Source organism: Argiope bruennichi, chromosome 9 (assembly GCF_947563725.1).
Source record: "Argiope bruennichi chromosome 9, qqArgBrue1.1, whole genome shotgun sequence".
Lineage (NCBI taxonomy): Eukaryota > Metazoa > Arthropoda > Arachnida > Araneae > Araneidae > Argiope > Argiope bruennichi.
In genome coordinates this window covers 55,074,660-55,363,017 of record NC_079159.1, presented here as the reverse complement: position 1 = coordinate 55,363,017, position 288,358 = coordinate 55,074,660, and the positions used below count along the sequence as shown (strand labels likewise).

General features: G+C 29.1%; 1 protein-coding gene across 1 annotated transcript; it reads left to right on the top strand.

The window, feature by feature from the left end:
- The first annotated feature begins 91,026 nt into the window (after nucleotides 1-91,026).
- LOC129984205 (5-hydroxytryptamine receptor 1D-like) lies at nucleotides 91,027-245,254 on the top strand. The gene is made up of 6 exons (XM_056094028.1): nucleotides 91,027-91,219; nucleotides 116,815-116,934; nucleotides 223,275-223,658; nucleotides 237,013-237,218; nucleotides 239,850-240,100; nucleotides 243,325-245,254. The coding sequence occupies exons 3-6, from the start codon at nucleotides 223,300-223,302 to the stop codon at nucleotides 243,952-243,954; spliced, it is 1,446 nt and encodes a 481-aa protein (XP_055950003.1). The 5' UTR covers nucleotides 91,027-91,219; nucleotides 116,815-116,934; nucleotides 223,275-223,299; the 3' UTR covers nucleotides 243,955-245,254.
- Nucleotides 245,255-288,358: the final 43,104 nt, after the last annotated feature.

Here is a 288,358-nt window from a genome sequence, read left to right as displayed (position 1 = left end):
AGAATTACTCTCTCCGTTCTACCCAGCCTAACACAGCTCTCCTCCAATGAAGCGTCATGATTTCTAGATCGTACTTTGGGAAAGCTGATGAAATCCGATGAGCCGATACCCAACCTCTACTTGGAACACCCACTGCATAAGGTTAGTTCCAGATCCGCATTATTAACTCATTGCACCGTGTGTTATGGATTGTACTATATGTTATGCTTTCCCAGTTATTTGGTAGATATGGCTTCATAAATATTTTCAAAGCGTGTTTTAGAAGAGGAGAAAACACTTTTCCACTTTATGCTGCCCTATTTAAATTTAATATAACGGTGGAAGGTTAATATTCAGCAGGTTTTCACCCATATTTGCGCTAATCATGCTTTGAAAACGGGGCTATTAAGAGGCAACGTGAGCATGAAAACTTTCTGAGAAAATTTCTGAGACCTGGTTAAAGGTTGCAGTCGGTGATATAAATTTCGGTTCAATGTTTTTCAAATCCCTGTGCTTCAAAGTCATGAAATGCTATAAAATGGTCTCATCTTCGAATTTTACATTATATATTAGATTTCGAATATTCGATAAAAATTTAGTGAAATTATTTGTAACACTTATTTAATAATTAATGATCATAATTGACTATTTCTACCCACCTTTAAGCAGACGGAAAAACTCCAAATTACCGAACATCGCAGCAGCATATTATTACTAAAATAATTAAGTGTGTATGAATGTAAATAAATCTTTGGGATATATAAATTATTTTTTAAAATTTAATATAAGTAATAATAATAGCAATTTATTTAAAGACTAACCATGAATAAACATGAAGCAAAAGAAGATCTTTAATGAATAATATAGAGTTCCAACGAAAAGAATATCTTTAACGAATAGTATAGAGTTCCAATCAAAAGAATATCTTTAGCGAATAGTATAGAGCTCCAACGAAAAAAATATCTTTAACGAATAGTAAAGAGCTCCAACGAAAAGAATATCTTTAATGAATAGTATAGAGCTCCAGAGATTTATTTTTGATATACACGTCAACTATACGAATGAATCTTGGACTGAAGAGTTGTCTGCTAAAGAATAGAAACTTCTCCTCGGATGATAAAAAGGTGGGAAATAAGCTCAATGATATATAAACAATATAATTTCTTAGGTTCCAACTAGTATATGTTTAGAGATTTAAAATAAGAAGATTCAGATAAGATTTGTTTTCTCATAAGGCTCTATTGAAAGGCTTAAATCTGTAAATAAATTAACAAAGTTGTTTTACGTTTAATTGTCGATTAACTTAATTTTTTATAAATTATATATATATATATATATATATATATGTGTGTGTGTGTGTGTGTGTGTGTGTGTGTGTGTGTGTTACGTACGAAGCCCGAAATCGCGAATTGGACGGTCAATTCGCGTTACGTTGCTGTACACTTAACGGCCAACGACCGATCTTTTCTTGATTTCGGGCTTTGGTCGGTCAATTCGCGAAGTGTCTTGGGACGATCGGCCAAAGTAGGGGGAAAAAATCAAGAGCAGATTGTTTTACACCCTGTTAAAAATAAGGTATTTAAAAATGAGTATCCCTGTGTACTGTTTTTTTTTTAAGTACAATTGTTTCACAAACAAATTTAAATATAAGTGACACCTCTGAGTTAAAAATAAGCTTGTGATATATAAAAATATGATCTCGTGTTATTCTGTTCTCGTATTAAAGTCATAATAGGAAGTATTCAGTGAACGTATATGCTGTAACAACGTGATAGCGAAAAAGATTGGATTTGCACCCTTCAAAATGATAATTATATCTTGAGCAAATACGTCGCATATCAATACAAAGCAAATTGAAACTCAATTTGTCAACTACCTTTAAGGGTGAGCCTTAGTCTTTTTCTGTCCCATAGATCTAATGTTAAATATCCCAGATCACATTGTCTCCCGAAATATTGCTTCAAAAAATATGAAATTTTTTGCAAAGTCAAATAACAAATATAAGGACCAATTAAAACAAATATGAAAGAAGAATAGTTTCCTTGTTAATATTACTTTAAAACATTTCTTTGTTGGCGCCATCTGTCGAATTTCATCTACACCATGCACATATTTATATTTTATACATAAATGTCATTATATTTATTTAATTTACTCTTAATATTGATTTTTCCCTTGTAAAGAAACCGTATTTTATGAAGCGATATTTCGGAAGAGAATGTAACCTGGGAAATTTAGCATTAACTCTATGGAGTAAAAAAAAAAAAAAAGACTGAAGATCGATCACTCTTAAAACCTTTCTTGGAATGCACTGCTCGTGTGCGAGTTAGCCTAGTTGGCAGTGCATTGGGATGCAAATTGAAAGGTCTGGTTCAAATCCCTCTGGGTCCAATCATGTCAGTCTAGATTTCTTTTTGAAAATTTATGTTTGCATAATTTCTGCAGATTTGGAAAAACAATACTCATATTCGAATCCATGTATGTATTCAATAAGTGAGTACATGTATTTCTCAAATTTAAGTCTTGTACTCGGAGCTATTATAACAACATGAAGTACTTAAGAACGAGTGCATTTTACTTATTTTTAAGTATTATGTTTAATGTGCCGCCTACCGATCAATCTATCATTATCGCATTGGGCTTTGGCCAAGGATTCCCAGCCACTTTGCGAAATGGCCAGGCGAAGTAGAATATGTAATATTAATTACAAGTTACGCGAATTGGCCAGCTAATTCGCAAACTGGTGGCCGAACTTCGGGCCATATATATATATATATATATATATATATATATATATATATATATATATATATATATATATATATATATATATATATATATATATATATATATATATATATATATATATACAAAAGTATTAGAATCAAGTTAATAGGAAAAACAAAAACCAAATAAAAATTAAACCAAAAAAATTATTAAAAAATATTAAAAAAGAATCCGGCCTGAAGACTTTTTCAAGGGTCACCCTCAGGCAGGGATTCAAATAAAGGGATTTTTTCTGTGAGGACATACAGACATTAAGTCTAATAATGATTCCTCGTGACCCGAAAATCCCCCGAAATTATGCTCAAGAGATATACCATTTTAACAGAAAGGAAATACAAAATAACAAATTAGAAAAAAAAACCACAAAGTAAAAATACAATAAAAACAATAACAATAAAAACAAAAACAGCATTAAAATTAAAATTAAAATTAAAAACGAAAAGGCCAGAACATACCATCCAACAGTGAACGAAACTTTAAACAATCGATTGTGATTTCCTGTTTTTGAAAGTTAACGGTAAATTATGTAAACAGAGGTAGGCATACCTCTGTTAACGGTAAATTATGTAAACAGAGGTAGGCATACCTCTGTTTACATAATTTACCGTTAACTTTCAAAAACAGGAAATCACAATCGATTGTTTAAAGTTTCGTTCACTGTTGGATGGTATGTTCTGGCCTTTTCGTTTTTAATTTTAATTTTAATTTTAATGCTGTTTTTGTTTTTATTGTTATTGTTTTTATTGTATTTTTACTTTGTGGTTTTTTTTTCTAATTTGTTATTTTGTATTTCCTTTCTGTTAAAATGGTATATCTCTTGAGCATAATTTCGGGGGATTTTCGGGTCACGAGGAATCATTATTAGACTTAATGTCTGTATGTCCTCACAGAAAAAATCCCTTTATTTGAATCCCTGCCTGAGGGTGACCCTTGAAAAAGTCTTCAGGCCGGATTCTTTTTTAATATTTTTTAATAATTTTTTTGGTTTAATTTTTATTTGGTTTTTGTTTTTCCTATTAACTTGATTCTAATACTTTTGTATCAATTCATCTGTGTTTTAGAAGTAGCTGCAATTGCGCTCTCTAAATACTATGAAGTTCCTTTTTGGTTTTAGTTTAAATAGGTAATAAATTTTAGTTGCGATTTCGAAACTGTTTTGTTTCGTTTTCATTTTAGTTTCGTTTTCAAAATTTTTCTTACTTTAGATTGGTTATATATATATATATATATATATATATATATATATATATATATATATATATATATATATATATATATATATATATATATATATATATATATATATATATATATATATATATATATATATATATATATATATATATATATATATATATATATATATATATATATATATATATGATTTCTTGAATATGACTTTTATTTCTAAAGTAAATCAATTTTATTAATTTTAAACACAAATCCTTCAGTCCAAATGAATCCGTTTTATATAAATAAACAAAATGGATGACCAATGAAAAATATGCAAATATTAATTATTTCTTTACAAAATTTTAAGAAATTTGTTAATTTTTAAAAGAAATTTTAATTTTTTAGCAATGAATAGCTTAACGGTTTGGAAAACACAATTTAATTAATTTCCTTTAATTTCATTTTAAATAGTTTTCTTTAATTAACAATTAAATTAAGACTGGAAATGGAAATTTAAGTATTAAACTATATTTTCTTTTTCTTTTCGCCACATAATATCCTGTAACTTGGAATCTCTAAAATTCCCTGATTATTAAACTAAACTGTCACCATACTCTAACGCTTTAGTTAAGTCTCTATTTTCCTTATAATTTTATCTCTCACTCTTCAAGCATCCATAATTCCTCTTTCATGAACGGCTCTTAACACTCGGATCGGACACTGGATATGTATTTAAATTTAGACAGTACTGAGTTGATATCTGACCTTCCCCATGAAATATCTTTTGCACAAGATTATTTCTGGATCCACACCATCAACTTATCATGCCATGGTTTCTAGTTTTAAACACGCTTTACCAATCATTTTGATAATATTACATTATAAATATTTAGAAAGTGAGTTAAGGGAATATAGAAAGTCCCCCTTGAACTTTATGTTGTCGTCTTTAAAGTTAACGAGTAGGTGGAACATTAATATTTGACTTGTCTTCGTCCAGGGTGGCGTTAACGATGCATCCAAAAGTGGCTATAAAGGTGTGGGCAAAGGCTGTAAATTTTCTGCAGGAATTGGTAGTTGTGACTGCATGTTTGGTAACAGTATCACGGATGTATTTGAAATGATAATGCTCAGAAATTTCATAACCAATACTTTTGAATTTTGCATGTCTTTGAGTACTGAAAAGACTGTAAAACTTCCTGGAATCTCTGTTTAACACAGTTAGAAATATAATATTAATTTCAGAAGCCAACATGGAAGAATATTTCCACATATTAGATAACAAAATTTTGTGAAATATTTGGGCATGAAAATCTTCATTTTTCCTTATTTATGTCATTCATCATGTCCTATTACATAAGTTTAATTAAGTTTTGATGTAATGTGCCAAAGGCATTTGTCAATAAAACATTATGATTGAAAAAAAAGTACACAATATTTCTAATTATTTCTCTTACATTGCAGACAAGTTTCAGTAAACTAAACACTTGTTGAGCCATTAATGCCAAATCATTTAAGAAAAGAAATGAATAACTGAAAATAATGAGTTTAAATAACTTATAACAGTATATTATTCAAAATGTCAGTGCTTAGTTAAATAATTTCAAATATTATTAAATAAATTATATATCAAATTAGGATCAAAATAAAGCTTTATTTTATGTTAATGAGTCTGTTGGATCTGATCACTCGTTTTTGGATATTTTCTGTAGTGAAGTTCCATAAAGGATCTATATGCTTAAAATCCATAATGATGAATTTTTTACAGTTAAAAAAATGCACAAAATGCATTTTACAAAAAAAAAGAAGAAAATAAATAACGTGCGGTGAAAAGCTTATAAGCCAGTTAACAGCAACGAAACACGAGCAATTGCTTTGGTATTGTGGTTTAGTTACTCGGCTGCAAACCACAAGGTCCCAGTTCTATCCTTGCTCATCACAAATTCGCCACAAACGAAATATTTAATTAAGAAACATACAAATGAGTTTTATATGCTTCAATAGATAAAATAATTAGAAATATATCATGTTTTAAGTAAAAAAAAGCATGATTTGGTTGATAAATATAATAGCTATGCATATTTAACTTAATTATGCATAGCTGTTAAGAATTAAATATGTTAAGCTATAGAATTCAGATTCAAGGAATATACAGAGAAATCATCTACATGCAATCATTTTGTATAATCAAAATGCTATGAACAATAAAAAATCTATTGCTTTAATTCTTTATCAATTCACTTTCATGATTGGAAATCATATCTTCATCTTAGTTTACTTCACGGTGGAGTTGATTTAAATTGTTTAGAAACATGTTTCTAAACAATTTAAATCGAATTAACTATGGAAATTCAAACACCGAATCTCAACCAGATTAGCAGTGAACGCATGAATCTATTCTATCTAATGGCCCTTTCTCCTCATCAAGCATCATTAAACCATCTTTCACTACCAATTCCCAATCCTCGGATCGAATACTGCGTAGGCTAACGAAATCCAATTCGTAATTGAGTTTCTGCCTACATTCTACATGAAACACCCATTGCTTAAGATTAAATCGAGACCCCGTTATTAACTCATTGCTGCATGGTATACGGAATATAACAAGATTCCTAGACATTCAGAGAATAAGGCTTAACAAATATTTACCACAAGCATTAAAAGCGAGCCGAAAGCAATCTTGTACTTTATGCCGTATACTTTAGATTTAACGCGCCGCAGGAATGTTAATATTTGACTTGTCATCACTGGAGATTGCTTTAACTATGTTTCCAGAACGAGCTGTTAAGAAGCAAACCAAGACTGGAACTTGTTGCAATAATTTGTAATTGAGATTGAAAGTTTCGCATCATTGAACATCCAATTATATTCGGCTATAGCATATGTTGTCAAAAGGGAAGATGTGAAATTTCATTGGCTCGCATAACAGAATTTGATGATTTAATACAAACCTCTGAATGCACCATGATACAATATTTCTTTGTAATGATTGCTGAAAAGTTATTTAATTTTGACTTGATAACTTTAATTGAAATGTTAATGCATTGAAATATTTTGACTTTGAGAGGTCAGGTTATTTTGGGTTTTTTCCACAAAAGCCAAATCTGACCATGTTTCTCCACTTTGACTTCGAAAAATCTAAATTCTAAGAGAGTTTCTGTGTTTAATCGGCATGCAACGCGCAATCAGAGATTGCATTTCTAATAATATTTTCCTTATGTTGAAATATCATGTTACATTTAATAAATATCAAATATTCTAATTCGCTATGCAATTTTCTAGCACATTTCTTTTTATATTTGATTCTTAATGAAATACAAACATTTTATATATTCCAAAACATCTAAAGAAAAAATATTTATTCATTGTATGTAAACTATTAGAAAAAAGTACATGAAGCTTCTTACAAATGGAAACTGAAGTTAAGTGTACTAGAAAAAATCTTTAATGTCTCAGAAAGAGTATTTCTTGTTCTTTCCTTTATTTTTCAGACAATATTTGCACACTTGATTGAAATTTAAGTACATATTCTTTCCACTTATATGAAAAAAGTAATTACATCTGATTGCACATCAATAAGTGAGACTGCACAAAAATAAGTGTTTAGTTTTCGATACCAAGTAATTAATTCCAAACACAAAAGAAGTCTTCCAATCTTCGGAGAATTGCCAAATAATTTCAGCCGTACTATTTCTCAAAATAGTTTTAAAGATTTTATTGATATTATAAATATGAAATTTTAAAATAAAATCATTCCTATAGACTTCGATAGTTATAAAATATTTTTATGTTGCTTTAAAAATGCTTTCCTATAAAAATAATTAAATACGACCCTTCAAATGCCTCACTTTTCTGCTTGGAAACACTAATGATTATGTATATTCGTTTGCTTTTTATACAATTCTAGCTAAAACGTTTTTGAACAGTTTAAATCAATTACATTAAGAAATATATTATCCAAAACTAATTTGGTTTAATAAAATCTCATTAATGCTATTCTGTGCATTGTAACGCCCCCGTGATTGTCTTCGCTCATTATATGCCATTTTACTATCTTGAGTAGCCAAGCATGGACATGAAACCCGGGTTGATGATGAAAATCCAATTACTAGCTGTCATTAATTACTTTCTACAAGGCAAATTCCTTGCATAGTATTAGTTTCGAATGTATATCATTCGATTCATACCCTATGCGCAAACAAACTAAGAAATACCTTTCCCAATCATTTTGCATAATATGACTTTTTGAATATTTGTTTATAAAATTAAAGTCAAATTGTACCATAAATTACCATAAATGAAAATGATCTATTACTTCATGCTGCCTTTCATAAATTAAACGTATGCCAAAATTGTTTGACTTCTTTAACTTCGCCAGAAGATTGAGCTAATTATGCTTCTTAAAGAGGCGATTAAGCTTAAGGACGATAATGTATGCATTCTGAAGTAATATTTCATTGACTGTCCTTCCATAGAATAGACAGCAGATAGTTGATGAAATTTATCACTAAATTAATCGCTAATCTCTTCTTGAAAGGAAAATTCCTCTCACCCAAATGAAATCAAATTAAATAGTTTTTTACTTGTAGTATCACACACACGCATAAAAAATCCTATCATTATCAGAAATATGTCTTCATAGATATCTACAAAATGTGTTAAGGAAGAATTAAATACGCCTCATGTTGCCTGTATTAAATATGACTTAACTTCATGGTGCCTCTATTAAATACAACTTAGCGTCACACTTCTTCTATTAAATATAACTTAAACTCCGGAACATTGGCTGAATATGATCTGATGTAGCATGAACAATATAACGTAAAAGGCTAATAAATAATTAATTTTCCAGAAAGGATTCCTATAAGATCAAAATCAGTGCGTTTTAACAACCAAAACGTGACTCCAGGTATGATGTGAGCTAATATTTCCTTTTTTGTCCATCTTACGCTCATACATGAAAATTTGCCGTTCTTTTGCAGTTAGTCAGTGAACTCTAAAACGATATTTTTGATGTTTTCAAAAGTCATCCCCGTAGCAGAAGAAATGGCACATACCGATATACAAGCATCTACATGTATCAAATTTCATTTCATTTCTTTTTCTTCTCTTTCCTTCAGTGATTTTTGCTTTTTAAGTACTTTTCATCCTGTTTTCGAATGGTTTTTACTCAGCTCTACTTCTCTGTTCTAGTTAGGGATTTCCATGCGATAATTATGCTCTCTGTAAGAAATCAGAAATTAAACTGCAAGTAAAAATAGTAAACTAAAAGTAAAATTATTTCGCCAACTTATGAAAGACGTTCATTGAACGAAAAAATAACATACCACAACAAGTGTTCATTGACTTTCCTTAAAGGACTTTCGATCTCAGTTAAGAGATTGAATTTTTATTTATTTTGTGTACCATTCTATGCCGATGTTCTGGCATAGAGAGTCTTCCTCGTGATCTGGACGTCCCGGTTTGGGCATGGTTGTTCTTACCCCTGTGTTCTGTATCTGTAAGTTGAGTGAAACAGCCCCCCCCCTGTAAAAAGGGGTTGTGCAAGCGAGTGTGATGCATGAAGTAGCTAAGTCGTACTGTGCCCTAGTTGGCGCTACTGAAAAAACAGGAGACCTTCACTCGGCTTAAACCGCTGATAGATCTGTCAGCGGGCTTTAAAAGTACCATAAGTAACAACAACAACATACCATCCTATGGAATTATTTAATAAATAATTGGTTTTTAAATATGGAAGATATATGCAATTTCATTGTGTAAAAAATGCTGTTTTAATTCGAAATAAAAATTCTATTTGATGTATAGAAACAGCTTTTTGAAAAAGAAAAAAAAAAGATTTCAGGAAAAGGGTCGAATTATAATAATTTTGATGCACGGAATTTCGATATATTGGACATTTTACTTCAACATATGGGAGTATTTTGAAAATGATAATAATACATTAACTCGTTTTTTCTGTGCATCCTCACATTTTCCCACTACCTGGTCATCTTCAGCAATTACTCATGATTTTTCAACAAAAAAGAAACATTTACACTTGGATAATGCTGACCTATCATGATTGTTTAAAAACCATTTTCATCAATATATACAGGAAAAATATTATTGCAATCCTGAGTGATAAAAAGCAATTATTTGCACCAAATTCGACTGTGAAGAGACAATGACATGCATTTCTGTGTTAATTGCGAAAAGCATGAAGGTGGAGAATGTTTTGATGACAGAAGTCAACGCATTTATCTTTACAATTTGTGTATCACATGAACAACCATCCATTAGAGAGCTTTCGCAAATAAACATGGAGCTGAAAATTTATCTTTGTATACCCATTGTTTATTGTATTAAGTTGCATGGAAAAGAATGGTAATATTAATATAAGATTTAGTTTTCATAAGTAAAAATTCTTATCGCATATGTGGGAAAATCTTTTATAAGCATACATTTCAGGTATAAAATAATTCAAACCTTTTTATGCATGCATTGTAAATTTCAATACCCATTTAATTTTACGTTTTGTCAACAGATGATTAAAAGCTTGTCACTTCTCTTTTTCTGAAACTTCCATGATTTTTCTATATACTTGCTTAATGTCTGTAAACAGCATCATTTTGAAATCGCTTTGACATTCTCTTCTTAATATGCTTGTTTATTTTCCTGTGTACTTTTATGTTTTCAATTAACTTTTATAATATTTAAGTTAAACAATGTACATAAGAAATTAATGTTTTTTATTAAACAATTAATGTAGTTAAAATCTGAATCTATATGATTTTTACCATCTGAGAGTGCAAAGAAGCAAAAGTTTATATGCAAATTCCATATATACACAATATTTTATAAACTGTTGTCCGAAATGATAAGAAAATTAAAACAAAATGTTAATATCTTAATAATTGTCTTTTTAAGTGATTTTTTATCCTCATGGGATGTTAACAAATAATTAAGAAATATTTGTACGTTTTAATAAGATATCGTCATTTAGTTTTTCAATCATATTAAAATAGCAAGTATTGACTTTTTTACAATAGACTCTACCAGGATTTAAATCAATAGCAATATTTGCATTATTGAAGTTGTGAGTTGTATGAAAGAGTTAATGATATAGTCACTATTATAAAGTTCACACTCTGTAAAATGAGTGTATACACTATATAAAAATAAATACTACATATAACAAGTATTATAAGTGCACACTATATAAAATGCGCTCTATTATAAAGAAATCATTTGATTGGATTATCTATTTTGATCTGAATATCAGATAAAACGCATTAATTCACATTATTTTTTAATGATATTAGTTCAAATAATTCTTACGATTCGCAGATAAACACGTTTTACAAATTTATAATTATCCAAATATAAGGCATTTTTTTACGATATTAAATAATACTTTATCAGAAAATGAACACTACGGAAAATAGAATTCTTTACATCCCATCCAATAGCCTCTTAAAGCTCGAATAATGAATCATTTTAATATCGTCCTGATCGTTAAGGTCTACATAAATTACAGCAACAACGTAGAACACCCTCATCGCTCTAAAATCCGGGGGCCCAAACAAGCTGCGGCTGTTAATCTGCATCCACTAAACCTTGTCGTTAAGAGCTCTTGACAAAGAGTTCGCCCTATCACCTTCACAAAATATCTATCTATTCTGCTTATAGAGTCTTCAAAATGCGGCACATTTTAAACGAGCTTATGGTTATGACGATGAAGAGATATGGCGACAATTATCTATTCTTCAGAATCTCGCACTGCAATTACCGGAGTAATGCAATAATTATTCCAGGAAATCACGATAATTTGGAGGCTCTGGCAAAATGTCTGAGCATTCTGTAATTACGTAAATAACCTTTGCCTGTATATTATAGGGTAGAGTTGCAATCCTGAATGTGCTTCCTACGCAGTTCAGTGCACTTTTAATCGACTCAAAGCTTTAAAATATATTTGCGAGTATTTTAGAAATTTAATTCGCATTCCATATAAATTTTTATGATCGTTGCTATTAAATGAATAAAGTGGTTCCATTAAGCACTCAAAATTAATAACGATATACTATTTTAATGAACTGTGTGTTATCTGGAAAGTTTTGGTATTTTGAGATGCTATATTTTTTATTCGTTATCGTTAAGATCTTTATTAGGTAAACTTTTTATATCTGTATTAAACGTTTTTCTTGTTAAACTTTTATTTACAATCTATATATTATTTAATAGTATCTATCAAATATCTTGATGTAATGAACTTTATTTCTCTGATTTAGATTCATCAATATGTGTATTGAAATTTATGCAATGCCAATTTTCCAATTACGAAGGTGGTAAAAATTACCTCAAGGCATCCAATTACTAAAAATTATTTACGATGATTATTACACAATTACACCGATATCGAACCATATATATTCCCTCAGAATAGTTTATGACGATAAGGGGGGAAGAATTGGAGAATTGCATATGCTTTGGTGTAGTTTGGATTCACCATAAACAAGGAATATATGTAATAAACTCTATAATGCCAATTGTTGTAATTGCGAACATAATAAAATTACCTGGATGCACCTAAGTAATAAAAAACCATTTGCATCAATCATTGTAGATTTATACTGATACCATACCATATGCCTTTTTTTACATAAGAATTTATGAAGATTGGATGGGGTCGAAGAAAATAAAAGGTACATTTTGATTTCTATTCCCATATGCATGTAAATATTAATTAGATATATAAATATCAGATATACTCTAACAATAACTCTTTTAATGCATACAATGTCAACAAGAAATTCAAATAAAATATTTTACAGAGTGTATATAAAATTTGAAATTAAGTATATTTAATATAGACCTTCTGCTGCAGCTCTAAAAATGTTCTTGTAGTGCATGTGCATTATTTCATGTACAAATATACGCACTACAAAAGTTATGTAGTAAATTTGAGTTACCGATAGTTTTGAAAACTGCAGCAATGATTAAAATATTAAAATTTGGCGAAAATGCATGATTACTTTAGAATTTATTTTATGGATCTCTTACTCTAAGTTTCGTTGTAATAAGTAATAACTAAGTACTAAGATGAGGTTAATTTTAAAAGTAACTTTCGCGCCGCTTGAGAATAAATTTTAACTTTGAAGTTTACTTTACCGTAACTGAACTTTAAGCAAACATCAGATATCATACAGCCAGTAACATTTATATCTATATCTATTTATCAATCTATTTGCAACAACTTTCAATGATTGCAAGCGTTATACTATATTTGCCGTATAAAGGTTATGAAGTCAGATTCAATGTATAATAAGGATGCTATCCGCAATCACAAAATGTTAATGGTAATTTCTGAAAGAATATGGACTTTCCTGCCATAATATTGTTATGGATAATTCAGAGTTCCAAATTTGAAAATGAACTGACCCGGTGCAGTTAGTGTGTGATGTAACAGTCCAACAGACTCAATAACAAAGCATTATTTAATTCTATATGAAAATACGAATACACAGGCAACAAAATACAGCCGAAGCATTCACAGGATCAACATTTATAGTAAGACGGAAATCTGTAGTAATAAGCAGAAAACAACCGTAGTAATAACAAAAAAGAAAAATGATTAAGAGAACACTGCACGACTACTCACGCATCTCATAGAGAAGTCCGCCCGACTATTTACGTCTCTCGAACGTCTGCTATTCTCCAGCATCAACTCAATGATATTGAACTCGACTACTGATTCACTACCAACGGAATTTTGTATTTAATATGCTATTCAGCCCACAACTCGTCGACTAATCAAATACTGATTGACTACAATTTTGTCTTGAAATTTTTTTATGGTTTTTGTGATGGGGAAAGAAATTTGATGAAAGATAACTATAATTCTTGTTCTAATGGGCTTATCACCACCTTGACTATAGATTCTGGAATTTATATTTTGCAGCCATATCGCCAAATTCATTCGTGAATGCTCACATTCATTTGATCCGGCATTTGTTTTGTATCCATCAGAGCTATCTGTAAAATAATATTCCTCCAGATCCACTGCCATCGGATGCAACATCACAAACTCAAAACAATATTCACAACTAGAATTTGCTTCAACGAATTTCAGGGACCCATAATTCCCCGCTCTGCAGCTGAAAAATTTGTCATAGTTAACTCCAGATTTCGTCTGACAAGTGACTGAGAGAAAGGAGACAACACAGATGAGAAAATGTCGATATTTTTCCCATTATAATTTTTCTCCTGGTCTTTTATCTGTGTCCAGAGAGGGGGGGGTCTCCTTTCCTCATCATTGGCTGCTGGAGGCATGAAAAATGAAGAATCATAAATGAATATCACAGCTTCCTATCCTTATTACACATTATCAATCAGCCAAATTCCTTGTCTTATCGATGCGAAAGTTTGAAGCTGATAACTGATTTTCTTTTATTGAAAAAAAAAGAATTCTTTCTTTCTCTTCAGCCCTTAATTTGCACTCGCCAAATGATTATTAATAACAATTACTCAATTTCGCGGAATGCAGTTTGGGAAAATTAATACTCTAAGTTACTTGATTAATTGAGATTACGTCATTTCTTAATGAGTACAATTTTGATAGGAAAGAACATTCGTGGGTGTATTGTTTGAAGATAATAAATAATACATATGTTATATGGTATTACTAGCAACAATAACACAGTTATATATGACGAAGATTTTGATTTACATCGTTATTGGCTTAGCGCAATTCTAACTTTACTTGTTAAAGCTGTAACAATTAATATTTCAGAATGCCTCATAAATTATCATAAGTTGCTCATTTTCTAAATATTTAGATTTATAAAAATCTTGTAAACATTGGATAAAGTACACTAAAGATAAGTGAATACACGCTAAAATAGATTTTTGTTTTGTTTTATACATAAACTGAAGCAATTACATTAACGGCGACACAAAAGCTAAAACAATGATTTATAATGCAAATCATTTAATAATATTTTTTTTTTCAAAAATATTTCTTGTCTAGTTTCAATTTACAATGCCACATTCATGAAAATATTAATGTGTGCATTTCTTTTTACCATTACAACTTTTACTATTACAATATATATAAAAAATAGCCCATCCAGAAAAAAATTCTTTTAAATTTTAAAATTATTTTATTATTTTTAGTCCAAAGCAAAATTCTGCAATGGTTAGTATAATTATAGTTCGACAGTTAATGGAATGGAAATTCAATTCTACAAAACATATAACCTTACATTTTATATTCGATATTATTTTTCTTTTCAAATCAAAGGAAAGAAAAAATTCAACATTGTTATTTAAGACTCTAAATAACAAAATAATCAAAATAATAAACCGTTTTGGATTTCTCCAGAAATTTCTCCAACCTTTTCCCAAATATTGCTTTTAAATATAACTCGTTACCTTTCTATGGCGGAATGTTGTAATCGGTTTTCTATTCTTTACTTGATGTTCTACAGTTTTCAATTTTTACACGATACTATATTTTAATTCATTCAGAATATGGTTATCAGTTAATCAAATAATTTAATTCTTAATTCGATATGAAGGCGCCATCTATGGGTAATTTTGTGAAACATTGTATGATAACTTTAATAATGAAATATTATTAACAATTAAAAAAGAAGATAATGAGGACTGATTATGTGCTTTCTTGTAAATAATATGTGCTTCATGATTTTTTCTATTTATTAAATAACTCTGTTTTAGAAATTGGCAGGCATGCGTTAGGTTATCATAATTTAAAAATATTCAAATACATATTCTAAAATTTCTCAGTGAGAATAATTTCCGTTGTTATGAGTTCTGAAATAAGAAACATAATTTCGTTCGAGAACCGAACAAGTCTGCAGACTGATTTATTCTTTCTGAACCGATGAATAATGTAGGATAGAAATTTCCATTTCCATATTTACAAGAAATTCTCTTTTGAATTCTGTATTCATGGTGAGACAATCAATCACTGTCACGTCATAAAATGGAATTGGATACTAACGTCTTCGGTTAGTGAAAAACCCATGATGAATTTTGGAGCTATCGAGTTCCAGATTCCCCGATCTAGAAATAAAGTTATTGACGGCTTTCTAGTTTTGAATATTTATTGAAATTCGAAATAGTGATTTTTGAAACTGGTGTGCGGCAATGGAAAAAAGGCAAAAAAATTTAAATCTGCTATCGCAAATTTCCAATTTTATCATGTGAGAATATTATTTTTTTATGTCACGTGATATCAATCCGACAGAAAAACATTATGTTCCCATATGACTCATATTTCACAATCACCAACATTTAGAAAATAGATGGTTTTTGACCATCTCAAAATGAACCGAGTTCTAATTTTTTTTTTCCAAGGCCAGAATTTTTTTCTGTGAAAAACCGGTTTTAAAAAATTACGTGACTATCAAATTACGCATGCGTCGACATTTAGGAAACGATGTTTATTTATTTATTATTATTATTTTTTTTTTACTTCTCAAAATTGTTCAAGCACTAAAACTTCGAAGCCTGACATTTTTTTGAGAGAATTAAACTGGTTTATAATGATCAAGTGTCTATTGTTTTGCGCAATCGTCAACCTTTAGAAAAGCGATTTTATTTTTTATCTCAAAATCGTTCGAGCTCCAAAACTTTATATATATATATATATATATATATATATATATATATATATATATATATATATATATATATATATATATATATATATATATATATATATATTTATTTATATATATATATATATATATTCGGGATCTAATTCCACTTTCGGTTTGATTAATCCCTTTGTAAAAATAATGCGCCATCCGTACTACGTATCGAGTGAAAGTGATACTTCCGTTGCCCTTCTCAACGTCAACACGTAATGAATTGGCGCGTGGCCGGAAATCCCGTCTTATATAATACATGTGATCATTTCTTCGTCCCCTTTGGCCTTCTTTACTTCTTCTTTTGTTCCGCGCTGCGTCTGCTTGTAAGTAATTATGCTTTCACGAAATGGATATTAATTTAAAAATATAACATCGTCTCATCTATGTCTTCGAACCTGCCTTCTGCTACAAGCAAAAATATCTTACATATACGTATATATATATATATTGAATTTTTAACTTTTCGTTCTTCGGGCGGTTATTTTTTACGGCCCAAATAGGAGAATCGAGTACATGGCGGCCTTTTGTAATAAAAATTTGTGACTCAAAAGCGATAAATCGCCAATTTTCTGCCCGTACATTTTGAGGCTTCAAAATCCCCAAACTAAAACAACATCATGTTCTCGCATGATAAAATAAATGAAACATTAATAATTATTATTGTTATAGGGATATATAAATCTGAAATTTAATATTTACAACCCTTATTACAATTTTAGTTATAATTTGAAAGCAATTTTTACTAATATGTTTGTTAATTAGTATTAATATCGCTAAATAATGAGGAAAAAGACAACAAGGAATTCAAACCAAAAACTATTATACTTTCTTCTAAACAAAATCTAACGATATTGTATTTCTTTGCTTCTTAAATTATTTTAATGCCAGAAAAATAATGAATACAAATTGAGAATTCCTTTGGCGTGTATATGACGCGAGCAATCGAACAATTCATGCAAGAATAATTCCATAAATTTAGCGTTCGAAATGCTCATTTGAAGGGAAAAGGTGGTTTTCTTTCTGAATTCTCTCTCAAACGGAAATGGAAAATAGAAATGTTGCAGAAATACAATTTCCATTTCTGCAACTGGAAAGGAATAATAAAACGAAGTCACGTATTTCCTGTTTCCATTATTTTTAATCTCTGCACAGAAATAACTAGCTAGTCTCGTTTTGGTTTCATTTTAGGCAAATTGTTGGAGGGGGAAACTATTTTGGAAATGATTTATTCATGTTTTGATGTCCTAGGTCATTTGTGGTATCTCTTTAAGGCCAAAATTTAAGTTTTAAAGGCGGTTTCTTTTCACTTCAATAGGGTGGTTGCACGAAAATGAAACGCCTTCGGAATTTAATGCTTTGGAAAAGAAAAGCATGGATAGTGAAGACAAAAATTTGAATGTCAGTTATTTCTTTTATATTTCTTATTTTATATATATATTTAAATATTATATTTCTTCTTTTGAATCACGAATTCAATGATTTTTAAATCATAGTATAAAATGAAGTCTCCTGAAAGCGTCTGTATATTTGAACTCGAAAAACTCGAGAAATATTTAACTGATATTGGAAATATTTGTACCATTTTGTAAGGCATTTACTGGGGGAGACTTTAGTATATTGAATTCATATCAAAATTAAAAAAAGATTTTTATAATTGCGATTTTATTTATTTTCCTACTACGATTCGCGCATGCGTAAAATACTTATCCACATATTGCGCATGCGCAAATAGCAAAAGCTGTGGTATGCATATGCGATACATTTCTTTGTTTATGATTTTAAACAGCGATTCAAAACTCATAATGCAAAAAAAAGCACCTGATAATGCAAAAAAAAAGAAATCTAGTCTTGGCCGGAGCACATTAAAGGCAAAAATTCTTCGTTTCTTAGACGATATTAAAAATGTAGAGGAAAAAAACGTTCGGTTAGCGAATATCAGAGAAAGAATGTCCACACTTAGGGAAGGATAGTCTTCTTTTCAGCGAAGTAACCATCTCTCCTTAAATCGAACTGAAAATAAATTACAGAGACAGAATGAATCTCATGAGGAGCGAAGTGATCGCCTATCTGCTCACAGAGAAAGACATTTAAATTTGAGACAGAGAAGTGAAAGAACAAACGTTCCTGATATTTAGTCCAAAAAGGAGAACTCCGCCCTGAAATACTATCCATGTGTGGATTGCAGAAATGATGCTTCGGTTTCAATAGGAATAATGTCTATAGTCTGACCATATTGTTCAGCTTTAAAATGGAAAGATGAATCAAATGGCATGTGTTGTTTACAAGGGAAAATTAAATTAGAAGAAATCCTCCCCCCTTCATTATCATTACGCCATGAACCATTTTATTCACTTCTTATTAATGAACATCATCTTTATTCAATATCCCAGACTAAGTTTATTATTCAATGGACACAGTTGTGGATGTGAAGAAGTTGTTCATTATCGAATTGAATTTTTAAATTCTCTTAGTTCTCCATACAAATTAAGTTTAAGAATTGGTACTCCTATTGACTAATATTTGATATACACTCATTTGGCGAATTCTGAGGTTGGAAATTTTTCGGTGGCGTTTTGTTTGGGGTTACATTGCCACAATTTTTTTTTTTTTTTTTTGTTCATCGGAACTTTATGATTGGAAACGCTATTGCTGCCGTTCAAGCAACATTCGGCCATCTAGCTAGAATTTTGAGAAAAACTTTTTTTTTGGTGAAAATGATTGTATATCTGAGTTGTTCCTTTGTCCATGAGAAAAATATTCTTCGCTTAAGTCGATTCCAGCAGTATGAAACGTTTGTCCTTAGACTTTATTTATTGTCATGGCGAAACAAAGCCTAACTGGGAACTGAACACGTTTAAAGGAAAACGGTAAATCTATTGGAATGAAAAAAATTCTTTGATGTTAAAACTGATTCTCCTGTACCAGAGCCAGTTAAAAGTACTGGCTCAACGAAAAACTTTGATATACTATCATTTTCGCCAAAAAAAAAAATAGTTTATAGGCAAATTTTATCGAAGTGGTTGAATGTGGCGCGAACAGCAGCAATGGCAGCAATAACAGTAGTAAAAAAAAATGTTCGCCATGTAAACTCAAACAAAGAGCCACCGAAAAATTGCCAATCTCGAAAGGCGCAAAATGACTGTATATCAAAGTTTTGCCTGGACAACTTCATGTGATACTTTCAAGAGTTACATCCAAACAAAATATTTTTGTCTTCTTCACCTTCTTCTGCTTGCGTACAGCCAACCACCCCGCCACCACTGAACGTAGCAGTATCGACAGGATTTTGTCTTAGCACCGGGAGGAAAAAACAGCCAATATAGTTTACAAAGAAATATTATGAAGCAAGTTGAATTTTATTTTCATATCAGATTATACAGAGTTGATAAACAAGTGTGGAACATTGTGTACAATGACTTATTTGTATATTTTAAATTTAAAAGCGGCTTTTCTACTCTATATTTTTAATGAATTATTTTGTATATGAACATAACTTATTTTTACCTTTTTAATAGTCCAAGTATTTCTGAATGTGTGCTATAAAAAATTGTTTTGTAAATATTTGTGATGATTTCTAAATATATATTTTTATGTTTGTTTGATGTTGCTTAACATGCCCATGTCATATCGGGTGGAGGCTAGACTTATGTCCGGTTTACACTCTGCCAGTTGGCAGCGCATGCGCAGAAAAGGACTGCTTTATGTTTGCCATAATTTCATAAGATAGATTCAGGCATTCTGTGCTTGGCTATAAATTGCAGTTTTCGCAATTTTTAGCCCCCTGAATTTTTCTTTTTCACTGCGCATCGTATTAAAATGAGGGATAATTACACAAAGAAACATGGTAAAATAAAAAAAAAGGTCAACATAACTCAATTCGGGGAACTATAGAAAAAAAGATGCAAATAAAATGAAAACACACACACACAATAATTAATCTTTAATATTAATGGCGTGTGTTTGGGCAAATTTTATATCCTGTTTTATCTGAGTATTTTTTTCTAATCAAATGGTCCTACGATTTACTATTTCCCGTTGTTTCGCATTTACATTATTAATCTTTAGTCACTGGAGAAGTAGGAAAAAAAAGTAATAATGCATTTTATATAAAATATATTCCATTATGGAATTGAAATATATTTAACTTGTATTTAATATATGCAGACAATATTAAGAATATTTAACAAAACAATTTTCAAATATTTATCTAAGCAATTGGTCCTCGCGATTTACCATCTTCTGCCACTGACACCACGTTTACACTATTATTCCTTTGGTCGCTGGAGGCAAAGTAATAATGCATATCATGTAAAATATATTCCATTACGGTAGTTGACATATATTTAGCATGTATTTATTATATGCAAACAATTTTAATGTTACTTAGCAGACCAATTTTCAAATTTTAAAAATTATATTTCCCTAAATAAAAGAACGTTTCAGATCAAATCGCATAACAAGTTATTTTTGAAGCTATAAGTTATAATTTATTGTCATAATTTTTCTGGAATCATAAAATATTTTTTGGAGTTACAGTATCTTTGTTTAAATTTGAACTCACGGAAAGTTTCTGAAAGATGAAACAACTTCGTATTGCCTTCTTAGTGTCTAAAATCTTTTTATGATTAATTATCAATATTTGCAGTTCCGTATACTTTATTTAAAATGAATTTTAATTTCTGGAACTCGATAAAAATTATTGATACAGTTGGTGTTTCTTTTAAATAGTGATCTTGCTTCCTGTTAATGATATCATGCGGGTTTCGACTTCATTTTTGGTATAGTATATATTTGGTCAGATGTCATAAAGTGATAAAATGTCAGTAGATTTATGTTAGTTTTCAAAAGTTTTATTTTTCATGCGGTACAGCTATTTACCCAGCTGTTCGATCAAATCCAAAATAAACTTTAATTTTAATTAAACGTTTACTTTCTGTATAATTATATGCTGATGTATTAAAACTGTTCAGAAATTTTCTGAAATTCCCTAAAATTAACCGGTAATTATATCTGTCGATGAACTTTCTACGATTTTTCAACCTTTAATTATCAGTGGCAAGAGTTTCCCTTAGAAGGACCGCTTGTAAGTATTTTTTTATCGCTCATTTTATATATCAGTTGTTAAAGCAGCAAATTCTGATGTTTTCCTATTTACAACCTCAACTTACCATAAAAAAATCCATATGAACTTTATTTGGGAATGCCACTGTCTTTTCCCCTGTAAATTGTTAAGGAAAGAAAGTAACAAATGATTTAAACTTTTCGAGAATTGAAAATTGAATTGATTTGAACATATTCCATTGATCATTTAGTCTTGAAATGATTAAAAAAAAGTAATCAATGGATGTTTGCATATATTTTCCAACATTTGAAACGATTCCCTCGAAAGAAAAAATGATGAATAAAAAGTGGCGATTCAAGGGCAATTAGATGTTATGATTAATTGAGCAAATATCTGAAATATAATTCCGTAATATTAGTTTTTCAAATATTCATTTTAAGATATAAATAGTTACGATGTCTTTGCTACTAAATTCTTCCTAAAGCGGAAACATTTACCGATATTCACAATTTCCGTTTTCCACGAATGGAAAGAAATAATAAAAGAAAATTGAGTATTTACTGTTTCCATTATTTTTAATCTCTTCATAAAAATAAGTAGCTAGTCTCTTTTTTGTCCTTGTACGATTTAAAGTAAATTGCTAGAGGTCAAAGATATTTAAAAATTGATTTATTCATGACTTGATGACCCGGGCCTTTTCTGGTACCTCAGCAAACCTTGCAGTAATAGTTTTTATATATTTTAAAAAATAAACCATGTATATTGCATGAAAATGAAAGGATTCAGAATATTTTGTTATAAATGAAAACGTCATATCATGCAAATATATTTAAAATGGCTTTCATTTCTCTAAATTAAAAAAAAAATATTTAAATTCTATAAAAATGAATCATTTATTATTCATACGAGACAAAGGAAGGTAAGTGCCTTAATAAAAAAATTAACACAGTTATATATGAAAAGAAATGCTCAAACAAAACCAAGTTGTATGTAATAAATGAATGTGAAATGCACTAACTTTCTTCTGAAAAATCTAAACTGTGTATATAAATCGAGAATTAAAACCCAGTGTTATTTTTATGCACTATTTTCATGAAATATATTTTAATTCAAAAAATAATTTCGAAATCTGTATGCAGTTTTGTAACATACAAAATGGCGCATAAAAATATATCGTATTGTTTATGCCATATGTGGAAAAGAAAGTATTGATTCTTAAATATTAAAATTAAAAAAAAAAATTAATTTAGTTAGAACTTTTTCAAAACATTCTTATTTTAAAAAAAATATTAATGTTACCCAGATTTTATCGGCTATGCTTGTTATTAAAGAATTATTAAATATTGCAGTTTAGGACTGCAGTTCGGTTCTAAGCAAAATTGTTTTTGAACACTTGCTTTACAATTTCATAAATGATAAACGCTTCCTGTGATCTAGAGTTTTGATTTGTCACATAATTTTGTAATCCATCTGGGTGAACGTGTATAATTAACCAAGTACACACCACAGGTATCCGATCAATGACATCCATGAGAGGAGGGAGGGGGGTTCTGCAGTATTATCCACGCAAATCGGTACAAACCGTAGTTTTGTTGAACGGATATTTGGGGTCTTTCAATAGTTATAGAGTTAATAAATATTAGTTAATGGTTCCTTTTTAGATAGAAAACAGTAGAAGATGAATAAATATACACGGATGAATAAATGATTTAATTTATTATTTTTGATTGAAAATAAATTGCTAAATTAATTAGTTAGCCACATGGCTCTTTAAAAAAATACCATATCGACGAGCTCTTTTATAATAATCATACACCAATAATATATAAAATGACAATCTTTGACAATTTTGCATTCAGTGCCACAAAGAAATGTCACAAAATAATTCGATTGGTTATAGTTTTTATTATTAATGCAAAGTTAATTGTGGTTTAGTACATGACTCTGTTTTTAATGGTTATTTACACAATAAACTTAACAGGTGTGAAGAAACTATTAAAATAACAAAAGTTTAACATTTTTAAAGGCCACTTTGTTTATTAAAATATTTTTAGGATTAGGATTAGCTTAAGGAAAGTAATTCATTTAGCTTATTAGATAAATTTAATTTGATTTATTAATAATTAAATAACAAATAAAGACATACCATTTTGGGTGAGCGAAATTGAAACATCTAAGATTTCATAGTATCGAACAATTTGTAAGAAATGCACAACTTTCTATTAACCTACACGACTTCATTCAATGATTGATGAATTTCGTGGTAAACACACGAGAGGTGATCCAAAAAAAGTTTACAAAGCAAAGGAAAAATGTGTTATTAACAATATACTCAGGATACAAATGGCAAATAAGAGACATATGTAGCGGTCACTTCTCTACATAATCATCAAACCTGTTGAGGCATTTATCACTCCACTGGACCCATTTGTTTAACCCATCTTTGTAATAACCAGGTCCCTGGCCATTGAGCCAGTTCTCGTCACCTTTTTGAACATCACCGTCTGATATCAACTTCGTTTTGGATAAGTGTTCCTTCAATGCCAGGAAAAGGAAATAGTCACTGGGTGTCAAATCGGGGCTGTATGGGGGTGATTCCAGACTTCCCACCTAAACGTTTCCAGCAATCTGTCTGCCCGCTTCAAAAGAACCACCTGTTGTCTACTCATTGCTTCATCCCCGTACACTTCAACGATTTGTCTGTGAATGTCCGATGGGGACACATTCTTCGTCTATAGAAATCGCATCATGGCTCACACATCTGTGCGAGACCGCTTCTCTAGACGTCTTGCCATTACTGTCGCTCTTTCAGGTCTCAGTACTAACAATATCTGCTCGAACGACCGGTCTAAGACGACTACCGACATGTACCACCACTTTGAGCAACAATATTCCTATACAAAATTTCTACTTTCCAAATACTGATGTTTGTAAACTTTTTTTTGGTTCACCCCTCGTACATCCCATGGCTGATATTAATCGCAGTCATTAATGTCAACAAATTAATTTATTGCCAAAGGAAATTAATTATTAAATAAAGATGGCAATTGAAACAATATATGGGAACAAACGAATGCCTTTTCTTATTTTATTGAATTTCTCCATCGCACATGCATATTTAAAGCATAGTTAGAAGATAATTATAAACATCTGTTTGTAATTGTTTGAATAACAGTAGTAAAATACATCATTTGAGTTAATTGCATCATGCCCTACCACCATTAATGGAAATATGCAAACATGATACTAATTAAAATGCTCAAACTCGAAAATCTGTTTTTAATAACCAGTGCAAGCAGACTTAGACACTCAGATGTGATATTTCTCTGTATTATAGTCTACATTCTAGACTGAAAGACTCAACGTTGTAAATGTATTTACTATTTGCTAAATGAAACTTGTCCTGCAAAATCATATTACTGTATCAGTGGAAATAGAATTGCATTCGATTTCAAACAACATGTGCAGTTGATTACTCTGTAAGCTGTTCCACGCAATTTTAACAAACTTTCATTTTCTCTAATGAACATGAAAGGACGGAGAATAATAAAATCAAGCTCGGTCCTTAATGATGATTTAATGTTTGAAAGACGGTTATTTTCCAATTTGGTGAATCATTCGAAACTTTTCTGTATGGAAGAATTATGGGAAAAGTTAAACTGGTTTCCCAAGTCTCATATTTCCAATGATATTAAGCGGTTAAAAGTAAGATTGAATTATCTTTTATAAAACTATGCCATTGTTACAGAATGTTTTTTAATCAAAATTTGTCAGTATTGCTGCATATTTGCAGGAATTTTTCTTCTTTACTTTGTATGAAAATTAATTACCAAAAAATGAGTAAAGTTTGAGTTTTCTGATATATTATATATAAAAAAACACTGATCGTTCTGATAAAATTCTTAAAAATATAAGATGTGCCATCAAAACTGATCGCCAAAATGAATCTATGATCTTTAGATTAATCAACATTAATTTTTCGGATGACCAATTGATGATCAAAATAAAAATAGTTACAAGACCATTTAGTTTCAATATTTTGATTCTTTTTTAAAAAACGTTTAAATGACATTTCATTCTGAAACTTTTTTTCTGAAAGACTGATTTTTATTTATAAAGTTGCAATGAGACTTAAATAACTGACTTCAAAATTTGCAAGACTGTTTAGAATAATTTAAATTTCTGTGATACAATTTTAGGGTTAATGACGATCTTCAGGATTGAATTGTATTGATAACATACCAAGAGGATAAATTTTTATCCCTGAAATTTTCATTAGATATAAAATCTCTCGAAAATAAATTATATGCAATAGGAAAATAGTCCTGAAACCAAAAGCATAAGACATGCATTGAAAAATCTTTAAATTATATTGATCCTTCTTTTAATATTCTCTCAAAACGAAGAATATGAATAGAATAATAAGAAATAATAAGAAAATGATAAGAAAAAAACTCCTATAGCACTAAGTCAACTCCTATAGCACTAAGAAGGCATTTCTTTTTCATTTTTTATGAGAACTCATGACCCATATATATATATATATATATATATATATATATATATATATATATATATATATATATATATATATATATATATATATATATATATATATATATATATTTACCAAAGGTTTCTTTTCTTCATCGTCTTCTTATTTTTGAGAAAAAGCTAAAAAAACTGTCCTTTACTGTCCATTTCCTTTTAAGTTAAATTTCGCAAATAATTATTACTGTATCGTTTATACCAATTAGGGATTGCAATACCGGTATACCAAGATACCGAATACCGGTATTTTGAGCCATTTGTACAATTTTGTAATACCGTTATTCGCAAGTTTAAATATCGGTTTTTCGGTATTTACTAGAAATTTTTAAAATGGTGTCCACTCTATGTTCAGGGATCGCGAACGTAGCAAAATAGTATACATTTTTGTTTTTATATCTCCTTAACAGGTGAAATTAATTAGCTAATTAATGGCTTAATTAATTACTTAAATCTAAATTAACGAAACATGAATTATCCCTGAAAGAAAATATTGTATCCATAATGACTGATGGAGCAACAATTATGAAAAAAGTTCGAAAGTTGATTGGTGCAAATCAGCAGTTGTGCTATGCACATGGAATTCAATTAGGAGTAATAGATGTATTATACCAAAAAAATAAAGAACAGAAGAATCCAAATACTGGGGATATAGAAACTTCGGATTCCAACTTTGAAGAGAGTAAAAGTGAGAGTGATATTGACAATGAAGATAATGACAATTTAATTGTTGAAGAACATATTTCTAATGACGATGAAATATTAATCTATCAAGAATCGCTTCCTATAATTTATAAAGTTCGAAAAAATTGTAAGATATTTAAACGTTTCCCTATAAAAAAGGATATATTACTAAAATATATACTAACTGAAAATAAAACAGAATATATGTTAATATTAGATTCTAAAACACGTTGGAACAGTTTTCTCCTAATGATGGAACGATTTTTGAAACTGAGAAATCCAATCCAAAAAGCACTAATCGACTTAAACCTGTAAATTATTTTTTCATATAGTGATTTCGACTTAATATCCAGAACTATATCAGCTCTACTTCCAACAATGGAATTCCTAATGCAACAATAAATTTCAAGTTGCCGTCACTGAAAGAACAGCACACATCACTATCTAAAGAATTATATATTACATTGAAAAATCGTACAGAAGAAAGGCATACCGAAATAGAAAATGTCTTATGATATTTACATAATTATAATGATTTTATAAATGAAAATGAAAAATAAGAAAAGAATATAACTAGTTCAAATCTGATTAAGTTTAGAGTAAATTTTCTTAAAATTTTTTACCCACAAACCTATCCACATTCAGAAGAATTTGGTTCAGTTATCGAAGATTAGGATGTCACTACTGTCGATAGTGAAAAGGAATTGTCTCTTGAAAAAAAATTAGAATTAGCGATAAATAAAAAAATTTCAACGAACCAAAATACAATACAGAAATAAGTTATATCCAAAACCATCCGACGAAAAATCGATTTATTTGAAGATGAGGGATTTAGAGGTAAATGCTTGAAAAAAATATATCACGCATTGCTAACAGTACCACCAGCTAGCTTAGATGCCGAAAGAGCGTTTTCGACAGCAGGTAATTTTTACACAAAATTACTTTTCAGGCTTAATGACAGTACAATTGATACATTATGTTTTTTTAAGATCACATTTCAAACTTTTGTAATAGTACCACAGACTGAATAGTGATATTTACACTTTTTTTGTGATTTAAATAAATAAGCTGTTCCTTTACTTTTTTCTGATTATATACTGTTAAAATTTATGTTACAAATTATTTTTTGTGATATTTACACTCTCTAACAAAACTGGCAAATAAAACAAAGAAACACCAGTGTTTTCTTGGTTTTTCTAAAATTTCTAATACCGGTATTGAAATTTTGGTCCGGTGTTGCAATCCCTAATACCAATCCTTATTTCACATAAAAATTCATGATTTATGGATGCGTCATCAATGATGACCTGTCCCCCCCCCGCTCTTCAACATCGCTCCATTTTCAACAAATTATAAATTAAAGTTTTATATAATATCTCCTCAACAATTGATTCGAAATCGAATTCCCCCTTTTGAAAGCAAATTCAGTTACTCAGAATGCTTTATATTTATTGTGCTACTCGGATTTAAAATATTATTTTCTTTTTTCGAAAGCATGCTTATCAAAATAAATTGTCATGATTAAATTAATTTTATTAATATGATACATGATTGGCTGGTGGCCAATTATTCTCATATTTTAATTACTAAGAATTATTATTTACTATTAAAATTTAATCAGTATAAACAAAATCTGCGAATAAAGTTTTTATCTGTATGTCCAAAATAAGTAAAATATTATTTCCACATAATTTTTTTTTTCATTTCCATCTTTTCCTTGTAAACTTAATGTTCTATCAATCCTTAATACTGATTTTTAAAGAGAATTCAAAGTGATTTCCTACTTCTAATTCATCGTGTCTATATCAAGAGAAAAAAAAATTGGAAATTCCGTTATTAATTTACATTAAAATTTTAATAAGTTCACCGATGATCTGCCGTATAAACCATATCTAATCAAAATCAACAATAATCGGTATGCATTAAAATCAAATGATTAATAAATGGAGATTTCATTGGATTTCACAGACACGTGACTAACGGAGTTGCTGATCTCAATTTGATTACTAAGTGCACGTTGGTCAGCGATCGCAAAGTTTACATGATTTTGCGGATGATTATTGCAAGTTTTACACTTTTTGGATTATCGTTGTTGTATGAAATTAAAAAAAAAATGTCTAGAAGTAACGCGATGAAGCCCTAAACTGAACTGGCGCAATGCATTTATCTTGTAGCATTTAAATATACATTGGCTGTATTTTCAGATCAAAATCACCAACTACTATCAATACAATTATTTCATTTAAAAAATGCACTAATTTTTTAGGAAAGACTGTTCTCCTGAAAACTGATGCAATTATAAATTCTGAAGTACCAGAATATAAACGAGTATTTGAAATTTGTCCCTTATGATATCAGTTGGTTTACTGTAAGTGATAGTTTTATTTAAATTCAATTAAACATCTTATGTAAAACTTGATATGTATGATTCCCTGAAAAAAATAATTTCAAAAATCAAATTTTGTCAAACAAGAAAATCATGTTATTTCAATATCCTTACACCTATTTCTTTTATTGTTCAAATGAAAGATGCTAAGGTATCATAGTGCTACCAAAAAATTGAATATTTGGACAATGTATTTCTAACTCCCCATTGTATTTTATGCTAGCACAATTTCTTTTTTTAAATCCTCTTTAAAATGGCCTTTTAAAACATAATAAGCAAAGTCTCTCTTTCTTAGCCTTCAATAATGAAAGAAAATCAGGCGATTAAATATTTGATTGCAAAGAAATCTATGGATGAAAATTATGCAAAAAATATTAACAACATTTAGAAAAAAAATTCGCACTACGAGTCAATCGATATCATTTAGAACAATTTACCAAATTTTAAAATGATATATAATGTATTTATCTTTTCATTTATATTATCGAGAATTATAATCGGAAAATACTAAATGTAGATTAAATTCTAATCAAAATCTGAAGAAAGAATTGTTGAAACACACTTTCCCATTCTCCAAATTATATCTGTACCAATTAACTAGGACTAATTACGTAGATCAAACGTTTTGTTCTGTAGAGTCGTAGTGCTCTCATACAGCCAGACACGTACACATTGTACTTTATTATTAGTGCAAATGAAACGAAATGTAAAGCCTTTGACAATGTAGTCAGCGGAAAATAATGTATGACTAACTAAATATTAGTGAAACAAACGTGATTTAATTAATGCAAAGACAGCTTAACCTTTTACTCACCCCCACTTGTTCTTGCAGAGGAAACGTTTATTGAATTTTAATGAAAGGGGCACTTAATATTCTGTTCTTCCTCTGCAAACACATAGTTTCTTAGATTGTTGGGAATTGATTGCATAATTATAAGGAATTTCACTAGTAAAGGTTTAATCCACGATTATTTTGTCAGTATTCTTTTTCGGATTGCAAAAGGAATTTCAGTTTGACTTCTATGAAGTCATAATACTTTTGAAATGTTGGTGAAAGCACTGCAAATATTTGAATTTAAAATCTTGATGAAATGATTTAAACTATCAGAGAAGTTTCTCATCTTTGGTTAGATTCATTACCAATTTGCGTTTTATCTTCGAAGATTATTTCTTAGAAGTTTTATATCCTTTATCTAAAGGCATGACAATAAATAGAAAATGAGGCAAGTGAGGTTTTATGAAAATAGTGGACACACTTAATTGAGATACAGGTTCAGATTTCTTTGAGATACTCAATGGAATGAGAATCCTTGACTTGAGGGCAAAATGTTGTCTAAAGAACTATGAATTTACAATAAAAAAAAGCAAATGAGAAAGTAGAAAGCTACATGTGGGAAAAAAATATCCTCTAATGTAAACAAAAACAATGATACTTACATATGACAGAATAATTTCAAGAGTAGTTAGTTAAAATAGCAACCACACATTTCGAAATATGCATGAAACATGAAATAGCAAATTGCACAAGATCCAACAATGAGGTGTCGGAAAAATTAAAGCTTGTACGCAGATATGCAAATTAATTGATATGTGAATTCTTTAAAATTTCTCCATAGGAAAATCAATGGGAGTATTCTCATGAAAACCTTCTCGCATAATCTTCAATAAAGATCTTAGGTCACATCCTTCGCACAAAATTGGACATCATGGATAAAACCGAGAATTACTTGTGGCGTATTGCTGAGCAATAGACGCAAAATGCGCATTTTTTGGGTATATCTAGTACTTTTACTGATTTTTATGGTGGGAATATGGATTTTGAACCCCTATTTTTCCTGCTAACGGAAACTAAAATTTGACACAAAACTACAGATATAATCACGCAACAACATACTAACGTTTATTGATTATGCCATTGCATTTAAGAGGTATTGTATTTACATGCATGAAAAAGTATAGACTTACAAATGTTCAAAAGTTTGTAAGTTTAAATAGTTCTATATTTAATGCGTATCTATACTTTAGATACTAAACCTGCTTGCCAATTTTATCTACCTGGTTCTTTGAGTTTGTAGTCACCGATTTCACTTCAGTTCGAACAATTGGATAGAAAGACTTCATGTGAATAACTTTCATTCAAAATTTAAGAGAAATCTAGAGATTTGATTATAATTCTATATACTAAATTCCAACAGTCTAGGTTAAATAGTTTGTGAATTATTGTGTTCACAGACAGACATAACACCACATCATACCTCTGCAACTATGACCTTTCAAATATTTAAACGGTGTTGCGCACATAAAGTGGCAGAGACATCGGAAGACACTCCTCAACTATCGGTTGCTGCTATCATTCCTTTGTTTGCTCGACATCTGACATTTATTGAGGAGTAATTTAGTAAGGGTTTTTTTTGTTGTTTGTTTAGGTAAGCAAAAGTCGAGGTTAACGATCTGGCTAAGACTCCAATGAGATATGGCAATGACTTTGGAAGGAAGTTGTCGATGAGAAACTAAATCCTATGCTAATTTACAGAAGGAGAAATGTAATCAAGTAATGGTGACAAAATTCACAAAATAATAACAAAATCACATCAATAAAATAGGAATGCCAAAGAGGCGGATATATATGAAAAAAGATAAATACAAAAATGTAAATAGATCTTTATATACACTGAGGTGAAAAAATCCTGAGATAGCAATATACAAATATATAGATAGCAGTAGTATCTCGTATATGCCCGTAAAGAATATGCCTGTGGCATATTATTATCTTTCTTCATAGATATAATCATCGTATTACACTCGTAGTATAAGAGAAACATATCTATTTAAAAAAAAAAAATTGAAGAAAAGCAACTGCACTGAAGGTAAACACTAAGTAGAATTCCTCCTCACCCGACTTTCAAATATAGTCAAGAAAGCAATTCTCAGTAATGAATTCAGCGATTTTGAGTATAATATCAAATAAAAAAATGTTTGACATGAAATCATTAAACATACATTTCCTATCATATATCATTGAAGAGACACAAAACATTTGACATCATGCCAACATCTTTATAACATATCTCTGAATAAAGTAATTGAACGCTTTTATTCATTGCGCAACGGTGAATCGAAGACTATAAAAATCTTGCAGTGGAAAAGGTTTTTCTAAAGAAACTATTTCCCTATTGAAATAGTTATATATTGAATAGTTCCCTATTGAAATAGTTGTTGTTATTGGAAAGGCTAATCTTTATTATTGGATAATAATCTTGACCCTGGAAAGAGTGAAAAAGTTATGATAACTCAAACAGTTTACAATCGGAATACGCAATCCAAGACTATTATTGCATTGTCAAAAAAGTCTTTTGGTCGCCTACAAAATTAATGAAATCATACTTGCCAAAATCAAATAATGTTAGAGAACAAACAAATATATCAATTATCACAACTCTTTATGTATGTCCTGTAAGTCCCGTTCATTATCATTTTTGGTTCCTTAATTCCATTCTAATTTTTCTGCCTAGAAGCTAACGATCCCCATATATTCAAAAACGAAACAAATTTCCTTTAACTTTAGTTTTCTACAGTGTGGTAAGAAAAAAAAATCACCAAAACGAAGAACTTTCTTTTCCGTAAACATCTCAGACTAAATAGATTACTTACTTTTCCTCGAGGGAACGTTACATAATCTAATAATGAAAGTTTGAAATTCTGAAGACCAAGTTTTTCTAGTCAAGGGTTGAGCAGCTGGAATTTTGATATCGAATTACCAACGCAAGATTTACTGCTTATTTTAAACAATTTAGGGAATAAAGGGTACATTTTAAAGAAAGTTAGATTCGTGTTTCTGCCTTAAGGAGTTGTTTCTTTAACATTTTCTAATGCAGGTATCTTATTTTAGAAACTTAAATATATATTTTCTTTTGGTAAACTAATGATTTGAAATACATTCACTTGAGTTATAACTCCTTATTTATTTGAACCAAATCGGCTAATCTTTTTGAATGTATAAAACTTCAATAACTTATTTTTATTGAAGTATCTAGATTTACTGTTCTTACTAAAATTCAGAATTTAATTTTAAGTTTTTATGTATACTAATCATGATATTAAGATAATAATTGTTAATTTTTAACAGCATAGATTATGCTATACACTGCGGACTTCAGGATATACAAATGTATTTCATATTTTCTTACAGAGTTCGGGTGTACAATATAGAAGTCGCGTACATTGTTTACCTTGTAATCTGATACGGGTGACCCGCAAATGGAATGAAATGAATAATGAATGGAATGAATACGTGAAGACCCACATATTGCTGACCTTAGAATATACAATCTAAATTCTAATTTTCTTCCTGAGTGTAGGTATAGAATATAAAATATATAAAGGTTTACAATATAGGAAGTGCCATATATTGCAGAGTAGCTGACATTGTGGGCCTTAGGATATACAGCAGAACTTCAGATTTTCTTTATTAGTGCAGGTATAGGAAGTCTTTAAAATAATTCATTTAAAGACTTATTATTATTCTCATATTCGAACAAGGCAATATACATCTTATTACGAATATCTACATATATGACAAAAATTTCATGTATTTTCAAAAAAAAAAAAAAAATGTTTACTAGATGTTTGATGCTCACAAAATATTTGCTTTTAGAGTATTCCATTATAATTACATTCCATACCCAATTTTATTTCTACAGTTTGCCATTTAGTTTTTTTAAAATTTTGTTGAAAAAATGAAGTTCGGTTTCCAAAAACATCTACTAATCCAATATTTATTTCATTAGAAAAGTACGGAAACATGCAAAATTAAGCTAAACGAATTCGTAATGCTTATTAAACCTAATAATTGACTGTACTTGTCGTAAACATGTTTTGGACACAGACTTTACATCAAAATTTCTGCAACATGTTTTTTTCACTCATTTTTTTTCTTTTTTTGAAATTTAAAGCAGACTATAAAGATTATTTTTATTAACCCGGCCACATTTGGTAAATTCAGTAAATTAACAAAGGTTAAAAATTTCAATTAATTTTTTGTGTTTAATTTGGTTTTAATGACATCCTAAGTACAATATTTTTAAATTCAAAATTTGAAAGAAAAAAATAATAATTTGTACTATCTAGAAACCTCACGCCATTCTGTTCATTTCGCTATTATGCCTCAATAATTAATTTTTAATTTCATCTGAAATTTGAAATCTAATTTGAATTGGGAAAGCGAATGAATTTCAACTAATGGATTATTTTTCTTATTGAATCCGAGTATATAAAGAATAAAATGATTCCCTATAGAATCAGACAGCGTTAAAGTTTTGTGTGTGCTACAGATTATGCTTTAAAATCAGCGTTATTTTTAAAGGTTTATTAAAAAAAACATCTCACCGAATCCTAAAACAATTTTATGTCTTCCAGTAAAAAACAAATTTTCAAGTTGAAAGAATGATATTATAAACACATCTATATTCACTTATATGGCAAGAAACAAGTGTATTATTTGAAATGAAGCAAGCCTTAAAATTAAAAAAAAAATGCTGAATTTAAAAAGTAAATCTTAACTTAAACAGAATAAAAATTCAAAAGTGTTATTAAAACTGTGTTTCAAAAAGTTATTTATTCAATGGGAAAAACAAGTTGAATCTTGTTACTGTAAACATAAACACAGGACGAAACATTCAAGAAGAAATATCTTAAAAGCAATGTAAGTGAGTTAAGCTTTATTACAAAAGGGAAAAATAAGTTTAAAAATAATTAAGATCAGATAAAACGATTATTAAATAAATATATTTATTCATCTGGAAGGATAATTTTCTTAATTATGTAATTCAGTATTATATAAATATTGTTTGTGTGTAATAATATTTTTCTAAAATACCATAGAAGAAGGCTGCAATCTTATTTAATATTTAAATATATAAGCTTTCCGAAAAAAATTACTATTTGAGTTCAAATACATGATATAATTTCAAATTTTAACAATCCAAACTAAATTTGTATCAAAGTTTGTAGCAGTAGGTGAATTGTCCTGTAGAATTCCAACATATACATTCACACAAGTACATATTCTTCTTTGTTATATTATATATTTTTTTTTAAATTTACATGAAAAATAATATAAATTTGTGGCTGATCTGCAAATACATTTTTTCAGGAAGAGGACTGCATACGGCATCATATTTGCAGTTTTAAAATTTTAACATGGTTTCATGAATTTGCTTTCTGCTCTGTCTGCTGTCTTTGTAAAATTCCAATAATAATATTCCAATCGATTTTAAACTAACTCCCCAATGAGATAGATACGTGATTATTTTAACATAGTTCAATATATGAAAGCTGTATGGCAAAGCAACACCAACTTTTTTCCTTCTCTGTCTGTTTGATACAAATTTTGCAATCGATTAAAAGCTTTCATTGCCAGCAAACAGCGCAATGCTAAGTTAACCCGTTCTAGGGGCGTAGGAAGTATGCTTCCCACCAAATTTATCAATCTTTGCATGAAAATATATAGGTTGGCATAAGTTCTGACAATTTTTTTTAGTAAGTCAGAAACTTAGATGCTTCAGTTCTTTATCTCGCACAAAATGATGCGTTACTTAATTGATTTGTTACTTAATTATTAATTTACCAAATTAATTAATTAATCAAATTAAATTTATCCTTTAAGCTCAATGGATCACTTTTCTTATTCTTATTTCAAGCCTAAAAGTATTTTAACATAATATGACTAGAAACAAATGGCCATTTAAAGGGTTAACTCTCCTGGAAATAAGATAAAAATCGAATTAATAATTTAATTCACACATTCAGACATAAAATGCAGAAAAAGTATTTTAATTCGCAATCTCAAATTTTAAGAACAATATGTATGGGGTTAAAAATCTATATGGGGTTAGGAGAAATTATTTTATGCGTTTTACTCCATTTTCAAATTCAAAAATATTTTTAAAAAATTATTTAAACATTTAATTGTAAAACATGGCAACTACACATAAATTCGTTAAAAGAAGTTAGATACCTTAGTTACCTTGAAGTAAAATGATTGAAAAAAATTAATGCGATCATCCACTTTATAAAATCCCACATTGAGAAATTATTCGTGCCAGTGACTATAAACCATTTTTATAAAACAAGGATCAGCACATAAAAATCATAACAAGTCTAAAACAAGGGAAAATCTAATGCGTGATTAGCTGAATCTCATGAGTGCTTATGTTGTTACTTATGCACTTGTCATATACAAGCCCGCTGAAGAAGTCAGCGATTTAAACCGAGTTTGTGCAGTAGCTTCTGAGGGTAAAAGTCTGACTTCTAGATCATAAGAAGATAATACTCACACAATCGCTTGAGCAACTCCTTTTTACGTGTAAGGGGAGGGGGCTCTTCCACATACCTTGGGGTAGACACGCTACCCATGGCCAGGACGCTGGTAGAGTGCTTATACAGGTGGCTAGCTAAAAGAATGTCCGTATAAGTCGAGGTCTACTTCGAAACTGGTATCTATCCATTCTACATAAGAGTTACCAGGCATTATAACCTAAACTGATGTTTCCCATATTTAAATTTTAATTCATAATTTTGGTGAAAATTAAGGGGAAAAACCATGCTATTTGTGAAGTAAATTAAATAAGTGTGTAAAGAAAAAGGTTGCTTCATAATTTTCATTTCTTTAAATTAACAACATTTTTCGAGAAGATGAAATAAGTGGAAAACTGATTATAAAATTATAGCTAAATACAAAACGAATGAGTCGAGTTAATAAAGAGTGCAAGCAATATATTCAGTTAATAGATTTTTTTTCTGGAACATGATGTTTACATACTTTGTTTATCAAAATCCTCACTAAATCTATTTTTAATGTATGAAACTTTAGTTTTCTAAATGTCTGAATGATGTTGTAAAATTATACAATGATGACATCCAACAGTAACTGAAATTAACTTGCCAGCAGATGCCGCTTGCTAAAACATTTAATTAGAAAACCGGCAAACCAATTCATTTTGGTCAAAATTTCCAATCAAGGATTCTAAGCCAAATTAAATGAGCCACTTTAAGCCACGGTTTCTTTACAACCGAGTAAATTCTAAAACCTTTAATTATAATTTTTTGCTTGATAAACGAGAAATTCTGAATTAGTGCTTTAAACTTCAAAGAAAATATAATCATTAACTGCATTTTAATTACACGGGAGATTTCCAGTTAAGCACGCGCTCAAAGCGTTTTCAGTAATCCTCAGTATTAAATTAATGCACAAAGTCGAAAATTGGAGAATGTATCGTAATGGTAAATTAATTAAATGGGATGTTGTTTAAAGGATCTCTGATCACTTTATAATGTCATTTTTGATTTCCCCAAAGTAGTCTGTCGAAAAATTTGTTAAAAAGACGACTTTGCAATGTTTGAGAAACATTTTGAATACATTCTACTCCGAAGATCATGAAATGCATTTAACAGTGTTATATATTTGGAAAAAATATTCAAAATGTGGTGGTTAATAGCAGAAATTTATTTGAAAAGGTGATTTTCATGAGCAAAATTACTTTGTCTGTTTTCTCGGAATATATAAAAAAATAAAATAGTAGACATAAAATATGAAGTTCTGAAAATCAGACGGAATTTCATATATAATTTTGTTTTTTACAAACAATCTTTAAGGAGTCAGCAATATAATTTGAATTTTTTCTTTGCTATTTTATTTCTTTCGGTATGAAGTATCGTCACTATTTGTATTTAAAATTAAAATTGCATTTGAATAAATACTTCTAGGAATATAATATACGAAAAAATAAATTCTAGGATTTTAAGACATAATAAAATATTGGAAACAATATCAAAAATTTATGTATTTTTAAAAAGTAAATTGCAAGAGCAAGAATACTTTACTGGTTATTTCAAGCTATATAAAAACAATAAAATGTACAGAGAGAAATAACAGTTTGTGTATACTACGCAGACATATAGTAATGCACTCTATTAGTCCGATTTTGTTTCCATCTTCTTCCTAGAGTTTCAAATGTCCTGAAAGTTGGCGGTGGTAAGAAAGGGAAAAGGAATAGCATTTGGATGGGAATTAGTTTCACGAAGCCGTATTCCTTGAATAAAACATCCTTCATTGGTTCGCTTCAATTCTCAGCCCTATGTCTGAATGATCCCTTATTCAGAATTAGAAGTAGTGGAATAAGAAAAACTTTTGCGTCTCAATGGGAACTAAACAAACTTTCAGCCGTATAAAAGAAACTGTTAACGAACTGTTCATTTTTGCTCTAGTTAACTATCTGTTCATTATTGCTATTAACTATTGCTCTTGTTAATTATCTGTTCCTTATTGCTCTTGCTAACAATCTGTTTATTATTGCTACTTAAACACAGCTATCCGATAGCTGTTTCTGTAGGTACTAATAGAAGAAGACTTTCAAATTCCCTATTATTATGGTTCAACCCAGAAATTTTTTATGAAAAAATGTCTTGTATTTGTATTTAATATTCGGAATGAATAAGAGATTAGTCAATAATAGTGTGACCCAGCTTGCTGGGATGTTCTTCCTAATTCGTTTAATAAAGATTTCCACTGTATTGATTGCAAACATAATTTAACAATTACATGAAAATATGAAATGCATGACATTCTTTTGAGAAAAGTGAAATAGAGAAGATAATAGTAGGCTTTGTTTTAAAATAATTTAATCATAAGTAAATAAAATAATTTAATAATAAATAAATAAAATAATTTAATAATAAATAAATAAAATAATGATAATAATAGCAAATAAATAAAATAATAATAATAAATAAATATATAAAATAATCTCTCTCTCTCTCTAAACCTAAAACCTAAAAGGAATCGTGTATTAATACTGGACAAAAATGTTACAAAAAATTTTAACAAAAAAATAGGAAATTTTGTTACTTTATAATTGATAAATTAAATTAATATTTAAATCAATATATGGATTAATGGTACCAACATGTTTACCGGAATATGGAATGAAAATTAAACCAATCTCGCAAACAAACATTCCATCTTAACATATAATTTTTAATTTCTTTTTTCCAAAATAAGCATCTTTCTCATCGAAGTGATTTTTTTTCCCAGTTCGTCTAAATCCTCTGCAAACAATTAACTTTCCCGTCATTCCGCTCGGCACATTCTTTGTGTCGTTGGGAAGGAAATCACGTGCAAGAGGATGTGCCCGGCAAAGGACGGATTTGTTTCCGGCTGTTAATCTGCTATCGTTCCACGGAATGTCCAGAAAGGGAGAGAATTAGCCGCTCTTGGAGGGACGTGCCCGATTAACTTCCCTTCCTTCCCCATCCACCTACTAGATTAGAAAGGTGCTGTTTGCTAGTGACTGGGATGGTATGTCCTAACGTTTTGGTGAAGCAGTGGAAAATTTGCAGATAATTTTTAGCAAGTTAGTTTGCCGAAGAGATGAAACCAATTTGGCTCAATGTCATTGGCTTAAGTAAATTTGATGCGGAAGCTGATAATATTGCAAAAGCACTCAGCTGTTAATGAATAAAAAAAATAAATAATAAAATTTTCTTTGTACTGATACATAATAATGTGATTGATTGGGCCTTTTAAGAATTTACTCAGTTATATTTAATTTTACTCTTAAACAATTGCATTGAAAAAATAACATGACATATTGTCCTGCAACCCTCAAAAATAAATGAAATTAACGATTCCTTCAAGATAAATGAAATATAATTGTTATAGCATAATAATTGAATTATAATTCTGATCTTATTTATTACGATTAACTTGTCCCATAGTTATTAACAATTTCCATGTACATAAAATATTAATTTAACGGATTCGCATAAAGTAAAACTATGAAATAAAAATGTTATTTTTTACTGTATCGTATAGAAAGAGTACAAAGAGAAAATATAATCAATCAAGTTCAATAATCGAACAGATTTTTGACTATTTTCCTTGTTTCGGAGCTCCTTGAGTCTGAAAAGCAAATTTTTGAAATTGTCATTTCGACTTTCCATCTTCTGCGAGCACACTAACTTAAAATCGCTTGACAGATGAAATTTAAAATAAGATTTTTATTCTAAATTTGTAGATGTTGTATCAAATTTGGAACGAAATCCATCTAAAGAAATTTATCGATCGGAGTATAAATGAAGACGATAATTATTAAATGTCATGTAAATAAGATTTTGTGCGCAAGTTTTAGTATTTAAAATGTCGATTAGAATTTTGAATAGAATCCGTTCGGTTATACCTTAAGCACACAAATACGATAATTCAAAAATACAATAACTAATAAAACCAAAATTGGTATGTGATTTTATGATTACGATTATAATTTTATATCAAATTTTGATTTCACTCTGACTGACATGGTGTCCAAAATGCAAATTCTGTTTTCTAGTACTTGTGCATTACCACACGTCAGAGATTTTTCAAAAGAAAAATCTCACCATAGATTCAGTAAAATTGCTAGAATCATGGCAAAGATCAATATTTAATAATTGTTTTTTGTCAATTCTAAGCATAATTGTTTGACTTCGGGCTTTCGCAGCTGTAGCAAAGATTCACTATTTTATATAAGATGAGGGTAATATAAGATGTTAACCCTTTTTTTTAGTTCGCTGAAGGAGTTTATTTAAATTCTCATCAGCCTTTACATCAGATAATATGTTTCCAATTTGCGAATTTCATCTAAAATAGGTTAAAATTCATCTTAATTTGAATTAAAGGCCACATACGAAATTTCAAATTGCTGCCTTTTGCCGTTCTTAAATTTCGTACAATTAGGTAGACACATATAATTACTGACAGACTTCTCATTCAGAAAAGTCTTCAACTAAGTGATTCGCTAAAACGTTGAAGCCGAAAATTTTGATAATTAAAATACTTTGTCCTTAATCCATTCCTCATAAGACGATGTAAAATTCTACTCTATTTCCGATAAAGGTACAACAAATCTATTTTCTGTACATTGATTTTCAAACAATTTCTGCATCTCTAATGATAATACGAAAATTCATCAAGACTGTCCTCCCCTCAAATTCCTCGTATGTTAAGAGAGTATAGCACATTCTTTTTGTCTCTACTTACAAAAATTTGTATCCCTTGAATGTAAAGCGGGGAGGATTCCTGAAAAGGTAAGCGGCAAACCCTCGAAGTTCACATCAAAGTTTGTAAGCAGAACTACTCAGTTTCCAACTTCCAACTTATTAATTGATAGTTGAACCACCATTGGTATTATAATGAAGACAATCGAATATACGTTTTTGGGTATCTTCTTTTCGACCAGATGAACCTATATTTTAATACAAATCTATAATTTTAATTGCATTACGTCAAAAGAATTTCATTTATTGAAATTGTTCCTTTTTTATGGTATTCATTTCATGTTTATGCGAATAAACTGACAGACAGATGATCTTTCCTTTGATGGATGCATATCAATACGGACCGAATTTCATACATATCTATACTGTTTCTCATAAATCTTTGTACCACATTTCATTTATCTAACTCTAATTCTAACCCTTTATGAGATATCTTGTTTTTATGATCTTGCAATCATACATACAGACTTCCTTTAGATAAATGATTGATTGGCACAATATAGATAGCAATTAATTATTTTGCCTATAAACAAAAATCAACGACTCTTAGACAAATTTTATTCAAAAAAACTCTTCGGCAAATTTTGTACAAAATTCGATAGAGATATACAAAATTACTGTTAAGACCACTTATCAAATTCCGTGTCTCGAATTTACAGACAGGCAGAATTAGAAAGATTTTTCTTTAAATAATGTATTTGTTTTCCATTTTATAAAACTTTCAAATGTATCAATTCATCAAAATTCTAGAGGTCGAAGTTTTTAACGAGTGCAGTACTTTTGTCTTTGCGTTCTTCGTTTGAGAAAAAGTAAAACTAATTTCGAAACACCGAAGCTCAACCAATAACTCGATACCACGTTACCAAACACGATAACTGAGTTTTCCCTAATGTTCTCCGACCTTCGCCTGTAACGGGTCACGTGAACGATTGAAACGAAACCCCAGCTACAACAGGAAACAAAATTGAGAGCAAGCAACTGATAAATCCATACCTCCTCCGTGTCACGGAAGTTCTAACTTGGGCAGTGCTTCAGCATCATTAAGACGCATAATTAGAAGATATGCAAATAGTCAACAGCGTCCAGTTAAAGCCTAGCCGGTGCATTTTTATAGTCGCCTTACCGATTGTGAGGTTAATGAATCATGAAATATTCATACAAAATGCCCTTTATACTATTCTTGGCAATCGAGTATTTAGTGGAAAAGGAAAAGTTTTCGGAAACTTTGGAAAAAAAGTAAAGAAAATCGGATACATTGGTGTTCTGATAGGTAAAGTTTTTTTTTTTGATTTATTCTCTTGGAAACTATGAGTTATATTCCTTTATTGATTTTGCAAGGGGTAATAATTATGCCTATCTTCGAATTGGAAATGCAGATGTTTAATAAAAAAATAAAAATGACAAAAAAATTGTGAAAGAATTTAGCAATGTAAAGTTTGAAAAAGATGCAAAGGAAAATTTTAAATTGTTTAAAATTTAGATTTATTGCAATTGATAAGGCATTTAAATGCTCATCAATTTTTGCATCTTCATTGTTATTGTTATAATTACAGGAAAATCCGTTTTCATATCGAGACTGGATTTTAAGAAATTAATATTATCTTGCAAACGCATTTACATCCTAGAAATAAAGCAATGCAAATTGTAGAACAAATAATTGCGTGTACTTTATTTTAAACATTTTATAGAGAACTAAAAATCAATAACTGAAAGTTAATATTTGTCATATATAATTTTATAACATGTGCAAATTGAAGTACAGAATTGTGTTTCTTCTTGCTGATGACTGAAGAATATTGGATTGGTATGGCTTTTCACTGACTATTAGAATATTGACTATTGTTTACTGACTTAACACTGACTATTGTTTTCAGAATACATTGAGTTAATTGTTTTAGTTATGAAAGGTACGCTAGTGCATTGTGATTTCTCATGAAGTTAATTTTTTTTTAAATTTAAGAATAAGAAGTTTTCTCCATTTTTCTCTGTGTATTCTTAACAAATATAATTAAGATTAATTTCGAATTGAAATCGCTAGAGCTAAGTTATACTGACATGGCGTATGCCGGGTATAATGAGCATTTGGTATTTGTTGTTCGTACAGTTTCGAACATTTCTTTCGTTTTAAGTAACTGCTTATTCTTTGATGTAAATTTATTTTCGTATTATAAACTTATAACTTAAAAGTTTTCTTCTATAACTTCAAAAAAATTATTTTATTGTTTAGTAGCTGACAGTTTCTTTATTGATTTAAAATAAATTTCTTTTTATATAATAGTTCTCATATTTGTTTATATAATACGCCTGTCACTTGCGGTGAGAAAATGTTAATCTAAACCAATGAGCATTTTAGGATTGCTGTTAATACCACTGGGTATAATTTTCTTTCGTTTGAAATATATTTTCAGTTAATGTATATTTATTTACTTTGATTCCATTATTATTTTTACTACAAAGATCTAACTTAATTATTTATTATATTTTAAACTAATAAATTTGCTTTATCTATCTCAAATATTTCTTTATTTGTTTTAGAATCGTTCGTCTTTATTACTTTATATAAGTAAATCGAATTTAAAATTTATTGACTCCTTTAATTTATAATGTATGTATTATTTTTTATATTTTTGTTGGATTACATTCTATATTTATTTTGTGAATACACGTTATGGAAATACTTTGGAAATACATTTATGCCCTAAAAGAAAATAATAAGCATTATGATCTGGTCCAGGTTAAAAAAAATTTCTTTTTGCATTTTTCAGATCCTATGTTTCAAATTATTGCTGATTCTTAAATAAAAATTTGAAAATATTCTCCTAGAATAACTGGTTTTTCTCTTTTTCATTCAAAATCCCGAAGTTAAATAAAAGTATTTTTTTCTCATGAAATAACGTAAAAATGCAATTATTTATTTAAGTATTATGAATACTTATAGTTGTTATGCGACAGTTTTTACAGTGGTATGTTTATTACTTGATACATCAAATGGATTCATTTATTCTCGATTAAGATTTTTTTTTTTTAAATGTTGTTATTTTATTTGTCTGTTATTTGTTCTGTTAATTGATTTATTTTTTGTTATTTGTTTTTACTTGCATATTTTAATCCATACTCATTCAATTTTCAACTAAACATTGCAGTCTATGATTTATTTTGAAACAATTTTTATAATTTGAATTTCAGTTTAAGAAAAATAATTTAACTATCTTAATTTAAGTTGTTTTCATCCATAAATGCAGTTAACTCATTATTTTATCGTTTGCTATATTCCTTTTCTTTATTTAAATTATTACTTGGATGTAGAAAATTTTTATATAATTATTACCTTTTGGCACCTATTATAGTTATTTACAAAATCAATAATATTGTATCAAATAATATTTTAATTATGAATTAGAAGATTAATTGTTACATTTCTGGAAAAAATTTCTTGCTTTCAAAAATGCATTTTATTAATATTTAGGAGATTCGTGATCCTATCACAATTCAAAACATATTGTGTACGTACACACTAGAAGATTTTTTTTAAAAATGTTAACTTTAAAAAATCCAGTTTTTTCATAGTAGGTCATTAATGTATGTTTAAACTCATTTCAGTGAGAAAAAAACCATATTATACTAATTATTAATAAATTAAATAATATTTAATGAGCTAATTAGCCTATTTTTTGAAACATGATATCTTAAATTCTAATTTGTGCAGTCACAAAATTCTAGTTGGAAATTATGTCTAATATTAGTCTTCATGTTGTCTGCCTAAATCAAGTTATAAAAATATATAGTTTTTTTAAACAATTTTTTCATCAACGATAAATAGAAAAAGCGAAATTTTTTCTGTAATTTTAACGTTTAAATAGCTATTAAAAATTTATTTCTACAAATATAACTTTGATTGAAGCACAAAACATCCGCTATTTCATACAGATTATTTTGATATATAAATAACTGTATTTGGTTCATTTCTTGTTGAGTTATGATTGTTTGAATGAAGCAACATAGTGGAAAAATATCATTCTTCATAAAATGAGTTTTAAAAGCACCGTAACTAGAATATTTAATGAAAGCACCTCAAGAAAAATAATTATAACTCGAGAAATATTTCGATATTGACAGAATTTTGGTATCGTCTGAAAGCTAAAGGATCAGAGAACATTATTAAGCAATAAAAAAAATATTCGATATTTTGAACGATTTTCGAAGTTTCAAGTGTGTACATATACCTTAAAAGAAGATTTAAGAATCAGGGAATAAAACTAAAAAAGGTCTTTCATAGTGGTAATAAGAACATTAAATGGTAAGAATTACCGGTTACAACGAAACAGATGAATCATTTTTGTCTAATGTATCAAAACCTCCTCTATCAAATCTAACCAATAAAAAAATCGATCAAAAGTTGATGAGTGCAGTAAAACATGAAAAAGGGAAATTTCTATAAACTAGTTGCCTTTGACGACCAGTTGGCTAGACCAGATTATTGACTCTGGAGGCTATTAAATATTAATGTAGAATGGATATTTTTAAAAATCGTCTTTTTATTATTTGATAATACAGAAAAACATGAATTTTATTTTAACCAGTTGAAAGAAATTGTAACACGTGTAGATCAAAAAATGTGCATGCTACAAAATTAAAGTAAAAATGATCCTACATCTAAAAATGTTACTTCAAAAACTAAGGTTCAAAAAAAGCAATTTTAAAACTCTATTTTAACATTGGCAAAAGAGCGCTATTGACTATTTCGGACAGTGAATTTAAGCTACAAAAGATAAAAAATTCTTAACAAACTGTGCATTACATATAAAATAACTTATTAAAAGTAAAAATACATTGCAAAGAAACGGAAGTTATATTTCAAAAAAAGGTAGTATTTTGAGTTTTAAGATGATAAAAAAATTCCTTTTTTTGAAATAATAGTTTTGGAAGATATGGTCATCATTTCCATTAGTAAATCGGATCGATTATCCGTCTCGCAATGGCTAAGCCTATTTTCACGCCCAATTAAACTTTGATTCTTATTTCTGGATTTTTTTTGCATCTTCTTTCTTCTTAGAATATAATTTTTAGTCAGCTTTATTAAGAAATATCTTTAATAATTTTTTCTACTTTATTAATTGATTGAATTAAGCGCAGCTGTACAAAACGTTTAATAAAGTAGTTTGAAATATGGTGATTAGAGCAGATTTGACTATTTCATTCGACTATGAATAATAAAAGCCACATATGTTAGCTTTTCAGTAATAAAATCACGTACTTTAGATTTTCACGTTTCTATGCCACGCATATTACCGTTTAATATACAAGGACAATTGAGTTTGAAATGATTTAAAGTTATGATCTTATTTTGAAGTGATGTCTATTATAATCCGAAAAAAAATCCAAATTTTTGCAAATATTAAAATTAAAATAGTTAGTGTCAAAATACAAAAATTAGTTAATTTAAATCCTTGCTCCAATGACCTATTATAATCACTACTGCCGGTGTCCTGGCATAGGGGTACCGCGTCTTCCCCGTGATCTGGGCGTCCCGGGTTCGAATCCCGGTTTGGGCATGGTTGTTCTTCTGTTGTTCTATCTGTGAGATGTGTGAATGTGCCCTCCTGTAAAAAGGGGTTGTGCAAGCGAATGAATGATGCGTGAGTGGCAAAGTCGTACTCTTGGCCCTAGTTGGCGCTGCTATAAAAAATAAGAGACGTCCCCCTCAGGCTTAAATCGCTGTCTTCGTAACAGCGGGCTTGTCAGTGGCAAGTGCCATAAGAAACAAACAAACAAACAATAATCACTACTTGTAAAATCCGTATTAAGCTGTATCTGCAGTAATTAAGTCAATTCCAAATAATTTCATTTAAACTATTAAATAATGCAAACCATTTCAGTAGGAAAAGACATTTGATAATGTTTCCTTGTTTAATTGTTTGTATAAAATTAATTACAGGTCTATAACACTTTATCATCAATGGCATATGCTGATAAGGGTAAATACCAGGATTAATTATTGATAAATATAATTCTATTATTATCTATTGTTTTATAAATTAGCAATCCAAAAATATTTATCACATCGAAAACTTACTCAAAAAATTGGGTTTGAAGTTAAAATGAAATCTAATTATTACAGGCGAATGGATATTATATATTTACCTTATACCCAAAAAGTTTATAAAAAAGAAAATAGAGATAAATATTCGAATATCCATTGATATTGCAAGTACATCAATAAAATAACAGGATAATGGAAACTTAGAATCAGCATCGAGTTAAAATACAAATTTAGTGTTAAATTATAATTAAAGAATAGTTGTTAATTGAACAACAATTTTTTTTCAGTACATTTTGTTCTATTTATTATCCTATTTATCAGAGATGGACTAAATTTTCTTAAAGCCAAAATGTCAACGACCAATGAAAATGAGTAAATTTTTTATTCGCTTAGAAAGTTATCGTCCTAAAATCGTGTCTATTTACATAAATATCAAAGGTTAGAATACAATTCAAAGTGAAATTCATTTTATAAATGACTGTGAATTTTTGAAATCATTACTAGGAGATCATTGTTGTGGAGTTTCCATTATTTTTCCTCGAATAATAGTTTTTTATTGCGGTTTCGATTATTATTCTTTGGTGGAAATGAATCCGTTAAACTTAGATAGTAAATCGTTAATCTAAGGAAAACATTTGCCATTCCAAATGATTATATTTTTGTCAAGAAGTCATTAAATATTAAAGTATATAATCTATAATATGTAAAGCTCAATGTGTGTGCATGTGTGTGTGTTGGCTCTCTACAGAAAAGACCATTTGACCTACAGCTTCCAAATTTGGTGCGTGTCTACCTTAGAGGTCGGAAATGTGCACCTAGGGTCCCTTTTTTTTTAATTTTCCCCATTTTCCCCACCGCCAAATGAGTAAGGGTTCAGTTTTTTTCCCCCACTCTAATGAGGCTAGGCTTAAGATTTTTCGGCCGATTATTTCAAACGATTCAGTTTATTTTCTTAATGTTTGATGCATTTAAAATTAAACATTGCTAAATAATCGATCTTTCAGTTTCATTCTGAAGTACTTTTGAATTAAAATAAAGCAGAATGAAGGGAATTAAAAAATTATAATTTTTGTTAGCGTTACCCCAACTGGCGTAGAAAAATTCACGCATTTGCGTTACCGTAACTGGCGTTGGAAATTCACGTATGCGCATTGTGTTCTGATTGTTGTGACTGATTGCGAACTTGATTTAAATTATTTTTTTGGTTAGTTGCATGCTTTTGTAATTAAATTGTATTTATGTTAGTTATATATTTTTTTGGATTTGCTTTTAGTCTTAAGTACATCGTTTTTTAAGTAGTTTTTCTAACATGTTTTCAACCGATTATTGTAAAGGATTCTTTTTATTTTCTTAGTGTTTGTTGAAAAATTCTTGAAATTGACAGAAAATTTGGTTGACAAATTCTTGAAATATTACATAAATTAAGAAAGATATTCTTTAGTGCTCATAAAGTTTAAGCGCTCAGTGACTGTTTTCAGTAATCATATTACAAAATAATATTTTGTTTCAGTAAAAAATATTATTATATTAATTGCAGATTAATCCTTTCCACTTTAAGTTAAATTATAAATTCTACTGGAGCTAACAGAAAATTAGAGGGATACATATTACGTTATGACTGCAGGCTTTTATAATATTATAAGTGAATTATATGACTATCAAAATTTGAAGTTTTAAAATATTTTGATGAAGAAGCTATTAAAGTAGGAATTGCATAAAATATTTTATTATTGAAATTTTAATGAACATTAAGATTGGCGAACCGGCTGGTCGCCAAAGGCGGCTAGTATTTAATGAAACAAGCAAACGATTTATTTCCCAAGTGATTATTTGTATCATTTTCGTTAATATTTTTTTTAATTTTATACGACAATAAAATTTGTTAAATCAAAGTGTTTAGAATAATTCACATCAGTATTTGTCCTTATTTTTGAATATTTAAGATAAATAAATTTTTATTAGAAGGAGCATATTTTTAGGAGATGAAAAGTCATTTTCAGTCAAACTGTATAAATTTCACGAAATAATTTCATTGTAAATAGTCAATCTGCATTTATCATTATGTTAAATTTTGGGTAAAATCTGCAACATTTTAAAATCCGTTAAGAACTATTTGAAATTCTAATAAAGAATGCTGAAAATTAAACAAGAAAAATTTATATTCCACAACATCTGGCAGACAATTTATGGCTAAAGTTTCTATAGAAAAAAATATATTTATTTTTACATTCTTAAATAAATGCATTTTTTTCCACTCACTGAAGTTATTATATCCTGTCTGTAATCTGTCCTACTTTCTTTCGATATTTGTTAGACTATTTTTCCAATGGCACCGTAAGAACAGCATTGATCTAACTAGGTCGTTTTGAGAACAAAAATAAAGAAAAATGTTTCGCCTTTGATCCATTTTTTAAAAAATAAGGTTAAATATTTCTAAAATTCTTTCAAATATGGTATAGAAGTTTAATTTTTAAACTGTAAATGACAAGGAAAATGGATCACCTCACGCACATGCTTTTGCCGCTTTCATAATGGAAAAAAAATCAAAACTTGTGCTTCCATAATTTCTTATGTCAACGCATAGATCATTAGTGGAATAATTTGTTTTATAATATTCGACAGTATTTGTCTGTATAAGGAACAGTAAGATGAATGCTTATTTTACCATAAAAGAGATACTCGTCTTTTCGAAAATACATGAAAAATAACTGTTGATCGATGGTTATTATATTGCGTTTTACTTCGTATAATAAATGTTAGAAAATTCTAAAACATATTTGCCAAAGTATCGATATGCATTTATCGATATTTCAGCAGAACAAGTATAATCTAAAAGAAAGGTTTAAGCATTACCTTTTGATATTTAATAGCGCATTGATTGTTTTAATACATCTCACGTTCAAACTCTTTTTAAAGATATTTTTATTAAAAAAATTAATCTTAATAAAAGAAAGGAATGATTAATTAATTTTATTTCATATGCAACCATAAAAGTTTATCAAAAATCATCTAATATACATGACAAATGACATCATATATTTTATTAATTATGATTTTCAAAAGCGACATAAAAACCAAAGATATGACTGATTATTTATCAAATAAGTTTTAAATTAGTATTTTTTAGAAACTTTAATGATATAATCTTCAGAATTATTGAAGAGATCTGTTTAACAGAGACACAAAAACACATATTGATTTATGTTAATTTATATATACTGCCAGTTATATTTGAAGAATACAAAATATGTAACATTGCATTCTTTATTCTTTTCCTGTTTTATAATATATCATTATCTCACATTATTCTGATTATTACTTTGCAGACATAACATCTACATTTAATTACGATAGACAAAACGGCCGAATGCAAAAATTGCTTATACGAGAGTTATAGGTAAAAAATTAAGGGAATTTTGGAATTTCTCGTTCCAGAGTTTGATACACACTGCTAGGGTTGAATGTAGTCGGCAACACTTCCAGGCAACGTGTCACTTTTATTCTCACTCTAGTCGCTGGATCGTGTGGAAGACCGTTAAATATGACAACTCCATTGTTGGTCTGCAGCAAGGAGAAAATAAGGGCAATGATTCGCTTTTTGATTGCGGAAAGTGTTGAAACTGCGGAAATTATTCACCGAATACCAATGCAATATGGTGAAGCTGTTTATCGAGAAGCAAAATCTACGAATGGATCGAACACTTGAAACAGGGAAGAACTACTTTATGTGACAACGAAAGATCTGGCATGCCACCCACGTCACCCACCAAGGACAATTTGAAACTCGAAATACTGTGATGTGTTGCAAACTAAATTGGAACCGTAATCAGATCCAAGTGTCGTATTATCTTCCAGCAAGATAATACTTAACCACATTCTGCTCAACGAATGTCTGAATCATTAAAAGAGTTGGGATTCGAACTGCTAAAACACCCGCCATATAGTTCAGATCTGGACCCAAGCATTTTTCATATTTGGGCCATTGAAGAAAGCGCTAAGGGGAAAAAAATTGCAACCGATGAAGAAGTCATTGATGTGACGCAAAACTGGTGACAGATACAATAGAAAAACTTTTTTCCGGGGAAACCAAAAAGCTTGTGAAACGTTGGGAAAAGTGTGTTGATGTCCAAGGTAATTATGCAGAAAGATAACGTATATTTCAATTTTCTACCATTAGAATAAAAACACCTTTTCTCAAATGCCCCTTTAGCCTTTGACTCTCCCTCTTATATTGTTACGCATCTGTAATATTATTACTTCTATGTGCAGGTAATTTTTTCTTAAGAAATTTTACAAATAATTTTAATGAATAATTAACTCGAAAAATTAAGCTTCTATTCAATGAATAATTGGTGATAAAAAAATGAAAGTTCAAGAAAATACAATTAGAAGAAAATTCAATCTCAATTAGATACTGAATTCCAACGATCCTTCTAGAATATTTGATGCTCTATCATAAAAACTTAAATAAGCAAGAGAAGCTAGAATTAGTGAGTGAAATAAGGGAATTTTGATTGTGATTTTGATAGAAACTGTTTATTGTGATGCTTTTTTAATTAGTGACAGTATCCTGCAAGTGGGTTGTTTATTTATGCAAGTTTACATTTTTTATGAATACTTCAGCTATGCTTTATTTTCTATTCATCGTGGTTTCTCGAGGAATAAAGGCTGTTTATTCGTTATCGAAATTATTGGACGTTTTGCACCCACCTGAAAAATTTCGTAATATTACTTGTTGCTTTTAACTTCCAAAACATCAAATAATTTCCCAATAGACCTTTTCAAAGGTCATTCGGAAATAAATTAGCCGCAATTCTAGTTGGTAAATCATTATTTTCAATTTTTGCCTCTCAAATTTTCTAAATAAATAAGATTGAAAGAAAACTTTTATTGGACAATTGCAGTAATTTTTTTGTAATAATTATGTGAAAACTGTATTGAGTATGTAAATTATAAGTATTAAGCAATAAACAGCTTTAAGTATTAGCTTTATTTTAATTGCATTATTTATTTATTTTTTATTTGTATTGTTAATATAAAAACATACTATTCTATTATATTGAAAATTTCAAGTGTCTATATAGCCATGGTCAACTCTATGTACGAATGTGAAAAATTGATTAAAATTAATCTTTTTTCTGCATTGTTTGGATGAAAATTCAGCAATCTATTAGAATATTAACTAAGAAATGAGCAATTTTTGAGAGCTTCTATAACCTGCGTTGAATTCTTTTTGACCTATTCATCACGTCAATCTAATTCAGTTTTTTTCATCTTAGGGAATTTTTCAAGGATCTCTTTTGTTATGATGATAATTAATATTGATATTTGAATTTCTTATAATTTATATCACATTTGCTTCCTGTAATGATAAAATAAATAATCAAACTTTTTAAAATGCCAAATAATTGCCACTTATTTCTTAGCAAGTTTACGTCTTCAAATTGATCGACTGAAGGCCTAAACTAGTTTCTATACGGAGTCACTTTCAAAACATTTTTCAGAAAAGAAAATGGTGAAACGGAAAAGATATTTTTAAAAGAATTCTTGTAAACTTTCACATAAAATATCAGGACTATTGATTCATAACAGTCATAAAGGAACGCAAGTATCGGAACTTATATCCGAAACAAAAGTGCAGTTTCGTTAAATTCGAAAACAATCATTTCAGATCCATTTACCGAAGAATTTTCCGTTGAACGGCACAGATCAAAACTCGAAAACATCAGGAAAGTTAGATCATTTGTTTGAAAGGTAAAAGTGGAGCAATCTGATAAATATTGAAAAGAAAAAAGATAAAAAAAGGATAAAGACAGATGAGATGTGACAAATGGTGATAACCATTTTATATATTTTCTTTCCAAGCATTAAATATACATTATCCTAAACAATGGAAGATTTTACAGATTGAATCATTGATGCATTCTTTATTTCAATTCGTAAATCCGTTGATTTTAACCTTTAATGAAAAAAAATTGTAACAAAAACCCTTTTGGAAAAGTTTCTCAACATTTTCTAAATGTTTTAAAACAAACATTAGAGGATCGACATTAGCTGTATAATAATGGATATCATTTGATTCGAAACTTTTCAAAAATTTTCTAAAAGCTTTTATTTAAATGTTATTTAAAATTTATATTGATTAATGTATAGTGTAATCTGCATTGTAACTGCAGTAATAACAAAACGTAAAGAGTACAGATCCGAGAAGTAGGTATTTCAAGCAGTTATGAGCAGGATTTCCATATTGTTCATCTAAATGTCCTCTGTATTTATGAAAAAGATAACAACAATTAAGGTTTACTCTCTTGCAGAAGGATTCAATAACATTCTATGTTTAAATTCTACTTCAAATACAATAAAATTTAGAAAAATGTTCACTCATTTGTCAAAACAAATCAGTTCATTCTGAATAATTTATTTTTGTCAAGATGATTTTAATGTAAGATATAATCCTATTTACAGAAAATTGAATCATATCGTTTTTCTATGTGTAACATGATAAAAAAAATATCTTTTTGAAAAGTGTTTAGCTAAAATATTAATTTTGTATATTATCAAAGTCTATTGTTTTTAATTTTCTATTATATTAAGTTACTTTTTTTCTACAAGGTTTGAATTGTTACATTGCAAGCATTTTTCAATTTTCACTAAATTTTTTAATCTTTAATCGAAGAAACAAATATCAGAAATATTTTTCAATAATATCGAAAAAAAGCATGTCTGATGTTTCCAAAGGATATCTAAACAGACAATCGTCAAAAGAGATTATAGTTATTAGATTATTGTAGCAAATTGTTAAATGGATATCCATAGAGTTCAATGAATTAACGAAGCCACCCTAGGACAATCACGTTTATGTCGATTTCCATTTCTTGATTTACCCAGAGTTACTTCAGAAGATGAAAAACAAAGTTATTCCTGGGGATAATTGGCATGCTTAAATAAATGCATGCGTCTCACAAATGCTGATTCGAAATTCAATCCATGTAAAATGGCCATTGCAGAAAAGACGAGCAATAGAGATAAGTGGATGAAAGGATACATACAATTGAGGAAATTCTGGAATTAATCATCTTTTTTTTGTGATAAATGGACAAAGTATAAATGCCAAAAACCTTTTCTTGTAACATTTATTTCGATATTATAATTTATGAAATAGAGGAGGAAATTGTATTTTTTTTATTTTATCTAGAATTCGCTGATTTGGAGGAATCCTTTGATTTATCTAAAATACCATAATTATTTCTAATTAAATCTTTCTTATAATTACATTTAAACAATATAGTATGTTCAGAATTGTTTTTTCGTTGGAATCTTTATGCATAAACTAGAGTTTTAATTCTAGACTAGATGAAATTTGAAATTTCTTTTTAAAATTAGGATATTTAACCCTTAACTGGGGAGTGTGGTCTGTCAGACCGTTAAAAATGAACTCTCGGGCACTCCTATTTTACTTTTAGCTCAATCGAATGGATTGACCCTGTAGCTTCATGTGCCGTGACTTTCACTGCACGTGCACTTTTTCAGCGGGTTTCAGCGGATGCTTTTTTAAATATTTCAACTATTTTTTTAGCGCGACGTCTGTGAGGCCGCACCTAATGTTTAGTGTTCCAGTTTTATACAAGGCTTAGAAGATGGCTATAAAACTTGGTGCGCAGAACATCATCCAACCTACTGATTCTCTTTATAAAGCAGAGCTCCAGAGAGTTTTAAATGAAGTAGAAAATGATTTTTGTGATGAGGATAGTTGCACAGAAAGTTTCTTCGTTGAAAGTTCTCATTCGGCTGATTTCTGATGTGTATGTACAAATATATTTAATTTTTCTAGTGATAATGTATTTTGAAAAATTTCTAAAATATATTAACATACCAAGAGAAATATCTACAGAATTTATAGGCTGATTTTTATAATTGTACTTAACCTGTATGTTTAAAATGCCTTCCTAAACCGATGATGTCAATTAAAAAAATGATCAAATTTACCCCTTGTCAATTTTTTTTTCATATAATTGTTGAATAGTTCCTAATGTTGTTTTCTGTATACCTTTGTATACTGGAAAAATAAATATGATTTAAGAAAATAATAAATAATATATTTTTTCAAGAATATTATTTGTTGTCCCATGTAATTTGAAAAGAAAATGTATGTTCCAACGCGATTACTTTTTACAATGATTTTGAAAAATTTTTTAAAAATATTTATATATTAAGAAAAATATCTGCAAAATATATTGACAGATTTTCATTCAAATACTTTTATTAGAAAACTTATTTTGAGTGTAAAGAAAATGCGGTCTTCTAGACCGCAACTCCCCAGTTAAGTTCTAAATTTTCACCTCCCCAGTTAAAGGTTAAAGAAGTTTGAGAAAAATAACGTTTCCATCTGTGTTAGTCATTTGAATATAAAACCTGTATAAGTCTTTTAACAATCGCGAGTCAAATATTATTGTATCATTAACAATCAAAACATTATGCCTATACACTAAGATATAATAGAGAAGAAAATAAAATTAACTTAAGGATACTCAGTAACCTCTGAGATATGGGAATCACTTGTGCGATAGTTCATCTAGGTTTCCTATAAAAGTAAATAACTTTATTAATTCCTTTACTGTAACTTTCTGTATTGATATTACTTGATTTCGAAAAAAATTCACTGGAAGTGTACTCTTTACAATTATCTCTTTTATATACATATGAAAATACAAACTGAATGAGTTGTTAATGGTAGGTTTAAACTAACATTTGGTATAAATCTAGATTTCTAATACAAGTAAATATGAGACATTTTTAATTATATAGCTGAATGCGTTATAAGATTTGTGTCTTCGTATACTTAAAAACAGGCATACTTGTCTTCTACAGATTTCAGCAGTAATGCTACATATATCTATAGTTTGAATGTTCAGGCCACACACAAAAATGTTTGCAAAGGTTTACAATTTTCTCGCATATGTTCACATTATTGTACATTTTGATTTGATCTTCATTGTTTACTGAAAAAATTAAAGCACGCAGTTTGGATTTTTTTCTGGTTAAAAGAATGGCTTAAAAACTTTCGCTGGGATTCATTATTTTCTTCCAATATATCAATTTCATTGATCTACGAGTTTTGTTTTTGAGGTATTTTCACATATGAACATGATTCGGTAGCAAAATAAACGGAAATCTTAGTCTAAAATTTGATATAAATCTAGATTTCTAACACACACACACACACACAAAAAAAAAAATGTCGTTTTTCAGCTATATAGCTGAATGTATATCTCGATCATCGTCTTCATATACATAAGAATAGACTTACTTCTGTTTTACAGATTCCATTAGAAATATTATACACATTTACAATTTCAATGCACATGCGAAAATTTATTTATTTGACTTTTAGAATTTCGAATTAATGACTTTTGTTGAGAAACCGGCAGAAGACAATTTTTGGAAAAATGATTTCTTTAAAAACAGAACGATTTAAAATGAGAAGATTCATTAACATCTAATAGCAGTCTAATTTTTCGAAGATTATAATGGCTTATCTTTATTTATAAATCTTCCCTCTGAATTAATAGCAACACTTGAAAATACTTAGTTTATTTTATTTATGCTGAAAAATATTTTCTTAAATGAAAACTGTTTTGAAATTAATTCTCCTTAGCAATGATCAAAAAGTTAAATACTTTGTTCATATAGTTGATGGAGACTGAAATTTTACGATGAAAATTGTCACCGCCTTATTCTGTTTTTTAAACATATTTAAGTTGCACCCCACAATGTTTAACTATATTCTGTACCATTTCTTAATCTCTTTCAATAAAGATAAAAAAAAGGATTTTTTTCGGTTTTAAAAAACTGTTTCAGACAGCTTGTGATTTTCTGAGAAACAACAAAATAGTGAACGATTTTAATACAACATATTTTCTTATTTTAATTAAATTGAATACGCAGATTATAGCAAAATTTTATGTATTGTAACACTGTGATTCAAAAAAGTGGCTTGAGGAAAAAGTGGCCACATGTGCAAATTCGATGACATCAAAAATTTCTTCAACTGGTAAATAATATTTGATGGGCTCATTTGAAGAAATCAACTTTTTTATTTCACTGATTTCAAGAATGTCAGATTTTGCTTCTTCAACCTCGGATAAAAGAGTTTTGTATTCATCACGTGTAATCACATTCAAATTATTGTTTTTTCTGTAACAATTGTAATTTTCCAAGAAATCTATTTTTCTACTTTTTAGCGCAAAAAACATTAACAATTTCTTCATTCATAGTAAATAAATCAACTAGCACAAGCACGTTCCAACAAGAATAAAATTGGACAACTTCCCTTTGTTTTGAAAGTTTCACGAACAAGAAATCTAGATTCGTACGGTTTTAACTCGACAAAACCGTAAATAACTAGAGAAAATCCGTATAATATATATATATATATATATATATATATATATATATATATATATATATATATATATATATATATATATATATATATATATATATATATATATATATATATATATGATCCCTACAGAAAAAAAATATGTTCAAATTCAATAAATTTACGAATCTAAATGATTAAAATCTTTTGGTTTTCGCGATCTGTATTTGATGAATAATTTGAATTGTTTTATTCTTTTGCATGAATTGATTAAAGTTCAGTATTTTAGTATTTTATTGCTAAGACTGTTCATTATGGAGTTGGCTTTAGTGAAAAGAAAATTTTTTTGTTTTACATTTATTTGATCATTTTGAATAAAATTTCTGAATTATTTTTCACGAGTTTACAGTCTCTGACATTTATGTTATTTTTGTTAAGGTATTAGAGAAAATGCAAATATTTGTATAACGTTTTTCATTGTAAGTTGTTTTTTTCCATTAATTCAATTCAAATATAAAGAGTATGGAATGTAATACCAATCAGGAATTCCCCTAGCACTAATCCAATACCTACGCATTTTGAGAACACACAATGTGTATTAAATAAATAAACAAGAGAAAAATCTGTTACTTATATTTAGTTTTTTTTTGTTTGTTTGTTTGCATTTCAATTTTCATTCAATGAACGACAACACCATTCAAGTATTCTTCACTGGTACGATTACTGAAAGAATATTTTTTATCAGATTTCATTTCAAAGAACAACAACAAAAAACAAAAACAAAAAAAAAAACTAGAAAGGCACAAATAATTTGCTACGATAGAAAAATAAATTTCCTTTTTAGAAATTTTAAAGCTGTATCTCTGTCTCTCATATAGAAATTAATGCCATCTACTTCTTAAAGCATTCGATTATTTATTCATAAAAATGCCATTCGGAGATTCAATTCATGTGAATTTAAAAAAAAACATCAGTAAATTGAAACTAATATTTTGTTTATTTAACTAAAAAAAATGTTTCAAGGCAAATAATAAATCACGTACCATACAACACTTGATGTTTAAATTTTTTCTATTAGCCCTGTTTAAATAGTAAATCTTATAATTTAAAACCTTCTATTTGTGTAATCTATTTTGAAATTATTTTTGGTTTTCTTAAATCCTGAAAAATCTTTCACGAAGTTATTTTAAATGCAATTTGTTCTTAAAGTAAACATTAGGGGGTAATCAAAAATCGGATCGCTACTGGGAAATATTGCAGTTATTTTATGATTCAGGTGACAAAGATGCCGAAGATGTGCAACATATATAAAAATTCCTTTTGAATGATTCTGGACTTCAATTTCATGAAAATATATGCATTCTTTCATTCAGAGTTTATTGTTGATTTTTCCAGAAATACATTTTTTTCTGCAAAAATTTTTCAGCTGATTACAACTTTATATATTCCAATCTATTTCTGAACTAGTCGTGTTTCTTAATGAAAAATGGAGATATAGCATATTTTATAATTTATTTATTTCATTCCTAAATTTGAAAAGATATTCAAAGAATAGAGAAAAATATTTATTTGGAATTCCTTTCATACAGTTAAATTAAATTTGAAAGTTCATATTATGCATTAAATTCCGTGTATTCAAAGATTTATATTAATATAAGAAATGTACTGAATGCAGTCCATTTACAAAAGAATTTAAATTTATTTATTGATTTACTATTTTGATTTCAAATATAGAATACTACTGAAATATTCTTAAAATTTTAGTGAATAAGCCTATATAAAGGATTGAAATACAAATTAAAAAACATACCGTTCTTTTTCAAACTCTTTATGAAGATAACAGATAATGCATTGAAAATCTCATTCATTTGACTTTTTGTTCAAAAATTATTTTACCCTTTTAACTAAAGTAAAAAGATTTTTTTTCCAAATTTTATTTAACATAAAAACCACATACTGACCAAGAATCAACTATTTTTTTAAGAGGATGCAGTAAATCATTAATAAATCTCTGATGATGTATACCATTAATTAAATGCATTGTGTATTATCGTAGTATGTTAAGAAATAGTCTATGTTGTATATTTAAGAACATCGCGTGGAAGCAAAATACAATTTCCTTCATTCAGATGAAGGAAAAAAAACTAAAACTTTATGTTTCAATCATATATTGCTAACTATAAAGCGATTCAAATCTATCAAAGTTCTCGAATTAGATTGAAACTAGATATTATCACCTTTTATACATGCAAATATTATTATTTTTTTTATACCTATCCCAATTGCTCAAAAATGACTTTAATTTTTCTAACAAAGAAAAATTGCAAACTTTTTTCTAATTATATAATAGAATAAAATAAATCAAAGGTAAATGAAAGAAGTTAATACACTGGTGGACAAAATTAAGAGATGGAAGACATTTTCCCAAATATCTCAAAAAATACTGAATATAAATCAATGAAATTTGGTATGAATATAGCTTATACCATGATAATAAAGTATGCAAAACAAAAATGAAAGTGCCATTCATTGGAAAGACCTATTGTTAATAAATCCAATGTAGTCTGAACTTAAGGATAAAATATGACAATAAAAGTGAGGCTTGTACAGTGTGTGTTGCCTCTAGTATGGTGTATGGTCACCCCTGACAGACAGACAGCATGCACAACGAGTATGCATGCTGTTAATAAGGGAGTTAAGGAGGGGTTGTGGAAGACCCTCCCATTCTTCCACCAGAGCAATTTTTAACTCTAGAATGGTTCTGGGGGAAGGTTGGCGCATCGCAATAGCTCTCCCAAGAGCATCCCAAGCATGTTCAATAGGATTCAGGTCAGGGGATTTGGCTGGCAAATCCATTCGTTGAATGTCCTCGCTTTCCAGATACTCATCAACCATGAGAGCCCTATGTGGTCGCGCATTGTCGTCCATAAAAATGAACTCAGGGCCAACAGCGCCCCTGAAAAGACGCACATAGGGCTCTAGAGCCTCCTGCCTGTACCTCTGGGCATTCACGGAACCATTGTCAAACACATGGAGCTGTGTGCGGGTATCTTGCATGATCCCTGCCCAAACCATGAGTCCTCCACCAGCATAATGGTCCCTTTCGATAGTGTTGCTGGGATGGTATCGGGTTCCAGGTTCCCTCCATATCAATAACTGTGCAGAATCAGGTTGTAGACTGAATCTGGACTCATCGGTGAAGAGAACAGTAGCCCATTGAAGCTGTGTCCAATTCTGATGTTGTCTGCACCATTCTGCACGCGCTCTTTTGTGGGAATGAGTGAGTGGGATGCAAATAGCTGACTTCCTGGCATACAGCCCTCTTTTGTGGAGTCTTCTGGAAACTGTCTTACTCGAAATTGATGTTCCTGTAGTAGCCGCGAGGTCCCTAGACAATTGAGTGGCTGTAGCGTCCTCTGGCGCTTAGCTGAAACGAACAAATACCGGTCGTCATTGGCCGTTGTAGCCCTCGGGCGACCTTGTCCTGGTCGTCTGCATACTGTCCCACTAGTTTTAAATTGACTCCACAAATTGGAAATGACGCTTGGTGTTATATCCAATTCCCTAGCAACCTGAGCTTGGGACTGGCCTGCCTCAAGTATACCCACAATTCACCCCCTCATACCGTCGTCTAAACGATGATGTTCACTCATTTCACCTAAAAACCAGCAAGAAACAACACGATTATTCAAAAAATGCACAAAAATCTGCAACTGTGTTGAAGAGTGGAATGAGATGAACAGCTCGATGCGGACTTTTATACCTCCTGCTGGCTTAGCAACGCCCACAAGAATACGTAAACTTATCTCAGGGCCAATAGCGCTACAGTGACCATATATGGCAATCAACTGTCCAGGTTTTGTGCGGTATTTTTAGAGAAATGTGCGAAAATGCTTTCCATCTCTTAATTTTGTCCACCAGTGTAGATAAATGAATAGCATGCTTCAAGATGTTAGTAAAAAAATAGTTGAATCAAACAAAATAAAAAACATTGATCCATTACATGAAAAAAAAATTATGTAAATATTGCATTTTATTCGACTTGTGATTGGTAGATAGCGAGTCATCTGACTGATTGACGAGATTTGAAGTTTTGCTTTGCCATTATTCTTCGAAATACTGAATGAATATTTTTATTATACCGTAATAAATATTTATATTGCGCTTGACAGTGATATAAGGAAAAGTAAAGTTTTAATTAACATCAAATTAATAGCAAATGAGTTTAATATTTATTAATTTTACTTTTATATAAATCCTTTGTGGCAACACTGATACTTATTTTTCCATTTTTTAAAACCTGTTTTAAGTAACAGAAATGTATCGACTCGGTTAGCAATCGTCTGAAGACCTATGCAATATACGTGTTAACTCTGTGTTGATTTTTTTAAAGAATAATGGGACATCCATTGATATCAGATGAAGAAAAAAATGCAAAGAAAGATTTGATGGTTTTAAGAAATATTTTATTTAATTTGCTTAATTTTTTAATTCTTCTTTCCTGCCTTAAAAAAATAAAATTATGAAGTGGTTTCTTTTTTTTTTTAATTAGGAATTGGACTTTTTTATTCATGACGTTTTAAAAGCCGTTTGTTTCCATTTACTTTTGTTGTCTGAAGTGAGAAATCAATCCCTCAGGAAAACCCCACTGATTCCAAGATAACATCGAGTTTCAAGAAGACCCATAGTGGTAGAATGAAAAAAAAAAAATGAAATTAACATAATTCAGGCCATTTTTCACAGATAAATTTTGCAAGAAACATTCAATATATTTTAATAGTTAGACTGCAGGGTCCACAGTGCCACATTTGGAACGCAGTTGTTTCTTAGGCAGTAGAAGTTTATTAATAAAGAAATTTTAAGATTTTGATCAATTAAAATAAATCAAGATTTTTCGTTGCTAATGCCGAATTTTTTTATAAATTTTGAATCAATTAAAAATTCAGTTATCTGTTTTATCAATTCTATGTATTTATTTTAATAAATTTCCAAAATTAGTTTAAAATACTATTATTTATTTTGCATAGCTTCATAGAAATAAATATCAAATTTTTAACAATGAATGTGAACATATTGTTACGAATCTGTAATGCTGCTTCCCAGCATAGTTGGTTCTATCCTCGGAAAGAATGTTTTACAGTCATCTGTATTGGACGCAGTCTGGGTGTCGCGTCGGAGGTCTCGGAGCTTGGCGACAAACTTGGCGACCATTTGGCGACTTGGCGACTTTGGCGCCAAAATAGATTATACCCGAAACATTGAGAATTTTCCCGATCCGTCCAGTAGATACTCCTCGAACGTTCCTGATTGGTTGAGAGACTTCTAGCCCCGCCTCCTGAGACCTATAAAAGGAGGCAGCCGCAGCTGCCAGAGTAGTCGTAGTCGGAAGCGACAGAGAAGAGTAGTCGGGACTGACGCTAAAGAACTGGCCTTCCAGAGATTAGCGAAGCAGTGACGGAGTTAAGTTAGTGCTGAATTAAGCTGAGCGCTACTGTCTGCAGTAGAGTCTGTTGTCTGCACGTCTCGGCTGAAGATAATTGTGTGCTGAATATATTTGTCGTCTTTGTGCTGTCCTGCGTGTATTCGTGTAAATAAAAGTCGTTGTTTTTTTTTTCCTATTGCCGCCTGCTGATTAGCGTTCTCCACTATCCAAACTATCCATAACTTCCACTATCAAAACAAACCCCAGGAAATTTTGTAACAATATTTATACCATTAGTACAACGAAATTAAAATAAACAGTTGATTTTTGAATTTACTACTATTGTTTTAGTAATAATTTTTAAGCCAAAATGTTTCTAAATTGATATTAGATTAGATTCATTGGAATTCCGCGAATTAAGAATTGCTATGTTCAAATTATATCTGTTAAAGAAACACTCCGGTAAAGATAAAACAGTCGATTAAAGCTAAATTATTATCATTCCGTGGAGTTTAAGATTAGCTGTTGAATTTTTTTTCCTTTCTTATCGATTAAAATGCAGTACATAGCATGAATAATTCCCATCTATTTTAGTTTTTTGTTTTTTATCACTAATACAATTATTCTGCAAAAGTCAAAATAATATTTCTTGTGAATTTTTATACAGATTTCAATACTTTTAAAATTTAAAATTTTATCTTTGATGCCTGAGATAATGAATTTTTCATTCTCAAATTTCGAAAAAAAAATTAAAAAATGAGATCAATAATTAAAAAATGTCATTCCTTTACGTGTAGAAAACTCGCCAATCCAAATTCCAATCAATATAAGCACACATTGTTCATATATTACAAATATCTAAGGCAATTTCGACTCCGAATTGTGTAATAAGTATACCATGTTTTAATAGATTTTCTAAAAAAACTATAACATATAATATCTGAGAGTTTTATTGGACATATAAGGTACGTATTCAGATTCAAATGCAACTTTTAACTGGAATATACAAATATAATTTAACATCACACATTTTTTTATTAATTTCTGAACAATTTTTCTTCTATTAAACTTATACATAAAATAAATTTACAGAGGATTTAACATTTTTAAAACAAGTAATTTTACTTTAAAATAATATTTTAATTACTTAAAAATGGCATTTAACCTATATTTTGATTTTCTATTGTATTCAACCAAACTCCCTTTACAGGACTCGGGATTAGATATAACATATAGTGAATATAGAATAAGTCCTTTTATCCCTTGCTGTTCTTATCTCTTATTTATAAACAATCCTTGAAAGTTTGGAGGTATTAAGTACAGTCTTTCAGGAATTCCGAGAATTCTTTAACAAAAGACAGACAATGCGATCAAAAAGACCCACGCATATGTTTGCAGAATAAATGCTAACAATTGTTGGTAAAAGCATTTGTCAGTAAAAACTAAATGTAACAATTGCTACAATTATTTTTAATGTGATTTCATGACAAAGCCATAAATGATAGAAAATGTTATTCTATAGTTTTCTAGGTCACTATGCAATGAAGTTATTAAGTCTCACTTAAATGTTATTTCCCAGACTGAGTCTATAAAGGCAAAGTCAGCACAACAGGTCTTAAGATCGTGTCAAAGAAATTATTTTTGCGTGGGAAGTGATGGACGATTGCCAACGGGAAGAGTAAGAACCAAGTAAAATAATGTCCCCCGTTGTATTTCTTTGTTATCGGACTTTACACAGATTTCTCAGAATTGTCTGGGAATTTTCCAAGAGCTTCGAACCTCAACTACTCAAGAGGTTTGGTCATAATTCGAATTAAGGTTATTCTGAGTAAATTCGTCTGCCTTATTTCTCTTCATTGTCGTCGAATAAACAGAATCCTTTCCACGGTAATATACAATTTTTTTCTCTCCATTTGATTCCTCTATTTTTCAAATCGTCAGGATATATTCAGCCTTTATTCTTAAAAATCAGTTTTCAATGTTATCATAAATATTCAAAGCACAAGAATTAACTAAATTTATCTTCAAACAAACAAAAAAAAAAAATTTAATGTTGCTGATAATTATTGTTTAATCGCTCAGTCCTGGATTTTTAAAGGATTTCTTTTTATTTTAACATTTCAATTGTTTATTTTATTGTAATCTATTACAAAATTTAAATTAATTGAATAATGTATTTAAGTTGTCTCTGAATGCTTTAAATTATCACAATTAATACTTATACTTTTTTAGTACCCTGAAGACTTCTAAAAACTAAAACTATTAAAATTGAGAAAAATACCAAGAAATCTGAGAGATATTTTTATAAGATTATAAGAAAAAGTAATATTTAAAGAAATAAATATATTTTAGGTATTTTACTATAAAAATTAAAGATTTTTAAAAAAAATGTGAAAGGAATGATAGCAGCGTCAAAAAGGCACTTCCAGAAAAGGGTTAAAAATTATTTTTCAACATTTTGATTTGATAAATTCTGATAATTTTCAAGGCATACATCGTGTCGGTGTTGGGCATTCTCTAGATAAGTTTCTAATAAAACTTGGATATTTTTAATGCAGACATAGTTAATTTACAAATTTTAACATATTTATGTATTTAGAATGTCACATAGGGCCGTGGTGGCCTCGTGGTAAGGTCTCGGCTTCGGAACCGGAGGGTTTCAGGTTCGTGCCCCGATTTCACCAAAGAACTGTCGTGTAAGGGGGTCTGTTGCACGTTAAATTCGTCATGACCAGACGTCCTCCCGCTGGTGTGGCATACTGTGGAGAAGGGGTGCCAGCTCTGGGGCCGTCATCGTCATCTGATAGAGCTTCAAAATTGCTAGGTCCGTCCCAAAACAGTCCTAGTGTTGCTTTAAACGTGACGTTAATGTAACTAAATTAAACAAAAAATGTCATATCATCTCTGCAATTCTCGCTATCTGCTAAATGCTTATGTTAAGCGAAATAGTTCCCTTAAGTAAATGAATGGAACTAATATTTCAAAGAATTGCTTTGAGATACCTATATAGGTATTGATCGTATAAATTATGTGATATAAATATCATTACGCATAAAATGCCAAATTGATATACAGAAGTTAAGCCAATTTTAGATAAACGGATCAAGCATTATCATCTTATACTATGTTTCGATCTAGATGTTACAAACATTTAAATTATGTATATGTATGGTAGGTAATAAGGGATAGTAAGGAACCAATCACCCAGCCCTAATATTTATTTGATTTAATTAGTTTTGTTACAAAATAAAGTTTCTAACCAGCTGATAAGTTCAAAGGTCACCCACTGTCCTTCACCCTTCATTTTTTTAGAGAAATGGAAAAACACTACTTTAGCGTGTTTTGGAAAAGAATGAATTAGTTTGTCAGCCTAAACCACAGACTGTTATCAAAAATTTTAATTTCATATACATGATCACTACCTTAGATATGTTATCGATAGTCGTCTGACCTTCTTCACCTTCCAACTCAACGGACTCAACCACAGTTCCCGCCAATGATGCTGTTGCGGCGGTCCGGTCATTCAGTTTTATGGTTTAAATCCGTGTGCCTTCGTGGCGGGTCGGAGAGTTAGATGGTTGACTTCTTCACCTTCCACTTTCGACATATATTGTAAATGATAAAATCGAAAAACATTACTTCAAATTCTTTATGTGGAAAACCGTCAACAAAGTTCCCCGGTTACAACTATTGGACTGATTTCGAAGTTTTTTTATTTCATATAAAAGACCATGACTGGTAGTTACGTAATCGATGTTCTCCAATCCCCATCATACATTTTTGAAAGAAATCTCTAAAAAGTTATATTTTTTATATAATATCCATGTTGGAAACTGAAAAAAAATTCTGCATTACATTGAAAATTTTTAATTTTATACGAAAACTCATGATCCTAGATGCATCATCAAGTGTAATCTGCTATGCATCTTACTCCTTCTTTGTTAGAAAAAAAATGCATATAATAGAAAATAACACGATGACACGTAGTCATGTAGAATATTTACGTTATGTTGATTATCATCATCGAATATTTAAAAAAAATCATGTGTTTTGTTAAATGCTATAGAAACTCTTCGTACTGAAAATTTCTTGCTTGATATTAGTTAGAAACGGTTGCCATTTGCTTAGACATTTTCTGAATCAAACTGTATCTATAATAAATAGAGATAAATTAAAAGCTACTACTTATGTACTATTCAAGAGTATATCTTAAAATCAACAATGAAATTTATTATTTAATACCATTTCAATTATTTAATGACATTTTCAATGCAGAAATCCATAAATTTGAAATAAAACAGTGATAGAATAAATCACTCAAATGAAATCTCTGAAAATTAAACAATTATTTTACTATGTCATAGTGCTTATATCTGTACAAATACTTGTATAACTCTCCTACTACAAAACAATGATATGCTATTTAAATCTATGTATTTGGAAATATAGTTTATAAACAAAATTATAAAAATGCCAACAATATTGCATTTGTCTTCAAAAAAACTCAGAAAAAATGGTAAGATATAAACGTATTTTACAGTGAATTTAGAAAAAACAAGATGAAATATTATTTTTGTAAAACGTAGAATAATCATTATTATTTAAGTGTCTTTTACATAAATTTCCATTATTTTAAAGTAAAGAAACAATTTTTCATTTAGTAGCTTTTTATACCTAATAATATAAAAGTGATGCCTCCTTTCATGATAATGGAATCATTTTGTAAATTATTGTTAGTTATATTCTTCAGTTTAAATAATTATTTAAGGCTTTATGTACAATTCATTGACATAGAGATTTGTACAATTTTGCGCAAATTTTTTACTATATCGACAATATATGGAATTTTACAGGATTTTTTAAATTTATTTTCAATTCCATTTTAAATTTCAAGTAATGTTAAATAACTTATTTTTATTCCTGAAAAGTGTGCAATCATAGAAAGATATTTCATTTTAAGTATCTATATATAATCATTCATTGAATAAGTTTTGATTATTTTAAAATACATGCCGATAAAGGTATTTTCCTTATTCCAGGTTATTCATGTACTAAGGAGAATCTGAACCAACAGATGGCGCCTTGACACAGAGAATTGTTACGGTTCACGAAAATGCTGTCAATTTTGGATTTATTTAATATTCGATATTAAAGAAAAGGTATGTCGTTTGAAAATTTCGAATTTATTTAACTTTCAAAGTCTAATTAAGCATATGTATGTATACATGTGTGTCTGTGTGTGTGTGTGTGTATTAGAGAAAGCATAATAATTTAAAAATCAAAATACTGATTATCAAATCAAAATATAAATAAATGTTTATTTAAATTTATTTATTTTCCTATCTGTAATAATATGATAACTTTTTTATACTTCTTTAATTGCCAAAAATTCTCAGAATCTGGGGAATACTCTAAGAAGTTTCCCCATTTGAGTTTCTGAGGAACACTCTAAGAAGAAATTAAAATTTTGCTATGCTTTTTAGAGACCAACAATTAAATAATTCTTTTTTTTCCCAAAATTATAAACGGCATTGAAGGCATTATTGATGGAATTAGAATTTTTTTAATACTTCTGTGATAAAAAAAGAAGATGCCAGCCCGTTATTGAACTTATGATTCTAAAACAGTAATGAGAATTATCAGTAAAAATTAGTTGGATCACTTGAGAACAAACCTCATTAACGTCCCGTAAGAATTCTTTTTTTAATAAATATCGTTATTTTCCTCTCTATGATAAGCATTTCAAAAGGAATGGATGGCAAAACTTTTCAAACTAAAGAATAAGAGTGTCCAGTTATATAGAAAAAAGTTATTTTTGCAATACTGAATAAGATAGCAAAACCAAAGCAAAATTACTGCCAGTGGTTCTTGCCACTGAATTTAAGCGAATAAACTAAAATGGTTGTGTAAATTAAGTACAATTCACAAATTTTAAATTATATACATTTTCTCCTTCATGTAATACATATACATTTTAATTAATACATTTGTATAATTTGCTTACGATCGATTTCTGCATATGGCAGAACATTCGAGATCTGCTACGTAGTTAGAATAAATGATGGCCAAATTAGATTAATATTTTATAATTTGAAATATAATTAATTAAATTTGCTTTATGATTGGAAACGCTATTGCTGCCGTTCAAGCAACATTCGGCCATCTAGCTAGAATTTTGAGAAAAACTTTTTTTTTGGTGAAAATGATTGTATATCTGAGTTGTTCCTTTGTCCATGAGAAAAATATTCTTCGCTTAAGTCGATTCCAGCAGTATGAAACGTTTGTCCTTAGACTTTATTTATTGTCATGGCGAAACAAAGCCTAACTGGGAACTGAACACGTTTAAAGGAAAACGGTAAATCTATTGGAATGAAAAAAATTCTTTGATGTTAAAACTGATTCTCCTGTACCAGAGCCAGTTAAAAGTACTGGCTCAACGAAAAACTTTGATATACTATCATTTTCGCCAAAAAAAAAAAAATAGTTTATAGGCAAATTTTATCGAAGTGGTTGAATGTGGCGCGAACAGCAGCAATGGCAGCAATAACAGTAGTAAAAAAAAATGTTCGCCATGTAAACTCAAACAAAGAGCCACCGAAAAATTGCCAATCTCGAAAGGCGCAAAATGACTGTATATCAAAGTTTTGCCTGGACAACTTCATGTGATACTTTCAAGAGTTACATCCAAACAAAATATTTTTGTCTTCTTCACCTTCTTCTGCTTGCGTACAGCCAACCACCCCGCCACCACTGAACGTAGCAGTATCGACAGGATTTTGTCTTAGCACCGGGAGGAAAAAACAGCCAATATAGTTTACAAAGAAATATTATGAAGCAAGTTGAATTTTATTTTCATATCAGATTATACAGAGTTGATAAACAAGTGTGGAACATTGTGTACAATGACTTATTTGTATATTTTAAATTTAAAAGCGGCTTTTCTACTCTATATTTTTAATGAATTATTTTGTATATGAACATAACTTATTTTTACCTTTTTAATAGTCCAAGTATTTCTGAATGTGTGCTATAAAAAATTGTTTTGTAAATATTTGTGATGATTTCTAAATATATATTTTTATGTTTGTTTGATGTTGCTTAACATGCCCATGTCATATCGGGTGGAGGCTAGACTTATGTCCGGTTTACACTCTGCCAGTTGGCAGCGCATGCGCAGAAAAGGACTGCTTTATGTTTGCCATAATTTCATAAGATAGATTCAGGCATTCTGTGCTTGGCTATAAATTGCAGTTTTCGCAATTTTTAGCCCCCTGAATTTTTCTTTTTCACTGCGCATCGTATTAAAATGAGGGATAATTACACAAAGAAACATGGTAAAATAAAAAAAAAGGTCAACATAACTCAATTCGGGGAACTATAGAAAAAAAGATGCAAATAAAATGAAAACACACACACACAATAATTAATCTTTAATATTAATGGCGTGTGTTTGGGCAAATTTTATATCCTGTTTTATCTGAGTATTTTTTTCTAATCAAATGGTCCTACGATTTACTATTTCCCGTTGTTTCGCATTTACATTATTAATCTTTAGTCACTGGAGAAGTAGGAAAAAAAAGTAATAATGCATTTTATATAAAATATATTCCATTATGGAATTGAAATATATTTAACTTGTATTTAATATATGCAGACAATATTAAGAATATTTAACAAAACAATTTTCAAATATTTATCTAAGCAATTGGTCCTCGCGATTTACCATCTTCTGCCACTGACACCACGTTTACACTATTATTCCTTTGGTCGCTGGAGGCAAAGTAATAATGCATATCATGTAAAATATATTCCATTACGGTAGTTGACATATATTTAGCATGTATTTATTATATGCAAACAATTTTAATGTTACTTAGCAGACCAATTTTCAAATTTTAAAAATTATATTTCCCTAAATAAAAGAACGTTTCAGATCAAATCGCATAACAAGTTATTTTTGAAGCTATAAGTTATAATTTATTGTCATAATTTTTCTGGAATCATAAAATATTTTTTGGAGTTACAGTATCTTTGTTTAAATTTGAACTCACGGAAAGTTTCTGAAAGATGAAACAACTTCGTATTGCCTTCTTAGTGTCTAAAATCTTTTTATGATTAATTATCAATATTTGCAGTTCCGTATACTTTATTTAAAATGAATTTTAATTTCTGGAACTCGATAAAAATTATTGATACAGTTGGTGTTTCTTTTAAATAGTGATCTTGCTTCCTGTTAATGATATCATGCGGGTTTCGACTTCATTTTTGGTATAGTATATATTTGGTCAGATGTCATAAAGTGATAAAATGTCAGTAGATTTATGTTAGTTTTCAAAAGTTTTATTTTTCATGCGGTACAGCTATTTACCCAGCTGTTCGATCAAATCCAAAATAAACTTTAATTTTAATTAAACGTTTACTTTCTGTATAATTATATGCTGATGTATTAAAACTGTTCAGAAATTTTCTGAAATTCCCTAAAATTAACCGGTAATTATATCTGTCGATGAACTTTCTACGATTTTTCAACCTTTAATTATCAGTGGCAAGAGTTTCCCTTAGAAGGACCGCTTGTAAGTATTTTTTTATCGCTCATTTTATATATCAGTTGTTAAAGCAGCAAATTCTGATGTTTTCCTATTTACAACCTCAACTTACCATAAAAAAATCCATATGAACTTTATTTGGGAATGCCACTGTCTTTTCCCCTGTAAATTGTTAAGGAAAGAAAGTAACAAATGATTTAAACTTTTCGAGAATTGAAAATTGAATTGATTTGAACATATTCCATTGATCATTTAGTCTTGAAATGATTAAAAAAAAGTAATCAATGGATGTTTGCATATATTTTCCAACATTTGAAACGATTCCCTCGAAAGAAAAAATGATGAATAAAAAGTGGCGATTCAAGGGCAATTAGATGTTATGATTAATTGAGCAAATATCTGAAATATAATTCCGTAATAATAGTTTTTCAAATATTCATTTTAAGATATAAATAGTTACGATGTCTTTGCTACTAAATTCTTCCTAAAGCGGAAACATTTACCGATATTCACAATTTCCGTTTTCCACGAATGGAAAGAAATAATAAAAGAAAATTGAGTATTTCCTGTTTCCATTATTTTTAATCTCTTCATAAAAATAAGTAGCTAGTCTCTTTTTTGTCCTTGTACGATTTAAAGTAAATTGCTAGAGGTCAAAGATATTTAAAAATTGATTTATTCATGACTTGATGCCCCGGGCCTTTTCTGGTACCTCAGCAAACCTTGCAGTAATAGTTTTTATATATTTTAAAAAATAAACCATGTATATTGCATGAAAATGAAAGGATTCAGAATATTTTGTTATAAATGAAAACGTCATATCATGCAAATATATTTAAAATGGCTTTCATTTCTCTAAATTAAAAAAAAATATTTAAATTCTATAAAAATGAATCATTTATTATTCATACGAGACAAAGGAAGGTAAGTGCCTTAATAAAAAAATTAACACAGTTATATATGAAAAGAAATGCTCAAACAAAACCAAGTTGTATGTAATAAATGAATGTGAAATGCACTAACTTTCTTCTGAAAAATCTAAACTGTGTATATAAATCGAGAATTAAAACCCAGTGTTATTTTTATGCACCATTTTCATGAAATATATTTTAATTCAAAAAATAATTTCGAAATCTGTATGCGGTTTTGTAACATACAAAATGGCGCATAAAAATATATCGTATTGTTTATGCCATATGTGGAAAAGAAAGTATTGATTCTTAAATATTAAAATTAAAAAAAAAATTAATTTAGTTAGACCTTTTTCAAAACATTCTTATTTTAAAAAAAATATTAATGTTACCCAGATTTTATCGGCTATGCTTGTTATTAAAGAATTATTAAATATTGCAGTTTAGGACTGCAGTTCGGTTCTAAGCAAAATTGTTTTTGAACACTTGCTTTACAATTTCATAAATGATAAACGCTTCCTGTGATCTAGAGTTTTGATTTGTCACATAATTTTGTAATCCATCTGGGTGAACGTGTATAATTAACCAAGTACACACCACAGGTATCCGATCAATGACATCAATGAGAGGAGGGAGGGGGGTTCTGCAGTATTATCCACGCAAATCGGTACAAACCGTAGTTTTGTTGAACGGATATTTGGGGTCTTTCAATAGTTATAGAGTTAATAAATATTAGTTAATGGTTTCTTTTTAGATAGAAAACAGTAGAAGATGAATAAATATGCACGGATGAATAAATGATTTAATTTATTATTTTTGATTGAAAATAAATTGCTAAATTAATTAGTTAGCCACATGGCTCTTTAAAAAAATACCATATCGACGAGCTCTTTTATAATAATCATACACCAATAATATATAAAATGACAATCTTTGACAATTTTGCATTCAGTGCCACAAAGAAATGTCACAAAATAATTCGATTGGTTATAGTTTTTATTATTAATGCAAAGTTAATTGTGGTTTAGAACATGACTCTGTTTTTAATGTTTATTTACACAATAAACTTAACAGGTGTGAAGAAACTATTAAAATAACAAAAGTTTAACATTTTTAAAGGCCACTTTGTTTATTAAAATATTTTTAGGATTAGGATTAGCTTAAGGAAAGTAATTCATTTAGCTTATTAGATAAATTTAATTTGATTTATTAATAATTAAATAACAAATAAAGACATACCATTTTGGGTGAGCGAAATTGAAACATCTAAGATTTCATAGTATCGAACAATTTGTAAGAACTGCACAACTTTCTATTAACCTACACGACTTCATTCAATGATTGATGAATTTCGTGGTAAACACACGAGAGGTGATCCAAAAAAAAGTTTACAAATCAAAGGAAAAATGTGTTATTAACAATATACTCAGGATACAAATGGCAATTAAGAGACATATGTAGCGGTCACTTTTCTACATAATCATCAAACCTGTTGAAGCATTTATCACTCCACTGGACCCATTTGTTTAACCCATCTTTGTAATAATCAGGTCCCTGGCCATTGAGCCAGTTCTCGGCACCTTTTTGAACATCACCGTCTGATATCAACTTCGTTTTGGATAAGTGTTCCTTCAATGCCAGGAAAAGGAAATAGTCACTGGGAGTCAAATCGGGGCTGTATGGGGGTGATTCCAGACTTCCCACCTAAACGTTTCCAGCAATCTGTCTGCCCGCTTCAAAGGAACCACCTGTTGTCTACTCATTGCTTCGTCCCCGTACACTTCAACGATTTGTCTGTGAATGTCCGATGGGGACACATTCTTCGTCTATAGAAATCGCATCATGGCTCACACCTCTGTGCGAGACCGCTTCTCTAGACGTCTTGCCATTACTGTCGCTCTTTCAGGTCTCAGTACTAACAATATCTGCTCGAACGACCGGTCTAAGACGACTACCGACATGTACCACCACTTTGAGCAACAATATTCCTATACAAAATTTCTACTTTCCAAATACTGATGTTTGTAAACTTTTTTTTGGATCACCCCTCGTACATCCCATGGCTGATATTAATCGCAGTCATTAATGTCAACAAATTTATTTATTGCCAAAGGAAATTAATTATTAAATAAAGTTGGCAATTGAAACAATATGTGGGAACAAACGAATGCCTTTTCTTATTTTATTGAATTTCTCCATCGCACATGCATATTTAAAGCATAGTTAGAAGATAATTATAAACATCTGTTTGTAATTGTTTGAATAACAGTAGTAAAATGCATCATTTGCGTTAATTGCATCATACCCTACCACCATTAATGGAAACATGCAAACATGATACTAATTAAAATGCCCAAACTCGAAAATCTGTTTTTAATAACCAGTGCAAGCAGACTTAGACACTCAGATGTGATATTTCTCCGTATTATAGTCTGCATTCTAGACTGAAAGACTCAAAGTTGTAAATGTATTTACTATTTGCTAAATGAGACTTGTCCTGCAAAATCATATTACTGTATCAGTGGAAACCGAATTGCGTTCGATTTCAAACAACATGTGCAGTTGATTGCCCTGTAAGCTGTTCCACACAATTTTAACAACTTTCATTTTCTCTAATGAACATGAAAGGACGGAGAATAATAAAATCAAGCTCGATCTTTAATGATGGTTTAATGTTTGAAAGACGGTTATTTTCCAATTTGGTGAATCATTCGAAACTTTTCTGTATGGAATAATAATGGGAAAAGTTAAACTGGTTTCCCAAGTCGTATATTTCCAATGATATTAAGCGGTTAAAAGTAAGATTGAGTTATATTTTACAAAACTATGCAATTTTTACAGAATGTTTTCAATCAAAATTAGTCAGTATTGCTGCCTATTTGCAGAAATGTTTCTTCTTTATTTTGTCTAAAAATTAATTACCAAAAAAAGAGTAATTTAGAATAAAATATTTGAGTTTTCAGATATAATATATAAAAAAAAAACTATTAACAGAAACTGAAATTCTTAAAATTATAAGATGTACCATCAATACTGATCGCCAAAATGAATCTATGATCTTTAGATTAATTAACTATCAGTTTTCGGATGACCAATAGATGATCAAAATAAAAATAGTTGCAAGACCATTTAGCTTCAATATTTTGAATCTTTAAAAAAAAAGTTTCAATGAGATTTCATTCTGAAACTTTTTTTTCTGAAAGACTGCTTTTTATTTTTAAAAAGTTGTAGTGAGACTTAAATAACCGACTTCAAAATTTGTAAGCCTGTTTAGAATAATTTAAGCCGTCCTGGCATAGGGGTAGATCCCCGTGATCTGGACGTCCTGGGTTCGAATCCCAGTTCGGGCATGAGTGTTCTTCATCTGTTCTATCTGTGAGGTGCGTGAATGTGCCCCCTGTAAAAAGGGGTTGTGCAAGCGAATGTGATGCGTGAGTAGCTACGACGTACTCTTGGCCCTAGTTGGCGCTACTAAAACAAGAGACGCTCCCTTGGCTTAAAATCGCTGACTTCGTCACCCAGCTTGTCCATGGCAAGTGCCATTATAAACAACAACAGAATAATTGAAATTTCTGTGATACATTTTTAGGGTTAATGACGATCCTCAGGATTGAATTGTTTTGATAACATACCAAGATGATAAATTTTTATCGCTGAAATTTTCATTAGATATAAAATCTCTAGAAAATAAATTATGTGCAATAGGAAAATAGTCCTGACACCAAAAGCATATGGCATGCATTGAAAAATCTTTAAATTATATTGATTCTTCTTTTAATATTCTCTCAAAACGTCTGATTTATAAAAAGATTATAAATAAAATAATAAGAAATAATAAAATAATAAGAAGAAAAATTAAATTAAAATAATTAAAATACTAAAAAAATATAAAGTCAATTCTCCAACTCCTACAGTGCTAAGATGTCATTTCTTTTTCAATTTCTATGAGAACTCATAACCCATATATTTTTTTTTTTACCAAGGGTTTCTTTTCTTCATCACCATCTCATTTTTGAGAAAAAGCTAAAAAAGCTGTCCTTTACTGTCCATTTCCTTTTAAATTAAATTTCGCAAATAATTATTACTGTATCGTTTATACCAATCCTTATTTCACATAACATTTCATGATTTATGGATGCGTCATCAATGATGACCTGTAACCTCCCTCCTCAACATCGCTCCTTTTTCAACAAATTTATAAATTAAAGTCTTCCTCAACAATTGATTCGAAATCGAATTCCTCTTTTTGAAAGCAAATTCAGTTACACAGAATGCTTTATATTTATTGTGCTACTCGGATTTAAAACATTATTTTCTTTTTTCGAAAGCATGCTTATCAAAATAAATTGTCATGATTAAATTAATATTATTAATATGATACATGATTGGCTGTGGCCAATTATTCTCATATTTTAATTATTAAGAATTATTATTTACTATTAAAATTTAATCAGTATGAACAAAATCTGCGAATAAAGTTTTTATTTATATGACCAAAATAAGTAAAATATTATTTCCACATAATTTTTTTTTCATTTCCATCTTTTCCTTGTAAACTTAATGTTTCTATCAATCCTTAATACTGATTTTTAAAGAGAATTCAAAGTGATTTCCTACTTTTAATTCATCGTGTCTATATCAAGAGAAAAAAAATGAAAATTCCGTTAATAATTTACATTAAAATTTTAATAAGTTCACCGATGATCTGCTGTATAAACCATAGGTATACATTTTCTAATCAAAATCAACAATAAAATTAGTATGCATTAAAATCAAATGATTAATAAATGGCGATTTCATTGGATTTTACAGTCACATGACAAATATAGCTTCTGATCTCAATTTGATTACTAACTGCACGTTGGTCAGCGATCGCAAAGTCTACATGATTTTGCGGATGATTATTGCAAGTTTTTCACTTTTTGGATTATCGTTGGTGTAGGAAATAAAAATGGCTACAAGTAATGCGAAAAAGCCCTTAACTAAACTGGCGCAATACATTCATCATGTAGCATTTAAATATATATTGGCTGTATTTTCAGACCAAAATCACCAACTACCATCAATACAATTATTTCATTTTAGAAATGCACTAATTTTTTTTGAAAGACTGTTCTCCTGAAAACTGATGCAATTATAGATTCTGAAGTACCAGAATATAAACGAGTATTTGAAATCTGGCCCTTATGATACCAGTTGATTCACTAGAAGTGATAGTTTTATTAAAATTAAATTTTATGTAAAACTTGATATGTATGATGCCCCTGAAAAATTTATTTCAAAAATCAAATTTTGTCAAACAAGAAAATCATGTTATTTTAATATCCTTACACCTATTGCTTTTATTGTTCAACTGAAAGATGCTACGTTATCATAGAGCTATCAAAAAATTAAATATTTGGACAATATATTTCTAACTCCCCATCGTATTTTATGCTAATTTTATTTTCTAAATTCTCTAGTAAAATGGTTTTTTAAAACATAATAAGCAAAGTCTCTCTTTCTTAGTTTTCAATAATGAAAGAAAACCATACAATTAAATATTTGGTGGCGTATTGAATTTAATTGCAAAGAAATCTATTGAGGAAAATCATATAAAAAATATTAACAATATTTAGAAAAAAATATGCACTACAACGCAATCGATATCATTTAGAACAATTTCACAAATTTTAAAATGTTATAAAAAGTATTTATCTTTTCATTTATTTTATCGAGAATTATAATCGGAAAATACTAATTGTAGATTAAATTCTAATCAAAATCTGAAGAAGGAATTGTTGAAACACACTTTCCCATTCTCCAAATTATATCTGTACCAATTAACTAGGACCAATTACCTAAATCAAACGTTTTATTCTGTCGAGGAACAGCTCTCATACAGCCAGACACGTACACATTTTACTTTATTATTAGTGCAGATGAAACAAAATGTAAGGCCTTTGACAATGCAGTCAGCGGAAAATAATGTATGACTAACTAAATATTAGTGAAACAAACGTGATTTAATTAATGCAAAGACAGCTTAACCTTTTACTCACCCCCACTTGTTCTTGCAGAGGAAACGTTTATTGAATTTTAATGAAAGGGGCACTTTATATTCTGTTCTTACTCTGTAAACACATAGTTTCTTAGAGTACTGGGAATTGATTGCATAATTATAATGAATTTCACTAGTAAAGGTTTGATCCAAGATTATTCTGTCAGTATTCTTTTTTTCGGATTGCAAAAGGAATTTCAGTTTGACTTCTATGAAGTCGTAATACTTTTGAAATGTTGGTTAAAGCACTTCAAATATTTGTATTTAAAATCTTGAAGAAATGATTTAAACCAGCAGAGAAGTTTCTCATCTTTGCTTAGGTTCATTACCAATTTTCTTTTTATGTTGGAAGATCATTTCTTAGAAGTTTTATATCCTTTATCTAAATGCGTGGCAATAAATAGAAAATGTGGCAGGTGAGGTTTTATGAAAATAGTGGACACACTTAATTGAAATGCAGGTTCAGATTTCTCTGAGATACTCAATGGAATGAGAATCCTTGGCTTGAGTGTATAAAAGTTGTTTAAAGAACTATGTATTTACAATAAAAAAGGCAAATAAGAAAGTAGAAGCTACATGTGGGAAGAAATATCTTCTAATGTAAACAAAAACAATGATACTTACATATAAGTATCATAATTCAAGAGTAGTTAGTGAAAATGGAACTACAGAATAATTTCAAGAGTAGTTAGTCAAATTGGCAACCACACATTTCGAAACATACATGGAACATGGAATGGCAAATTGCGCAAGATCCAACAATGAGGTGTTGGAAGAATTAAATCCTGTATGCAGATATGCAAATTGATCACTTTCTGAAGAAACAGGAGTTTGATATGTGAATTCTTTAAAATTTATCCAGAGGAAAATCAATGGGAGTATTCTCATGGAAACCTTCTCGCATAATCTTCAATAAAGATCTTATGTCCCATCCTTCGCATAAAATTGGATATCATGGATAAAAACCGATAATTATTTGTGGCGTATTGGTGAGCAATAGATGCAAAATATGCATTTTTGACACAAAACTACAGATATAATCATGCAACAACTTACTAAAGTTTATTGATTATGCCATTGCATTTATGAGGGACTGTATTTACATGCATGGAAAAGTATAGACTTACAAATGTTCAAATGTTCTAAATAGTTCCACATTTAATGCGTATCTATACTTTAGATACTAAACCTGCGTACCAATTTTATCTACCTGGCTCTTTGAGTTCGTAGTCATCGATTTCATTTCAGTTCCAACAATTGGATAGAAAGACTTCATGTGAATAACTTTCATTCAAAATTTAAGAGAAATCTAGAGATTTGATTATAATTCTATATACTAAATTCCAACAGTCTAGGTTAAATAGTTTGTGAATTATTGTGTTCACAGACAGACATAACACCACATCATACCTCTGCAACTATGACCTTTCAAATATTTAAACGGTGCTGCGCACATAAAGTGGCAGAGACATCGGAAGACACTCCTCAACTATCGGTTGCTGCTATCATTCCTTTGTTTGCTCGACATCTGACATTTATTGAGGAGTAATTTAGTAAGGTTTTTTTTTGTTGTTTGTTTAGGTAAGCAAAAGTCGAGGTTAACGATCTGGCTAAGACTCCAATGAGATATGGCAATGACTTTGGAAGGAAGTTGTCGATGAGAAACTAAATCCTATGCTAATTTACAGAAGGAGAAATGTAATCAAGTAATGGTGACAAAATTCACAAAATAATAACAAAATCACATCAATAAAATAGGAATGCCAAAGAGGCGGATATATATGAAAAAAGATAAATACAAAAATGTAAATAGATCTTTATATACACTGAGGTGAAAAAATCCTGAGATAGCAATATACAAATATATAGATAGCAGTAGTATCTCGTATATGCCCGTAAAGAATATGCCTGTGGCATATTATTATCTTTCTTCATAGATATAATCATCGTATTACACTCGTAGTATAAGAGAAACATATCTATTTAAAAAAAAATTTGAAGAAAAGCAACTGCACTGAAGGTAAACACTAAGTAGAATTCCTCCTCACCCGACTTTCAAATATAGTCAAGAAAGCAATTCTCAGTAATGAATTCAGCGATTTTGAGTATAATATCAAATAAAAAAATGTTTGACATGAAATCATTAAACATACATTTCCTATCATATATCATTGAAGAGACACAAAACATTTGACATCATGCCAACATCTTTATAACATATCTCTGAATAAAGTAATTAAACGCTTTTATTCATTGCGCAACGGTGAATCGAAGACTATAAAAATCTTGCAGTGGAAAAGGTTTTTCTAAAGAAACTATTTCCCTATTGAAATAGTTATATATTGAATAGTTCCCTATTGAAATAATTGTTGTTATTGGAAAGGCTAATCTTTATTATTGGATAATAATCTTGACCCTGGAAAGAGTGAAAAAGTTATGATAACTCAAACAGTTTACAATCGGAATACGCAATCCAAGACTATTATTGCATTGTCAAAAAAGTCTTTTGGTCGCCTACAAAATTAATGAAATCATACTTGCCAAAATCAAATAATGTTAGAGAACAAACAAATATATCAATTATCACAACTCTTTATGTATGTCCTGTAAGTCCCGTTCATTATCATTTTTGGTTCCTTAATTCCATTCTAATTTTTCTGCCTAGAAGCTAACGATCCCCATATATTCAAAAACGAAACAAATTTCCTTTAACTTTAGTTTTCTACAGTGTGGTAAGAAAAAAAAATCACCAAAACGAAGAACTTTCTTTTCCGTAAACATCTCAGACTAAATAGATTACTTACTTTTCCTCGAGGGAACGTTACATAATCTAATAATGAAAGTTTGAAATTCTGAAGACCAAGTTTTTCTAGTCAAGGGTTGAGCAGCTGGAATTTTGATATCGAATTACCAACGCAAGATTTACTGCTTATTTTAAACAATTTAGGGAATAAAGGGTACATTTTAAAGAAAGTTAGATTCGTGTTTCTGCCTTAAGGAGTTGTTTCTTTAACATTTTCTAATGCAGGTATCTTATTTTAGAAACTTAAATATATATTTTCTTTTGGTAAACTAATGATTTGAAATACTTCACTTGAGTTATAACTCCTTATTTATTTGAACCAAATCGGCTAATCTTTTTGAATGTATAAAACTTCAATAACTTATTTTTATTGAAGTATCTAAATTTACTGTTCTTACTAAAATTCAGAATTTAATTTTAAGTTTTTATGTATACTAATCATGATATTAAGATAATAATTGTTAATTTTTAACTTAGCATAGATTATGCTATACACTGCGGACTTCAGGATATACAAATGTATTTCATATTTTCTTACAGAGTTCGGGTGTACAATATAGAAGTCGCGTACATTGTTTACCTTGTATTCATCTGATACGGGTGACCCGCAAATGGAATGAAATGAATAATGAATGGAATGAAAACGTGAAGACCCACATATTGCTGACCTTAGAATATACAATCTAAATTCTAATTTTCTTCCTGAGTGTAGGTATACAATATAAAATATATAAAGGTTTACAATATAGGAAGTGCCATATATTGCAGAGTAGCTGACATTGTGGGCCTTAGGATATACAGCAGAACTTCAGATTTTCTTTATTAGTGCAGGTATAGGAAGTCTTTAAAATAATTCATTTAAAGACTAATTATTATTCTCATATTCGAACAAGGCAATATACATCTTATTACGAATATCTACATATATGACAAAAATTTCATGTATTTTCAAAAAAAAAAAAAAAAAATGTTTACTAGATGTTTGATGCTCACAAAATATTTGCTTTTAGAGTATTCCATTATAATTACATTCCATACCCAATTTTATTTCTACAGTTTGCCATTTAGTTTTTTTAAAATTTTGTTGAAAAAATGAAGTTCGGTTTCCAAAAACATCTACTAATCCAATATTTATTTCATTAGAAAAGTACGGAAACATGCAAAATTAAGCTAAACGAATTCGTAATGCTTATTAAACCTAATAATTGACTGTACTTGTCGTAAACATGTTTTGGACACAGACTTTACATCAAAATTTCTGCAACATGTTTTTTTCACTCATTTTTTTTCTTTTTTTGAAATTTAAAGCAGACTATAAAGATTATTTTTATTAACCCGGCCACATTTGGTAAATTCAGTAAATTAACAAAGGTTAAAAATTTCAATTAATTTTTTGTGTTTAATTTGGTTTTAATGACATCCTAAGTACAATATTTTTAAATTCAAAATTTGAAAGAAAAAAATAATAATTTGTACTATCTAGAAACCTCACGCCATTCTGTTCATTTCGCTATTATGCCTCAATAATTAATTTTTAATTTCATCTGAAATTTGAAATCTAATTTGAATTGGGAAAGCGAATGAATTTCAACTAATGGATTATTTTTCTTATTGAATCCGAGTATATAAAGAATAAAATGATTCCCTATAGAATCAGACAGCGTTAAAGTTTTGTGTGTGCTACAGATTATGCTTTAAAATCAGCGTTATTTTTAAAGGTTTATTAAAAAAAACATCTCACCGAATCCTAAAACAATTTTATGTCTTCCAGTAAAAAACAAATTTTCAAGTTGAAAGAATGATATTATAAACACATCTATATTCACTTATATGGCAAGAAACAAGTGTATTATTTGAAATGAAGCAAGCCTTAAAATTAAAAAAAAATGCTGATTTTAAAAAGTAAATCTTAACTTAAACAGAATAAAAATTCAAAAGTGTTATTAAAACTGTGTTTCAAAAAGTTATTTATTCAATGGGAAAAACAAGTTGAATCTTGTTACTGTAAACATAAACACAGGACGAAACATTCAAGAAGAAATATCTTAAAAGCAATGTAAGTGAGTTAAGCTTTATTACAAAAGGGAAAAATAAGTTTAAAAATAATTAAGATCAGATAAAACGATTATTAAATAAATATATTTATTCATCTGGAAGGATAATTTTCTTAATTATGTAATTCAGTATTATATAAATATTGTTTGTGTGTAATAATATTTTTCTAAAATACCATAGAAGAAGGCTGCAATCTTATTTAATATTTAAATATATAAGCTTTCCGAAAAAAATTACTATTTGAGTTCAAATACATGATATAATTTCAAATTTTAACAATCCAAACTAAATTTGTATCAAAGTTTGTAGCAGTAGGTGAATTGTCCTGTAGAATTCCAACATATACATTCACACAAGTACATATTCTTCTTTGTTATATTATATATATTTTTTTTTAAATTTACATGAAAAATAATATAAATTTGTGGCTGATCTGCAAATACATTTTTTCAGGAAGAGGACTGCATACGGCATCATATTTGCAGTTTTAAAATTTTAACATGGTTTCATGAATTTGCTTTCTGCTCTGTTTGCTGTCTTTGTAAAATTCCAATAATAATATTCCAATCGATTTTAAACTAACTCCCCAATGAGATAGATACGTGATTATTTTAACATAGTTCAATATATGAAAGCTGTATGGCAAAGCAACACCAACTTTTTTCCTTCTCTGTCTGTTTGATACAAATTTTGCAATCGATTAAAAGCTTTCATTGCCAGCAAACAGCGCAATGCTAAGTTAACCCGTTCTAGGGGCGTAAGAAGTATGCTTCCCACCAAATTTATCAATCTTTGCATGAAAATATATAGGTTGGCATAAGTTCTGACAATTTTTTTTAGTAAGTCAGAAACTTAGATGCTTCAGTTCTTTATCTCGCACAAAATGATGCGTTACTTAATTGATTTGTTACTTAATTATTAATTTACCAAATTAATTAATTAATCAAATTAAATTTATCTTATAAGCTCAATGGATCACTTTTCTTATTCTTATTTCAAGCCTAAAAGTATTTTAACATAATATGACTAGAAACAAATGGCCATTTAAAGGGTTAACTCTCCTGGAAATAAGATAAAAATCGAATTAATAATTTAATTCACACATTCAGACATAAAATGCAGAAAAAGTATTTTAATTCGCAATCTCAAATTTTAAGAACAATATGTATGGGGTTAAAAATCTATATGGGGTTAGGAGAAATTATTTTATGCGTTTTACTCCATTTTCAAATTCAAAAATATTTTTAAAAAATTATTTAAACATTTAATTGTAAAACATGGCAACTACACATAAATCCGTTAAAAGAAGTTAGATACCTTAGTTACCTTGAAGTAAAATGATTGAAAAAAATTAATGCGATCATCCACTTTATAAAATCCCACATTGAGAAATTATTCGTGCCAGTGACTATAAACCATTTTTATAAAACAAGGATCAGCACATAAAAATCATAACAAGTCTAAAACAAGGGAAAATCTAATGCGTGATTAGCTGAATCTCATGAGTGCTTATGTTGTTACTTATGCACTTGTCATATACAAGCCCGCTGAAGAAGTCAGCGATTTAAACCGAGTTTGTGCAGTAGCTTCTGAGGGTAAAAGTCTGACTTCTAGATCATAAGAAGATAATACTCACACAATCGCTTGAGCAACTCCTTTTTACGGGTAAGGGGAGGGGGCTCTTCCACATACCTTGGGGTAGACGCGCTACCCATGGCCAGGACGCTGGTAGAGTGCTTATACAGGTGGCTAGCTAAAAGAATGTCCGTATAAGTCGAGGTCTACTTCGAAACTGGTATCTATCCATTCTACATAAGAGTTACCAGGCATTATAACCTAAACTGATGTTTCCCATATTTAAATTTTAATTCATAATTTTGGTGAAAATTAAGGGGAAAAACCATGCTATTTGTGAAGTAAATTAAATAAGTGTGTAAAGAAAAAGGTTGCTTCATAATTTTCATTTCTTTAAATTAACAACATTTTTCGAGAAGATGAAATAAGTGGAAAACTGATTATAAAATTATAGCTAAATACAAAACGAATGAGTCGAGTTAATAAAGAGTGCAAGCAATATATTCAGTTAATAGATTTTTTTTCTGGAACATGATGTTTACATACTTTGTTTATCAAAATCCTCACTAAATCTATTTTTAATGTATGAAACTTTAGTTTTCTAAATGTCTGAATGATGTTGTAAAATTATACAATGATGACATCCAACAGTAACTGAAATTAACTTGCCAGCAGATGCCGCTTGCTAAAACATTTAATTAGAAAACCGGCAAACCAATTCATTTTGGTCAAAATTTCCAATCAAGGATTCTAAGCCAAATTAAATGAGCCACTTTAAGCCACGGTTTCTTTACAACCGAGTAAATTCTAAAACCTTTAATTATAATTTTTTGCTTGATAAACGAGAAATTCTGAATTAATGCTTTAAACTTCAAAGAAAATATAATCATTAACTGCATTTTAATTACACGGGAGATTTCCAGTTAAGCACGCGCTCAAAGCGTTTTCAGTAATCCTCAGTATTAAATTAATGCACAAAGTCGAAAATTGGAGAATGTATCGTAATGGTAAATTAATTAAATGGGATGTTGTTTAAAGGATCTCTGATCACTTTATAATGTCATTTTTGATTTCCCCAAAGTAGTCTGTCGAAAAATTTGTTAAAAAGACGACTTTGCAATGTTTGAGAAACATTTTGAATACATTCTACTCCGAAGATCATGAAATGCATTTAACAGTGTTATATATTTGGAAAAAATATTCAAAATGTGGTGGTTAATAGCAGAAATTTATTTGAAAAGGTGATTTTCATGAGCAAAATTACTTTGTCTGTTTTCTCGGAATATATAAAAAAATAAAATAGTAGACATAAAATATGAAGTTCTGAAAATCAGACGGAATTTCATATATAATTTTGTTTTTTACAAACAATCTTTAAGGAGTCAGCAATATAATTTGAATTTTTTCTTTGCTATTTTATTTCTTTCGGTATGAAGTATCGTCACTATTTGTATTTAAAATTAAAATTGCATTTGAATAAATACTTCTAGGAATATAATATACGAAAAAATAAATTCTAGGATTTTAAGACATAATAAAATATTGGAAACAATATCAAAAATTTAAGTATTTTTAAAAAGTAAATTGCAAGAGCAAGAATACTTTACTGGTTATTTCAAGCTATATAAAAACAATAAAATGTACAGAGAGAAATAACAGTTTGTGTATACTACGCAGACATATAGTAATGCACTCTATTAGTCCGATTTTGTTTCCATCTTCTTCCTAGAGTTTCAAATGTCCTCGAAGTTGGCGGTAGAAAGAAAGAGAAAAGGAATAGCATTTGGATGGGAATTAGTTTCACGAAGCCGTATTCCTTGAATAAAACATCCTTCATTGGTTCGCTTCAATTCTCAGCCCTATGTCTGAATGATCCCTTATTCAGAATTAGAAGTAGTGGAATAAGAAAAACTTTTGCGTCTCAATGGGAACTAAACAAACTTTCAGCCGTATAAAAGAAACTGTTAACGAACTGTTCATTTTTGCTCTAGTTAACTATCTGTTCATTATTGCTATTAACTATTGCTCTTGTTAATTATCTGTTCCTTATTGCTCTTGTTAACAATCTGTTTATTATTGCTACTTAAACACAGCTATCCGATAGCTGTTTCTGTAGGTACTAATAGAAGAAGACTTTCAAATTCCCTATTATTATGGTTCAACCCAGAAATTTTTTATGAAAAAATGTCTTGTATTTGTATTTAATATTCGGAATGAATAAGAGATTAGTCAATAATAGTGTGACCCAGCTTGCTGGGATGTTCTTCCTAATTCGTTTAATAAAGATTTCCACTGTATTGATTGCAAACATAATTTAACAATTACATGAAAATATGAAATGCATGACATTCTTTTGAGAAAAGTGAAATAGAGAAGATAATAGTAGGCTTTGTTTTAAAATAATTTAATCATAAGTAAATAAAATAATTTAATAATAAATAAATAAAATAATTTAATAATAAATAAATAAAATAATGATAATAATAGCAAATAAATAAAATAATAATAATAAATAAATATATAAAATAATCTCTCTCTCTCTCTAAACCTAAAACCTAAAAGGAATCGTGTATTAATACTGGACAAAAATGTTACAAAAAATTTTAACAAAAAAATAGGAAATTTTGTTACTTTATAATTGATAAATTAAATTAATATTTAAATCAATATATGGATTAATGGTACCAACATGTTTACCGGAATATGGAATGAAAATTAAACCAATCTCGCAAACAAACATTCCATCTAAACATATAATTTTTAATTTCTTTTTTCCAAAATAAGCATCTTTCTCATCGAAGTGATTTTTTTTCCCAGTTCGTCTAAATCCTCTGCAAACAATTAACTTTCCCGTCATTCCGCTCGGCACATTCTTTGTGTCGTTGGGAAGGAAATCACGTGCAAGAGGATGTGCCCGGCAAAGGACGGATTTGTTTCCGGCTGTTAATCTGCTATCGTTCCACGGAATGTCCAGAAAGGGAGAGAATTAGCCGCTCTTGGAGGGACGTGCCCGATTAACTTCCCTTCCTTCCCCATCCACCTACTAGATTAGAAAGGTGCTGTTTGCTAGTGACTGGGATGGTATGTCCTAACGTTTTGGTGAAGCAGTGGAAAATTTGCAGATAATTTTTAGCAAGTTAGTTTGCCGAAGAGATGAAACCAATTTGGCTCAATGTCATTGGCTTAAGTAAATTTGATGCGGAAGCTGATAATATTGCAAAAGCACTCAGCTGTTAATGAATAAAAAAAATAAATAATAAAATTTTCTTTGTACTGATACATAATAATGTGATTGATTGGGCCTTTTAAGAATTTACTCAGTTATATTTAATTTTACTCTTAAACCATTGCATTGAAAAAATAACATGACATATTGTCCTGCAACCCTCAAAAATAAATGAAATTAACGATTCCTTCAAGATAAATGAAATATAATTGTTATAGCATAATAATTGAATTATAATTCTGATCTTATTTATTACGATTAACTTGTCCCATAGTTATTAACAATTTCCATGTACATAAAATATTAATTTAACGGATTCGCATAAAGTAAAACTATGAAATAAAAATGTTATTTTTTACTGTATCGTATAGAAAGAGTACAAAGAGAAAATATAATCAATCAAGTTCAATAATCGAACAGATTTTTGACTATTTTCCTTGTTTCGGAGCTCCTTGAGTCTGAAAAGCAAATTTTTGAAATTGTCATTTCGACTTTCCATCTTCTGCGAGCACACTAACTTAAAATCGCTTGACAGATGAAATTTAAAATAAGATTTTTATTCTAAATTTGTAGATGTTGTATCAAATTTGGAACGAAATCCATCTAAAGAAATTTATCGATCGGAGTATAAATGAAGACGATAATTATTAAATGTCATGTAAATAAGATTTTGTGCGCAAGTTTTAGTATTTAAAATGCCGATTAGAATTTTGAATAGAATCCGTTCGGTTATACCTTAAGCACACAAATACGATAATTCAAAAATACAATAACTAATAAAACCAAAATTGGTATGTGATTTTATGATTACGATTATAATTTTATATCAAATTTTGATTTCACTCTGACTGACATGGTGTCCAAAATGCAAATTCTGTTTTCTAGTACTTGTGCATTACCACACGTCAGAGATTTTTCAAAAGAAAAATCTCACCATAGATTCAGTAAAATTGCTAGAATCATGGCAAAGATCAATATTTAATAATTGTTTTTTGTCAATTCTAAGCATAATTGTTTGACTTCGGGCTTTCGCAGCTGTAGCAAAGATTCACTATTTTATATAAGATGAGGGTAATATAAGATGTTAACCCTTTTTTTTAGTTCGCTGAAGGAGTTTATTTAAATTCTCATCAGCCTTTACATCAGATAATATGTTTCCAATTTGCGAATTTCATCTAAAATAGGTTAAAATTCATCTTAATTTGAATTAAAGGCCACATACGAAATTTCAAATTGCTGCCTTTTGCCGTTCTTAAATTTCGTACAATTAGGTAGACACATATAATTACTGACAGACTTCTCATTCAGAAAAGTCTTCAACTAAGTGATTCGCTAAAACGTTGAAGCCGAAAATTTTGATAATTAAAATACTTTGTCCTTAATCCATTCCTCATAAGACGATGTAAAATTCTACTCTATTTCCGATAAAGGTACAACAAATCTATTTTCTGTACATTGATTTTCAAACAATTTCTGCATCTCTAATGATAATACGAAAATTCATCAAGACTGTCCTCCCCTCAAATTCCTCGTATGTTAAGAGAGTATAGCACATTCTTTTTGTCTCTACTTACAAAAATTTGTATCCCTTGAATGTAAAGCGGGGAGGATTCCTGAAAAGGTAAGCGGCAAACCCTCGAAGTTCACATCAAAGTTTGTAAGCAGAACTACTCAGTTTCCAACTTCCAACTTATTAATTGATAGTTGAACCACCATTGGTATTATAATGAAGACAATCGAATATACGTTTTTGGGTATCTTCTTTTCGACCAGATGAACCTATATTTTAATACAAATCTATAATTTTAATTGCATTACGTCAAAAGAATTTCATTTATTGAAATTGTTCCTTTTTTATGGTATTCATTTCATGTTTATGCGAATAAACTGACAGACAGATGATCTTTCCTTTGATGGATGCATATCAATACGGACCGAATTTCATACATATCTATACTGTTTCTCATAAATCTTTGTACCACATTTCATTTATCTAACTCTAATTCTAACCCTTTATGAGATATCTTGTTTTTATGATCTTGCAATCATACATACAGACTTCCTTTAGATAAATGATTGATTGGCACAATATAGATAGCAATTAATTATTTTGCCTATAAACAAAAATCAACGACTCTTAGACAAATTTTATTCAAAAAAACTCTTCGGCAAATTTTGTACAAAATTCGATAGAGATATACAAAATTACTGTTAAGACCACTTATCAAATTCCGTGTCTCGAATTTACAGACAGGCAGAATTAGAAAGATTTTTCTTTAAATAATGTATTTGTTTTCCATTTTATAAAACTTTCAAATGTATCAATTCATCAAAATTCTAGAGGTCGAAGTTTTTAACGAGTGCAGTACTTTTGTCTTTGCGTTCTTCGTTTGAGAAAAAGTAAAACTAATTTCGAAGCACCGAAGCTCAACCAATAACTCGATACCACGTTACCAAACACGATAACTGAGTTTTCCCTAATGTTCTCCGACCTTCGCCTGTAACGGGTCACGTGAACGATTGAAACGAAACCCCAGCTACAACAGGAAACAAAATTGAGAGCAAGCAACTGATAAATCCATACCTCCTCCGTGTCACGGAAGTTCTAACTTGGGCAGTGCTTCAGCATCATTAAGACGCATAATTAGAAGATATGCAAATAGTCAACAGCGTCCAGTTAAAGCCTAGCCGGTGCATTTTTATAGTCGCCTTACCGATTGTGAGGTTAATGAATCATGAAATATTCATACAAAATGCCCTTTATACTATTCTTGGCAATCGAGTATTTAGTGGAAAAGGAAAAGTTTTCGGAAACTTTGGAAAAAAAGTAAAGAAAATCGGATACATTGGTGTTCTGATAGGTAAAGTTTTTTTTTTTTTATTTATTCTCTTGGAAACTATGAGTTATATTCCTTTATTGATTTTGCAAGGGGTAATAATTATGCCTATCTTCGAATTGGAAATGCAGATGTTAATAAAAAAATAAAAATGACAAAAAAATTGTGAAAGAATTTAGCAATGTAAAGTTTGAAAAAGATGCAAAGGAAAATTTTAAATTGTTTAAAATTTAGATTTATTGCAATTGATAAGGCATTTAAATGCTCATCAATTTTTGCATCTTCATTGTTATTGTTATAATTACAGGAAAATCCGTTTTCATATCGAGACTGGATTTTAAGAAATTAATATTATCTTGCAAACGCATTTACATCCTAGAAATAAAGCAATGCAAATTGTAGAACAAATAATTGCGTGTACTTTATTTTAAACATTTTATAGAGAACTAAAAATCAATAACTGAAAGTTAATATTTGTCATATATAATTTTATAACATGTGCAAATTGAAGTACAGAATTGTGTTTCTTCTTGCTGATGACTGAAGAATATTGGATGGGTATGGCTTTTCACTGACTATTAGAATATTGACTATTGTTTACTGACTTAACACTGACTATTGTTTTCAGAATACATTGAGTTAATTGTTTTAGTTATGAAAGGTACGCTAGTGCATTGTGATTTCTCATGAAGTTAATTTTTTTTTAAATTTAAGAATAAGAAGTTTTCTCCATTTTTCTCTGTGTATTCTTAACAAATATAATTAAGATTAATTTCGAATTGAAATCGCTAGAGCTAAGTTATACTGACATGGCGTATGCCGGGTATAATGAGCATTTGGTATTTGTTGTTCGTACAGTTTCGAACATTTCTTTCGTTTTAAGTAACTGCTTATTCTTTGATGTAAATTTATTTTCGTATTATAAACTTATAACTTAAAAGTTTTCTTCTATAACTTCAAAAAAATTATTTTATTGTTTAGTAGCTGACAGTTTCTTTATTGATTTAAAATAAATTTCTTTTTATATAATAGTTCTCATATTTGTTTATATAATACGCCTGTCACTTGCGGTGAGAAAATGTTAATCTAAACCAATGAGCATTTTAGGATTGCTGTTAATACCACTGGGTATAATTTTCTTTCGTTTGAAATATATTTTCAGTTAATGTATATTTATTTACTTTGATTCCATTATTATTTTTACTACAAAGATCTAACTTAATTATTTATTATATTTTAAACTAATAAATTTGCTTTATCTATCTCAAATATTTCTTTATTTGTTTTAGAATCGTTCGTCTTTATTACTTTATATAAGTAAATCGAATTTAAAATTTATTGACTCCTTTAATTTATAATGTATGTATTATTTTTTATATTTTTGTTGGATTACATTCTATATTTATTTTGTGAATACACGTTATGGAAATACTTTGGAAATACATTTATGCCCTAAAAGAAAATAATAAGCATTATGATCTGGTCCAGGTTAAAAAAAATTTCTTTTTGCATTTTTCAGATCCTATGTTTCAAATTATTGCTGATTCTTAAATAAAAATTTGAAAATATTCTCCTAGAATAACTGGTTTTTCTCTTTTTCATTCAAAATCCCGAAGTTAAATAAAAGTATTTTTTTCTCATGAAATAACGTAAAAATGCAATTATTTATTTAAGTATTATGAATACTTATAGTTGTTATGCGACAGTTTTTACAGTGGTATGTTTATTACTTGATACATCAAATGGATTCATTTATTCTCGATTAAGATTTTTTTTTTAAATGTTGTTATTTTATTTGTCTGTTATTTGTTCTGTTAATTGATTTATTTTTTGTTATTTGTTTTTACTTGCATATTTTAATCCATACTCATTCAATTTTCAACTAAACATTGCAGTCTATGATTTATTTTGAAACAATTTTTATAATTTGAATTTCAGTTTAAGAAAAATAATTTAACTATCTTAATTTAAGTTGTTTTCATCCATAAATGCAGTTAACTCATTATTTTATCGTTTGCTATATTCCTTTTCTTTATTTAAATTATTACTTGGATGTAGAAAATTTTTATATAATTATTACCTTTTGGCACCTATTATAGTTACTTACAAAATCAATAATATTGTATCAAATAATATTTTAATTATGAATTAGAAGATTAATTGTTACATTTCTGGAAAAAATTTCTTGCTTTCAAAAATGCATTTTATTAATATTTAGGAGATTCGTGATCCTATCACAATTCAAAACATATTGTGTACGTACACACTAGAAGATTTTTTTTAAAAATGTTAACTTTAAAAAATCCAGTTTTTTCATAGTAGGTCATTAATGTATGTTTAAACTCATTTCAGTGAGAAAAAAACCATATTATACTAATTATTAATAAATTAAATAATATTTAATGAGCTAATTAGCCTATTTTTTGAAACATGATATCTTAAATTTTAATTTGTGCAGTCACAAAATTCTAGTTGGAAATTATGTCTAATATTAGTCTTCATGTTGTCTGCCTAAATCAAGTTATAAAAATATATAGTTTTTTTAAACAATTTTTTCATCAACGATAAATAGAAAAAGCGAAATTTTTTCTGTAATTTTAACGTTTAAATAGCTATTAAAAATTTATTTCTACAAATATAACTTTGATTGAAGCACAAAACATCCGCTATTTCATACAGATTATTTTGATATATAAATAACTGTATTTGGTTCATTTCTTGTTGAGTTATGATTGTTTGAATGAAGCAACATAGTGGAAAAATATCATTCTTCATAAAATGAGTTTTAAAAGCACCGTAACTAGAATATTTAATGAAAGCACCTCAAGAAAAATAATTATAACTCGAGAAATATTTCGATATTGACAGAATTTTGGTATCGTCTGAAAGCTAAAGGATCAGAGAACATTATTAAGCAATAAAAAAAATATTCGATATTTTGAACGATTTTCGAAGTTTCAAGTGTGTACATATACCTTAAAAGAAGATTTAAGAATCAGGGAATAAAACTAAAAAAGGTCTTTCATAGTGGTAATAAGAACATTAAATGGTAAGAATTACCGGTTACAACGAAACAGATGAATCATTTTTGTCTAATGTATCAAAACCTCCTCTATCAAATCTAACCAATAAAAAAATCGATCAAAAGTTGATGAGTGCAGTAAAACATGAAAAAGGGAAATTTCTATAAACTAGTTGCCTTTGACGACCAGTTGGCTAGACCAGATTATTGACTCTGGAGGCTATTAAATATTAATGTAGAATGGATATTTTTAAAAATCGTCTTTTTATTATTTGATAATACAGAAAAACATGAATTTTATTTTAACCAGTTGAAAGAAATTGTAACACGTGTAGATCAAAAAATGTGCATGCTACAAAATTAAAGTAAAAATGATCCTACATCTAAAAATGTTACTTCAAAAACTAAGGTTCAAAAAAAGCAATTTTAAAACTCTATTTTAACATTGGCAAAAGAGCGCTATTGACTATTTCGGACAGTGAATTTAAGCTACAAAAGATAAAAAATTCTTAACAAACTGTGCATTACATATAAAATAACTTATTAAAAGTAAAAATACATTGCAAAGAAACGGAAGTTATATTTCAAAAAAAGGTAGTATTTTGAGTTTTAAGATGATAAAAAAATTCCTTTTTTTGAAATAATAGTTTTGGAAGATATGGTCATCATTTCCATTAGTAAATCGGATCGATTATCCGTCTCGCAATGGCTAAGCCTATTTTCACGCCCAATTAAACTTTGATTCTTATTTCTGGATTTTTTTTGCATCTTCTTTCTTCTTAGAATATAATTTTTAGTCAGCTTTATTAAGAAATATCTTTAATAATTTTTTCTACTTTATTAATTGATTGAATTAAGCGCAGCTGTACAAAACGTTTAATAAAGTAGTTTGAAATATGGTGATTAGAGCAGATTTGACTATTTCATTCGACTATGAATAATAAAAGCCACATATGTTAGCTTTTCAGTAATAAAATCACGTACTTTAGATTTTCACGTTTCTATGCCACGCATATTACCGTTTAATATACAAGGACAATTGAGTTTGAAATGATTTAAAGTTATGATCTTATTTTGAAGTGATGTCTATTATAATCCGAAAAAAAATCCAAATTTTTGCAAATATTAAAATTAAAATAGTTAGTGTCAAAATACAAAAATTAGTTAATTTAAATCCTTGCTCCAATGACCTATTATAATCACTACTGCCGGTGTCCTGGCATAGGGGTACCGCGTCTTCCCCGTGATCTGGGCGTCCCGGGTTCGAATCCCGGTTTGGGCATGGTTGTTCTTCTGTTGTTCTATCTGTGAGATGTGTGAATGTGCCCTCCTGTAAAAAGGGGTTGTGCAAGCGAATGAATGATGCGTGAGTGGCAAAGTCGTACTCTTGGCCCTAGTTGGCGCTGCTATAAAAAATAAGAGACGTCCCCCTCAGGCTTAAATCGCTGTCTTCGTAACAGCGGGCTTGTCAGTGGCAAGTGCCATAAGAAACAAACAAACAAACAATAATCACTACTTGTAAAATCCGTATTAAGCTGTATCTGCAGTAATTAAGTCAATTCCAAATAATTTCATTTAAACTATTAAATAATGCAAACCATTTCAGTAGGAAAAGACATTTGATAATGTTTCCTTGTTTAATTGTTTGTATAAAATTAATTACAGGTCTATAACACTTTATCATCAATGGCATATGCTGATAAGGGTAAATACCAGGATTAATTATTGATAAATATAATTCTATTATTATCTATTGTTTTATAAATTAGCAATCCAAAAATATTTATCACATCGAAAACTTACTCAAAAAATTGGGTTTGAAGTTAAAATGAAATCTAATTATTACAGGCGAATGGATATTATATATTTACCTTATACCCAAAAAGTTTATAAAAAAGAAAATAGAGATAAATATTCGAATATCCATTGATATTGCAAGTACATCAATAAAATAACAGGATAATGGAAACTTAGAATCAGCATCGAGTTAAAATACAAATTTAGTGTTAAATTATAATTAAAGAATAGTTGTTAATTGAACAACAATTTTTTTTCAGTACATTTTGTTCTATTTATTATCCTATTTATCAGAGATGGACTAAATTTTCTTAAAGCCAAAATGTCAACGACCAATGAAAATGAGTAAATTTTTTATTCGCTTAGAAAGTTATCGTCCTAAAATCGTGTCTATTTACATAAATATCAAAGGTTAGAATACAATTCAAAGTGAAATTCATTTTATAAATGACTGTGAATTTTTGAAATCATTACTAGGAGATCATTGTTGTGGAGTTTCCATTATTTTTCCTCGAATAATAGTTTTTTATTGCGGTTTCGATTATTATTCTTTGGTGGAAATGAATCCGTTAAACTTAGATAGTAAATCGTTAATCTAAGGAAAACATTTGCCATTCCAAATGATTATATTTTTGTCAAGAAGTCATTAAATATTAAAGTATATAATCTATAATATGTAAAGCTCAATGTGTGTGCATGTGTGTGTGTTGGCTCTCTACAGAAAAGACCATTTGACCTACAGCTTCCAAATTTGGTGCGTGTCTACCTTAGAGGTCGGAAATGTGCACCTAGGGTCCCTTTTTTTTTAATTTTCCCCATTTTCCCCACCGCCAAATGAGTAAGGGTTCAGTTTTTTTCCCCCACTCTAATGAGGCTAGGCTTAAGATTTTTCGGCCGATTATTTCAAACGATTCAGTTTATTTTCTTAATGTTTGATGCATTTAAAATTAAACATTGCTAAATAATCGATCTTTCAGTTTCATTCTGAAGTACTTTTGAATTAAAATAAAGCAGAATGAAGGGAATTAAAAAATTATAATTTTTGTTAGCGTTACCCCAACTGGCGTAGAAAAATTCACGCATTTGCGTTACCGTAACTGGCGTTGGAAATTCACGTATGCGCATTGTGTTCTGATTGTTGTGACTGATTGCGAACTTGATTTAAATTATTTTTTTGGTTAGTTGCATGCTTTTGTAATTAAATTGTATTTATGTTAGTTATATATTTTTTTGGATTTGCTTTTAGTCTTAAGTACATCGTTTTTTAAGTAGTTTTTCTAACATGTTTTCAACCGATTATTGTAAAGGATTCTTTTTATTTTCTTAGTGTTTGTTGAAAAATTCTTGAAATTGACAGAAAATTTGGTTGACAAATTCTTGAAATATTACATAAATTAAGAAAGATATTCTTTAGTGCTCATAAAGTTTAAGCGCTCAGTGACTGTTTTCAGTAATCATATTACAAAATAATATTTTGTTTCAGTAAAAAATATTATTATATTAATTGCAGATTAATCCTTTCCACTTTAAGTTAAATTATAAATTCTACTGGAGCTAACAGAAAATTAGAGGGATACATATTACGTTATGACTGCAGGCTTTTATAATATTATAAGTGAATTATATGACTATCAAAATTTGAAGTTTTAAAATATTTTGATGAAGAAGCTATTAAAGTAGGAATTGCATAAAATATTTTATTATTGAAATTTTAATGAACATTAAGATTGGCGAACCGGCTGGTCGCCAAAGGCGGCTAGTATTTAATGAAACAAGCAAACGATTTATTTCCCAAGTGATTATTTGTATCATTTTCGTTAATATTTTTTTTAATTTTATACGACAATAAAATTTGTTAAATCAAAGTGTTTAGAATAATTCACATCAGTATTTGTCCTTATTTTTGAATATTTAAGATAAATAAATTTTTATTAGAAGGAGCATATTTTTAGGAGATGAAAAGTCATTTTCAGTCAAACTGTATAAATTTCACGAAATAATTTCATTGTAAATAGTCAATCTGCATTTATCATTATGTTAAATTTTGGGTAAAATCTGCAACATTTTAAAATCCGTTAAGAACTATTTGAAATTCTAATAAAGAATGCTGAAAATTAAACAAGAAAAATTTATATTCCACAACATCTGGCAGACAATTTATGGCTAAAGTTTCTATAGAAAAAAATATATTTATTTTTACATTCTTAAATAAATGCATTTTTTTCCACTCACTGAAGTTATTATATCCTGTCTGTAATCTGTCCTACTTTCTTTCGATATTTGTTAGACTATTTTTCCAATGGCACCGTAAGAACAGCATTGATCTAACTAGGTCGTTTTGAGAACAAAAATAAAGAAAAATGTTTCGCCTTTGATCCATTTTTTAAAAAATAAGGTTAAATATTTCTAAAATTCTTTCAAATATGGTATAGAAGTTTAATTTTTAAACTGTAAATGACAAGGAAAATGGATCACCTCACGCACATGCTTTTGCCGCTTTCATAATGGAAAAAAAATCAAAACTTGTGCTTCCATAATTTCTTATGTCAACGCATAGATCATTAGTGGAATAATTTGTTTTATAATATTCGACAGTATTTGTCTGTATAAGGAACAGTAAGATGAATGCTTATTTTACCATAAAAGAGATACTCGTCTTTTCGAAAATACATGAAAAATAACTGTTGATCGATGGTTATTATATTGCGTTTTACTTCGTATAATAAATGTTAGAAAATTCTAAAACATATTTGCCAAAGTATCGATATGCATTTATCGATATTTCAGCAGAACAAGTATAATCTAAAAGAAAGGTTTAAGCATTACCTTTTGATATTTAATAGCGCATTGATTGTTTTAATACATCTCACGTTCAAACTCTTTTTAAAGATATTTTTATTAAAAAAATTAATCTTAATAAAAGAAAGGAATGATTAATTAATTTTATTTCATATGCAACCATAAAAGTTTATCAAAAATCATCTAATATACATGACAAATGACATCATATATTTTATTAATTATGATTTTCAAAAGCGACATAAAAACCAAAGATATGACTGATTATTTATCAAATAAGTTTTAAATTAGTATTTTTTAGAAACTTTAATGATATAATCTTCAGAATTATTGAAGAGATCTGTTTAACAGAGACACAAAAACACATATTGATTTATGTTAATTTATATATACTGCCAGTTATATTTGAAGAATACAAAATATGTAACATTGCATTCTTTATTCTTTTCCTGTTTTATAATATATCATTATCTCACATTATTCTGATTATTACTTTGCAGACATAACATCTACATTTAATTACGATAGACAAAACGGCCGAATGCAAAAATTGCTTATACGAGAGTTATAGGTAAAAAATTAAGGGAATTTTGGAATTTCTCGTTCCAGAGTTTGATACACACTGCTAGGGTTGAATGTAGTCGGCAACACTTCCAGGCAACGTGTCACTTTTATTCTCACTCTAGTCGCTGGATCGTGTGGAAGACCGTTAAATATGACAACTCCATTGTTGGTCTGCAGCAAGGAGAAAATAAGGGCAATGATTCGCTTTTTGATTGCGGAAAGTGTTGAAACTGCGGAAATTATTCACCGAATACCAATGCAATATGGTGAAGCTGTTTATCGAGAAGCAAAATCTACGAATGGATCGAACACTTGAAACAGGGAAGAACTACTTTATGTGACAACGAAAGATCTGGCATGCCACCCACGTCACCCACCAAGGACAATTTGAAACTCGAAATACTGTGATGTGTTGCAAACTAAATTGGAACCGTAATCAGATCCAAGTGTCGTATTATCTTCCAGCAAGATAATACTTAACCACATTCTGCTCAACGAATGTCTGAATCATTAAAAGAGTTGGGATTCGAACTGCTAAAACACCCGCCATATAGTTCAGATCTGGACCCAAGCATTTTTCATATTTGGGCCATTGAAGAAAGCGCTAAGGGGAAAAAAATTGCAACCGATGAAGAAGTCATTGATGTGACGCAAAACTGGTGACAGATACAATAGAAAAACTTTTTTCCGGGGAAACCAAAAAGCTTGTGAAACGTTGGGAAAAGTGTGTTGATGTCCAAGGTAATTATGCAGAAAGATAACGTATATTTCAATTTTCTACCATTAGAATAAAAACACCTTTTCTCAAATGCCCCTTTAGCCTTTGACTCTCCCTCTTATATTGTTACGCATCTGTAATATTATTACTTCTATGTGCAGGTAATTTTTTCTTAAGAAATTTTACAAATAATTTTAATGAATAATTAACTCGAAAAATTAAGCTTCTATTCAATGAATAATTGGTGATAAAAAAATGAAAGTTCAAGAAAATACAATTAGAAGAAAATTCAATCTCAATTAGATACTGAATTCCAACGATCCTTCTAGAATATTTGATGCTCTATCATAAAAACTTAAATAAGCAAGAGAAGCTAGAATTAGTGAGTGAAATAAGGGAATTTTGATTGTGATTTTGATAGAAACTGTTTATTGTGATGCTTTTTTAATTAGTGACAGTATCCTGCAAGTGGGTTGTTTATTTATGCAAGTTTACATTTTTTATGAATACTTCAGCTATGCTTTATTTTCTATTCATCGTGGTTTCTCGAGGAATAAAGGCTGTTTATTCGTTATCGAAATTATTGGACGTTTTGCACCCACCTGAAAAATTTCGTAATATTACTTGTTGCTTTTAACTTCCAAAACATCAAATAATTTCCCAATAGACCTTTTCAAAGGTCATTCGGAAATAAATTAGCCGCAATTCTAGTTGGTAAATCATTATTTTCAATTTTTGCCTCTCAAATTTTCTAAATAAATAAGATTGAAAGAAAACTTTTATTGGACAATTGCAGTAATTTTTTTGTAATAATTATGTGAAAACTGTATTGAGTATGTAAATTATAAGTATTAAGCAATAAACAGCTTTAAGTATTAGCTTTATTTTAATTGCATTATTTATTTATTTTTTATTTGTATTGTTAATATAAAAACATACTATTCTATTATATTGAAAATTTCAAGTGTCTATATAGCCATGGTCAACTCTATGTACGAATGTGAAAAATTGATTAAAATTAATCTTTTTTCTGCATTGTTTGGATGAAAATTCAGCAATCTATTAGAATATTAACTAAGAAATGAGCAATTTTTGAGAGCTTCTATAACCTGCGTTGAATTCTTTTTGACCTATTCATCACGTCAATCTAATTCAGTTTTTTTCATCTTAGGGAATTTTTCAAGGATCTCTTTTGTTATGATGATAATTAATATTGATATTTGAATTTCTTATAATTTATATCACATTTGCTTCCTGTAATGATAAAATAAATAATCAAACTTTTTAAAATGCCAAATAATTGCCACTTATTTCTTAGCAAGTTTACGTCTTCAAATTGATCGACTGAAGGCCTAAACTAGTTTCTATACGGAGTCACTTTCAAAACATTTTTCAGAAAAGAAAATGGTGAAACGGAAAAGATATTTTTAAAAGAATTCTTGTAAACTTTCACATAAAATATCAGGACTATTGATTCATAACAGTCATAAAGGAACGCAAGTATCGGAACTTATATCCGAAACAAAAGTGCAGTTTCGTTAAATTCGAAAACAATCATTTCAGATCCATTTACCGAAGAATTTTCCGTTGAACGGCACAGATCAAAACTCGAAAACATCAGGAAAGTTAGATCATTTGTTTGAAAGGTAAAAGTGGAGCAATCTGATAAATATTGAAAAGAAAAAAGATAAAAAAAGGATAAAGACAGATGAGATGTGACAAATGGTGATAACCATTTTATATATTTTCTTTCCAAGCATTAAATATACATTATCCTAAACAATGGAAGATTTTACAGATTGAATCATTGATGCATTCTTTATTTCAATTCGTAAATCCGTTGATTTTAACCTTTAATGAAAAAAAATTGTAACAAAAACCCTTTTGGAAAAGTTTCTCAACATTTTCTAAATGTTTTAAAACAAACATTAGAGGATCGACATTAGCTGTATAATAATGGATATCATTTGATTCGAAACTTTTCAAAAATTTTCTAAAAGCTTTTATTTAAATGTTATTTAAAATTTATATTGATTAATGTATAGTGTAATCTGCATTGTAACTGCAGTAATAACAAAACGTAAAGAGTACAGATCCGAGAAGTAGGTATTTCAAGCAGTTATGAGCAGGATTTCCATATTGTTCATCTAAATGTCCTCTGTATTTATGAAAAAGATAACAACAATTAAGGTTTACTCTCTTGCAGAAGGATTCAATAACATTCTATGTTTAAATTCTACTTCAAATACAATAAAATTTAGAAAAATGTTCACTCATTTGTCAAAACAAATCAGTTCATTCTGAATAATTTATTTTTGTCAAGATGATTTTAATGTAAGATATAATCCTATTTACAGAAAATTGAATCATATCGTTTTTCTATGTGTAACATGATAAAAAAAATATCTTTTTGAAAAGTGTTTAGCTAAAATATTAATTTTGTATATTATCAAAGTCTATTGTTTTTAATTTTCTATTATATTAAGTTACTTTTTTTCTACAAGGTTTGAATTGTTACATTGCAAGCATTTTTCAATTTTCACTAAATTTTTTAATCTTTAATCGAAGAAACAAATATCAGAAATATTTTTCAATAATATCGAAAAAAAGCATGTCTGATGTTTCCAAAGGATATCTAAACAGACAATCGTCAAAAGAGATTATAGTTATTAGATTATTGTAGCAAATTGTTAAATGGATATCCATAGAGTTCAATGAATTAACGAAGCCACCCTAGGACAATCACGTTTATGTCGATTTCCATTTCTTGATTTACCCAGAGTTACTTCAGAAGATGAAAAACAAAGTTATTCCTGGGGATAATTGGCATGCTTAAATAAATGCATGCGTCTCACAAATGCTGATTCGAAATTCAATCCATGTAAAATGGCCATTGCAGAAAAGACGAGCAATAGAGATAAGTGGATGAAAGGATACATACAATTGAGGAAATTCTGGAATTAATCATCTTTTTTTTGTGATAAATGGACAAAGTATAAATGCCAAAAACCTTTTCTTGTAACATTTATTTCGATATTATAATTTATGAAATAGAGGAGGAAATTGTATTTTTTTTATTTTATCTAGAATTCGCTGATTTGGAGGAATCCTTTGATTTATCTAAAATACCATAATTATTTCTAATTAAATCTTTCTTATAATTACATTTAAACAATATAGTATGTTCAGAATTGTTTTTTCGTTGGAATCTTTATGCATAAACTAGAGTTTTAATTCTAGACTAGATGAAATTTGAAATTTCTTTTTAAAATTAGGATATTTAACCCTTAACTGGGGAGTGTGGTCTGTCAGACCGTTAAAAATGAACTCTCGGGCACTCCTATTTTACTTTTAGCTCAATCGAATGGATTGACCCTGTAGCTTCATGTGCCGTGACTTTCACTGCACGTGCACTTTTTCAGCGGGTTTCAGCGGATGCTTTTTTAAATATTTCAACTATTTTTTTAGCGCGACGTCTGTGAGGCCGCACCTAATGTTTAGTGTTCCAGTTTTATACAAGGCTTAGAAGATGGCTATAAAACTTGGTGCGCAGAACATCATCCAACCTACTGATTCTCTTTATAAAGCAGAGCTCCAGAGAGTTTTAAATGAAGTAGAAAATGATTTTTGTGATGAGGATAGTTGCACAGAAAGTTTCTTCGTTGAAAGTTCTCATTCGGCTGATTTCTGATGTGTATGTACAAATATATTTAATTTTTCTAGTGATAATGTATTTTGAAAAATTTCTAAAATATATTAACATACCAAGAGAAATATCTACAGAATTTATAGGCTGATTTTTATAATTGTACTTAACCTGTATGTTTAAAATGCCTTCCTAAACCGATGATGTCAATTAAAAAAATGATCAAATTTACCCCTTGTCAATTTTTTTTTCATATAATTGTTGAATAGTTCCTAATGTTGTTTTCTGTATACCTTTGTATACTGGAAAAATAAATATGATTTAAGAAAATAATAAATAATATATTTTTTCAAGAATATTATTTGTTGTCCCATGTAATTTGAAAAGAAAATGTATGTTCCAACGCGATTACTTTTTACAATGATTTTGAAAAATTTTTTAAAAATATTTATATATTAAGAAAAATATCTGCAAAATATATTGACAGATTTTCATTCAAATACTTTTATTAGAAAACTTATTTTGAGTGTAAAGAAAATGCGGTCTTCTAGACCGCAACTCCCCAGTTAAGTTCTAAATTTTCACCTCCCCAGTTAAAGGTTAAAGAAGTTTGAGAAAAATAACGTTTCCATCTGTGTTAGTCATTTGAATATAAAACCTGTATAAGTCTTTTAACAATCGCGAGTCAAATATTATTGTATCATTAACAATCAAAACATTATGCCTATACACTAAGATATAATAGAGAAGAAAATAAAATTAACTTAAGGATACTCAGTAACCTCTGAGATATGGGAATCACTTGTGCGATAGTTCATCTAGGTTTCCTATAAAAGTAAATAACTTTATTAATTCCTTTACTGTAACTTTCTGTATTGATATTACTTGATTTCGAAAAAAATTCACTGGAAGTGTACTCTTTACAATTATCTCTTTTATATACATATGAAAATACAAACTGAATGAGTTGTTAATGGTAGGTTTAAACTAACATTTGGTATAAATCTAGATTTCTAATACAAGTAAATATGAGACATTTTTAATTATATAGCTGAATGCGTTATAAGATTTGTGTCTTCGTATACTTAAAAACAGGCATACTTGTCTTCTACAGATTTCAGCAGTAATGCTACATATATCTATAGTTTGAATGTTCAGGCCACACACAAAAATGTTTGCAAAGGTTTACAATTTTCTCGCATATGTTCACATTATTGTACATTTTGATTTGATCTTCATTGTTTACTGAAAAAATTAAAGCACGCAGTTTGGATTTTTTTCTGGTTAAAAGAATGGCTTAAAAACTTTCGCTGGGATTCATTATTTTCTTCCAATATATCAATTTCATTGATCTACGAGTTTTGTTTTTGAGGTATTTTCACATATGAACATGATTCGGTAGCAAAATAAACGGAAATCTTAGTCTAAAATTTGATATAAATCTAGATTTCTAACACACACACACACACACAAAAAAAAAAATGTCGTTTTTCAGCTATATAGCTGAATGTATATCTCGATCATCGTCTTCATATACATAAGAATAGACTTACTTCTGTTTTACAGATTCCATTAGAAATATTATACACATTTACAATTTCAATGCACATGCGAAAATTTATTTATTTGACTTTTAGAATTTCGAATTAATGACTTTTGTTGAGAAACCGGCAGAAGACAATTTTTGGAAAAATGATTTCTTTAAAAACAGAACGATTTAAAATGAGAAGATTCATTAACATCTAATAGCAGTCTAATTTTTCGAAGATTATAATGGCTTATCTTTATTTATAAATCTTCCCTCTGAATTAATAGCAACACTTGAAAATACTTAGTTTATTTTATTTATGCTGAAAAATATTTTCTTAAATGAAAACTGTTTTGAAATTAATTCTCCTTAGCAATGATCAAAAAGTTAAATACTTTGTTCATATAGTTGATGGAGACTGAAATTTTACGATGAAAATTGTCACCGCCTTATTCTGTTTTTTAAACATATTTAAGTTGCACCCCACAATGTTTAACTATATTCTGTACCATTTCTTAATCTCTTTCAATAAAGATAAAAAAAAGGATTTTTTTCGGTTTTAAAAAACTGTTTCAGACAGCTTGTGATTTTCTGAGAAACAACAAAATAGTGAACGATTTTAATACAACATATTTTCTTATTTTAATTAAATTGAATACGCAGATTATAGCAAAATTTTATGTATTGTAACACTGTGATTCAAAAAAGTGGCTTGAGGAAAAAGTGGCCACATGTGCAAATTCGATGACATCAAAAATTTCTTCAACTGGTAAATAATATTTGATGGGCTCATTTGAAGAAATCAACTTTTTTATTTCACTGATTTCAAGAATGTCAGATTTTGCTTCTTCAACCTCGGATAAAAGAGTTTTGTATTCATCACGTGTAATCACATTCAAATTATTGTTTTTTCTGTAACAATTGTAATTTTCCAAGAAATCTATTTTTCTACTTTTTAGCGCAAAAAACATTAACAATTTCTTCATTCATAGTAAATAAATCAACTAGCACAAGCACGTTCCAACAAGAATAAAATTGGACAACTTCCCTTTGTTTTGAAAGTTTCACGAACAAGAAATCTAGATTCGTACGGTTTTAACTCGACAAAACCGTAAATAACTAGAGAAAATCCGTATAATATATATATATATATATATATATATATATATATATATATATATATATATATATATATATATATATATATATATATATATATATATAATGATCCCTACAGAAAAAAAATATGTTCAAATTCAATAAATTTACGAATCTAAATGATTAAAATCTTTTGGTTTTCGCGATCTGTATTTGATGAATAATTTGAATTGTTTTATTCTTTTGCATGAATTGATTAAAGTTCAGTATTTTAGTATTTTATTGCTAAGACTGTTCATTATGGAGTTGGCTTTAGTGAAAAGAAAATTTTTTTGTTTTACATTTATTTGATCATTTTGAATAAAATTTCTGAATTATTTTTCACGAGTTTACAGTCTCTGACATTTATGTTATTTTTGTTAAGGTATTAGAGAAAATGCAAATATTTGTATAACGTTTTTCATTGTAAGTTGTTTTTTTCCATTAATTCAATTCAAATATAAAGAGTATGGAATGTAATACCAATCAGGAATTCCCCTAGCACTAATCCAATACCTACGCATTTTGAGAACACACAATGTGTATTAAATAAATAAACAAGAGAAAAATCTGTTACTTATATTTAGTTTTTTTTTGTTTGTTTGTTTGCATTTCAATTTTCATTCAATGAACGACAACACCATTCAAGTATTCTTCACTGGTACGATTACTGAAAGAATATTTTTTATCAGATTTCATTTCAAAGAACAACAACAAAAAACAAAAACAAAAAAAAAAACTAGAAAGGCACAAATAATTTGCTACGATAGAAAAATAAATTTCCTTTTTAGAAATTTTAAAGCTGTATCTCTGTCTCTCATATAGAAATTAATGCCATCTACTTCTTAAAGCATTCGATTATTTATTCATAAAAATGCCATTCGGAGATTCAATTCATGTGAATTTAAAAAAAAACATCAGTAAATTGAAACTAATATTTTGTTTATTTAACTAAAAAAAATGTTTCAAGGCAAATAATAAATCACGTACCATACAACACTTGATGTTTAAATTTTTTCTATTAGCCCTGTTTAAATAGTAAATCTTATAATTTAAAACCTTCTATTTGTGTAATCTATTTTGAAATTATTTTTGGTTTTCTTAAATCCTGAAAAATCTTTCACGAAGTTATTTTAAATGCAATTTGTTCTTAAAGTAAACATTAGGGGGTAATCAAAAATCGGATCGCTACTGGGAAATATTGCAGTTATTTTATGATTCAGGTGACAAAGATGCCGAAGATGTGCAACATATATAAAAATTCCTTTTGAATGATTCTGGACTTCAATTTCATGAAAATATATGCATTCTTTCATTCAGAGTTTATTGTTGATTTTTCCAGAAATACATTTTTTTCTGCAAAAATTTTTCAGCTGATTACAACTTTATATATTCCAATCTATTTCTGAACTAGTCGTGTTTCTTAATGAAAAATGGAGATATAGCATATTTTATAATTTATTTATTTCATTCCTAAATTTGAAAAGATATTCAAAGAATAGAGAAAAATATTTATTTGGAATTCCTTTCATACAGTTAAATTAAATTTGAAAGTTCATATTATGCATTAAATTCCGTGTATTCAAAGATTTATATTAATATAAGAAATGTACTGAATGCAGTCCATTTACAAAAGAATTTAAATTTATTTATTGATTTACTATTTTGATTTCAAATATAGAATACTACTGAAATATTCTTAAAATTTTAGTGAATAAGCCTATATAAAGGATTGAAATACAAATTAAAAAACATACCGTTCTTTTTCAAACTCTTTATGAAGATAACAGATAATGCATTGAAAATCTCATTCATTTGACTTTTTGTTCAAAAATTATTTTACCCTTTTAACTAAAGTAAAAAGATTTTTTTTCCAAATTTTATTTAACATAAAAACCACATACTGACCAAGAATCAACTATTTTTTTAAGAGGATGCAGTAAATCATTAATAAATCTCTGATGATGTATACCATTAATTAAATGCATTGTGTATTATCGTAGTATGTTAAGAAATAGTCTATGTTGTATATTTAAGAACATCGCGTGGAAGCAAAATACAATTTCCTTCATTCAGATGAAGGAAAAAAAACTAAAACTTTATGTTTCAATCATATATTGCTAACTATAAAGCGATTCAAATCTATCAAAGTTCTCGAATTAGATTGAAACTAGATATTATCACCTTTTATACATGCAAATATTATTATTTTTTTTATACCTATCCCAATTGCTCAAAAATGACTTTAATTTTTCTAACAAAGAAAAATTGCAAACTTTTTTCTAATTATATAATAGAATAAAATAAATCAAAGGTAAATGAAAGAAGTTAATACACTGGTGGACAAAATTAAGAGATGGAAGACATTTTCCCAAATATCTCAAAAAATACTGAATATAAATCAATGAAATTTGGTATGAATATAGCTTATACCATGATAATAAAGTATGCAAAACAAAAATGAAAGTGCCATTCATTGGAAAGACCTATTGTTAATAAATCCAATGTAGTCTGAACTTAAGGATAAAATATGACAATAAAAGTGAGGCTTGTACAGTGTGTGTTGCCTCTAGTATGGTGTATGGTCACCCCTGACAGACAGACAGCATGCACAACGAGTATGCATGCTGTTAATAAGGGAGTTAAGGAGGGGTTGTGGAAGACCCTCCCATTCTTCCACCAGAGCAATTTTTAACTCTAGAATGGTTCTGGGGGAAGGTTGGCGCATCGCAATAGCTCTCCCAAGAGCATCCCAAGCATGTTCAATAGGATTCAGGTCAGGGGATTTGGCTGGCAAATCCATTCGTTGAATGTCCTCGCTTTCCAGATACTCATCAACCATGAGAGCCCTATGTGGTCGCGCATTGTCGTCCATAAAAATGAACTCAGGGCCAACAGCGCCCCTGAAAAGACGCACATAGGGCTCTAGAGCCTCCTGCCTGTACCTCTGGGCATTCACGGAACCATTGTCAAACACATGGAGCTGTGTGCGGGTATCTTGCATGATCCCTGCCCAAACCATGAGTCCTCCACCAGCATAATGGTCCCTTTCGATAGTGTTGCTGGGATGGTATCGGGTTCCAGGTTCCCTCCATATCAATAACTGTGCAGAATCAGGTTGTAGACTGAATCTGGACTCATCGGTGAAGAGAACAGTAGCCCATTGAAGCTGTGTCCAATTCTGATGTTGTCTGCACCATTCTGCACGCGCTCTTTTGTGGGAATGAGTGAGTGGGATGCAAATAGCTGACTTCCTGGCATACAGCCCTCTTTTGTGGAGTCTTCTGGAAACTGTCTTACTCGAAATTGATGTTCCTGTAGTAGCCGCGAGGTCCCTAGACAATTGAGTGGCTGTAGCGTCCTCTGGCGCTTAGCTGAAACGAACAAATACCGGTCGTCATTGGCCGTTGTAGCCCTCGGGCGACCTTGTCCTGGTCGTCTGCATACTGTCCCACTAGTTTTAAATTGACTCCACAAATTGGAAATGACGCTTGGTGTTATATCCAATTCCCTAGCAACCTGAGCTTGGGACTGGCCTGCCTCAAGTATACCCACAATTCACCCCCTCATACCGTCGTCTAAACGATGATGTTCACTCATTTCACCTAAAAACCAGCAAGAAACAACACGATTATTCAAAAAATGCACAAAAATCTGCAACTGTGTTGAAGAGTGGAATGAGATGAACAGCTCGATGCGGACTTTTATACCTCCTGCTGGCTTAGCAACGCCCACAAGAATACGTAAACTTATCTCAGGGCCAATAGCGCTACAGTGACCATATATGGCAATCAACTGTCCAGGTTTTGTGCGGTATTTTTAGAGAAATGTGCGAAAATGCTTTCCATCTCTTAATTTTGTCCACCAGTGTAGATAAATGAATAGCATGCTTCAAGATGTTAGTAAAAAAATAGTTGAATCAAACAAAATAAAAAACATTGATCCATTACATGAAAAAAAAATTATGTAAATATTGCATTTTATTCGACTTGTGATTGGTAGATAGCGAGTCATCTGACTGATTGACGAGATTTGAAGTTTTGCTTTGCCATTATTCTTCGAAATACTGAATGAATATTTTTATTATACCGTAATAAATATTTATATTGCGCTTGACAGTGATATAAGGAAAAGTAAAGTTTTAATTAACATCAAATTAATAGCAAATGAGTTTAATATTTATTAATTTTACTTTTATATAAATCCTTTGTGGCAACACTGATACTTATTTTTCCATTTTTTAAAACCTGTTTTAAGTAACAGAAATGTATCGACTCGGTTAGCAATCGTCTGAAGACCTATGCAATATACGTGTTAACTCTGTGTTGATTTTTTTAAAGAATAATGGGACATCCATTGATATCAGATGAAGAAAAAAATGCAAAGAAAGATTTGATGGTTTTAAGAAATATTTTATTTAATTTGCTTAATTTTTTAATTCTTCTTTCCTGCCTTAAAAAAATAAAATTATGAAGTGGTTTCTTTTTTTTTTTAATTAGGAATTGGACTTTTTTATTCATGACGTTTTAAAAGCCGTTTGTTTCCATTTACTTTTGTTGTCTGAAGTGAGAAATCAATCCCTCAGGAAAACCCCACTGATTCCAAGATAACATCGAGTTTCAAGAAGACCCATAGTGGTAGAATGAAAAAAAAAAAATGAAATTAACATAATTCAGGCCATTTTTCACAGATAAATTTTGCAAGAAACATTCAATATATTTTAATAGTTAGACTGCAGGGTCCACAGTGCCACATTTGGAACGCAGTTGTTTCTTAGGCAGTAGAAGTTTATTAATAAAGAAATTTTAAGATTTTGATCAATTAAAATAAATCAAGATTTTTCGTTGCTAATGCCGAATTTTTTTATAAATTTTGAATCAATTAAAAATTCAGTTATCTGTTTTATCAATTCTATGTATTTATTTTAATAAATTTCCAAAATTAGTTTAAAATACTATTATTTATTTTGCATAGCTTCATAGAAATAAATATCAAATTTTTAACAATGAATGTGAACATATTGTTACGAATCTGTAATGCTGCTTCCCAGCATAGTTGGTTCTATCCTCGGAAAGAATGTTTTACAGTCATCTGTATTGGACGCAGTCTGGGTGTCGCGTCGGAGGTCTCGGAGCTTGGCGACAAACTTGGCGACCATTTGGCGACTTGGCGACTTTGGCGCCAAAATAGATTATACCCGAAACATTGAGAATTTTCCCGATCCGTCCAGTAGATACTCCTCGAACGTTCCTGATTGGTTGAGAGACTTCTAGCCCCGCCTCCTGAGACCTATAAAAGGAGGCAGCCGCAGCTGCCAGAGTAGTCGTAGTCGGAAGCGACAGAGAAGAGTAGTCGGGACTGACGCTAAAGAACTGGCCTTCCAGAGATTAGCGAAGCAGTGACGGAGTTAAGTTAGTGCTGAATTAAGCTGAGCGCTACTGTCTGCAGTAGAGTCTGTTGTCTGCACGTCTCGGCTGAAGATAATTGTGTGCTGAATATATTTGTCGTCTTTGTGCTGTCCTGCGTGTATTCGTGTAAATAAAAGTCGTTGTTTTTTTTTTCCTATTGCCGCCTGCTGATTAGCGTTCTCCACTATCCAAACTATCCATAACTTCCACTATCAAAACAAACCCCAGGAAATTTTGTAACAATATTTATACCATTAGTACAACGAAATTAAAATAAACAGTTGATTTTTGAATTTACTACTATTGTTTTAGTAATAATTTTTAAGCCAAAATGTTTCTAAATTGATATTAGATTAGATTCATTGGAATTCCGCGAATTAAGAATTGCTATGTTCAAATTATATCTGTTAAAGAAACACTCCGGTAAAGATAAAACAGTCGATTAAAGCTAAATTATTATCATTCCGTGGAGTTTAAGATTAGCTGTTGAATTTTTTTTCCTTTCTTATCGATTAAAATGCAGTACATAGCATGAATAATTCCCATCTATTTTAGTTTTTTGTTTTTTATCACTAATACAATTATTCTGCAAAAGTCAAAATAATATTTCTTGTGAATTTTTATACAGATTTCAATACTTTTAAAATTTAAAATTTTATCTTTGATGCCTGAGATAATGAATTTTTCATTCTCAAATTTCGAAAAAAAAATTAAAAAATGAGATCAATAATTAAAAAATGTCATTCCTTTACGTGTAGAAAACTCGCCAATCCAAATTCCAATCAATATAAGCACACATTGTTCATATATTACAAATATCTAAGGCAATTTCGACTCCGAATTGTGTAATAAGTATACCATGTTTTAATAGATTTTCTAAAAAAACTATAACATATAATATCTGAGAGTTTTATTGGACATATAAGGTACGTATTCAGATTCAAATGCAACTTTTAACTGGAATATACAAATATAATTTAACATCACACATTTTTTTATTAATTTCTGAACAATTTTTCTTCTATTAAACTTATACATAAAATAAATTTACAGAGGATTTAACATTTTTAAAACAAGTAATTTTACTTTAAAATAATATTTTAATTACTTAAAAATGGCATTTAACCTATATTTTGATTTTCTATTGTATTCAACCAAACTCCCTTTACAGGACTCGGGATTAGATATAACATATAGTGAATATAGAATAAGTCCTTTTATCCCTTGCTGTTCTTATCTCTTATTTATAAACAATCCTTGAAAGTTTGGAGGTATTAAGTACAGTCTTTCAGGAATTCCGAGAATTCTTTAACAAAAGACAGACAATGCGATCAAAAAGACCCACGCATATGTTTGCAGAATAAATGCTAACAATTGTTGGTAAAAGCATTTGTCAGTAAAAACTAAATGTAACAATTGCTACAATTATTTTTAATGTGATTTCATGACAAAGCCATAAATGATAGAAAATGTTATTCTATAGTTTTCTAGGTCACTATGCAATGAAGTTATTAAGTCTCACTTAAATGTTATTTCCCAGACTGAGTCTATAAAGGCAAAGTCAGCACAACAGGTCTTAAGATCGTGTCAAAGAAATTATTTTTGCGTGGGAAGTGATGGACGATTGCCAACGGGAAGAGTAAGAACCAAGTAAAATAATGTCCCCCGTTGTATTTCTTTGTTATCGGACTTTACACAGATTTCTCAGAATTGTCTGGGAATTTTCCAAGAGCTTCGAACCTCAACTACTCAAGAGGTTTGGTCATAATTCGAATTAAGGTTATTCTGAGTAAATTCGTCTGCCTTATTTCTCTTCATTGTCGTCGAATAAACAGAATCCTTTCCACGGTAATATACAATTTTTTTCTCTCCATTTGATTCCTCTATTTTTCAAATCGTCAGGATATATTCAGCCTTTATTCTTAAAAATCAGTTTTCAATGTTATCATAAATATTCAAAGCACAAGAATTAACTAAATTTATCTTCAAACAAACAAAAAAAAAAAATTTAATGTTGCTGATAATTATTGTTTAATCGCTCAGTCCTGGATTTTTAAAGGATTTCTTTTTATTTTAACATTTCAATTGTTTATTTTATTGTAATCTATTACAAAATTTAAATTAATTGAATAATGTATTTAAGTTGTCTCTGAATGCTTTAAATTATCACAATTAATACTTATACTTTTTTAGTACCCTGAAGACTTCTAAAAACTAAAACTATTAAAATTGAGAAAAATACCAAGAAATCTGAGAGATATTTTTATAAGATTATAAGAAAAAGTAATATTTAAAGAAATAAATATATTTTAGGTATTTTACTATAAAAATTAAAGATTTTTAAAAAAAATGTGAAAGGAATGATAGCAGCGTCAAAAAGGCACTTCCAGAAAAGGGTTAAAAATTATTTTTCAACATTTTGATTTGATAAATTCTGATAATTTTCAAGGCATACATCGTGTCGGTGTTGGGCATTCTCTAGATAAGTTTCTAATAAAACTTGGATATTTTTAATGCAGACATAGTTAATTTACAAATTTTAACATATTTATGTATTTAGAATGTCACATAGGGCCGTGGTGGCCTCGTGGTAAGGTCTCGGCTTCGGAACCGGAGGGTTTCAGGTTCGTGCCCCGATTTCACCAAAGAACTGTCGTGTAAGGGGGTCTGTTGCACGTTAAATTCGTCATGACCAGACGTCCTCCCGCTGGTGTGGCATACTGTGGAGAAGGGGTGCCAGCTCTGGGGCCGTCATCGTCATCTGATAGAGCTTCAAAATTGCTAGGTCCGTCCCAAAACAGTCCTAGTGTTGCTTTAAACGTGACGTTAATGTAACTAAATTAAACAAAAAATGTCATATCATCTCTGCAATTCTCGCTATCTGCTAAATGCTTATGTTAAGCGAAATAGTTCCCTTAAGTAAATGAATGGAACTAATATTTCAAAGAATTGCTTTGAGATACCTATATAGGTATTGATCGTATAAATTATGTGATATAAATATCATTACGCATAAAATGCCAAATTGATATACAGAAGTTAAGCCAATTTTAGATAAACGGATCAAGCATTATCATCTTATACTATGTTTCGATCTAGATGTTACAAACATTTAAATTATGTATATGTATGGTAGGTAATAAGGGATAGTAAGGAACCAATCACCCAGCCCTAATATTTATTTGATTTAATTAGTTTTGTTACAAAATAAAGTTTCTAACCAGCTGATAAGTTCAAAGGTCACCCACTGTCCTTCACCCTTCATTTTTTTAGAGAAATGGAAAAACACTACTTTAGCGTGTTTTGGAAAAGAATGAATTAGTTTGTCAGCCTAAACCACAGACTGTTATCAAAAATTTTAATTTCATATACATGATCACTACCTTAGATATGTTATCGATAGTCGTCTGACCTTCTTCACCTTCCAACTCAACGGACTCAACCACAGTTCCCGCCAATGATGCTGTTGCGGCGGTCCGGTCATTCAGTTTTATGGTTTAAATCCGTGTGCCTTCGTGGCGGGTCGGAGAGTTAGATGGTTGACTTCTTCACCTTCCACTTTCGACATATATTGTAAATGATAAAATCGAAAAACATTACTTCAAATTCTTTATGTGGAAAACCGTCAACAAAGTTCCCCGGTTACAACTATTGGACTGATTTCGAAGTTTTTTTATTTCATATAAAAGACCATGACTGGTAGTTACGTAATCGATGTTCTCCAATCCCCATCATACATTTTTGAAAGAAATCTCTAAAAAGTTATATTTTTTATATAATATCCATGTTGGAAACTGAAAAAAAATTCTGCATTACATTGAAAATTTTTAATTTTATACGAAAACTCATGATCCTAGATGCATCATCAAGTGTAATCTGCTATGCATCTTACTCCTTCTTTGTTAGAAAAAAAATGCATATAATAGAAAATAACACGATGACACGTAGTCATGTAGAATATTTACGTTATGTTGATTATCATCATCGAATATTTAAAAAAAATCATGTGTTTTGTTAAATGCTATAGAAACTCTTCGTACTGAAAATTTCTTGCTTGATATTAGTTAGAAACGGTTGCCATTTGCTTAGACATTTTCTGAATCAAACTGTATCTATAATAAATAGAGATAAATTAAAAGCTACTACTTATGTACTATTCAAGAGTATATCTTAAAATCAACAATGAAATTTATTATTTAATACCATTTCAATTATTTAATGACATTTTCAATGCAGAAATCCATAAATTTGAAATAAAACAGTGATAGAATAAATCACTCAAATGAAATCTCTGAAAATTAAACAATTATTTTACTATGTCATAGTGCTTATATCTGTACAAATACTTGTATAACTCTCCTACTACAAAACAATGATATGCTATTTAAATCTATGTATTTGGAAATATAGTTTATAAACAAAATTATAAAAATGCCAACAATATTGCATTTGTCTTCAAAAAAACTCAGAAAAAATGGTAAGATATAAACGTATTTTACAGTGAATTTAGAAAAAACAAGATGAAATATTATTTTTGTAAAACGTAGAATAATCATTATTATTTAAGTGTCTTTTACATAAATTTCCATTATTTTAAAGTAAAGAAACAATTTTTCATTTAGTAGCTTTTTATACCTAATAATATAAAAGTGATGCCTCCTTTCATGATAATGGAATCATTTTGTAAATTATTGTTAGTTATATTCTTCAGTTTAAATAATTATTTAAGGCTTTATGTACAATTCATTGACATAGAGATTTGTACAATTTTGCGCAAATTTTTTACTATATCGACAATATATGGAATTTTACAGGATTTTTTAAATTTATTTTCAATTCCATTTTAAATTTCAAGTAATGTTAAATAACTTATTTTTATTCCTGAAAAGTGTGCAATCATAGAAAGATATTTCATTTTAAGTATCTATATATAATCATTCATTGAATAAGTTTTGATTATTTTAAAATACATGCCGATAAAGGTATTTTCCTTATTCCAGGTTATTCATGTACTAAGGAGAATCTGAACCAACAGATGGCGCCTTGACACAGAGAATTGTTACGGTTCACGAAAATGCTGTCAATTTTGGATTTATTTAATATTCGATATTAAAGAAAAGGTATGTCGTTTGAAAATTTCGAATTTATTTAACTTTCAAAGTCTAATTAAGCATATGTATGTATACATGTGTGTCTGTGTGTGTGTGTGTGTATTAGAGAAAGCATAATAATTTAAAAATCAAAATACTGATTATCAAATCAAAATATAAATAAATGTTTATTTAAATTTATTTATTTTCCTATCTGTAATAATATGATAACTTTTTTATACTTCTTTAATTGCCAAAAATTCTCAGAATCTGGGGAATACTCTAAGAAGTTTCCCCATTTGAGTTTCTGAGGAACACTCTAAGAAGAAATTAAAATTTTGCTATGCTTTTTAGAGACCAACAATTAAATAATTCTTTTTTTTCCCAAAATTATAAACGGCATTGAAGGCATTATTGATGGAATTAGAATTTTTTTAATACTTCTGTGATAAAAAAAGAAGATGCCAGCCCGTTATTGAACTTATGATTCTAAAACAGTAATGAGAATTATCAGTAAAAATTAGTTGGATCACTTGAGAACAAACCTCATTAACGTCCCGTAAGAATTCTTTTTTTAATAAATATCGTTATTTTCCTCTCTATGATAAGCATTTCAAAAGGAATGGATAGCAAAACTTTTCAAACTAAAGAATAAGAGTGTCCAGTTATATAGAAAAAAGTTATTTTTGCAATACTGAATAAGATAGCAAAACCAAAGCAAAATTACTGCCAGTGGTTCTTGCCACTGAATTTAAGCGAATAAACTAAAATGGTTGTGTAAATTAAGTACAATTCACAAATTTTAAATTATATACATTTTCTCCTTCATGTAATACATATACATTTTAATTAATACATTTGTATAATTTGCTTACGATCGATTTCTGCATATGGCAGAACATTCGAGATCTGCTACGTAGTTAGAATAAATGATGGCCAAATTAGATTAATATTTTATAATTTGAAATATAATTAATTAAATTTATTTATATTATTTGTTGGACATTTAATTTTTTTACTTGGCCAAACAATAAATTTTCATGGCAGTATATTGGTTAAAATTGTGTTAATTAAATAAAACAATGCGCAATTTCGTACTAGTCTAAAGCAATTTTTAAAAACGTTTAGCATCCTTCGCTGTAAAAGACGTAAGATTACGAAGCTTAAATTCCCACTAAAAATCTTCTTCCTTCGCTTTAAAAAGAGCAAAAAGCGAATCGAGAATGCGGAATACTATTGAAAAAAGAAAATTGCAAAATATAAAAAGAAAGGAAAGTATTTACAGTTATCGCTCTAACTGGATGCAGATACAATTTCATCTAACATGAGTAAATACTTTTATCATATGTCTACTATAATGGAATGCGATTTGATTTCATTTAACTCTTGTTAGGAAACTGTCAGTTTGTGGCGGGATAGAACTTGGGACCTTGTGGTTCGCAGCCCAGTAACACGACCACAATACAAAATTAATTGCTCGAGTAGCGTAGCTGTTAACTGGCTTATAAGCTTTGACCATGTTCATTTCTTCAATTATGTCTCAGATAATCATTGCAGTTGCGTTTATGTCTAGCAGATGTTCTATTCCTGTCATATTGACAGTGCAAACACTTTAATTATGCAACACAGTCATGTCACGAGAATTCGAAATTCCAAACAGATAGTCAAAGTTCTGTCTCATTGTTTTTTATTGAACGATTATCACATCAAATAATTTTTTTATCAATTAAATAAGAAAGTTTTCACAAGAGAAACCTTAAAAGGATTTGTTCAAAATAAAACTCAAAATCCTTTTCAGTCAGTTTAATAATACGACAAAACTTTCCCGCAAATTGAAATGTCCATTCGATTTCTGAAGTAAAAAAAATTATTAATGAATCAGCAAAGAAAGAAATAATGTAACGTTTGCTTGAGGCAACACAGCTCTGAGAATAATAATTACCTATAATAAGCCTTGAAGCTTATCGAGACAACCGCGAATCTCACGTCCCATTAATTCCCGAATGATCGAATTCCATTAATACTTAGAATTCCAATGAAAAAGTCATGTCCTGCTACCGGCGAAAGGAAAAGAAACACAAGCTAAGCCACTTGGCTCTCTCATTAGCATTGCAAATGGTGGAATGCTGGGAGTGCTGGCTTTGTCATTGGCACTCGGTACTCGAACAAGACCTTATTTCTTTGGTGAGACCGGAAATGTACTTTTCCCATCTAAATATTTTCCTTTCTTCCACCTCGATGTGTGTTTTATTCCCACCAGTTTTTATCCATTACTGTTATTTGCACAAATAGCTAAAAAAAATGAATATTTCATTCAATTTCATTTAAAACTATTTTACATGTACTCTTAAATTAAATTTTTGACACGGGACAATTGATGTTGGAATTTCTAATTGTGAAATCTTGCATTTTTTTTAACTTTCTCGTATACGTAGTATAGAGAAAGTATAGTATTCGACGAGCATTCGAAAGTATAGGACTCGAGATTTTGACGAATCTCCACTTTTCAGACCTCCCTCAATTTGAAAAATACATTTTTTTGAAAATTTCTGTCTGTCTCTCTGTGACAAAGATAACTTAAAACCATTTTGAACTAGTCGGATGAATTTCGTCTGCGGTCTTTCTATCGAATTTGTAGATTTCTATTGAATTTTAAGTAAAATTTGCTCATAGAAAGTCTATCTGTCCTGCTGTAAGAACATAAGTTAACGCGGTAAATAAAAAGCGAGATTAAATAGGCAGATAAAATTTGGCACACTCATTTACTATCTGTCAAAATTTGAGTCAAATCCAATGAGGGGAGGATTACATATTGATTTGTACTTCAGAAACATATAAAAGCGGTAACTCAAAAATGCAATGAGTTAAATATATTAAATTTGGTATAAATTTTGCGGTACAAGTGTAGCTTTCTAAAAAAATTTTGTTTTCAATCGATTAGGAAAATGCATTTAAAATATAGAGTCAATTTTCGATGTTATTAACTACAGTGTTTGATCGCCAAATAACTCGCCAAGGGTGACACGATAGATTCAGTAAAAATGTTAAATTCACATCAAAAGCTAATATTTCCTATTATTGAATTCCAATGCCATGCAAGGCGTACTCTGATATGATACCTTTATTAGAGAGTATGTAAGAAAGTTTTGGAGGGACCATTGCTGCTGGTTTTTATGTCGAAACAATGAAACCCGAATTCTGAAGAATTAAATAATATAAAAATAATTATTAATGGATTATACAAATATATTTATTGCTATAATTTTTTCAGTGACTTAAATTTTGGAGAAATTTTTAGACATATATTTACAATGAAATAAAGGACTCGCGATTATTCAGCATAATCTGATTATTTGTGCATCAATAGATAATTTTAAAATGTAAAGGACATGTTGGTAAATAGTATTGATATAATGTTTACACTGCTTAAATATTTAAATATCATAATTTTTTCAGAAATCCGTTTATTTTTTCTAACAATACATAAATAATTCTTTAAATCATTTAAACAACATTTTTCCAGTTGAAAATATAGATCTACCTCTATATGAAATAGAGTTTTGGTCTCGATCATAATGGGTACTTTTATTAGAAACTTTATAGTTCAAATATCATTCATGAATTTAAACCATGAGTCTTCTTCCTGAAATTTCCTCCCATATTCTTTAATAAATCTACTTGTTTATTAATAATTGTGTACCGTTGGCTAACAATAGTTTTGAAAGAATCTATTTAGCGATTAATCATTGGAATGCGGCTAATACACAAGTATGAAAATTCGGAAAAAATGGTGTATGTTATTCGGACGATTAAAATCCAAAATTTGACATATATCTGCATTTGAAATCACAAACTCTTATACCTCATTCCTTAAATCATGCATTTATGAGTTACCACATTTAAAAGTTTGTGAAAATACAGACCAACAGTCAATCAACCCCTTGACTAATTTAGTTCAAAATTAGATGCTTATCTAAATTTATGAAATTAAATCTGTGGACTAAATTTTATACATTTAGCTGTCCTTACATTAGGACTGTCAGACTCTGCTGCAATGGATTTCTTTTAGAATTTGATAGAAATGTATGGATTTGGAATAGAGAATAAATATACTACAAATTTTATTCGTCTAGTTCAAAGCGTTTTGATTTATTGTTTTCATAAAATTATAATATTTCAAAAACATGGAAAGTGGAAAAGTGGAAATTTTTCAAAACCTTCAGTTCGAATTATTTGATGATTACAGTGATTCCTTTTTGTATATTTCATGTTCAAAACGTTATTATGAGACAATTGAAAAAGTTCCTTTTTTAATTTTTTTCAACTGCAAGTTGAAATACTAACTGAGAAACAAAACGAAAACGTTTGCATAATTAGAATTTGAAAAATTTTGAGTTTTGGACATAAAACATTCTCTAAGAGAATAATGTTTACCATCAATGTCAATGGGTCTTCTTCATAGGACATGAAGTCTAAGTCCCTATGGGACCTAAATTGAAGGATTTCAGTAATGAACATTATTAAATCACATCATTATCATTATCATGAAATCATATCATTATCCCATGAAATCACATCATAATGCTGTGATATGAATGAAATCACATCATTATCCCATGATGTGATTTCATGGGATAATGATGTGATTTCATTGATATCACATCATTATCCCATGATGCACGATTTTCTGTATTCATACTTAGTCTAAATGACTTGGAGAGCGACTAAATAGCAACTATTTACCATCCAAGCGATATGATATAACAACGTATTATTTCCTGTTTGCTTTACGTTAAATAAATTATTCTATATATATAAGATACATAGTTTTGCATTTATAAATATAAAAATAACATTACATAATCTATGTTTCAAAAATTATTTTTGTTGGATTTCTGATTTCCATAAAAGCAGAAAATCTATAAAATATTGGATAGTGGATTAGACCCTTTTTCGTAAAAAAATGATTTAGATCTTTTTATGGTACTTGACGTATAATTAAAAAAGTAAAATTACAAAAAGATATTCTATCTACTAGTATATGTTGTTCTAGCATTGATCAAAAATTGAAAAATAAAAACATTTTCTATTGTTTTCCTTGCTATGACTCACATGAAAATGAATTCAGTTGTTTAAATAGGATATATTTTTTGTTATATAATTTTGATATTTAAAAATTGATATTACTTTCAAATTGTTCAAAAATTAAAAATACTTAAATTTTGGTAGACATGGCAACTAAGATCCAGTCTCAGACTTACCAATACAGATATTTTAATTTTGTATGGTGTGAAAGAACTGTCTAATTATTAAAAATGTATCCATTTTATTATTCCCTGCTATGCTAACTATAACTCTAACAAATAATAATTCAATTTTAATCATGCGGTTTGAGACATTTTACCACATCCAATTAACTTTTAAAAAATTATTTTATATATATATAATTAATTTTCAAGATAGTTAAAAATTTAGAGGTCCGTATAAGAATTTTATTAAAAAGTTCGTTATTATCTGCCTTGAATTTCAATTTGTTCACTCTATTAAAATACTTTTAATACTTTATTTCTTTGTAAACTTATCCTGAATTGCCCATCATCATATTGATTTTTAAGACATAAAACTCAATTTTTCTTTTGGATTTTTATTACTTTCTCTTTTAAGTAGCACTTTTATATTGTGCAAACATTCTTTAAAATATTTTAAAGAAATCATTGGCCCATTAAAGATACAGTGCCCATAAAATAACCCATTAACGTTATTTTCTTTCATTTCTGGTTTAATTTATGCTTCGCTTAACCGAATTTCTTTGGAAAAAAGGATTATTGATGTTCTAATAAATAATTTTCCAAAGCTGTTCTATATCAGATATTCGTAAAATACTATAAAAAGATCAATGAATTAAGTATCTGTACTTTTATTCGGTAACTTGGAAAAAATTCTGCTTAAATGTTCCTTAAATATTTACCTGTTCCTAACAGAACTGTTATTAACCTTAATTGCTGATTCTAGTCATAAATAATGTTGCAGTGAAACATCACTAACTGTGACTGTGTTCGCAAAAGAAATGAGATGTGGATTTGAATCAATATATTTGAAGGCTGGATTGTTGCCAGTATATTTTTTCCTTTAAATGTATTATTTCCTTTCTGGAACTTTCAGAGATTTCTCTTTACTGCCTTTAATCGAGAGTTTTTTCGGCTGATGTGCTCGTGATGTCAGGTTAGAATAAATATAAATATTTATACTGACGATGCAGGTCATAAAAGTCAAACTTTAAGAGAATGTAAAAAAACGTAACATGAATGCTGAAGGTAATCTAAATTATTCCTTAAGGGAGTTTGAAAGCATTTACCACTTCTTTTTTATTTTAATGTTCTTTATTTTGAAATAGTATTTGGAAGTAAGTATCTAGGGAAAGGAAGTGAAGAGAGCAACGAACAGAAAAATGTGTGCGTCTTATTTTTAATAAAATAATCTCTAATGTGAGGCATTTAAACATTTTTTTTTCCTTAAGTAATGTTGAATTAAGTGTCATTAAAGTTCTATTGAATTTAGCTATAAAATAATTCTTTGAAATTGTGGATAAAAGTACTATGGATGCCTTCATCAACATTTGAAATATAAAATTGGATGCTTTTTCCATAATGGAATTGGAATCATTTCCTTTCTTTTCAGGATATTTGTTTAAAAATTACATCATTAACTCTCTATAAAGAACTTAACTTTTTAATTACGAATTTCCCGTTGAAATTAATATGTCCGTCTAGACAAATAATTTTTCATTATTTAAAAATATTCATTAACATTTTTATTTCGAAGTAAGTTTATCCATCAAGAGCAAAAATTTTTTCACTACTTAAAAATATCCATTAAAATAAATTTTTAAAATTCCTATAAAAAAAGATTGTGAAGAATATGTTTAATTTATGAATTCATTTTATTTTCATTTCGAAAATGAAATAAAATAATTAATTCAGAAAGAATTTTTTCTTAAATTATGGGTAAAATTTTTCATTGAAAAACTTACAAAACCTCGTTTCGAATAAAGAAGCTTGTACGCTATTCATTTGAATTAGAATATAAAATGAAAAAAAAAAATGCTGATAATCATGATTTATTTTCCAAAGAGAAATCTTCTCTCAGATGATTACATTCATTTATCGATCATTAATTTCGAAAAAAAAAACATGAAAGATATTTTAAAAAAATGTATTTTACTATCAAACAATGATTACATAAAGAAAACCTTTCTAGAAGAATAGTCAGTCCCTTCCAGTTACATCGAGGTATATTTTCCATGTTTTGGTATATACAGAAGCAGGCCATTTCACGAAAGCGTTTTGATTGAAATTTCTCAATGGAGATAATCAATTTTAGCTCTCATAATCCTGTAGATAGTTTTACTTTTATTAGCTATCTTGCTTTTTATTATGTATAATTGTAAGTTTTATTTGTTATTAAAAGGACTTAAATAGGCAACAATATGAATAGCCGTGAGAATTCACAGATTTTTGTCTTCAGATGACTTGAAATAGGCAAGACATACTTCATTAAATAATATGAAAATTCTTTGATATCACACCCATTAGTAACTTGATACAGTATATATATATATATATATATATATATATATATATATATCATCATGGCTAAACTTTAAAAAAATGATTCCCAGCAGAGAAATAGATTTATGAACTTAGATTTGGGAAATGGTATTATGTAATAGAATGATTAAATTCATAGTCAGCTGTTTAATAGCTATAATGGTTACAACCACAAAAGTTCAGGTTTTACAAGCGAAAATTTGATACTAATTTTCTAGATTCGTGATTAGAAGACATCAATACAGCATTCAACGTCCCTTAATGAAAGCTAATAATGTATTTATAGCTTTCATCAATGTATTATAGCTATCAATAAGCTAATCTATCAGTAAGCTAATAATTATCAATATATAAATGTTTAACTATTTAATGAAAATCAACAGGCCAGGAAAAAAGTATAGGGCTTAAAATATATTAGGGTGTCTCATAAGTTTCTTTCCTATTTCTAATGTGAAATGAATACACAATATTCACTTTTAAGATATTATTTAGTTTGTTATATAAGTCCCCTTTTGCTCTATTACCTTCTTTCATCTCTGAAGAAGCCTCATTATGCATTCTTTCCAAAACTGCTGTGCTTTGGACAAGAAATAATCCTGAAGGTAAGCTTTTTATTTCCCTGATATATTTAAAGCGCTATAGCGAAGATAATTTTTTTAAAGACAGAAGGAAGTAATAATCAGATGGAGCGAGATCTGGAGAGTATGTAAGGTGCGGTAAAAATCCCAATCAAACTGTAAAAGCTCCTCTCTTATGACTAATGCAATATGTGGTCCCGCGTTGTCATGATGAAAAACAACGCCTCGCCGGTTCATTAATTCTGGCCGTTTCTTTTTTGCTATGGCAGCTTTCAGTTGATCCACTAGATGACAGCCTTTCGTAGAATTTATTGTTACACTTTGAGGAAAGAGCTCGTAGAAAATTGCGCCTTTTCAATCCCACCAAAGGCCAAAAAAACTTTTTTGGGGTGTAGTCCCGGTTTTGCGACAGTTGAAGGCCTATTGTCCTTACACCGATGACATAGACAGCTAATAGATAAACCTACATGCTTTCAAAGGCAAAGTCAGAGAAGGACATTCATAGCGTGATGATAAAGAAGTTTTTGGGACACCTTAATACATCAAACAACGGAGATAGTTTGGAAATACTGAAATATCAAAAGACATATTAAAAAATTGAAAGTTAAGAACTTGAAACATTTATCAATGAGAACAAAGTCTAATGCACGTCGATAAGCATAGTCTAATATCACAGATAATTCAAATGTTATAGATTTAGAAACACTACGACATATCAAACGTGATTCTATGTTTTTAACCTTATTAACAATATTTATTCGATTTGAGTTCAGAAAAATGAAAATGATTGAAATACTCTTAATAAATGAATGTATTTCAAAGAAGCAAACTAAAATATTATATGTATTGTGCTCACTGTCATTGCAGCAAGTACACAATTTTTAAATTATTAATGATAAGCATATACATTTTCTGTTAGAATAATGTTTTAAATAATGTAAGAAATTACATTTTATAAACGTCGATGCGCTCTAAAGATCACCTAAAATATTAGGAAGAGAAATTTTCTTTATGGTAGTTGATTCTTGCTTCTCTGATAGTCATAATAAAATGTGGGTGTTTAGTTACCCCCACTCTAATGAGACTCTTCCAATTCGTACTTCCTGCGGAAGAGGTTGCACCGCTGCTCCTGATGGCCAATAGAACTAAATCATGGCTTCTGTCTCTATACTGTCAATAAAAAAAACATCCAGATGAATTTTATTAGAAAAAATGAGAATGAATAAGTAACAATTTTGAATCTTCATTAAGGATTTCTATATATATATATACGTGTGTGTGTGTATGTGTGTGTGTGTATGTGTGTGTGTGTGTATGTGTGTGTGTGTATGTGTGTGTGTGTAATGATATTTTAATTCTACTCTCACTTTAATTAATTTCCAAGATTTTATCTTAATTTAGCCCATAGTAACTTCATTCTAAAAATATTCTTTTATTTCGTGATCCAATTCCACTTTCGGTTTAATTAATTCCTCTGTAAAACTAATGCGCCCACAGTACTACGTATCAGATGAAAGTGATACTTCCGTTTCCCTGGTCAAAGGTCAACATATGTATTCCATCGGCACGTGGCCGAAAATCCTATGTTATATAAGACTAGTGATCATTTATTTCGCGCTTTTTCTTACTTCTGCTTTTGTGCCGCGCTGTGGCGGACGTGCCTTGTCCTCGTGTCTGCTTGTAAATTTTTACATTATTTCAAAATTCATAGTATTGCCTTTTCAAAAAGGCAAATTTTATTAACGTACAATTTTTTTCTAATCTTAATAAGAACTTTAAATTTTAATTTCATTTACAATCTATAACAAAGTTTTTATTGTTATAACTTAATTGAAAACTATCCCATTTCTTCCTGAAAATATTCTAATATATACTTTATACTTTCTCAAATGTTAAGAACTAACGTAAATAATTTCTTCATTTTATCCCTGATTGCCATTAGTATAAAATATTTTATAAACTAGAATGCAAGTCAAATTCCAAAAATAAAATTATATATTTTCAAAAACAGAAATATAATAAGGATTTTATTTCAAACAAAATATCTGCAATTTTCCATGATAAAATTATTAATATTAAAATACTTTCGAAAGATTATCGATATCTTTCTGCCAATTAAGAATTTTAATCATTCTAAGAGGCGACAGCATGTTTTAGAAGAGCAATCATTAAAATTGATTGCAAATTCTATTTTAAGGCACTCTCAAGTGGCATATTGCTTTACCAACCTTTATCGTAACTTTTTACTCTGACATGTGATTATCATTTGACTGCAAGCTTTCGTTTCAAAACTGGAACGCCGGATTACGTGATAGCATTTTCCATTCTGTTCATTAATTGAGCCAGAGACTCATTTTCTGCCTGGAAACCTTTCGTTGCTAAGCATGCCAAATTCAGCTGGATCGTTGTATTCATTCTAGCTTTCTAGCTTTCATTCCAGCTTTCTTGTTTTCTGAAAGTTACTTCTTTCATCATTTGCATAGAATTGTGATGAAATATTCAAATGACAAAGCAGTCATTCATTATTTTGAGGGAAATAATATCGCTCTTTTCAGATTTTCAGTACTTATTTTTATCGAAAATTATTATATCCAGCTGATATCTTACGTTTTAGCTTTCTTCTTATTAATGTAACAAAGAAATGTTATAGGTGTACACATGGATGAATGTAAAAGAAAAAATAAAATTTAAGTTTATAAAGTGAAGATTTTATAAGTGTGTTTAGATAGGTTCTTTTTTTTTGTGTGTGTGATGATGATTTCGTGTTCTCATTACAACGGAAAGAGGGGTTCAGTAACTTCTGAGGGTCAAGATCTCTGAGCGCCCGAGGGCAGAGGTCTGATTTCTAGCTCATATGAAGATGACACACACACACACTCGCTTACCCAACCCCGTTTTACGGGGGGGGGGGGCGCTTTCGCACACCTCACAGATTGAACACAAGATGAAGAACAACTATGCTCGAACCAGGGATGCCCGTATTGCGGGGGAAACCCACTAACCGTAGGCCAAGACACCGGTACTTTTTTTTTTAACTTTTAACGTAATGCCGTTAAAATATTAAAAATAAAAAAAAAATGCCACCTGGTCTTAAAATACGAGAAATGTAAAAATTTAGCAAAACACTATTCGTTTAAGGAAACCTATCTGGAAAATATTATGTCTTCAGAAAATCTAAGTTTAATTATAAGAACAATATAAGTAATATAACAAGAAAATATAAGTAAATATAACCGGAATAAGTAAATATAATAAGAAAAATATAAGCTTTAAAAATTAAAGCATTAAAGCTAGCTGCATGACAGTTTACTTTTAAAAAACCATTTCGCTATTATCTAAAAACAAATGTCCAAAAGATTTTTTTTGAAAAAAAAAAAAGAAAGTACAATAGAGATTTGAAATTAAGTCAACGAATTTTAAATTATTTTTGTAAATAATGGCTTAAATTAATTTAATAATTACTTTAACTGATCGTATTTATTCAATCCTGCCTTCTAAATATTACAAAAAAAAAAAAAAAAAAAAAAAAAGACAAATATGCAATCGTTGCTTCTATGCCATCCTAAATTCATGGGTTATTTTTTGAATACTAAAAAAGTTGTTATTTCTTCCAATTATGATTTAATAGATTAAAATATCGTAAGGTCAGGCAGAATAATTGGAAACAAATTGTGAAGGATTATTGAAAACGATTTCCTGTTTCCACAAAACGAGACAGAAATGGAAAATTAAATCTTACTCCCGAGCGTGAAAACCAACACATCCAATACGGATGATTTTGAATGTATTGTATTGATTGTATAATATTGAATAACAATGTTTAATCTAAAAACTTAACTTCCAAATAGCGGATGTGGGGAATGGATAAAGAAATATATGAAAGTTTATGTTTCATTTTTTTTTTTGAATTTGTTAACAATTAAATAAAATAAAATTTAGAAAATTATTCTGAAAAAAAATTATACTGAAAAAAATATTGTTCGTTTTTCTCTACAGTACGCACTCTCTATCTTTTATATAAAAGTTGGATTCAGTCTTACAAAACTAATTACTTTGCCTTTCAAAAATTTACCGAAAAGCTATTTTTCCTTTTCTCCTTCCAGGAAGCATACAGATTCTAAGAAATATGCTCAATGTTCTGTTTTATTCATATATCAGCATATATGCCAGTTACAAATATAGCACATCATTGCAAAGATTTCTATGTGTAGTCTACGTGACTAAACTTAAATATTATCTTAATAAGACTTACTTGTGATATCAGTAGTATCTCTATCTTTTAAGACAGCACAACAGTTTTTAAAACACGTATTTTACATTTCTTAACAAAAAACACTATTATATTTATGGTATCTGATATCATAATGCTTGAATTTTTTGAAGTTGAAACATCATGGTATAAGATGCAAGATGTAAAGTATAAGATATGGTATAATTCTCTCGAAAAAGCTTTGATTTTATGTTATGCAAAGTATTTAATATTTGTTTTCCTCATTTTTATCCATATTCTGGAATTTGTGCATTATTTATATATTTACTGTCAATTCTATGGAATGGATATGAAACAAGAAAAGCAGAAATTCCTTTTAATAATAAATGAAAATATATGTGTATTTCTGTGAGTGTTTGGACTCGCTAGGCTGTTTGTTTCAAATAACCAAAATTAATACTTTGGAGTTTTAAAAATGTCTACCTCGGAGTGTTTTTCTAAATTTTAAATTAGAATTTCCATTTATTAAAAAATAATTAAAATTTGGACGTTTTATTAACTGCATTCTTAAAATTAATAATACACTAAGCTGAATTTTGCACCATTCTGAAAGTTAAAATGAAAATTGTAGAATTATTTACAATTTTAATATACCGGGTAACCTGAAAATGACTGATGGATTTTGAAAATTAAGGGGTAAAGAATGGGATAGAAATGTATCGTTTGCCGCATTACGCTAGTGAAATCAGGAAAATTTATCCCACCAAATTTCAAATTAAATTCCCCTAACTACCGATAGATGGAGCTTCGATTTGCAATAAATGTAATTAAAATGTAGTACTTGGAATAAGGAAATTTTCACCTCAGACTGCGCCTCGTTGTTGCTGCAAATAGGGGTTACATTGAGATGCAGGAAAATAAATGCATTTGTGGATGAATTCTGTTTATCACTATTTAAAGGAATATATTGAAATCTCGGAATTAAGAAAAAATCTGAAAATTGAAAATTATGACTAAAGTACAGTACTGATGGTACCAGGTAATATTAAAATTCTGAAGGATATGATGTCAAAAATTGTCAGTTTTTTACCAACTATTTGAGAGTTTGAAAGTATTCAGTTTTCTGTTGTTGTGTAACGAGAATTTGAGGAGATATTTTGAATTTCGGGGAGATATTCTCTTAGTGATGGCCTGTTCATTGTTTTATAGGAAGATTAGAAACAAGGACAGTAATTGACCACTTTGTGGTCAATTACCTCGAAGAGAATGTCAGTTAATTAATCAATCAATTCAAGGATGGACAATGCTAAAGATATCAGTCGGCCGCAACAAATTCTGTCGATATTGCTACGTTGAGTGATGGCGGGGTGGCCGGCTATACGCAAGAAGAAGGGGTTACATTGAGAAAAAAAACTCTTGCTTAATTTTAATAGTGCAATTATAATGTGTCCAGTAATAAGACTGCTAAACAGTCTAGCTAGTAATATTAAATACGAATGGATGCATTAAGAAGTGATTTGTATATTATAATAATGAAAATTCTTTATTAAAAACATTACAGTATTTAAAGATTTTAATCAGAACATCCCTGGAAATATCAGCTTGTTTCTGATGATAATATTTTTTTAATTCATTGATTTAAATTTGTGATTAAGAACTTTTTCTTAAATTCGCTTTTACTGAAACTATTTTATTGCAGTAAATTTCCATGTAAGTAATGTACAGTACAGTAAATTAATTACATGTATAGTACAGTAAAATTACAGAAAATTTCCATGTTAAATATAAAAATCACGGAAGAAATATGTTTCATAGATTCACTATGATTTTTGTTGTTTGAAATCTAAATTGTAATAAACTTCTTTCAAAAATCGATTGATTGATTGTACTATTAACATGAAAGAAACATTTATTTCATGATCATGTATTTTTCCAAGTCTGTAGAGATTGCGTAGGCCTAGTGATAAGGCCAACTTTAACTCCATGAGGTTCTACTTAAAAACCCAAATATTCATTATTTGTTAGAACATTCGACTTGATAAATCCCCCAAAACTAGAATACAAATCAAATATTCACCATTTCTATACATCTCATGCAAGTTAAATCTGACCTCAAATATTTTTTAGACCGATGCAAGGCTTTGCTAGAGAAATGAAAACTGAGGCGTCGTCCTTATCATCTATCCATGGTTGAGTTTTATACTATTCGATCCAAATTGACTCTGATGTCATTACAAACATTGACAGAATTAAACTAAACTCACCCGATTCTAAAGAATTAGTACACGCAGGGGCTCTGCCTCAGTGCTTGAATGAAAGTGTTCGTGTATCTTGTTACCAAGCAAATTCGATTTTTAAAGAACTGTGAAGTCATGCAAATCCGACATCAGTTAATTAGAAGAATTGTTTTTGATTACATCTCCATCATTCATCGTTGAAAAATGGGCACTTTAATCTAAATACGATCATTTCCTTCAAAGTGATAAGACAGATTAAAGCAATTTTAGATACATTTCTAAACATGCCTCCTTCTGAAATCCTTATAGTTTGAAAATTATCAGGAAAAGTTTGTCATTTGCAATTAAAAGACGATCACTCAAATCCTTCCACAGATTTCAATGACAGTGCTAACAATGAATGATTAGAGCCTAATGAATTTTGAATTGTCATTCAATTTGTCTTTGACAATAATTGATTGTTATGTTCTAATTTCCAAATTATTAATTGCTTTGCTAGAATGAGATAATTTTCAACTCTTTCCAATAGTTGTTTTATTTACAAAATCCAAAATGATTTCAGATGCATTAAGAATAATGATTATTATTTTTGTCGCTGAAAGGAAACTGAGATGAGAGGGCGATGTTTTTTCCTAATTCAAAGAATAATTATTCAGAAATAAATCAAGCATATTACACGACATATTACACAACATTTTAAACTTATGAAGATTATATACTTCCTAAAATTAAAGTTCCTTTTTTGTCTTTAATTCATTAAAATGTTCTGTAAAATTCTTTAATAAGTTGCTTTTATTGAATTCGTCGTTAAAATATCAATGGAAAATAGAAATTTCTATGCTCAACATTTTGGTTGTAAAATTTAATTAATAGAATATTTTATAATAATCTTTCAATTAAAATATTTTAAGCTGTTTAATTTTAGTATTTTGTTCGTAAATCATAAAATAATTGAATAATTATTTAAATCATGCAGCATATTTATAAGTGAAATAACATTTGGAAATGAATATCGTGACAAAAATATATATACAATAAATATTCGCATTGCAATTAGTTGGATCTAATCGTAATTTATTCATGAATATCCAAATATGGAATTATTAAAAAATGCAATGCACAAGAATTTTTAGCAAGCTTATAGAACTTGGATAATTTATTCGTAATTATTTTTCCACCTTAAAGAGTGGAACGTTTAACTATCTGTAATTTTTTGACAATTTCACTTAGTTTTAATAAATTGGTTGAATTTAATTCCAGCAATGCATTATTTACAAGAAAAAAGAGCTGACATATTTTCTTTCACTGGAATTTGTATAAATCGAACTAAGCTGAGTGTAACGCCACGTTCACTAGAGGCCAACTGCTGGGCTCAATAAAAAGTCAAGCCTACCTCAGAAAGATGCCGGTTGAAGCAACTATTTACCATTGCCTCTTTAGAATCGTGTGAACTTTCTGAGGTAGGCGTGACCTTCTATTGCGCACAATAGTTAGCCTCATGAGAACGCTGCTTTATTCTTTGATATATTATATTGCTGCAATTCATATACTGAATCTAAAAGTTCATGTTATTTCTAAAATTTCATTCTTTATATGAGACAGTTATTTTTCTAATTTTTATGAAGGAAGATGCTTACTTATTTAAAAGACTCATTTATATTCAAAATTCAAACTACATGTGATAGCTTTCACAATTCAGTTCAATGTAGTAAATGAGAGCATAAAAGTGTGGTTATTTTGGATTTTCATTATCTTTTGTTCAATTCGTGTGGTTCATCATGGCCAAATTTGCCTCTTGAATTATTGAATCCAATCAATGTATCAAGCAGTTTTTGACTTCTACAAAGAAAATAAGTTTTTAATATTCGGTAAAAAGAATTTCAAGGTAAATGGAAGTAAAAAAAAGAATGTGATAGGCTATGCTATCTAAAATTTATCTAAAAAACCAATTAAAATTTAAAAAAAGATTATCGTCTTTTTTGAAAAGCTAACTTTTAATTTTATGTTGGTTAAAAAAGGTATGAAGGAAAGGCAATCGTACAAAATTTAGTGACGAAGATGCCAAGCATTTGCTTTATTTCTTCTGATTATAATTCAGTTTAAAATTTTAAAAGATTAACTCGTTAAACATTTCCTCCTTTATTTGTATTTTTGCATTCATTTGGAAACTCAAGGTCGAATGGTCTGTTCTGTGAAAGAGCAACTTTATTCGTTTCTATCATTATTTTTTTTTCCTTTTTATTATTAGCAAAGACTTTTATTCATGCATTCGATTACAGAGTGAGCTAGCAGGATTAACGCGTCATTTATCTTTATTAAATTACAACTCATGCCATAATTTTTATATATCTAGTACATGTATAATTTCAACTGTGACAACAACGAAAACTACTCTACAATTGTATTACCAACGGGCCGTTGAAACGTTTTCATGTATGTAGCATGTATATAATATCAATGATCGACTAGAATAAAAGTCAGTTAAATTGTTATTGCTGATCAATAAGTTTTTCTTGATGCATTTTAGGTCAGGGTTATTAATATTAATTAATATCTTATAATTTGATTAGCAATTAAAATGTTATTGATAAGAAATGAAAAGTGTAATTCTACCAAATTATTTTTAATTAAATTCCTCGATGTAAATTAGATAATCTTGCTGAAAAATTATCTCAAACTTCAGAGCATGAGCAATGTTTATCAATAAAAGAAAAAAAGACAAGGAAGTTATGAACTGGACAAAGTTATCTGAAATGTAAGGAGACACATTTCATCTTCTCCCTAGTGTCTTCAAGAAAGGTAATTCTCCATGTAGTACATTCGTATGCCCTGGGGTAATTTCGAGCCCGAGTCGTTCTTTCTAGAGATGGGTGTGAGTTTTAGTAATTACCAACGTCGTTCTGAGTTACCGGTTAAATAGCACTTTCGCTACAGGAGGGAGATGGAATTGCTCGGGGAAAAAAGAAAAAAAAAAATTAATTCTGGAGTGGGTGCGGTGATGTCTAAAAACCTAGCTTTAACACAGAATTCGCCATAAAAATTTATTAAAGGTGAATTTCATGAGTACTATTGGCAAGAAACAGCCCTTCCCTACATTAGTTACTTTTAAAAAAATATTTTGACAGCTTGTTGCATAAAAATTTTTTCATCAAAAATACATTTTCGATCGCAACAGCTGCGATTGCCATTTCACTAACATGTTTTTATTTATTTCAGTTAGATCTTTTGTGTTTATTCTTTGGTAAAAAAAACAATTTTCTATTGTTTCTTTTGTGGATAGAAATATTTTTACTCTGTTAGATTAATAGTTGATTCTTGTTATTAAATTAAAGTTTATTTGAAATAAATTTATCTTGATCTTTAAGTAATGGATTTTTCCCCCCATATAATAAAGCATTTTTTGGTGCGCTGAATTAGCCAGGACTTTAAGAAAAAGCGTTTTTTATTGTAAAACGTCATTTTCATTATATCATAAAGAGAAAAATATTATTATGAGGCAAGAAATGTATTTCAATTAATACCTATATTTAATACGATAAGAATAATAATAGTAATATTATACCAAACAACGTTATTTTCTTTTTTTTTCACAATTTAGATCAAATTTGAAGCAAATTACTGATTTAAATACGAGGAAGCTTCAATATAAAATATAAAACAACTATATGAAAAATCCCATTTAATATATTCGTACAGATATTTCATTTGTAATTTGAAATTTCTTCAATTTTAATTTTCATTTTCAGTTCAAGGATAATTACTGCTATATTATTCGATATTTATTATTTGCGCTTATAAAATGATACGAATCTCATTTGAAAAGAAATGATTCCTTTGTAATAAATAAGAATACTTCTTTTTAATTGTGATTTATTTATTCATATTAAAATGTTATGTCATGAATCTTTTTAGAATAAAAGTTGTGAAACTTGCATTTAAATCGATGCGATTTTTTCCATGTGGGGGAATCTATGGCGTCACATATTTTATAAAGATTCGGAGGATCTAAGATATCCAGCTTAAAAAAAGAAGCAAGGATATTTTTTTTTGTTTGTATTTATCAGTATTTAATGAATATATCATCTCTTTAGTTGTAAATCTTAAACTTTCATAAAATTATATTTATTTATTCAATATCTCGGAGAATTAGCTCATTTTGGAACAATAATTGGACCTCTAGTTTGAGTGCTCTCCATCTCGAAGAATACACTGCATTACAAAATTGGAGTGAAAAAAGATTTCTGCACGACTTTGTTGAACAGTTTTGTTAATGGATGTTAAATTATGGAGATAATTCTTTAAAATAAATATATAATTTGTATACATTAACAGCAATATTAATTTAGTGATGCCATCTGATTTTGATAAACTACATCTTTTCACAGAAAAAGACAGTTTTATTTTAATTTATGCTTGCACAATAAACATGAGTATACCGATTGGGTACCTTTTTTTTTATAATGCAGCAAAATTAATTGGCAATTTAAATTGATGAAATCGCCCCAATTGTTAAAATCGGGAGCTTCAGCCAAATTTCATTACTTTGTATATCCAGTATAGAGAAAGCATAGTAATCGTCAAAAAATTCAAACTCATGGTTTCGACGAATCTTACATTTTAAACCTCTCTGAGTTCGAGAAACACATTCTTCGAAACTTTCCGTCTGTCTATGACAAAGATAACTCAAACATGTTTAGAGTAAGATGGTTGAAACTCGGTATTCGGTCTTTAAATTATATTTGTAAATTTCTATCAAATTTTGAGGAAACTACGTTCGGAGAAGGTACTATGTCTGTCGACTATTCGAATATAAATTAAGACGATTATTATAAAACGAAAACGGCTAAATAGATAAAATTCAGTCCATATTTTTAACATCTGTGTGTAGACACCTGTCGAATTTTGAGCTAAATACAACTACGAGTTGACTGTCTGTCGGTCTGAACTTCCAGAAAAATGTAAACGCGATCATTCAAAAACGCAATGACTTAAATATATCGAATTTGGTATGGAATTTAGTGACTACGAGTGCAGTTTTGTGCCAAATTTTAATTTCAATCGGTTGAGAAAAACTCGTCTAAAACACAATTTCTATTTTTGTATACTATTAACGCACACCTAAATCGCCAAATGACTCGCCAAGGATGGCACGATAAATAAATTCTAAATTCCTACCAAAAGTTAATGTCTCCTAGCAATTGTATCCCAATGCCATGTATGGCATTTTCTGGCATGGCAAGTGTATATGTGTACAAATGTATACGTATAAGTACAAGAGTATGCGAGAAAAGTTTGGGGAGACCATCCCTGATGAGTATTTGATATCCTTCGAAATTAGGTGAGTAGAGGATCAGGTGGTTATTGGTGGCATATCTATTGGTGATAAGTTTCATATGAAATGAAAATTGGTGAAATCAATAGAATAGCTATGGCTGGGGAACATTCTCCAGGTTTTTATTCCTTGGAAATCTTTGCAGTGAAATGGACTATTTAATATTTCTCTAAAAAAATGGAGGATTTAAAGTGATCAAGTGACTGATGATGTAACTAGGGGTTATGAATATGTCTATGAAACAGAACTTGCAGAAATCAATAAAGCAGTTGTGACTGACGGAACCTTTCAAAATTTTCTCATCTCAGTAAATATGTTGTTAAAAAAAGATTTTTTTAAAAACTTTATTTCTCGAAAATTTTGTCCGAGTGATAAGCAACGACTGAAGAGGTTAAAGATACATCAGGGTGATATGTCTTTCATTTAAAATGCAGTTTGGAAATAATGTAATAGTGCTTTTTCGTTTTGATAATTAATACAAAATAGCCGCATTTGGCGACAAGGTAGTTCGCCGAATTAATGCTCGCATGAATTTTTGCATGATTTTTATTTTATGTAATTTGGTTTCTTATTAGCTTCTTCAACAAAATAGTTTGCTGAAGAAACGTAAGCTTAGTCATATCCCTTCAATCTCCAACTTAAGTTTTGAGCTGCAAATTTTGATAGAATGATTTATATCGTCATATAAATCATGCTATTATAGTAGCTTTCCTATATATTTATACAACTCTCTAATTTTTGTCACCTGCGGTAAATTTGAAGTTTCAGTTGAAGCGAAAGAGATTAAACTGCAGCTAAAACAAAAACATTTTTCTGAAATCAAACATTTCTTTTTTAAAAACATAAATACTGAAAGAAAATTCTTCAGCACTGTAGCCTTATGAGTTTTTCAAAATAAATTTTTTAATTTATGCAAGATCACAAAAAAAAATCAACGAAATCTCTCTAATTTATCATAAAAATCATTTTTTTATCTTGTTTTAGTCAATATATGTACTTCTGAAAAAAATATGAAATTAGCATTTTATACTGTGCTTTTAGTGAAATATTCTTGACACTCCAAATTCTAAATTATATCTGCTGCTATCAAATCTAATCCAACTCTGATATTTTGAATAGCATTATTTAGGGCAATCAATAATTTGCTAATTTTATCCTTATACCTCTTACTATTTGATGTTTCTTTTAAAGGGTCAATGGAGGGGTTTAAATCCTTGTTTTTATAAAATATTATTATTCAAATTTTCATAATTCACTCAGTTATAGTCGGAAAAAAGAGGACTTTTCTAAATGTTAATGTTTCCAGAATATTTTATTAAACATGTGTAAAACGACCGAGGATCCGCATAAAAATATAAAATTTTTAATTCATCAGAATATTTATTGACTCAAACCACATAAAATAATATTATATACTTCACTTAGATCATTTTTCCTATTAAATGTGTATGTCTATTTTGAATGGTTTAGAATTTCACTGTTGGAACCCAATTAGAGTGGATATCATGTATATATTAACCTATGTTTAACTAAAATAAACAGAATGATTGATTTAATAACATAGATATTTTGCAAGATCACAGAAAACTTTTTCTTGTACTTATTTTTCCTGGAAACATCATGTTGCATTTTTATTTTATTTCTTAGAGATACGTACTAAAAATTACACTTCACCAGTTTTGACTTACAACTTTTACGTCAGCGTTATTACAACATATTGATAAAAATTAATTTGTTTTCCTTCAATATATCTTGCAGAATAAATTTCATTTTCTGTGAAATAACGTTAAGGAAAATATTATTAATATGTATATGTATAATGATATTTTATAATTTAATTAATTAACTAATTTTTAGCTTAATTTAGCCCATATAAACTTCATTCTAAAATATTCAAAAAGTGCTGAATCGGATAAAAGCCTACACGTTCCCACACTCCGAATGAAGGGATAAAATATTGCTGATATAACGAAATTCCATTAAAAGAGCCCTGCGTTTCCCTTACTTGTGATTGACATGTGTTAGAAATCCCTATTAAAATCTCACAGTTTATATTCATAGGGATAAAATTTTCCTGAGCTTTTCCTCATTTCGTGCTGTGTCGTTTTATTTTAAGAGGATGTAAAAATTATTTTTTGTTCTATAGTATTTTTGGAAATTATCACGTAAAAACACTAAACTTTCGCTTAATTTTAATTAAATAAAATTGAATAAAAAGAAGATATATAAATTATCTAGCGATAATGATGTAGTTCCTTCAAGTCAGTGTTCATCCATATATTCTTCTTGATCCTATGCACTAGGATAATTCCTCTCAGGCACTATCAAAGACGGTGCATCATTTTGATATTTTATTTATTTATTTATTTTAATTTGATTATTAAAAATACCTACAGAACGGTAAGATACAGACTAATTATTTCTCATAAAATGTAACTTAAATCAAAATTACTTTTCTGAATGCAAAGTGTTAATATTCGGACGAAAAATTTGAACTATTGGGCATGCAAAGTGTGATTTATGTAGAAAACTAGATGTGAGCAAAGGAGTTACTTCAGTTTGCTCCTAAGATCCTTCTTTCCGATTCAATGCATGCTGAAATTTTAGAAAAAGAATAAAGAAATCAAGAACAAGTCTTTCTTTCCACAAGCTTTTCATAAAGCAAAATTAATTTTTGAAAGATAATATTAAATAATTTTCAAATATAATTTATGATAAAATTAGACGGACTCGAGAACTGTCTGTTCTCAATTTTTCACCAATAATTATCAAAATTATTTCGGCAGAAAAATAATTGATATAGTTACTTTTCTAATAATGCCAACTTACCGTAGTTAAAAGAAGCAGTATTCTTTAAATTTGATATTTTCTCAAAATTGATTTTAAATAAAAAATTTAACAGTGATTTCTATAGATGCAATCAAGTTTTGTGATACATTAGTGTTTCATCAAATCCTTCATATATGTGTTTTTGACATTTTTAAGTTATGATAATGTATTGATTTCATCATTGATAAACAAATATTTAAAATGACTTGAAAATATTTTATCCGAAAAATATTTTATTATAAATTCCGGAAGTCTAATACAAGAGCGAAACTAAAATTACTTCCAAATAAAATCCAATCATGCAAAAGTCCAACATACACGCACGAAATGACCATGCAATTTGATAAAAAAATGTAAAGATAAATTAATTATCTTCAAGCCAGCAGTGCAAACGTACCCTTTCTTACAAAATCAATAAAAATGTTTCTAATTATACTCGGCTTTTTGTGTTAAAAATAAAATCTTTTCACGCTGTAAATTAACGAGGAAACATAAAGCTGCACCTTTTTGTAACCATTCATTCAATTACATTAATTGTTGAATTGATTAAGCTGTTTAAAACCCTATATTTAACTTTTCGTAATTACAATGGCTTCATTACACTGCGTCATTTGTTAGTTAAAATTGAAAAGTATAATAACAATATGATGCTAATTTATTTAACATTAATAATTGCACAAATAACTTTCTAAATGATGGGAGCAAGAGTGTGTAAATTAAAGTGAAAGTAAATACAAAAAATATTAAAAAAAAACATATAATAAGGTAAAATGGAAAATACATTGCTGTCACTTGATTATAATGGGAACTTGGTAAATAATTGTGGTTTCGCGAGTAATGAAAAATGAATTTTCTTTCATGTGAATAAATTATCTTTTTATCTCTTTAACTGGGAAAATGTGTTTAGCTGTTTTTATCATATTCTAGATGTTGATTATCAAAGAGAGAAATTGCATGCATTAAATATGCAATTGGTAGATTTACTTCGGTATTTTAAAAGTCTAATGATATTAAAATTCTTTTATCTCTATATGATATGCATATAATTATAAATATTCTAATAATTTCCAAAATTTACTGGGTTTCTTCTAGATCTTTAAATAATCTGTAAATAATAAGAAAAATATCGTTCATTCATTATGCGAATAATTATAATATTAAGTATGATAATGGTGTTTTAAATTTGCTATTAAATTATAAATTACATTATGGAATTAATTTGCTATTAACATTTATTTGAACTTATTTAAATTATTTCGAACTGTTTTTTACAAAACTTATTTTATTCATGTTGGTAAGCGTAATTGGTTTGCTGTAATATTTATCTTATAACTTTAAAAGATATATATATATATATATATATATATATATATATATATATATATATATATATATATATATATATATATATATATGAAATGGTTCTAACGATTTGGATAAAACTTCACATTTAGATAAAGTTTTGCTTTTAAATTTATCTATATAGGTGTTTTTCCTAAAAAAATGTGACTTTTGACACAAAAAAAAATAAATATTGACATGTGTCTGTACATGATCTACATAAACGTGTTAAAGATGGAATATTGGTTAGAGATTCGGGCTGCCATACTTTTTCCTAATGCACAATACCTCGTTTGAAATGTAATTAGATTTCCCTTATAACTTTAAGCTACCCATAGGAAAAAATTTAATTTATGATTTTACGAAAAAAAAAACGGCCGATAGAATCTCCGTTAAACTAAATAACAAAATAAGAAATACATTTTACTGAAAATAAATTCATCTAATTACCCTTTTTGAATGTGAAAAAAAGGATGTTAGTAAAATTAACAAATTACTGTTTTAGCAGTTAATAAAAATGGAAAACGACTCAAATTTCTGTGTTTTTGTAACAATACGACTATAATTAAAAACAAAAAAAAATATAAATAGAGCTTATTTAACCCTTTATTGCTTGGTAGGTTAAAAACTATCACCAACTGTACCTTTTGCTAAGTTTTTTTTAATCCTTTCTAGGGCTATGGGAAGTATGCTTCCCACCAAATTTATCAATCTTTGTATGAATTTATGTAGGTTGGCATAAGTTCTGACAAAATATTTTAGAAAGACAGAAACTTAGATGCTTCAGTTCTTTATCTTACACAAAATGATGTGTCTTGATTGGTTACTTAATTATTAATTAACCAAATTAATAAATTAATAAAATTAAATTTATCTAATAAGATAAATGAATCCCTTTACTTTTTATAATTTCAAGCCTAAAAATATTTTAACATAATATGACTAGAAAAAAATGGCCCTTTAAAGGGTTTATGTATGGCGGATATACTTTAACTCATTTCGAAAAGTTGAAGTTATTCATAGTCGTGCAGTTATTATTTAATATTACTGCATGAATTAGTTAATATTTTGCATATATAAATTAATATGTTGTTTAAAGTTTTTCATTCAGTTAGTAATTCTATGCATCAGCGGTAAATGCGTAAATAAGCGAAAAAGATTATACAAATCAAAACACATCAATAAGTTGCGTGTGCTGCTGTAATTAAAGGTGACGCTTTGTGTGATGCAATGAATTTTTGTCGTTCATATCGGTATGTGTTGTTTTATATGGTGAATAAATTGTTTTATAATAAAAAAACATGTTATTTGATTATTTATTCTACTTTTGTAGCTATAAAGTGGTGGGATTATATCTCTCATCCTGTAAAATAGGATTTACTGAAGTTTTAATTTTTCCTATTTTGAATAATGTATTATGTTAAAAAAATCGATATGAATATTTTTTCATTTTTTTAAATGAAAAATCTGTGCTGTTAGGAATATTATTTTATTTAAACTCATGTGCCTCAAAGAGTTAAAAAAGATCCAGCTGATGTATAGTATAATTATGTATACATTTAAATAACAACATCTGGACACCATTTTTAATAGTATTAATAAAACTGAAACCAACAATACAAACATTATTATTTAACGTTGCACACTATTAAATAATATGTAGAAAAAAATGTTACAATTTACAAATGTTTAATAATTTTTAATGATTTTAATAAACATAGTTACTTTTAACTATTGATTCTTTTAGCTCTTGCAAATATATATCCCGAGTAATTTGTATGATTAGCAGTAATATTAGCAAATACTGCCAAATCGATTTGTCGCTACAGATTACTTACCAGATTAAGTTTCCACTTCAAAGAGCAGAAGCGATTTTCGATTGAGAATTATTCAGTGTAAGTAAATTGAATGAGATTAAGAACAATCTAGCTCTCACAATTATAATTTAAAATCCATTTATAGACAGTACAAAATAAAACGGACTCAATTTAGATTTATACAAAAAGGAAATCATAGTGTAAAGATAATCATTACCCTTGAAATCTATTACCTGTTCTTGTCAATAGATAAGGTGAATGCCGGAATCTTCATCATCATGTGACTTATAAAAATCAAAGCATGGTAGAGGATCATTTCTAGATGATGGCCCTTAACGAATTCATATGGCAACTATTAGTATATAACATATCATAATATATTCTAGTCAGTATGCTATTTCATTAATAGTACATTTCCTCGTTCCTAAAAGTATATAGAGAAGAAATTCTGGTTGAAATGTGGCATTGATCTTGACGACATACAATTCTTGCTACAATTAAATAATGACAAAGGACTGCTTTGAGATAATTATCATTATGGCATACTTCTTAAACACTTACAGGAAAATATCTGTAAATCCATGTCTACTTCTTATATATTGGGATTTTTTCTGTTATTTTAAAGGCAAAAAAGGAATGTTTTTGAAACAATGATCTTCAGCATTTTGAATGTTTTCAATACAGTAAAATTAAATTATCAAATTCTAAATGAATTTAAAAAAATTCAAGTGTAGAGAATTTTTTAATTGCGTAATTAATAAAGTCAAATTTCAACCATGCGTTAAAAAAAACTAAAAAAAGAGAATTTGTTTGAATAATAGGTAAAATTACAAAGCTTTCTTTAATCTTCTAAGCGTTACTTTACCAAAACCACATAGAGTGGATATATACATATAGACATATATATATATATCAGCTGGTTTGCTCGAAAACAATGCCAGATAAAACAATAATATGAGAGTGCAAAAGCGCATTAACTGAGAAGAATTTTTTGTACGAAGAAAGATTCTGAAATTGCTTTTATTTAAAATTAAGTCTTTTCTTATGACTTATTTCCATAGGATTAGGTAAAAAAGAAATTGAATTATCTTGTCACCTCCACCAAAGATGAAATATTTCGCAATAGATATCTATAATAAATACTAACATTCTAGGAAAAAGGATTTTAGTAAGAAATATTGTGATCATAAAAAAATTTACCTCGAGAGATTGAATAATATCCACAGTTCAGACCCATCTTTTGAATCGAGAAAAATACCTTTGGAATTATATTGATATTACAAATGGAATAAGCCAAATAAATGATATTTGACGCATTCAGTGCCAGTGGAACTTCTATGTTTTATCAAATGTTCAAAGGATTATTCTTTTTTCAAAGGTTTGATTGCTGTTACGTGTTTTTCATTGCGATAATTCAAAAATATAAGGAGCAACAGAAATAAATTTCGGTGTGGAGCTCCAACATAAATATTGTATATTAGAGTCAGAGTTTGTATTCAATCAGTTAAGAATTCCAAATTTACTTTCTATTCTTTTAACACTTAATCACAAAAAATGTCATGTTCAATAATCATAAAACAAAGCACACTTAAGTAGTTTGCTTAAGTTGACTTTCAATCCAAACACTGAAACTGAATGCATATCTTGGCGGTCTTTTCCATTTTAGTTATTTTACTTCAATATCTGCAAGGATGATTCCAAATATATATTCTCTTAACAAATCAAAAAATCAATTACTCTTACCAATTCATTTTAATATTTATAGTTTTCAAAAAGCAATTTCAGTGGCTTACTCAGTCAATGGCAATAGTTTAATTTGGCATGAATCATTCTTAAATGTATAGAAAATAATTTATACTAAATTGTAGTCTACCGAAACAATTAAGTTTTCTGCTTCTAGAAGACAATTTTTCTCTTTTTTGTACAACATGTAAATTTGGTACTCGATTGAAGCAAACAATTATAGCGAGTGAGGATGAATGTGTTTTGAGTTTTGATATTGCATTTATTTTTATCTTTGAGGGCAGACGTCACTAAAGAGAAATAATGCTGTAACTGGTCTCTACTTGAAATATTGAATTTTATATTTTATTGGAGTGATGCGATGTAATAATCCTAATAACGTGAAATGCAAGCACGTCAAACATAATTTTCACTTTTTCTGTGTTGCAAAAAACAGACAGCTTTCTATAATATTTGGATGAGTTGAGTTGAGTAACTATATCATTCTTTTCATCCTCATTCAGCTGTTTTATATAATGAGACTGACCCCTGAATATAGGATATTAGGATCTTTCAAATGAGTTATAAAATAATTGATTATCACATGACTCTGAGTTGACTTTTATAAAATAATTTTATTATCACATGACTATGAGTTGACTTTTATAAAATAATTTAATATCACATAACTATTAGTTGACTTTTATAAAATAATTGATTATCATACAACTATGAGTTGACTTTCATAAAATAATTTTATTATCACTTGACTATGAGTTAACTTTTATAAAATAATTGATTCTCACATGATTAAGTTAACTTTTATAAAATTGTTTTATTATCACTTAATTATGAGTTTTCTTTTATAAAATAATTGATTATCACTTGATTATGAGTTGAATTTTATAAAATAATTGATTATTACATGACTATGAGTTGCCATTTATAAAATAATTTTATTATCACTTGACCATGTGACTGAAGCGAATTACAACAGATTTGGCTAATAGAAAAAATGCAAGGTTTAGAAGAGGAGAATTCGAAACAAATAATGGTGTGCAAACTTCTGGCGGCTTACATCAAAACAATAAAAGCAGAAATTAAGAGTAGAAATAATGGCATTAAACCGATAATAAATGAAACAAAATTGTTTGTGGAATGTTTTTTTTTCCTTTTGTTGGCAACTGAGATGAACGCCATAATTTTTAGCAATTACGGAGCAAATAAAATAACGCTGTTCTTGTGGCCACAGCCATCATGGTTAAAGAAATGTATGCGTGTTTTTCTTATTTATTTGTGTTTGTGATCAAAGGATAATGACTTTGAACTATAAAGAAAGAAATCCATATTTACATCTTATCACTAAACATTATTTTGCCAAAATGAAAATTAAAGCTGCACCATGAATAAAAGTTTGTCATTAGAACATCAAATCAATAACATTAATGGAATATTAAATTTCATTGAATACTTTGCAATTAATTTATTGTATTAATATAAGAAATAAAATATAAATATCACTTAATATAAGAAAAAAATATAATCCATACAAATATTATTTTATTCTCTCTTTAAAGCTATCATTAATTACTTTTGCAAACCATCATAATTTATTTTCCTTTTCAAGTTTTATTCACTCTTCCTTTTCCTTTCCTTTTCAAGTATAATTTATTGTTCTTTTGCCCTTCCTTTTCATGCTTCATTAAGAGATCTCAGAGTACTACAAAAACCTATGGCTCAGATTCCTACTCTATTCCATTAAATCTGAGTTATAAATTTGTCTGGAGCAACATTTTTTAAATTTATTGACAACGGGCTTCCTATAGCAGATAGCCTTTGCGATTCCAACCTTACATTTATATGCAAAAATAGCCTGTTTTTCTACTCTTCATCTGCTGTTTATATTTATAAATGACGTGGTTTGGTTTGAACTCCATTCTTAAAAAGTAATTAGTTTTGAATTCTGAATCGTATATCAAATATTTTTTCTATTTTTAAATTTATAACCGTCCAAACCCAATACAGTCACAACTTAAATGTGACTAAATCATAAGAAAAAAAAGGATAAGTCCTATATAAAAGTTTTAAATTCGAAATAATAATTTCTTTTTTTAGTTTCTATATCTAATATTCTTTTATATTCATGCAAATTTAAAATATATCTGGAACGGACACGAAGGTTAGTTCTGTTCATACATTCAATGTTTATATAAACATTTTTCGAATCGATTCATAAAAATAGAGACATAATTTTGACTTAAACTCTTCTCCTTCATACAAATATAATTATAATGGACCGAAGTTACGAAAGTTTCGAAAAAAAAATCTTCCTTTATATAGTACATCTCTAATGCTCAATGCTTAAATAAACATTTAACGACACTATTCATTAAAAATAAGCGGAATTAAAACAAACTTCTAATGCTCTGTGTCTCAATTATTCAAATACAACGTATCAAAAGTTCGAGCTTAAAATTAGCAGGGCATATATCAAAAACCAATAAAAATGTACCTCTTAAATAATTTTTGTCTGACTTAATAAAGTCATTATAAATTTGAAAAATAGCTATAGGAAAAAAAATCAAAGGCTAATAATGCAAAAAAGTAGAAAGTACTAAACGTAGGAAATAGATATGAATCATGCGTAATTGTGTATTTATTTTGATGTTGTCGTATTGTTGGCGATCGAAAAATGAGATAGATATGTAACTAGGGCATTGTTTCACAATATTGTGTAAGAATTTACACGCTAGCTGGTGGTAAGGTCTCGGCTTGTGAGCCGTAGGTTTTCAGGTTCGTGACCCGCTTCCACCGAAGAACCGTCGTGTAAGGGGGTCTGTTGCACGTTAAATCTGTCTGACCATACGTCCTCCCGCTGGTGTGGTGCGGTGTGGAGAGGGGCGTGCCAGCTCAGGTTCCTCGTCATCTGACCTTGGTTCAAAATTACGAGGTCCGTCCCAAAATAGCCCTAGTGTTGTTTTACAACGGGACGTTAATATAACTAAACTAAACTACAAGCTATAATAATGAAACAAATTTTAAAGACATTCGAACCTTTACTTCAGAACATCATGCAGTGATAATATTTAAGGCTAGATCGGTCTGTCTTATTATAAAATGCATTCTTAACTATGTTGCAGTGACAACCTACAATCAAAAATGAATTTAATATTATCTCCAGACTTGTGAGCATAATAATTTGAATAATCAAAACAATGAAAAATATTGTAGAATATGCTTATTTCCATTTTTAAATCATAAGAATATATAAAAAATATGTAACTTTATAGAATCAACATTATTGAAATATTTTTCTTTTAATAATTAGGTGATATAAAAATGGTGTTTTGCTATGATATGCTTCGAAATTATTAATAAAAATGAGATAAGATTGCTATTAATTTAATTAAGATAAAATTAACTAAAATTTTGAAAATCCTTTACTTAATGAGCACCTGCGGCTCAGTCATTTTCTATATGGCAAATTTGTAAAAATTGAAGTCTGAAATTCTACCTAAAAGTGTTTTGAATGATTTTTTTTTTTATTATACATATAGTTTGAAGTACGCCACATGATGAAGTTTATTGGTAGCAGGCCAAACTTGAACTCTCATGTTTATTAGTTCTGTAATATTATTTTTATATATGTCGTTGCGGATGTTTTATATAAGTCTGTTAAATAATTCAAAATTCAGTAAAAAATCTTTTATAGCATACCTTCTGTCCAATAGGTTTTAATTTCAAACGAAATTTTATGAACATGTCGCAATAATTTTTGAACTTTGAATATAAGTTACAAGAATTCTAAAAGTAGTAAAATTAAATTAATGTATTTTTAATTTTTGAAAATGAATCATGACATATATACGAGAAATATTTCAAAAATATTTACGATTAGAAAAAGAATCTGCTTATCTTTCAGAGAAATACACATTTTTTTTTTTTTTTTGAAATATTGAAGCTCAAAAGAACATCACGTACATGTATATGTGACGGAAACCTCATTCTTTAACGCTTTACTGCTTTAAAAAAATCTCCGAAAGCAATTTCCATTTTTCTGAAAAAGAATAGCGAATAAAAAAATCCTGTATATTCTCAGGATTCCACCTCCTCAAGTCTCTATCTGTTATATAGGCAGAATCGACAGCAAATTATGCCGTCAGATTTTCGTCTCATAAAATACGAATTTCGAATAGCATTATCATCTGATTACATGATATTATAGAAACTCTTTACAAAGAGAACCGGAAGAAAATTGCTAATCAGTGGCATTTTCCAACGCTTCACCATTTCCCCTGGAGAAAATTGCTTCCTTGTACCGGAACAGGAAATGAATCCGTTACATTTAGGTACCACAAGATCTTATCAAATTGACTCGGAACGTGCAATTTGTTTCCAATATTTTGCCTAATCACAATATTATTGTGAGCCCTGGCCTTTTCAGAAGATGAAACTTCTTTATTAAAATTATTAATGAAGTTGTGTAATAGTCGAATATCTGAAAGGCTAAATTCTTTTACGGATTGCTTCTTAGTTTCGTAAGGTATTAGAGGAATCTTTGGAATAAATTTGATGTCAAATTAAATTATTGGAACAGAACAAATCCTATTATGGATAGAAATGTTCTTCAAAACATAGAAATAAATATTAAAAATGATTTTGAATTTAAACGCTATATATATATATGTGTGTGTGTGTGTGTGTGTGTGTGTGTGTGTGTGTGTGTGTGTGTGTGTGTGTGTGTGTGTGTGTGTGTGTATATGTATATATGCATATATAAAAATTCGTAAACTGTTTCAGTATTAAAAATTTTTATCATGTGGGACTGATAACGAGTAAATAATTTATAATATTTAATCTTTGTTTTGAAGAACAGTGAAAAAGTGAGGTGAAATTTTGAAATGATTTGAAAAAATAAATGATAGTATGACTCGAATATGTACTCTATCATTTTACTCAAAAATAATTAAATTCTAATAATAAAATTTTCAAAAATAATAAAATTTTCTTTGTAATATAATATTTATTATAAAATAAGGAAAGAGATTTATTTCTTTGTTCTATTACTTTATAAGGAAAGAGATTTATTACTTTGTTCTATTACTTTATAAGGAAAGAGATTTATTTCTTTGTTCTGTTACTTTATAAGGAAAGAGATTTATTACTTTGTTCTATTACTTTATAAGGAAAGAGATTTATTTCTTTATTCTATTACTTTATAAGGAAATATATTTATTTCTTTGTTTTATTACTTTAAAATACAAAGGGATGTCAAAGTATTGGAACTATGGAATCAATGCAAATATGAGATAACGCATTATTGCAGATTACTGCTGTATCCTCCAAAATGAAAAATACCCTACAGATCAAAAGACATCTTTTATGAACTACTTTTCCGTGAATGAACTGATGCACTTGTTTAATTTTTATTTTATTAAGCTTAATTCAACATCATGTACTTTTGTATCATACCATTAATATTAATCTGCATTAGTTACTTGAGTTTATTTTACCCTTTATTTTTCAATATTATTTGAAATTTGATTTCCTAACTTACATTTGACAAAGATTTCATATATTTCCTGTGATATCGCACACACACAAATGTATGTGTTTGGTTCGGATTGCGGATATAAAACGTTAGAGAAATTTGTTTTCCGATATAAGAATGTTTAAACAATATCGTTCAATATTGAAATAAAGCCTCAAAACATATTGTTCTCACTATCATATGAAACGATGAAGCCGTGAGTTATCTCCAAGATACGCTACTAAGACTGAAGTTGTGAAACATTGTATGGTTCTATTAGATTTGTATTAATAAGAATCCAATGCATGTTGTTTCACTTTTTCATCTATAAGTACTGTAGGTGTTGCCAAGTGTATTAACCAACGAATCGCAGTTTTAAGTATTATATGCTATATCTGCTTTTAATCAACTCACGGATTTCAAGCAAAATGCTATTATGAAGCCGTTTTTCCATCAATTGAAAACGGTTTATACTTTTCAGATGTTGAAAAGTTCTGTCTTATATATCCCTACCATTTCACAGCTCATTCTAAAGCTGAACTAATTTTTTCCAATCTCAGTTTTATTGAGTGTGAAAATGGCAATTCATTTAATCTGATAAATGTGAAAACTGCATTCCTAAAAAGTTGATGAATTTTATCCCAAAGATCTATTGTGCATTTTGTCATTGAATAATATCGATTGCCTTTCATGCTTTTGAGAAAAATAAACTCAATCCCAGATTTGAAGAAATGGCACTCTTCATCAATGTTTTGATTAAATAATCAACGATAAAGAAACATTTATCCTACAGCCCAGCTTGACATTATCGGTGCTTAATTCAGTTTAAAATTGCAACAGCATTTGGAACTAGTCAAGCATTTTAGACCAGAGACTAAATGACGGAGCTCAAACACGTTATTGGGTTCTTTATAGATGCATTTCACGTATTACTGGCTCGATACTTTTAATTTCTCAAATTAAAATTGGCTTAAGAATTCCTCAGTTATAACTTTTTATCTCTTGCAGACCAGATTGAACTCATCACAGTTCACTTCAGTTTAAAATTTCAACCACTTATGAAGCTATCAAAGGCTTCCCATGTACCAAAAGTTTAATTCTGGTTTCATGGTGGCCAAATAGATGCAATCATTTGCCAGACTTTAAGGTGTCTATTTTGTTGAGTCGAAGATTGGACTTCAATTGTTATATATGGTTTCATCTCCCATATTTTTGAAAAATAACATCATTCAAACTCATAAGCAGTTTTAATCTGAAGAATTATTTATGATTTACTTAAAGTTGCTTGATATGATCGTCACTTAGCAACGATTGAATGCCTTTAACAATGGTGTAGTTTTGGTAAAAAATTCGGTTAGCGATATTTTTTTGTACTTATGTTATTATTTTTAATGAAAAAGAATCCTTCCGTAAGCTTAAATTAAAGGGTTTGATTGGTATGACAATACGCATAATATATCAACTACATGTTTTATCTAAACAGTTATAGAAGTAGTCTAATAACATCAAATTTCTACGACAAATGTTACAATAATATTTAAAGCGTAGAATAAGGAAAAATTTTTAGACTTTGTCGGCATCATAATTATACGCATTAAATAAAACAATATGCATTATGTAAATTGTCATTCGATACCTAATCTCTAAACCTTAAGAGATGGACTTCTTGCTAAATAAATACTATTAATAAAGTAAAGTAAAATATTTTATATTGTTTGAGCTATTAAATATGCTGATAAAAAAATGCCAATAAATGTGCTGATGAAATACCACGAATTACGTTTTCCTGCAATCCCACTTCAACCAATCACATTTATTAAAATATTTGGTAAAAATTATTTTACATACATGGCGTTATAAACTTATAAAGCATTGATTATCACAATTTCGGACAATAGATATGTGGCATGTTCACCTGTTGGTAAACCATCCGCTTTATTTGTTGTTGCGCCTGATAACAAAACAAAAAATGTTTTATATCAGAAGGTGCCTGATCAAGTGAATAAACCCGAATGTATATATAGATTAATCAAAGAAAATGTCTTTCTTACAAGCCATTGTAATACTTATTTTTGTATTTGTATTGGATTTTTTCCTTATATTATTATAATAAGTCAAATATGATTAAAATCGGAACAGCCTTTCTTTAGTTATAAATGGTGTAACTAAACTGCTCATTGATTGTTAGGCGGAACGAAGTTCGCCGGGTCAGCTAGTTCGACATATATTTTGTATGCCCTGAAAAGGTATTTATCCCTATTACTAATTTTTAAAAAAATCTTAGTGTTTCTATGCAATTCGTTATTGGTGTTCTCCAGTTCAGACCATTCAGCACATGCTTGTTTTAAAGAGGGTAGCATACACGTCGGTGAGATTAATCTGAAATGTTGAAGATAACTTTAATTAATTAAAAATAAGGATAAATGTTTAATCAAATACTCAAACAATCAATAAAAAGACAACATGTGAATAACTGTCTCAACCAGAACATGGAGGTAGAAGCTTGGACAAAGATAAAATCGATTACCTTTCCTTTCAATTCAATTAATATCTTAATATTATTAAAAATCGAATATTTAGCATTGGAATAAAGAATCAGTCAGAAATTATAGCACTGAAATGTATAAAGCGATACCGTTTGTAAGAGTAAATAAGTCGAATCAGTCATTACTATTTTAAATCGCAAAACCAATCATTATTTCCTACTGAATAAATATATCACATTCTAAAAATTAAATTCCGATAGTGACTTCTTTTGGTTTTTGAGAATCAAAATAATGAATATTTTGTTTTCTTAATAGAGTAACTTTAAGGATTTTCCCTCGGAATATGGCGCAAGTACCCATTGTCCAAATATTGCTAGATATAAATCATTGTTTGGGTGACAAATCATCATTTATTTGTGTCCCTTTCCAAACCAAATAATAATTCGGCAGCTAATTATTTACGAGGGCTTATATCCAAAGGACGGAGGGGAAGCTTAGGAAATGCTCATATTCAAACACATATTTGTCTGTTGTTACCGGGACTGGACGAACAAAGCAACACTAGGGCCTAAAGAGGGCATTGGATCCGCACTAATTAAACACATTGGAAAAGTATATCCAGGCATTTGAATAATTGAAGGACTAAGAGAAAATGGAATTGTTTGAGGACAAAATGGCACTTGTCCTTTAACATCAATTTAAGCTGATTGGAGACGAGTGGAGATTAAGGAAGTAGACAGTTATTTTCCTCTGTAGACAGTATTATCTTTAAGGAAATTTCAGTTTCAGCTGCATTTTATAACTACTGATATATTTTCCTTTGGTAAACTTTCGTTGAGGAAAATTGACGACAATGCACTTGTGAATATTTTATAGGTGATTTAGTCTGATCCCTGCGACTGCGTAACTAATAATTAACATTAATTAAAAGTTAGTTTTTCCAAAGAGCCTCTTCATCTTCCTTTATCAAACGAGGAAGGGCATTCCTTATTAGTATTAAACATAGGATTTTTATTATTAAAAATAACATGGGTTTGGTATTTTTCTGCGATAATTTAGGAGAAAATTTCTTATTACAAAAATGACATTTTACATCATTTTAACATTCAAAAAATTATTTTTTGACGCTATTTTAATTGATGCAAAATTCTTTAAACAAGTTTTAATTAACATTAATTTTAATTATATTTTTAATTTTTAAAAGAAAATGCTTCCATTATTATGAAAAAAAGGAAAATTTGTTCGGTTTTATTACTAATTTTTCTTTTTTGGCGATCAAGCTAATTTATCCCCATTATCATTTGTATTAAGCTCATTTATGTATCTACAAGATTCAGCTCATTTTCAATATTAAAATATTTCTTTTTTAGGCATTATTTTAAGAAAATTTTTGAATACTGTGTTAATTTTAGTTGGTGTTTAACTTTAGAACTAAATAATTATGAATTTTTAAAAAAATAGTTTATTTTTAAATACTTATATTATGATTTTTTTTTAATTTGATATTCTACTTTTATATTTATGCACGCTGATATATTTTGAATGAATCAGAGAAATATTCATTGATTTTCCCTCTCATAAATCGTGAAATACAGGGGGTGGTCAAATGATAAGGTACGAAACAATACTGTAGGTATAAATGAAGACTTTTTTTCAAAGTATACATCATAGGCCTGAGCACAACGATCCCATTGATTAACGAGTCGAAGGATTCCTTGTTCCCAGAATTCTTGTGGCCCTGACGAGACCCAGTCCTTCACAGCGCTCTTGAGTTCGCCGTCCGAGATGAAGCACTTTACTTTCTGATGTTTTTTCAAGGCTGCAAACACATGAAAATCGCAGGACGACATGTCCGGGTTGCAGGGTGGATGGTGGAGCTGCTCCCACTGGAACATGGCCCGTCCACGCGTGTGACCCTGGAAACGTGTGGACGCGTATTATCATGGTGCAGAACCGCACGCTCCGTGAGTCTTTTGTTCTTGATGGACCTGTGTGGTCTTTAGAGTGTATCACAGTACACATCGGAGTTTATGGTTCTTTTGTGCTCGAGGAATTCAGCAAGAAGGAATTCAACAAGTCAATTAAACGGTGCTCTTTATAAGATTATCTGCTTTCTTCTACGTATGCGGGCTCTCGCGCATGCTCCGATCTACATCGGAAACTCCAATCGCATCCCTAGATGTCTCACTATGTTCTACCATAGCGGCATAGACAAATATGTTAACGGTTACGTTGTTACGACGTTTAGTACCTTTTCATTTGTATATTCTGTAGATCATACGAAACTTCAAAGTTGAATTATTCTTGTTATTGTTCTAAAATTTTTTTACGAACGTGCTGAGATTTAAAAGCATTATCCTGGAATTCTTGAAATTTATTAATTTCTCTTTGAAAACTAAACTTAAGCTTTTATATGAAATAGTAGAAAATTAGAGTATATATCTCAATGAATATAATTATATGAAGCTTATAAAATTTTGACAGCTACAAAAATTTAAAAAAACATTTGTCAAAGGAGCCAATAAAACTTAGTTACCTACGAATGATACAATTTAAATGTCCTGTAACCTGTAATTGTGGTAAACCAGTTACTCGCCAAAGGCACTAATATTAAACCAGTTAAATGTGGATTTTCAAGAATATATATTATATATTTCAACATACCTATGTAATGGCATTTTATTGGACAGTTTCACATTAATAAGAATTTAAATATTAATATATTAAAGTCTCATTTAAATAATGTTTTTTTACCTAAAAAATTAAATTTTTGCAAATTTTCCTGAAATGCTATTCATTATGTATGCTAACATATGTTTAAATGGGACAAATTTCTTAATAATATAATTTAATATTGAGCAACAAACTGTGATACTTGAAAGTAATCATCATTTTCAGAAACTTAACATAAAACTTTCAGTAATATTTAGCAAATAATTCTTGAATGTTGAAAATTATTTCACAAAAATGAATATTTATGCAAACGATATTTAATAAAAAAAATTTCTAATTCTAAGGAAGTACTGACATATTCGCAAACAGCCTTGAAGATTGCAAGCATTTCCTTTCTCAACGGATGTTTTTGTATTTAATCAGGTTTATGAATTTCTTTTTTTTTTCTTGTTTCATAATATTCAAAAAAAGCAACATTTTTATTACTCGAAATTTTTTCTGCGTATCTTGGTGATGCATTTTTTACTTAATTAATTTGTATATATTTTTTTGGATTTAAACACTTAAGAAAAGTAATTTTGTCAATTACGTAATTTAAGAAATAATTTAAATACTATTATCAATTTTCTAGAGGACACTTTTCGCCTATATTTCACTTTGGACAAGATTTTTCTTTAAGATTATGTTCAAATAAAGATGACTTTTGATATTTTATTATTTACATGACATGTTAATCATGTTAATGTTTCTAAAGACGGAATCATATAAATAAATTTACATTCACTTTCAAATGTGAAAAAATATTGAAAATATGTGTGTTCAACGTATAATATATGAAAACATATTAAAGTATTAAATATTTTCAAAATTTAATCATTCATTTAGTTACTGAATAGAAAAAAGGATTCTACATATGTATCATCACCTAGCAGGTAATTTGAGAAAAACATTAACACCAAGATTCTATTATATTTATAACAAACAGTTATAAGTTGGGGAGTGTAAAATAAAAAATGCTTATTAAAAACTTTAATACAAAAATATATTTTAAAAGTAGTTTTTATTACATTTATTTAGTTCAAATTTTTATTTCTTCCCCCCCCCCAAAAAAATCTTTAAAATAATGTCAATTTGAAAATAGAAATCACAATTCCTAAGTTATTTCCTTAAGCAGCGATTTTATACATAGATTCGAAGAATTCTCTTTTGTGCTTTCCTTTTTTTTAAAAAAAAACAAGCAATAAATTAATGTTGTATGATTTCCGATGTCCACTGTTGAAAGATTTTTTTTTTGTCTTTTAATACGAAATCTAAAACGGAATAAAGTGGTATGACGTATATTCTAAAGGCATGAAAATAGACTAACTAATTATTGGATTAAAGTAAAAGAATTATATAAGATTAAAGATAAAAATGGAATAAGACCTTAAAAAATTGGAAAGCTTTTAATAAAATATTATAAGAAGTATTTTCATAGTAAATATTCAATATCCCAAGTACAATTGTTCGGCATAAGAAACAAAAAATGTACATCAACAAATTTGGAACCAGATTAGAATATTTAAAATAAACATCAGAAATATTCTTCCAAATGGCAAAAGAAAGATGCTTTGGAGCAATTGATTTCTAATTAATGATGATTATCAATTACACAATAGCAAGAATACTATTAAATTAATTGTAAAATATTCAAAGGATGGATCCATTGTCATCAGCTTTCGTCAATAAAAGTCTACAAAGTCAGAAAAAAGTATCAGCAGTTTTAGAATGCAGCAACTAGAATATTCCTATTAGAGACGAAAACAACTGTCTCTCTCCTTAAGCTTCACTCTTTTCCAATCGGCTTAAAATGACGTTAAGGGACAAGTGCCGTTTTGTCCTCAGATAATTCCAATTCCCCTTAGTCCTTCAATTATTCAAACGCCTGGATATACTTTTCCAATGCTCTAATTAGTGCGGATCTGATGCCCTCTTTGTGTCCTATTGTTGCTTTGTTCGTCCACCCCGGTCGCAGCAAACAAGTATGTGTTTGAATATGAGCATCTCCTAAGCTTCTCCTCCGTCCTTTGGATCAAAGCCCTCGTGAATAATTAGCTGCCAAAGTATTATTTGGTTTGGAAAGGTGGGGTCAAATAAATGAGGATTTGCCGCCCAAACATTGATTTATGTCAGGCAGCATTTGGATAAGGGCGCTTGTTCCGTGTTTCGAGGAGGGATGCTTAAAGGTAGAGTATTAAGAAAACAAAAGTTGTTATTTTGGTTCTTAAAAGTCAGCAGAAGAAGCGTTATTTGAGTTTGATTGTTACTAATTGGCGCTTTTATTCAATAAATAACATTGATTTTTCTTGTAATTTAAATTAGTAATATGTTAATTTAATTATTTACACTTGTATTTGATTTGTTGCATATGAGTTATAAATAATGTTTGGCTGAATCTTTTATTTAAGTATCAATTATTTGATTTTTAATGATATAAATTGAGAGGTATTATTTATCAACTATCCTTGTCGAAATTGCTACTTCCAAATTTTTATCGAAGTGTATTTTCAAACTTTATTTTTTGATTGATTGCGTGCTTATTAGTTATTGTTGCGCTTCATTAGTATTAATCTGATCATTCCTATGGAAAAAATAAATACTTTTTACAACATCTCTAATGAAATTTCTTACGAAGGTGCATTTCGATCAGAGGTGAAAGCTTAAATACAAAATGTAGATTTTATGGTAGATTTGACACTCTAGACTAGAAAGATGTCTTTTATTATTTTATTTTTTTAAAAATTAACAATATTGTTACGAATATGTGATGCGGCTTCCCAGCATACTTGGTTCCATAGGAGGTCCCAGAGCTTGGCAACAAACTTGGCGACCATTTGGCGACTTGGCGATTAATTTGGCGACTTGGCGATTAATTTGGCGACTTTGGCCCCAAAATAGATTATACCCAAAACATCGAGAATTTTCCCGATCCGTCCAGTAGGAACCGAGTTACGCCTCGAACGTTCCTGATTGGTTGAGAGGCTTCTAGCCCCGCCTCCTGAGACCTATAAAAAGAGCAGCCTGCAGCGTCGTGAACCAGTAGTAGAGTAGTCGGAAACGACATAGAAGAGTAAGCGGGATCGACAGTGGCAGAGTAGTCGGAATCGACGGTAAAGAACTGGCCTTCCAGAGATAAGCGGAGCAGCGACGAAGTGAAGCTAGTGATGAACTAAGCTGTGCGCTACTGTCTACAGTAGAGTTTTGTTATATGCTGCTGTGTATGATGCTGCTGTGTAAGACGATTATCTTCTCGGCTGAAGATAATCGTCTTCTGTGCTGTATATAGTTGTCATCTTTGTGCTGTCCTGTGTGTCTTCGTGTAAATAAACGTCGTTGTTTTATTTTCTACTACCGCCTGGTGATTGAGCGTTCTTTACACCATATAGCTTCCACTATCCAAACGAACGGAAATTTCTCAACAATATGCATTCTTAACCCATTTTTATGCCAATGAATTATAAAAAAAATATATTAATGGCAAACAATACGCTTTCCATAATCAGCAAAATATATCATATTCCGTTTGATTAAAAGTTCAAAGAATTCCAACTATTATTATTATTATTATTATTTTTTTCTGCAGAAGGATATGGATGGTTGAATGAATGAAGTATATATTTTTTCTCTGGAAAAAAGATCCATGCGGGGATTAAATATCATTGATATATTAGTAAGCAAGTTAAGGAAGTACTGAATTCATAAAATTATACATGTATACTGCTTATAAAAATATACTTCAATTTTATCACTAATCTTGCATTACTCAATTTATGAACAGGAAATTCGCAAACTCAATTTAATGAAAATTGGAAGATATACGATTGCATGATTTAGCAAATGTACATTTTCCTTTACTTTAGATTATGTGCTTTCCTTTACTTTAGATCATAATGCTTGGCAATATTTAACAAGTGGACTCTATCGCAATTGTCATTAAGTGCGATTATGGCAGAGAATCCATAGACAAATGCGGTAAAAATACTTAGTAATAAAAAGTTAAAATCTGATTATGTACGAAAATGGTCTACTTACAGCTACCTGGATTTTTACTTTAGGCAGTTTGATTAAGAATAGAATATATGTTTTCTGATTATTATTTGATTTTTAATTTAGTTTATCTAATGTTTCACCTTTCTTTTGGAAAAGAAGATTAATTCATTCATTTTGGACTAATTTTTTTTTTCATAAGAGTAAGCCAATAAATATTTTCATTAAATAAAAAAGGGCAATCTCAGCATCTTTAAATGAATAAAATTTGAAAGCGCTGGAAAAAAAATATAATGGTTTTTCTTTTTTCAAATTACATTCTATGTCTAGTCAATTATTTTTTGTGTCTACTAACAATAAAAAATAACTTCGGTTACCTGGCACTTTACGAGGCATACCGTTAGGGTTGGACAATAAAACTTTTTTAAACATACATTGGAGAAAGAAAACGTTCGCTTCGAAATTGTATTTTTTTAAAAAATAATAATAATAATTTAATTAACTAAAAAAATTAATTGAAATTTTGTAAATTTTCTTTGATAATTCAAAATTAATTTTTTATTATAATTCAAAATTAATTTTTTTTATTATAATTCAAAATTAATTTTTTATTATAATTCAAAATTAATGTTTTATTATAATTCAAAATTAATTTTTTATTATAATTCAAAATTTAAAGAATTATTTTTCTATGGCTCAAACTTTGTTACTATAAAATTTTAATTTAACTTGAAATAATATTTTAGGTTACAATTTACAGTAACATTTAAATGATTTTAATTGTTCCTACAAATATTTTAACCTGGGCTTTAGGGATTGTTAATAGCCAAGAAATGTTTGATAATTAAATTATGTTGATAGTCCTAAAATACAAGGATTATAAACCATCTTTTTTTAGTATTGAATCTATTTATTTTGAAAACATAATTTAAAATGTTTTTTAAAAAAAAATCTTATTAGTTCCGAGGCAATTACAAATAAATTTTGAATTAAAATGTTAGTAATAGTATATACTATAAAGTTCTTAGTTATGTAGAATTTTTCACTTGTTCTGCTGTAATATATTTGATTTTAAAACAATATCATTGTTAAAATTTGAAGAATTTTTTAGTTGTAGTGCACTAATCCTTTACTGAATCAGTCAACAAAAATTCTCTGTTATAATAAATATTTTATTGAACAGTTTCGGTATCAATCACGGAAAAGCTTAGAAGTTGAATGATTTCCCTTCTATATTATATAAGCATTTTTTATTTAGTAAGTATTGCGTTGGTTTAATTTTATTCATTTCGCGTTAAGTTGTACCTGAAATAAAGAAAACGGCAGATGCATGCATGGTGAACATAACAGTTAAAAGACTTTTTAATTAGTACAAGTTGCATATCTATCAAATTTGACATGAGTCCATCAAAATTATGAATAAAGAAATTATAAAAAAATAGCAAACAATAATCCCAGAGAATTAATTAGTCGTCAAATGTGGCCATATCATTTATATGACTTCTGTTGGCTTTTTTAGGGTCCTTGAGTAAGGTAACACTTTTATATTAAGATTGATTTGTATGAACATGTCAGAAGATAATAGTTTTATTTTGGAATTGTTATGCCTTTTATTCTGGAAGGAAACAGTTTTATTTTTAAACCATTATATAGGTAATGCTGTCAAGCAATTGCTTTTTACATGTTTCTATAATTGTGGAATGTGTCATGGTTGCTTCTTCAAGTATTATAAGAAAATGAAAATCGAACGTATGAAATGTATAGTTTGTCAAAGTGGTATGAAGCATTATAGCGAGACGCAAAATGAATGCATTATAATGTATTACTATGTTATGATTTTATTGTTAATATTTAACCATGAAGATTGGAATAAATATTTTGGTTTTCGAACGAAATGCCTTGATGAATCATTCTAAAAACAATTTCAAACTAAAGGATGAATTAATCCATTGGAGTTATTGCATAAATATTTTTTGTATAATCTTAAAACATAGTAAAAAGTGAATAAATTAAAAATTAAAAGTTAATTTACGCAAATAATAATAATAAGAGGCAACTAAAGAAAAAAAAAAGGCACTGATTTTTTTATACATATAAATATAAAACGAGAGGATTCTGTATGTCAATGCGTTTTTCTGGATTACAAATACTTTTATTTGCATATTTCATGTAGTAAAAATTAGATGTAATAATATAACAGAAAAAAATAATAATATGAAATTACTCAAAACATATTGCAAGAATCTTTGAAGAATGGAATTATATAATGACCATTATTGATCTTAAATATATCGCTTCACCCAATCTCAACTCACAGCTTAATTGCCCCATCACTGATTCACAATCTTGTAGTGGATCAACTACATTTTCTAAAATAAGAAAGTTATTTTAATCCAACTGTCTTCATAGATTGCATAGATTCAAACGCCTCTTTTCCCCTTACAAAAAAGGTCTGATCTCCACTACATTCCATGACAATCGAAAAAGAAAATAGTCATCGTAATATCGACAGGAAAGCCATTTGTTCCGCAGTCTATAGCTTCAGGGAAGATTCCGATAACTTCCGAGAGATAAATCTTACCTTTTATCATTTTCTTCAAGGAAAGAGTAACCTAGGTTTCTAATTGCGTGTTCCCAAAACCAATGAGACGTCCTGTAGGTCAAGGTTGATTGATCTTTGTTACTGATTGTTATTAGCAGAGCTGCTGTATTACTTGTTGATTCAGGATGAACTGGTCTACATTGGGTGACTTGGTTAAAAAAAAAACTGCTTTGCAAATATTAATAATGTTTTACTGTTCTGGAACATTTATGGAGTAAACGTTTCGGATTTAATTCGAAATTCTTTTTTCTAGAAGCAGAAAATATTTCATATCCATTTCTCCATATAAATTTTCAAAATTAATTAGTAGAGATTTAGTATGGTTTTAAGTTTACAATGAATAATAAAATGAGAAAATATCTTTTACTGATTTCTGGAAAGAAAAAAAAAATTATATACAATACTTATACATTTATATATAGCGTTCAAAAATGTCATGTGCAGGAATATATCAGAAAGAAAATAACTTCACCTGCTGCTTTTGGTAGGGACATCTTTAGAGAAAAATCATTTCAACATTGTTTTTTAATTATTGGATTCATCAAACAAGGGCAAGATTGCTACATCCAAGGAAGAGATAATTCAACATGGTTGTAATGAAGAGTCCTTAACGTGCTTCAGGATTAATGATGTATGAGACTTTCTTGCTATACAAGATTAGAATTCTTGCTGTATAAGATTGGGACTACTATGAAAAGTAGGCTTATAAAATATCTCTGACAACTGAAAAAATTTACTGAAAAAATCTTCAAACTACTGATCTTACTGAAAAAACCTTCAAACTACTGATCTTACTGAAAAAACCTTCAAACTACTGATCTTACTGAAAAAACCTTCAAACTACTGATCTTACTGAAAAAATCTTCAAACTACTGATCTTACTGAAAAAACCTTCAAACTACTGATCTTACTGAAAAAATCTTCAAACTACTGATCTTACTGAAAAAACCTTCAAACTACTGATCTTACTGAAAAAATCTTCAAACTACTGATCTTACTGAAAAAACCTTCAAACTACTGATCTTACTGAAAAAACCTTCAAACTACTGATCTTACTGAAAAAACCTTCAAACTACTGATCTTACTGAAAAAACCTTCAAACTACTGATCTTACTGAAAAAATCTTCAAACTACTGATCTTACTGAAAAAACCTTCAAACTACTGATCTTACTGAAAAAATCTTCAAACTACTGATCTTACTGAAAAAACCTTCAAACTACTGATCTTACTGAAAAAACCTTCAAACTACTGATCTTACTGAAAAAATCTTCAAACTACTGATCTTACTGAAAAAACCTTCAAACTACTGATCTTACTGAAAAAATCTTCAAACTACTGATCTTACTGAAAAAACCTTCAAACTACTGATCTTACTGAAAAAACCTTCAAACTACTGATCTTACTGAAAAAACCTTCAAACTACTGATCTTACTGAAAAAATCTTCAAACGAGGTTTAGGTGCGCAGTATGGCAAGAGAAAATCAGTTTGATTATCGACTTAAAATAAGCTTACTGACATCTAATTGCTCTTTAAGAGTGGATCTCTACATGTAATAATTTTGACAATTGTAAAGAAAATAAGTATTTAATACATTTTGTTATTAATATTTAAGGCTCGGTTTCAAGAGAAGTTTCGATCATATGGGCCATTTTCAAGGAAAGTTTCAGATATGGATTCAGGTAAATATTTGACTCTTGAAAATTTGCACCGATAACAATTTGCACTTTAATGAGGCTTTTATGGCTAGAATAATTTTAGAAATCTCATCTCAGCAAATGAGTATTCTACGTGTTTTGTGTTATTCTACGTGTTTTGTGTTATTCTACGTGTTTGTACATATCTGCAGGTGTCCCTTCTTGATAAATATGGGATATCCCAAAAAAATGGAAGTGCCTTTAATTTCCTTAAAGACATTTCCTTAGATTTATTATTTTTAAGCATATACTTTTTATTGCAAAGTTTTGTTAAAAATATGAAAAACTGCGTGAAAACACTTTTACTTCTGTGAAGAGCCAAAGAAAAAAAGTTTAAGTATTGAAATTTTGTATGTTTCTGATAGGGAGAAAGTGTCAATTAGTATTTTTTTTTTTTTTTTTTTTTTTTTTTTTACATTCACCAATGCACACTTAGTGTTTCATGTTTCTCATGTCTCATGTTCTAAATTTAGATATATTAGTCATACATTTAGAAGAAATTTATTACAAAAATGAAAATTTATTTAATTTCCAACAAACTAATAAACTAATGTTTATCTAGTAGTACATCATCCAAACCTCATGAGTTGAGGAAAAATTGTTAATCACGCATAATACAGTTCCCTTTGATTGATCAACATGTGCAATGTTGAATTCACAAAGAAATCCCTGAGGAGTACTGTAATACCGAACAAGAAAATGAAATTCTTTGTTCGCAATTGCGCATTGACTTTACTCGCAAATCCACAAAAGAAGAAGAAATAACGCCGTTTTATGGATTCTCGAAATCTGGGAAGTATGTTTGCAAATTCTTCAAGGAAAGTCTGTTTACAGAATGGTTTGATATATAATAAATTACATGAATCTTACAATCTTGGGGAGAAGTGGACTAGAACGAGGTTATACAAATAATACAGAAATTGACATTTTGTCTTATTTTTCCTGTTGCTGTCATGCTGAAGGACTTAAATTCAGAACTAAGCATTCCAAAAACACAGAGTAAAAATATTTGAACTGGTTAATTGGCCTCCGTGCAAAGCAGTCATGGAGCCCATGGACTGTTACAACAGTTACATCGATAATTACATGATCGATGTCAGAAATTTTGTAAGTAGACCCTACTTCACGTAAATTCAAGTCTGTCATTTCTGGGTTTGGTTTGCTATTTGGACGGATGAATAACTCTTTAATCGAGGAAGAAGCATTAATCTTCATAATTATTACTTTTGGAAAAGCAAAAACAACATTTTTCGTACAATAAATCTGCATTGGCAATTTTTTAAATGTATGGCATGACATTTTTAGAAACATATTCATTAGTCTCATGTTGTGCAACAATATACTGAATAATTACCAATATATTCATTCAGTTATGACATTATCTCTGAACTAAGAGATCAATTCCTTAGGTTCCCGCATTCAGATGTTCTTATACGCAAAAGGCCTGTTTGTACGTCACAAGTTATAAGCTGGAACAACTGTACTCGAACAATGTTAAAAGAATGCAATTTCTTCCAATTTTATTCTTTTCTAACATTGTCATTTTAATAATCTTTTGCTACTACCTATATGGATTTTGAGCAAACGTTTGCTTTGAAAAAGTTTCGAAATTTAGGAAGCATATTTAAAAAAAAAAGTCAGAAGTAGAAAAAGTTTATAAAGAAAATGAATATTTTAAAGAAGTAATATATAAGCCAAACATTCAATCTCCTTTCAATTTATTATTGTATAAAATACTATTGAGATAGTAAGAAGAAATTAAGAGCAAAGCAAATTAAAATTTAAAACAATTTAAAAATTTTGTAACAAAAATTTAGTGCAAAGGATAGAAAAGATATAATTTAAATTCCATGTTTGTGCATGCAGATTATAAAATAAAATTTTGCAAGGTATCGCTTAACTAAAATACCATATAAAAATTAACCTAAATAAAAATGAACACTAGTTATACTTATTAATGCTAATATTAATACTAATACTAATTGATACTATACTAATAATTGATATATACTTTTTGTATTATAATAATTATTATTAATTCTATACTAATAATAATTATTATATCATTAATACTAATATTATTTATTATACCAGTTAATACTAATAAAACCTAAAATTAATACCTAAAAATACTAAATGAAAATTAATTAATTAATATTAAAACTCATTGAGCATTCACCTCAAAAATACTTTTATAACGATGAGAAATGTAAAGAATTATAATCTGAAAGTGATTTAAATTAAATTAAGAAAATTAGTTCAATATCCCAAAGACATTTAATGAATATAAAATAAATATTAGATCATTAAAGATCACGAACGTTCAGCTGCTTTAACTGTCCACATATCAATAAATTCATTCATTATTAATTAATACCAATACCTTTTTGTAAATATACATATTTCTCTTTCCCCCCCCCAATTAAATTTGTAACTGAACATGGCTCGAAATCGACTCTATCTTAACAAAAAAGATAATTTCCTCATCTCTTAACAATAGAAGAAAATGGTTTTCCTAATATTGACAGGAAATTCATTTGTGCCACAGTTATTCTCGTAAAGAAAGACTCCGTAACTTGTGATAGATAAATATGACTTTATACCATTTTATTATACAGAGCGAATCATTAAAGTTTCTAATTGTAGTTTCCTAAAGCAATATCCTATAGGTTATTGGCGTCTTGTAAGTTAAGATGATTTAGTTAATGAACTAGATTATCAGAAAAATTATACTCAGTATAATGGCATTGAAAAAATGCAAAATATCCATTGGAATGAAAAAAATTATAATTTGAAAGTTTTAGAATAGTTTTATTGTTATTATGAAGCAATGATAAAAAAATTATGGCTCAATACATAATCATTTTCCTGTATTTCAAATATAAATTGACGTATTTTTCTAAACAGCATTTTATTTAGATGAGTGAAAAACTAAATGATGAATATTAAAAATTTTCCTGTTTAGAATAGCCAAAATATTTGTTTTATTTTAAATTTTATCCAATATCCATTTACTGTTATTTCTTGTTGTATGATTGGTAGATATGAGTATTTCAACAATTCGCGTTAAATTTATTACATGAAGGTATAGCTATTGTGTGATGAGAAGTTTCAAATCAATCGAAATTAAAACAATAATTTTCTAATTTTTGAATGTTTACAAAGTGCATTTTTGATGCAAAGCATGTATTTTAACAAAAAATAATATTTTTGGTTTTGCGTGTTTAGTTCTTAAAATGGTACTGGATATGGATTCTGTAGGAAAACATTTCTGCAATCTATGGTGTTAGGACATTTAAGATTTTTTTCAATAATGAGAGAATCAATGAGAACAATATTTGTCAGCTCAACATTGAATAAATAGTCTTGTTTACAGAAATAAATGTGTTTTGATTTGCTGAAAGTTTCACATTTCTCTTGTGAATGAAAACTGTTCTCTGTATACAAGCATATAAAGATTAGACTCATTTTGTTTGCATTTTTAATTCCTCAAAGTAAAGGAAAAGATGGGAAACAATTATGGCATTGATGGTCATGTTGTTATGGTTAATAATATATTGATTCTGGGTAATTGCTATTTCTATATTGATTCTGGGTAATTGCAAGATTCATTTATGGTAATTTAATTGAATTACATATGATAATTATGAACATCGTTTATTCCACATAATTATTTAAAGAATACTGTGAATTAATGATATTTTTATATTAAAGATTATCTGTTTTCATTGGAAAAATAATTAGATCGAATTCTGTTAATTATACAAAAAAGTGTAGAAATTAAATAGATAAACTATTTTTCAGATATATTAAAGAAATCTGTTTTTGACACAATTTTGGTGGCCTGGTTCATGGGAAATTTAGACAAATTAGTGAACTCTTCAATCGCTGTTAAACTAAAAAAAATATATTTCCAATTAAGAAAAAGAAATAAAATCAATCACTTTGACCTTTGAGTGTTATTTAAATGCTGCAATTCATAGTCCTTATCTTAATGAATAGAAAACAATCTTATTTTATAATCATCAATTAATACAATACTAAGAAAATCTTATTAAAGTTTATATCTTAAAATATAAGAATTGTATATTTTATATGATGAAAATAAATCTGGTGTAGTACATTTCTTAAAAACTTACCAATCATAACATTTCGTTTTTAAATTTAACAGCAGATAAATAGAACGACACAAAAATTTGTTTGTAATTGTATTCTCGTAATTTAAATCTCTTTAATGCACTGGAAATCTTAGAACTATATAACCAAGAATGATGTGATGTGTACGTCTAAGTGAAACTATGAGCTAGAAAAGTGAAAATACTTATTTTATTAAAGATAACTAAGGGTTTGCAACCATTTTTGGAAATACAAAAGTGATAATTCATTTATAATTATCATTGACATTATATTCATTTGACATTATATTTTCTTGCATAGATGGGATATATTAAAATACCAAGACAGGTATATTCTCAGAGAGTATATTCTTAAAAAGAGACGTTATTCCAGATAAATTAAAAGAACTGAAATATATCCCAGCTGAAATTTAAAGTGAATCCTTACATACAGTTTGAGAAGAATCCAAAATTCTCCCCTTGTTTTTCTGGTATACTTAAATATTCAGTACCTGATCTCCTGTTCTCCTTCTATCGTCTTCTGCATCACCTGAACGTATATCAGGGTCGAGGTAATGTTTGAAGGGAAGAGGACAACCCTCGAAGGTTACGGAAATCAGTATGCACTCCCCGACTTCCAAGAAGTATTAAGCCTTTCATATTTAAGAATACAGTGAGTAAATCTGATTACGCATTTTAAATTTTCTCACCGCCTATTACGTGCAAAAGGTGAAGAAATTCAATACTTTCAACAACACAAAAATTGCATATCAAATTGTGTTCATCAAAATCGGGTCATATTTGAGTTTTAGAGTGCACATACAAGTGAAAATCAAGACCAATAAATAATGATAAAGCTATGATATAAAGCCTGATGATAAAGCTATATGAGAATCATATTGTTTTTGGTGTTTATGAGTTATCGATTTCACATACATACAAGCTGATAGTTAGTAAGACAGACACCCTTCAACCAATTTTTTGATAGTAAATATATAAATTTAATTTAGTGTTAAAACTATAAAAATAATTAAATTTACATAATGTGTTTGTAAAATTTTTAAGTTTTATTTTGTAAATAACTTCTAAAAAATTAAAATAATGAATCGGAATTTAGTCAGTTTGTAGCACAATGGAAATTCAAAATTCATATTTTTCATTTCACTACCCTCATTTTAAAAAGTTCAAAATAACAATAGCGGATCTAAAATACAAGAATGCATATTAATTGCCTCTTTCCACCAAAACTCGCCTTAGTTCCCAGTGCCCCCTACCACACATTTAGTCCATTAAAGAACAACAATTATGTCCATTTTTCCAGAAAATCGTTTTCAATGCAAATTATAAACTCATAATCAATTTCCCAACCATTCTCTAATGCATCCGTTGTTAGCTGCTTCCGCTTTAAGCAGCAGTGTTTAGTTAACTAGAAAGAAACAGCTTTTAACCGAAGCCTTTATTATCCTCGGGAAGAATGCGAGGACACAAAGAGAGCGGTTATTAATCAACAGTGATAGCCTTCAACGAGAAACCGAATGATGCCTTAATTGGTCTTGCAGTTACAGTGAGGATTAGGGGTAGAATGGATTCGTTAAGCTTAATTATTTATCGGGTAGAATTGATTTTTCACCATCCGTTTCTTCGCAATCTTAGGGACAAGAAATATCTTAGTAGAAAAAATTTAACATTTTAAAATTTATACTTGAAAAGTTCGCAAATAGTTAAAGTTAATTCAGTAATTTCTTCTCAAATATGCTTATTTCGCTTGTCCTAAAATTGATTATTATTTGAAGACAAGTTTTCAATACCAATTTTAATGGTCAAATAAATTTGTGTATTGATTTCTTATATTATCCATTGTGTGCTTGTTTGTATGCTTATTAAATTCTTCGTCGTCGATCAAAACTCTCTATGGTAATCTTAATTTTCACATTTTTAAACGTGAAAATTTATTTCAGCTGCCTTGCTTTGATTGGAATGGTGGTTTATAACTTTGAAGAGCATTTTGATTAAGGCCATATTATATGGGAAAAGAAAATCAATTTAACAAATTCTGAACGAAAAAGAACTTGTTCTACCATGTATTTTCATAGAAACTACACAAAGTATTGTTTTACATGTTATTGGAATAGTGTAATAAATATAACTTTACAAAATTCCACTTCCTTCTATAAAATATCGAACAGATTTTCTTTCTCCTGTTTTGCATCTGTTCGAAGTTCAATTAAATAATTTGCAATACACTTTCTACATTACTGTTATAGACATTTTGTTAATTTCATTTCAAACACACTAGAAAAACACTAGAAAATACATTGAGAATACACTAATAAATACTGAATGTACTGAATGCATTAAGAATATATTGAGTTGAGTTGAAGAGCTTTCCTTTCAGATATTTTTTTAGGGGACCAAACATATGAAAATCGAAGGGCGACATGTCTGGGCTGAACTGTGGATGATATAGATGCTGCCACTTGAACTTGGCCAGTTCCGCGTGTGTGACCCTGGAGATGTGTGAACGCTCATTGTCATGGAGCAGAACCACACCCTCCCTGATTAGCCACGGTCTTTTGTTATTGATAGACCTGCGTAGTCTTCGGAGTGTCTCAGAGTACACATCGGAGTTAATAGTTCTTCTGTGCTCGAGAAATTCAATAAGTAGAGCAACTGGAATTCGCTCTTTATAAGAGCTTCTGTTGAGAGAGAGAGAAGAATTTTTCTCAATAAAAAAATCAGGCAATTAGACTAAAATCAAATTTTTTTAATGAAAAAATAAAAGATCTACATCTTGCAAAGTATACAGCCACAGTATATACATAGGCGATGCCCATTATTTTTATTTAAAAAGAATAAACATCCAATGACAGTTCATCCGGAAATACAAATCACTTCCGGTTACAAAATGATTATACAATAATGTTGCTCCTCTGGAACTGACCTCTGCCTGATTTGAATATGCAACATTTTCTGCTCTCTCCTGCTCATGCGGACACCCGCGCGTGGTCCAATCTACTCCAAAGACTCCAATAGCATCCCTTACGTTCTCCCGTTGCGTTCTCCCATAGCTTTATATGCAAATATGTTAACGGTTCCGTTGTTACGAAGTTTCGTATTTTTTTTTTTTTTTTCATTTTAACACCCCTTGTAAAATGACTCACATAGTGCTTCTATGCTGATATGGAAAGCACTACTAAGCCTTTTCAGTAAAATTTTCAGTCCTGATAAAAAAAAGTATAAGAAATTGAAAAGAAAAAGAATTCACCAATTTCTTTAATAAATTAAAGATAAATCTTATCTTTATAGCACTAGTTATACCAGAGTATATTTATAAGTTCAATTCAAAAACGCTGCCAATAGTTAATAATTTAAATAACATTCCTTCAAGTTATTAGAAACTTTAATTTCCCTTTTTTAAGACTTTCATGAGTAAAATACAATAAAATGATCCTCTAAGACAAGTAACAGTAATTATTTTGTTATCAAATTTGAAAACGACTTAAGAAAATTTTGCATATCAAAATTAATTTAACTAAACATTTGATGATTATAATTAATCGTTAATAACATTAAGTGTGCTATGTGAGCCTTCTAATAATCACTAGTCATTATACACTAAAAATTACTATCTTTTTATTCTGAATTAATTAATTAATGAATAGAAAAAATCTACATCCCCAAAAAATCATTAATAAGATTTAAATAAAATTCTTTAAGGAGAAATTAAAAAAATTAAACATTAAATTAAAAATATAACAGGATTTTGAAATGTATTTTATGATAGTATGATATTCAAGAAACAAATAAGGTAAAAAATATTCTAATTTAAGTTTGAAATTTAATATCGTTTTGAATTAGAAAAATGTCATATAATTAATATTTTTGACATTTCGCCATATTTTTAACTGACAGCTTAATTACCAACATTTCCATTTGAAACGCTGTCTTTATCAGAATCTAATTAAAATCATTTTAGAATACTTTTATCCGCTTTTTAAATCACAACTACTGTAATTAACGTTTTTTTAAAATGAATTTTATGAAGCATTTTTTATTTTTAAATCATGATATAGAACAGAAAAACCAAGTTCAAGAAGAATAAACAAAAGCTATTTCACAAAGAATCATGACTTTTCTTTCTTCAATATAATATTTCGATAAACATCTGTTTCTGACTTCTTTTTCCACTTGAACGACAGGACAAAAGTAAAACACAACTTACTCTGAAGGCATTAATTTCGTGTAAAAGCAGAGAAGGCCATTTTCCAATTCTGCTGAGTATTTGAGAAATAACAATTGATAAATCAATCAAAAAGTACAATAACTTTTGATTAATTGACATATCACTACATATTGTTTCTTTGATATTATTGTTATATAAGGTTATGCAGTTTTTTTTTTAATTTGCGGAGAGTTTTTTTTTATTGCTTTAAAAGTAATTCCTTTCAATACAAATATATTGTGACTATTATTTGACCCACCCCCACCCCTCAAACTGCATTATAATGGTTTATAGCACTGAGATAATTATTTCAGATATTTTCACTCATAAATTTCATAATTTATTCTGATTGTAGGGCAAAATTACCAATTTCTTAAAAAGAAGTATTCATTAATGACGGTAAAATAGTGTTTAATGAGTTGTTTCAAATATTTTTGGTAATTTTTTTTTTTGTAATTTTGTATGACTAAATTTAAAGAATGTACATACCTATGAAAAAATAATGGTTGAGGTTATATTAGCCTATTCCTACTTTTCTTTGAGCTTCTATTGGAAATCTGATTAAGCTCAATAAAATTTATACACCACATATCACTTTTGTAAGAAAACATACTGGTTCAACTTAAACTTGTTTTCCCAGACCAATAGAATTTGCTTTAATTTGACAAAACGATTTGTCGAACAGAATTTTGCTTTCAATTCACCCATTAGAATAGAATATAATTTATAATTTTAAGTTACCACATTTTTTTTTCTTTTTGCTTTCAGAATAGAAAGTTAATATCATTAACATTTTATTACATGCCATTGTAAATTAATAGTTCATGCCTTTTCGTAAATGCCTGTCAACCCTAAAATGAAAAATGTGTATACTAAAATCTATGCAATTTACGTTTAAGAATTTAATCGAAATTTAATTCATATTGAAAATAAATCACTTTTTAAAACAAAAAGAATATGTGAATCAAAAGTATGAAAGTTACTTTCTAAAATAATATATCAGTATTTTATTCACACCTATTATGATGAGAATAGTTTTAAAGGCCGCTTTGTTTTGACAATGAAAGAATTTCTGAAAAATGAGCAAAGTAAAATTTGAAAGCTAAATTTATTCAATGTAATCCACTTTTCTCTAAATGATAAATGATTTAAAATACTTCAGGCAATCTGCATGAAAACAACTTATAAATACTAAAAAGATTCATTTTTTTATTTTTACTTTTTTGGCAAGATTACAGGAAATTATGACCTGGCATAAAGTTTCTTTCCAATTCAATGGATTTACAATCTAAAGATAGAACTCATTATTTATCGCACGTTGTTTAAATCGTTTTTGTTTCCGTAAAATGTTTTCTGTCTGCTGAAAAATATATTTATTTCTACTAATTATTTATCTTTTGAAATAATGAAAAAAAAGTATGTTATTTTTAGGATTTTCTCAGGGACTTTAGCTATTACATTGTGTTCTTCCTTATTTTTTAGCTTGAGATATCTAATTGTTCCTGCAAAAAATAATTCTTTCTTCGACGGACTTCATATTTATTTTTTTAAAGATACATTTTATAAGAGTAATTTGGTAACTGGTATTAAAATTTATTAAATATATTTTTAGGGAACTGATAACCCTTTAAAAATATCTGTCTGAAATTCTAGTTCATATTGCTGTTTTATAGATCGGCAAGAAATTAGCAGTAAATTAAAATGCTTTAACTTTGGACCTACGACAACGTATATTATACGAAAGGCAATCTTAATGAAGATTTTAATATTAAAATGTTAGAAAACGTCACAGTGAATCTTTATGCACATTTCGAAGTGGAAGTTTTCTCGAAAAGATGGTAGAAACAATTAAAGACAAAATAAAATAAAATAAAATATCACTAAACAATGCAATATATTCTGAAACCATATCAAAGAATAATAAAACTGCTGTATAAATATCACTAAATCTAGAAATCCAACAAGGAAATAAGGCGCATAATACAGCATATCTGCCTCAATTCACTATGCAAAATAAAAACAGTGAGATCAATAAGATAATCGCCACAATATCAAAAAAAAAACTGTATAAAAACATAGCATCTATATCCATATTTGCAGTTCCCAAAGTCATTTATCAAAACTTTGGTAAATTATGATAGATGACGTGCAGTTACTGCAAACTAGCTACAATGCAGGATGATCCATTCATAAACTGTTTGTAACGTCAGCACCTATTAGATGAAATAGCAATCGGAGGACGTAATCTTATTTTCTACTCATGGATCATTTGTCCTGTGTTTACATAGATTCTATTTGGCTAAGACATGCTCCGCAGTTTAAACAAATAGTTTACAGTATTCAGTATACAACCTTCTGTATATTTACATCTTCACAGAGGAGGCGGAAGTCGAGTTCCAGTTAATTTAGTTCAAATGAGAGCAGTTTGCCCTAAGATTTCGTTATTATACGATTAAGAACCCATGCGGTAAGTTTGTCCCGTCGTATGGGTTCAGAATTTTGCATTGATTTATATAAAAAAAGCGATTGATAAAAAATTCAATACAATCTTGAAACTTAATTTACGGACAAAATAAAGAGTGAAAATCATTTCTAAAACAATTTGTTAGTTTTCCTAAAATCAAATTACAAAAATCTCTTTTGCAGTAATTAAAACGGAGTATATCCACCCAATTTCTTAATTTCGTCTTTCGTCAATCTTTACCGACTGTGTGTAAGTAACATGAAAAGTCGTAAGAAATATGTTTCTTGAAAAATTTGATCAAAAACTTTTAAAGCATCTATGCAAATTGCATTTTATTGCTTGCTCTTCCTACATAATCTCCCTTATGTATTATTTTTTGTAATTTTCCTCTCTGTGCAAAAATAGATACACACTGTCCACAAGTATAATATTTGTGTTTTTTAATATTTAACCTATACGGTTATGGTTACATTCATTAGATGAACCCATACTTGTAATGTGTTGACGAGGACAATAGTTTCTTTGCTAAATATATTGTGGTGGATTGAAGTGAGAATATATTATGGCGGATAGAACCTGGGTCCTTATGGTTCGTAGGCCAGTGGCATGACCACAATACAAAAGCAACTGCCCGTGTAGCGTAGATGTTTACTGGCTTATAAGCTTTCACCACAGACTCTCCCTCCAGTGAGTCGGAGGTGAGACGAACGATATGACTGTTGAGTGGTGATGTATTATTTATTAGCTGTTGATTCTAATGTGCCTGTACCCATTTAAGTAGCGCCAAGCGTTATGGCAAGCGCGTGTGGGTGAGTGGTTGCTGATGCTGTTGCTGCGTCAAGTGAGTCTGACCACTTTGGGTTGCTATGGATAGATGGCGCCACAACAGCTGTACGTAGGTTGAAGGATCATCGTCCGAGGTCACCAATGTGGTTGCTTGTGATGAGCGAGGATAGAAACTGGGACCTTTTGGTTCGCAGTCCAGTAACATGACCATCATACAAAAGCAATTGCTTGGGTAGCTTAGCTGTTAACTGGTTCATAAGCTATTCACCACAATATATCCTTCTGCAATACTTTTTATATATTATAAACTTTTTTTAAAGTTTTCGTAAGCTTTTATAATCATTTAGATTCCTTAGATAAGCTTGCTTTTTTCACTTTATTTCAGTGATCTCAAAGATTCCCTCAATGGATATAGAAATTTACTCGGTTCCGTATGCCTATCTCTGATATATCACCCATTGTCATATTCTATGATTCATTGATTGCATTTACAAAATATCCTCCAGATTTGAGGATATATTGGCACTCCAGAATTCAGCTATTCATATGACAAGAATAAAGAAACTCGCTTAGATACGTGTTCACACGAAAGAAACAAAATGTTAACACATATATTTGGACTATTTTCTTAAAATCATGACGAATAAAAGTTGTTAAAGAGGTCCACGCCTGTCTTATACACGCACTCGCACACACACCCATATTTCTAATTTTTTACCTGCCATGACATGTATTTAAATGTTAAATTAACATTGCATAATTTGAATTCAAATCACGTAATGTTTTATTTGTCGGATTAAAATACCACTTCATTTTCTATGGTATTTTCTCTTGTATTTGGGTCAAAGTAATTGTTATCTATAAAATTTCATCTATAACTAACTATGTAGGAAAAGCAACTTGAAACGCAATTATCCGATATTATATAGTTTGATCCTTAATGGCTGAAAAAATATATAAGCATAGAGTTCGTTTCTTTAAAACTTATTCACTTAATATATATAATTAATAATTCCCTGAATCTCTGAAAATTCTAAACCATGTATAAATTTGCCTAAATTCCACAAAATGTATTATTTTGCTCCGAGTATTGGAATTAAAACGCCTTGATCAGAAATTATACAGTTTGATCCTTAATAGCTGAAAAAATGTATGAGCCTAAAACTGCTTTCTAAAGTTATTAATTCAATACATATAATTACAGATTCCCTGCTCTTCGAAAATTCCAAACCATATTTAACATAAATTCCTAAAAACGTTTTATTTTATTTCGAATATCGGACAAGATAAATTTCCCTAAATGGGGAAAAAAGGTTCTATTTTATTGGCCTGAAAGAATATTTGCAGAAAATCCTAACCGTACCAAATAAAGAAAAAAAACTTACACTCAATCATTCCAACCATGAAAAAAGAATGAGAACGAGCTATAAAAATAGAAAAGCTTGCAGTATTTATTTTATCTTTAACCTCGCGCTCAGTATTTCTTGCAAACAGCACAGAATAATAATAATAAAAAAAACCGAAAGCTACCCAACTTTTAAACTTTTCGCGATTGTGTGTGTGCTGTGGTTGCTCACGAGTCGAGGATAGCACTGTTTTATATTCGCTGCTGTAAGCCGCTTTTTTTATTTTTTGCGCCGTCATCAGCTTCTGCAGCTGGAATGAGAAGAACGATAGGAATAAATCTAAGCTGGACTAAAAGGTGTTACTCTTTCCAAAATATGACGAAACATCTCCCATTAAAATCACCCGGCGGTTTAAATTCGAAAAGGGCTTTTGTCTTGGGGTTATCTACAATCTTTCTTGTGCACATTCTTTTTTATATAATGTAGGAAATAAATGCGTGAAATGTTTGTTACATTAGGCTCTAAAGCAAAGACGGAAAAGTCTTCGAAGGAAAATGCACTTTATACTTTCTGAATAATTTTATGCCAACTTAACAAAGGAGACAAGAATATTTTCAACATTTAAGAACAACAGTTTAGTTATAACCATAATTTCGGATTAAATGAAAGCATACCAAGCTAACTGGAAACCAAATAGATTTTGATCTCAGAAACAAAAATATGTGTATTTATATATGTATAAAAATAAGTCAAAAATAATATGTATTTTTATCTGAAATTATACTATATATTTAAAGACTCAATAATTCGTTTAATCTTTCATGTTTTGACAACTCTTGCAATCATATTCTTCACAGTAAGCAGTAATCTATTGATTTAAGAAGGGTTTTGGTCATCAATTTGTACTGTCAGACACATATCTCTGAAATTTATACTAGCATGCTTCTTCTCCTTTTTTTTTTTTTTTTTTTGTAAAATATAAATGGTTCAACCGGGATGCTAATCTAAATTGATTTTCAAATTTATCTAATTAATAACATTCCAAAGTCCAACCTTATAAATAAAAATCATTCAAATTCCAAATTTCATTTAATTCTTTTTTACTTTAACATCAAAATGTTTCCTAAATAACATATGGAGGTATTCTGTCATCTACGCTTCCAGATATTAATGTTATAGTGTAACGTTGTGCAACAGGAATTGATAACCTTTATCAACAACAGAACTATGTTTTTTTATCTCAAAATTTTTTGGATCTTGAATTAAGGCGTATTTTCTGCTTCGGAATGTCATTAAAAATGGTATCTTTTCTATGTTTTTATTCCATTCATTGGATGCAGATTTCGAAAGAGAATTGTGCTTTGATCTGCAAATCACTTACCAAATTTCTTGAGTCTAAGATTTGAGTTTTGAGTTGAGTTGAGTCTAAGATTGAGTACTTGCACAAATACAACTTGATAAATTATCAATATATTAAAAGAATTTGAGCCAAAATTTGATGCATATTTATAATTTAAAACCAATGGCTATTACTCATCAGCGATCTGCTTTGTTTCTTACTTTTCGTGTTCACATGCACAGGAGTTAAGTGATAAGCAGCGTTCCTATGAGGCCAACTATTGAGCGCAATGGAAGGCTACGCCTACCTCAAGAAGATCACGTGACCGCAATGGACAATGGCAAATAGTTGTTTCGATGAGGCAATCATTTGCCATTGTTCCATTTGAGTCACGTGATCTCTCTGATGTAGGCGTGGATTTCCATTGCTCTCAACAGTTGGCCCCGTGTGAACGCTGCTATGGACTTGATTGAGTGAATTAAATTTAACCAGAATAGTAAAAGAATACAATGTTAGTGTAAAGACTTAGTAAGTGATTTTACGAATTTTGCACATTCAGTTTATATGTTATAGTAATGTGAATAAGATATACAGACGGATAGGTTAACAATTTTTCTTTTTCTTTTTCTTTTTGTATCGTAAATCATGAGGTCAAAAGTTTTAGGGTTACATATTTTTTTTGCACTTTTTATATATCAAAAAGTGAAAATGGTAGAAACTTTTATTAAATCTTTTTGCTATAAATATCATCATACAATATTCCACCTGGAAAGAAAAAAGGAAAAGAAATTGAATACTGTAAATACAGAAAAATTCTGTTTATCCAGTAATAATGTTCTCACTATTCATGTTCGTGAGTATCTTTTTGTTAGTCATTTTGTAGTAATCGGTGGTTGCCGAAATTATCTGAATTAGTAAATAAATAAGTTATTCCTTTCAGTCAGAGAATAAATATATTGATATTCTTCTTCCCAATCATTGAATTAATATTAATTTATTTCATAATAAATAACTTTTTTTCTGAGAATTTTCCAATTATCAGTTTAAAGGTGTTTCAAAACAGTAGATTACAAGCAATTTAATAGTGTTTAACTATAATTTGTTGGTCAAGTACACCGTGTTTCTTTATTTTGAATCATATTTATTAATACCGTTGACATGAATCAGTAATTTTCGTTCCGACTCATATACTTCATTCACATAAGTTCTTAACAGGCTTTACTAATGATAGTCTGGATTCAAATATTCTGCAACACATTCGGCTTGATACTATATTGCTTTTGATATTGATTAATAAAAGTGGTACTAAACTTGATAGTCAAATATTTTATTTATAGGAAGTTTGTTAGACAAAAACAAAGCAATTTCTAAATAATTATTTTTTTTAAATATTTATGAGAACTTTCCTATCAGGTAATGAAGATAAATTCTAAGGAGACGAAATGTAAAGGAAACATTGCTAATAGCATAGGCATACAGATTGAATGTAAAAATATGCTATACCTCGGAAGTATTTGTACTTTTCAATTGTAAAAAAGTTATGTTCATTACAAAAACTTAAAAAAAGAGTTTAATTCAAAAATGAAATAATCTATAATTTCAGAATGGTTAAGGCATAAAATACCACAGACAACATTTAAATTAATTTAAAAAAAGCTGATTAAAATATACATGATAATGTATTGCCACATCTCTTAAGGGTTATGCCGATTTCTTTCTACTTCAACTATATAGAATTCTCTGAAAAATTCATCCACTTTCTTATAACTTGAAAATAAAATAAAAAAACAATGAATGGATTAAAATTAATATTAGGACAAAAAAAGTTTAAAATGTATATATTTTTAGAATATTTGCAGATTTTTCTTGAAATAGGAGCAAAATTAGGATGTAATGAAGTTTTTTCTTTTGTTCTGAAACAGTTCATGTTTTTGTAAAAAATTCAATTGTTAATTTTCCTGGCTTATTTTCGATTTTTCGTTATTCTAGAGCTTACATGCTTACATTTACGTAGATGTTCCAACATAAATCGCATTATGAACAAATGGATATTTTTTACAATGCTATTGAAAAAAAGGAAAACATTTATTTTTATAATTTGGTTTTAATATCATATTTTTTTATCATTCAAATTATACTTAATATTTTACTGAATCGATTAAAAGAAGTCTACGAATTCATAAAAGAGATTCATGAATTGATAATTAAATAATAAAACGAACCTAAAAATTTTTTTCATATAATTCGAAATAGGCTTTCAACAGCAAACAAATATATTTTAAGAGATGAAAACTAAAAAGTAAATTACAAGAGTATTAGAAAAGTAAACTTTGGAATTCTCCATTATGATAATATTATTTGAACATAAAGTCATCTTTGCTTTATAACTTTCAAATCGCCTTCAGTTAGAACTAATTCCATTAGAGTTAATCCTCTTGAGTATTTTTTGAATGAACAAATTATTGATTTTTCTGAATTTTGAATTAGATTTGGTCATTAAGAAGTGATGTATTAACATATTAAAATTATTCTAAAACATTGACGCCTGCAGCTAATGCTGCAAATCTAGATTATACGCTCTTCTGAGAATATTTAATTACGGATAATGCATATACACAGTGATCTGATTTTATGCAAAATACAATTAGATTCTTTACTATATATATATGTACAAGGACAATCCTTATTCTTTAACACATTGAAAGCTTTCCCATCTTTTTTTTATAGTTTTAATAAATCAGCAGCTGTTTATTTAGAATAATTTAATAATGAATGAAAATATTATAATGGATTAATTTTTTTGTTACGGGTTGTTAAAATTCTCTTAGAGCATTAACTCGTAAATATATTCAAAAAACGGAGTTGATGAATATATACATTGGTGGGCACAACTGTATTTCAGATCCAGAAAGAATCAGAGAGATTTTAAAATAAAATGGCTAGCGAACTTTGACATTTATTTAAATTATTTCTGCAGAAGATTATTAATAGAAGTAGAAAATTTTTATTGAGTAATTATTGAGCGATTCTATGATATATTTTATTAATTAAAAAAACATATTCTGTAGTATGCATATGATTTCATTGTTGAGCGATATTTTCTAGACTAATCTTTAAAAAAAATATTTAGTCCTAATACTGTTTTTTGCATTGATTGAAATCTAATAAAATTAAAGTTCAAATTTTACGGAAGTTGAGAGAAAAGTAAAGAGGTACATAATAAAATGGAGAAAATGACTTAAGGTGTCTATAATAGTATGAGTTATTTGACTATAAAATTGAATTAAAGTTTAAAAAATATTTTACTGAAAAATCTCTTAAGCGACAAAGTTATATAAAATATTTAATTGATAAGTTTTGCAAACATTAATCCGAATAATCGGAGGCCGTAATTGACTAGTATATATTAGGATATGACTCTAATTATTAATTAACAGATTTTAGTATGCGTCATTTCTTTTTATAAATAAATCATGCATTTACATGAAGGCTTATATATTTTTAAACTTTAGATCATCTAAACATTAAACATTTAATCATTATCCTGTAATCGTTTCTTTTATACGAAATAATAAGAAAATTCTCTAATGTGAATTATATTTAATTCAATTTCATAACTCTGCGACGGAATGAATGCATACTCATCAAATTAGCTTTGATGAATATTTATTTATTAGAATTTCAAAATTCTGGTAATTGAATGCAATTTACAATCAAAAATGATTAGGTTTCTTGAGCATACACAACATCTGCCTAAATAACATTTTGAAGCAATCAAACTCGTAAACAAGCTTGTAGACGAAAGATAAGAAATTTGACTTCAAAACTTTAATTGCTATAGTCAGTGAAAACTTAATTAATAGTCCTTACAAGAAGAAAATAAAAGTTTGAAAGTTCCAGAATTTCATCTAATTGAATCCAATCAGTATGAAGACAAAGGGAATTTATTAAATTAGTTAACTAGGTAAGTGGCATTGTTAGTGATTCCTTATTACTATGAAAAACGGAGAATACCACTGTGGAATTTAATTGGCTCCGTAGTTAGATTTGAGATTTTGTGGTTTGGTGAAGTTTATAATTATGGTTAGAGAAATTTCATTAGAGAGAATTATCTGTAGAAAACTTCAGTTGTATGGTATGAAATTAAATCATTACTAGTTCTTTCAGAAGAAGTTGCCTTATGAATCTGCTAACATTTGATCCATGCGTAATTTAATCCAGAATTTCCGTACTACAGTCTTATGAAATGAAAAAAAAAAATGGCTGAGATCAGAAAGTTGATGGCAAAGAAAAAGGAGATAACACCTGATATTGCTTAATAGAAACTATTTATTGCATTCCTTGAAGACAGAAAAACCAAAACCAAGACCATAAACACAAATAAGATGTGAAACTGTAACATGAAATGAAATAATTTCTAGTTCTTTCGCAAGAAGTTAACTTACGAGTCTGTCGATATTGGATCCCTACGTAATTTGATCCATAATTCCCATAACCATTGTCTTACAATGTGAAAATAATTACTAGGGTCAGAACGTTGATAGCAAACTGAAAGAGATAAAATAAGATAACGGATTACTTCACTCAACTCATGCATTGGCTACTCACATTTTATATGTTGAATGCATCACAAGTATCACGCATCCAAAAATAAATAAAAATTTAAATCTGCTATTGCAAATTTCATGCTATCATGTGAGAACAATTTTGTTTGAAATACGAATTTTGAGAGCAAAACTGAATGTTTAAATCATCGCTCCTTCTGTGAAAGGCATGATTTGAAATATCAAAATCATTTTGAAGAAAAGGGAATTGTACTTCTCACCATGACCATTCTGCAAAGATATTTTTAATGAAACTGTTAAATGGATTCGGTTCAGAAACTTTGAAATTTGAAATATTTTATCATATTTATGGTCCCAATCAGAAGACACTTTTGCAATTTCTGATTTCCAACAAATTATACTTTTTATTTTTCTGCCTGCGCATTTTGAGCTTTAAAAACCTCAAACCCAAACAGCATAATGCTCTCACATGATAATAAAAAATAAGATAATAAACCATCTATTGCATTCCTTGAAGGCAGCAAAACCAAAATCAAGATCACCAACAACATAAGATATGACAACGAATTTCATTAGTTATTAAATTATCGTTCGTCCGACAGAGGAAAACAGCCGGTCCAATTTCGTTTCATAGGCAACCAGTTTATTTGCATATTCAAAATCATACACATATATCTGCAGTCTGATGAATCTCCATCATTTTACAATTCATGCAATGCTCCTGTGGATACAGGTCATGTTTTAATTTAATATTTCAAATCTTTTAACACTACAGACTTTAATTTGTCTTTCCACTTTGGAGAAATACAATATTCATATATTGAAAGACATCAATATTTTAAATAAGGTTTGGAATTTCTGTTTTATTTATTTATTTATTTTTTTGTAAATGTCTTAACATATATTTAACAGATTTCGATCTTCAACTTTATATTTGAACTTGATTTCGACAAAGTATATCGTTGGAAAATAAGAAAATTCATCCAAAAACATGCTTCTGTTTAGAAATGAATATCGCAGGTATCCACAAAATCATCTTTGTATCAAAATGTCTTCAATGAAATCTGGTCTCATTTTCATATTGCTCAAATGCTTAGTTCCGTATAATATTTTCCTTCCATAATTTATCTGTTGTTTCTTACGGCACTTGCCATTGACAAAGCCAACAAAGTCAGCGATTTTAAGCTCGGAGAGCGTTTCTTGTTTCAGTAGCACCATCTAGGTCCAAGAGTACTCGTGCGTCACAATCGTTTTCACAGCCCCTTTTTGCAGGGAGCGCATTCCCGCACTCCATACAGAACACAGATGAAGAACAGCTGCGTTTGAACTGGGACGCCCAGATCACAGGGAAGACGCGCTACCCCTACGCCAGGACGGCGGCATGATTTCTATACGTTAATTGAATAATAATAATTACTCAACTTATAAATTCTGTTTTAGAGGGAACTTCAAAATAGTAGTGAAACATACCTGAATGCAGACTTTTAATACAATTTGATTAATTATGTCTCAATTAATTATATCAATATGGAAAGACCTTGAACACCCATTCTGTGAAACTACGGGGGATGTTCGAGATGACTGATACTGCTACAAAATCTCCCTCTCCCGTTTCGTATGGTGTGATTGATTGAATATCCTCGGCGTGTGCTTTGGTCATTAGATACGCTCACTCAAATGGGTTTGAGAAACAGTAATGTTTTTCGAGAACTTTCAATAGATGTTTGAGCAATCCCAGATAAACTTCTTTGTGTATCAACCCCTTGATAACACGGGCTGCCATTGCGATTTACACGGAGATTACATTGTGATTTACACGGGTTCTTGCGCTTCAAAGAGAAACTTGACTATTCATTTATTTTGAGATACTTTAACTTGTGAGACTTAGGAATAAAAGATTTAATGTACAGGCTGTAAATATGAGATAATCATAAACATGAAGGACTCGTATTAAGAAGTGTTTATTTTCAAATCAAGTTCGCTCAATCTTAATTCGAATCATCGTTTGTCTTTCGAAATATGACAGTTTATTTGTTACTTAAAATTTCTCCAAATTACTGCTAGAATTAATTTACTTTTATTTCAGTTAGCGTTTGGAAGAAAAAGGCAGTATGAAAAAAAAATCATTTTGCATAGCATGTCTTATTTATTTGAATTTCTAAAATGATTTTTGAATAATTGTTTTTAAAAACAGATTAATTTTTTTAAGTTGCAGCAACTATTTAAGCAACTGATAATGTTCATTATTAAATTTAAGTTTTTTATTTGTATCATTCCTTTTAAATGATATAAGTAAAAGACGTTGAACAAGAAATTACAAATGCGGTATGAATAATTTATGAATTCTTTTCGTCATCATTGAATATGTTAAATCTATTCTTAACTCATATTAAACAGCTAATATATGTTGAAATTCTGTTATAGATTTTCACATAAAAACAATTATTCATTGTTACTTAAAACTCACATAATTTATCGTATAATATTTCTCTTAAACTTTCAACTTCCTCTTTTATTCGAAACCATTGTTTCAGAAGTTTAAAATTTCGGGTTAAGGACCGTTGATCTCACTGGAGAGAGTTCATGCTTCGATGCAATGATAAGCCGATGAAACTCTGGGACAATATGTGCCATGCCAACTAGAAATATCATTAATTGCGTAATCCTGCATCTGTCAGCACATTCTGTCAGGAGTCGATGAACTCGGATATTCGGTTGGATATAATAAATAGATGAGAAATAGTCATGTGGAAACATCGCTAGCTTTGTTCAAATTTTGGCTATTTGTCAAATGTCGAATGTTAATAAATGATTGACATGTGCACTACAAGGAAAGAGTTTTGTTCATAGTTAGAGTTCTGAATAATAAAGCAAAACTTTTTAACAAATGCTTGCTTCTATATGCTAAATAACAAGACGTTTGTATTGCGAAGAAGATATTAAAAGATTCATTTTGTTCGAGCTCTGGCTTCATTCGCAAAAACTGGTGGATAATTTAAAAAAAAATTACCAGAGAAATTTGTGTTAGCTTTTTCATCTTGCGAATCTCAATAGTTCTGATAGTAACGTCAGTATTACGGCTCACATTATTGACTGTATTATATTATATATATAAAGTGGATCTTATTGTATACTAGCCGCCTTTGGCGACCAGCCGATTCGCCAATCTTAATGCTCGTTAAAATTTTAATAATTAAATATTTTATACAATTCCTACTTTAATAGCTCCTTCATCAAAATATTTTAAAACTTCAAATTTTGATAGTCATGTAATTCACTCATAATATTATAAAGGCCTTCAGTCATAACGTAATATGTATCTCTCTAATTTTCTGTTACCTCCCGTAGAATTTATGCTTTAAATTAAAGTGGAAACAATTAATCTACAGTAAATATAATGATATTTTTTACTGAAACAAAGCATTTTTCTAATAATATTTTTACTGAAAGCAGAGTCACAGAGCGTTTAAACTTTATGAGCACTAAAAAATATCCTTCTTAATTTATGTAATATCTCAAAAATTTGTCAACAAAATTTTCTCAGATCCATCATGCGCAGATCGATTAATTACACAATGTTTAATTTTAAATGCATCAAACACTAAAAAAATAAACATAATCGCTTAAAATAATCGGTCGAAAGCAGGTTAAATTAATACTTAAAAAACGATGTACTTAAAACTATAAGCATATACAAAAACTAACATAAATACAGTTTAATTACAAAAGCATACAACTAACCTAAAAATAATTTTAATCAACAATCAGAACAGAATGCGCATGCGTGAATTTTCAACGCAAGTTACGGTAACGCAAATGCGTGAATTTTTCTACGCCAGTTGGGGTAACGCTATGCAGATTAGAAATTTTCAATTTCCTTTATTCTGTTTTATTTTAAATTAACAGTACTTCATAATGAATCTGAAAGATCGATTAATTAACAATGTGTAATTTTAATTGCATAAAACATTAAGAAAATAAACAGAATCGTTTGAAATAATTGGCAGAGAAATCTTAAACCTAGCCTCATTACTGTTGGAAAAAAAAAACTGAAGCATTACTCATTTGGCTTGTGGGGAAAATGAAGATTTTTTTGGCGGGAAAGCTAGTTTTTAATTAATAATTAAAATTCTAATTAAAAATTCAGAAAAAGGGATCCCAGGTGCACATTCCCGACCTCCAAGGTATACATGTACCAAATTTGGTAGCTGTAGGTCAAACGGTCTGGTCTGTAGAGCGCCAACACACACACATTACGCTTTATATAAGTATAGATAATAATCATAGAAGTGTCCATATTATATGTATTAAAATTAATTTTACTTTACTATCAATTCAAAATTATTTCAGAGATTGAAAAGCTTACAAACAAACATTATATTTTAACGTAAATGTTCATAAATAAGTACGATAAATCCAGATATATAGAGATCAAAATTCTTTTATTTCATTGATAGAAAGAAAAATTCTATAGCAAAATCATCGATATTGTGTTGAATGAAACTTGATTTTGTTCCTTCGTGGCCTTGTAACTTGCGGACTTAAAATTGTGACGATGAAATGAAATACGTTTATTATGATGCCAATTATCTTAACTGAACATAAACTATTTTCAGAATTATAAATTTCTAGTATAACATGCTAATCTAAAGTGACTGTGCATGCTCCAGAAATAAGGCCGGGATAGCCTGGTTGGTAGAGCGTTGGATTCATGTCCCTTTGGTTCCGAGTTCGAACCCTGCTGGCCGAAGATTTCCCGCGTGTATAAATCTGCCGGGGTCACAAAGTCCTCCATGTCGAGAGTAATACCACTGGGGTTACTGAATCAGGGGTGATCGTTCTTTCGATGATCGATGAAGTCCGCCCCGTAAAAAGGGTTGTGACGTGTGTGTAGCTAAGTCGTTCTCTTGGCCCTAGATGGCGCTACTATAAAAGCAAGAGACGCGCCCCCACTGGCTTAAAATCGCTGTTTTCGTAACAGCTGGCTTGTCCAAGTCAAGTACCATACGAAACAACAACAAACAACAGATTTCCAGACAAAGAATTTAGTCATCCAATAATACTAAAAAAACACCGGTTTTAACCGAATTATTCTCTCATACTCTCTAAGAAAAGTGATGAAATTTGGCATTAATACAAAAATCAAGTATGATTATTTTATTTTCAGAGTATAATAAAATGCAGAATAAAAAAACTGACTATATCTCTTTAGACACTTTTTTTGTCAATCGAAATTAAACTGTGACACAGAGATGTAATTGTAATCACAAAATAGCATACTAAATTTCATTTATAAAGCAAAGAAATTTGAGTTATCGCTTTTGTGAATTCGAAAGTAAAAATTGACAGACGGTTAACCCTTCGATAGATTTGATTGAAAATTTTATTCAAATCTACAATTTATATTTAAAAATCATGCACCTAAGATAGTGCGTTTTTTCATTATTTCGTTTACATGCATTTGACATGGACCTATCTCTTAGAAGCTAAGCTGAATTTCAAATTGAATCTATTTAGCTCTTTTGTGGTATGTAGATAGATATCTATCCCCTTTTACTCGGACAACCATACGTGCAAACACCCTCAGAATTAATTGCGTTTATAATTCGATATAAGTCTACATATTTTATAGAAAGATCACATACGTAATGTTATCCCACTCATTTCAAGTATTTTTGAGTTATCGTCAAACAAACAGAAAAACAGGCTTAACAGTTTTTTAGAGCCTAGAACGTGTGTAATATTAAAATTCATCAAATTCTAAACGTAAAATTTTTCGATTAATCTAATAATTTATATTTGTGCACAGCAAAAAAAGCAATATTTAAAAAGTAAGAAAATTCCTTGCATTGCAAATACTACATTAAAAAAATTCCAATAAAAAAAATTCTTCTCCTACTATATTCCAACGTTAGCAAATTTTAATGAAACTTGCAAAAATTATAATCAGATCTGTTTGTTGTTTGTTTGTTTGTTTCTTATGGCACTTGCCACTGACAAGCCCACTGTTACGAAGACAGCGATTTAAGCCTGAGGGGAACGTCTCTTATTTTTTATAGCAGCGCCAACTAGGGCCAAGAGTACGACTTTGCCACTCACGCATCACTCATTTGCTTGCACAACCCCTTTTTACAGGAGGGCACATTCACACAACTCACAGACAATCAGATCTGAAAGTGTCTCAAACGCTTGATGATATTTCGTGAATAAAGTGAACAAATTATTAACGATTGTAAGTTCTTCGTTCTAGTCAAGAAATGCCTATCAAACTTTCGCTTTATGAAGATGTAAGAATAATTGAAAATACTCTTTGATAAATACGATCATTTCTTTTTCTTCTGGTTTGAAAAATTTTGAGAGACATACGAAAGCATATATCGCTGCAAAGGAAATGAATTAAATTCTCATATACATAATATTTTATAATTTTTCTTTTTCTGTTATTACCTATGTTTGCATTTTAATAAAAAGAAGAAAAATGAATAAAATTTTTATCTTTCACAAATTTGTAAAATTTTAGAATCAATTATTGCACCAAAACATATATTTTAACATTAAATATAGATGTTAAAATATATGTTACAAAAGCCTTACAAAAACAAATTGCAAAAATCTAACTGGCACAAATAAAATAACTTTCGTATTTCACATAATATTTTGTGTTGTAAAATATTAAAAATAATCTTTGCAGATTTCGAAGTGACACATCTAAAAAATATTGCGTAATCTAAGGATGTTTCTTTATCCAGCATAATTATTTGTGTTGTTACATCAAATGGTAAGTATTCCAGTGGTTTCGTTCTGTTTTATATATCAGGTAAAAAAAAAAAAAAAAAAAAAAAAAAGGTATCTAATTTCTATCTAGCTTTTCTAAATGCTTCAGCTAAATGCTAATGCTAAACACTTTTGCTCCAGACCATTGTAATTGCATTTGATTCAGTTAGATCTTGTATGTCTAAGGTCCCTATGCTTGGCGCTAACTTAGATATAAATGGATCTAAAGTTTTAGTTTCTCTTTTCTAATTTAAAAATTGTTTCAAATGAAAATCGTTTGAGATTCTTTCATAAAATTAATCAGCAAAATTATTTTTAAGTTACCTATTGCGTGAATAAATAGTTAACGATATGTGTTGAATAAGAAAGTAAAATTTACATATCTCATTTACATGAAATAACAGTAGAGGAATATATAATATTGCACTAAACCCCCTGGGAGGCGCCTCGAAAAGAGGATGAGATACTTCCGGTATGGTGGTTGTGTATCTCCTCCCTGGAGGGTACAAAAAAGGTAGGGGATCAGGCTCCTCCTATCAATGACGGGACATACTTCCTTCGGGAAGGGTTCTACCGTGGCCGGTGATGGCCCTTAGGAATCAACCACAATTCCCGCCAGTGTTGCTGTTGCGGCGATCGAGTCATTCCGTTTTCTTTATCATCCGTACGCCTTCGGGTGGGTCGGAGAGTCAGCGATATGACTATACTATTACACAAAACTTTCCTTTATTTTAGTATATTTATAATATTTCTTTAAAGAAAAATAGTTTAAAAGATTGTTTTTGAGATATATAAAAATCAGGTACTACGTGGAACCAGAAAATTTTCATATTTATTTCAATGATTTTCTTTCGAATCCATTTAATGTGTACTTAAATATTCCGGTAATTATTTAAAAAAATAATAATAAATAAAAAAAAAACATCCCGATACATGAGACCGTAGCTTTCATAGCATTAAAAAAATGGAATAAAATTTTGGTTCAAGATATTTTAAAGTATGCGCTCAAGAATAACAGAAACACAGTTATGGTTGCAGAGACAAAATTTCTAAGTTTTAAAATGGCAACACCAACCGTTTCCATGGAAAAGGGCTCTCTATAGCAAAAAAATAATAAACAGCATTGGGATGGTACTTGTAACATGAAACTCATTAGTGCTAGACAATCTAAGAAGAAAAGAGAAAACAATTGCGATGTGCCTACTAGAGACACGAATTCCAACAGATTCCTTTCGTAATAGTATATGTTTCGGTTCTAGGCACCATCTGAATAGGTTGAAATAGGTAAAGTAGAAAATTTGTGAAACACAATAAAATATTTTGCTTTCTGCTGTTATTTGTTGTTTCTTCTTTTCTTCTTAGTATCTCTACTGCTGGTGATTCTGCATGCTACAAGTACCGTTCCAATGAAATTTATTAATTTTTGTTATAAAGAATGCAATCCGATAAAAAAAAATAATTGTTGCCATTTGAATATTTTGTAACTGTAACCGTGACTGTTAGAGTTTAACTGTTACTTGTTTTTTGTATGATTCTTGAGCGCATACCTTAAAATGTCTTGAAACAAAATTTTAATCCGTTCTTGTGAACGATATGATAGTTAAGGACTGATATATCCAAATAGATTTTTTTGTATAATCACTCAGTATATATACCATTTTAAATATCTATCAATTATTGTTGAGAAACAACTGTTTTTTATGAATCATATTCCATATAATTTCCTTGAAAATCAAATTATTGGGAAACATTCATATGACAGGTTTCTGAACTTTAGTACAGCTTCAAACAGAAATATTTCAACTGGACGATTTTTTCAAAAACGAAATCTATATTACTCAAGGCTATCTTAATCTTACTACAGTACTTTTCATTAAAGCACCTAAATTACTACCAACCAAATCTCCCTTCTACGATCTGTCTCAAACATTTTGCTAAATAATGGAAAAACGCATTATCCTTTTCGCCACCGACGCCAACAAAAGATAAAGAAAGCCAAATCATTCCATCAAAGTTTTCAGCTGCATTAATCCATCCATTTCTTCCCCACCTGGTCCAAATCCTTAATTGGTTTCCAAGTCTTCCTCGTAAGATCTCACTGGGAACAAATATGGAATTTTTCCGATACTTGTTAGTTTGTTGGCAGATTTGTTTTGCTAAGGAGGTTGGCCCACTTTGTGGGATAACGATAGTAAGGTTAATATGAATAAGTCCTTTTACTAAAAGATTGTTAACCTAATTTATAAGGATATAAGCCTTATTCGAAAATTCTGAAGCCGTTGAGAATTTTGTCGACTTCATCTAGTGGATGATTTGGCTGAGATTTTTAAATATCATGGTTGAGATTCTGAATATCTTCTTCATGCATGTCTGGAGATTTAAAGAAATGTTATTTCCTTTCCAGAGAAAAATGAATCTTTAGTATTTGGTTTGAGAACATGATTATTTCTTGATAAAATTTTACTGTATAGTTTAAATTGAGTTTTTAAGATTTCTGTCTTAAAATGTCTCTAATCTAAACTCGCAAAGTTACTCATAATTTTTAATAATATTTTATTATAATAACAGCTTGATAATGCAATATATCAGCCTACAATTTGTAATCAATACAATAGCGAAAACGAATGTGTGTGTGGAGATAAATTATACTAATTTGGATAAATTGTAATTGGATAATTTTGATAATATGAAGATATATTAATTCTTTTCACACTTTGGATAATTTGCAATCCAATTGCCTCATCATCGGCTTGCTTGCACATTCTTAAAAGAAATTTAGATTTCTTTACCAACTGCAAACTTTATATATATATATATATATATATTAGAAATTCTAATTTTCTCACAAGTTAACAGGATCAAAAGGGTTTGCAATAATAAAAATTCTTATATTGAAGCATCAAATATCCTCCTTAAAAATTTAATTAAAAATGATTTTCCTAGAAATTACTGTAATGTCAATTTTTTAATTAAACAAGGTATGGTTTGGGATTAATCCTTTGGCTTAAATAAAAATAGAACTTTACTTGCATATTGGATCGCTCAATAGATGGCGCTGGGTGCCTACCTTTGTTTACATAATTTACCGTTAACTTTTTTAAAAACAGGAAATCACAATCGATTGTTTAAAGTTTCCTTGACTGTTGGATGGTATGTTCTGGCCTTTTCGTTTTTAATTTTAATTTTAATTTTAATGCTGTTTTTGTTTTTATTGTTAGTTTTGTTATTGTATTTTTACTTTGTTGTGGTTTTTTTTTCTAATTTGTTATTTTGTATTTCCTTTCTGTTAAAATGGTATATCTCTTGAGCATAATTTCAGGGGATTTTTGGGTCACGAGGAATCATTATTAGACAATGTCTGTATGTCCTCACAGAAAAAATCCCTTTATTTGAATCCCTGCCTGAGGGTGACCCTTGAAAAAGTCTTCAGGCCGGATTCTTTTTTTAATATTTTTTTAATAATTTTTTTGGTTTAATTTTTATTTGATTTTTGTTTTTCCTATTAACTTGATTCTAATACTTTTGTATCAATTCATCTGTGTTTTAGAAGTAGCTGCAATTGCGCTCTCTAAATACTATGAAGTTCCTTTTTGGTTTTAGTTTAAATAGGTAATAAATTTTAGTTGCGATTTCGAAACTGTTTTGCTTCGTTTTCATTTTAGTTTCGTTTTCAAACTTTTTCTTACTTTAGATTGGTTATATATATATATATATATATATATATATATATATATATATATATATATATATATATATATATATATATATATATATACCATTATCTTGACTTATTTGTAAACGTTGCGATCATTGGAATTTTTTTAATGGAACTAGCAACAAATAATTGTTTACTAACAAGTAATAATAACAAATAAATAATTATTGAAATAACTATTTTTAAATACTTACTTTTCAATTTTTGTCTAATAAAATAGATGGCATTTTATTGATTACAGAAATGTAGGATTTGCATAATTTTGGAAAGTCGAACGTTTAAAAATGATTTTGCAATAATGAATGTAACATGAGCTCCTAAGATAGAAAGATAAATTCTTTTCTCTTTTTCTTGAAACATGTTTTCTTCAAATATTGGTACGCATAAAATACATTCTATTCATTACAATCTTATAAAATATAATACGACAATATTTAGAAACATTATGCATCGATAAAACTTATTTTTATTTTATCAGCGCTATAGTATCAGTTTTTAAAATTTATTTATCTTGCAAGATATCACATAAGACATTTTTTCATGTTTGTGAAATTTTGTTTGTTAACATATTTAAATTAAAATAAATTCATTGTAATTATTAACTAAACGCATGATCTTATATTATGCTTATTTTGGAGTGATTTTACTCAAAATTCATTTTTTCGAAGTGTGCCAATCTGCGATTATAAACTTCAAAATTATCTTTAAATTATTATCGCATCACAACATATATTCGATTCGTCATTAAAAACAAATACTTTATGAAACAAACATTTTTCTATTGTTTTATAGTTAAAATAAAACACTCGTTCTATATGTCCTAAATTTCCGATAAAATATGAAATTTGCGAAAAAATCCTCTTTACTTATTAAAATTTTTTGAATTTTCGTTATCGAAAGCATTAGAGTTCACTTAAAAAAAAAGAATATTTTTTTTTTCAATAGAAAAATCATATTTCCGTATGTGACACTTTATTCATATGAAAAATAGAAACATTTTCTGATTAATGTAGTTCTTGAATAAAATAAAACATAGAAAAATATTTTCATTTTAATTGTATGTATCATATGATAAAGAAATTTATCATGTTATAAAAACAATAATATTTTTAACTCAGAATTTTTAATATTGAAAATAAAAACAGTTTACTATGATGATATTTCAGCAGAAACTTAACTTTTTCTTAATTGTGTCTGACGATAATTTCCTGACTAAGAAAAGAAATATACTTTTATATTTCAGCAAAATTGTTAATTGTTTTCACAAAATTAGTATTAATGATGTCAAAAAGATTTTAATACATCTGCAGATTTTTTATATTCTTGAATTTTTACCAGTATTAATTTTCATCGTTCATTAATTCAATGTTTAAACATTGATATCCGAGAAAAACAGTTATAAGAAAATTTGTTGTACTCTCAAAAAATAATTGTTAAAAAATCCAAATAATTGCATTGAATAAAATATCCCAACGAGGATAAATTTATTTCAGAATGATCATTTTTACGTTCCTAATTAATTTTAATAGGAGTCTAAACTTATTTTAATAAGTAATATTTTCTTGTGACCTACTAACAAGGGTTCCCATTAAAAACAAGTGCAGCTAAGAAGAGAAGAGAGCTCCTTATAATGTATTGTATTCTTTTGTATTTGAAAGTAAACGAAGGATATTGTTAAAGAAAATTAGTTAAATTGAAACTAAGCAGTAGGCTACCTGAAATATTGATTGTAAATACTTGTTAGGAAACATATAATAATTATTTTTTAAGAATTCCAAAGTGACTGAAATGTAAAAAAAAAGTTAGGAAAATTTCCCCATTTAATAAGCGTAAAATGCTATTCTAACAATTTTTTTTTTAGTTTTAATATTTGTGGCAAGTGTTTTTTTTTTATTTTTAGAAAGAAATTGGAAATTCTTTTACATGGAATTTTGAAGCAATAAGAATTGTACTTTGCAAAGTTATTATTAGATTTGAACATTAATTAAATGAAAAGAACTGTAACTAGTATGAAATGAAAATAGCAATGCGACAATTTAAACATGTTTAATGAAATAAAATAGAATCCCAAAATGAAATTAATTGATTAGCATACATCATAATATAAAAATCTAAAGAGGACATCTTTTCAAATTCTGCTGTTATATGAATATCCATGATCCTTTGTAATGAAACTAAATGGACAAATATGGATAAGAAAAGATAAAGATAAATGAATTATTAAATAAAAGAAATAAAAATTAAATATATTTAAAACTTAATTTTCTAATTGTGTTGAAAAATTGAAAATATTTCATTTTTATCAAGGGAAAAAAACAAAAATGCAAAAGCCTTAAGCATTCACAGAAACACTGTAAGTAAATTGGAACTTTTAATAATATTTATAATATTGTTACAGAAATCCTGCGGTAAACGGTAATTGAATTTAATAAAACAAAGTGAAAGATGGCGAATTTTACTCCACAAGAAAACAGGATAAGCGGATAACGAATACACATCAAAAGTCTTCACAATGCTTGTGAAAATTCAACAACATACGAACGGATATAAATCGTTGGTTAAAGAATACTAGCTTTACCAATTCGTAATACGATCAGCACTCCAAAAGAGGTTTATAACTGGACTAGTTGGCATTCGCTTTTTCGCCAGTCTTAATTGATATATCATGAAAATCCTGCATTTTCTAGCATCATCAATTTTTATCGCCATGTCCTATGTTTGTCGCCAAGGTCAAAACTCATTTATCTGGCTTCCATTAAGGAGGACTGTGAAGTTTTCTTTCGAGTGATATGATTCGCATTACAGAAAAGCAATATTACAAATTTGTAACAATATATTTCAATAAAAGGCCGGAGTTTTCTTTCTTACAATGACACAAATGTCTATGTAGTATATGCATTTTATAATTTAATATGCAAGGCCTTTACCCAACACATTAAAAAATATTTCCAATGTTCTAGTGCTCTCATGCAAGTATATGTTGATACATTTAATTAATTTTATAACTTTCTACTTTGAATTGTATCATATTTTTATATTCCTAATTAATAGATTTTATTGATTCTAAATATTATTTCTAAATGCATTGCTAGATGGCGCCACAAATTTTGAATAAATCTTTTATTATTATTATTTTAATTATTCAGTTTTGAAATAACAAAAAATTCTACAGATATAAAGAATACATAATTTTTACCTCTATTCGATGAAGATGTGAGTAAAACAATCGAAAACGAAATTTACTCTTTACTGATAACAAATAAGATCGGGCTAAATAAAAGATTTTAAAAGAAAATATGAAGAAATGGGAAAGTTTGAATAATTTGTAATTATTGTCAGGAGTTACATGCAAGAATTCGAGTGTATTAAAGAACAATACATATGACCAAGAAAAAATGCAAAGTCCAGTTAGATGCATGAAGTTTTCCTTTTATTCCTATAGTTCTAATATGCAATATTTAGTGTTAAATTTCTAAAATATAATTACTTTTGCATAACGGTGTTTAAACAATTCCCAGATTTTCTTTCAAAGCGATCTCATCTCAAATATTTGCAAAGTTTTTAGATCGCAAATTAATCTCATGGTAAAGAGTTTTAGATTGGAAATGGATATCATCGCAAACACTTCCTATCTCAGATTGCAAACAATCTCAAAGCAAGGACGTTCTTTGTTTAGATATCAAAGATTTCCGTTTTTAGATCGCAAGTCGATATCATCGGAGAAACTTCCTTTTTTAGAAATTATTCGGGAAAAAGAAAAAAGTGCTAGTAGGATTAGTTACTGATTTTATACAACCAATCACAATTTCTTATTTAAATTTACACATCTCATTAAATTCCTTTTATATTCAACAATGTAATAATATAAAATGTAAAATATTTAAAAAGAAAAATGAGAAAAAAAATAGGGAGAATTTACTTCTCGATTTTGATTATGATGATCTGGCATATGATGATAGAAAATGGATGACTGACTATAATGGATTGATCAAAAATAGATCAAAACTTCGTTTACTTCCAGTGCTTGTAATTTTATTAACATTTTAAACATCATATAAGTATCAAATTATCTCACACTTTTAAGCTGATGCTAAATCATTCAAAGATGATATAATTCCATCCAAACCTTGTACACAATTAAATACCATATACATGGATTCTTAATTGGATCTGTAATGTAGCATATTCCTGAAATGGAAAATGTCATGTAATTCGATATTAAAAAAAGTTATGTTAGTTAAAGATAAAAAAGTTAGGTTAGTAAAAAATAGTTAAAGAGTCCGATGGATTTATATCCCATGAGACTGTGGCCAACTGGTTTTAGAATAAAGTGAAAAAATATACCCAAGTAATGGGAGGGATCACATGAACTGAAGAATGGATTATCTTTTCGCTATAAAGATTTCAATAATTGCTCCACCCGTTAGAAAAAAAAAAAAAAAAAAAAAAAAAAAACCATGATTTAATTTTAACGAAGATATTTTAATCTGAGAATACACACATTAGTTTTGGTATGAAAATCTAATTATATCGCAATAACAGACTTTTCAATGAAGCTTTATTAAAATAATTAAAATATAATCTGTAGAAACGTAAATGCAATGAAACCAATAGCATTCAACACTATTAATAAATAAATCGATTCGAGACAGAGAAAAGGTGTCTTTCACTAAGACCTAAACAAAAACTGGAAAAATCTGCCCTTCTTTCTAGCTTAGCGGAAGGTAAAAATGAATTGTTATCTGAAAAATGAACTTTTTCCGCAGTGGCGCAACGAAGAAATACTTGCGTTAGTCCCAACGGGACGGGGCTTACGAGGGAGATTTTCTGAGCAAATGTTTCAGACCTCAATTCCAAGGATAAAATGAACGAGCAAGCAAACAGGAACAGGTTGCGCAACTAAAAATAAATCAACAATGACTTTTGTACGTAAAAGTATTTTCTTTTAAGCGAATGACACATTTATTTCGGACTTGCAACTGGAGCAAAGAAGGAAATAAAACTGGTTACATCGCTTTCTTTGTTATATGGTTTGGCTTAAGATACTTGAGCAGGGAATCAAATTTCTTTTCTTCATTTTCTAACTCATTGACTCTAAAAAAGTAGAAGATATAAAAAAAATTGAAGTATGCGAACTAAAACAAACAAACATAAAAAAAAGGTTACTGAATTTATTTTATTAAATGCTCAAGCGTTTAAAACAATTGATAAAAGACTATATATCAAATAGTGGGTCAATTTTGATAAATGCTCAAGTAATATTTACCATTAACTGTGAAGAAAACGTGCATTTTATTAAATACTCATTTCTAAGAAAATAATTTCTATGAAACTATATCTTTAAACCTATTTTTCATTATTGTGATTATTTAGGAAAAAAGGATTCTCAACACTTATTCCAGTTCCAATTGTATTCCTGGCAGGAAAAGACTGCTTACCTGTTTTTGAAAGAATTAACCTATTATAAAAAAAGAAATAAATAATAAAATATAATTAATTATAATGTTAAGGAAATTCTAATTAATTTTGATATATTATTTGAGAATTATTCATTAAGAAATAATTTAAATAGATTTTCTTAATGGTTTTTGAATTTCCAAAATCTCACTTTCTAAATTGCCAACATTATCCTAAGCATTTCAAAATTCAGATAATAAAATAAGTATCATAGAAAACACAGAAACCAGTCAGAATTAAGTATAAATAAATAACCAGAGACTAATCTCTGTGGGTTCAGAGGATGCACGTGAGTGCTAAAATGGATGACCATAAATGGATGAAAACATTTCATTGATGTTACGTTGCATCTGGCCAGTAAATACACATGTCCAATTTCACAACAGATTAAATTTTTTAAATTCCCATTTAAATACATTTCACAGCGAAGGGACATGGGATTTTTATCTTTGAGTTAGTATATCACTTTTCTATGGATTTAAAAATTTTGGAATATTCATGTTGGAATATTCATGAAATTTGAATAATCAACATAAACAGGTTGCGCAACTAAAAATAAATCGACCATGGTTTTTGTATATATAGAAGTCTAACTATGACGTTATAAAATATCACATTATCCGGTCAAACATTTTGATTATCATAGTTAACTTAAGATTTCTGTCCAACTGCATGTTCAATGTCCTAGAGAGAAATTTAAATTATCAGGCTTAAAAATCAGTTATAGCACTTGACATCAGTTTTAAGTTTGGATCATCTTAGCCATTTTAGGAATTTTAAACTGTTGGATGTTTGTTGCATTCAGACAGTAGTTTAAATGAGAAGAGCTTAAATCCAACTGTCGCGATGTTAAGCAGCAACCTGCAGCTCGACGTTGGAGCATCCAACGTCGTAGGATGCAGTATTTATTTGTGTGTGTGTGTGTGTGTGTGTGTGTGTGTGTGTGTGTGTGTGTGTGTGTGTATGTGTGTGTGTGTGTGTGTGTGTGTGTGTGTGTGTGTGTGTGTGTGTGTGTGTGTGTGTGTGTGTGTGTGTGTGTGTGTGTGTGTGTGTGCATACGCGCGAGCATGGGTTCTAGGCCCCGAAATAGCTACATTCCTTTTAGACATTTTGACTGAAAAAAGTTTAAAAAATGTTTATTGGCAAACATATTTTATCGAAAATCATGAAAATTCTTATTAAATATTTTGGTATATTAATATACCAAATATTAAATATTTTGAAAATATTTATCGAAAAGAAATATTTTCGCATATTTTGGTTATATTAATTTTTTTTGTCAATTTTCGAATAGATTTAACTCATTGTTTCATGTCTTTGTTGTATTTCCAAAGCAGTTATGAAAAATGTTTCTTTTTCCCTTAAATTTCGGTTTCTTTAAATTCATATATTCTAGTCCTTTCAAATAAATACAGTGCAATTCTAATTAGTTATACGTTTCATATTTTTGGGATAGATCCTGAAAAGCGAAACTTCAGTGGTACACGTTGATATTTGAAGTAATTACCACAATATCTTTTTGCGGTTTTACCTCAGTTGTTTGAATACGGAAATGTGAATTTTCTCTGTGGTTTGAATGCGGAAACTAAGGAACCTGTTCCAGAATTCAAACCACTGGTGTATTTCGTCATTTTTTTATTTGAAGTTTCAAAATCTCTATCGTAAAATTTTTAAGTCCCTTGATACTTCTCTACTTTTCGAAATAAATTTCAAAGACGCTTCTTTACTGAGCATTATCTAAGAGAGAAAACCACGATAAAGTTTCCCAGCCCTAATAACTATACTTATTTTGCCAATTTTTATGTCATTTAAAAGCCTATGACGATTTAAAGTCCCGTCAATGGTCGTGTGTCACATTCTGTCTTCCATTTTCTTGAGATATTGTAAAATAAAACCTTAATAAAAGCTCTAACCTTGAGAAAATTTAAGATATTTTGTCAGTTTAATTCATTATTTAATTACGCCACTTGGCAATAGTAATTAAGCAAGAAAAATGATTTACATTTATTATGCAAATATAATTTAATATAATATATTCGTTTGGTGTGATAATTTAGTAAACAAATTTGTTTGATTTGATTAAATTAATGCTTCTGAATATGGTGTCTATCAAGTTAGTGGCCTAAGGCATAAAATAATATAATAATTTTGAGCAATCTACAAAGCCTTTGTTAGCAAGTTCAGTTAACTATCTTTACATCACATCCAATTTCTCGTTTGAATTTCGAATAAAGAAATCTTCATTTTCCAAATTAATATAATTTTTAATAACTTTACCATAACTAGTAAGTTCTAATTTTTCTACCAGCCATCAAGAAAATAGAGATATTTGCATTTGAGTAAACAAAAGCGAGACATTTGATCCATAAAATCCAGACTACTCGTAGACAGCTATCTCATCTAATATCAAAGGAGCCATTTCCGACACATCAGCGGTCCCTCTCATTAAAAGTTCCACCAGTGCGGTTCACTTAAAGTTGTCCAAATGAGATATAATTAAGCAAGTGCAATTTTTGAAGTGGCAATTTTCATTAAATAACTTGTTATGGTGAATAAAGTAGATTTTTATAAGGAGACAAGAAATAATAAATTATAATAGTAAGAAATTTGTAAAAAAGTAGGCACTTACTAATAGATTATGATGTAGAAAATACATTCTTTATCTATTGGGAAATTTTGAAGACAAAACAAAAATCATAAAATTGTTAAGCGTTTATTAATACTGTAGTACCAGAATTTTCAACATTTCCATATTACATATTTTTTTTTATTTTATATATTTTTAATAAATATTTTTTTTTAAATTTTAATGTGTGTTTAAGAACCTATTTTATTTGTTACTCATATTTCATTTGCTACTCCTTCCTAAATTTTCTTAGCATGGAATGTGCGACATCTCATGTTCTTTCAATTAATTATAATAAATTACTTTATTTTAAATTTAATTAATTAATAGTTAATTTATATTTATTATTATTTAATTTCAAATTTCATAATTTAAAAAATATTTTCTATATTTCAATCCATTAATGAAATGTATCTGCTAGAAAGTAGCTTTCTCTTTATACTCGTTATTAAACATTTTAATTTCTACTTTTTTAGTTTCATTTATTCAATAATTCATTAGCATAATTAAGTGAAAATATTGCAATTAGTAATTTTTTTTCCAAATGCATGGTCAGATGGAGCATTTTATATCGTATCAAAAGCAACTATAATTCGAGTTTTGGATTGGTAATATTAGCCCTTTAAAGGGCTATTTTTTTCTAGTCATATTATGTTAAAATATTTTTAGGATTACAATTAGAATAAGGAAAGGGATTCATTTAATTTATTTGATAAATTTAATTTGATTAATTAATTAGTATGGTTAATTAATAATTAAGTACAAATCAAGACACATCATTTTGTGTGAGATAAAGAATTGAAGTATCTTAGTTTCTGTTTTACTAAAAAAATTTGTCTGAACGTATGCCAAACTACATAATTTCATACAAAGATTGATAAATTTCGTGGGAAGCATACTTCCCACGGCCCTAGAAAGGTTTAAATAAAAATGTAGCAATATTATATTAAGCAATGTAGCAATATTATATTAAATGTAGCAATGAAATATTAAGATAAATATTTCCTGGATAAAATGGATTTTTATTTCGTTAATGTCTCCAATTCTACAAGATTGCAGAGCTCTACAATACAAGAAAATGAATGAAGAATTGTTTGTAAAATTCCATGTTTAGAAACAGAATGAAAGTTAAATGAAAACATGAAAAAATAATACAATAATTGCATAAATTTATTTTGTATTGTTTGTTTTTTTCGTTTACTGTGATAGGCAATCAATAGAGATTTTAGTGTTAAAATCAATAATTAAGAAATGCATTATAAATATGCATAAAAGGCATTTGAACTCAGCACAGCAAAGTAATGTCAATCATGTAGTAATAACTATGTAGTTTCAATATATCTAAAAATTATTAATTGTAGTTGTTTTTCATTATTAAATCAAATGGGAAATTTACTCTCCTTTTGATTTCAAATATCGAGTTTGCACAAAATAAAAAAATGTTAAAATAACTAACTGATTTATTTTTAAAGCAAAATAAATCAGACTTTATTTTAGGCTAATAGCAACGGTTTAGGAAAATGGCAAAAACAGAATTTTTGTTATTTGTAAATATAATTTTTTTTAAATTCATTTTAATAGATAATGTTTTTATGTGTTGGTATAAAGCTACTTACTCTATTCTGATATGAAAAGTGAACTCATCTCCGGTGAATAATACATTTTAAGAAACATGACTTATTACCTCTGATTTTTCAAAATAATACAAAAATATTGATTAATAATATTTTGAATGCAATTATATTAATAATTGCATTCAGTTTTTTTTTCTCTTATGAAATATTTTTATTTGCTATCTAACTCACAGAGTCGTTACAACGGAAATCTTAACCTTAACCGGCTACTCTGACTCATCCGAAGGCACACTAATAAATCTGATTGACAGGACCGCCGCGACAAACACACTGGCAGAAACTAAGTTTAAGGGCCATCACCTTCCACGGTATAACCCTTCCAGTGGGAAGTACCATCATCAATAGGAAGTAGCCCATCCCTACCATTTCTGTACCCACCCGGTGGCGAGAACCACCAGCCTTACCGAAAACTTCTCATCCTCATTTTCGGGGTGCACCCCCCCCCCGATGAGAATGCAGTGTAGAATATTTTTAAATGACAATAAATAAAAGACCTGTGAATGAAAAGTTAAAGGTTCTTTGAAAACATTTGAATGATACATCTTATGCTGTTTTTATTTTCAGAATCAAGAATTATGAGCCTCTTTTTGAGGGGGGTGGGGGTATTTGTAAATGAATGCACATAGCTTTTAGAGCTCAAATGAGTTCTATTCACAATTTTTATTCAAGCTTTAACCTTTATTCTTACAATATTATGAATAATTTTAGAAAACTGTATAGTACAAACATTGTTTTAATCTCTTAGTGAGTCGGAAAGGCATTCCTTTTGATGTGCTTAACAGACCATAAAGAAAACTTTCTTTTTATATTTGTCGTTCCTCTTTGTCTATTAAAGTGAATCTTCTTTCACATAGTCGTCAAAAGAGCTTCCATCCAAGAAAGGAAGTTTATGCACACATTGAAGAAAGACCCATTTCTTTGAAGCATCTATACGTCCGATTCTGGTCCGAAGTCCAATCTTGAACTTTCGTTTACGTAAAGATAAAATTTCCATTTCCCAAGTCAGTATTCTGATGTCTAACTTCGATTTACTTTTTTGTGCTGGAAATACTTTCGTCTACTCTTTGGATCTTCTCGGGAGATATGTGAAAACCCTTCCACTTGTTTTTGGGGGAGTTGCTAAAATAAATCTTAATATTTCTGTAATTTATTTTCTATATTATTTGTAATAAATATTAATGCATAATATTTTTAAAGCTTTACTCAATCCATGTTCAGAAAAATATTTCAATTTACTCAGATCATAGAATGTGCATTACAATATTATAGAAGAAGAACGTTACAGAAGATTAAAGAAAGTATGAAACGTAAGAAGATGGAAACCCAAATCTCAAAACTTTTATGCATTCTGATTATTCACGTCTTAAAACTTTCTAGTCCGAAAAAACTCCATCTTTGAATACCACAACTCGAAAAGATACAAGGATGAAATTTTATTGATGTTTTATATAGAATGTCAGAATGTCTAAGACTTTTTAAAGGGAAATCATGCGTTTAAAATCGTTTGTCTGCAAGTGCGCTTGTGAACAAGGAAAGGCAATAATGCATCGAAATGTGTAAATGAAATTCAACATACAAATTCATTACAAAATTTATATTAAAAACGACAGATTTGTATCTGATTTCATATCAAATTCGCTACGGTTTGGCCCTCTATCAATGCAAATAAGCAAGATAAAAAAGTGAATTTTTAGGGGATTTTTACACAGAAATTTTAGAATTTTATCTAATTCTGTGATTCTATTTTTTTTACCTTGCGCATGTGAATACTATAAATTAATAAATAAAACAATCAAGATAAAAAAAAATTCGCATGAGAGCTGACACCATAATAAAGGATAAGGAGCATGAAATATAAATCATCGATTATTGTTTATGACTGAATCGTCCATGAACATAGAAGGTTTTTGAACCAAATCGGTCAGCAGAGAAGAGTTCTTAAATGGATCATTGATTTACTCTCACTATGCTACGAAAATTAATATAAAACGCCCCATATTGTGCAAATATGTGAAATAAGTGAGGGATGAACTATACAGCTAGGAAACGGCTCCGATTTCTTCCGATTAATAGGACCGCCTTTGCAAGGGTCATTTCTGCTGGAGAGCTTTCGTCTCCAATTACAGTGCTCTCTTTCATCAGGATCCCTCAACTATTTTTCAACTGCCAGATGCCATTTACCTCTCAGAGAGATCTTTCTCTTTCTTGTTTTGGCATTCTCCTTTGCCGAGCACCACCTTCTTGCATTAGCTATCTGTATCTTTTATTTCTTAAACAAGGTGGATTACCGTTCAACATAGAGTCAGCCTCGTTCACAGTCTCACCAGAGTCACAGTCTCAGAGAGATCTTTCTCTTTCTTGTTTTGGCATTCCCCTTTGCCGAGCACCACCTTCTTGCATTAGCTATTTGTATCTTTTATTTCTTAAACAAGGTGGATTACCGTTCATCATAGAGTCAGCCTCGTTCACAGTCTCACCAGAGTCACAGTCTCAGAGAGATCTTTCTCTTTCTTGTTCTGGCATTCCCCTTTGCCGAGCACCACTTTCTTGCATTAGCTATTTGTATCTTTTATTTCTTAAACAAGGTGGATTACCGTTCATCATAGAGTCAGCCTTGTTCACAGTCTCATCAGAGTCACAGTCTCTGAGAGATCTTTCTCTTTCTTGTTTTGGCATTCCCCTTTGCCGAGCACCACATTCTTGCATTAGCTATTTGTATCTTTTATTTCTTAAACAAGGTGGATTACCGTTCATCATAGAGTCAGCCTTGTTCACAGTCTCACCAGAGTCACAGTCTCTGAGAGATCTTTCTCTTTCTTGTTTTGGCATTCCCCTTTGCCGAGCACCACCTTCTTGCATTAGCTATTTGTATCTTTTATTTCTTAAACAAGGTTTATTACCGTTCAACATAGAGTCAGCCTTGTTCAGAGTCTCACCAGAGTCACAGTCTCAGAGAGATCTTTCTCTTTCTTGTTTTGGCATTCCCCTTTGCCGAGCACCACCTTCTTGCATTAACTATTTGTATCTTTTATTTCTTAAACAAGGTGAATTACCGTTCAACATAGAGTCAGCCTTGTTCACAGTCTCACCAGAGTCACAGTCTCAGAGAGATCTTTTTCTTTCTTGTTTTGGCATTCCCCTTTGCCGAGCACCACCTTCTTGCATTAGCTATTTGTATCTTTTATTTCTTAAACAAGGTGGATTACCGTTCATCATAGAGTCAGCATTGTTCACAGTCTCACCAGAGTCACAGTCTCAGAGAGATCTTTCTCTTTCTTGTTTTGGCATTCCCCTTTGCCGAGCACCACCTTCTTGCATTAGCTATTTGTATCTTTTATTTCTTAAACAAGGTTTATTACCGTTCAACATAGAGTCAGCCTCGTTTAGAGTCTCACCAGAGTCTTTGACAAAATATAGAGATTAGGACATAGACTTTAAGGCACATTGTTATCACTGCCTCTCATATTGTGCTTTCCCATGTTAAACTCTGTTCTTGTAAAAGTATTCGAAGAAAAATAACAAAATATAATTTTATTGGTGCATTAAAGAGTATTCATTTGTATTTTAGTTATTTATAAATTTTATTTGTAATTGTAATTGACTATTGCAAATAATATGGAACCATAAATTGTTTTTTTCCAAATTCATTATTAGATGGCGCCACTCGCTTGGGATAAAATGCATATATGTGGCTCCATGCGATTATCATGGGAAAGTCTACTTCAAAATAGAGTTTGTCTTACAATTTTCCCTCTGCATTTCTATTAAACGTTTTTTTTTCATATTTACATAAAAAATAAACAAAAATTATCGTTCTCATGTTTTAATTTAAACCGTACTTATATTTTTCTTTTCTGACTTTATAATTTTTATCAATAATTCTATTTCATATAAAATCCTCCATTCAATTTCTTATAAAAAGTTTGAAAATAATAACTCAATGCATGACCAATTTATTATCAGTTAACAAGTTATGTTATCACGCGAGTCTAGGATTTCTTTCAGAAGCAAAATGTTTTCGAAAGTATTTCCTAACTTTTCTAAAGAAGAACGAAAGAAAAAATTTCTTAGAATGTGCTCTATTGAATTCCGAGTTTTTAAACTGTCAGGAAAGGATATCAAATGTCGAAAAGTAGCTCAGGACAAAAGTTTTGAGAGCAACCAAAAAAATTTGGTCAAATTATTTTCTTTTAGAGGAAAAAGAAAAGCGTTTACACATATGGTATCATTTAAAGCTAAATAAAGGAGAAAAAAAACATTTTCGGAAAATTCTTAAATATGTATCTATAGAAATAATCTTTCGTATTGATAATAAAAGAAATAAATAAGTACTTTAATAAAAAATAGATACTTTAGTAAAAATATTTAAAGAATATATGCGTTTTGAAATTAAGGAGAATATAAATGATACATGCGTTTCAGTAACATTTTATAAAAAAAGCAATTGCAGTTAAAAGATTTTTTAGGGTATTTTATTTCTTATTTCGTTTATTTATTAGTTTGATCCGCAGCGTAAAAGCAAGTAACTTTGTGGGGCCTTTTGAAATCATTTTTAAATTATGACTAGTTTTTTTATATATATTTTAATAATTTTATTCAATATGAATAGGTGAGCATCTTTTCCTTGGTTTTAATGTTTTAGCTGGATAAATTAAAAAAATCTTCTTTTATTGTATTTGAATAATTTCGAAGAGTTCTTAAAATTATACAGTTAATGAAACATTCCTATATTTTGAAATCTTAGTGGTATTTTTGGAAAATGAAGAAATTTAAATTAAAAGGCAAATGAAATTAATGGTTAATCCATAAATAGTAATAGATACCCTTTGAAGATTGTCTTTGTCCTGTACAAATGATGCAAAATGTGTCAATATAAGTAATTTAATTATGCTGAAAACGAAAATACTTGTTATGGAAATTCTCAAGACATACTTTAATGCAGGAAATTCTGTCATTTAATATGAGCATTGATATTATGATTATGTGATATTTTGATAAATAATATTTATGATATTATGTATTTAAAAATATACCGTCTTTGAGAGGGCTTTTGTTATATTTTAAATCTTAATTAATCGTATAAAATGCAATCTTAAAATATTTAAAATTATTCTTATAAAATTTAAATTACAAGGGAAATGAAATTAATGGGGAATCCATAATTGATTATGAATGACCTTTGAAGATTATCACTGTTATATGCAATTGATGCAAAATGTGTCTACCTAAGTAATTTAATTTTGTCAAATAGAAAATATTTGATATAAAAATTCGAAAGCTTAATTTATTATCGGAAAATCTGTCATCTAATATGAGCACTGATATTTTGATGATTTGGTACAATGATAATGATATGATATTTTGCATTTCAAAATGGGCTGTCTTTGAGCGAGACTTATGTTATATTTTAAAATCTTAAATAGGCATTAAAGTTTATTCTAAAAATAAATATAAAAACACTTAAAAAGTGCTAAACATTGTTAAGCAATTTTCTAGAATAGAGTCATTCCTTGACGGTGTGATTATAGAGGTAAACTAACCTGAAATCAAAGATTATACTGTAAGACATTTGTGCACTTAGGACATTATAGAAAAAAATGTGTGTGCAATTGCAAAAGAACAATTATCAAAATTTTAGGATGGTATAATATTTTATTGTGAATAATCCTTACTTTTAATGATGAGTCAGTAACTTTGGTAGTATTCCAATATTAATAATTTAATTAAAGATGGGTAATGAAAAAAATAACAGGAAAAAGGATATCCAACGCTTTACACTTTCTATTTATATTTCTTTCCTTTTGATGCAATTGCCAGTTAATATTGTGTTGAAGTTGCATTAGTTTCATGTCAAACAATATTTTATTCATCTTTTATTCGTTTACCAATTTATCATAGCAGTCAAGGTTTGTTGTCAGCTCATCCCGGTTGTTTATTTTTATTCATTTATTTCTGTCCTTCCTGTCAAAAGAAATTCGTTCTAAATGTCCTTGGCGATCCATTATGACATTAATCTTCAAGAATACCAAGAAGAAATCTTCTGCGTGAAAATGATAAACTTCTGAATAGCAACATAGGAAAGTTTTGTTGTTGTTGTTGATAAATTTTAATACTGTCATGAGATTAAAAAATTAAGTTGAGTATACATTTATAAATACATGTTTATGCTGTGCTTTTTGTATCATATGATTCAAGTCTCGAATACAAGTCTTCCGAAATTGACAACTAAAAACGAATTCATACTAAAATCATTCTAAAATGGCGGACAAAAATTTTTAGATACATGAATACGATCACGTGTAATGCATTTTGAACCTAGCCAAGTATACAAACAGAATTGAAATGTCGACTTAAAAATTGGGAAACACTTATAAATAACATGACGACTGAGAATTGTAATAAGTAATTGTTTGAAGTTTTAAAATACATTTGTAGCTTGAATTTCTAAAAAAATTCATCAAAACTCAGCCCTCAACACAATCTGTTTGGTTGAAGCTTGCTTATTTCAACCTTAAATTACTTCGAATAACCGAATGCTAGCAACTGTCTATATTTTTTTTCTTTAATGCCAACGTATAATAAATCTGTAGGTGTACCGACAAATAGCTATACGTTTCATGCACCAGTGATGGTATATTTATTCGTCGTTCTTGGAACACGTCTTTTCTGCTGTAACATCGTGTAGTCTTTTCTTTCACTTGATCAATTTCTTGCAGCTATTTATAAGTGATATTTCTTTGGAAGACATCTAACCTGTGAAAAGAAACTTTTCTTTACAAATTATGAAGTGATTACGTATATATAGATGCTTCTGCTCCATGAACAGTTGATAACATATTTCAAACATTTGTACGATCACTATTAATTTCGAGGACTTTTTATTCGGACATTAACACCATTTTCAGTAAAAAAATACCATTTATTTGATCTTTTTAGCTCTACAAAGAGATTGAAACTCAATACAAGCAATTGTATTCACTCATTCTCAGATTGAATAAAGCTCTGGTCAGATTTGAGTCTACAGAAAAAGATAAAACTGTGAGTGTTTGTTCATTTATCTTGGAATTACTTTTCGAATAGTATGGTAAATTTTAACCTTAAACTAATCAAAATTCTCAGTTATCAGAAATAAAGAATCTCTTAAATAGACCGAACACGATTTTTCATTCCATTACCAAATTTCTCCTATAAATTTACAGCATTCCCTAAATAAAGCTTACGTGTTTCTTGTGTTCTGAATCATTTGTCTTCTGGTTAGCTTCAAAGACAGAACTCCTTGGCGAATTGTTAACGAAACGGGGATAGGTATCCTAGTGCCATGATGGCGAACATGAGAACGAGCCAAAAGCTTCCATGAAATCATTTCTTTGACTAATGGAGTGGCAGCGTCTTTAATCATCTTGACGTCTACTATATTTAGCTAGACAAATAGAATGAGAAAGGCAACTCTTCTTTTCCACAGGATAAGATAAACTTACCTAAGTGGATTCGATTAATGATTCTTTGTCGATTGGCTAGTAAGGGGATATTCTACTGCATGACTAATCAATATTAAGTAATGAAGTTGTATCATCTGAGTGCTTGGTTAATGAAATGTTTCCCATTGAAAGTGTACTTTTTTGCACGGTGGCTGCTAACTTTGCAGCCTCTTTGATACAATTTCTTTCAAATTGCAGAAGTGGCTACCATATGTTTTGGACAAAATATGAGGCTTGCAATTAAAATATTATAAATTATAACTATATTTAATTTTATTCTAATAGCATTATATTTTTATTCTAATGGCATTGCCTGTTATTCAATATTTTCTACTTAGAGCTTCCTACAACCATGGCCTGTTACCCAAGGAAAAATTAATTTTATAAATTACTTGACAAAGCAATAGAATCAAATTCCAAGAAAAAAAATAGTTCCTAATATGATACTTTGTTCTTAATATTTGTTATAATAAGATAAGTATTTTTCTTGTCAAGATATTAGATTTGAATGAACTTTTTGTGCCATTATTGGGAATAATTAACATTAATTAATGCCACTTGAGAATCCTTATCATTAATCGTGAAATTTAATTGGAATCTTATGGTAAAATTTCGAACTATTTCTTCATGGTTCTATAATTTTTCGTATGATACTGCTTGGAAAACTACTAAAAGCTTTTAATTTTAAACAATGGGATTCTTCAAACTCTGTCTAAATCTAAAATGCATTTGACTTAGCGCCGGCATCCTTGCACAAGGGTAGCGTATCTTCCACGTGATCTGGGAGTCCCGGGTTTGAATGCTGATTCGGGCATGGCTGTTCTTCTTCTGTGTTCTATCTGTGAGGTGTGTGAATGTGCCCCCTGTAAAATGGGGCTGTGCAAGCGAATGTGCACGTTTCATCTTCATATGAGCTAGAAGTCAGACTTCTGCCCTCGGGTGCTCAAGGTTCTTTACCCTCAGAAGCTACTGCACCCTCTTTCCGTGGTAACGCGGACACGACATCATCATCATTTGACTTAGAAAATGCATTTTTGTTTTTGAATTGCATTTTCAGTCAATGTTCGGTAAATTATATATAACAAAGATAGATAAATGGAATGAATGTTTGAATGAATTGTTGGCTTTCTAGTAATAGTATTACTACTACATAATGAAATTTCTAAAAGCATGCAAATAATAATGGCTTCATATTAGAATATCTCCTAGCCATTTTTATGTATTTGTGTATCAGGTAATGATGTGAATTTTTATAAAAAGATCGATGCATTGAAAATGCGTGAATAATTGTAGTTGTTTTGCTTTCGTTCTGAAGTGGATGTTCAATTTTCAAAGTTAAGAAAAATTTAATTATTTTTAATATAACCGTAACAGCACAGTCTCCGGGGGAGGAGCTCCATTCCACACATAAATAGCTAATGACAATCACATAAATGATGTTTTCATCTTTTCTTGTCAAAGTAAGAAAATGTTTGGTTAAGATTGGAAAGACAAAAGACTTATTTCATAGAGGTATTTATCTTGAATAATAAGAATCAGATTTTAAATTAGATAAAATTTTAAAATTTTATTTCATCAAATTAAAAAAAAATACGATTTTAATTACATTCTTATCTAAGATAAAAAAAATAAAGTTGGTGCAATATAAAATAGACAGTTGAATGCTAAAAGCAAAAATGGATCGAAACAGCACAACACTTCTTTCTTTTTCCGTGATCAGATAGCTCAGGGCATTTTTACATTTTAATCACTAAAAAATTACCTTTCTGTCCATTTGAGTGTCACTGAGATATCAAAAATTCTTTTATTCGGTGAAGTTCTTGTTGTATTAAAGCGCAATTTTTATAGCTTCATGGCTTCAGAAATCAATTTCAACTTGGCGAAATTTTTGGTCTTAATTAATTACTAATGGATGTCAATGTTGAAGTTCGATATTTTTGCAACAACAGTTGAAAAGTTGAAATGCCTTGTGATAAATGTATATATTATTTTAAAAATAATACCATTCGTTTTCGACTTTAATCGTCTTTTCATTTGCTATATTAAATGGGTTGGAACTTCTGGGTTTTTTTCGGATTCTAGTGGAAAAGCCTTTATCATGTTCTACTAGTTTTGCTTAAAGTTATTATAAAAAGAAAATAAATAGCGGAATTAGAAGTTTGCGCTTTTGATTTCAATCGTTCCAATTTTCTAATTCAGTCGTTAAGATAATTAAAAGTTTCTGAATTGGTATTGAATATGTGCCTTTTCTGACACTCTTTTAATTTTGAATTTTACATGAACAATACATTTATAAAGTTGAAAAATAATTTTTAGATTATGCTTCATTATTCTTTCACTTTAAACATAATAAAATTTTTTACAGAAATGGACACATGGCGTCAGTGCAGCAGCTTTTCTTTTAAGTCCATCGATTGTCATTCAACGTTCTGATTGCAGGTCCTATTACTGATAATCTATCCTATCAATGAAATCGATAAATAAAATTTTAGCCTTAAATGTTTGTCTTCTCATCTTTTTGCGAAACTTATTCATGGGAAAGGAATATTTCAGGTAATCAAATAGAAATAAATATCTTTCTCAAAGACATGAATATAAATCTATAAATTTACCTACAGTACACTCCGGAGTAAGTCATATCACTAACTCCCCGACCCTCCCGAAGGCACGCAGATAAACTGAATGACCGGACCGCCGCAACAGCAACACTGGCGGGAACTGTGGTTGAGTCCTAAGGGCCATCATAGGCCATGGTACAATCCTTCCCGAATGAAGTACTTCCCATCATCGATGGGAGGAGCCAGATCCCCCACCTATTTATGCACCCACCAGGATGGTGAGATCAAACCACCGTACCATAGCATCTCATCCTCTTTTAGAGGTGTGACCTTGAGTATCCTGTTCCCGACTATCCAATTTCATACAATCCGGCATTGTTTTCTTTTATCGTAATTAAATAAAGAAGGCAGGGCGTTGCATTAGCAATACTGCCAAGACATGAATGAAGATATAGTCGGGGTTGAAATGCAGATATAGTCATCTATTAAGGATTTTTTAAAAAGCTAAAAGCTTTAAAATCTTTAAATTTTGACTAACCTTACGGTTGTCTTTTCATATCCGTGTAATCCTTTATCAGTGAAAAATAAAATCAGCTTGAGTCATTTTTTTTAAGAATCAGGTCTACGATTTACGTTAAAGTTTTGTTTATGTTCTTAGCATTTCATTTAGGCATTAGAGAATTTATGTCCTTAACTTATTTTTTCTCTAATGAATTTTTCAAACGTTCAGTACATATAAACATATAGAAACTGCCAGTACAAAGCTTTCTTTTTTAACTTAACATGTTACCAGTAACAGCATCTATGATTCACCGGGCCGTGTTCATATTCTATGTGGCGTGAGGTAGATGGGGGGGCGGGGGCTTTGTACTCGATAAGAAGTGAGAAAATACGTATTACGACAGTAAATTTTGGTATAAAAACTTTCTCTTCTGGTATTGACGGGCATAGAAATGAGTTTATAGAACTTCGGCATATCCTGTCTGTCCTTCCGCCACAATAGACTGGATACTCGGGAGTGCATTGTATTTCACTTCTGCTCGTATAATTAATTATAACTAACCTATCATAAAAAGAACAATACCTAACTTTCGGAGTAAAATTGTTTATATTATCTATGCATAAAAATTCCTCTTACATTTACTTCGAAGTGTTTCCTTTATGTAGTTGGAAGTAGGCTTATCAAATAAATAATACAAATGCTAGAGATCATCCAATTCATATCACTAAATTGTCATTGCTGTCAGGCAAAAGATATTGCCCTCAAAAGAAAAAAAGTCTCCTCCTGTTCGAGTCATGACTTCCTTTTCATTACATTGTGTCCTGATTAACAGTTAAAGATGAACAGTTTCATGTATTAGGATATAGTTATTCATGCAGATCTAAGCGCTGCATAGTTTTCTTTCTATCAGATTTAATTGTTCATTTTTAAAAGCGAATTATGCAGATTTATGGTATTTTTATAGATCGGAAAAATAAACTGGAGAAAATAAATCTTTGAATAAATTATTATAAATAAACTTTAAAAAAATGCGAATTCTCAAACAACATTTTCCCCCATAAATATTAAGATATAGTTGCACATTCTATACACCATTATAAAGCTTTTATTTTGGTAAAATTGCTTTTTCTGACTATTAAAATATTTAAAATTTTTTCAGGTACACTAATATCCATCATTTCTATGTTGTTGTTGTTGTTGTGACATATGGCATTTTGCAAGTCAGATGACAGTTGCCTGTCAACGATTTAAGCCGATTGAGCGTCTCTTGTTTTTTTAGTAGCGCCAACTAGGGCCAAGAGTACGACTTAGCTACTTCATGCGTCACATTCGCTTGCACAACCCCCTTTTTACAGGGGGCACATTCACACACTCACAAATAGAACCTGGCCGCCCAGATCACGGGGAAGCTACCTCTATGCCAAAACCCCGGCATCCATCATTTCTTAAGCAATCAAGAAACGTTCTTAATGTTCTATTGCTGAAACTTGGCTAATATTTAAGTTAGGAATCAATTAATAATTTTTAAGATCCTGAGAAGTAATTATGAAAATTGAATTTTAATTTGATTGTAAATTTCTATCAGACAACATTTTTGACTATAATATTTAAAATCTGTATCTGAATCATGATTTAATAGTACAGTGTTACATGTTTTAATATTTGTGATTTGATAATAGAGTCTTACAGGTTTAAAAGAATAGATATAATTTTTTTTAGATTTCTTGCATAGTTATATTTTATTACAAGTTGTAAGTCTGAAGATGGATCGGATAATTTTTCTTTGAGCCCTTCGCATGAATTAAAGTAAAAATAGGTGTTTTCGAACTTAGCAAATGAAGGTAAATCAAAATTTCGATACTGACTTTTTTGAAGATTACTTACCCTTCTTTGTTTATAATTCATTCCATATTATACTTTATCTGAATATTATACTTTCTGTTTATATTCCTTTACAAAAAAAAAAAAGTAAAACTAATCTAATATATTCTCTTCGATCAATTTAAACGTCTCTAAAATCCACTAAACTTTAAAATGTTTTAAAAGATAAAGCCATTTAGGCTTTTTCTTTAAAACGAACCATTTTGTATTCAATTTTTTTTCTGAAAAGTTTGAGTGAACCTCAAGAAACAAAATTACACTTAAACAAATCCCCTGGAAAATGGAAAGAAAAAGAAAAATGGAGCCATTATTTTTTTTCACATGAAACTATCCAAAGAGACACAATAGCACCTTCTTTGTAATGGCATTTACATTGCAAATTGCTGATTCAAATTCTATTTAGCATATAATAAAAAGAAATATTCTGTAATATTTTTTTTGCCATAAACTGCATCAGCCTCAAAGCAAATTTAGAATTTATCTAGTCGGCCGTATATACTTTAAAAGTCCAATGAGTAAGAAGAATTCTTTGGGAAAATACCTGAAAGATTATCTAGGTTCATTTCGTTTGGTATTTTTACCTGCTGTACTAAATTTATTAGCGACCGACGTTGAAATCCATGTTAGCTTACCTCGTCTGAGACAGCTTCAAAAGTGACCAAAGTCTTTTTTTTCTCTTGGAAATTACTTTGAGCTCGCAAGCTAGTTGCTTCTATTGCTTTTTGCAGTTTGTAGACAGCACGTTTGGAAAACTTTTGTAATTACTGATTTCATGTTTTATTCGAAAAATACGATTTTCTTTAGGAATTGACAATGTATAAAAATAATAATTTTTACGCGAGAATATATATAAGAGTTTTAAATTATTAAATTAGTATTAAAGATTTCAATGCTGTGTCTAATTAAAAATTTACGCCGTTATTAATTTTCTAATTATTCTAATATTTCTAATAATTTTCTAAATTATTATTAATTTTCTAATTAATAATTTTTATAATTTTTACGTCGGAATATATAAGTTTTAAGATGTTAAATTGGTATTGAAGATTTCAATGCTGTATCACAGATTAATTATTTAACTATTCAATATTACTTCTATCATGTTACATCTTATTAAAGAAAATTATATTTTCTAAAATGTGATAAACTTAAACTCTGAAATAACGCACAAGTATTTATTATTCGATGACAGGGTACCTGAGTGTCCTTTGCTCCTATAGTCGCACATATTTTATAAATAAAGGTTTCGTTTTTTTTTCATAATCTTCATCACTAACTTGTTAGACTTAGTATGGGAGTTCCTCATGGAACTATTTTTCACTCTCAGTTTGAAAATGGAATTCATGCTTATATTTAGCTCTTATTCTGCATTTAAGCTGACTTTTTCATACTTTTAACTATATGAAAACCTAATTTTTAATGTAAATAGCCTTTTTAGTACCGTTTCCTAGAACCATTTTTAGTGTAGATTCAATTTTAAAATTTTAGATATTTTAGCCATATGTTTGGCACATTTTTGTCAGAAAATGATTCTTGCATCTCTGAATGATGATGAACTTAACATGAGAACGAGAACTTGATAGAAGAAAAGGCACAAGACATACACTTTCATTCACATATAGTAGTTAGAAACATATCTACAGACATAAAGATAAATATTTAACAAATGATTAAAAAATAAATCATACAAAAAATATTTAAACACATAAACATTACGTTTTTCAATTTGAATGCCTTTTTAAAGACGTGTTATTAGCAAAATAATACGATTTCATTCTTAAAAAAATCAGCATCTTAAAATTACGAAATTTTAATTAAATTTAAATAAAGATGCTTACATACTTTTTATCCCTTCTTCCTGAAAATGCATTTTCTTAAAACAGGGATTGTCGACTGAAATTGTAATTAGTAGTGCATTACTAACATGTTTCTTGTAAATTTTTCCATCAGGATACGTTTCTATTTGTCGTTAATATATATTCCTTGCATATGAAAATCATTTCATTTTTAAACAAGAATATTTCGGAATTATTTGACACATTGGCATTTATTTTCGTAAATTTAAACAGAAAAATTATTTCTCCTTTCCTTGCTAAGAAACTTTATCTTAAATAAGGTTATTTTCTTCCGAAATGGAATTGATAAAACATAAATAAATAATGCCATATCAACTTTTCGATGCAACAAAATTCTTTTCTTTGTCACTGTTATTTTCATTTTGTTTCCGGATGGATCTCGAATGGAATTATTTATTTCCCTTCCAGAAGCGATGAAATGTACCAAATACTCACCGATTTTAATCCGTACAGATACTCTTTTCTCCTCATTTTTGGTTGAGTCAGCCGTTTTTCACGCTTGAGAAGCTTTAGTGGACTTCCCGTTGTTTTATGAGTTGGAAGACATTTCTTTTCAGCTGAAATGTTTCAGTACCAATGTCCCTTATGATGAAATGACAGCGGAATAACATAACTGGTTTTAGCGATATTCTGATACATTAAACATTCAAGATTTAGTCTATCTACAAATACATAATGTTTGTTTACATTTACTCGTTTTCCTGATTACAAATTTTTATTTTTACTGGACAATTTCATTTCTTTAAGATGGTACATACTATATTGCTGTTTAACTGTAATGTTGCTTCCCAGTGCAGAGAGTCTTATTGTAAGGAATATTACTTCATAGATATTTTAACGAATGCTGAAAGGTTACCAATTCAATTACCCATAGCCCTAGTTAAAAATTCATTTGACCAGTTGGCGATGAATTTGCAGATTTTGGCGACAAAAATGGAGGATCAAAAATACAAGAATTATGGCAATATCGTTATTAGAAGTCAAGTTCTGGTGATCTTGCAAGATATTTCGCAACCCTATTAGAAAAATCATATAAAACGAGAGGCACTTTGGGTAGTTCTGATTATTTAATAATTGTTCATTGTTTGCCTTGCGTTGTTAATTTCTTCATGTAACGTTTCGCATAAGCCAGATGTGTTTTACTCCCTATGTAACGTTTTTTTCTTGTGTGTGTGTGTGTGTGTGTGTGTGTGTGTGTGTGTGTGTGTGTGTGTGTGTGTGTGTGTGTGTGTGTGTGTGTGTGTGTGTGTGTGTGTGTGTGTGTGTGTGTGTGTGTTTGTGTGGAATAAACATCTTTATTCATTTTCAAGCTTACTGGACTTCTAACCTTACAGAAGAGAAACAATAAATTTACAACAATGCAAATTAAAAAATTTAATTTAGAATTTTTTATATGATAATATATTAAGAAATCTATTAAATATAAATGCATATATAAGTTACGACTGCAGGCAAATATTATAAATAGACAAAACAATAATAGGGTTATTATATTTAAAAAAACGAGAAAGGAGTATTTTAACTAAAAGTTTGTGATTAGTTTATTCCAAATTGTAGCAAATAAATATTTAAATGCATGAACAACATAATAAGAAGTTTCATATCAGAGAAATATAAACAGCAATAAGCATTTTACTTTAATCTTCAATAATTTTTTTTCTGAAATATTTATAAATCTTCATACCTTAAAATACCCAAGTTCAAATTTTCATCGATTACTCATTGAAAATAAAGTTTTATTCGCAGTGGAAACCCTTTTTGAATGATTAAGTCTCTAATTTTAATTCGTAAAAAAATTATAAGCCATATATCGATTGTAAAAACTTTAAATTCAATACACAAGACATTCGGCAGAAATAAAAGACACCCTGAAGATAATTATATTAATCATTTATCAACTCAATTGGCATACTAGAGATGAAGAAGTAATATGGAGCAACAATATTTTAAATATTTAAGAAATAAATACATCTTAAATTTTAAAAAATAGTTTTTAGAACTTCTGATATCATTGTGTGTGTGTGTGTGTATGCGTGTCTGTTTGTGTGTGTGTGTGTGTGAGAGAGAGAGAGAGTACGTGCGTGCGTGTGTGTGTGTGTGTGTGTTTATATTTTTCAATTCTTAATGAACTTCTTCGTAGATTACCACTATAAAATATCTCAAGTAATCTCACAATATTTACCGTCTTCAAAAAGATATCAAACTGAGATGTATCAAATAAATTCTAAGAAAAATAAAAATATTTGGCATCTTTCGAGATACTTGCATAGTAATACTATAAAGAGGTAATGTTAACTTGATTTCCAAAGTCAGTCGTTAACAAAGGTAGAGAGTCGTTGGTGAAGGTACAAAAATAGAATCAAAGAACTTTGGTAATTTTGCGGCTATTTCCCACGGAAATTCTTTTTGTTGGCAGGGCCTTTAATGCGTCCAAGGATTCGATGAAAGAGTTCCCCATTTACGTTGGTTATGACGAGAGCTAATGTAAATTCCTTTTTATTTCATGGTCCAATTTCGATTTCTGAATTTAAAGAAAATCTTCAGGGTATATACTTTTAGATGCGATGTTAACATTACCTTCAAGTAAATTATCCAGCGAGGAAATATTTTATTAAAAACCGTATTTTAAATTATTTTATTTCATTTATTTATTTTACTTTTCTACAGTTGCAGAGTTAATATTAGAGTATGATATTGTTTATGTGTTTATTAATTATTGAAATATTGATATTCATAAATTAAATAAAAACCTCAAAAATCCGATTATGGAAAATTCCACCATAATATATCGATCAATATCGATCAATTGCATAAAATTAATAATATTCATAACCATATAAAAATATTTTCGTTTTTAAAAGCCATTAAAATTATATTTTAGATGGTCGGAGAATATTTGAAAAAAATTATTTTTGCTTGAAAAACCTGGCATGGCAGAGTCAAACAAGAGCAAACAAATGAGGGATGTAATTTGCACTTAGATAATTTATTTTTTAAAGCCATTGAGCTTTTTTGCTAGAGTAAAAGTGACGTGACAACATTGAGTAATTTGAGCATTGTGAAGTAAAATGACGGATGACACTACAGTGATGTTTAATGCATGGCTATAACAATAAATGAATTACTTTTACTGAAGTAAATACTTAAAAAAAATCTGAATTAGAATATTATTTATGTATTGAATTTTGCTTATTGCACAGGCTAAATAATCTTTTTTATTCAATTTGTGAATTCCTGAAATTTTATATCTCTCTTACAAATATAATAAGGATTATATTTCAAGGACGAATATTGCTTGTTTTAATTCATTCTTTTCTGCTTTTAATCTTATAATTACTTCTTTTATATAAAAGATATAAAATTCTTTTTAAATTAAAACATTTATAAAATGTTTTCTGGCTGATCCATGAAAATAAATAATTAGAATTATTTTTCTTGATATCCAAGTAGCTACTACAGAATATGAGAACAAATTATTAAAAGATTCATTTCTAGTTACTACTATCTGATTAGAAAGTAACAGAACAACTTTGAAGTTACAGCTTTCAAAAATTATTTACTTAATTTGCAGTTGGTTTGTTACTTAACAGATTATTAATGGACAACGTTTGAACGGCAAACTTTGAACATTATCTTGAATATAAAATAATAATGGTTATCAAATCACCATTTATTTATTCTTGAATATAAAAATTATGAATAGTAATTTGATTACCATTATTTATTACCAGTAATTTATTACCAATAATTTATTACCATTATTTATTACCAGTAATTCATTACCATTTTCATGATCAAGATAAAATAATTTTTTCAAGATATTTTTTATGTTCAAGATTTTCAACAGCATAATTCTATCAAACTGATATGTTTGTACATATTTATTTTTCAAATGAGTTTAAAATTAATATTTTTAAATGTATGTTAAAAATATCATCTAAAAATGAAACCATTTCTACTTCATTAAGAAATTTCTTTCTGAGATTTCTTTAAGGTTAAATGCAGGGAGAAAGTTTGGCGAAGTTTAATGAATCGGTGCCAAGAATCGATGCTCATCTTTGCTGAAACTTTTTCCGTGACTTCTTTTTCTTGCTCCAAGTTCAGTTTCTTCCATGAAATAATAAAAGAAGCCCTAAAGGTTTCAAAAACTGCTTGTAAGAGAGACACGTCAAAGTGCACACAAAGTCACACTCTTTTTTTCTTTTTTTTTTTTCGAATTTCCTTAACTATTGGTTAATGGTTTCCCAGACGACGGATTAATAACAGAAAATTGTAAACTTTCAAAAATATTGTATTTGTAAGCAATCTACTTTTATCTTTTTATTTGCAATAACATAAATAAAAAAGTGAAAATAATATTTTATTTTTGTTGGAATATTTTAAAGTCATACCTTTCTTTAGGCTGCATTGCTCCAATGAAATGATTTTAACTCTTTTCTTGAGATGTTATACTATAAACTCTTGGTTAAATTACAGTGTATTATTCAGAAATTTTATAAATTATAAGAAAACGTATTTCTATTTTCTTTGGTTTATAAGAGAATGCCTTACATTTATCTAATGTTCTCTAAATAATTTTTTCTAACGTTAGTTCCTATATTATTATTATGTTTTAAAACTTTGAATTTTAAAATCTTGGTATTATATGCAAAAGTTTAATCTCGGAATCAAAATTGTGATCCCGAAATTTTGCAGAGTCTCAAACTTGTTTTCAAAGTTATTCAGCCATTTTTTCTAATAGATAGCACCAACTGGAATCAATGAAATCTTACAAGAACAATGTTGAAGCGTGAATAATTTATGCATAGCTCCTTAGGAATCAGAACTGTTTTCAAAGTCACTCTCAGTTGTATCTTCTAACTGAAGCAAGAGAGACGCACCAAATGAATTGGTTCCACGTACTGGAAGGAAATTGGAGTTGTTTTCGGAGTAACTCGACTCTAATTCCACTTTAAATGGAAATGGACTCGGCTGTCTGCAATGATTCATCAGACCCTGTTTTATCAAGTAGAAGGGAGGGGGGAGAATTTCTGGAATTTTCTAAGTTTGGAACATTTTTCTTTTAGAGTACTGATAGGATTTGAAATTTTTTTGTATTCACTAATGTGTATATGGCTTGTAGAATCTGAGGTGGAAAAAAAATGCGAGAATATGAGAAAATAGCAGGATTATGCACTATAAAAGTAAATAGTTAGATTCTCCCTTCTTACGTTTCAAAATATTATAAATTAGTCAAAAATAATATATTTTTATAGAGAAAAAATTATAACTTTTGATGAATACAGTAATGGAATATAGACATGTTTTTTTAAAATAAAATATATAAATAATTGAAAAAGATTTTGATAAAAAACTTTTATTTGTTTACTGTATGTGAAGCAGATTTTTTTTTTTTAATTTTAGTTTTTTCGACATGTTTATTTTAACATTTTTTTTATCCTGAAAGTCGTTTTCAAACACCTGCATTATAAAGAATAAAAGTTTAATTTAATTAATGATTGATTATTAATTGAACTCTGCAATTATTAATATGGCATTATGCTATCGAAAACACACTTGTATTTGAAATTTCCATTCTCTAACTTTTTGATTTTCTTCCAAGACGAAACTCATTTTTACAAATATGAACTAAATTAAAGTGTTTAAAAAAAATCGAAATTTTGTTTAGAAATGTGCATGTTTTAAAGCTAGAAAAATAATTTTCAATACATAAAAAAGATGAAAATAGTTCAAATTAAATAATAATTTTTATGTTTAGGCCATACAAAAAATAGCTTACAACAGAAAATTATATATTCAAGTAATCTCCATAGATTCCTTTAATAAATAATCATATTGATTCCTAAATTAGCATTGTCAAGACTAAACATTAGAACATAAATCAATTCAAGGGCTTTAAGTCTCATCAAATTTCTCATATACTGAATACCAAACTAGAAAAAAATATCATATTAAAATACCATGCATATTTTTTGTAAGGTTCGTTAGCAATCTCTCTTTTGACTATTTTAATTTTGTTTTCGACGATTCTTTATGAGATTACATGTAAAAAACAAACCAATAAAATTCATACAAATGCTCTGAAATATTATATAGTAGTCCAAAGATTCTAGTTCTGTGGGTAGAATATTATAAAAAAATAGTTAAAAAGGTAAAAAAAAGAAAAAAAAATCATCCCTACAATTGTTGTAAAATATTATACAACAGTTGCGTTAAAAGACTCAACCTTAATAGAAATAGAGAATTTTATTTGATTGTTTATCTTGATTTTTTTAAATTAATGCAAATGTTAAAGGAAAATACCTTATCTTGATTTTTACTCTTAAAAATCTTTAATTAGGATTCTAATCTGAGGTTTTTTTGTAGCTCCCCCCTTCGATGTTTATGTGACATGTCCTCACCCACTCCTACTCCATCCTTGGACGAATTCCCCACCCCCTTGACCATAGTGGACATTACACTCATCGTCGTGCTCACGCTTATTATCCTCATCACTATACTCGGCAACACTCTTATCATTGCTGCCGTTGCAACGACTCGACGTCTCCGAACCGTTACCAATTACTTCGTGGTCAGTTTGGCTGCTTCTGACTTGATGGTCGGTCTTCTGGTCATGCCTTTTGCTGTGGTCAAGGAGGTGACAGATGGGCTGTGGCTGTTCGGACAGGTGGCATGCGAATTATGGGTCTCCCTTGATGTCATGCTCTGTACAGCATCGATTCTCAATCTGTGCTGCATAAGTTTGGATAGGTAAGTCCATAGCTTTTTTTCATAAATAAAAATTATATGCAATAGAATAGAATTAATTCACGTGACATATTTAAAATAAAACACATCAATTTCATTTTTGAACCCATGATACATTTTGAGTCATAAAAGTGGGCGTGATGTAAGAGAACTTGTAACTATTTGCATATTTGATAACTTAATTTAATATAATGTATTAATTACATTATATTAGATAACTTAATTTAGAATATAATGAAAATTCAAATTCCCAATTTTAATTAAAATATGATATAATTAGAATTGAGATTCTCCAAATGTGTCAAAGTTTCCGGGGTAAATAGGAAAACCAGGCCGCCATGACAAAGTTACAATAATAATAATAGATAATATAAGAGTTGATACAGAGTAGCAGTATGATTAGTTTTGTAACTTTTATTCTAATAAAGTCAAAGTCATATGTACTTAATCCGCCATGTTTAAATTGATGTAAATATATAGAAATATATTTTAAAATAATCTTTTTAATTTGAATGAGATCGAATTTTTGAAAAATTAGATCTGAATTAGCTTTAAGAGTGCGATATATCATGAAATTATCTGATAATATTATCATAATTAATAATTATCTTAAAATTTAAAAAGAACTAATTACTTATTTCAATAATATTTTATAAAATGCTATAAACATGCAAAATAAAATAACAGCGACATTAATTTTCAGATATTTTCTGCAAAACATAAAAAATCAAGAGAGGCTGGATCATATAATATGAGTAAAATTCTAGAAAAATTTTAAATTTCTATTCTATCTTTTCTATCATGTTAGTTTTGGTTAAATACTGCACATTCAATTATTACTGGTTGCCAAAACATGAAAATAATGCTAACAGTACAAACTCAAATCATTGTGCAATTTTTTGGCAAAAAATTTATTCTTATTTCGAATTTTAAATAAATGTTATGTTAAAGAATGTTAGCTTCACATTCCTTAAAAAAATTTATTCAGTTTTTTAGAATTTATCAAGTTTAAATATTTTTTTAAGATAAAATTTAAAAATGAACTGATAAGGAAAATACAATAAATTTGTCAAATCTTAAAAGATCATGATTTGATTCCAATACAAACGATTTCCAATCATACAATATATTATTCTTAATATTTCAGACACATTTATGGTTTTACATTTCGTATATGAATTATTCATGAAGCAATTGGAAAACTTCAACCTAAAAACATTGTAGCATAATAAAAATTTTAGGCTTAATTTGTCTATATTTTTAGCATTTCGGCAAATTGCTTTTAATTATACAGTAGAAGTAACACACACTTAAAACACCTTAAAATTATTGTTACAGTTGTTTAGTTTCTCTTAGATCTTTTTATTTTCCCAGAAAGAAAATTTTGTATTGTTTTAAAGCAATCATTTAAACTTTAAATGATTATCAATTCATTTCCTATATGTTGCTAATTATAAAAAAAAATCTTAAACATTTCCTTCTTTTCTGAAACTATTGTTTTTTGTGATGTTTTGTGTTTCTTTATATCAAGTTCGCAAAGAATAAAAATTTTATTTATTCGGAAGAAATTCTAATTGGTATATATTAGTTTATATCTTTTCATTTCTATTATCTGAAAAATTCCTGTTAGAAAAATCATCATGACTCTCTTTTCTAAAAATGCAATAATAATTCAAATATGGATAATAAATACCCGATTGAAGACTGAAGAAATAACACTGAATTCCACTAAAAAGAAGAGGATATGTTCAAAGAGCCAAAACTTTTTTTTTCTGTCTTTCTTATGCCATTTGCATTCTGTCTTTAGGGAAAATCCATGTACTTACTATATTATGCATAACTCTATTCGCCTATCAACACACTCCCTGGTACTTCCGAGTGCATTATTCCATTTAGGAGAAAATGGAGCAAAATTGCTCCATATATTCTCTAAATGACTCACCCAGTTCCTATCGTTCTGGTAATAGTCAGTAGCATGAAAAACAAAGACACGTGTTTTAAGATAATGGATAGAAAGAAAGAAAAATACATCAGTGTTTTATGAATACTTCCATTTTAGCTCCTGATAACAAATTTAGCTGGAGATCGTCGATGCCTGTTTCAGCTTATTAAAAAAAAAAAAAAAAAAGAATCAGCTACTTAGAGCCATTAACTCAAGGCGGGTGAAATACAGAAATATATTCTATTATCTGCTGTTATTTTTTCATGAGCATATTTTAAAAGCAAGTTCGACAAACATGGAACATATTGAAAAAATAAAAATTTTATTGGTGCTTAAATGTTAAAAAAATTTACTTTTCGATACAATAAGTGGGTTATATAGTTCTAAGTTTTATCGAAAGTAGTAGTATTTTTAGCATTGAAAGCATTTTTAGTTGTAATTATCCAGGTGCTTTAATAGAATGGGATATTTTAGTTAAAGACTTGTTAATATTATGCGATAGTGACTTCTTTTTCTTTCAAGGAATATTTCAGTACCTAAAATTACATGTAAGCATTGTAAATTTGTTTCTTGGTAAAAGTCAAGTATAAAGAAAGTGGAAGTGGATAAAATAAACTTATTTGGGAAATATAACATTATTATAATGTGAAACATTGTTTCACAGTAAATGTTCTATATTTTCATTAAAAACACTGAACAAAATCGTTATATATTTGAGGCTTCTCTATCCCCGAAATTCGCCGAAACGCGGCTATATTTTAAAATAGTTTAATGATTTCATCAATATATATAAACACAAACTTGAAAAATAGGAATTCAACATTCTATTTAGAAATAACTTGTTGTTCTATAATAATTTCAGTTGGATTCCAGAATATTATTTTAAGTAAAACTTGTCCCAATATTACGAGAGTTGCTTTTTGTTTCAGGCTGATAAACCAAAAGGAGATAAGACAAAACAACAAAATGAATTTGTAATGTAGACTTATTTACTAACAAGGTTACATATCGACAATTTCGCTATGAAGATCCAAGCATTTTTCTATCTATCTATGAAAATCTAAGCATTTCAAGCTATCTATGCATCAGGTATCAGATTCCCTCTTCGAAAAACGTCGCCAATGACGTGAGATGGACCTTCAATATTCCTTTCCAACTCGTATTTAATCTGGGAAGATTTGGCCTCCTAGCCATTTCTTCAATTTAAGAAAGAAGCGAAAATCATTTGGTTCCTTGGGAGCGTTCTTGTTGTGGGGGGAGAGGGGATAAAGATCCAAGTCTATCACAGTAGAAAATATTGTCCAACGAGTTGATCAAGCGATTTCAGATAAAGAGATGGATATAATATAACAGAAATAAGTTAATAACATAATCATGCAAATGTACATGACAAAAAGAATCAGTCAATAAAAACAGAAAATGGCCAAACTGAAAGATGCGAATAAAGGCAATTTACAAAACGAAATAATATAAAAAGTAAGAAAAATAAAAAAGAAAGAAAAAAAATCCTCAATTAAATTTTCGATTTTTAAGTTTCCATAAACTATTGTAGTAAACTGCGATTTAAACAGGATTCAGATTTTATATTTAGATATTAATTAGATATCAAGTGAAAGAAAATTGCAATGCTCAGAAGTTTATTAGAAAATTTTATGACAAAGACAAAATTAACTCTAAAAAATCACAGAATAATTTAAAAAAATATATAAAATAATATAAAACTTAAAGATAAAAAAAAAACGAAAAGAGTAAAAAGAAGGTGTAAGAAATTGAACGCACAAATATACAAACAAGATAAATACAGTAACAAAAATACAAACTTTTGGTGGCAGAAAAAAGCTATGTAGTTTGAACACGTAAAGCAAAACTAGTTCAAAACCAAGGAAAAACATGATTTGCAGCGAATACAAATATTCAATTTTGAAGAATAGTTCTCTATAACGAGATGGACAGGCAGCATACAAAAAAATTCGCTTGTGGACGAAGAATGTTTATAACCTTCCTGATGCATATTCTATTCTTTAAAGAAAAATCAAAGGACCTTCGGACCAACGAGAATTAAAAGGAACATGAAAGCCCATCTCTCAGCAGTGGTAATAACGCTTTATGAAGAAGGGATCGAGAAACTATAACAAATATTTGAATCTTCACGGCAACTATGTCAAAAAATAATTATTTTTTAAATATTCAGAGCAATTATGTCGAAAATAATTATGTACGTACTTAAGCATAAACGGTAATCAATTTCTTTTGCTCTCAACTAGTTCCTTTTTAATGGTCCATCCTACCCTGAAAAAATGTCTTCATATTAATGTGAATTGCTCTTCTCTAAAAGCAATTCATTAATAAGCATGCACACCACATTCTTTCAACCGTTTCTTCTGTTTATTTTTTCATTAACAATTAATTCAGTCGTATGCTTATAAACTATATTTGATGCATAGTGAAAGGGAAACTATAAATAGAATTACAGTCGGAAGCTTATAAACTGCAAAGCGGTTTACGATAACTCCTACGCATTTGAAGATTTAACGTTATCCAGTTTCTGCGGTTATCGGAGACGCATTTTCCACTATCGAATGCTACATGTTAAGATTTCTGCTAAAATATCTTCTATTCGAGCTTTTAATTTTATATAAACCGGAATAACCATCATTGAACCTTATCACGTGAGAGATGAAAATTAAAATTCTATATAGTTGAAATGTATATTTGAATAAAGTGAAAAATTATAACATACTTGTCATTTTTTTAAGCTTTGGGAAAGCAACTTCTTTTATTAATTTTGTTTGCCCTTGAAATGAGTTGGAAATGGTTTGAGTCCCGTTTTACTGTCTTTGTAGGTTTCTCGGAACTTCCAATAGAAATTATACGGGATTTTTCAATGATCAAATACCCTCTCTCTGAGAACTCCAGATAATATTGAAACTTGTTCCATTTTATAATTAAGTATTCTTTATCAAAAGTTTTAAACTCTTAAACATTTTAATTCTTTATTATAAAATGGTTTGTCATCGTGAATGGTTTATGATGAAATTTTAACTTCTATCTTCTTCTAATTTCATGATTCTTTTCCATACAGTACTTTTGTGGAAAAGAATTCTCGGAAATGCTGTAGAAAGATTGTGGAAATATAGATTAAATTCACAGCAATAAATATGTTTGTAGTTTAAATACCAAATTCAGAGAACTTTTCATTTAATTCAGAATTAAGAGTTTAATTTTTAAAGTTATGCGTTAATTTTTAAAGCATTGTCTTATAAAATGATGAGCCTTATTCATGGTACAAAGCGGATGATTAATCAATACATAATTTGTTTAAATTAAATCATTCTTTTTTAGTTGTATTTAATTGCAAATTAATCTTTCTTACTTTGACACTTACACGCCTTAATTTCCTTCAAAATTTAGTTCAATAAACATAATTCAAAATTTAATTCGGCTATAATCTATTGAAAATCTGGTTGTTGTTCATAAAGCTGATGTCGAACAATTTTAAAATTTTAGTATCAGATATTATTAATCTATTTTTTTCTTTTGTACAAATTCATTAAGTAATATTGAATAAGAGCAATTAACATACATTTCCATAAAGGCCTAGTAATAACTTTTAACTTTATTAATTATCAGCACAAAGATGCAAGTCATTTGTCGAAAGTATTGGCTCAGCTTAACTGTGAAACGTTAGTTGCAGATAATGAATATATATTTAATATCTACATGTTTAATTATGGAATCAACATTTGAAATTCGCTATGTAATCAATGATATTAAGTAATACTGCTATTATTTGTTTAGGAATTTTTTACTCACATAAATTAATAAAAATATGCGAAATATTTCATGATATGAAATTACACAATAAATATAAAACCTCCATATTACGAACTACATTCACCATGGTGGAACTATTCTATTAAAAAATAGTAATATAGCAATAATGATGCAAGAAAATATCTAAAATGATTATTTAAAACAAAGAAGAAATTTTTTTTCATTCATTTTATATATTAAAATTTATTATTATTATTAATGTTCAATAGACCATATTGTTGAATATACTGTTGTTCAATCAAAATCAAATAATATCTACAATAAAGCCAAGTTCTTTCTAAATCTAGAACTTAGCTACTTATTTTTATAAAGGAAAGCAGTTTTCTTTTGTTTCCCAAAATGCTTTATTTATACTGAATCTAATACAAATAACTTTGGGAACTAACCCATTTATGAGTTATTGTATGCTTTTGTAGCTCCAATTTCTCCAGAGAATGAATTTATTCTTCAAGTTTTTATTCATTTTGCTCACAATATAAATTTACATCAGTTTCATTCAGAATTTTAAAGATATTTTATCAATCTTTCATATATACTTGAAACTTTTAAGTTGCGATACTTTAAAATATAAATCACTAAAAAAATAGGAAAACTTTACGTGACATAATATCTGAAGAGTTACATAACAAAACCCCTCAAAACAACCATCATCTAATAACTTCCCAGAGATGAGGTAATTGATGTGACGTCGTATTTTCTCTCGTACCTACATCACTTCAATTGCATCAAACAGAATGTTATTTCGTGCTTTAATATCATATTACACTGATCTATCTTCTATTAAAATTTATAAGAGATTCCTAAATTAAAATGGCATCGATCATTTGATATAATTTGATCTTTCACGACAATATGGATCTATTGTACTGCGCCATTTAAATTTCCATTTTCAAGAATTATATGCTATCAAAAATTCCACATTTTCGCTTTCTTTCATTCTTAATTTTCGTCATATGCTGCCGAAATATGGTATGATATCTTCATATTCTTGCGGGTCAATATATATTGTTGATTATTAAACGTGGAATTATTGTTTAATAGCAATTAATTTAAAAGCAAAAATCATTTGGATTCATGTATATTCACAAATTTCGTTTATGTTCCTATTGCAATAAGAATGAATTTCTTAAATAAGTACATGCAATTGAAATAGAAGATTGAAGAAATTTATAGCTCAAGGTATTAATGAAAAATATTCGTTGAAAAACGAAAGAATTACTTATTAAATTAAAACGATATAACTGCAATTCTATCTTTGTTTAATAAAATAAGACATCAAATAGTAATTACATATAAATTTACTGTTCCATATGTCGTTAAATAAACCATAACTTTGAATATTTAAATGACCTTTTACGCAGTATCAGAGAAAACAGTTTAAATTAACATAGTTTATTTATTTTCTTCAATGATACGTGCTTAGCGTGCAATTTTTTTTCAGAATTTGAATTTTAAAAAAGATATTTTACTGTGGAATTTCAATTATTTGAATGAAATGGTGATCAGGGCAGGTGAAATACATGAAAATTCGAATAAAGCTTAGAAATTAAAGAGAGAAAAAAAGATATTAAGCATAGAAAAAATTACTTTAATTCAATCAATTTTTATCATTTGTCAACATACAAAAAAAACAACCCTGTAAAGTTCACATCAAAAAAATCGCATATTAAATTTTGTTTGAAGGTCCATTAGATGTGTATATAAGTGTTAAAGTAACAGTATGGAAAGTTGCAAATTATTTTAGTTCCTAAGAAATAACTCTCTTAGTTCAGAAAAGAAGCGACATGCCCACTGACGGCATTTATTTTATTCATTTTCCAACTTCGCCATCATTTTCTTTCTCAAAATTGATTCCGATACTCTGAGATTCGTATAATTGGTCTTCGGATAGTTAGAGATTCCTTTAATTTGGCTCAAGTCAGCTGTACAAACTTTTTTTCTGTATGATCAGCATTTTATCCAATGATACAGTTGTGAAATTGAATGTCTGATGTACTCAGATGCCATCCGAGTGAAAAAAACGTCAATGTAGATATTGCTTTAGGCATTAAAATTAATTTTTCCTTCTTGATACTGTGGCAGTACAAAATTTTTATGTATTAGTGTTATTTTGATTAAATCAAATGTTATTTCACCCATTGTACTAATGCTAATTAGGAATTTCTAATATTTCTTTGGAATTTGAGATATTTCCACAATTATAAGTAATATTTATGTTCTCCATGACATTTAGAATCCCGTCTCAACACAACACAAATCTTTATTCTTATGTGTAATTCTGCACTCTTTGCAGATTTTAAGCTTCCTAGAAATGTCGAATTTAAAAGTAGATGAATTTAGTTTTATCGCTCTCATTTAGAATTATTTTCTTATTGAGAATTTGGGTAATCAAACGTCTATTTTCTAATTCGAAAATCACTTTTTATATCAGTAAGCTATAAAATTATTAATAAAATCTCCTTTATTTTCAAGCTTTGACAAAGGTCTTTTTTTAAGTTGTATTTATAATTATTATGAATAGCCTAAAAACTCTGTGTTCTTACGTAATTTTTTATAAATGGCTAAGTTTGTCATTAAAATTTATTTTTCAATATTGCTTATAAAATACAAATTCTCAAGAACAAAAATATAAAAAAACTGCAATATTTTTGAAATAAAAAGTGAAATAAAAAATAGAAATAGTCTAGATGTAATTATCAAAATATATTATGTAATTTACAAAAGTAAAAGAAAATAACTTCTGATCTTAAAATCTTTTAAAGAAAGAATTTAAAATAATAAAATGTATTTTACGAATTCTTTATAAAAGTTCAGAATAATGTTTAAACTATTCTATCGAGTCTTAAAACTGAAGTATTTTTCTAGCTACTCAAGGAAAAACGTAATAAGTAAAAAATTGTTTTCTATATACCAAATGCTATAAAAGGAAAGTTACAAAAAAAAAAAAAAAAAAAAAAAAAACAATAATAGAATAATCGTCTACAACGTGAAAATCGGAAAACACCACATATCTCATTTTCAACCGCATTACATTGAGGTCAAGCAGAACATAAAACTACAGCCTTTACAAGAGCATAAGAATATTTACATCGATTCAGTACCAAACGATAATGTTTCCATCGAAACTCAAGATAAACTTTTTGTAACTGTGACCGAAATCCCTATTATACAATTGTCAAGAGTAATTCCAGATAGTTTTTATTTTATTATCGTTTAGAGTTAAGAAGTTAAGTAGAACATTTGGATTTCTTTCTTAAATCTGTTTTTTTTGTTGTTGTTGTTTTTTCCTTTTGTGTTTGGCATCTTCTACTCATAGTCTACAAAAGCGCCATATGTAGAAAGATTAAATACGACTGATAAACATTTCATAACATTATTTTTCGATGCTATTTTGCATTCAAAAGACTTCCTCTGGAACATTCTTCTTATTCTATGTTCAATAGGTCCATGCTTTGAATATGAATGATTTGGAACATTTATGGTGCATCCGTAATAAAGCGAGTTCAATTGTTTAATCCACTGGGAAAAAAGGAAAAAAAAACTTTTGAAAAAATTCCAAGCGAATCTTTGAATGTGTGAAAATTTTTCATCAAAGAATTTGCCATAATCTAAGATTTTATTAGTCTTTATAATACAATGGAAATCAGGATATTAATTAATTTTCCATGAACCGTTTTGAGAAATTTTATTCAATAATAAAAGAGAGTAAGTTTTTTACAGGAATATACTATACATAATTTTATACTTTACTATATATACAGGAATATACTATACATACAGGAATATACTATACATTTTTTTTTTGCAGAAAAGCGTATTTGGTCTAATTGTTTAAAGATTACTAAACTAAAAAGGATGGTATCTAATTGTGTAATAGGGATTATGTAACTATCTCATTATTACAAAGCGGTAATAGCTAAATTTTCCATAGCTTAATTAAATTTAGGCGCATTTTAAAAAAAACCTTTAATTTTTTTAACTCTTTATCTGTTCATACAATACATTGCAATTTTTTATGTTACCGTATATCTATATTTAGTTTTAAAATCGTTTTCAGGAAAATCGGAACTAAAAAGACAATTATAAATATTTATAAATCTCAGAGATTAGTAACCATTTTAGCATTCGGAAAGAACATTATGAATACTAATTAGCATATACGTAATGTGTTTAATGTAATTTGCTGTTACAAACTACATCTTCCATTATTAACTTATTGTTAACTGTATGTTAATTTTATTACATTAATTAAGCTAGAAAGATTTTATCTTAGATAGCAAAAATGTCTGTTGATTCTCATTCTTCTTTAAAGAGTAGCGATTTAAAATGTAATATCATAAATAATTTTATTTTCTCGTATACAAAGTACAGAAAGATTCAAACACGACATTTTGACGAATGTCCAGGTTTCAGAACTCCCTAAGTCCGAAGAAAGTATATTTGGCATCATGTCTGTTTGTCTGAATACGATAACTCAGAGCAAGCAAAATCATGATTACAACTTGTCAAATATTTATCTTTACTTTCATTTAGGAAATTAACTATTCACAGATACAATATAATGAGATTGAATAGCTTCAGAAGTACTATATGCATAATTGCGTAAATATCCGATCATATAATTCGAATATATTGAGCATGGCCTGTACGATTTGCAATGGAATTCGTATTTGCAATTGCTCAGCCATATTTACAACACATTTCATATTGAGCTCTATAGCTTAGGCTGTTCCATTTAACCTGAAAAAGAATTAAATAAATTTGCTAGAAAAAAATATGCATGCCTTCTTCCACTATGGGCACGATTTAGAACAACATAACGAATGTGCTTTGCTGTGGCTATTGTGTAAATCTGCATGGAACTTTTGAAAGTCGTAGCAATTGCTAAATTTGAATATGCCATTGTCTAAACCATAACTCATTCAAAACCCAGACCATGCCACAATTATAATGATACACGGAAAAGCTTTGACCTAGATATCCGAAAGACCGAAACACTTCCTACATAGCTGAACAAAGCAATTCACTGATAAATTAGTTAAATCTCCATTCATGATATAATTGTTATTCAGAAATGGTTAGCGGCGACACTATGACTTATTTTCAACAGATATCTTTAATTGGCTGAAAGCATAATTATATCTCACTATAACCATCATTCTCTAAAGTTTGTATAAACTTGCCTTAGGCACTTGCTTATATATCATTTTCTAAATTTGAATATTGTTAACACATCTCAACAATTTTCTTGACGTGATAACATTAAAAAATGTGAAATATATTTTGATCGTGTTGATACTTACACAAAATATATAAATAAAAACAATTTTCATTGCGAGATTTTTTTTCTTTACCAGTTGAAATTATAGAATTAGTATATAATTTTTACTGATAATTATGATAACAAAAATTTTGTTTAGTTAACAAATACTATATGTGCTCTTCAGAATATATCCAACTTGGAGCAATTTTCCCAAAATTTTATATTGCGGTAATCATTAACTAGTAGAGCTCCAAAAACACCCAATAACGATATCATTTTTTTTTATCTGAAATATGACATGTTGACTCAGTTTCAAATCACCTAAGTATCATTCTCCCAGAGGCGGTAGCAGAAGTTGTCAAAACAAGTTCAAATTTAGAAAAAATAATCTGTTTTCGCCTTTGGTAAACAAGAAGATATCGTAAACATCTGTTATATCGAGTCATTTTTATCTTTTCATGAAATATATTTCCCGTTTTTAGTTTGGTTTATGCTACCAGATCAATATTTTTTTATATTAAATAGTTATGAGGTTGCACTGTGGCTTTAGATGTAAATCAATGAAAAATCATTATTATTTTACTTTTATATATAAAGGCTATATATAAAAATGCACATGGATTAAAATAAATTCATTTAAAACTTTCGATAAGTTTAACCAGCCTCCGGTAGTTTACCATCAGCTTTTCGCACACTATCGGGAAGTATACCAAAATTTCATTCCAGTGTTCACAAATGGTTCAAAATGCTTTTTCGTATTCATTTGCCTGTGTTTTTGTCAACTCGTGTTGACAAAAGCGAGCAAGACAATCTCATTGAACTTCATCCATCATGTTCGGTTTTTATCGCAGAAATATTTTCTATCCTTTACACATTATCACAAATTTCTAATGTTCCCCCCGACAATTATATTATTTATTCAGACTCATTGAGTGTTTTAGAATCCTTAATAGCATTCCATCGTTTCAGTCACGCATTAACTTTTAATGTTCTTGAATTATACCATAGTCTTGCTTGTAAAGGCTATTCGCTCCTATTCTGCTGGGTTCTCTCACATATAGGTGTATACCTGGCAATGAATTGTCTGACGAGGCAGCGAAATCGGCCACCATTCTTTTAAATGACCCTGTTCCTTATATCGACATCAAGAAATACATAAAACCCATTCTAAATTTGGAATAGCAATCAGAATGGGAAAGTAAAGAAGCAAACAAGCTTCATTCTATCAAATGATTCATCAAATTTAGGCCCAGTTTATCTAACAGAAAATTGGATACAATTATTATCCGTTTAAGAATTGGCCATACTAGACTTAACACATAAGCATTTGTTGTTGGGGGAGCCCGCCTCTCGATGTACAATATACCAATGCTTAATGACAGTTCAGTATATTCTTATAGAGTGATTACGTTTTAATTTTCAACAAATTCAATGTTTTCATTCGTTCCACATTATTTTATAAAAGATATCCTTCACAAATTGCATAATCCTCATATTTTTATCCTTCTAAAAAAGATTGGATTCTTGCATGAGCATTGTTCATTATCTTTTAATATCTCAGAACCTTTGTAACAATTTTTTTTAAATCCAGAATATAATATTTGTAACACTGAACAGCAGTTTTAATTAACTTTTTAAAAATGTGTCCATACGCCTTTTATGAACCATATATTTGCATATACCTTATGGTTGGCACTGCATAATCAGAAATGGTTTTAATGTTAGTAAACTCTATGAAACTCAAATTATATATAAAAATGAATTTTTATAAATATATTTTATATAAATATGTAGTTTTTATATGATTTTTATGAAATTGGTGTAAATATTCTTCAAGAGAAAAAGCCAAGGCTATGTATGTACCGAATTTGGTTGCTTAAGGTCTAATGGTTAATCTTGTATATAATGACTTGTAGATTAAACATAGATACACCAATACTATGTTTTATAAATATAATTAATATATATACTTATTTATACTTGTTTGAAATGTACTGGATTTGTTTAAACTGATATCAAATTTGTATGGGCTGTAGGGAAAAATGAAAAATCCATATATGCTTGATCTTTCAATAAAATATTTTGTAATTCTGATACATCATTTAATTTCTGGAATGAATATCTTTTAAACAAATAAAAAAAATCTTAAAATTCCAAGGAAATTCATTCTTTAATATTTACTTATTCACTTTTCTACAAAAAAGGTCTTACAACGCCATGCTAACTCATTCCTTATATTTATATACTGTGTTTCTCTAAATAGAAATATGTTTTTAAGTTCATTTAATCCCACCTCAACTCACTATTTCTTTCTCCAGGTATTTCGCCATCACACAACCCCTGGCATATGCTGTCAAGAGAAGCGTGCGATTGGCCCTGATCATGATTGGCGCTGTTTGGTTGGTCAGCGCTGCTATCACTTGCCCGCCAATCTTCGGATGGCGCGACAGGGGGAAAACTCCTCAAAACGATACGCAATGTGCGTATATCGATGATCAAGGATATGTCATTTACTCGGCATTAGGTAGTTATCTACTTTTTTCCACATGTTTATAAATGTAATTATTTTACTAAGAATTATAAATATAATGATATGTTATTCGTGCGATTGGCCCTGATCATGATTGGCGCTGTTTGGTTGGTCAGCGCTGCTATCACTTGCCCGCCAATCTTCGGATGGCGCGACAGGGGGAAAACTCCTCAAAACGATACGCAATGTGCGTATATCGATGATCAAGGATATGTCATTTACTCAGCATTAGGTAGTTATCTACTTTTTTCCACATGTTTATAAATGTAATTATTTTACTAAGAATTATAAATATAATGATATGTTATTCGTGCGATTGGCCCTGATCATGATTGGCGCTGTTTGGTTGGTCAGCGCTGCTATCACTTGCCCGCCAATCTTCGGATGGCGCGACAGGGGGAAAACTCCTCAAAACGATACGCAATGTGCGTATATCGATGATCAAGGATATGTCATTTACTCGGCATTAGGTAGTTATCTACTTTTTTCCACATGTTTATAAATGTAATTATTTTACTAAGAATTATAAATATAATGATATGTTATTCGTGCGATTGGCCCTGATCATGATTGGCGCTGTTTGGTTGGTCAGCGCTGCTATCACTTGCCCGCCAATCTTCGGATGGCGCGACAGGGGGAAAACTCCTCAAAACGATACGCAATGTGCGTATATCGATGATCAAGGATATGTCATTTACTCGGCATTAGGTAGTTATCTACTTTTTTCCACATGTTTATAAATGTAATTATTTTACTAAGAATTATAAATATAATGATATGTTATTCGAAATTTAATTTGCTACACTAAAGCTTAGAATTTTCCAAATGAAGTAAAACAAGGATCGTTTCATGGATCAATATTATTTTCATTTGAGGCATATTTTTGTGGGGATGTGTATTCCATTCAAGGGCTATTATTATTAATAATGCACAGATAAATGACTGGAATGATACGTTTGAGTTACATCATCACTCAATATACGATCATTAAAACCATATAAAATTGAAGGATTGTAAAATTAACACATAATATCCTGTAACAAACTGCAATGAATAGGCTTAGGGCGTGGTTAAAGGCTTCCGTGTACAATGTCAATACTATATCTCGCACCAGAGAGGTTTCAAGCATTTGGTGATATGAAAAGTATTTGCCCCAGAATAATCTATTACACAATGGTCTGATAATAAACATTATTGCCTCCCGATATGCAGGATCTAATAGTAACATAAGAATTAAGACACATCCCACCCATGTTAACACCCACCCAAAATCTCCAATCATGATCTTTGATAAAAGATTTAATTCGCCAACGGACCAACTCAATTACATCGCCTCTATTGTACAACAAAAAAGTGAATCGTTTTTTTCCTTTTTCCGTTGGCGAAGAAAGAAGTAAGAATGATTTCTTATTTTTTTGCAGCTTCTCATCAACATATTTGAGGTAGAACAAGAACACTAATCATCAAAACTTTAAATAAAATAAAATATTATTAATTCTATTCTGCGCGTTTGAAAATTTTTCAGGTTAAATTTTTAGTGCAAACATGGTAAGAATTGCACACCGAAGATAACTGATATTTCTGAACGTATGTATGCATTGTCAACGGATTGCTGTTGAGAGATTTAAAGATTAGTGTAAAAAGTTTATACATCTTCATAAGGTAGAGATGTAAGAGATGCATCTTTTTGTGGAAGGTAATATCTTTTAATAAAACATGGTTTTTTAAAATCGGTTTCTGATATACAGAAAAAACGAATGTGCGTTCCGATTTTAAGCTTCCAACTCAAGTGATTTTTTACATGTTGATTGCCGCGCTGAATTTCTCACATTGTATTTCACATATCCCGGCTGGACACTGGTGACCACTATGACAATCAACGTGTTAAAATAAGAACTTGTACTCATTTGCACTTCCTCTTAAGATTTTGTGCTGATTTTATATATTTTAATTCTTTTTTTTATAGTAAGGAAACCAATATGGAAATTCAAAGTTTTATTATCAACATTATTCGAGCTTTGATACTGTAGTACCTAGAAAATGGATGTTGTAAACTAAGTAAAAAATATCTAGCGGAAACTGATTTAATTTTCGATTTCCACAGTTTGCAGTTTACATGTTTAAATTCATCTTGGAGTGTATTGGTTCACACATTGGTTTACAATTCAAATACACCTGATTTTTTTTACTTGTTTTTAATTGGCAAAACCACTTTTTTAAAAATTTGCCTAAACTATTGTGGTAAATAATCAACAAACGAATACTTACTGAAAACTAAAACTAAGATTATTATACATTCTTCTATTATAATCTGTGTCAGATGTTTGAAAGACTATATTCTGAGCCTCTTTAATTCTTCATGAATATAAACTACCAAAACAATCAAGCTAATAATCCTTAAGTGTCTGCTTCGACCATTGATTATCTTATCAGCCATATTGCTTTTGGGTTTTAAGACTTGGCCCAAAAGCTGATATGAAGAAACCGACTAAAATAGTCTTTTACCATTCCAATTTCCTTTTCTTTCCCAGCTTTTCATGTCATATACTCTTAGTATTTCTATATTTTTTTATATTCTTTATCAGGGTGAATTTAATGAAAATTTCGTTTTTTTTATCCCTCTAGGTTCATTTTACATTCCAGCATTTATAATGGTATACGTTTACTGGCGAATCTTTGCTGTTGCCCGCAAGAGGCAGGCAGTCCTGATGCAGACAACGGGTACCAGCCTCAACAAGGAAAATCAAGGTTCAGACAGCAATTCCTCAACAATGGGAGATAACTCGTTACATAATGCGGACAACCAACGAATTTTGAAAGAAAATCCTCAAATGGATTCCGCTGGGGTGGAAGAAATTTCACTTCCTTTATCTCAGGTTGAAAAAGAGAATAATTATATTTAAATGGCTTTTAATTTAAAGAAAAGATCTCAATTTATTAATTAACTTTGATATAAAAATCATTATGCTTACGTATTTTCATATTTGTTTGTATGTATACATGTTCTGTATCTTCTCTTCTATGGCTGGATTGATATCAACTAAAATTTGTACAATTATTCTTTCGAACCAGAAAAAGAATCATAAACTTTGTAAACTTTTCAAAGTGTAAAAGTTAATTAAATATTCCATGTTGAAATTTCCATATTTATCGGCAGTAACAGAAAGGAATTATTTTATAATAAATAAATAAATGCCAATTAAAAATTGAAACTTTTACCTTTTTATTGATATTAAATTCTTTTCTTTCCTACTTATTTTTCATTCACAACTTTTTAATTTATTTTAAAATTAGCGCAGACGATTTTTAAACACAGTATGGTTCTACTGTCCCATTTTTTTGTAAATATCTGACATTGTTTGAGATTTTTTTATTGGCTTAAAGTAGTTATTTAACAGCTCCTAAAATAATTAAAAGGAATAACTGATATACCTTTCATTTTCTAGCGATAACAAATGATCAAAGCCATAAGACAATTTAGTTGTGTGGTGCAATAAAATGACTGAGTGTATCATAATAATTTATATACCAAAACTAATTTTTATATTAAAATATTAAACATAATAATATTTAAATTACGGGCAACGCCTGTGATATAAATTACTACGTCTTATGCTGAGACATTAATATTTTAAAGCTAGCACATATTATGAAAATATAGTTTTTCTTTTGATAGAAAGCTTTATAATATTCAAAATAGTGATTTAAAAAATATCATATTTTCAAACAAAATCAAAATACAATATTGTAGTTCAAACGAAAAGTCGCACATTATGAAAAATAAAGTCCAATTCACATCCAAAAAGCATTTAAAATTCGGAGAGATATTTTTGAATCTGTTATCGGTTTTTTGCTAAAAATTGAAATGTTAACTAAATACATTAATAGTAAATTGTTTATTTCCCTTTTCTGAGGTTATCATGTCATATTCAAATAATAAAGTAAATGATAAAATCGGCAATACTTGATAACAATTAACAATAAATGACTGAAATCACCAATGTTTGGAGAAGATATAACTTTGGGCTATATAAAATCTATAGAGAACCAGATATTATAAAGTTCATAAAAATAAATTGGATGAACTGGGCGGGCTCATATATTTAGAATGGATGACGATTCCATATTTTAAAAAAAATATTTTACATAAACCTCTAATAAGTAGGAAAAGAGATAGACCCAAAATGAGATGGATGGAGTCAGTGGAGACAGACTTCCTGGCTATCCAGGAAACAAACAGGTGACCAAGTGTCAAAAGTAGAATGCGTTGGAACAGAATTCAGAGGAAGGCACTGTCTCACCTTGTGCTGTCTAGCCAAATATGATGATGATAAAATGATAAAAATTTGTACTAATTACCTTGTTTTGAAAATAACTTAAATCACGTGGATTGGAATTTGATAGCATTATTACAATAGCCAAATAAATCAAAATAAAAAAATACTTATTGGCAAAATCATAATAATGGTTATCAGAAAATTCCAAACGCTCTACTTACTACAATTCTTTTAAACATGCACATTATCTTGGAATCGAAATTGTAAAAGTTTCTTTTTGTTTTGTTTTTAAAAATGATTTTTTTTCTTTTAAATTACACCTTATACGCAATAAAATTAAAGAAAAATATGGTGCTATTGATTCTGACATAAAATAATAATAAAGTAATGAAATAATAACTGATGTCACGAATCAGACAAGTAATTCAGACTCTATAAAAGAATATTGAACTGGAGTACCATATGAATGTTGTGCGAACTGCAAAAAATACGTGCAATGAAATATAATAGAAGATTGCTCAAGATAAATGTTTTATAACTGCTTTGGATGAAATGAATGCTCTACAAATTTTTTAGCTTTTATTTTGCATTTATCATCTTCGGTGATTAGTTACTATGCAGCCATCTTAATATATTTAAAGTAATGAAAAAAAACAGGTAATTAATCCCTTAAGTACAACCACTGCAGAAATTTAGCCAATTTTTATTTCATGCGAATGCTAATGTCACCAAGATCATTACCAGTAAAAGATCGTCTGCCTTCACTATCTAGATGCTCGATAGATATTGAAAAATTAAACATAGGCGGCGCTAACAAATTTCAATAACTAGACCAGTAAAATCGTACATCAATAATATGATTTCTAAAGACAGCTGGTATTAGGTAATTTAATATTAATTGAATGTTATGATGTGTACATTATCATAGCAAAAGAAAGTGCAATTACATTTGCTCAGTAACGATAAAGTCTTTTATTTAATAAGTCAGTTGTTCAGACTCAGTATTCTCTCAGAGCTTTTCTGTTCATTGTCTTCCGAAAAGGAAACAAGAGATTATAATGACATTTATAACGCATGAGGAAGTTATGAGCATTCGTTTCAAACATCAATTTTGAAATAGGTTCAAAGGTTGTGGGTGAGGAACTCTCTCAAAGGATTTTCTGTGAAGTAGTGTTTTTCGATTTGTCCTAAAGAGAGGGTGGTCTGTGCAGGTGATCATTGATGATATATTTAAATGTAATTAATTTATATATGAAATAAAAGAAATTCCAAATCGGTCCAGTGGTTATGTGTAGGTGCCTCGTGCTTTAACTTTCCTTATTATTTTAAATTATTGATGAGAGATTTAAAATATGGCACATATTATTAAGAATGAGCAAATTAGGGAACCGATATATTTTTAATATTATTAACAAAAAATATTCGGCATGAGAGGAAATTTTTAGAGACCATATTCTTTTATGCTAATTACTTTATTTTTGTTTAATTTTAAAGATATTAAATACTTCCTGACGATACAGTAAAATAGTACAAAATTATTATTTCAGAAATTTTACATTCAACTAAATATTTAAAGATATTTTTACCAAAATTATTCAAATTTCATTTTATATTATAATAACATAAATATAATTATCAAATTAATTCACTCATTTAAATACTGAGAGTTTACATTCGTAAAAATATAGAATTTTTGAGTACTTTTTATATTTTAATAGTGAATAATTATTGGAAATAAAATGCATATTATGATTTTTTTTAAAAAAGACTTTAATAATTAATAATTATATTTTGTATATACCTTGAATTTTTTGACGTTACAGGTTCGAAATGCTAGCACAAGGAGCTGTGGTGGAAGACGAAGAAGTTCGTTCTCCATCATGCGGTCCAACGCATTTTTCCTAAGCAGACAGAACACTTACAACCCAAACGTTACAACTAAACTGTACCATCAGAAAAACCACCACCATCATCATGATGATAAAAAGGATTGGAATCCTGCCAACAATGAAGAACCATCACCAACCTTGGCGAGAAACAAATCTCAAGAGGATCCGGATCAACCTTACCACTGCCAATATTGCCATCCGAAAAAGGAAAGCCAGAAGACGACTCGTTTGACAATTCGAAAAAAGGATGGCTATGAAAGGGCAGCATTCCAGAGAGAACGAAGAGTAGCTAAATCACTAAGTGTAGTCGTTGGTGGTTTCATAATTTGCTGGCTTCCATTTTTCATCGTGTACCTCATAGAGCCATTTTGCAAAAGTTGCGTCTTCCATCCCACTTTGATGGCATGCTTAGTATGGCTTGGGTGGGTGAACTCTGCTATCAATCCATTCATCTATGCTATGAATAACAACGACTTCAAGAAAGCCTTTCTTCGTTTAACCATCGACAAATGCAGATGCTGCAGAAAGACGAGGAAAGGTCACGACCCACAGCAATTCATTTGAATTCTGACGCTTTTTGGCGTCATTCTAAACTAAATTATGAAGAAGGAAGCAAAGCTTTATGGCCATATGAAATGGCAAGTAACTGCGGAAGATTCTTCCTTGACTATTATCCTTTTCTCGACACAGCAACTTTCACAGAGGTTTCTGTAAGTTTTTTTCTTCATCGGCTGTTTTGAAGAAAAAGAATGATTGTCGGATTGATGAACCAATTTCCATTGGAGTTGATGTTGCATTCCAATGCAAGATTGTTTCAAAGCCATATGAAATGGCTATGTGATAAAATGTATCCAAGTTACTATTTATAATTGATATAATTAAATCCAATCAGTGACCCTGAGTTATTGCCCAGAAACTAACTAAAGTGCAATTCGATTAAAAGAAGTGGAGTCCATGAAGTCAAAATAATAAAAAAAAAACAAGAAACAGCTATAATGCAAGTTATAAAGGGGAACTACATCCATTTTGAAATGTGTTCATGAAATGGCTAAATCTCTTGTCGGAGAACTTTTTGTCTGAGCAGAAAAATCCTCGATTCACTTTTCTACTCATCCGCATTTATTTACTCAATGCGTGAAAGAAACATACATCTAAGATTTTTCAAAAAATGCTTGTAGTTCCTACCATTTAGGAAAACAACTTGGGGTTTTTTTATGTTACAAAATAAGTGTTTTATTCTATACAAGCATAGCACAACATGAAACACAAGACAAACAACATTGATGCAATTTAAAGACATTCGAATATCAACGAGTGGAAAAAAATTCATCATTTAATTGTTAGTTATTCTAGTCACTTGTATATGATATAACAATGCAGTCTGACTTTTACATATTTTTGTTATACTGTTCTTAAGCAGACGATACGTGTTTCAAATTGCCTTTAACACTTCCATTCCCAAAAACGAAAGAAAGAACATGACTAATTTATAGAATGTTGTTATTGTAGAATTTCATTTTGTCAGTGTTACTTGTTTATTGTACAACATATACTTCTCACAAAAATTTAGGGCATTAATGTTGTATTTCTCCGATGAATCTTTCCTTTTTTGCTTCGACTTTTATAACTCTTCAAGTCGTCACTTTTCCATATCAGCGTTGAGCATTTTCCATTTAGTAGAGAATTAAAGCTTGTTAGCTAAACTGTTAGTATATGTATGCCATCACTGTTCCGTTCAACTAATTTATGTTCCTAATTTTTGTGAGTAGTTTATTTACATAAATATTCAGTAAATAACAGAGTGATTTTTGCTTCGAATCTTCGAGTTTATTTATTTTTTTCATCCAATATATAATGAATGATTTCGAAATATTATATTTTTATTTCGATGAGCTTATCACAATATTGCTTCATATATATATTTGTACCATTTTCATGAAGTGCATGAATAATGTAGGATCAAGTGTCACTGTCATTGTTAGTCAATGTAATAACCTATGTATTATTGTATTTGTGTTAATGTATTTCTCTAAGCTGTGTTGTATTTATATTTATTGACTTTATTTGTAATAAACAAACAATTAAAGTCACATCTCATTTTTTTTTCATAATGATGGATTTTTAGAACATTTTTAAAATTTGATTTTTTTTCCCGTCTGATATATCATTTAAAATATAGGAAGAATATTCTAATTCAGAATCAAGGATTGATTTTTATATCGTTAGATATAAGCATATACTTCAAATTGGAAAAAAGATTCAAACGATGTTTGAATCTAATAACATACTTCTGAAAAATTTACAAAATTTAAATTTATGCGCAGTTTTTATCTATATTAAGTAAAAAAAATTTCGCGCAGTAAAATTTTAAACGTTATTCACATAATATTTATATTATTATTACAATAATTCATTTCATTATTTTACATTATATTAATTAATATACAATTCAATTTTTTTTAATAAGTAAGAAAAAATTAACACTTTTCATATAATAGTTATTTTTGTTCGACTCCAAATTTTTGGAGATTTAATATTGAAATTTAGTCTTAACTAAAGTAAATAGACCTACGAAAATATGTCTTGAGGATTATATATTTTTAACAAACGACATTTGACTTAGTTCGCTAGGGTTTTCTAAGTTTCTTTTAATATCAGATAGAAGCTAATATTAGCAAAGTTCCACATTTCCTAATTTAAAATTTAAAGCATGCAGTATTATATTCATATTACATGCAGGAGAAAAGCCTTACTAAAGCATAAAAAAACATTAATGGCATCCTTATTGCAAAAGTGTTATACTTTGAAAAGCTATAAATATTTATTAAAAATTGATTAATTTTTCATTATTATAAATGAAATGCAAATAAGTAAAAATGTTGTTTTCAGAGCAAATACAGTATTTTAATTTAGAAACTTCTCATGAATAATCTTAATCGGAATTGTCAAAAATTTTACCTCCAGATATCTGCCGTAAGATTATAATTGCTTCTTTCGTAAATAACTTCTTTAAATATGTTAATATTAAATGTAAAATTGAATATATTATTCATATCACTGAATTAAAATTAGAATTGCTTCATGACATTATATCCAGAAGAAAATTATAAATTATTAAATGTAAACTTACAAAATGTATTTTGTAAGTTATTAAAGCTGACATCCTTTTCAACTGAAATTATCTGATGTTGTTGATATCCTAAGATATTTAATTACATGATTAGTTAAACAGTATCTCATGTGTAACATTCTTTATCATTTGTAAGTAGTTGTTCAAATAAACTGAATTTTTCTAAAATATTATTTTAAACAAATTAAATAAAAATATACTGTCTATGGATGGTTCAGTGTTAGATTTTAGTGGAACAGAATATATAAACTTTCTTCAATTAGTAACATCAAATGCGTATTTGTACATATTTTAAACTTATAATGGAATAAACATTGAAATTTGCATCAAAATAAGTTAAAATTGCTTATTTTTCATAGTCATTCTAAACAATTAATAATATTAAATACATATTCATGAATATTTTAAATCTTTCTTTTACTATTAAAAACTCAACCAAGTAAACCGTTGGACTTAATGTATCAGAAATACAAGAATGACCAGAAATGGAGACCTCATTCAGCTTCCAGACATATTTTCCTTCTAAATACTAAATGTGAGTCTTTACCTGATATCGTAATAAGTCGATATTTTACAATAACGATTCATTAGTATTTACAATCAATTCATGTCCAATTCAAACGTATTTGAGTGAGTCATATTATGTCTAAATACTCTTTGTCGGTTCTGGAGGGCAAATAAGGTCATTTTTCACTTTTGTAAGATATACATTAAATTCTAAAATTAGATTAGTGTACGGAATTCGACGTGAATCATATACAAATTGAATGATAATAATTAAAAAATATATATATTTAAATGAATGAAAAGAGAAAGAGTAAGTTCTAATGTTTAGGGAACTTTATATCGAATGCATTTAAATTTGTATAAATCAAAGATAAATATTTGAAAGATTAGGAATTTTAAAAAAAAACATTATGCAAATAAATAAGAATAAAATGTATCCTACCAAACTTTATTTCTAATTATTTCTGTTTCAACTAAGCGCCTATTATCTTTCTAAAAGTGAAACTTAAATAAAATTCCATTTTATTTTTCTTTATTTAAAAATATTTTTTTTAGTTTTTAACCAGTTTAATATTTCCACTATCAAATTCTGGAATTCACAGTTAGAAATTTGTGTATTTATTTTATTTTTCGATAACTGCTCTTTTTTAAATAAAAGTTGCTCTACTTATTTGTTTGATGAGTATTTCAACATTGTTTACTTCTTTTCCCGAGGAGAAAAATTTCAATAATTATTTCCATCATTATCATTACTCAGAAACTTCGAAAATATCGGATTTCAAATAATTTTTGTCATTTAGAATAAATTATTAAAAAATTATCATTAATTATTTTAATACGTTGATATAAAATTAGCCGGTGGTTGTACGATGGAAAAAGCCCGACTCGCTAAATATTGGAAAACGATGTTTTATATGCTGGAAAAATGAATTGCAGGTAGAAATATCATAGAAATTGCATATTCAAATTTCAGTGCTTGAAGAAACTCGTAATACAGACAGACAGAAATTAGTTAAATCAAAAGCAATATATTGCTTAGAATAAATAGCTAAAGAACTTGCTCCAAGCTCAACTTTTCCAACAGAGATTTTACTTTTAGTTTTGTTGAAGATACTGAAAAATTACTAGAAATATATACACGATATGTAATTTTCCAGAAGAATCTGATTTTGTGAGTAATATCAATTAAAAAGAAAGTAAATAATAGAAGATTTTAAGTAATATAAAATATCATTTTACAAATTCTTACCATATTTGTTTTCCGTAAAAAAGCAACAGAAAATTCTTCCGTGTATTATTCTAGATACAAAAGATTTATTTTTTAAGAAATGCATATGTTTTTAATAATCCGATATTTCATTTTCATTGCTTAAAAAAAATATTTTATCAAAGATATTTCATTTCTTTCAGTTCTTTAGCCTTATAATTTGAGGAATCGAAAATACAGTCATAATTTTTTCATTATTTTTGTTTTTTGCAAAAAATGTTCTAAAAAGAATAATCTGTTGGAAAGGCATGTTTAAAAAGAAATCGAGGTGCCTTTCTGTTCATTTTCATCGCTGGTGGAATGAGATTTTTTACGGTTCCAGAAGAAAATATGTTATTTTAAAAGATGTTTTTCTCGACCTTTCTTCATATTTCGGGAATTATATATGCTTTTAAATTAAAAAAATATATATATTAATTGAAATTTTAATGCGTTGCAAGTACGTATATCTAAAGAAATATCAAATAACACAAGACATTTTTGGATCATTATTCTAAAACAAAGAAAAAAACGGTTTTTAATTATAATAAAATAAAGAATTTTCATGTGACTTTAACGTTAGTTTTATGAACTTTAATGGTAGTAATAATTATACGATATTAAAACATATGTTTTAAAAAATTGATTCATCGTCATAGCATTACGCGCCATAGAATGTTATAATGATACCCATTGTTTTCACAAAGCAAGAACTCTTCTGCCACAGTTTTTTGCCTTTGTAATCAATTTTTATTGAATTACTCATCCTTTAAAATTAATAATGTTATACCGTAATGTGTTTACGACACATTGTAATATTGTAAATCCTTGACTTTTTTCTTTTTCTCTCAATCGATTAATTTTCAGGGATGTGTGGCGCCATCTGGTATTGAATTTAAGAAAAGATTGATTTTAAGATTCTATTATTTTTATAACTATGCTATAAAATATAAGACTAAAAAAACACAAATAAGTAAAGACACTTTTTTATATTATATACATTATTTTATCAATGTATTACAATAGTCAGTTATATTTTTAGCAAAATATAGAATCAGTTATTTTATTAAGATATTAAATAAAAGAAAATAATATTGATTTTCAAAATCAATATGCTTTCTGTAATTTTGATAAAAAAAAAACAGACGGGAATCTCAAAAACATGAGTCATTGAAAACCATAATTAAATCGAAATATATGCCCTCAAAAGAGGAAATATTTAACATTTACTAAAAATGATAGAATAAAATGGTTAAAATTTTGACTTTGTTGGAAAAATTCTATCGATATTTCATATTTTTATGGTTTGATTATGTTTTGAGACGAAACATTTAACATTTACTTAAAATTATATAATAAAATTATTACAATTTTGATTTTCTTGGAAAAAATATATCAATATTTCATATTTTTATGGTTTGATTATGTTTTGAGACGAAACATTTAACATTTACTAAAAATTATATAATAAAATTATTACAATTTTGATTTTCTTCGAAAAATTATATCAATATTGCATATTTTTTATGATTTGATTATGTTTTGAGAAGAATATTTTTGTAAAATGAGTGTTTAAGATGTTTATTTTATTTTATTTTTCTTCTAAAAATCAAGTAAAATACTTGAATACCTATATGTCAAACTCTATCCAGTTTCATTGATCGTTTCGACAGTTGCAATATCTTTTATTAGCATCCTTTACTTGAACATAATGATAATAAAAATATAGAATATTGCATTATAGGGAGTAAAACTGAGGATTTTACTGATAAATGGAATGTATATACTTAATAGTTTCATAAATTTTAAATATCTGTTTTCGAGAAAAATTTTATATATCATTGATAATGATTCCAAACCTTATGAACCTACTAGAAACAAAAGTTTGGGTCACTTACGGAAGTTAAAACTTGTAAACATCTCAGATCCACTAAAAAAAAACCTAGTAATTTTGGAGATATGAATACAAAGGAAGCTATTCATGTCACATGTTTCAATTCAGGTTCTTCTACCTTTTAGCAGGACTCGAATCTCTCTCTTCCATACCACAGAACTGTGAAGAATTATGACTCTCTATCAGTATATAACAATCTGATCAAGGCCAAATAATGAGGTAATTACCTGGAGCAGCTTCCCAAATTTCCACATCACCTGGAACATTTGAGCTTTCTATAGACATCTTTCATCAATTCTGGAACATAGCGGCTCTTCTACAGAATCAAGATTCTGAAAAAAAATCTAAAGAACTGTAATGCATTTAAAAATCAGCTTTCGCATTGCTGATTTATTTATTGAACTATTAATACAAAATTATAAATCCACAGTCATTTGTTATTTACCTTTTTTCCTATATACTACGTATGTATTTCTACTATATATTGTTTTAAAAACTGCTTTTAAACTTAAATGCATCTGAATATTCCAGAAAACATTTAAGAAAGAGCTATTTTACAAATATATTTATAAGATTTATTTTAGATGTTACAAATATATTAATCGTGTATTAATTTTTGTTCAGTGATTATGCGTGGTTTTCCCAGAAATTTTGATGATCCTATAATATTGGCTGTTGAAGAAGAAAAAAAAAACTAGTTTATTCTTCGCTTCATTATGAAACAAAATGAGCATATTTTATACTTTTTTGATCATACAAGATCAGGAACTTAAGTCACCTGCTCACCAGAGGGAAATGAGCGACAGAACAAATAATGTGGTAAAGAGTGCAAACTTTTTTTACGTTTATACTGAAGATTTTACTGAAATACAATTGAGCAATGATTTAGAGGTGCGATTTTCACATGATAAAATATCTTAAGAATAAGCAATTAAATTTGTTAAGATTTGATCTGGCATAATAAGTGCAAAGAACTGTTACTTGAAGTCTGAAGTTGTAATAAAAGTTCTCTGAAAGTTCAAGTTTAAACTTAAATAGAAAATAGTTGAAATGGAAAGCAGATTAAGTGAATTTTCATAATATTTAAATAAGTTTTTAACAATTAATAAAATGCATAAAATTTTGAATATCAAGTAATATCATTAGTAAATTCAAGTTATAAAAAAGTTGAAAACTTATTTCAATAAAATTCTGAAAAACACATTGTTAAGACGAAAGAGAAGCTTAGAAATTTATCCATATGCTGTGAATCGGTGTTCTAATGATTTCTTTTTTATAAAAACACAAAGAAGATAATATTTATAACTGAAAGTCCATTGCAATAAATGAGTTATATATCAGAATTGGAAAGAGCATATTTCCAAATAAAAATAGATAAACTTAGAGAACCTTGCAATTCTATTGCATTCTTTGCAATTACAACTAGCTAGCAATCAGATACAACAAACAAACAATAATTGTTAACAATTGGAAAAGTTCAGATTACAGACAAAACCTTAGTGTGCATTAAATAACAATATAATGTATAAAAATTAGATGATTTTATTAATTTGTTAATAGATGTATGAATACACTTTTTGTCAAACCTTAGACTAATTAAATTTGAGGGGAAACACAAATAGTGATTTACTTAAGAGAAAAAAACGTTTTTGTATCAAACATTAGAATTCTCAAATCAAATGTCAATACAAAATCAAAATCTCATAAACTGTGACTATTTATTAATTTATTTAAGATATAATTCCTATTTAAAAAAAAAACCAACTTAAGTACAGTGATCTTTTAAAGTTATTTTTTAAAGCAAGTCGAATACGTTGCCATGCATGAAATCTTTCATCGAAATTCATTTCCAGAACGAGTAGCCACCGAAGAAGAAAATGTGCCGCCGGATCATAAATCTTGCAGATTAAATCTATCGGGAATTGATCAAACTGGGACACTCACTTCAGCATGGTATTAATCAGATAGATGTTATGGTTAATGGATCATGGATAGACTGTGACCTTCAAACGGTGGAATTTTATACGAGCTAGAAAGACACCGCGGCTGATACGTGGAGCTTCTGTAGTTCGCTCCGTATTTTTAAGATTACTAGACTGTTGTCCAAGGATCAACGATCACAAATATTTTCGAAATACAATAATTTACAAAAATCGTTAGATTATTATAATTTTCTGCATTTTGTTTTTGGTTTTAAGTTATGAATATGCGTTTGAACATGTTGTTTATTATCTTATTTTATAAGGAAAAAATCATCCATCATTTAGGCAAAGTCGGTTAAGGTTGATATCTGCCGGTTAAGTTCGATTGATAGCCTGAACATTGTAATTTGTTATTTTTAATTTTGAATAAATTGCATACTTTTTTTTTGCTATGAACTTCATATTCTTTATTCAAAAAATGAAAATGGTGATAACTGACCAAGCCATTTGCAGGCAAAGAATATTTTACCGACTATTTATCAAAGTAAAAACGTAAAACCAAATTCTTTGTTCAGTATTTCAGTCAACTTAAAAAATGGATATTAAAAAGGGAAGGGTAAAAAAAAAACAGATGAATATATTAATTCCTTAATTCCTTTATTCTTCTAGACTTAAACGATTGTACAAACCCTTAGAGGAAGGACCATGGTGGCCTAATGATAAGGTCTAGACTGCGGAATCGGAGGGGTTCAAGACCCGATTCCACCGAATAATCTCCGTGTAGAGAGTCTGTTGTACATTAACTCCGTCGAAGCCAAACGTCCTCCCCCTGATGTGGTGCGAAAGGTTAGAGACGGGGTGCCAGCTCAGATGTCGTCCTCGTCATCTGATCAAAATTGCGAGGTCCATCCCAAAATAACCCTAGTGTTGCATTAAAGACGGGACGTTAATGTAACTAAACTAAGTAAAACTAAACTAACGTTAGAAACTAATTTTATTTCCTGTTACCTTTTTTTTTCCATTATAAGCGTTATTTGCCGAAAGGCGGCTAAACAGAAGTGAAATGTTTTAATTACAAAAATGCCTCTTATAAAATTATTTAAGAATATGTGCACTTTAATAGCCATTTCTTATTCTATTTAATTAAGAATTAAACATGGTTTAACACAATAAATATTTATGTGTTAAAAAATCTAAAAAAAAGCTTAAACTCATTCTTAGATCTGTTTTAAAAATCTTCATTATATTGCAGGTTTGAGCTTGAAAGTCAATATGAAAGCTCCGCGAAATTTTCCCATGCCAAGGAGACAACCAAAACTTCTTGTTTTAACCCTCTGGCTACGTAATTCTTTAAAATCTCTATTTAGATGCAATGTTTGCAAATAAGATCAAATATTTTTCAAAGAAAGTGAATTGATACTATATGTTGCAGGATAATATAATAATAAAATATAATAATATAATGTAATAAAAATCTGTAATCGTAAAAATAAACTCTCTAAACTGCGAAAAAAGCGGATGGACTGAATGGCAACAGAAAATGGACTGATTGCCAACCCGTGGAAATCGTTGGATACGTAGCAGGACGGTTAATTACAGACTTTTCATAAAAGTTTAAACAACTAAAGTGCACTAAATTTTGCCAAAAGGAAAGGCATAACAATCCACTCCTTAGAACACATATTCAAGGAATTGATATACGATTTTGTATAAAGTAATTTATTTAATCTCAACTGGAGAAAGAAAATGGTAGAGACTCTCAATTTTTCACTACTTAATCATTATTTTATATTAATTTAATTAATTTCCAATTTAATTGATTAAATATTATCCCAAAATTGATGAAGGGTAAACACATAATGTTCTAAAAACACTTTTCCACTTTAATTAATTTTATGTTATTTTTTATTTGTTATTAATTTAATGTTCTTAATTTTAAACCTAACTATCTCAGCTTTCACTATGTTTCTCGATTAATTTTATGAATCATGTTTCATAAAAGAGGCTAGATGGAAAAAAAACGATGGTAAAATAAATTGAGAGATTCAAATGTAAGTTTTAATATGTGATCAATATGATGGATCAATTAAATTAATTTCAGCTTTTCAATTTAAATAATTTGCTCATATTTTGTAGAGAATATAAATATTTAATTTTAATTTTTCAACTGTGTTTACATACAATAAATAAACCTGTCGTTAAAACTTATGGATGAGTTCCCTTTGTTTTATCTAAGGTATTTAATGCACCAGGTTTTGTATTAAATAACTTTGAAAGAAAAATTATAAAGCGTAGTAGAAACTTTATTGTTTTAATACGTTCCTTTATTGAAAGTGGCAGCATGTGTTTCGATAAAATTTAAATTGATTGCAAAACTTTTAAACAAAGAGATTACGTAATGTAAGGCATCGGGAGTTTCAGTTTTAATATTAACGTAAGTACGATTACATGAGATAGCAGATCTCATGATGATAGAGCTAATTTAATTTTAATAAATGCCAATAGCTTTGTTATAAAGTTCTCATGTTAAATTATCTCCAATTAAGTGACGTAAGTTTAGAATTATCATGTTTATTTGATTAATCAAATGACAAAATATTGATAACTTTTTATGCACAAAAAAAGCTAGACGGAAAATACTTATCAAAATATCGACATTGAATATTTTTGCGATTTCAATTTTATGTATAATTATGTGAATTTTGTATTGAATGTTATTTCACTGTTTATATCGTAGATAATAAAAAATCATAAATACTAATTTACCACATTCATAAATATTTAATAATTTGCAAAAATAATCATTTGTTAAAAAGTTCTAAAAGAAAAAAAACACATTTCAGTTTTTTGTTATAGTAATTATAATATTTTGTGATAATTTTTTTTAGCTTAAATGCTTTAAACCTTTATTTAGGATATCGAATGCAATTGTAATAATGCAAACTGGAAAAAATATAAATAGAAGTGAAGTCTATGTAGAAATATTATATCTAAGTTGTTCTTCAAATTCAATTTTTTTTTAAAAAATAGTCACCAAAATTTTCCATGGTATAAATATAGATTTTGATTTTGCACTTTATTCGTATACCATGATAATATTATATTGGTTTTTCACTACATTGATATTTTTTTATAACTTTAACAAAAATTAACAAAATATTTTGATATATTTAAGCGATAAATATGTGAAATTTCAAAAATTATTTTCACAATCAGAATTATGGTGGATGAATTTCATTAATCATATATGAAAAAATTCATATAATATTTTACGGTTATTTATAAAATACTGGATATTCAAAAAAACTTAGACTTTTGCCTGAAGTTTTCAAAACTAAAAAAAATCATTTCTATGTCTTTTTTTTTTGTATGGTTATTTACTTAATAAAAATGGGAAAAAAATCCATGAAACAATATTAATTACAAATTTTAAATTCACTCATTTTAATAACATTCTCAGAAGAATAAGTATCTGCTTAAAAACTTCTTCAAAAGGAAAAAAACTTATGTTTTCTGCCGTTTTGCTTTAAATATCATGGTTTAAGGCGAGCATATTTTATTTTTTCCTGGTGATATTTCAACGTTTCTACTTGAAGCAAAATTAATTTCATGCAGGAAATGCTATAAAATTTGATTGAAACGTTTTATTTCTGATAATTCAGATTTTTCTTCACTCGACGAGATTTTAATGAGCAATGCAGTTTTTCAAAATATCGCAATTGAGCTTTATTATTACAATTTAAACTAAAATCGCTAAGAAATTTTACTAAGCAATCATTTGTTGAAATCAGCACAAACGAGTTGCTTGTTAATGCTAATTTCAAAAAACATTTTTTAGAATCCTAATTTTTTTTCACATTATTCGTATTTGACAGCAAAAATCCTAATGCTGGTAATCCATTTTGAATTCTTGACATCAATGGCTGCAAAAACTAAATAATGTGAAAGGCATACAGATATTAATAATTCTTAGCAAATAAGGAGTAACGAACTCTCAGAAAATAACGTTTAACGAATTTTTCAGCAAATTGTTAATTATGTACGATTTTACGAACTGATGAATTGTCAGATAACATGATTTGTACTTTTAATCTGGCATTGCTGTTGGGACTTACAATTCCATCGATCATTTTTTTTCTTCTAACAAGTTATAGGTTTGAGCCTTTTTTTTGCAAATTATGTGAACACTAATTTAAAATTAAGCCTGGTCTTAGTACCGGCAGATTATAAAATGATTTCAATTTCATTTGCCTGGTTTAAATTGTGTTGTACACTGTAAGATTTTTTTAAAATTCTATAGAACATTCGGGTATTTAATTATATCAATATGATTCAGCAAAACTAGTGTTTAGACTTTATTATAAATTCATTTATTCTTTTGATATTAACTATTTTCATTTATCTGCACATTTTGCTTAAGGCGACAAATATCAATTTGAAAAAGTAGTGGAAACAATTGAGTCCAACATTAAGGAAAGTACACTTTGATGAAACAAAAGAAGTAAATAACAAATTAATTGGTAAATTTAATAAATTACTACAGAATGTAATTGCCATCTATTCTTTATAATTATCTCTTTGGAATTCGTAACTCTCCATCAACTCAATCAGAAACAAACACGACAATTTATCTACTATGTATATATAGTAGGTAAATAGTCACTCCCTGTATAAACAGGGTGTTCATTAGTTATTGTTGGGGTTTCCGTACCTCATAACTTTCGAATAAAAAATATTACTCAAAAACCGATTACGTATTCGTAAATTACAACTCAAAGAATTTTATTAATGATATTAAAGTGTATATTTTGCACAATTTGCACTTTGTAGGCATTCAGTTGAAGGCGATTATGTATTCGTAAATTACAACTCAAAGAATTATGAATACGTAAATTACAACTCAAAGAATTATATATTCGTAAATTACAACTTAAAGAATTATGAATACGTAAATTACAACTCAAAGAAGTATGTATTCGTAAAGTACAACTCAAAGAATCGACTTCAGCTGAATACCTACAAAGTGCAAATTGTGTAAGCTTTACACTTTAATAATAAATTAATAAAATTTTCAAAGAATCAATCAAAGAATTTTATTAATGATATTAAAGTGTAAAGCTTACACAATTTGCACTTTGTAGGTATTCAGCTGAAGGCGATTCTTTGAGTTGTACTTTACGAATACGTAATCGGTTTTTGCGTAATATTTTTTATTCGAAAGTTATGAGGTACGGAAACCCCGACAATAATTAATGAACACCCTGTATATATATTGTGAATTTTTAAGATATTGTCAATAGACCTGAGAACCTGTTGATGAACGAGCGGGTCAAAGTAGAAATAGAACCATCTTAGAAGATTATTCTATTATATGATGATCCAAAAATTCTAAGAACGAATGAGTTGGTTGATTGTCTCCCGCCGTTCTCTTTATTTATTTATAGGATACTGTTATTATGGGTGGAGCTATTTTGTGAGAATCTGCATTGACGTCCGTCTGACTTCGGCTAAGAATAAAATTTTCCAGATATGTCCTAAATTTTTGAAATTATCTAGTTTTTTTTTATTACAGAAACAATTTTTCTATATATTCGTAGCTTAATTTCTTTTGGAAGATATTAAGACAGATTAAACTGAAGAAATCTTTTTATCTGTTAATAAACTACCTTACTTAGACCAAAATAATCGAATGGAATATATGAGAGAAAAAACGGAATGAAAAATGGAAAAAACGGAATGAAAAAAAATGTAAGTAATTTTAGTTTTAAAATATGAGAAAAAAATTTATATTCAAGCAGCAAAAAATATCACCAAATGTCATTTGAAGCAACTAATTTATCACTAGTTGTTTTCTTATTTACAGAGATAAAATATGTTAAAAATATGTTTAAATGTGCTTAAACCCACTACAGTTTCCTAAAATCTGATTAATTGTTTTGTCAAGGTATTAATAATAAACTTTTACTGTCTCAAGCTAATGAATAATTCTATTTCATTAGAAGCATAAAAAAATTCGTGAAGCTAAGATGCATGTTTTCTTCCATATTAGAAAGGTAAAATTCTGCTAATCATTAAAGAATGATATTACATATACTCGATCGGCAGTTCAAAATTTATATAAAAAGATGCGAACATAAGAGAGGAAAAATAAAAATTATTAACTGACTCCTTATAAAGAATTATTTTTTTATAAACTTTGTAATTATTAAAGCAGAATTGTTAACAGACTGACATTGTTATCGTTTGGCATAAAATCAGATTTTGTATGCAACTGTAATTAACTGATTTTTTTTTTCATTTTTATTCTTATTTTTTTCTGCGTATTTATGATGATATTAAATTAATCAGCTTTAAGAATTCAAATCAATTTTAATTTAAAATCTTGCTTTAATGAAAATTATATCCATCGTATTTGAGAATAAAAAAAAACAATTTAGAATGATCATGATGCAAAGTAAAAGTCCGAACTTTAAATGTCCAAAAAGGAAGAGAAATATTTATTGATTCATGAAAAAAATATTAATTAATGTTATTCGGAGTATGTAATGCATATATTGTTTATCTTCTGTTATAGTTAACCTTTAAGCTTTTCCTACGAAACAGGAGGTGTAAAAATTACTAAAAAAAGTGACATGAAGAAAGTGATATATAATTTTTTTTTTTTTAGTATCACAATTAAAAAAAAACCAGAAGCATATTTAATTGACACAGTAACAGTGAGTAATCAACAAAATTTAACAAGCCATATGTGGAAAAATTATACAAGTTTAGAGTTTAGATTATATAATTCGAAATGACAAACTGAAAATGAACTAAATAAAAATATATTGCAATGTTGAAGTTCAGGACCTATTAAAAACACCGAAAATTTATTCATCTTATTCACTTCACGTATTCTCTCAAAGGAACAAAATCATCCAAAAGCGATACACTCCTTTTTCTGAAACTAATCCTGGTTTGGGAATAATTGTGGATATTTTCAGATACACAATATAAAATATTACAATCAAACATGCACTTAGTTTTTTAAAAATTATATTCACAATACACAGTATATAAAAATAAAAAATAACTAAATGAAATAATAACACAAATAATAAATAGTGTTCTTACTCTTAAATTGCTTGTTATTTAGATGTCTTTGTACAAACTCAAATCGATTAATCATTTTTGAATTAAGTCAATAAATCAAATGCCATAAAGTCATTCAAAAGAAATTCGTAAAATGCCTCATGTATAAATGATTAAAAATTGCATTTTATTGGTATGGTTTCTGCTCTATTGAAGCATATTTACAAATAGAAATAACTTTTATTTTGCTATTTGAAAATGTTATACTATTTAATTCCTTATTGCAACAAAGGCATTCCTCTCAATAATTCAAAACTTTCAATGAATAAGTAGATTCAACTAAAAAACAAGTGAATTTTAAAGATCAATGAAAAATTAAATGTCTCTTTGCCTGAGGCTACACTAATATCAATGTGTAAAAGCACTCAGCAAAGAAGAGAAAATAATAACACGCATTACTCTCTTGTTATTGACATTGACAACATTGCTTTTTGGAATGATAAAGAACAACCATTTTCAGAAAATTTAATTTTCTAATCTAAAATATATTCCTTTCCTCTTTAAAAATATTTTTCCATTTAGAAAGAATGAAGTGTTATGTTCAAAATTTTTTTTTCTTTGAAAATATATTTATATATAGATAAAGAACTTTGAAAACCGAATTGTTATTGAAGAAAAATATCGTATTCGAAATTCATTTTAAAATATTTTTAAAGAAATTAACAGATTTGAGTAGATATTTGGATTTTGATGCTAAAAATATTATTTTATTTTATAACGGAAATTAATTTTTTTTTCACCAGATCCATTCATTTTTCCTTTTGAATTCCTTTCATTTAAATAAGGATTAAAAAAATGTTTTTAAACTTTAGGAGCATCGGACAGTTTGACTGTAGTTTTCCAGTATTAGTATTTCCAATAATTATTTTTCAGCTAGATAGAAGTTTTAAACGATAAGAAATATAAATATATATATATATTTAAAAAATCACTATTCTTTCTTTGTTATGCAGTTTAATTAATTTTAACAGAAATAATTTGGAATATATGATGAATAATTTTTTAGGAATACATTTAAAAAATTTCACGCATAAGAAAAGTGAATTATGAAATGGTTGCAATCCTTTCCAATTAAGTATCTTGACTCACTTTATAATAAAACTTTATGTGTTATACGCCAAAAAGAATATTCAGAAAATAAAAAAAAATCAAGTATAATATGAAAAATTTAAAAGCTCCTATTCTTATCTCTCTGCACAGCGGACTTCTTAGTGTAAAGGCTCCAAAATTGCTAAACATACTATTCAAAACATGGGGAGACGAATGCAGCGAAAAAAAAATTAGTTCCAGAAACACAGATAGATGGCGCTGTACAACTGAAAACATGCTAAAACGATATAAATAATCACAAAATAAAAATATGCGGTATGGAATTTTCCTTTCTAGTTTCTATTGCTGAAATGAAAAAAAAAAAAAAAAAAAACTGTCATTGTAACTGCCATTTCGCACTGTAAGCACAAACATTTGCATAAATCCTTGGTGTGCTAATACTGTTCTAGGCATAAAATGGATAATGCTGGGAAAATGTCATTCTTATAAGAGATAGCTCCGTGCTTTGCTTGTGAAGTTGTTTTATGAAAATAAAGAAAAGGCTACAGCCTTCGAGAACTTCATCGACTTGGGAATTTACATAAAGGAAGAAGGTGCCAAAACATGCTCAAAATTTTTTTTTGTACTCCAAATGCAGCAGCGTCAATGTCTTGATTAAATTATCTTTCTGCAAGATGAAGCGCATCTACACATTAGACTCTATGTACAGGGTTTCTTTGGCAATATTTTATACTAATGATAGAGTAGTTGGTCGTGTGTTGATGGCAACCTAACCATCTCGTTCTACACATCACAATCCCTGCGATTTTTGGTTTGGGGATACCCAAAAAATTTTGTTTATTGAGGACGTCTGGTAACCTTGGCAGACTTGAAAGACAGTATCACTAAACAAGTGAGAAGCATCTCAATCGACCTATTAGAATCCGCAATTGAGCAAGCCGATAAACATCGATAAGGTCCTTGTGATTGAATGTGTGATACGTTCGAATAAAATGCGTTACAAATGTGTATTTTGAGTATTTTCAACCTATTTGTGTTGTACAGCGCCATCTATTGGTGTTTCTGGAATTATTTTTTCACTCAATCTGTCTCCACATGTCTTGAATAGTATGTTCACCAATTTTGGAGTCTTTACGCTGAATAGTTCGCTTTATAGAGAGCTCAGAGTAGGGGTGTTTTAATTTTGATCACCTTGCATATTAATTTAGACAGAAATTATTTAACACAAATGACGCCATCTAGAAATTGAGTCCTTAAATATTTATATTTACATGCCCCAATATTTGTAACCATGAATCTTATTCAAGTCTTATCAATTTATTCAAGTCTAAAAATTAAAAAAATATATATTAAAAAAATTAAATATTAGTGAGATAAATTGTTAGAAATAAGACTTTTTTTTAAACCTAAAATTAAGTAAGATTATAAAAGCATTAAGGCACGATATGATCGCAAAATGAAAATTCGATAATTATTGAAAGTTAAAATATATTATAAAAGCGATAAAAGTCCATATTTGCTTAGAGTATTATTATCGGAATATCAAATTTTTCAAAGTTTTATTATAAATATATTTTGGATGTAAATAAAAGCATTAAACCTTATTTCTTAGCTTTATTATAAATATATTTTTGATAAAAATATAATTTAAATAAAAAAATTAAATCTTATTTCTTAGGACATGAATATTATTTATGCGAACTAGAATATTAACTAATCTAGAAGAGTATTAAATAAATAGATTATATACAAATTATATTAATTATTCCTAGAAATCTATAATGTAAATAGAAATAGTTCACGATGAAACTTTATATAAATATAAGCTTCATAATTTATTTTATATACTTTTAAACCCCAATAATTATTACAAGAAAAAAAAAAGAGAAACGTCTAAATAATAATAACAAAGCCATGAATTATACTTTTATCAGCATATTTAAAAAGAAAAATATTTTCTTTTATCAAAAATCGAAAAAGAATGACACGCAGAAAGATAAGAGATGGCTATAAAACCACCAAGGATACTATACGAAGTACAAAATCCCAGACATTCTCTACATAAAAAATAAAAAAAAATATATCATATCTGTAATTATATCTTCAAATCACTCAATTTTTTTTTTATAGTCCTGACTCTTTTTATTTCATTCTTAAAAAGGAAGAATCTAATACAATAAAAAGAATATACAGGGTGGTCAAAAAAAAACTTCCCCTATATATGAAACCCTAGCGGCCTATCAGCTCAACCAATCGAACCAAAATTTCAGACATGGTTGTTTGCAGGTATGCGCTGGAGATTGTGATGATTCTAAACAACGCAGAACTCACGGTTACGGTTACAGTTAAAGAATTTTGAAATTTTCGAATGGCAACACCCACTTTTTCCTTGCGCAAATTGATCAGCGTATTGAAAAACCACAAATGGCGTTGGAACGATTAGCGTGTGACGAAAATTGCCGCCGTAAAGCATTTGCAAAGAAGAACATTATAAAGGACTAATGACAACACAGAGAGGAAAGAGAAAAAAAGTTTTTATTGGAATTGAAAGTTAAAATTACAGGTTTTCAACGTGTTCACCTTCGCACGCGACAACGCATTGCATTCGGAAGATTGTGGACAACAATGCCGAACGTAACATGAAAGGAGGAATCTACATAACTTCACTTGTTATCTTGCATCTTGCAATTCTGACACATCTCGTGGACCAGGCGTGTACACCTCAGATTTCAGATAACCTCAGAACCAAAAATCCATAGGAGTGAGTCGGGGGATCGCGGTGGCCACTAAACTGCAAAGTTACTAGAGATGACTCTATCACCAAAGTGTTGTTGCAGCACTGGTCGAACACATTGGGCGACGTGTGGAGGAGCCCCATCTTGCATCCATACAATGTCCCTAATGACATTTCGTTGCTGCAATTCAGGAATAACGGAATTCTGCAACTGTGTCAGAATTGCAAGATGCGATAACATGTGAAGTTATGCAGATTCCTCCTTTCATGTTACGTTCGGCATTGTTGTCCACAATCTCGCGAATGCAATGCGTTGTCGCCTGCAAAGGTGAACACGTTGAAAACCTGTAATTCAAAATTCTTTCACTGTAACCGTAACCGTGAGTTCTGCGTTGTTTAGAATCATCACAATCTCCAGCGCATACCTTCAAACAACCATGTCTGAAATTTTTCTTCGATTGGTTGAGCTGATAGGCCGCTAGGGTTTCATATATAGGGAAAGTTTTTTTTGACCACCCTGTATATACCTCTACATATATTCAGAAAAATACATTGAAAACAGCCCTGCAACAATAGATGCCAAAATACTATAACGCATTTAATTACATATTTAAATGTTAAGGCATCGATGATAAATTTCGTAATTTTTAGCTATATTCAGATCAGACCGCACTCTCCACTATCGCATGAATTTTTCCTGATAAGCCAGACCGTATCCACGTGGATGCTATAATATGACAGCATCAAATTGGATTATAACTAGAAATGAAACCAGAGATGAAATCTCAAATTTATTAATATGCATTTTATTCTTATTCTTATGTTAAAGCTTTTTTTTAATCACTAAATTTTGTATTTAGTTTTAAAGCTGACATTTCGGGTCAAATTTAAATTCGTAGAATTAAGAAACACAAGACATGCAGATTTAGTTGAAGAATAGAATAAAACTAATTTATCTAGATAATTAGAAATAGAATAAGGGGATTCAAGAAATGTCGTAAAAATAATAGTTTTGCAATGTTTCAAAAGATTATATTCTTAGAATTAACATTCAAGCTGTTTATATAAAATGAAAGGCATTTGCTAAATGAACTATAATTTACAGAAAACAGATTTGTTTCTGATAGAAAAATAATTCAGATTGCAATATAATAGTTATACACAAAAGTTTCATCAATATATAAGAAGGAAAAAAAAACTGCAAAGTCAAATGATCAATTACTAGATGGAAATTTTTATCTTCATTTAATTAGATGGAAATTAATTACTTAAAAGAGAATATAGTTGATTAAGAAGATGCATAGATCTTTGAAAATGTTAAGAAAATATTTTTCATCTTTTGTTATTGAAAGATGACTGAAATGAAACCGGGATTCTTCGAAATACTATACCCTAGAAATCAATTACTTTAATGCAGCGATCTCCCTCCTACGCATTAGTACATTATTTCTAGGTATTAACGCTGCTAGTATTATTCCTGTAATTTTATGGTCCTACTTCCAAGTGAGTAAACATGTTTTCAGAAATATGACATCGCTGTTCCTTTCCTGAAATAACAAAAATAACCATAAGTGAATCTGTCTCTGTAAGTCAGAAACATTTTCATGTGGCTTTAAATTACAATATTTAAAATATGCAATATTTAATATTGAGATTATTAATGTATTGAGCTGGTTTTATAAAGCTATTGGAAAAGCGTCTAGACTCTCCCTCGTTAAGTGAATTTATAGTTTGCAGTAACATTTTTATATGGTTACATTTGCCTTGGAGCTCCCATCTAATGCTTTCTGGATCTGATAAGGAGGCGTTACACTGCTATAGAACACGAAAGTACATGATACAAGCATAACGGATTTAAAACATAAATAAGCCAAGTTATAGTTATAGGCAAACTAAGAACGCGGCTCTCGATATGATGAATTTCAAAGGCTTTCTTTATAGCTCCGCCCTCTTTCGGTTACATTTAGTATCATTTATTTATATGCATGAAAAAATAATCCAAAGTACCTCTGATCATGTATCCGCAAATAGAACTTTTTTCTTCGGAACATTACTTCTTTTATCATCCGTTTTTGAATTTTGCCTGAATTTATGAAGCAAACTGTATCCGCAACCTAAAAAAGAAAAATCGTTTTGTAGCTATAGAAATGAGGTACATTATTACATATAGCCAATGAATAGCAATATTCCATGGAATCAACTGCATCAATCTGCTCCAAGGAGCAATTTTACTTAAAATAGGTAGCCATGCAAAACCAAATCTAAAATACATTAAAAGTTAAAGCTATTCAGGAAAATTAAAGTTAGATTTTACTTAAAGATAAAAAATTTTCAACCGAAAAATTGTAGAAATTGCACATTACAAATTTGGAGGAAAAATTATTTAAAAGAGAAAGTTAATTTTAAGGTAAACTTGGTACGACCGGAGTTAAATCCCCTGCTTGGCGCAATTTTAAAAAATCGCCAACTCACCAACAACGGTCTTGCGCCGTGTTTTGCGAAATGTTCAAAAGCGAGGGAGCAGATGTCCAATCAGAGTGCATTCTAAAGGCGAAAGATAATAGGTTTGCCGGTCTGGAGGTGGCCATCTTTGGCGCGTTATCGCAACTTGGCGAAGAAAGGGATTAAACTCTGGTTCACCCGTAAATATATATATTTTTTTTTAATTATCAGACATCCTTTGAAAATTACACGGTTTTTCATAATATTATCTGAAATAAGGGATGCAACATAATATATATGAAGAGAATCCGTACAAATAAATTTTGATCCAATCAAATCTTCAAAATGTAGGAATTTTGTTAGTGTTCCATCCATCAGACTTGCTCAACACTCACTTAACTATCTATGCTATTTCAAGCTAAATTAAAAAAAAAAAAATAAGGAAGAAGAAGGAAAAAAATCTGGTCTGATTACTATCATATTGCGTACATAATAAAAGAAAATGATGCTGTAAAATGTGTAAACCTTTGATGTGAGTGCCAAGCTTTTCATACCTTAACCATCTATCTCCTTCTAGTTCTCACCCAGTCTTTACGTTACAAATTTAAAATAACTTCTTATGAATGAATGAGAAGAAAGTCCAATAAACCTCTTGATTATAATTGATTACTTTTTTTCAATTAATGACATCATTCATAAAAGATTATTAAATATTTTTTTCTCGAAAATCTTTTTTTGTTCAGTGATTTTAAAAGATGGTTTATCAGAAATATGGATGCAGATTAAGACAAAATTAAATTTGCAAAATAAAACTGAACACGAAATGCAAATCATAATAATACCACAAAATGATTACATTTCGAAAATGTAGATTCTTAAAGTAGTAACAACTTGAAGGTATGAAGTCATGGATGATTTTAATATTTATCCTGTATAATGTCTTGTATATCGACTAAGATATTAGAAGTAAAAATCTAACAAAATTCTACACAATCCTAGAATAGGCAGTATCACAGCATTTTGGGTGAAAAATTTGAATTTAAGTACTAAATCTGGATAATTTGTTTAAATCAGCGGCTGCACATATTTCCGTTCAATATTCGATCACCATTTTGATTGTGCATTAGAATAATATGGATTTGCAGATTATTTAGATCAAGCTTGAGAAAAATAGAAAAGACAATTTATCTCTAAATAAACAATGTATATATAAAAGACTGTAATTAAAACATTGCAAGGGCTTAAAGGTTAAATATCTTTAGAACTATTTTAAAATAAAATTCTAGAAATGAATTATAAATTTTAGATAGAAAATAAGCTATGTCTCTGAATTTTCCGTCAATAAAGAATTGAATTATAGAATCAAATTTGAAATTTTCATATTCATTTATAAATGAAACTTATGTAAAACAATGCAGTATTTCAGTAGAAAATGCTTTCTTATTGTTAAATATTTTCTAAACATTCCTAAAATACTTCAATAATCTTTATCGTAATGTCTTAGTTTACTGTCGGATTATAATTTAGCTTCAAGCTTTCGTGTGAATGCTGAAACCTCAGTTTACGTGACAGCGATTTCTATTCTGGTTCATTAATTGAGCTGTGAGCGGAGTCAGGAGCTCATTTGGAGCGTGGAAACTTTTCGTTGCTAAGCATGCAAAATTCAGCTGGAGTATTGTATCCGACCTAAAATAGCGAAGCGGATTTTTTTTTGGAACATTACTTTCTGCCTCATTTGCGTGAAGTTGTGATTAAGTATTCATATCACAAAGCAGCCATTCATTATTTTGAGGGAAGTATTTTGGAATTTTGAGTACTTATTTTTAAGAGAAATATATCTATATCACTGAAAGATTTTCGTTCTGCCTTTCTTCTATTTATGCAAAATATTAACCTTATCCTAATGCGCCACGGTGCAAGTAAAAATATTTCAGATTTTTGTAACAATTTTAAAAGATAGCTAGATTTAATTGGATTTTCTTTCAATCATATTCTATAATCAATTATTTAGTCAAAAAGAATTAATTGTTTTAAATAACATAAAAAAATGGAAAGATTCGGAACATTTGATGACATTGTATTAAATAAAAGAGAAACCTCAATTTTGAAATCGTAATTAAGGAATTAAATTCTTAAATTTAAGGAAATCATGAAATAAAAAAATGCAATTATTCTTTTTTATAATGAAAAACAGCAGTCTTAAAAATGGAATTCAGCCTTACCTAAAGCATTTAATTTTTAAAAAGTGTTGTGAATATATATATATATATATATATATATATACAGGGTGTTTATAAAGTCCCGGACCCATTTTGATGTTTAATAACTCATAAAGTAATAAAGATAGATTTAAATTAATAACATAAATGGTTAAATAGACTCAAAAAGTTTCATGACCCTTGTCAATGAACTTCCACGTGTGCTCCCTTCGTCGCACGGAGAATATCAAGTCGATAGTCAATTTCACGCCAGGTAGCGACAAGCATGTCGGCATCCACAGAGCCATTTGCGCACTTTATGGCGATTAACAATGCCAGAAACATGAAAGGATGCTTCATCGGAGAACATTATGCTCTTCAGAAAATCAGCAGCATCTTCTATCCTCCTTAGCATATCTGTTGCAAAGGCCATCCTCTTAGGCCTATCGTTCGGTTCCAAAACTTGAACAATTTGAACTTTGTATGCCTGTAGTCTTAATTTTTTCTTAATAACCTTGTACACCGTCGAAATTGGCATATCCAATTCTGTTGCCGCTGATCTCACAGATATTCTAGGATTGTGTAAAAATGTTTCTCTGACACGCTCAACATCAAAATCACTTGTGCAAGGACGTCTGGAACGTTTCTTATCTTCGATACTTCCAATTTCTAGAAAATTCTTTTTCCACCGCAAGATGCTGTTTTTGGATGGAGGATCTTTTTGGTAAATTCTTCTGAAATTTCTCTGTGCTTGCACTATCGATTTCATTTCTATGAACCACCATAAAATCTGTGCTTTCTCTTGTGGTGTATGCATTCTCCTTAATATCCGCTCGAATAAAACATAACATACAAAAGTACTACATAGAACAAACACATCAAAAGTAAACATAACATTGCAATAGTTGCCAAAAACAAAAGAGAGAAAAATGCAATTAATAAGCAGACAATATTTAGAAAAGTACAGATATTTAGACTGGAAAATGAAATTATCTGAAATTAACCACACGCGCAGACGATATTTACAAAAGTAAAAATATTCAAACCTGAAAAGGAAAATATATGAGTTATTCCATCAATAAATGCCATAAGTGTGTTTATATCTTTATTATTTTATGAGTTATTAAACATCAAAATGGGTCCGGGACTTTATAAACACCCTGTATATATATATATATATATATATATATGTGTGTGTGTGTGTGTGTGTGTGTGTGTGTGTGTGTGTGTGTGAAAAACATGGACTTTATTTATGTATTCATAAAAATAATTATACTTATTTATTTGTTACTTCAAGTAAAAGTGTAATATATACAATATTAATTACCGAAAAAATAAATTACAAAAAAGGAAGTGTAGAAAGCCATAAACATAGGTGATAATGCATACCTGTGAAATTTAAATAAATATTTTGCTTATTTGCAAATGCGAGAATATTTCAAAACTGTGAGTATTTGAGGCTAAAATTACAATTTGTCCCCTGATATTCATCCAACTATAACTTGTTGTTCGGGATTGCAATACCGGACCAAAAGTTCAATACCGGTATTCGGTATTTTTTAGATCTTAATACCGGTAGTAGAAATTTTAGAAAATAAAAGAAAACACAGGTGTTTCTTAGTTTTATTTGCCAATTTTATTAGAAAGTGTAAATATCACAAAAAAAAATAATTTGTAACTTATAAATTATAATAGTATATAAAGAATCACAAAAAAAGTAAAGGAATGTCTTATTTATTTAAACCTCAAAAAAGTGTAAATATCACTATTCAGTTTGTGGTATTATTACACATTTTAGAAATGTGACCTTAAAAAGCATAATGCAGCAATTGACTATCATTAAACCTGGAACGTAATTTTGTGCAAAAATGACCAGCTGTCGAAAACGCTTTTTCGGCATCTACGCTAGTTGGTGGTACTGTTAGCAATGCGCGATATACTTTTTCCAAGCATTTACCACTAAATTCCTCATCTTCAAATAAATCAATTTCTCGTTGGATGGTTTCGGATATAGCTGATTTCTGTATTGTATTTTGTTTTGCTGATTTTTTTTTATTCATCGCTAATTCTAATTTTTGTTCAAGAAACAATTCCTTTTCACTATCGACATTAGTGTCATCATAATCTTCGATAACTTCGATAGGTTTGTGGGTAAAAAAAATTATGAAAATTTACTATAAACTTGATCAGATTTGAATTGGTTAGTCTGTTTTTTTTTCTTTTTCACCTTCATTTTTAAAATCATTATAATTATTTAAATACCGAAAGACATTTTCTATTTCGGTATGCCTTTCTTCTGTGCGATTTTTCAATGTAATATATAGTTCTTCAGATAGTGATATGTGCTGTTCTTTCAATGACTGCAACATGAAATTTATTGTTGCATTAGCTGTTAATAATTTAGAATATCTCCGACATAATGCCTCAACAGCCAGTTTTATTGGAATTAGAGCTGATACAGTTTTGGATATTAAGTCGAATTCACTATCTGAAAAATTAATTTGCAGGTTTAAATCGATTATTACTTTTTGGATTGGATTTCTCAGTTTCAAAAATCGTTCTGTCATTAGGAGTAAATTATTCCAACGTGTTTTAGAATCTAAAATTGACATATATTCTGTTTTATTTTCAGTTAGTATATACTTTTGTAATATGGTATTTTTTGTCGGTGAACGTTTAATTATCTTAACAATTTTTCGAATTTTATAAATTGTAGGAAGAAATTCTTGATGGGTTAATATTTCATCCTCATTAGTAACATCTTCTTCAACAATTACAATGTCATCATCTTCATTATCAATATCACTCTCACTCCCTTCAAAGTCGGAATCCGAAGTTTCTATATCCATAGTATTCGGATTCTTCTGTTCTTTATTTTTTTGGTATAATACATCTATTACTCCATATTGAACTCCCAAGCAATTACTCATTTGCACCAATCAACTTTCCAACTGTTGCTCCATCAGTCGTTATGGATACAATATCTTCTTTCAGGGATAATCCATGTTTCACTAATTTAGATTTAAGCACTTAAACGCATTTTTTGGCTGGCATACTTCCTGAGACATGTGTAAGTTCTGTATTCCAAATTATTTTTTCTGAATGAATATTTATATTTAAATAGCGACTATTTCTTACACTTGTCCATTCATCAAATGTAAGGCTAAATTTTTCACCATTTACTTCTAATTGTATTAGCTCATGTTTCAAAGAATTGCGAATATCGTTACTGTAGTTTATAAAAGTTCTTCTTATAATGTTAATCGTTGTTGGTAGATTCTTTAAACCTCTGGCGCGGATAGTGACTTTCTTAATTCAGTAGAAGTGCAAAACACTCGAAATGGCAAACCATCTAATGCTGTCATTTTACTTATAATTTCATACAAATTATCTTTTTTTTTCCAAAATAATCTAAAATTCTTGATGGCTTGAACTAAGAAACTGTGCTTAAATTTGTATCTTCATCGCAATTAGATTCTTTCCTCTTTATCTAATTTGTGTAATGTTTCGTTTTTAAATGTGTATGGAGTCCACTTGTACGGTCTCCGTTCACTTTAAAAACTCTTGAACGTTTACATTATGCCACCATATTCTTTTCATCATATAAATAATGAAACCAAACCGAAGTATTATCAACTGATTCTTTATGTTCTTTAAAGAGATTCTAATTCATTATTATGGGTTATTATTTATAAGTATACATGTAATAAATCTGAAAAAATATTTTGAACCCTAAAGTATGATATGCAAATACAATGTGAATAACAAACTCACCAATTAAAAAAAATATCGAAACATTACGCACTTTCTTCACATTCACATACTGTATCATTAGTATTTTATCACTTCTCTTGATTGTACGATGCAACTTTGTACTCACAATCTAATTCATTTCGCCTGTTAGGGAGACATAAAAACAAAAACGTATACTATTTTGCTATGTTGGCGATCTCTGAACATATAGTGAGGACAATTAAAAAAAATAATTCTAGTAAATACCGAAGAAAAGGTATTTAAACTTGTGAATATCGGTATTACAAAATTATACAAATGGTTCAAAATACCGGTATTGCAATCCCTACTTGTCGATTGACAAAATAATCCCTCATCATTAGAAAACAATTTGTTGCCATTCAGTTTTCAGTAATACTCTCGAAATATGTATTTTAGCTCTTCTGAAGATTTGCAAAAATTCCTAAAATGCATTTTAATTATTACAATTCACTCATATATTTACGTATATTTCGATTATTTGTAGTCGAAGAAATTCCGAGCAAAATCTACATTATTGCATTCAGCATCACTAGCACTAATTTTTGTAAAATATTTGTCTCTTTTTTACGAAAGTGTCTCATTTTCATAACCTTCCAGTGGGTGAACGTTTGTGAGAGATAGAAAACAATTTCATTCAAATTTCATTTTCATTACAAATTTCATTACAATTTCATTACAAAATCCCGTTAAACTCAAACAGGTTCGCTGTAGTGGATGAATGATGGCACAGTCAACAGGTCTCAATAATAAATAACGAGGTTTATTACCACGAATATGCACACGATAAATTCACTGTCGAGAGGTACACAAGTAATACACAAAAGCACTTCGAACAAACAGCGTCCTACAAATAGTAATTGGTAGTAAGCAACCACAATAGCACACGAAAAGGGTCAAATATAATTCAACAGGAAAAGAGAATTCACATAGCAATTCACTATGGTCTGTCCAAACGCCTATAATTTTCCGCTATCTCCTCACTTCAGTTGTACTCGATTAAAAACTCAATACTATACGAGTGGCTTCTCAACGCACAGATGCTGCTTCAATACTTGTCTCCAACACTCGGAGTGCGGCTCATTGTTCGAACTACTAATTACTTGATCACCACTCAACGTTTGAGCAGCGCTGGACTGATCCAATTAATTCGTCGCTGACTCAATACATATTGCAATACGACTAAATACACATTCGTTGTACGACGACTTCGGCTTGAGTAGCCGTCATTTTATAACTCCCAGAGAGCGGGGCACAGAAGGTTCTTGAACAGTCAACATAACTCCCATCCTATTAGTCTTATCGCCAAAATTCCAATATTATCCATTTTGCGGCCACATTCATCGCCAAGTCGTCAAATGATCACCAAATATACTGCCAAATCTAAGGATTATTGATCCGGCATGCTATCAGCATTCAATAAAGAGCTATTCGTAAAACTATGTTTTTTACGATGGGATTGACTGAGCAGGGACACAACATTACGGATTCGTACTGTTATCTTTTTACCATATGTCGCGTCGAAAAAAGACGTTGGCTATTCTTGCAGGGTACTATTCTGGAATCTAGGAATTTGCTATTTGCATCTAAGATATATTCGTGATCATTGACACAAGTTTTTTCTGTATCTTTATAATTTAAAAAAATAATGTGGCAATAATCAGCAGCTACATCACTCATTTGATAAACAATAAAGTAAAGCAAGTTAGAATGAAATATATAAGATAGCTGACAAACACTCTTCTAAGACAATACGTTGAGCTAATTTCATTTTTAAAAGTTCGCTAAAATTATAGGTGGGGAAAATAATAACAGAATTACGTAAACCTCAATTTCACCAAGTCAATTTTAATAATTAATAACATAAAAATTTAAATTTTTTAATAGTGTATCTAGGCAATTCATTCGATCTTTCATGTTAGTATCTAGTTCTCGTCCACTAGAAGATCAAATTACTTTTTCAACAAACATTTTACATTTACGGGACAAAATACAATACTATATTTATAACACCATATCTCCTGCTTGCATCTAGAGGCATAGATTTATTCATTATTTATTTATTTACTAAGTAAAAGAAGAAATTGAGGCAGCCAAGTAGAAATATTCTATAATGGAATTATATATATTTTTTTCTTCCAGAATTGATGTTTACTGCGTCTCTATGCTATAAATCAACAATAAATCACCAGAAGAATTTTCACAGTAGTATATTTCAAAAGTTTAATGTCAAGATGTCTGGACCCATTAAATATAAATCTTTAACTTTTCCCCCGTGCCTGCCTGGATCTTCAGAGAAAGTTCATACGTGCTCAGGGATTAACAAATCTAATTTTTCATAGAAATTTAAAGCTCATAAAAATTGGTTATTATTGTTTTTGGTATAATTTATAAAAGCACAAAAGAAAAGGAATATCGACTTTCATAATTTATTTTATTGCTATTTATTTAGGAAAAAAAATTAGGAAAGGAATCTGCTTTCTTGGTAAATAATGCATACTGAGAATATTAATAGGAGTAAAATAATATAGGAGAGAATAATATAATGAATATTTAAGTAAAGTTTAATTTTAATTTTATTGGTTGTAGTGGTTTAGCATTCAACGTTACATAGCATGTAATCTCATCATAAGGAATAGTTAGGTTATTTGATAAGGAATATATGTGAAATGGACACACATCAAATTTCTTTGAAATGAACAAATCATTTTGATGAAGTTTGTTAAAAGTTACGAGAATAGGAACTTATAAGGATAGATTCAAAATGAATTAGGTATAATGTGAAGGAACATAAATCGAGCTTAAGATTTTAACTTAATTTCAAGTGCTGGAGTTTTGCATCCCTTATTCTGTGATGTTTCTGAAACTTAGTGTGTTAATGTTAACTGTGACTAACTGAAAAAGACTCGACTAGAAATATTTGCATTTTATATATTGAGAAACATTTATTGAATAATTTCTAATTAATCTATGCTCTATAAATAATTCTCCAATTACTCGAATTCGAACTTCATTGTAATTTTGATTTCTGATTTATTGTTTTCCTCATGCAATCAAAATGCTATGATGACAAATTCTATTTTGAAAAGATCTAAGTTTAGAATACATTCTCATGTTCTCTCTTTCCAGTTTTCTGCCTTCCTATTCGGAGCGTTACATGATTTGTCACCATGGTTTGAATAAAGAATCTTTATAAGACATTAATAGGGGACATATAGCATAACATAAGACAGTAATTCTACTAAGAAATGCGCAATAACAATTAATGATTTTTATCTTAATAATTTAAGATACTATTTTTTAACGATAAGTCGAGCCGAGATAAAGGGATGAACAATGATTAAGTCGCGCCAATTTAATTTTGAATTGCACTATGTATCTTGAAAAAAAGAAAGATGATGTGATAAAAAAAATCATAGAGTGAAAGAGAAGATATAATTAAATGTTTGGCTGCAACCATAATTATCTTTGCCATAAGATTATGATGGTAGATGAACTTAAGTCATTACACATGAACACGGAAAAATAGCAGTCTTACTCATAGATCTTTGGCAGCCATGTTTGAGTTAACACCGACATAGAAAATCCTATAACAATAGAGTCATTGATCGATAAATTTTATAGGATTGGTATAAGCTATTAGAAACCAGTTAGAAGAAAATTCATGAAATGATTGAATTTAAAAAGTTGAAAATTGTCCAAAGATAAGAAATTTTTATTTGAAATTGGAGAAGACCAAACGGTTAATCAAACATTTGTCAAAAAATATCCAATTTATTTTCTATAAAATCATTCGAAAAAATATTATCGCCTGCTACATACAGTGGCTCAAAAAATTGAGAGTACACCTTGCTTTTACTTCATAAATCCAACTTTCAATATAAATAACACATTACCGGAAAGTGCAAACATGATTTTATTTTTGCACATAACAAATGGCTTAATTTAGAGTAAAAATAAAGAAAAATCAACGAAAAATTTCTAAATTGAAAATTTTCAGAAGCATTTTAAATAAACATACGCAGAATTTTGCCTCAAAAAATTGAGAATACACCAAAGAAATTTTTGCAATATCACGCATAGAAATAAAGTGTCACTATTAAATTGCATGTCTTTTGGCTCTTATAATGGCCTCTAAACGTCATGGTACCGATTTGACCCATTTTTGGTGGTATTAGACGATATTTTACCCCATTCTTCTTGCACCATTTGTTTTAAATGGGTTTTGTTTCTAATTTTGTGTTTCTGAACCCCTTTTTCAGGTATGGCCCACGAATATTCAATGGCATTGATGTTGGGGTACTGTGGTGGTGTGTGTAACTGCTATTTATAATGAAAAATACACCATATTTTGAAGTTACGTGTATTCTGTTTGGGGTCGTTGTCTTACTGAAAAATGAAATTTCCATCTAAACCCAAATTTTTAGCACTTTCCTTTAGATTGCTGCGAAGTATATCCAAGTAAACCGTCTCATTTATAATGTCATCTATAAAAATTAAATTTCCTACCCCGAATGAAGCCCTGTAACCTCAAACCATCACGAAGTCACCATCATGTTTAACTGTAGGAAGTAAATTTTTTGGATACAGAGCAGTATTAGGCTTTCTCCATATAGTAAGATGGTTGTCACTGCCAAAAATGTTGAGGTTTCTTTCATTACTAAATATAGATTTCTTCCAAAGGTTATTGGTCTTCAATTGATGAGTTTTTTCAAACTTCAAATGCTTTTTCTGAATTTGCAAGCTGGTGAACGGTTTCTCTCTAACAATGCTGCTTTTATATCCAGCTTGTTTAATGCCATTTAGCACAGTTTCGGCGCTTACACTTCTGCCTATGATTTGAAAAGTTTCTGCAACAAGTTGGATGAACCATATGGTAGCAGCAATCTATAGGAAAGTGTTAAAAAATTGGGTTTAGATGGAAATTCCATTTTCCAGCAGGACAACGATCCCAAACAGAATGCACGTAACGTCAAAAGCTGATGTCTTTTCCATTGTAAACAACAGTTACACACACCACCACAGTACCCTGACATCAATGCCATTGAATATTCGTGAGGGATACACGAAAAAGTGGTTCAAAAATACAAAATTAGAACAAAACCCATTTAAAACAAGTGGTGCAAAAAGAATGGGGTAAAATATCTTCAGATACCACCAAAAATGGATCGAATCGGTACCAGGACGTTTATAGACCATTATAAGAGCCAAAAGACATGCAAGTTAATAGTGACACTTTGTTTCTATGCGTGATATTGAAAAAATTTCATTGGTGTATTCTCAATTTTTTGAGGCAAAATTCTGCGTATGTTTATTTAAAATGCCTCTAAAAAATTTCAATTTAGAAATTTTTCGCTGATTTTTCTTTATTTTTACTCTAAATTACACCATTTGTTATGTGTAAAAATAAAAACAAGTTTGCACTTCCCGTTAGTGTATTATTTATATTGAAAGTCGCCTTTATCAAGTAAACGTAAGGTGTACTCTCAATTTTTTGAGCCACTGTATTTGTTGACTATGTAAAAATATTTACCGGGTTTGAAAGAAGAATTGAGGCGTCAAAACATGTTTTTATCAATATAATTAACATGTATTAGAATTAAAATGATTTATTACGAAGAATGTGTTATTAAAAAACATAAATTAAGTTGAAAGTTTCATTAAAAAATCAGCCGTTTTGTTAAAACACTTTAGAAGTCAATGTGAGAAATCTGAACTATAAATCCTCATCTCTAAAATAAAGCTTGGAGTTTTTAAATTCTGTTTGGAACATACTGTAATAATAAAATAATTTTAAGGACTTTCGGATTATTGATTTACTCATGTGTTTGATTGCTATTTGATTGTGATATTGAAATGTGTTATTTCGTCTCTTGAAACAGGGAATACTGTTTTTTTCCCATTTTAAAAAAAAATTTCAAAAGGAAATAATGTTTCTGATTTTTGTTTGTTTGTTTGTTTCTGAATTGCTTAAAAATCTTATTTTGTTTATTTATAACGGAAATAACTGTTGTTTATTAAACGATGATTTATGGTTTTATTTATTGCCTTTAATAGTATGTACGTTAAGCGAACTTATTTGAAATCTTACAATTCATTTAATTAGAGCATATATTTTAAAATCATCTAAGCGATTATTCAAATATTTTATCTTTAAATGAAAAGGGCATTATTACTATCATTTATCTGAACAGCATTCTTGGTATCATTTTATTTCTATTTTATTCTTTTGTATTATGCAGCATTATTCAAAACTGAATCCTTAAAAACTCAAATACTGAAACAGATCCATCCATTTTTATAATATAATTTTTTTTAGAAAATTCTTTCGATATATTGTATTGAACAATATTCACCAAAAAAGTAACTTTTAAGTATGAAAATAAATTTAAATACATTATAAAATTTTTGCGAAATGCTACTTGAAATGGCAAGAAAGATACATATTTTTCATTTCTCTCTTGATGTCTTAGAGAAAGGCAATTCCCATCTGGGATTTTCTTTCTCTCTTGAATAATTGTATGTCTGAGTCGTTCTATTGAGTGGTGGGTAAAGGCTTTGTTAGTTTCTTGCGCCTCTTTCAATTACTGTTTAAATGACACTTGAGTGTCAAGAAGAGGAGAGGGGAATGCTTGAAAAAAGATGGTAGGTGGAGTAGTCAGTAAAAACAAATTCCACACAAAGAATTCCATACCACAAAATATCATAAGGGTCTCTCTTGAGGGTCATTGGTAAGAAGTATTCCTTGTTCTATATCACTTATATTTAATAGAACGTTCTTACAAATTGTTCCGAATTATTTTTATCAGAATCCGTACCTATAACTGCTACGAAGCCATGACTGAGATTTCAATTTAAGCATTCTTTCACCATTTTAAAGCAGTTTTGCATTTATTCATTTTTTAGAAAAGAAATTACTTATTATTCAGTTTCATCATGAAATTATGATTATTCTTGATGAAATTATTCTTAATATGTTTGGATTATTAAAATATAATTTAGTCGAACGAAGTGGTCCTCAAGAACAAATTGGCTTCTTTAACTCTTTTAAAGGCCATTTTTTTCTAGTAATTGCATGTTAAAATAGTTTTAGAATTGAGATTGGCTTAAAAAAGCGATCTCAATTAGCTTCTAAGATAAATTTAATTTGATTAATTTATTAATTAATAATTAAGTAACAAATCAAGATGCCCTATTTTGTGCAAGCTAAGGAACTGAAGCATCTAAGTTTCTTTTTATTCAAAAATGTATCAGAATTTATGCCAACACACATAACTTAATTCAAAGATTGATGACTTTGGTGGAAAGCATGTTTCCCCAGCCTTAAAAAGGGTTAAGTAAAGTTATTTTTGGTTTCTTCGAACAATTTATATTATAAATTATCACAAGCGTAATTAATTTTTATCATAAAATGCTGGGTTTAATTTATCACAGTATAGAAATGGTAACAAAGAGGAAAGAAGTTTATTTCAATAAATGTTGCGCTTTATTAGAATATTTTCATTCTTATAACAGAACCGTAATAATTATTTTTCTTTTCCCATTTAAAATAAAATTGTATATAAATAATAATAATAATAAATTATAGATGTATACACATTAGACTTAGAGAATCACAATTAACTAAAAGCAGCATCTTAATTAAAATATCCGTACTCGCATTGTGCATTTTGTAAAAAGCTTTTAAGCAGCTAATACGTCAGGATTTATCATTTATTTCCACCTACAAAAGTGTTTCTCTTATTTTATGGATGACTAGCTTTCGTTATATAGAGAGTAGCATTTTATGATCCGATTATAGGCGAAACAATGATTCTTGTTTGCTTCAACAGTTCGTCATTCCCGACTGCACGATTTATCATTATTATAAGGGCGAACAAAAATATGTAGTTAACGAAGTTAGATGCTGCTTGACATTTCATTAATAAAAATGATCCTTCTTTATGTAATCATATGATAATGATATTTTCGTATATGTTAGGAAAAAATTTCGCGTTTTTTAACGTTATTTATGTGGAATTGGAACTATAACAAAAAAAATTGTATATTTTGTTGTCAAAGCATTGTAAATACCAAAGGTTTCTACATGGAAAATGATGGAAAGGCCCTACACTCTGTAAGTTATTGAGAAGGCGTCGTATATATCACAAATGACCTAAATACCACAATATGTTACCTGGAAAATTAAGTAAGCATCATAGGGATCAGTATAGAGGAAATGAAGTATCAGTGATTTGGAAAATGCAGTTAGTTCCAAAAGTGACTTGAAATTCGCTTTTCTTTCTTCTGTTCTGTTTTCTCTTTCCATACGGTCAGTCGATTTACTGAGCTGTCCTTGTGTTAAATAGACAGTTTTCATATAAATTACGGGAGTTGTCCCAAATGGAATTCAAACTTTTTACCCCACAAAGGTAGGAACGAGAGTAGATTCGTATCTCTTAGTATTAGGGTTTCTTTTGTTGAGTCAAGGATGTATTTTTGATGAGCAACAACTCTCCGACTTTTCTGAGAGTAGTGAAATGAACTCATTTTAAATTCAAGGGATTCGCAAGATGTTTTTGACTTTATTTACATTTTAAGATGCTTCTAAGATAAGAAAACGTTATATCGTGGGAAGCTGGAAATCATTTTCAATGTAGCATTCTTGTATTGCACTAAAATCATTACTTCTTTGCTGGCTCCCACCGAGGGGCACCTCAGAAATTTTAATTAGAAGCTTCCGGCATGGTAGTTGGTTCTAGCCACCCTGGTGAGTACAGAAATGGTGGAAGTCGACTACCTCCAATAAAAGACTGGACATGTTTAGGACTGGAAGGATTGTTCCGTGGCCGGTGATGGCCCTTAAAACTCAACCTTAGCTCCTGCTAGAGTTGCTGTCGTGGTGGTCCGGTCAATCAGATTTTACCCGAATGCCTTAATTAGGCGGAGTGGAATAGCCAGTGATGTTAGTTCCTTGTCCGTAAAAAAGGCTTAAATAGATGACGACATGCACATACAATGCAAGACATGATAACGTTTAGCTCATTCGTCGTTTCATTCAGATCGGACTGATCAAAGGCATTTTATCTTCAAGTGCAGCTTTCATTTTGTGGTTTCAACACTTGTAAAGGCTACATTTCGATTTAAATTGAAATTTCTTTCAACTCTGTGTTATTCGGAGCTATATTATCAAATAACGGAAAATACAATATACTACTGATACCAGTTTTATAAATCGTAAAGCCATAATTGCTTAGCTGGCAATTGGATTCTTCTAATTATATTATTTTGGTCTAAGACTAACCGAAAAAAAGCTTTATTTTCGTAGTATGATAATATAAATTAACTAATGGAAGTTTAAGAAGAAGGAAAAATACAAATGAGGTGTAATGTATATAAAATTCATAATATTTGTAAGCTATATATATATATATATATATGTGTGTGTGTGTTTGGGGGGGGGGGCTCGGCCGGGATTGATCTGTACAAACCAGGTTCCAAACTGGAACTCCATACAGATGCTTCCAAATTAGGTTACGGTGGAATCCTTCTTCAAGCTGACGACGATGATAATTTACATCCCATAGCTTATATGAGTAAAAAACAACACCTCAGGAAGAAAATTTATCGAGCTATGAACTAGAAGTTTTAGGTGTTATTAAAGCATTAACGAAATTCCGTACTTACATTTTAGGAACTAAAATTAAAATTGTCACTGACTGCTCTGCGTTCAAACAGACTATTTCTAAAAAAGAATTAATTGCTAAAATAGCGCGTTGGGTTTTATTCCTCGAAGATTTTGATTATGAGATAGTACATCGCTCAGGTAGTCAAATGCTTCACGTTGATTCACTTAGTAGATACCCAACAGTCATGACTGCACTTTGTGATGATTTAACAGCGCGAGTTCAAGTGGCACAGATGTCAGATGAATACATAAAAAAATTGAAAGAATTATGTAAAGAAAACAACCAAGTTGATTTCATGGTACAAAATAACATTCTATATAAATGTCAGGAGCCGTCGTTTGCTCGTAATACCTGAACAAATGAAACACGAAATAATTAAGAACGCGCATTCAAAAGGGCACTTCGCCGTGGAGAAAACCAAAAACATTATCGAACGTGACTATTTTTTCCCGAATATGCAAAAAAGTATTGAATCGGTAATACAGAACTGTGTCGAATGCATCCTAGTCAACCGGAAGCGTGGTAAACCTGAAGGGTTCTTGCATCCAATTCCGAAGGAAAACTTTCCTCTAAGTACTTACCATGTTGACTTTATTGGACCCTTAGTATCAACCAATAAAAATTATAATCATATTCTTGCTATAATAGATGCATTTTCAAAGTTTGTTTGGTTGTATCCTGTTAAAGGTGTAACTGCAAATGATGCAATTACGAAACTGCAATTGCAGAAAGCAGTGTTCGGAAATCCTATGCGCATCATCACGGATAAAGGTTCCGCATTTACCTCCAAGGAATTTACCAAACAATTGCGCGAATCAAAATATTAATCACATTCAAATCACCACAGGAATACCTCGAGGAAATGGACAAGTGGAAAGGGTTCATGGAACTCTTATCCCCCTGCTTACCAAACTGTCCATCAATGATCCCACGAAATGGTACACTCATATTCAAGCAGCACAACGTGTATTTAACTCTACGGCTCCACGGAGTACAAAATTTACTCCTTTCGAACTCATGATCGGTGTGCAAATGAGGCATAAAAATGACCAGAAAATTCTCGATATCTTACAGGAAGAATATGAGCAAATGATCATCGACAATCGCGAGGACATTCGCGAAGAAGTCTTGCACCTCACAGAACTTCAACTTGCTCAGAATATCTTGCGCCTTCAAGAAGAGAATAAAAGAGCCTACAATAAGCGCAGAAGAAAGCTACTCAATATAATCCAGGTGACTTAGTGTACAGAGGACCAAATTCGGCAGTGGTTTGAAGCTTCGCCCGAAGTTCCATGGTCCCTCTCGCATCACAGCGAAGAAGCCACACGACAGGTACCTAGTGGAGAAAGTGGGAATCCACGAAGTCCCCAACCATACCTCTACAGCAGCAGATTATATGAAGCCTTGGTAAATTTTGCAAAAATCTAAAATTTTCTTTTTTGAGTTTTTCAGATTCTTTCTCAGATTGACGAGGACGTCAAGATCATCAGGACGGCCGATTGTAGTGTACGGAGCGTCATCCTAGCGGCATTCGCGGTACGGAGTGTCATCCTAACGGCGCACGCGTCGTCACTCAACAGCCAATAAGAAGATAAGAAGCTATCTGATTCCCGCTTTAAAAACTGTATTCAGTACTACAATAGCGTTCATAGATGTAAAGAGGCCCAGCCGTTCGTCCAGTTCATTAAATTTGTTTATGTTTAATTAGTGTGTGATTCTCTTAATATGAGCCATCTCTACGCATTAATCTCAACCGGGCTTTCCCCTAGGGCCCGTGAGAGATATTTAATCTGATATAATCCGATTAGCAGAGGCTTGTTTTCGAGCCAGAGTTAACATACCTATATATATATATATATATATATATATATATATATATATATATATATATATATATATATATATATATAATTTTTCCATTTGTAAAAGGCTGTTGTGGTTCTAAAAAAGAAATTGATTCTCTTAAAATCCCTTTCTTTTGATGATATAATCTAAATATATAGTAAAATATTAAACCCATCCTAACGCATACGCGAAAGCGTGGAGAGTTTTAGAATCCATTGGCAAATAATAGGTATGTATACTTTAAAAATTCTATCTTCATAACAAAAGGAAAGAAAGAAAAAAACTAATGCTATTCCAGGTCATTGAAAGTTTGTCGTTAGTTATACGATTTTTTCTACGAATTCCTTCAATTACTAATTCAATATTCAAGGAAAGAATGCGAAAAACTAATGCTATTCCAGGTCATTGAATGTTTGTCGTTAGTTATACGATTTTTTTTCTACGAATTCCTTAATTTACAATACTTTTTAAGTGTACAAAGTTCTTTTAAATATTAGAACCTGCTTTCCGTTCTTACATTGCAGTTATTGTACTCCTCAGAAATATCCCGCTGGTGTTGTGTGGAAGCTTGGAGAAGGGGGTGCCACATTAGGTGTCGTTCTCGTAATCTGGCCTCTTCTCAAAATTACGAGGTCCGTCCCCTAAGGGCCCTAGTGGTTCTTTAAAACGGGACATTAATATAACTAAACTACATTTAATATGTAGAATCAGAAGATGTAGTGCTATTAAATCTACAAGGTGCATACAAATGAAAAGCCAAACTTTGTAGGATTATTAAAAGGAAATAAAAAAATTAACATTATATCTGTCCGAAATTACAAATAACAGTTGAAAGTTTAATTTCAGCCCAGATATAAGTGCTCATTTGAAGCCCCTCCAAAAATACGAACGATATGAAGGTGATAAGATAACTAATACCATATTTTTTCAGAGTTTCTAACGTGACTCTTAGAAAGCCTGCAGAAATGCATGTCTCAAGTTCCTTAACGTCTCTTAGTTGTGGGGAACAAATCTCTGCTGTTCGATGCAACCTCAGAAAAAAATGAAATATTGCCTTATACGAATATTTGCATCTTTTCTAAGCTTCATATCGGGCATGCAGAAAAAAAGTGTGGGATGAGCCTTCCTTTCTTCGCATTTCTTTAGGTTTTAGCATTGGACACTTACAACTGTGTTAAATTGAAACTGTCAAGTGTTAGTTTTTGATTTCCGGTGAACAAGTACACTTTGAACTGTACTTAGATTAGTTTTTTTGTTTCTTTATTTGACAAAAGAAATGTAATTTACTTTGTTTTTTTGTTTATTTGTTCGAGAAAAGAAATGTACTTTGCTTTGTTTTCGTTCAATAGATATGTAAAGTTGAGATATTCATTAATTAATACCTTGCATATTAAATAAGACAAGAGTCTCTCCTCAAGATGGCTTTTATGTTTTATTTTGTTGCCAGTGGCACAAAATAAAACATTGTCGCACTTCCTTAGCATTTACAATCATGTTATATGTAATGTTTTTTTTGTGGATCATCACCATGAACTCAATGCAAGAAGCAAAGCACGATAAATCTCGAGTATTTTGATTCGTCTTCTACTTTGCTTCATTGATTTCTACCTGCGATGATTGAAGGCAGAAAACAATGACACTTAAGAAACCTGCCCATGGCATGCAAAATATAAGAATAAACAAATGTATATTTACAAATATTATTTCAATAGCAATATTTGTAAATATACATTAAGGGATTGTTTGTAAATATTTCCTCCTATATATAACACTCCCCCCATTTCCGTCTCATAACATGCAAATTACTGAATTCATTATTATCTGTAGATAAAAAAAATGTGTAATAAAAGAATCGCCAGAAAACTACTAATCAATCAAGTGTAATTTCCAGTGTTTCATGTACTCTCTTGGTGAAAATTATCTCTTTATGTCAGAACTGATTTCTTTGTGCGTATTGGAATAACTCGAAATATACAATTTGTTTCAGATACTTTACCTAATCAAATCATGTCTAGCAATTTTATGTATTAAAATTGTTCATAAATTGGGATTATAAGCCATTATCGATATTAAAAGGGAATTTTTTTTGGGGGGGGGGGTGATAATCGGTTCATCAATTGGAATGAATATAATATCTGGAGGACTGACTCAATGGAATTAAAAAAAAATATTATTCCATTAATAGGGCAGATATAAAAATGGCGTTAAAAAGCATAAAATAGCTTTTAAGATAAAATATCACAAAAATGTAAAATAGGAGTTAAATAAATAACTATGCTTTGAGGTAACGCTAAAGTTAACCTCTTTGTCATCCGTAACGCGTCTAGCGCGTTCACGTGAAACGTCTGTGGGGCGGCCGTAACGCTCTTCAAGTGTGCTTCCATTTTTTAAAACGCTTAAAACGTTTTGTAAATGTTTACTTGTTTGAGCTTTTATTTTTGTTTGTTCTAATCTTTACAGATATATGCACTAATGTATTATAGTATACAGAGTATATATTCTAATAATATTCAATATATACTAATATAATTCAATTAGTGTATAGAGATATATACTAATCTGAACAGATTTCTGTATAGAGAAAACAACACTACATGCGACGAAAAACAGAAGAACATTTTCGCGGATAGGAGAGGAAGGCGAAAGGATTAAAGATTTGTTAGGAATTGGGAAAATTCGACTGTCCGGTTGTAAAGAAAGGAGTTTTGCAGTTAATCTAATGACTGCATATTGAATTTCAAATCCATGAGTCGCGACTTCGGTAACTTACTCCACAATTTTTCTGTGACAATACAGATAGTGACAATACAGATAAATGATAGTGATGCCTCACTATCATTTATAAAAAAAATCATTATTACGATGTTACCTTTATATCAGTCCTAAAACTAAGCCATTTTTCATGCCTAACAATTGTAACTAAAATTTGCAACCATTTTGCTACTCATTGTCTGCAGAATACTTTGCATATCATTTATCATTGCGTAATGCAGAACATTCTGGAGCAATTATCATATGATATTTGAATACATTGATAATGTTTCTCTTACAAAAATCAATCAAGAATTTTTCTTTAAGTAAAATCATATATCAACTTCTATTTCTATTAATCTTTAGATTGTTAGTAGTTGTCCGGAATGAACTTCATAGAGATGGTGACTTATATTCCACTAAAATATGCTCAACCATTTCGTGAAACTACATTTGTCCTTTATCTCAAAAGTACATATGTATTCAATGTAGCTGAAAATGTCATGTCATCCTTCCATTCATCATGCATTAGTACGTGGATGAGAAAAATTATTATTTCAGAAAAAATTGCAAATTGCGTAATGCACCATTTATGAAATGTGTCTTTCCGGATTTTAGATTATATATAATACTTGCTAATTTTGAAATGGAAAATGTTATTCATCATCATTATTGATACGAATTATAGAAAATATTCATAGATAATTGGTATTGATGCCTTATATGAAAAACTAACTTTTGATAACGTCTAAAATGTCTGATAATATTTCATAAGCATAAGGATAGTTATTTTTACAGCCTGTCTATTTCAACAATTTTATTTATTTTTTAAGTTAACAAACGACAGGACCATTATCTTTTCTGAATCTTATAATCATATCTATGTCTCGTTCTTTTGTGAGACTATTTTGTACAATTTTTCTTTTTCTTTCTTCCTCCCTTTTTTTTTTTTTTTTTTTTCCAATTCTGAATTTTTTGAGAAAAGTTAGCTTATTACCATCAAATAAATAGAAAGGTTGTATGAAAAAAAAATGATGGTGCATTAATCGAGGAAGAATTGAAGTCACTTTATAATTCTGATATTTTGTTCTAAAATGAATTTGAAATATAGAAGAAAATGACTTCATTGAAGAAAAACCGAGAAGAAAAAGAGTATAAAATATGAGAAAGGAATGTCCCAGTACTTTTTTAAGTTTTGAATGAAGCTTAGATTTTCAAATGAAAAGTAGAATTTTGTTTTAAAGTAGTGCATGAAGTTGGTGCAGTAATCGTTCTAATGATGATCAGTTGTAGAATACAGCTCGCATTTATGTTATGAAAATTTTAATTCTTGAAAAGTCATATCACTGACTCTCCGATCCGCCCTAATCACACGGATAAAGAAAATTGAATGTCCGGACCGCCGCAACAGCAACACTGGCGGGAACTGTGGTTGAATCTTAAGGCCATCACCGGTCACGATACAACCCTTTCCGAAGGAACTACGTCCCGTCATCGATGGGAGGAGCCAGATCCCCCACCTTTTTGTGTACTCTCCAGGGTGGCGAGATCCAACCACCATACCGGAAGAATCTCATCCTCTTTTCGAGGCGCCCTCCCGGCGTTTTTTAACACTTGTAAAGTCTCATACCGTAAAATCACAAAATAAACTATACGATATTAAAAGGACTTTTTTGTTTATATGATTCAGAAATTAAACATCATGTTCAATGAAAGATAACGAACAATTATTAAAAGGATTAAAGGGAGAGCTACTTTTCATGACAAACTTACATGAATAAATGTGATTCAATTAGCAATCTGAAATCCATCATTCTTTGAAATATATATTTTAAAGGACATGAGATGCTGCAATCGATGAAAAATTTCATTTTTGAATTTTGAGTTTAAAATCGGATATTTAAATGAATTCTCGAAAAAATCTCAAAAGGATAGGAAATACAGTCTGCAAGATTAGAATATATTTCATATTTTTTGAAAATCTCACTAGACCTTCTGCTTTAATTTCTGCTCATCCATTCTGGACAATTTTTGATATGAAATATTAGTTTTTGAACTTTAAGGTGATGTAAAAATTATTTTTGTCCTGTAATAATTTCTGAAGTTATCGTGGAGAAACTTCAAAATTTCACGTAATTTTCAATTAATTTAAATTTTAAAAAATGCATATTCCCACATTCCAAATTATGTAAGTGTCAAGTTTAGTAACTCTCTTTGATCTCCAACACACATACTCGCAAGCATAAACATGTAATCAACTTTATTGTAAGTAAAAAATATGGATTTTTTATTAACTCTTTACACTTGGATGGTAACTTTCACTCACTGTTCAAATCTATGCATCATTTTGAAGTTTTATTTATTTATTTATTTTTATTGTTAAAAATGCCTACAAATTGTAAGAAAATATAATTTTTTTTTCGGGAAAAATTCAATTTAAAATAAATATATATATTTTTATTTTTTGGAACACTAAGCAAGGTAGATATTAAGGAGAATAACTATGTGAATTACTTTTCCGGGTGCAAAAGATCATATTTTTCTACACATATTTCAAAAGTCTTTTATTTACCAAAATTAACATGCCGTATTCTCTCGACATCAAACTTGCGCCGTGACTTCACCACTTTAAACATGCGATGCTGGTTATTTAGAATGGTTCATTTCAACCAGTCAGAT

What these genes read in the sequence shown, in the direction of transcription:
- LOC129984205 (XM_056094028.1), top strand. Translation starts at nt 223,300, where the DNA reads ATGTCCTCACCCACTCCTACTCCATCCTTGGACGAATTCCCCACCCCC. An exon ending in TGTCATTTACTCGGCATTAG is followed by an intron (nt 237,219 to 239,849) that starts GTAGTTATCTAC and finishes TTATCCCTCTAG; the next exon opens with GTTCATTTTACATTCCAGCA. An exon ending in TTTCACTTCCTTTATCTCAG is followed by an intron (nt 240,101 to 243,324) that starts GTTGAAAAAGAG and finishes TTGACGTTACAG; the next exon opens with GTTCGAAATGCTAGCACAAG.